The 272774-nt window shown below is 44.4% G+C and overlaps 3 protein-coding genes and 1 long non-coding RNA gene across 6 annotated transcripts; 2 read left to right on the top strand and 2 right to left on the bottom strand.

Moving 5' to 3' along the window:
* Nucleotides 1-14494: 14494 nt before the first annotated feature.
* LOC120404932 lies at nucleotides 14495-16361 on the bottom strand. The gene is made up of 2 exons (XR_005598264.1): nucleotides 16293-16361; nucleotides 14495-15750 (listed from the first exon to the last, which is right to left on the bottom strand). It is a non-coding gene; the product is annotated as an uncharacterized LOC120404932 (long non-coding RNA).
* A 91-nt stretch (nucleotides 16362-16452) lies between these two features.
* SRSF5 (serine and arginine rich splicing factor 5) lies at nucleotides 16453-21565 on the top strand. Of its 2 annotated transcripts, none has more exons than XM_039538030.1 (8): nucleotides 16453-16597; nucleotides 17303-17454; nucleotides 18259-18329; nucleotides 18526-18624; nucleotides 18910-18979; nucleotides 20169-20242; nucleotides 20524-20634; nucleotides 20806-21565. In XM_039538030.1, the coding sequence occupies exons 2-8, from the start codon at nucleotides 17329-17331 to the stop codon at nucleotides 21053-21055; spliced, it is 801 nt and encodes a 266-aa protein (XP_039393964.1). In that variant the 5' UTR covers nucleotides 16453-16597; nucleotides 17303-17328; the 3' UTR covers nucleotides 21056-21565. The 2 variants fall into 2 exon arrangements, with proteins under 2 accessions (XP_039393964.1, XP_039393966.1); XM_039538032.1 differs by lacking the exon at nucleotides 16453-16597 and adding an exon at nucleotides 17182-17202.
* A 5806-nt stretch (nucleotides 21566-27371) lies between these two features.
* Nucleotides 27372-42471, bottom strand: SLC10A1 (solute carrier family 10 member 1). The gene is made up of 6 exons (XM_039537941.1): nucleotides 42283-42471; nucleotides 39420-39893; nucleotides 35656-35866; nucleotides 34522-34700; nucleotides 31426-31753; nucleotides 27372-27658 (listed from the first exon to the last, which is right to left on the bottom strand). The coding sequence occupies exons 2-6, from the start codon at nucleotides 39839-39841 to the stop codon at nucleotides 27608-27610; spliced, it is 1191 nt and encodes a 396-aa protein (XP_039393875.1). The 5' UTR covers nucleotides 39842-39893; nucleotides 42283-42471; the 3' UTR covers nucleotides 27372-27607.
* A 44015-nt stretch (nucleotides 42472-86486) lies between these two features.
* On the top strand, nucleotides 86487-272503 carry SMOC1 (SPARC related modular calcium binding 1). Of its 2 annotated transcripts, none has more exons than XM_039537550.1 (13): nucleotides 86487-86798; nucleotides 155063-155234; nucleotides 162899-163011; nucleotides 176182-176281; nucleotides 183970-184017; nucleotides 215537-215593; nucleotides 221955-222035; nucleotides 244504-244696; nucleotides 247288-247370; nucleotides 253814-253919; nucleotides 260691-260938; nucleotides 265344-265394; nucleotides 268418-272503. In XM_039537550.1, exons 1-13 carry the CDS (start codon nucleotides 86526-86528, stop codon nucleotides 268432-268434), a joined length of 1542 nt encoding a protein of 513 aa, XP_039393484.1. In that variant the 5' UTR covers nucleotides 86487-86525; the 3' UTR covers nucleotides 268435-272503. The 2 variants fall into 2 exon arrangements, with proteins under 2 accessions (XP_039393484.1, XP_039393482.1); XM_039537548.1 differs by having other exon boundaries at nucleotides 215504-215593.
* The last annotated feature ends 271 nt before the right edge of the window (nucleotides 272504-272774 follow it).

Genomic DNA, 272774 nt, shown 5'->3' with positions numbered 1-272774 from the left:
CAGCATTTTGGTAGCAAAATTAAGAGTTTCCCAAAATGGTATAAAATGTAGCAATTGCTGAATGTGGGCATCTGGGCAGTGCCAACACTTGGTGCTGGGACACCAGTATGAATTTTCCCCTCTCCCACTTCCATAAGAATCAAAAGTTCTCATCACTTGTTGACTAGTTGGGGTGTGATTTTATCATCACAATCCTGGTTCCAATGGCCCGGGGTTCATAGTACAAAACCCACCATCGCAGTTGGCAGTCTTGGCAGAGATGCCAAGGACTGAATGGGCCACAGCGACTGAACCAATTTCTCCCTTCCTCATGCAGACCTTGTCTTCCTCTCCCACTCCCCTGTACCCCCCCCACTCCGGTTTACCACCTATTTTGTGCATTGAGAGTCATTTTATGGTGGGAATCTTCATTTGCTTTTGAAGAGGCAAATCAGTCACATCTCACCAATCATAGTTGAAAAATTATGTCCAGATTATGATGCATTACCCCAGCCATGGTGCACTGTGAGGGGAATGCCAGTATCTGTTGGGATGTTATCCCACTGGATAATATTGAAGGCCAGGGTTACCTCACCTCTGGTGCTAATAATTTATCTTTGTTTTGCATTTCTAGTGATAATTAAAAACCATCACAATAAAAACTTTGATGACTGCAGACAGATCAGCTTCCCCAACACTGTCCTGTGCCTTGGCCATGTCTGCTGTGCTCAACCATGCCCTGGCAAGGGCACCAGGAGGACAAGCAGATTGTAGTAAAGTGCTAATGATAGGGTTAACTGGGCTACCCAGCGTAATATGGGATTGATCCATGCTCCACTCCTCCCTTACTACATGTTTAATCAGTGGACATTTTCCTGTTGTGATGCAGTTAAATCAAGTAGTGAGTTATCAGCCTGCAGTCCAGTGCATAGACTTATTTTTGTTGCACTGAGCAGTCCTCTTACAAAAACGATAGTTCAATTACCAGATCTGTTTGGTCTTTGGCCTCTTTGCTGAGACACACCCACACCCTCCTCCCCAGCTCATTCATTTCTAGATGTTAACTATTGACCTGGGGTGTGTTAACTGTTGGACTGGTGACCGAGAGGTAAATAGTTCTAGCTCATTACTACTCACTTAAATCACCTAGTCCTCCTTACCATGCATAGTAAATCCAGACCTGAAAGTATATTATCTATTACTACTGTACTGTGAGATGATTACTCAAAATATCTGATCATTGAATGACTAATTATATTAGCCAAAATGTCTTGTGAAACATGACTCATTAGCCCAGAGGCTTAGGCATCACCGCCCATGCTATGCAAGGGAAGGTGGAAGGCCTAGCAAATGTGAAAAAGTTGGGGGCGGAGCCAGCCTAGAGAAGGGTAGATTATTAACCAGGACGTGCTTCTTTGGAAATCAGTGCAAGAAAGTTAAAAGCAGGCTACATAGGACATGCTATTACTGAATGACAGGTTTCAGAGTAGCAGCCGTGTTAGTCTGTATCCGCAAAAAAAACAGGAGTACTTGTGGCACCTTAAAGACTAACAAATTTATTTTAGCATGAGCTTTCGTGAGCTGCAGCTCACTTCTTCGGATGCATAGAATGGAACACACAGACAGGGGATATTTATACATACAGAGAACATGAAAAGGTGGAAGTATGCATACCAACAGGCAGAGTCTAATCAATTGAGATGAGCTATCGTTAGCAGGAGGAAAAAAACTTTTTGAAGTGATAATTAAGATGGCCCATAGAAGGTGTGAGGAGAACTTAACATAGGGAAATAGATTCAATTGGTGTAATGACCCAACCATTCCCAGTCTTTGTTTAGGCCACAGTTAATAGTATCTAGTTTGCATATTAATTCAAGTTCAGCAGTTTCTCTTTGGAGTCTGTTTTTGAAGTTTTTTTGTTGCAAAATTGCCACCTTCAAGTCTTTCACTGAGTGGTTAGAGAGGTTGAAGTGTTCTCCCACTGGTTTTTGAATGTTATGATTCCTGATGTCAGATTTGTGTCCATTTATTCTTTTGCGTAGAGACTGTCCGGTTTGGCCAATGTACATGGCAGAGGGGCATTGCTGGCACATGATGGCATATATCATGTTGGTAGATGTGCAGGTGAACGAGCCCCTGATGGCGTGTCTGATGTGATTAGGTCCTATGATGGTGTCACTTGAATGGATATGTGGACAGAGCTGGCATCGGGCTTTGTTGCAAGGATAGGTTCCTGGGTTAGTGTTTATGTTGTATGGTGTGCGGGATCATCTTTAAGGATAGGTTGTAAATCTTTGATGATGTGCTGGAGAGGTTTTAGTTGGGGGCTGTACAAAGATTTACAACCTATCCTTAAAGATGATCCCTCACTCTCACAGATCTTGGGAGACAGGCCAGTCCTCGCTTATAGACAGCCTCCCAACCTGAAGCAAATACTCACCAGCAACCGCACACCATACAACAAACACTAACCCAGGAACCTATCCTTGCAACAAAGCCCGATGCCAGCTCTGTCCACATATCCATTCAAGTGACATCATCATAGGACCTAATCACATCAGACACGCCATCAGGGGCTCGTACACCTGCACATCTACCAACGTGATATATGCCATCATGTGCCAGCAATGCCCCTCTGCCATGTACATTGGCCAAACCGGACAGTCTCTACGCAAAAGAATAAATGGACACAAATCTGACATCAGGAATCATAACATTCAAAAACCAGTGGGAGAACACTTCAACCTCTCTAACCACTCAGTGACAGACTTGAAGGTGGCAATTTTGCAACAAAAAAACTTCAAAAACAGACTCCAAAGAGAAACTGCTGAACTTGAATTAATATGCAAACTAGATACTATTAACTGTGGCCTAAACAAAGACTGGGAATGGTTGGGTCATTACACCAATTGAATCTATTTCCCTATGTTAAGTTCTCCTCACACCTTCTATGGGCCATCTTAATTATCACTTCAAAAAGTTTTTTTCCTCCTGCTAACGATAGCTCATCTCAATTGATTAGACTTTTCCTGTTGTTACGCATACTTCCACCTTTTCATGTTCTCTGTATGTATAAATATCCCCTGTCTGTGTGTTCCATTCTATGCATCTGAAGAAGTGAGCTGCAGCTCACGAAAGCTCATGCTAAAATAAATTTGTTAGTCTTTAAGGTGCTACAAGTACTCCTGTTTTTTTTTTTTTGCTATTACTGAAGAGCACTGTTATTGGAAGGACTTTCACTTCACTGCCATTCTGAATTCAAGTTATTAAGCCATTCTAATCAGGACCAGGAGTTACCAGCAGATCCTTCTGAGGTCTCTCCAACTTTAATGATGCTAGTAGTCCCCCATTTAGTGATTCTATTTATACTGTGTTGGTTCAGAATAGAAAAACCTCTGACAGAGAAGCCACTGTGATTGAATAGCACCATCTCGTGTTCAAAAGGAATGTTTTCTACAGAAAGTGAAGAAAGGGAGGGATTTGTTTACAATTTTGATTGGCAAGTCAGGTGACCAATGATAAGTTCATTTCACAGCTCAGAGTTTGGGAGGCCAAAGTGTAGCTTAGGCAAAAGCATGGCCCACAGAGTAATACAGAACACAACAGTCATGTCCCAGTCTCATTTTAAGTGTGGAGATGGAGTCAATGGAGCTACCAGAACCAGTTCCAGCCTGAAATCCTTTAATGTTCACCTAAACTGAAGCAGTGCAAGCTGGCACCAGCAGCCTTGTAGATCTTGTCTCAGTATTATTAAAGATGAGGGTGGCTGCAAACTGCTCCACAGGTGAATTTTAGGTAAATTAAGTGCAGCTCCTCTTGGTAAATGGTTGTGGTGGTTTTTATGGGGGCAGTGTTTGGGCATCCCTGCTTTTAAGGTTCTGAGATGACCTTGCCCCAATTGGGCTGCATGGGATTATCAATGGCTGGCTGTAAAACAAAACAATCTGCCTTGTATGAGAGAACAGATGCAGGAGAGGGACCTAGGTTGCAGCACAGAGCTGTCATCTGCACACACAGCTGATCTGGTGGCTTTATCATGAAGATTTGTGTCAGACATTACAGGAAATGGGGAACTGTGTAACGAAACCATGACTTTAGGTGACTAGATTATTAGATAAACCATATCCAAATGGAGAGCTGAGGCAAGAACCCTGTGTCTGCAGTTCCATAGCCCCTGCCTCAACCACGTAATCTAATGAAAAACGTACCTAGTGTTCTTTCATCTGTACATCTCAAAGAGGAGTCAGCATTAGCCCCATTAAACTTGGTCTAAGAAAGTATAAAGATTTGAAGTCATCCGTGTCAAAGCACTATGCCCCAGTGGATGAAAGATGGGTTACACAGGCTCCTGAGGTCCCTTCCAACCCTGATATTCTATGATTCTATGAAGAGCTCTGTTCCCAGTACTGCCACAAATTTCACCTTTGCAAATTGCTTAAAAACTATGTTAATCAATTAAAAATGAAACTATGAAAAATCTCCCCTAGACAAATAAGGCATTTTGGCAGGGATTGAAGGAGAAATTGTTTGAATACTAAACCAAAGTAACAGACAAATTTAAAAAAAAAAAAGTTCTTATATTCCTGACATTGAAAACTTCTCACAAAACCTAATGACAAAAATTACCTAGTTTTATATGTTGTCATGTAATGTTTGTGGGGTTTTTTTTAGTTGGGCAGATCAAGGGGTACAACAAAATGTTAGACACTCCAAAAATCAGCCTTTCAGTATAAAAAAGAATGTATTAAATATAATCAAAATGTCTGGAAAACAACTTTAACTCTGCTCCCATGGGAAGGGGAAAATGTGATAGAAGGAGGAAGTGATAGAAGTGTGGCATCTCTATGGGAGCAGAATTAAGATTCTAATGTTAATGAGCCGTACAAAGCAAGCACAAGGAGTGCCGAGAATCTGGCTGTGTGTTCCAAATACATTGTTGGCATAACACACTACACAAGTGTTGAAAAGGTATAAAGGGAACCAAAGACCTTGTGTCTACCAAAAACAGATACTTCAAGCATTTGCCCAAAATAGACCTTCACATGAGCTGTCTAGGCTAAACAGTCTTAACATTAAAGGGCAAAACAATAGAAGACAGTTGGCAGTTTTTCAATGAGACATTATTAAGGGCACAAGAGCAAACTATCCCACTGCCTAGGAAAGATAGGAAGTATGGCAAGAGACCACCTTGGCTTAAAAATAAAAAGAGAGTCCTACAAAATGTGGAAACTAGGTCAAATTACAAAGGATTAATATAAACAAATAACACAGGTATGTAGGGACAAAATTAGAAAGGCCAAGGCACAAAATGAGATCAAACTAGCTAGGGACATAAAGGGTAACAAGAAAACATTCTACAAATACATTAGAAGCAAGAGAAAGACCCAAGGACAGGGTAGAATGGAGGGTGGGGGGGGGGAGAAGGGGGAAATAACAGAAAATGTGGAAATGGCAGAGGTACTTAATGGCTTCTTTGTTTCAGTTGTCACCAAGAAGATTGATGGTGATCAGACATCTAATGTAGTGAATGCCAGTGAAAATGAGGTAGGATCAGAAGAGACTAAAATAGGGAAAGAACAAGTTAAAAATTACTTGGACAAATTAGATGTCTTCAAGTCACCAGGGCCTGATGAAATGCATCCTAGAATACTCAAGGAGCTGACTGAGGAGATATCTGAGCCATTAGCGATTATCTTTGAGAAGTCATGGAAGACAGGAGAGATTCCAGAAGCCTGGAAAAGGGCAAATATAGTTCCCATCTATAAAAAGGGAAATAAGGACAACCCAGGGAATTACAGACCAGTCAGCTTAACTTCTGTACCCAGAAAGATAATGGAACAAATAATTAAACAATCAACTTGCAAACATCTAGAAGATAATAAGGCGATAAGTAACAGTCAGCATGGATTTGTCAAAAACAAATAGTGTCAAACCAACCTGATAGCTTTCTTTGACAGGGTAACAAGCCTTGTGGATAGGGGGAAGCAGTAGATGTGGTATGATCTTGATTTTAGTAATGCTTTTGATATTGTCCCACATGGCCTTACCATAAATAAACTAGGGAAATGCAACCTAGATGGAGCTACTATAAGGTGGGTGCAAAACTAGTTGGAAAACCATTCCCGGAAAGTATTTATCAGTGGTTCACAGTCAAGCTGGAAGGGTATAAGGAGTGGAGTCCTTCAGGGATCAATTCTGGGTCCGGTTCTGTTCAATGTCTTCATCAATGATTTAGAGAACAGCATACAGAGTACACTTATCAAGTTTGTGGACAATACCAAGCTGGGAGGCATTGCAAGTGCTCTGCAGGATAGGGTTACCATTCAAAATGATCTAGACAAACTGGAGAAATGGTCTGAAGCAAATAGGAAGAAATTTAATAAGGACAAATGCAAAGTACTCCATTTAGGAAGGAACAATTAGTTGCACACATACCAAATGGGAAATGACTGCCTAGGAAGGAGTACTGTGGAAAGGGATCTGGGGCTCATAGTGGACCACAAGCTAAATATGAGTCAACAGTGTAATGCTGTTGCAAAAAAAGCAAACATCCTTCTGGTATGTATTAGCAGGAGTGTTGTAAGCAAGACACGAGAAGTAATTCTTCCTCTCTACACCAGGCCTCAACTGGAGTATTGTGTCCAGTTTTGGGTGCCACATTTCAGGAAGGATGTGGACAAACTGGAGAAAGTCCAGAGAAGAGCGACAAAAATGATTAAAGGTCTAGAAAACATGACCTATAAGGGAAGATTGAAAAAATTGGGTTTGTTTAGTCTGGAAAAGAGAAGACTGAGAGAGGACACGGTAACAGTTTTCAAGTTTGCAAAATGTTACAAGGAGGAGGAAGAAACATTTTTTTCCCTTAACCTCTGAGGATAGGACAAGAAGCAATGGGCTTAAATTGCAGCAAGGGAGGTTTAGGTTGGACATCAGGAAAAACTTCCTAACTGTCAGGGTGGTTAAGCACTGGAATTATTTGCCTAGGGAGGTTGTGGAATCTCCATCATTGGAGATTTTTAAGAGGAGGTTAGACAAACACCTGTCAGGAATGGTCTAGATCAGTGGTTCTTAACCTGGGGTGCACGCATGCACCCCCTGAGGGTGTGAGATGCCCTTTCTGGGGGTGCGAGACATGCCAGATTTTTTTAGAAGGTAAATCATCGAAAACACAAATTAAGCACAGACACGTAAGTACAACTACTTTGTTTCATCAAACCTATGTATTTATTAACATTATACATTTTTTTAACAATTACTGTAATATACAAACAAAAAATATATCTAGGTTTAAGGGGTGTGAGAACATATTTTTTAGGTTTAAGGAGTACAAGAACATTTTTTGAGAACCAAAGGGGTGCAGGCTGCAATAAAGGTTAAGAACCACTGGTCTAGATAATTAGTCCTGCCATGAGTGCAGGGGACTGGACTAGATGACCTGATGAGGTCCCTTCCAGTTCTATGTCTACACCTGTCCCACAGGGTCCTAGACCCTGAGCTCCATCCTGTGCCTGGAAGTCTACACAGCAATGAAACAATCCCACAGCTGAGCCCCGCAAGCCCAAGTTGGCTAGCACAGGCCAGCCATGTGTGTCTAGTTCCTGTGTAGACGTACCCTCCATTGCTATTGTGGGGAGACTTTGCAGGTACTAGCAATGGTGGAAGTACAAGAGTAGAGCCATTAGCTGCTAGTATTTTAACCACTGTGACCTCTAACCCAGTTCAAAGAATTTCGAGAAGACACAGCTGTTAAAATATCAGTAGCTATAGGGTAAACTAGATCTCCCATCTTGACCTCTGCTAAGCTCAATGGAACTGTAGTGATGATAGCAACAGTGGGAAATCCTAAGAAGAGAGTCCTGTGGAAACAAGACTTGTGAGATCCCTGTTTTAACCTGGTAAGTGAGATCATTTGGGGCATTTGAGCCAACTCATAAAACTTGTTCATCTGAGTTTGGGAAAGGAGATTCTCAGCAGAGGGCCCTCATCTCTGGAACTTGCTTCCTTGCTCAGTCTGACAAGGAGTTGTCTTAGTATTGTCAACTTTTGCAGTGTAGTTGTAGCTATGTTGGTCTCAGGATATTAGAGAGACAATATGGGTAAGGTAATATATTTTTTTTATTAGACTAACTTCTGTTGGTGAAAGAGCCAAGCCCTCTTTGAAGAAGAGCTCTATGAAGCTCAAAAGCTTGTCTCTCTCACCAACAGAAATTGGTCCAATAAAAGATATTACCTCTCCTACCTTGTTGCTGACTTTGACAGTTCATCTAGTGCAGGGGCGGGCAAACTTTTTGGCCTGAGGGCCACATTGGGTTTCGTAAATTGTATGGAGGGACAGTTAGGAGAGGGGGTCATGGCCCAGCCCCCACCTCCTATCTGCCCCCCCCTCCAGGACTCCTGCCCCATCCAACCCCCCCTGTTCCCTGATGGCCCCTCTGGGACCCCTGCCCCATTCACATACCCCTGTCCCCTGACTGCCCCCGGATCCCCACCGCCCCATCCAACCCCTCCTCTCATTCCTGACGCCCCCGCCCCCAGGACCCCTACCCCATCCAACCGGCCCTTCTCCCTGTCCCGACTGCCCATCCAACCAGCCCTTCTCCCTGTCCCCTGACTGCCCCCGGAACTCCTGCCCCTGACTGCCCCCTGCCACCCCATCCAACCTCCCCTCTTTCCTGACTGCCCCCCCCGGACCCCTGCCCCCATTCAACCCCCTGTTCCTCCCCTGACTACCCCGACCCCTAGCCACACCCCTGCCCACACCCCCGAACTCCCCTGCCCTCTATCCAATCCCCCCTGCTCCGTGCCCCCTTACCGTGCTGCCTGGAGCACCGGTGGCTGGCGGCGCTACAGCCGCATCACCCGGCTGGAGCTGGGCCACGCCACGGCCACCACGCAGCACCGGGTCAGAGCACCGGGTCAGGGTGGGCACTGCAGCTGCGCTGCCCCAGGAGCTCGCAGAGCATTGCGCCGGCAGTGGAGCAAGCAAGCTGAGGCAGCGTGGAGGGGGCTGGGGGCTAGCTTCCCAGGCCAGGAGCTCGGGGGCCGGGCAGTATGGTCCCGCGGGCCAGATGTGGCCTGCAGGCAGTAGTTTGCCCACCTCTGATCTACTGTATAGTTTGTGTCGGTAACTTACATATGACAACGTGCCCAGTGAATGCCAAGGCTGTGCAATATACAGTGCAAAAATAAATACATTATTTTGCTGCTATGAGCCTGTACTGCCCTGTATGGCAGAACCAGCCCTGCTCTATTTGTTTTGCCAGACAACTCTGAGCCATTTTTTTACAAGAAATAAACTCATCAGACAGGGACTGGCAACTCTTTTGGGCAACTTTTGCTTCTGCCTCTTAATTTTGAGCAGCCAAAATTCTAATTTTTTAATTTTTATTTTCAAAAAATCTAAATATCAAGAAAATGTAGCTGTGAGGATCCATAACCCTAAATAACTCTTATGTGTGACCTGCAAAAGATTGTTAAAGAATTGAACTTGTCTTTTTGTTGTTTGGGTTTTTTTGTTGCTTTATTTTGAAGGCATGAAAAGATTATTTTTTAAAAATGTTTTCTTTCTGCTTATCTTCTACCTTAGCAGTATCAGGAATGTAAGGTCTGCCTTGTGCCTCACAACATGTTAATTGTGAGCTCTTAAAAGAGAAAAGTTGCTGAAGCTTTAACAAAAGGACCCTTCACGCATTAGTAATTTAATCTTAATTAGCCATTGAAGTTAAATACATTTAAACAAAAGAGAGTCTTAAATAGCTGGATGAAATACGTTCCCCTCTCATTAACACAGCTTCCAGTCTCTTGGTCCTTATGATGGCCTCATTTCACTTATTCTCTAGTTAGTCTTGCAAGGTAGACCATAGTACATTTCTTCTCTCTCTCTCTATCCTCCAGCATACTGGATACCATAGTATCTGAGTGCCTTGCAATCACTAATGGATTTTATCCTCACAACACCCAGGTCTCTCGAGTCCCAGTTCAATTATTTAACCACAGTACCGTCCTCCCTTCCCCGAATGTAAAAATAAACAGGAAAAATCACCCTCCCAACCCAAATCACTCCCCCCCTCCCTTTACAAGCCACCTTTTAAAGAAATACAGTAATCCTCTAAAATGCTCCATCTTACCCAAGTTTACTACTGTATGTTAAACCATTAATATGGATTCCCATCGTTTTTTACTAGGGGAAGCTATTCTTCCCCATGTTAAGTAGTGTCCCAGTGCCTAGTGACAGTACATATTTTTATCTTGCAGATGTCTGAGGTTAGAGTTCATGAATCCCTCTCTAACTAGAGAAGGAGGCCATTTTTATACCTATGTTAGCAGCACAGTTCAACTGGCAGTTTTGTCAGATCTGCCTGGTAACATGTATTCACAGTTTTCTCTCAAGAAAAGCAGTCAAAGCTGGTAGGCAATTTACCTGGAGACACAGATGGTGAGGGTGGGGGTGGGACCGAGGGGGACAATATCCATGTGTGATAAATGAAGGAGGGGTAGCTCCCTTTTATGGACACCCAGCCAGCCAGTCAGCTGTAAAATCCCTCTTAGTAGCTGTTCTCTACTTGCTTTACCTGTAAAGGGTTAAAAAGTCCATAGGTAAAAGGAAGGGAGTGGGCACTTGACCAAAAGAGCCAACAGGAAGGCAGAACTTTTTAAAATTGGGAAAAAACTTCCTCTTTGTCTGTCTATGGTGTTCTCCCAGAATGCAGAGACAAGGCTGGAACTATGCTGTAAAAAGCTTTGGGCCAGGTATGAAAATCATCAGATCATATCTAGAAATGACTCATTTGAAACCCCAGATATGTAAGTAGCTCAGGAAATATTTAGGAAGATGTGATTCGGTTTCTTTCTTTATGGCTCGTGGACTCCCCTGTGCTAACCCCAGGTGCTTTTGTTTTGCTTGTAACCTTTAAACTGGCCCTCAAGAGAGCTATCTTGATGCTTAATCCTTGTAATTGTATTTTTTTTTAAATCTAGCAAAAAGCCTAAATTCCAAATGTATTTTCTTTCTTTTTGTTTTTAATAAAATTTACCTTTTTTTAAGAACAGGATTGGATTTTTGTGTCCTAAGAGGTTTGTGCACATGCTGTTTAATTAACTGGTGGCAACATCTGATTTCCTTTGTTTTCTTTCTCAGCTCTTCCCCGGGGGGTGGGGCGAAAGGGCTTGAGGATACCCCTCAGGAAGGAATTCCCAAGTGCGCCTTCCTGGGTTTTGAAAGGGGTTTTGCACTTGGGTGGTGGCAGCATCTATCCATCCAAGGTCAGGGAAAAGCTGTAACCTTGGGAGTTTAATACAAGCCTGGAGTGGCGAGTATTAATTTTTAGAATCGTTGAAGGCCCCCACCTTCTGCACTCGAAGTGCCGGAGTGGGGAATTAACTTTGATACCATGTATTCAAAGCAAACTAGTATTTATTTTTGTATATAAATAGTGCTGTACTGTTAAATCTAAAATCCAGACAGACTTGGGGAAGATCATAGAATAACATTATAAGAGGCTGGAGAGACTCACCCTCCTACACCCCAAACTCCTCATCCCCAGCCCCACCCCAGAGCCTGCACCCCCTCCCAGATCCCAACCCCAATTTTGTGAGCATTCATGGCCCGCCATACAATTTCTATTCCCAGATTTGGCCCTCAGGCCAAAAAGTTTGCCCACCTCGGGCACTTGTATCTGCCCTACCCTCAAACACAAAGACTACTCTAAAGAAAGACCACCACATCTATTTCATTTTACAACCCCTTCGCCCTTATGCACATGATGCCATCTAACACTATACATTCACTTACCATTCATTAATCCCACAGATCACACTCATCTCCCACCTAATGGCTGACAATCCCCCTGGCAACAAGACCCCTGTACCCTGATACTGATAATACTTATGCACCACAGTTCTGACATAAGACATACTGAATCTCTCAGGGTACATATGCACCTTTCCTTTGATCACACACTTGGATGTTAGTCCCCCAGATTGCCTTTCATAGCTCTGCCAAGCTGCTTCACAAATCCCTACACCAGTGGTTCTCAAACTGTGGGTCGGGACCCCAAAGTGGGTTGTGACTGTTCTAATGGGGTTCTCAGGGCTGATGTTATATCCCAATGCATTAGACTTGCTGGGCTTAGGGGCAGAGGCTGAAGCCTGAGCCCCATTGCTCAAGGCCAAAGCCCGAGCCCCATCGTCTGGGGCCAGGGCCAAAGCCCTTGTTGGCAAAGCTCAGGTTATAGACCCCCTGCCTGGGGCTGAAGCTGTTGGTCTTTGGCTTTGGCCTGCCTGCCTAGGGTGGTGTGACTCACGCTTTGCCTCCTCAACCCTGGGGGGTGAGGCTTGGGCAGGCTCAGGCATCTGTCCCCGCTCCTGGGGTCATGTAGTAATTTTTGCTGTCAGAAGGGGGTTGCAGTGCAATGAAGTTCGAGAACCCCTGACACCATTCAGTATAGCTACACCTAATACAGTAAATTCAGCTGGAATGCATGCAAATAATTCCCCGTGGCACTGCCAGCTTCAGGAGGGCAGATTTAGGGTTGCATGGGTATGTACCCTAATTCATTTCTTGGTTTTCAGAAGTTTGAGTTTTGCTGACCTCGACATTCTGGAAAGGCACAGGACACCACTGGGTAACCTTAGCTCTACATTAACAAAGTTTGTTAGCTTATTCCTATATATTTAACAAAATAAACATTTCTGATTCTAAACACTTTTATACTGGTATTACTACATCCACATTAAAGGGCTGTATTGTTTTAAATATATCCGTTCTAAACCACTGTAGTTTTACCAGTCCAAAACTGTGTGTAGACCAGCCCTAAGACACAATTCCATGCTGCTCAGACTGTATAGGAAATTGCATCTTGATTTTTTTTGGAATACAAGACCTTGGGTGTTGGAGGTTACAGATAAGAATAGACACCACCTATGCATGTGAAACTCTCTCCTCCTGATATGCAAATAATTCTGCTTTGCTAACGTTTGTATTGTAACAGTGTTTTGTTCGTCTAGCTGGTTTACAAGAACCATTTTTAATCATAACCACAGTTTAAACACAGTTTGTCTGGGCTGTGTAGTGGAAGCATAATCGCTTTAGTACTGTGTTTAACGTTTCTCTAAAATTAGCACACAAAACTACCAACAGTTGTGGCAGGCCATACTCTATCCACCCAAAACCTTAAAAGCATGGAATTTAGGGTCTATCTACACTTGAAATGCTACAGCGGTGCAGCTGGAGGTAGAGTGCTATAGCACCTCAGTATAGACACTACCTACATCAATGTTAGGGGTTCTCCCATCAGTGTAGGTAATCCACCTCCCTGAGAGGTGGTAGCTAGGTCAATGGAAAAATGTTTCCATCAACCTAGCGCGATCTACACTAGATCTTACATTGGATTTATTATGTCACTCAGGGGGTATGGATTTTTCACACCCCTGAAAGACACAGTTAGGTGGATCTAATTTTCTAGTATAGACTCTAAGTTGTTAAAGGGAAAGATTTGTGCATTCCTTTCCACCTTCACTACTGTTGCATGTTTCAGAGTGGTAGCTGTGTTAGTCTGTATCAGCAAAAAGAACGAGGAGTACTTGTGATACCTTACAGACTAACTAATTTATTTGAGCATAAGCATCCGATTAAGTGGGTTTTAGGCCATGAAAGCTTATGCTCAAATAAATTTGTTAGTCTCCAAGGTGCCACAAGTACTCCTCATTCTTTTTATTGTTGATCTTTTCCCAACAGTCCCTCTGCTTCCATCTCCCACTGATACCAAAAAGCATTATGTACCCCCAACTTCATCAAACTTGTAGTCTAATGCAAAACCTTAACAGTGACCTCATATGGTTATGAACTGTCACATATTCCATGCCTTTGGGAAGTTATTCTCCATTAACGCTACTGAGGTCACTATTATTATGGGTTGGATTAAACCTAGTTATGCATTGGGTTAAACCTAATTGAAACTTGTGTGAATATGAGCCTCCACTGAAGACAACTGTCAGAGATAATTAAGGAACCAGGGGGTTGCCAAAGCAGCATGCACTAAGCAAGGTTGGCTTGTTTTTATGAAGTTGGGTGGTAGTTTTCATGCAGTTGCACTCACACGTTTTTTTTCCACTTGTCTCTGGAGCTGCTCTTTTTTCTTAGATTATGCTCCCTATTAAGATTTTGCCCTAGACAACAAGTTTGATTAAGCTCGTGTTAGTTTCTCATTTGATCTCCACCTGGCAGCAAATTTCTCATCAAATTAAAATCTAAAAGCTTAGCTTGGTGCACATTTTTCTATGATGGCTAAAGAGTTATAAATGTTCTGTAGACAAACACTATCAATGTATATCTAACTCACCAGAAATCCACACAGAGAGTATCAATGTGGATAAAGGACAAGTGCAGAGGGTTTTAGATTTCTTGCAAAATGAATAAAAAAAGAATATCCAGTGAAAAACTGCCATGATTCATCCTTAAACATTCTCTGTATCAATTCAACTTTCATCAAATACCATGAAAAATTCAAAGAGCATGCAAAGGTTATGTTGTGTTTTAATTTCTGCCATTTCAGTGAGACTTTTAAAACAAGAACTTCATTATCGCTCTCACCAGTGGAGGTACACCAATGGTAACAATAGAGAAGTCTAGTACACAGAGGTTAGGGAAAAGGGAGAAAGTATGAATAGAGGAAAACAGGAATGCAGAAAAAAGGAAATAAAGGTATGGAGAAACAAAGAAAAGAGAGTAATGTGAAGAGACAGGAAAAAATGGAGTAATGAAGAAAAAAAAAACACCACTCATTATTGAAGGAAATTCAAACACATTTCTGCTTCTGTTTCCAGCACCATCAAAAAGCGGTGAGTTCTGCCTAACATGTGCATGGAGTCTTAGTTTTTACTCCTATCTTTCAAGGTATATCCAAGAGTTAAAGGCCCCATCCCATCATGGCAGTCTCATATTTTAGCTTCACAGCCCCTCAGCAAGAACCTGTTCCCCTCTCCCACAATTCAGTCCAAATTAGAGGAAACAACTAAACGTAATTCTTTTTGTAACTTTCTGATTTCTTCCACTTGTAGAAACCTTCCAGATTTCTTCTTGAACCCAGGAGGACATTTGTTATCTTGACTGCAGCCTTCCTCTGGACCCAAACTAAAAAACAACTCTAGGCCAAATTAATCTCTAAAATCAATGGAGCTAAACCAGGGCTGAAGTTGGCCTATGTCTTTACTTTGTCACTATTTGCTTGGTTCTGAATTAACCTTAATTATTTAGATCTATCATCTATTTTTAATTTAGTGTTTTAACAGGCTGGTGGGCAAGAGCACACTGCTTTTCAGTTCCTGCAAGCCTTTACTCACTCCTGTCGCTGTCCTGAACATGAGATGCTCAACAGAGGTGCAGTTCTTAATTTGTTAGATCATCAGACGATAAGATAGCAAGAAGGGTTAACAAAATATTGGGCTACTGGCTTAGCATCTTATTTCAGATTCAGTTACGCTACTGTGCTAGGAAGCACGATGAAAAGAGAGTTGTTTGTATTCCACCGCAGCCCCAAGATGGCTTCCTGGCTGATGCGACGTTTAACCCTTTTTATTCCAGGCTTTATTCTATCAGGACAGTTTTTTACAGCTTTTTCTCGCTCGCACACAGACTGCTTCAAGTTACTGTTGATGTTTGTAAAGGATCTTGCGAAACAAACGCTCTTTTTAAGGAGCTAGCTGGCCCTGACTTTTGTATGCTAGAACAAGGCTGGATTTGCTGGGCTGGTCAGCAGCGGATTCATCACCCCGCTGCAATGAACAGACGTTGGGCCAATAAAAGATATGATCAGTCGCACCTCGCCCCCCAATCCCTCTCCTCCGCCGTCAGGGGGGCCAGCCCCTAGGCAGGACGTTTGGGAGCGGGGAAATGTCGCCAAGGGAGGGCCTAGGGCAGCCTGAAGCTCTCCCCGCCCGTTAGGGCTGCCCCGAGCTGGAAAAGGGGGAGATTTTCGCCTGACTCCTGTGCCGAGCGTGCAGGGGAGGCCCGGGCCCGCTTTACGGGCCGCGCTGCTACCGCGCTGGACTTGATGGGCCCCCGCCAAGCTCCAGGGGCCTCTCCCAGGCCAGCCCGCAGGCTCCTCCAGGCCCTGGAGTTAGTCACGGTGTGAAAACGCACGTGACCCAGCAACTGCCGCGAGACGCGCAGGGCCGCCGGGGGTGGGACGGGCACCGGGCGGGCGGTGTAAATAAAGAAATGGGGGGACTGGATGTGCCCGGCCAGCGTTGCTCTCCACGGGCCTGGCGGAGCCCCACGGCTGCTCCAGGCCCAGCGCCTCAGCCCCCGGACTCACAGGCAGAGCCGCGCCGGGCCCGACTCGGGGGGCGCCTAGACAAGCCCCGCCTACCCGGTGACCTAGATTCTCTCTGCCAAGAAGGGCCCCACCCCCCCGCCTATCCACCCATGGGGGAGCCGGAGGTGGGTCACGTGGTGAAACGTCACGCGCTAGCACCCTCCATTTTGTGGCGCAGCTACGCAGCGGACTCGCCAGTCGGGAGCTAGACGCCCTAGAGGAAGGATCGGGCCAGTGAGTGACTGAGCACCCTCCTCGCGTACCCGTCTGGCCTCGGCACGCACCGCGAGATCATCGTAGCGCAGGTTGGTGAGGGGCTGGCGGGCCCCGCTATGGCTAGAAGAGTGGGGAGCTGTGACTGGAGATTGCGGGGAACGCGGGACGGGGAAGTCCCAGGCGTGGAGGAGGCGCGCTACTGGGGACGGCAGTCTCCGGTCTGGGGGAGTGAAGTGGGAAGGAAGGGCATGGTGCTGCTGTCGCGTCCTCGCCGGTGCTTAATTCCCACCGCTGGGAGGTGGGTGCTAATCTCGGCGCGAGGGTGCTGATCATTGCTGTTCTTTTGGGGCGCGGCTCGGGCGGCCATTTTGTGAAATGGAAATGGCGGCTTCTACTGCTTTCTTCTTCAACTCGAGAACTGTGCGCGCATGCGCGGGTCACAGCTCAGCAGGAAAGTCACCAGGGGGTGGGGCGGGAGCGCGCATAGCTCGTTCCGATTGGTGGAGGAGAGGGGTGGGGTCTTACTTGGCCGTTTCCCATTGGAGCTGAGCGGGAGGGCGGGGCTGGCCGGTCGTATGTTCTCGGACTTTCTATAGACTGCGGCACAGGGCTGGCCTCTGCGGCTGCGCAGTGAGGGTGGGGTGGGCGTTGCGGCTCGTGAGGCGGGGAGAGGCGGACAAAAGCTGACTGAGGGGTGGGTGTGGGTGGTGGGGGGGTGTCTTCGGGTGTCCGATCCCCGCCCCCGCTGCAGTTCTCGGCTGGCGCGGCTAATGGTCTCCTTCCTTCTCTTACAGCCGATTTAATTGTGACTAACGACACCATGAGCGGCTGCCGCGTATTCATCGGGAGGCTGAACCCTGCAGCCCGGGAGAAGGATGTGGAGAGATTCTTCAAGGGATATGGACGCATCCGGGACATAGATCTGAAAAGGGGCTTCGGATTTGTGGTAAGAGTTGTTGCAGCAAAACTCATCTCCCTGCAGAGGCTGCTGTTCCTTCAGCAGCTTGTAATGTTCCTGAAATACACTAGATCTACCTGGTAGGTGAGAGAGAAATAGGCAGATTCGTTGCTTGGATAAGGAGTGACCTAATTTAAGTCTGTTTGCTTTCCAGCAAGTAGTTGAAGCATCGTTCTAGTCCAATAAAACATGTAATTTTGCACGCTTTTTTTGTTTTGTTTTTGCTTTTTTGTTTAAATTGGGATGGCTGGAAGTTGGGGTAGGGGTAACAGATTTTGCTTGTCTGTGATGAGTTTATGGTGCAATACAAATATGCTGAAATGCAGCCTGTAAGCTTCACTTCCATTAATTTTTTGTCCAAAAAGTTAAGGTTTTTACTAGTAATGTAATATGTATAATCATTTTTGCTGTAGTTTAAGGTTTGTATACATTAAACCACTGCAGTGGTTCAGTGAAGATACCACCTATGCCAACTGCAGGGCTTCTGTCAGTGTAGGTAATCCACCTCCCTAAAAGGTGGTAGGTCAGTCAGTCTCCTGTCAACCTAGCTCCGCCTACACTGGGGTTAAAGTTGGTTTAATTGCATGGTCAGAGGTATGGATTTTTCACACACCCCAGTGGTATAGTTGTACCAGCTTAATTTCCTAGTGTGGGCTAAGGCTTAGTTTCATAAACTGGAGACCTGCTTTTAATGCTTTCTTTTATAAGGCTGTAGTAATCTCTAACAATTAGGTAGATTGCATATGTTTTTTAGTTAAATGTCTGTATCAAAGATGGTGTTTTATGAAATAGGAATTTGAGGATCCAAGGGATGCAGATGATGCAGTCTATGAACTGGATGGAAAGGAGCTCTGCAGTGAGAGGTAAGTGTCTTGATGTTAGTAGCATTCAGTATGCTGCTTCATATGCAGCTTTAAAATAAAACTAGAGTAAATCAAACTGCTAAACTACTCTTCATATAAAATACGAACATAAGTTCTCTTGTATTTCTCATTAACAAAAGCACACAAGCTTGTAACAAAGGGTACGCAGGTGAAATGGAGTCCTGTTTTCTTCCAGGGTTACAATTGAACATGCACGGGCCCGTTCCAGAGGTGGCAGAGGCAGAGGGCGATACTCTGATCGCTTTAGTAGCCGACGTCCACGTAATGACAGGAGGTATGTATAGTTGAATAGTCTTAATGAATATGGTCCAGTTAAGTGTGTGTCATACCACCATCTGACAGTCGTCCCCCCCCCCCTTCCCCCGAAGCATTTGAATTGAACATGAAATAGGCATGTTCTGGCTTATTTTATAGAAGGTTACTTTGTAGTTTATATTTTATATCCGAGTACCCAGTTTTAAACCTCAACATTTTTTCATTGGTCCTGCAAAACTTACTTGAAATTTTAGTGTCCTTGACTTTAAATGCTCTAGATGAAACTAAATATCTTTCCACACAGAAATGCCCCACCTGTACGAACAGAAAACCGTCTGATAGTAGAGAATCTGTCTTCCCGAGTCAGCTGGCAGGTTTGTTAAAACATAATTGACTATTTTGACTTCATTTAATAGGTATGTAATGTAAAATATATATTTTTTACTAAAAATATTTTAATAAAATATATTTGGAAAATTATTAATGTAATCTTAAATAACTAAGGTATTTTCAGAACTAATGTAATATGTAAATATTCAGTGTAAATATTAGGAAATTTATAAATATATATTTATATATTTTTTTCTTGTTCAAAATCAATTTTAACCACATATTAAACCCTTTATTTGCCAGCCTATCTGTGTCGTTGGCCTTATGACGAGGAGTGCCTGTGGGTTATCCTAATCGTTGTCTTGGTCACTCTTGGTTGGGCCTGGTTGACTTTTCCAGTCAGCTCCTACAATGTAGCAGTTGGCCACCTCTAGATCTGTGTTTGCTGGTCTAGACGTAATCGATGCACTTCCTTAAAGTGCCAGTTTGCAGCGATCCCAGAGAGTTAACGAGATCTGATCCTTAAGTTGAGAGCTGTTCCTCCTGTAACGCTTCCGAATAAGAGGTCCTGGTCGAAAAGAGTTGAAAGATACGAAATTAGGTGGTCGGTCGTTGGAATCCTGATCGCAGTAAAGTGGTCCTTGATAACTCCACAAGAGTAGAAAATGTCTGCATCCGTCAGTAGTCTGCTAATAGGGAGGGCTGTGCGATTAAAGGCTTCCATCGACTGGGTAGTGTTCTTCAAATGGGTGGCGAAGAGCCAGTCGGGCATATATCATGACGGTATCTTCGATCGCTTAATGCAGTTTGCTGCTTGGCTAGCCTAGGGAAATTTTAATGAAGGTAAAGTAAACTATATTTTTATGACATATGGGGCACAAAATAACTGGTGTATTGTAAACATTCTGTATAAACATAAGGCTTATTCTATTGCAGTCTCTTTTTATACTTCAAAAATATGTAGGTAATATGCACTCAGTTCCATATATAGACTAATACTTTCTTTAATGTTAAAATTATCAGCATTTTGCTTAAAGCAATGTGCTATTTTCATTTATTTCGTGCCCTGATGTAGATAATTCAATAATTCAATTTTGATAGAATACAAGTATGGCAAGTGCCATGTTTGTAATTTATCTAACATCTTCTCTTTCAGTAGTCATGTTCTTACCTTTTTTATATATGTAAACAGTAGTTCTGTTTCTTTGCATAACAAATTTGGTCTCATGTTAGGATCTCAAAGACTTCATGAGACAAGCTGGGGAAGTAACCTTTGCAGATGCACACAGGCCTAAGCTAAATGAAGGGTAAGTATTCAAAACTTCTCTCAAACTTATCTGAATCTAGTAATGAACATTCAACATTTCTAAATACTGAATCTAGTTTCAGCAGTCTTAATGGGTGCCCACAGCTTGAGTTGAAACAGTCCCATGAGATTTCAATAAAACAAATATTAATGAACAGTTCATTGGTTGACTCATTCATGTCAGTAAATCTTATAGCAAAACTTAAAGATCTGGCACATGGGCTAGGTAATTCCTGGCACTTAATGTGAATAATGTTTTTATTTTTTTTTATTTTTTTAAAGGGTGGTTGAGTTTGCCTCTTACAGTGACTTAAAGAATGCTATTGAAAAGCTCTCTGGCAAAGAAATCAATGGAAGGAAAATTAAACTAATTGAAGGCAGCAAAAGACACAGGTATGAGTTTTTAAACCTCCAAATGATGCTGAAGTACAGACTAAAATAGAATTTGAAATTTCCTTGTGAACACTCATATCTGCTTGACACAAAGCACTCAGAATTTTACATTGCTATTGTATTGCAATATCAGTACTTAGTAGCTAACTCTGGTTTGTATAACTTCATTAGTAGGTCCAGAAGCAGGTCTCGTTCCCGTAGCAGGAGCTCGTCCAGGTCTCGCAGCCGTTCTCGTTCCCGAAGCCGCAAGTCTTACACCAGGTCCAGGAGTAGGAGCCGTAGCAAGTCTCGTTCAGTTAGTAGGTCTCCAATGCCTGAGAAGAGCCAGAAACGAGGTTCTTCTAGTAGATCAAAATCTCCAGCATCTGTGGATCGGCAGAGGTCTCGGTCAAGGTCCAGATCCGTTGACAGTGGAAATTGAACTATATAAGTAACTTGCCCGGGGGGCCTTTTTTAAAGCATACTTGCTAAAACTTGTGGTAAGTATGTGATTTTTCTGTGGGGAAGGGTTTGGATGTGGGGGAGGGACAACTTTGTAGATATGGACCACTGCGGGGTATGAAATAAATGTATTAAATGTCTTTTGATAATCCTTTTCTTGCTCACATTTTTGTGGATGTCAAGTGTATAGTTTGTGTATTTGGGCAGAGCTCTTTATAACTAAAGCTAATAACTTCAATTTTTTTGTACTCAAAAAATAAAATCTGAACGTTTTAGTTCCCAGTGTATTCAAACATGTGAATGGTAATTCAAGATTAGTTTAATGTCTTCAATTAAACTAATAGCTTTAGACATTTAAGAGCTCTACATCTGTGCTGTACATAAAGCTTTATATCAGAGGGTTTTTTGTGCTTCCAACAATTGTTTTCAGTTGAGTCAGCAAAATAGACTATGCTGCTCAAGATTGATAATAAACCTTTAATTTTAAAAACTGTTTCGTTTTCATTTAAAATGACTCTTCACTCAACACTTGAACCCAAACATCTATATGTTCAGGTCTAATGACACAGCTCATTTAACAAAAGGAATTCATTTTGTCTGATGGGTGGGAGCTCAGGGCTTTTGAACTAATGATACTAGGACTTGTCAATTTTGACATGACTTCAGGGGTAATGTGACAGAGGTCTATAAAATCATGACTGGTGTGGAAGTGTGTGGTGGCCCTTATAACCCTTAGGGCTCACCAAATGAGATTAATAGACAGCGGGTTTAAAACAAAAGGAAGTATTTCTTCATAAATACATAGCGTGGAACTCTGCCAGAAGATGATGTGAAGGCCAAGACTAACAGGGCTCAAAAAAGAACTAGATGGGTTCTTTTTTAGGATAGCTATTAAGGGAGCTATTAGCTGGGATGGACAGGGATTGTAGCCTCTGCCAGAAGCTGGGAATGGGCTATTGGGTGGATTGCTTGATTGCCTCTTCTGCTCATTACCTCTGAGGCACCTGGCATTGGCCACTGTTGGAAGACTGGATACTGGGCTAGATGGGCCTTTGGTCTCACTCAGTATGGCTGTTCTTATAAGCTACCCTGCCTCTTTTTTTTTTTCATGTCACATGGTGCCTACCCACATATACATGGAACCTTATCACTGAAAGTCTGCCTTTTATGTTCAGAGAGGTAGGGGCATTGAGAAACTAGTGGTGATAAAAGTTGGGCGTAAAATGGATGCTCTTACTCCTTTCAAGCTGCAAAGGTAACAGGAAAAGGCCATTAAGCATGCAAGCTTGAACTTGAAAAGAGGAAACACTTAAAACGTGGGTACTTGTAGCTATATACTTGTGGTATATGCCCCGGTACTTAAAAAGCTGGTAGGAAGCAGGAGCAGTTCTTGGGGTAGTGGGGCCTTGTTTTAGGATAGGGAGGTGGAGCTCACTGAGGTATTTAGTGGTATTGATCAGAAAGTGGGAGCCTTTTTCAGAGCACTATAGATTTTCATAAAACCTCAGATTGGTGTTAGCTGATGTGAAATTTCCAGGCAATATTTCTTCATTTTGGGTTAGGGTCTCAGCAGTCGCAGAGCACTTTGCCATGACCTAGAAAGCTATATAGATGTAACTCTTTGCCAAGTAGGCTGAGGTCTGCTTTAAACTCAAGTGACTTGTGAATTTTTGTTTTCTAACAATTATCAGAGTGTCCAATACTAGAAATAATGATCCATAACTAACTGCCATCTCTTGGGGTTCAGTCATAATATAGGACATTCTGGGGAAATACATTTGTATGCAACTTGTCCTAACTGCATGTAATAGAGGCTATATACTGCTAACCAGCTCCAGTTGTAGGCTCTGGCTCAAGAGTTCTGTCATTGCTACCATTGCCATTTTATGTGTCCACAGGTCACTGACAGTTCTAGGTGGTCACAGATTTGTTGCAGTTAAGATTTCAGACAGTGAAAAAACAGGACTTGCCTTATGCTTTAAAAGAAGTGATACCTTAAATATACTTACTTCTTGTTGCAAAGGGTTGCATACTTGGCGCTGAAAATGCTGTCCCTTTATCAATTAAAGTGAGGCAGACTTTTTCTACTTTTTGTTTGTTTGCACACTTACACCCTAAAAAAAGTTTCTTCCAAGGGTGGTAGTACCAATTCAGTGTTACTGCAAGACTTGCAATATATTGTTGGCTTTAGTCACTTAGCAGGTGTATCTAATAATCTTTATTAAGGCAAACACTCAGTAGCATTCAGTTACAAATGGGAAGCTCAGTTGCATGACCTCATCTGTTGCTTCCAGCACTAGACAATACAGGTTTAACCTACCTTTTGTTACATAAACATCTCTTATGTATATGTATTAGTTTCTCATTTCCATCTGAACTTTCTTCCTCTCCATACAGGTTTAGTGTTAGTTCAAACTGGCCTTCTAGCTTTTGTCACTTTTCTTGGTCTTGCAAACATGGTTACACTACAATTCTTACACATACATAGTTCAACTTGTGCTTACACTGTTATGTTAACAGAGCAGACTCTTAAAATCCACAGCAGGCTTCTGTCAGGCCTCTGCTCCCAAAGTATATGTGGTGTTTTATAAGGGTTTTCCTGACTGAGTCTGTTTTTATTAAGCTTATTTCTTGACTAATATGGCTGCTGCTAATGTGAGTGGAGCTAAAGACCCAGCTGGTCACAGGCTGCTCCCAGTGAAGACAGTAAACACTGTTTCCAAGGGGCTGAAATCCATCTGCCCTCAAGGAAGATGGCTCCTATATGAGGACTCATGGTGGTCCACCAAGCCCACATGATTAAGGCAATCCCATGCTTTTTTGGGGGGGGAGGGTGGTAGTGGGGGGAGGGTCTGAGTTTTAAATGGTGGGGGTTGGCAGAGTTAGTGAAATCTTTAAACTCTATCCCAGGATATTTCGGCTATAAAGGGACATGAACCATATGCAGTTGCTGCATTTCGGAAAGCTTTATCCAGTAGTGTGTGGGATAAAGGTCTTTGGAATGCAAGTGAGACAGCCATTGGACAACTGGTCAGTGGCTAAAGATAACTTGCTTCTAAAGAGCTTTAGGACTATGATGGGTACCACCATAATGGAAGTCAGCGGAAAGGCTCTGGTTCACTTCAGTGGGGACTGAACCAGGCACAGTGTGCAAAAAGAGTTCTCGTCCTTTGCATCACCAAGGGCTATTGGCCTCTAGTTTACATAATGTATCAAAACTACAGCAATTGTAAGTCAAAAGTTTGTGGCTTTATTGAATGGTGGTTTTTTTAATATGCTCAATATTAAATTATTTTACTTTGAGGTACAGTGAACCACTGGTCTGAGCACAGAACTGCAAACCTGGAGCTTCTGAGTTCTAAGGCTGCCTTGTTACTGACTGTATGGCCTTGTGGCATAGTTAATGTTGATTTGCTTTCAAAGTTCAGTATTATGTCAGATGCTGGAGTGTTCCTACAACACAAAGCACTTTGGGACAGGTGGTACTGTCCTTGGGTAGACCAGTCTAGCAGTTAGGGTACTAGCTTAGGATGAGGCAAACCCAGGTTCAGTTTCTTGCTCTGCCACTGACATGTGACTTTTGGGAAAGTCACTTAGCTTCTGTGTGCCTCAGTTCTCCTTTTATAAGATGTGGATAATAGCCTTTAAGTGTATGAGGCAGTCAGACATTAGGGTCAGCCTTAGAAGTATTTTAGAAACCTCCCCATGTTAAATTATAGAAACCATAAGGTTGGCTGCAGGTCATGTTTTGGGGCTCTAGTGCCTATGGTTTGGGGACCTTACGTGTACAAAACTGCTGGGGTGAAGGGGAGTGCCTGTGATTGATAGTAGTAAAGGACTCCTAAACTACGTTTGGTCACTTTTCATTTGTCGATCCTGTGTTGAGAAAATTCCAGACTAGCTTTTAGATGTCAATTAGAGAACTTCTGAAAGAATTTTGTGTGAGAGGCGCAAAAGCATATGCACAGAAAAACAACTCGAATGAATGGCTCTGGCTCCATTCATGGTAGCAACCAATAATAAGCTATGTCATGATATTGGTTCCAAGGTCTCTGGCACAGAGCTTATGGGAAACTTGGAGAGAGCTCACTGGGATGGACTGCACCATTTCTTCATCAGCCAAAAATGAATGTTTTTGGAGATGACCAAAAATTGGTTAGTCCATTGAGTCTCTCAAACTATAGCCCAGGGGTAGGCAACATGGCATGTCTGCCGAAGGCAGCACACAAATTGATTTTCAGTGGCACTCACACTGCCTGGTCCTGGCCTGGGTCCGGGGGGCAGGCTCTGCATTTTAACTTAATTTTAAATGAAACTTCTTAAATATTTAAAAAACCTTATTTACTTTACATACAACAATAGTTTAGTTATATATTATAGACTGATAGAAAAAGACTTCCTAAAAATGTTAAAATGTGTTACTGTTACGCAAAACCTTAAATTAGAGTAAATAAATGAAGACTCGGCACACCACTTCTGAAAGGTTGCTGACCCCTGCTATAGCCTGTGGCACTTGGTGCCCTTTCTGGAGAACATCCAATGGAGGAGAGGGGGCAGTGGGCCTGTAAGAGGATCTGCTCACACCTTTGTTTTAAAAGCAACATTGGTGCACATTTTATGCAAAACTGGTGGAGTTCAGCAAATGGTGCAGAAGCTATAACCTGGAGCACTGGTGGGTGTATCTGAGTTGTGGTGCTTCTGTAGTATCCACCTATTTTGCTGGTGGTTCTATTTCTTGTGCAATATCATCCACAGCTGTGTAGATCACTTTTGCTGTATCTAAAGAAGAGGTGGGGGGAGGGAAAAAGTTGAGACCACATTGTCCAACCCGTATCACTGGAAGGTGATGCTGCAGGAAAGATGAATGGTTGCTGTAATGCAGGGATTCCTATATTGCATTGAGCGATGCTTGGCCCTCTAGATCTCAAAGAAGCCCAAGGGACAGCAGTGCAAAATAAAAGTAGCAAGCTCCCCCTTCTCTCCCCCCCCCCCCCAAAAAAAAAAAACAACCTGGAGCTATTTTGTTTCAAGTCATTTCATGAACCAGACTTTGATTTGCATGGAATTTTTAGAAAAGAGTCCATTTAACAGTAAGTGGAAAATGTCACCTTTTTGTATGCTTCCAGTGCACACTGCTTTTCCATTTAAAAGAAAGTGTCTATCAGTAAACTAGCTGCATTTACAAAACATGACAAACCATTACTGCACGCCAAGGTGCAAATCAACTTCTGCTCTGCCTCCCAAAGTAGGTGGAGCCAGCTGGCTAGGGCAGGGGCAGGACTAAGATGGCTGCTAGATGTTCTGCTCGAGTGGCAGTGGCTCTCCCAAGTAGTCCGTCCCTGTAAGACTCAATGGGTTTTGAAGTTGTTCCCCACCTGAACCCCAGAGGGAGAGCTGCAGTGGTACAGTACTGGAACAGCTGTCCTTATTGCCATGAAACTGGCCTACAGCATTTATTTTTTTAAATCATAAAGGCAGCTGCTGAATTTGCTTACACACTCCAACCAGTCTCCCCTCTCAGCTGCAATACTTTTCTGCAACCTCACCAAAAAGCAGTCCACTCATTTGGATTAAGCATTCTTCGCTTCCTGTCCTAAACTTGTATATTGGTCCAGAAGAGCACCAGCTGGCAGAGGTAAGTGAATTCATGTTAATTAAGAACTTCAATGACACAACTTATTTTTGTAGGCCACTGTGATGGGGTAAAATGGTCCCATCCTGTGCTAGAAAGGGTTAAAGGCCAGACTCGGACTCAGGTAGCCACACTTGCTGCTCCTACAAAACTAAACTATTGGAGAGATGCAGAGCCAGTGTGCAATGGCTGGCAATTTCAACACTGGTAGAGCCTGGCTGGGCAGATGATTCCTTTGTTCTGTATCTTTTGAGACTTTGTTTTTGAAAGATTCCTTTTCCTGGAAGGGGGCTGGATGTGTTTAGGTCCCTTGGCTGGCTGATACTATGGCTGGAATAGCCCATAGTATGTATGGGGTAAACTGAGGCAGAGCAGTCCTAGGACGATGTGTCACAAAGAGTTGCATGCTGTCACAGTGACCTGACAGTTGTCAGATGGTAATAATCATGATGTTACTGGCCAGGACTGGGTAACAAAATATAAAGGTGAAAAGCTTCTCATGCTATAGAGCTTCTAGTCGTAGAGCCTCTAATTTCTATTCTCTGCAGAAATTTCACCTAGCATTTACCTTCTAATGACATGACTTATGTGACTTGCATATGGGGTGACCTATTCCTTTCTTGCCCCTCACTCAAAAACATGTAGCGATACCCAAGGTGCGTCAGCTGTTGTCTACCTCGTATTCCTCTGTTTCAAATGGACATGATACTCGTCTCCTTTGAGTTGTATCAATACAGATTCCCTGCTTTTGGGATGGGCCTGCGCACTGAAGCACAGGACTCTCTGGAAAGCTGTGACTATTGGTGGGTTGCACAGACAGTACCTCACTACTAAACTTTTGATATCAAAAGTTGTGGTGCCTAGTATCCTCAATTCCCTATGCAGCATCATCTGGAGAGGCTATTCTTCACTTCTAGCTGTTGTTTCGTTTTGCTGTGTGTGGGGGAGATGGTTGGGAGATGTCCAGGTAATCTCCACGCCGGAATTCAACATTGAGAGGGAAGAAAACAAACTAAGAAAGGATACAGCCGTGGGCAGAAGAATGGACAGGGGGAGGAAGGGTAGTGTAGATACCAGTCTAATAGGTGATAGTGGTGGTAGAATGTCTGTGCCTAACTGGGTAAAGAATGTCAGTGAAGCCAAACGGCAAAAATTAAGATTTCTGTACACTAATGCGAGGAGCCTAGGTAACAAAATGGAGGAATTAGAGCTACTGGTGCAGGAAGTGAAACCGGATATTATAGGGATAACAGAAACATGGTGGAATAGTAGTCATGACTGGAGTACAGGTATTGAAGGCTATGTGCTGTTTAGGAAAGACAGAAATAAAGGCAAAGGTGGTGGAGTAGCATTGTATATCAATGATGAGGTTAACTGTAAAGAAATAAGTGATGTAATGGATAATGTATTAAAGTTCAAGTGCCAAATTTCAGGTCCACTGAAGATTTGTACAAAGATTCAGATGCGAACAGGGTATTGAGTACATCATTTCTCCACTAAATTGTTTGTCTTCTCTGGAATATCTGAAGAGACATTTATCACAAGCCCAGGTGTAGTGTTGATATTCTCCAGGTGTAGGACTCCTTTGTGTTCGCAGGAAGGGAAAAGCACTTTTAAGATTCCTAAAACTAAAGCTGCTCCTACAACTCCAGTCCCAATGATTTCCATCAGCTTAAAGAACACAGGAAAAGATTTAAGCCAGAACTCGCACAGCGCTTTTCTCAAGTATTCCACCCACTGGCACATCACCTTATAAGATGATGCAGGCTCTGTCTGGGCAAAAATCACATTGGGAAAGAAAGCTACTAGAGCCTCCCCAGAGATAGTGCTTGGGGTGCGCTACAGACAGCCGGGATCTGATTTGGATATGGATAGAGACCTCTTTAATGTTTTTAATGAAGTAAACACTAATGGGGATTGTGTGATCATGGGATACTTTAACTTCCCAGATATAGATTGGAGGACAAGTGCTAGTAATGATAATAATAGGGCTCAGATTTTTCTGGATGTGATAGCTGATGGATTTCTTCACCAAGTAGTTGAAGAACCAACAAGAGGGGATGCCATTTTAGATTTGGTTTTGGTGAGTAGTCAGGACCTCGTAGAAGAAATGGTTGTAGGGGACAACCTTGGTTTGAGTGATCATGAGTTAATTCAGTTCAAACTAGATGGAAGGATAAACAAAAATAGATCTGGGACTAGGGTTTTTGATTTCAAAAGGGCTAACTTTAAAGAATTAAGGAAATTAGTTAGGGAAGTGGATTGGACTGAAGAACTTGTGGATCTAAAGGTGGAGGAGGCCTGGAATTACTTCAAAGTCAAAGTTGCAGAAACTATCAGAAGCCTGCATCCCAAGAAAGGGGGAAAAAATCATAGGCAGGAGTTGTAGACCAAGCTGGATGAGCAAGCATCTCAGAGAGATGATTAAGAAAAAGCAGAAAGCCTACAAGGAGTGGAAGATGGGTAGGATTAGCAAGAAAAGCTACCGTATTGAGGTCAGATCATGTAGGGATAAAGTGAGAAAGGCCAAAAGCTATGTAGAGTTGGACCTTGCAAAGGGAATTAAAACCAATAGTAAAAGGCTCTATAGCCATATAAATAAGAAGAAAACGAAGAAGTGGGACCGCTAAACAATGAGGATGGAATGGAGGTTAAGGATAATCTAGGCATGGCCCAATATCTAAACAAATACTTTGCCTCAGTCTTTAATGAGGCTAATGAGGAGCTTAGGGATAATGGTAGGATGACAAATGGGAATGAGGATATGGAGGTGTAGATATTACCACATCCGAGGTAGAAGCCAAACTCGAACAGCTTAATGGGACAAAATCGGAGGGCCCAGATAATCTTCATCCAAGAATATTAAAGGAACTGGTACATGAAATTGCAAGCCCATTAGCAAGAATTTTTAATGAATCAGTAAACTCAGGGGTTGTACCGTATGACTGGAGAATTGCTAACATAGTTCCTATTTTTAAGAAAGGGGAAAAAAAAGTAATCAGAGTAACTATAGGCCTGTTAGTTTGACATCTGTAGTATGTAAGGTCTTGGAAAAAATTTTGAAGGAGAAAGTAGTTAAGGACATTGAGGTCAATGGTAATTGGGACAAAATACAAAATGGTTTTACAGAAGGTAGATAGTGCCAAACCAACCTGATCTCCTTCTTTGAGACAAAGGAAACGCAATGGATCTAATTTACCTCGATTTCAGTAAGGCATTTGATACAGTTCCACATGGGGAATTATTAGTTAATTGGGAAAAGATGGGGATCAATATGAAAATTGAAAGGTGGATAAGGAACTGGTTAGTTAAAGGGGAGACTACAACGGGTCGTACTGAAAGGTGAACTGTCAGGCTTGAAGGAGGTTACTAGTGGAGTTCCTCAGGGATCAGTTTTGGGACCAATCTTATTTAATCTTTTTATTACTGACCTTGGCACAAAAAGTGGGAATGTGCTAATAAAGTTTGCAGATGACACAAAGCTGGGAGGTATTGCTAACACAGAGAAGGACCGGGATATCCTACAGGAAGATCTGGATGACCTTGTAAACTGGAGTAATAGTAATAGGATGAAATTTAATAGTGAAAAGTGCAAGGTCATGCATTTAGGGATTAATAACAAGAATTTTAGTAATAAATTGGGGACACGTCAGCTGGAAGTAATGGAGGAGGAGAAGGACCTCGGAGTATTGGTTGATCACAGAATGACTATGAGCTGCCAATGTGATGTGGCCGTTAAAAAAGCGAATGGAGTTTTAGGATGCATCAGGCGAGGTATTTCCAGCAAAGATAAGGAGGTGTTAGTACCATTATACAAGGCACTGGTGAGACCTCATCTGGAATAGTGTGTGCAGTTCTGGTCTCCCATGTTCAAGAAGGATGAATTCAAACAGGAACAAGTTCAGAGATGGGCTACTAGGATGATCTGAGGAATGAAAAACCTGTCTTATGAAAGGAGACTCAAAGAGCTTGGCTTGTTTAGCCTAACCAAAAGAAGGCTGAGGGGGTGGGGTATATGATTGCTCTTTATAAATATATCAGAGGGATAAATATTAGGGAGGGAGAGGAATTATTTAAACTTAGTACCAATGGGGACACAAGAACAAATGGATATAAACTGGACACTAGGAAGTTTTGACTTGAAATTAGACGAAGGTTTCTAACCATTAGAGGAGTGAAGTTCTGGAACAGCCTTCCAAGGGGAGTAGGGGGGCAAAAGACATATCTGGCTTTAAGACAGCTTGATAAGTTTATGGAGGGGATGGTATAGCCTAATTTTGGCAATTAATTTGGCAATTGACCTTCGATTATCAGCAGGTAAGTATGCCCAGTGGTCTGTGATGGGATGTTAGATGGGATGGGATCTGAGTTACTACAGAGAATTCTTTCCTGGGTGCTGGCTGGTGAGTCTTGCCCACATGCTCAGGGTTTAACTGATCGCCATATTTGGGGTTGGGAAGGAATTTTCCTCCAGGGCAGATTGGCAGAGGCCCTGGAGGTTTTTCGCCTTTCTCTGCAGCATGGGGCACGGGTCACTTGCTGGAGGATTCTCTGCAGCTTGAGGTCTTCAAACCACAGTTTGAGGACTTCAGTAACTCAGACGTAGGTTAGGGGTTTGTTATTGAAGTGGATGGGTGAGATTCTGTGGCCTGCATTGTGCAGGAGGTCAGACTTAGATGATCGTAATGGTCCCTTCTGACCTTAAAGTCTGAGTCTATAACTGAGTTCCACCCCAGAGATAGCAGCAGTTCAGTGATGGGGGCAGTGATATCAGTGTATGGTTTATACACTACTTTGAGATGAAAAGCCTGTAGGAAGAGGAGAGAGGTTTTAGTTATACTACACTTGCCGTTTGGTTTCTTTAGCTTTTCATGAACCCTGAAGGCCAGTATCAGGAGAAAGCCCTCTCCAAGCTGGAATACCATGTATAGGTACGGGAAGAAGAAAAGAGGTCCAATGACATCAGGGGCAAAGGCCATTCTGAGGATGGTAGAGCAGAGCTGCACATTCTGGCAACCAGTCTCCATGCAGACTGTCCGCCTGCACCTGTACAGGAAAGAGTTAAACACAGGCATGAATTGCAGAACTGCAGACACGGTGCCCAGCTGTTTATGCATTTGACCCTGGTAAAAAACTGCAGTCGGAGCAGTGCTGAGAATTCAAATGAGGTGCTTTGTCCAGCACTCCTTTGGGAGTGTGCAACGGTAGGTAGTGACAGAGGTGGTGTGCATGGGTGAAAATCCTGCCTAGTAATGATTGGTGGTCATGAATCTGGGGTTCTCCAGGAGCTGCTGCCACCACAAGGGGAAAAAAATCTGGTTCAAAAGTGAGGACAGAGAGAGAGTTGCCAGGGAAAGGTAAGGGGAGGTTTGTGTGTGTTAGGAGGGTTATCTTGGCTGGGTTACCCATGGGCTCAAGGCATGATAAGAGATGATTCAGTTGTGTAGTGGGGTCCCAACTTTGAATCTGTGCTGGTGTCTTCAGCTGAATATTGTTATGCCCTTTGTGGTGTGAGGCAGTTATCAAAATAGGAATAATGGTTTGAGTTTTGTCAGTCCTGTCAGCACTCACTAACCCTTTTCTCCATCACTTTCTACCTGGGAGTTCTGACTTTTCTCTTTTGTATTTCATTGTCAGTAACTGAGAATTCTGAAATGAACAGGTCTGTAGTGACCAAAAGTGAAACCATTTATCTACTTGTTCAGAGGCCTGTATGAAACAACTTGGTGGGTCTTCAGATGTCCATTTGACAGAATTGCCTCTGCCATTGGTCCAACTTTTGTCAGACCCAAGACGGCCAAGAATGATTTGGTCCATGAGACTCTACTCATCTCTCATCCCAGTAAGGATTGAGGCATGTAGGCTAGGGACGATACAGAGGCAATGTTCCTTCTAATTTTTTACATCCATGTGCAGAATTAATTTTGTTATGTGCACCAATATGGAGGTGACGTGTGGTGGAGGTGGGGCCGAGGGGTTTGGAGTGTGGGAGAGGTCCCAAGGCTGGGGCAGAGGGTTGGGGTACGGGGGGGTGAGGGCTCTGGCTGGTGGTGCGGGTTCTGAGTGGGGCTGGGGATGAGGGGTTTGGGGTTCAGGCTGTCCTGGGGCTGCGGCGGGGTGAGAGGACTCCCCCCAGCCCTGTCTTGCTGCAGCAGCCTGGCGCTGCCGGACACCGCCTCTCCCTGCCGGGGCAACTCCAGGGCTGGGGGAGAGGCACCTCTCCCCGCCTGCGTGGCCCTTGATAGCCTGCTGCGGGAACTTGGTACAGAGGTAGCTTGCACTATCACTGCCTGTATTCATGTGTGTCCTGTAGTTAAACAACAGCTGTCAATCTCCAGGGTTGCTGCTGGCACCATTTTATCACTACAAAATCATATTTTTGTGGGGTGAGTGTGGGGATCTGTGTAGACAGTTTCATTTGTGCTCAGACTTCTAGTATCAGCGCTGGGAGATCATGTTCAAAGTTCTGTTATCAGAGTGCGTCAGAGCCTCCATGCTGAAAGCAACTCATTCAGCACCTCTCAAGAGTCCAGTGTCATTCTTTTGTACTCAGTCCCCTTTCCTAGGAGTGAGTGTGTGATAACTGATAAGGGATTGTGATGGGGTGTACTTGCCCTGCGCTGGACAAGAAGGAGTTAACCCCACACTCTGGGCAGAGGAAACTATGCCCCTTTGGCCCTGTTGGGCATGCTCCAACCAGGGCTGACTGCGGGGGGGGGGGGGGGGGGGGAAGTGGGGCAATTTGACCCAGGCCCCCACGACAGTTTTTTTGGGGCCCCTGGAGCAGGGTCCTTCACTCGCTCCGGGGCCCCCGGAAAACTCTTGCGCGGCCCGGGGCCCCCGGAGCTTCTTCCGCTCCGGGTCTTTGCCGGTAATTTGGCAGCGGGGGGGTCCTTCCGCCCCGGGACCCGCCGCTGAAGTGCCCCGAAGACCCGCAGCGGGGGATCCTTCCGCCCCAGGACCCACCACCGAAGAGCTGGGTTTTCAGCAGTAATTCGGCAGTGGGGGCCCCATTCTGGGCCCTGGCTCCAACAGCTGCTGCAGTCTAAAATGGAGCAACCCAGCTCATTCTAGGCTGACTGCCGGAAAGGAAGGACGCATCTCGCAGGCTCCAGCCCGGGAGCAGCTGGAACCCCAGACCATAGAAGCCAGAGGCACTGAGATCCAGGCAGATGCCTGGATACCTGCGGATGCCCAAGGGAGGCCGGAGCTTCTGGAAACTGCACGCTGAGGAACTGGCAGACCTGAAAGATGTCTAGACCACAGCATTGGGGAATATGGTAGGAAGTAGCCCAGGGGAACTAGACAGTGGACTGCTTACCAAACTGGATCTTGAGCCAGTGTGTTTCGGTCAGATCCCTGCTGACTCTGTGGCAATCACACTCGCCACTGTCAGGGCCCTGGGCTGGGACCCGGTGGAGCCTGGAGGTCCTAGGTCCCCCTATCCCGGCTGCCACCCACCCCTAGGTGGCTGCCTATTCCCCCAACTGGCCACTAGACCACTCAGCCCTGCTGATGAGGGCAACCATATTGATTCTGGCCATTGGGCCACACGACCCCGCTGAGGAGGGGTTTCCATTGACTCTGGCCATTAGGACATATTGCCCTTACATCAAGGACAACTATATTGACTTTGGCTACTAAGCCATACTGACCCAATAAGAGTGAGCATATTGACTCTGGCCATTGGGCCATACTGCCCTGAGGCTAAGGGCAGGCAGGCAGACTTCCTGCAGGGCCATGATGGCTTTGCCCCTCTCCCCAAAGAGGGACGGGGTGTAATTGCACTGCTACAGAGATGTAGAGGGACCTACCTGTCATTGAGCTTGAAAAATGAAGATAGCATGTAGCCAAGCAGGAAACCAATAAAAGGCATCAAGGCAGACATTCCCAGTAGGGGTGGTGAGAAGATGATCAAAAAACTGTTTCCAACACTTGTCACAAACAGAGCGATTATTGGAACAGATGATACAAGCAACACAATCATTCCTGCCTGAAATAAAAGTGGATCAGGAGTTGGGAAAGACAAGACAAAAATCCCCATGAAAATTAGCCAAGATGTTTGTAAGTAGCTGTCCTATTGTCTGTTAGAATGACACCTTTCTACTTGTAATAATATAGCGCCTTTATCTCAAAGCACTTAACAGACTCTGTTGGAAAGCCTTTACTCAGTTAGAACACAGGCACTGCTGAGATGGAATATGTTGCTGTTTTTTCTAGGCATAAGAAGATGCTGGTGATCTGTCCCAAGTGCTTCTGGATGATTGCCACAAAGCCCTAGTTAGTGGCTTTGAGGCTTTCCTCTTGTCCTGTGTTGGCAGGCATCTGAGCTCTCTGCACAGTAGGAGAAAATTTTGTGCAAGGCTATGGATTGGTTAGAGAGTGTTGTCCAGTGGTTAGAGCAGGGAACTGGGAGTAAGTATTCTTGGGTCCTGTCCTCAGCTCTTTCAGTGGTTTGTGACATGACTTAGAACAGGGGTTGGCAATCTTTCAGAAGTGGTGTGCCGAGTCTTCATTTATTCACTCTAATTTAAGGTTTCGCGTGCCAGTAATACATTTTAACGTTTTTAAAAGGTCTCTTTCTATAAGTCTATAATATAGAACTAAACTATTGTTGTATGGAAAGTAAATAAGGTTTTTAAAATGTTTAAGAAGCTTTATTTAAAATTAAATTAAAATGCAGAGACCCCCCAGACTAGTGGCCAAGACCTGGGCAGTGTGAGTGCCACGGAAAATCAACCTGCATGCCGCCTTTGGCACACGTGCCATAGGTTGCCTACCCCTGACTTAGAAGAAGCTACTTAACCCTTCTGTGCTTCAGTTTTCCCATCTGTAAATCAGGGGTACAGATACTAATTATCTCATAGGCAACATGAGATGAAATGTTTGTAAATTGCTTCGAGGCCCTTAGGGAAAGGTGATTACCACAGGATAATGCCATTTCTTACCTTGATGATGAGGCGAGCATACTGTGGCTTCTTCTCATTCAGGAAGATGCCAATGGTGCAGGGAATGAGCATCATGGCCAAGGAGATGACTATTCCCTTGTAAGGTACTTTGCCCTCTAGGTTGCCCTGGTACATCCCTCTTGAGTAAAGATACAGTAGAAGAGGCATCAGCCCAAGTGCCAGGAGCGTTGAACATGTGGTCATCACAATGCTGAGATGAAGGGAGAAAGTAATAGCAGTGGAATAAAATTCTTTGTTGGAATAGTCATTTCTTTATCTAACTTGGACACATCCATCCATCTACAATTTCAGCTCACTTTTCCCATTTCTCCCCTTTCCCTCACAGAGGTTTCAGCATTACCAGGTGGTGAAAGGACCTACAGGAATGGAAGTAATGGAAGACTGAGTAGTTAAAGGACAGTTTTATTTTAGGCTTAAAAAGTAGTCATAAGTATGCATCTTGGTTCATAGAAATTTCCGTACTGCATCAGACCTGTGGTCCAGCTAATCTAGTATCCTATCTCCAGCAGTGGCTGGTACCAGTTGCTTTAAAGGAAAGTGCAAGAAACTGCACAACAGACAGTTATGGAATAACCTGCCCATAGGGAAAATTTCTTCTCAACTCCCATTAGTTAGAAGCTGGCTTTTCCCTGAAACATAAGGGTTTATATCTTCAAAGCTCTTGGGTTGGTTTGTTTTTAAATACTTCCTGTTATAACTCTGGATGTTCTTGTTATCCATGTACATAAAGTGCAAAAGTTCAGAAGCTATGCAGAGAAAGCTAAGTTCAGCTGTCTTTCCCTTGCTGTTATTTCCACTCTTTTATCTTGGACAAGGGCCAGTGGACTGAGGCAATGCTAGTCTAATTTTTTGGGGGAGCTTATCTTTTCTATTGGGGGTAGCCCCTTAAGACTCTCTTGATTTACATGGAATGGCAGGAGGTCTCTTAAGAATACTAATAACTGGAATGGTGAAGGGGTGAGAAATGTAGGCATTGCCACTCTGGAACAAAACAATGGTCCATTTACGCCAGTATTCTGCCCTCAACAGTGGCTTATGTTGGTCACTTCAAAAAAAGGTATAAAACCCCATTATGCACCTGATGATGCAACAGCAGGGATGTAGTGCTAAACTGTACAGTGCAGGAACCCTGCAGAAATTCCCTCAAGTTGGTCATTCTATTACGTGTGAGATGGATTTTGGAGACTATCTTGCATGTGATGTCACCGTAAGATAAAGCAGCCATTTTTGAAACCTAACATTTTACGGGTAAATTTGATCTAATTGAAAATCGGTGCAACAGTAATTGTGAGACTTCACACATTAGTAATAAATACACATATTGTTCTAATATAAAACACATGTAGCTCAGCTCCTCTATGGCAAACTTTAAACTAAGTAGCAAGGCACAGGGAAGGCAATTGGTAATTAGTCAAAGAGCTCATCGGCAGAACATGTAAAATACTCCTTTTGTAAAACGTTCTCTGCAAAATTCAAATAAAGCATTTAAGATGCCAGAAGAACATTTTACAGTGGTCTTGAATTTTACTCAGATTTCACATCCACTTATTAAATTTATCGCATAACCTTTTAGAAGAAAGGTAGATTGGATCTACTGCATATGATGGTAGCTTGGAAAGAAGTGTGACTCTCAACTTGAAAACTTGGTGTGTTTTAAGGGGATTCAGACTATATGCTATCTTAAAAATAAACAAAAAAGCTGAGGAGAGAAGAGCCATCTATGGCCTCTCCTTAATTTGTAGTATTTTTCTGCTTATTCTATGAAGCGTTTCACTGTTTTCATAAGACCTTCACAGGACATATTCCCCATTGGTAACTTGCCTCCTGAATTTCTGACCCTCTCTTATTCTTGCTTCTAAATCATCTCCTTAGGAAAAGTATCATGCAATATTTGATCAGTATTTTTCCATTTGGTGGTCTTGCATGGGAAAATCTATTCTAAATCATGGTGCACAAAAGGGTCTGCTAGAAAATCTTGTCATTTTGATGAGTTCATTGATAAAGATGCACTATGGGACACTTTGCTTAATGGCAGAGAGCTAATAGGGAGAAGTGCCACTTTTCCTTAGTTAATTTCAACAATTGCTCATAAGCCTCTGTGGCATGTGAATTTATGCTGAATTGGCTGAATTTTCAAAAGGGTCTCAGCCATGGCCATGAGTCACCATTGTGTTACTCCAGATTCAAGTTGGTGTAACTCTACTTGAACTAAATGAATGGAGTTACACCACTATAAAAGGGGAGTTAATGCAATGGGGGATCAAGCTCCAAATCTTTATATCTGAACCTACAGTTTTGCCCATGGACAAACTTGCAATTTTTGAGCACATAGAGCTTTTGCTTTTTTGCGTTCACAAATTACGTGACTGGGCACCAAATGCAAACAAGGCTGTCACAAATATGCAGCCCGCTCTTGAAAATGTGATCTCTGTGTCACAGGACCAAACACAAGGATCCATATTTCCATGCAATAAAAATAAAATCCACCACAATAAAAAGCACTATTAAAACAACCAACTAACTAATCAAACATCCCATGGTAGACCCTTATTTTATGTCAACCAGTTGAATTTGTTAATGAAAGGCTGAGAGAATAGGGACCGCTCCTATTTGGCTTTAATTTATCATTATATTTTCATCATCCTTAGATAGACCTTGTCTCCCTAATCTATTCATTTAATTACCCAGTCAATTTGTAATTGGTCACAACATCTTCCATTTGGCTGAATTTTGGGTTGAAGAGATTTAAACTCACATCGAGTTCTTTGAAATGTAGCTTGTAGTCCAATACTGTGCTGAGTAACAAGACTGATGAGCATGCCACAGGTAAGGTATTGAAATCAATTCTTCTTATGGCACTAACAAAAGTATACAATTTGTCTTCCTCTGTTGAGTGTTTCTTTCCTCCTAAAGCTATAATCTGTGCAGGTTTCTAATTCCTGGGTCTTAATTGCAAGACCAGTGGAAACTCTCCTAGTTCTCTGTCTACCACCACATTGCTCCTTACCTTCCATGCTGGCTTAAGTCTGCACCCTGGTTTCCTGAGAGGGTGTTTCATCCTCTGCCCGCTTCACTCCTCCCTGCTGGCTGGCTTTCAGCTTCCTGCTGGTTTCCAGAGTAGCAGCACCAAGAGTAGCTGCTATGCATTCTGGCAGGAGGGCTCAGCAGGCAGAACAGGACCCAGCTGCTGGCTGGGCTCCCTTCCACCCTACTTTGCTCCTTCTCTCCCTCCTCCCTGCTGGTTTGAGGCTTCCCCAGTGCCAAGAGTAGCTGCAGTGGGTTCTGGCAGGAGAGCCCAACCCAGGTATCGGTCACACTCCCAGCCACATGAGGTTGTTTACTGGTGCACGAGAGAGAACATTGGTGGCCGGGCTAAATTTGAGCGGTGTTTCAACCTGGCACGTCAGGTCACACCACCACTGAAATTTGTCTTGGACCCTGCTCTGGCTGGCATTATGGAGGGGTAGCCAGGTAAAATCTTAGTGGTGATGTGACCCCAAGAGCTGGAGTGCAGCTCCATTCGAGATTTTAGGTGCCAGAGCGCTGTTCTGGACCAATAGTGACTAAGCAGCATTTAGCTCCAAGCTGATGAGTACTCTAAAAATACTTTGGGTACAATACCAAATTTCTTCCTGCCTGAAGCATTAGAATTGAGAGAGCTAATAAGTTAGACTATAGACCAGTCTCCCAACTGAAATGGCCTGGCCAGTGACAATAGTCAGGTTGTACTGAGCTCTCCTTACCTCAGGTTCATGTCTCCTTTTGATGCCAGACTAAAAATGTTTGAGAGGTTTCCACCCGGACAGCAGCCACAGATGAGCACAGCCAGAGACTCAATAGGTCCCAAATGGAAGAGCTTTCCCAGGGCAAACGCTGTCAGAGGCATTATGCCATACTGAGCCATAACAGCAACGGCCACCCCTTTAGGTTTCCAGAAGTGAGTCTTGATCTTGGAGAGCTGCATGGTGCACCCCAGTGACACCATGACAATGCAGAGGACAGCAATGAGGATTCCATTCAGCGCTTGGTCAGTGGCCCGTTGGTGAAACGTGAAAGTCAGTGTAAAGTTAGGCAAGGAGGCATTCTCAGTGTGCTCTGGGTTCCAGGATTCTGGGCTCCCATAGGCTCCACTGGTGTTATTAATTGTTGCTATGAGCTTAGCCATCCCTTCTTCCTGGTGTGGTTGGCAAAGTGAGGAAGGAAGACAGTTCAAAAGCCTGAAACAATGCAAATCCAGTGCAAGTAAACATCACATCCAACACTCCCCTTCTCTTCTTCAGGCCAGAGCTCTTATCATCTAGTACTGAGTGCAGCTGAAGGCTATTTTGTCAAGGATCATATTTTTAATAGTTTGCACCTTTCTGCCCAAGGAATTCAAAGCACTCTCCTTATTTTTAGGACTAAAATAACCCCTCTAATATCCACATTGATGGCTGGCTAATATTTCTTGCACGACACAATATCAACCTCTGTCTCATGGCTATCAATGAATAGCCATGAAACAGCCAATTGATTTCAAGAATAAAAACCTTCCACTATTTTCTAGCTTTCCAAAACTTCCAACTGGATGCCTTGACTCCTCTCTAGTTTCCTTAGCCTTTCCCACACTATGAGAACAAAGGCACAGTCAATGAAAATGAAAGGCAGCTAATCAGAGGCGGCTCTACCTTTTTGGGCGCCCCAAGCAGTCATGCGCGGGAGGCGCCCTGGAGCCGCGGACCTCCTGCGGGCATGACTGCAGAGGGTCCGCTGGTCGCGCGGCTCGGCTGGACCTCCCGGTTCGGGCGGTTCGCAGGTCCGGCGGAGCCGAGCCGCGGGACCAGCAAACCGTCCGCAGTCATGCCTGCGAGAGGTCCACTGGAGCCGCGGGAGGAGTGCCCCCTCCGCAGTCATGCCTGCGGCAGGTCCGGTCCTCCCGGGGCTCCGGTGGACCTCCCGCAGGCATGACTGCGGCAGGTCCGCCGGCCCAATCTGCCGCCCCCCCCGGGAAAGGGCCGCCCCACGCGCGTGCTTGCCGCGCTGGGGTCTGGAGCCGGCCCTGCAGCTAATTTAAAACTGATAAAATGAAATAGCCTGTAGAACTCATTGCCACAAGATGCTACTGAGGCCAAGAGCTTAGCAGGATTCAAAATAGTTAGGCGTTTATATACCCAGTGAGAACATCTCCAGTGATGTTAGAAAGAATTCATTTTTTTCCTCTAGGGCTACATCTACGCTATGAGCTAGAGGTGTGATTCCTCTGCTCGCGTACACATGCTAGCTCTCATTGAACTAGCGTGAGTATAAATAGCTGCGTAACTGTGTAGCATAGGCACAGCTTAGCCATGCCATGTGCATATCCACAGGGGTCTGGTGCATTTGTACTCGCATAGCTAAGCTGTACCTCTGCTGCTGCTACCCATACTACAGTGGCTACACTGCTAGTTGTACTCACACTAGCTCTCATCAATCTAGCTTGAGCACGTGTACATGAGCAGGGGACTCGTACCCTCTACTGCACAGTATAGACAAAGCCTAAGAAGGGTTATAAACCCTCATTCTTCAGGGCTAAGCCCTCCTCTGACTCATGGGAGTTTGGAAGAAGCTTTTCCTGTGGACAGGTTATTTCAGAAGGGGCTGTCTTGTGCCTTACTCTGAAGCACCTGTTGCTGATCACAGTCAGAGCAGGATACTGGACTAGGTAGACTCTGATCTGGTAGGGCAGTTCCTCTGTTAAGGTTTACAACCACAAATTAATTGAGCTTCACAATGTTACAAAATAGCATTCCTATCTTAGAGATGGGGAAACAGACACAGAGAGGCTACCTGATTCATCGAAGGACACCCACTGAGTCAGTGGCAGAGCAGGGAAAAACCCCAGGTTTCTTGGCCTTGTTAAAGCATGGGACAGACAGCCATGTTTCCTGTCATACCTGCAGCTGCCAGCAGCACACGTCAATGGGAGCTGCACAGGGGGACATAAGGAGGAAGTGGGGCGAGCGTGGTGTTCTTTAAAGAAACTATTTCACAAGTTGAAATGACTCCTCTGATCCCTCATGTATCAGGAGGACACGTTTCATTCCATATGCCAGACTTAGGAACCGGTGCCCAACCTTCTGTGCTCCCTGTTCTCCAAGTCCAGGGCCGGCTCTAGGCACCAGCATTCCAAGCTGGTGCTTGGGGTGGCATTCTGCAAGGGGCGGCAGTCCCTGTTGTTTTGCCCCCAAGCAGTGCGCCGAATTGCCGCTGCGGGCGGTGGGGCCAGTCCGTGGGCCTTTAGGGCGGCAGGCGCGTTTCCGCGGTGGCGGCAATTCGGCGGCAGCTTCTGTGTTTAGCTGTCCGCAGCCACTTCAGCTAAACCTAGAAGCTGCCGCCAAATTGCCGCCGCCGCGGAAACGCGCCTGCCGCCCTAAGGGCACACGGACTGCCCCTGCCGCCCGCGGTGGCAATTTGGCGCGCTGCTTGGGGCAGCGAAAACTGTAGCGCCGGCCCTGTCCCTACACACACACACACAAATAAATATGGAGCAAGCCACCTAGAGACTCCCATTAGGATCAGACCCGGTGTCTGCAAAAACACACCATTCCTAGACACATTAAAGTACAGAGTGGAAATTAATTAATTTACCGTTAGCCCTTAGACTGCTGCTTCAGAAGGTGGATATTGTCTTTGCACTTTTCGGAGGGTTTACATGCTACTTGATGATCCATTCCTGGCTGAGTTCTCCAAGCAATAAAACTCAGAAGGCCATTTAGCCATTATGATTCAAGAAAATCCCATCCCCATCTGGCAAAGCCTGGTCCTGTTCTTGCAGAGTGTGGTAGTAGCTCCTAGAAGAGCAGGACCGGAATCTTCTGCATGGGGATGTGTTCCAGAGGCAGCCTGTGCAGGCTGGCTCTTTTTCTCCTGGGTACAGGGTTGGGGAATGGATTTTCACTGCACTGCTTTCTCTGTGAACCCTTCCCTCTTGCTGGAGAAGCTCTACAGCTCTAATTTGTCAGCTGCAGTAATTTATTCATTGCTTCTATTCATAGCAGAGCTCACCAGTGAGCAACCTTTCCAGCCCAATTGCTCTGGAAACGTGATTGAAAGCTGGAAGGAATGTCGGAGCCTTTCTTTCCTGTTTCTCTCTCTAGTGTTGATTTGAAAATGCCTCTAATAGGCAGGATGTCACAAGGGTAGGAAGGAGTAGCTGGAGCAGCGACAACTTTTGAGTGTTGCATAGGCATCCCCCATCAGGTTAGGGGAAGGAGCTATAGCTAAGGTAGTATTTAATGAGAATATTCACTAATGGTTGGCATAGGGACGCCTGGGTTCTTTCCCTGCCTTGTCCACTGACTTGCAATGTGGCCTCAAGAAAGTTAATTGACCTTTTTGTTGCAGCACTTCTCACACTCATGGATAATCCCCACCCAGGTAAAATGGAGATAATACTATCCGTCCTGCAGAGGGCATTGCAAAGCTTCATTTTTATGAAGTGCTTTGAGACCTGCGGGTGAATGGTGTGATAGAATATGAAGGTAGATCTTTGTCTCCAGGGCCATAGCTAAGCAAGAAGAAAAAGGTGCTATGCAAAGTTGTGCATTTTGGATGTATTTTTATCGGGGGGCGGGGAGGAAGGGCATGGTTTGAAGGTCTGTATGAGTAATAAATAAACACAATCAAGGTAGGACATGTGCAAGGGCATTAGAAATCTATAGGGAATTTGGGGGTAAAATCCACAGCAATTTCTCTTCCTTTCCCCCACTTCCTTTTCTCCAAATATTCACAGAATTTCTGGGTAGTTGTTTGCTTTCTATTGTATTTGTCTCTGCTCTTCTATTTTAATATTGAATAATGTCATAAGATGCATGAAGGGTCAAATAAAAGCATTTGGTCACTTATTCAGTGTCACTGCGTTTGCTGCCCAAAGAATATCCCAAGCGCAGCTGCAGGAGCTCAACATTTAAAAATTGACAACAGTGTAAATATTTCTCTCCATCTACATCTTCAGGAGTGTAGCAACTGTGTGAACTGTCCTAAATAGTAACAATTAAAAAATACTTCTAGGGGCTTGTGCTTAAAAAGTTTCTACCAGCTGGAAAGCAATTCTCTATAGTTAAAATGGGAAACACCGCTGGGACCAGTGTTGTCTCTCAAACTGGAAGACCCATTCTAAATGCAGCCACTGTAATGAAATACAGCAGCCTTGTCTCTGTGGAACGTCCTTTCTAGTGACTGGAACGTGGAAACATGCCAGGGATGTCCAGCCCTCTTACATCAGCACAGGAGCTGGATGTTTGAGGTCACTCGTGAAAAGGATAATAAATATCATCCTTAGCCATTAAAATCAGCAGACCATTGACATGAACTGGGCACTATCAAGACGTGCTGCAGGTGGAATATAAACAGGCTTGCATGCCCTTCAGGATGTCAGTGGAGCAGTAGTCAGAAAATTTAATCTTGGTCTGTGTCTATAAATTAGTGCTTGGACAGCGGCCAGTGAAGCTAACTGCTGTTAGCCAGTGACTTCCATGCTGTCTAACCCTGAGCAGGGCAGGCACAGGGTGGCATGTTGACTAAAGAATCAGTGGGACCTTGTCGTCACTCGGACTCCCAGTGGTGGACCTGGACTGCTGTTAGCAATGGCGGAAAGCTTTAAAAGGAAAAAGGCTAGTGCAGACCAGGCCTTGGGTGGGGACCATCCACACTGGGGACTGAGCTATATTAGTTTGAACTGTTTTCAACCAAGTTCCCGCAACACAGTTTAACAATGGGTAGCTGCATTCTGCCCTCACCCTATGCAGAAGCCGACTGAGATATCAAAGCAGGTTGCATGGTTGTAAGTGAGGGCACAACTGCGCCCTCACTGCTAGGCCACTGGGCATAACCATTTTAAACCCATTCAGCTAAGACAGTTTAATTTCCAGTGCAGAGATTGCCCTGGGAACAGTAATTGATGCAAATTTTTTCTTCTACTCTGGACAATTTCTGGACTAAGTTCTTAGCACAATGAACCCTTTGTTTTTTCCCCCACAGTAGAAATAAGCGCAAGTATATTGTCCCACAGTACAAAGGACCTTATTCTTATAATGTTATATAAAGCTAAATAGCTTGGCAAGATATAATGCACACTAGCACCACTAGTGGTCACTAATAGCACAACAATAGTCAGTCCTAAAACTTGAGGCAAGTGAGATCCTTCAATGGATGTTAAGGCCTCAGTTTTAAACAACATGGACTAAATTTAAGTGCCACAGTTTTGATCTTGGTGCCGCAAGTTGGGCAGCAAAAATTAACGGAAACTGTTTAGCTTCTTGCCCTAAATCTCTTTAGTAAAAAGTAACCAAATAAGTGGTGCTGCACACAGAATGCTTACCACCCTCTATGCATTAAAAATGTATTTTAAAAATACTAGAGATTTATGGACTTTTTGATGAAAGGTGAAACAGTATGATTTGTGTTTGTTTGTTTTTTTAAGAAAATCCCCTCAAATTGTAGTTTGCTGGATATATAATGAGCGAGCACTTTATACCTTCAAAGAACCGCACAAATATTAACTGATTAACGCTCATGTCCCCCTGCAAGATAGGTAAATTCTTTGCCATTTTACAGATGGGGAAAATGAGGCACACCTCTTGGGGACAGGGACTGACATTTATTTTAAGCTTGTACAGTACCTAGCACAAGGGGGCCAAACTTGGTTGTGGCCTTTATGCGTTTCCGCAATAGAAATGTTAACACAGGTTAATTGATCAGCCCAAGGCTTTGCAGTAAGTCAGTATCTGACCCAGAATTAGAACATAGTAGAACCCAGATCCCAGTTTTCTACTCAGATAAGGTTTCTCTTATTATCTGTGTGTACTTTGGAATATGCAATTTGACCTTTTTTGTGTACTTGAAATGATCAGAAAACCTGACTATTCTCAGATTTTATTTTAACCAATGAAGGCAGAAATAGAAATTTCAGGAGAAATTTCACTGTGGGATGATCTTTTTGGGTGTTGAACTTAAGACCCTGAGGGAAAAAGGATACTGCCAAACTTAATTAGGGGTGGGTCTTTTGCTCATGGTTTGTGTTATGAATCCTGTTTGTGTGTTTCCCCAACATTATGCAGCATTGTTTCCCTCTTTATTAAAAGGATTTTGCTACACTCAGACTCTGTGCTTGTGAGAGGGGAAGTATTGCCTCTTAGAGGTTCCCAGGGTGGTATGTAATTGTCCCAGGTCACTGGGTGGAGGCTCGAGCCGGTTTTGCATTGCGTTATTGACGCGGACCCCCTAGATACTGAATCCGGCCCTTGTTGCTGCCAACTCAGACAGGCAGAAGGGTTACACACTCAATGGAGTCTTTGTATTAATGCATTTTGATACATTCATGTTTTTAATGGGATGTGGGGGGCCCAAATGTTCTTTGTGCCCAGGGCCCCAATAAATCTTAATACGCCTCTGCCTGTTCTACTAGTTGGCATGAGCCAAAATGTTTGAGGGCACTGGGTCCTGAGGTTAGGGAGGTATGACCAGTTTGTAGCTTCATCTATTCACTGGCAACTGGATACAGCATCATCCCTTGATGGTGTTACTGTGTGGTACTGCTAGCTCTGGCTGCATACACAGTGGGTGGCACCCTGACTCAGAGAACAAGTGCGATCTACTGTATAGCTTACACCATAGTCTGCACCTGTGCTGCAAACACAGTGTGGGTGACACAGTGGAGCAGTTCTGATTTGCACTTACACTGTTAGGAAATCTGTTTTTCCCTCTACCGGCTTAGATTTCAGTCATTGCTTAGCCAGAGAGTAAGCGGATCAAGCAGTTTTTTCCCCAAATCCCCTTTGTATAAGGGGGTAAAAAAGCTCATCTGTGCAGGAGACAGAGTTTTGTTGTGGGGGGAGGGCACTCCAAATCTGTGGAACAAACTCCTTCAGGAACCTTCTGCTCCAAGTACCAGGGACATTTCTTTGTCTGCCTGTGATGAGACACATGCCCAGCCCACTGACAGCAAGCCTAACGAGCATCCCTGCACTCAGGCAGTGCTAATTAGGCACACCTACAGCACATGTATTGCCTAGAGAAGGGGAGCTTAAAGAGGTGAGGCTAGTCACAAAGCAAGGGGGGGAAATTTTCCTGAGAAAGAAGAGAGGCTTCTAGAGAGCCTGGTAGCCAGGAGTGCCCAGCCCCAGGCAGTAACCATCCTTACCTTTTTCTCCCTGTTGGTTTAGGGCAGACAGACTGTAGTCCTGAGAGGGGGTCTGGGTGTCTGCTCTCTGTCAGTGCTCTGTAGTTGGAGCTGAGGACCAGCATCAGGGACTGGAGATAATTAGACTCAGAAAGGACCCCATGAGTGACCGTAGCTCCTGTAGAGAACAGTGGGCTTGCCCAGGAGTGGGAGTTCTGGTGGGGATCTATGGGCAAGAGGCATAAAGAGATGATGGCGGAGCCCAGGCTGAGAGCTGGCCTACTACAAGTGGTAGAGAATGTGAGCATGATGCCCTGTGCATAATACAAGGCCTTGAGACAGAAACAGGTTCTGCACCAGTCCTTGGAGAGGGGGCATGAGTTGAGATGGACCCGGAGCACTGGTGTAAATGAATGGCAGAATGGCAACAGCAGCAAGCCAACCAGCAACAGCAATTCCAGCAGCAGATGTTGCAGCAGTGATGGCCCAGTCAGCACAGCAACAGCAGCTGCTGGAGGAGATTGTGACCCAGCAGAAAGAACTTGAGAGAGACTTTTTGCAGCAGTTAAAAACCCTGACCTCTGCTCAGGGAGGCCTGGCAGGGCCCAATATACCAGGGCAGCTATGCCACCTGTGCTAGTGAAGTTAACTAAGATGGGCCCCAATGATGATCTGGAGGCATTCCTCACCATTTTGAGAGGGTAGTGTTAGCCTCTCAATAGCCTCTGAAGCAGTGAGAGTTAGTTTTAGCCTCTCTGATGGGGTGTCCACCCCATACAAGATTGGAAGGGAAGATGGCCATGCAGGCCAATTAACTCCACAGGCTACAGCTGGAGGAGGAGCCAGCAAGCAGGGAAATAATTGAGAGCAGGCTCAGCCATGGAGTAACAGGTGGGGCCTATATAAAGCCGGATAGCTAGCAACAGACATAGGGGAGGCTGTTGGAAGGCAGGTAGCAGTCTGTCCCTTGGAAGAGAGAGGAGGGTTTTGGAGCTGTGACACCAGCAGGCGAAGGGGAACCAGGTGTGGTAGGAAGTAGTCCAAGGAAAGAGCAGTGAGGGCTGAGAGAGGCAGGCCCAGAACTGCTGAGCTGAGAGTCCCTGCACTGGAACCTGGAGTAGAGGGTGGGTCCAGGGTCCCCTACCAGCTACTAAGGGAGTGGCGCCTTGGGGCAGTGAGAGGGAAGACTGCCTAGGAGTGCTAGGGAGAAGGAACTTTGCTACCCTGGAAGGGGGGGGAATACTGAGTGACCTGGCTGGAGGGGTGAGTCACGAAGAGGATGCTGTGGTTCCTGGGATGAAAAGAGCTGCAGACCTGTCAGAGAGAGAAATGATGGCATGTAAATTGTGGACAGGGGTGTTGACCTCAGTAGCTAATCCCCAGGGTGACCAGGAGGAGGTGCCAGACTATCAGTGAGTGCACCACGTGACAGCCCCCTTTCTGAGGTACAGGCACAGCTGGTCTACCATAACCTTGACCCAGAGCAGGCTAGAGACTACCATCAATTGAAGACCGCTATCTTAGATTATCTGCATATTAGTGAAGAGACACATTGGCAGTGTTTTAGAGTGAAGACCTACCCTAAGGGGGCATGCTCCCAGGCACAACATTTAAAAGAGTATTGCTGGCAGTGGCTTTGCCCTAAGGAGCGCTCCAGGGCTTGAGTTGGACCTCAGAGCAGTTTGAGTCCATACTAATCAAAGGAGGTACAATAGTAAATAGTGGGAACTGTCTGCAAGTTATTCATCAACAAATAAGAGACTAAATAGAGATTTTTGCAAAAGGAAAAGGAGAGGGGGTTGAATGTTGTAGAATGGATTTTATTTAGGCTTGGAAGGATTTGATTTTTATTGGTAAATGTCAGTAGACATTGATTTCACTGTACGCACACAAACCCATGAAAAAAATATTTCCATCACTACTAATAGAAATTTACAGACAGGCAAAGTAATAAAAAATGTTGCTTGAGAGCTTGAGGATATTGACTTTGTGTATTTTGACATGTGATGTTGAGAATTTGTGTTTTAACGGTTATCAAGTTTTAACTTTTTTTGAATCTCAGATCTAATGTCTTTAAATAAATTGGAACTCTGCCCCCCAGATTTCCCAAAACTATACACATTTTAATCAATAAAAATTAAAACTGCTTAAAATAAACATTGATATTATCCATCAAAATAATGAAAATCAAATTCTGTCAAGCCTAATTTTATTCCGTCAGACCTTAATTTTGCAAAGCACCAGTTGCATTCAAGGAGAGCTCCACTAGATGGCAGCAGTGAACTGCTGGCTGGAAGATTACCTATCTCCCGTTGCCCAGAAAGAGAACAGCAGGGAAGGGGCTGGCAGCCAATCCCTTGAGTTTCTTTTCATTTTGGAATTTACTATCAATTTTCACCCCAACTCTAATACTTTTTTTTTACTCTAATAAATAGTGGGAGCCACACTGAAGCTGGAGAGGAAGGATGGTCCAGCGGTTAGGATGTGAGCCAGTGACCTTGGTTCAGATCCCTGCTTTGTAACCCACAGACACCCTGTGTGACCTTGGCAAGAGATTTCATCTCTCAGGAGCTCAGTTCCCATCTGTGACACGGGGGAGGGGGAATAGCCCCACCTCATAGGGTGTTGTGAGGAGAAATGCTTATGAGGTGCTCAGATAATAGAGTAAGGGGGGGCATATAAATACCTCAGACAAATGCAGGGCTGCCCCGGGGGGAGAAGTGGGGCAATTTGCCCCAGACCCTGAGCCCCACAGGGCCCCCCACAAGAATATAGTATTCTATAGTATTGCAACTTTTTTTTATGGAAGGGGCCCCTGAATCCTCTGGGTGGCCCTGGACAAATGGGCAGTTTGGCTCTGGATCCAGAATGTTCTGTCTAGGGACCCTCTAGCAATAGCATGCTGAGAGTGTATTGACACATGGTTAGAGATGGGTCCTTTCAGCTGAGGGTGAGCCAGGGTCTTCTCTGTTCCATCGTGATGTCTGTCCATGAGCTGGATCACCTTGTTCCAGAGGTCTGGGGTGTCCTAGGAAGCCGTCTTGCCCAGCTGTATCCTACTTCAATTGAATGGTTGGTAGGTCAATCACCAATATGGGCAGCTCCATTCAGTGTGGACGAGCCACAGAAAGTTCAGCGGTGCGTCTGGTGAAGATGCTTTATGCTGACAGGAGAGCGTTTTCCCATTGGCATAATAAAACCTCCTCCGTGAGAAGCTCTCCTGCTGACATAGCGCCATCCGCACTGGTGCTTCTGTCAGTGTAACTTACATTGCTCGGTGAGAGGAGTGGCTTATTCACACCCCTGAGCGACATAACTTATACCAACAGAACCTGTAGTGCAGAAAAGCCATGTCCTGTTCCCAGGGCTTGACCAGAGTGCACAGCGTGCTTAAGAAACCCCTATGTGTGTGAGACTGGAGTGCTTCCCCTGTCAGCTATGTGAGGCATCTCTAGCAGGTGCAGAGACAGTCCTGTTCCATGTAGTGCAGTGTTGGAGGCAATGGCATGATGCAGAACTCAGTATGTTACACTTACCACTTTTACCAGCTGAAGAATTCAAAGGCAGCCAAGGCTCCAGTGAAGTCCGATCTTTATTTACCTATAAACAAATGGCAGAGCTCACTGTAGCAGCATGGGAATTGCCATACTAGATTAGATCAGTAGGGTGCATCTAGCCCACTATCCGGTCTTTGGCACTGCCAGCACCAGACACTTTGGAGGAAGAAACAAAACCCCCCATAGCTGATGATTATGAAATAATCTTCCATAGAGGACATTTTTTCCTAATTCCTATCAGTTAGTTGTTGGCTTAAGTCCTGAAGCAAGAAATTTATAGCTCTGGTTTAGATCTAGTCTAATGTAATTATGGATGTTCTCACTATCCATATACATTTCTAATCTTTAAAAATCATATTACGTTCTTGGGCTCAATGGCAGCTTGAAGCAAGGAGTTCCACAGATGAAGTATGCTTGGGGATCTTTTTATTATTTGTGTTCCAGTAGCAAGCCCACTGTGCTAACTTTTGTCCAAGCACCCTCAAAACACAGTTCTAGCCTCAAAGAGCAGCAGTTTTTGTCTTGTTTTAATTACGCAAGAAGGACACAGTTGTTGGGAATATGCTTTAGTTTCCATCTGCTCATTCTGACAGCAAACAAAAGACGGAATAGCACAAAGGAAGTCATTATCTCCAATCGATGGTGCTTCAGGAAGTTTTAATGTAAACCAACCTAACAAGATTAGTGCAAATGAGAGTGGCCCATTCTGTTACAGGCAGTAATCAATAATAAGGATTGTTAACCTATTAGAGCCTTTGAATTGTAATGATAATGAGCTTACATGTATGGCGGCCTTTTAGTGGGGTGATCACTATATGCTTTAAAACTGATATACTTCCTAGGCAGGAATCACTCCATCCAACACTGTGATGCAGATACCTCTGGAGTGAAACATGGCAACTATTTCAACAGTTTAGGACAGGAAGTGAAGAAGGTATTACGGATGGTGTCTAGCTGCTCTGTAGTTACATTTGCATTAAATTTTTGTTCCACAAAGGCTGAAAGGATTAGGATGAAGACTGGTAGGCCAGGTCTGGTCCAGAGGGAGACTCTTTGGGGCAAATCTGAGGTCATTTGATCTAGGGGTTTCCCTGTATTCCAAATAATGAGCTGTGTTCAAAGTTGCAAAAATCTTTCAATGCTTTTTTGCACACAGCAAGGGGAAAATGATGAGTAAGAGACCCACAACATATATATCCCTGTACCTATACAGAGGTTGCCAGCTCTCATGATTTTGTCATGAGTCTAGTGATACTTGGTGTTTTTACTTAAATCTCCAGCTCCTGGAGTCAAGTGATAAGGTGAGAATCTCAGCTTTCATTTAAAAAAAAAAAGTTTCTAGCTCACATGGCTGTGGAGAAAAGCTTGAAAATGTGACCTAAGTGCTCCCTAAAGGCTCAGAAACCGGAAGGTAAATAAGAAGAACCCTTAACATTTTTTAAAAAAATATTTCTTAAGCCAATCTCATGATTTTGGGTGCCTGACTCATGATTTTCAAATGCTTGGGATTGGCAGGATTGGAGAAGATGCTTTCTTCTGCCCAAGCCATGTATTTCAGCTGGAAACCATTCTTGCCTGTGAATTTTAACCATTTATTTGTCTATGGATGAACCTTGCCACTAGATACTTTTTTCCACACTTCATCTCTGCCCTGTGGAAACCAATAGCAGTTCTTTGAATAATGGTATGATCCCATGGCATATGTGGGCTGAAGTATGAGCTTGAGGTAAGTTTGATTGGCTGCTAGGATTGCCAGAAGACTAGCTCAGTGCAGCAATAGTTCCAAGCTGGCTGAGAATGAAAACAGAAACAACTTACACCAGCTTCCCTTGTTTATTCCCATCCCTGTGTCACCTGGCCTGAGGAATTCACCAGAAATGGTCCTCCATTTCTCTCTAGTGCACTGAAGACCCAGCACCATCAAAGAAACAGGGCAGCTCTGTGAGGTGAGAGCTACTCCTTTGTGGTGGGCCTCTCAGAACAGGCAAAGGGAGAAGAGACCTCAGTTGCCACAGAGTTCAAAAGCAAGAGCTGCTGTGGTCTAGGACCACCTGTCTTTCCTGGCTGATTTCTTCTGCAGCAGTCTGCTGCAAGGAATTCCACAGACCTGTGATTTGGAGGGGCAGTGGAGATGACAATATTAGTTTGAAAGGCTGGTAAGTGCAAATGCACCTGGCTGTGCGCTCCAGACCTCCCAAGCTCTTGGGGCAGCAACAGAACCTTCCCAGGGCCCTAAAGCCTACTTAAGAAAAATCCTGTGGAATTTAACTGGGATGAAATCAGTAGGGCTGTGCTGAAATGTAAACAGGATTTATAGCAATCACTCTAAAAACCTGTTACGGTGTATAAAGAATTATCTCCTTTCTCTAGATATTTTCACCATCTAGAATTCTGTTGCAATGAGAGAGTTCTCTAGGGTGCTTAATTAAAAATAAAACTACAGAGAAGTTTACTATTTTCTATTAAAGCTTTTTTCATGCACTGGTTGCTCCATAATAGTGATGCCTGGGGCCTCTATAGCATCTTTTTTCCCTGAGGCTCATGAAGTACTTTTCATACGTTAAGCCCCATAGTTCCCTGGGGAAATGGAGGCAAAGAGCGGTTAAGTGACCTGCTTACAGTCACGCAGCGATTTGGTGGCAGAGCCAGGAATGGAACTGAGGGCTCTTGACTGTCTGTCTCCTGCTCTAGCCACTAGGCAATGCTCTCTCACAGAATGTGTATTTGTATGATTAGAGAGCAGCGTTAGAGCAAGGCTTTGAATGTCAGCAGCTTCTTCACAATGAATTCTCCAGGCCTATTTACTCTGGAAGCAAGGGCTGCCCCGCCAGATTTTGTGTTTATACCACATTGTCACTACGGTGAAAAAAGCTCCATGGTTTCTAGCTGCTTTCAAATGGCTGGCTGTTGTTCAGAGTGTGTGCTTCAAGATGATACTTGAAGTTAGCTGGGAGCTAGAAGGCTTAAAGGGATGAACTCTACTTCCTCTGTAGGGGTAAATCCAGTCCTGGACAGCCTCGTGTACATGAATTATAATGTTACTTATCTAAAGTGAGGTACTATGTGGTTGGCTGCAATCCCAGAAGTTGTGGGTTTGAGTCTCGCTTGATTTCGCCCAGAAGAGCCACCGCCAGTCTACCCAGCTACAAATGGGTACCTGATCCATTGGGTTAGGGGAGTCAAAGGTGGTCAGATCCAGTGCTAGCCACCTCTCTCCCTTGTATACCATTGGCTATGGAAATTGATGTGCCTCAAGCACATCAGCCAAATGTGGCTCAGGGTGGCCTTTGACTTTTACTCATAGTTCCACATACTGTGTTTTGTCTTAGTTGGAATGTATCTATGTTGTGATTATATACATGACAATGGATTGTTACTGTGACTCTACGCATGAAAGGGCATAAGAATTGTGCAAGATGTGCCCTGGACTGAGTGGGTCACCCTGAATTACAAGTGGTGGACTCTGGCTTGGGAACAGGCTTCAAGTTCAACAGGAAAGTGCAGAAGACTCTGTTCTAGAGAGCAGGGGCTGTGTCCAAGGATTCTGGTTTGCTGTGGGTTCTCCCTTCCCCCAGGAGACTCTGAATCCTGTGGGGAGTGATTCTGGGGGACTGGACTGTCTTGGATCAAGCTGAACTCATGGTGGTGCTGCTGCTCCATAGCTGACTTTGCAGTGAGGCCTGACTGAACAAATGGCAGTGGCCTAGGGCCAACTTCACAGCACCCTGACAGGTGGTGGCAGCACAGAGCTGACTTTGCTGCAAGACTGACCAGACCTGTGGTATGCAGTGTGGTTGTAGCCACGTTGGTCTCAGGATGTTAGAGAGACAAGGTGGGTGAGGTAATATCTTTTATTGGACCACCTTCAGTTGGTGATAGAAACAAGCTTTCGAGGCCCACAGAGCTCTTCTTCAGGTCAAAGAGTACCTTTCCCAGACCAGTGGCAGGAGAGGAATTGTCACAGAACTGAACCAGATAGCTGCACATCAGAGCAGGACCTGGTGGTTTAGACTTTCCTCTGTCTGTCTGCCCCAGCTTAGAGAAGTCACATCTGATCCCCCCTGCTTTTCATTGAGTCTAGCTGGACCTTTGAATGAGGTTTTAGGAGGTGAGGATTGCTGTATGACTAAGGGTTCTGGACCAAGCCAGGCAATGAATATTTGCAATTGTAGGGTTGGCCATGCCAGTGGTTTTGCTCATTTTATTGCATGTAAATTCTGTCGGGTTATCGTGTTTCTTTTGTCTCTGCCCTTGTCTCCAAATAAAGTGTTGTGATTCCATTTTCCTAAGGGCTCCAGCGTGCTTGCAAGAGGGGGAAAACCACCTACAAATGTGACCAGGGAGGTTATATTTTAATTCCCCATAGCCTGTACTCCTACTTCTGGCTAACATCAGCACCTGACAGAAGGGTTACACTGTTAAAGCCTTGAATGATATAGGAACAGACTGTGGCTGGAACTGCTGACTGAGCCAAGGTATCATCATCTCAAGAAGTAGAGGTGAGGGCAGGGCTATTTTTGCAGGGGGCACATGGTTCTAGAAGTCTCTTCTCTTCTGTGTACACCAGGATACATTTGTGGGGTCCTTTCAGGGTATATCTGTGTGTGCATGGTCTGGATATGTTGTGTATCTTTATTATGTCCTGGGGAGGGTTGTTTGCTTTTTTCATTCCTCTGTGGGACCCATTGCCCTTCTGTATCATTACAGAAAAAGAAAAGAGTGACAGTACTAGGTCATTTGCTCCTCACCTGCTGGTCATTTAACAACTGTTCTTTAAAGTATATACTACAGTCTGTGGTGCTCTGTCCTCCCTAGTTTTAAATGTAAATGAAGTAGGAGCCCTGCCTCTTTTAGGCCCTGGTTCAGCAAGGTCCTTAAGCACTTGCCTGACTTCACTGACTGCAATGGACATAGAGCTACTCACAAGCTTAAGTGCTTTGCAGAATTGGGGCCCCTGTGCACACTTTTGCAGATGGCCCCACTCACAGTGCAGCCTCCTCCCTTCCCGTACAATGTCAACACATGCTGCAGAATCCCATAGAAACTACTGCACGTATGGAAAGTGCAATTTCCAAGCCCTTTTTAACTCAGTCAAATAGAAATCAATTTTCACCAGGGCACTCGGGTGCTTCTCTTCAACTAAAGCAATTTCTCTGCCCAATTTCAGCTTTCAACCTCAATCTTCCAGTAAGCCTTTGACAAGGTCCCTCAACAGAGGCTCTTAAGCAAAGTAAGCTGTCATGGGATAAGAGGGAAGGTGCTCTCATGGATCAGTAACTGGTTCAAAGACAGGAAACGAAGGGTAGGAATAAATGGTCAGTATTCACAATCGAGAGAGGTAAATAGCGGGGTCCCCCTAGGATCTGTACCGGGACATAAATTCATAAATGATCTGGAGAAGCGGGTGAACAGTGAGGTGGCAAAATGTGCAGATGATACAAAGGGATCTCACAAAACTGGGTGACAGGGCAACAAAATGGCAGATGAAATTCAGTGTTGTTAAGTGCAAAGTAATGCACATGGGAAAACATAATCCCAACTATACATATAAAATGATGGGGTCTAAATAAGCAGTTAGCACTTAAAAAAGCGATCTTGGATTATGGATAATTCTCTGAAAACATCTGCTCAATGTGCAGCAGCAGCAGTCAAAAAAGCTAACTGTGTTAGGACCCTTAAGAAAGGGATAGATAATAAAAGAGAAAATATCATAATGCAACTATATAAATCCATGAGACTCCCACACCTTGAATATTGCATGCAGTTCTGGTTGTCCCATCTGAAAGAATATATATTAGAACTGGAAAAAGTACAGAGAAAGGCAAAACAAATAATTAGGGCGATGGAACAGCTTCTGTATGAGGAGAAATTAAAAAGACTGAGATTGTTCAGTTTAGAGAAGTGGGGGGATATGCTACAGGTCTATAAAATCATGAATGGTGTACTGTAGAGAAAGTGAATAGGGAATGCTATTTACCCCTTCACATAACAAAAGAACCAAGGGTCACCCAATAAAATTAACAGGCAGTAGCTTTAAAACAAAAGGAAGTATTTCTTCACACAGCACACAGCCAACTGGGAGAACTCGTTACCATATTGTGAGGGCCAAAAGTATAACTGGAATCAAAACCAAATAACACATGTTCATGGAGGATAGGTCCATCGGTGGTTATTAGCCAAGATGGTCAGTGACACAACCTTGTGCTCTGAGTGCCCCATAACCTCTGACTGCCAGAAGTTGGGACTGGCCGACAGGGGATGGATCACTCAATACTTGTCCGGCTCTGTTCATTCTCTCCAAGCATCTGACACTGGTCACTGTCGGAAGACAGGATAGAGGGCTAGCACCACTCGTCTGACCCAGTATGGCCATTCATATGTGCTTAACCCATTTCAGCGCTACAGCTGCTTATATAAACCAAACTTCCCCATGATGCTTTTATAACAGGGAAAATGTGTTCTAGCCTCTCCCTTCTCATGCACAAATACTTGAACCATTTTAGCTCAAACTTCCCAGAAAAATTCACCTATAGGGCAGGAACCAGATTTGAGAAATATCAGCCCGGTGGGTGAAAATACTGGAAAGTTATGAATAACTGAAAACATGAGGTTGTTTTAATGGCGTGCTTCATGTGACCTTAACTATAGTGCTAGCTAGTGTACCAGCTATAATAATGTTTTGATTTACAGTGCCTTATGTACACAGGGAATTGGCTGCCTGTTAATGTTCACCTAGTGCCCTCCCTCTCAAAATCTTCCAAAGGCTCTTTCTTCCATTGATGTGTCTGTCTAGAGTGACATGTATGAATATGTTCTGTTTTGTGCTGTTCTCTAGTCTATCTGCTCAGACCTTTTAGAAAGTAAGAGCTTTGAGTCAAGGATGCTGAGCCCAACAGTGCGCGTGGTGCTTTTAGAACAAAGGCAACACAGTTCTTAGGAGCTCCCAATCTATTTCAGATACAGACAATTATAGTTTGTGCTTGCCATATCTGATCTATGGTACAGCGCTGTGGTACACCTGCAGTGGTATATAAATAACAATGATAGCGTTGTCCAGAAGGCTTCAGGCATCAAGAGCCAAGAAACAATTAAAATGTATTATTAGCTGTTGGCAGCAATTGTGAGGGGGTGTTAGTGCATAACTGACCTGGATTATTTACTAAATAAAACCCTCCAGGGTAATTCACATACCAAAGAGCTTTGAAGGAACACAGAGGTCGATGGAAAATGGCAAAGCAAGGGAAAACACCCTTTATATTTCAATGTACAAGATATGCTAGTGATTACCCTGTGGCTCCTACTGTGCCTCCTGGAACATCCGCAGAGCATGGGGTTATATAGAGCCCAGTCCTACCCCTGGTGCACTCAATGGCAAAACTTTGTTAGTTGTTTTAAAAAAAAGCCTCTTCCATCTTTTCTTCCTGGTTAGGTGGTCTAACATGACATCACCCAGAGACTTTCAACAGGTCTGACTCATAGACTTTAAGGTCAGAAGGGACCATTATGATAATCTAGTCTTCCCCTTCTATCTCAACCCCAGTGCAAGTGCAACACCTCTTCCCTTTTTTCCCTGCCTGTCCTTTCTGAACAAGCTGTACCCTTCTATTCCAATGTTCCAGTCATGTGAATATCCCTCTAAATTATCTGTGTTGCCAATTATGTCTCAATTTTGATTATTCACTAGTATTTCTCATTCTTCGTTTATTCCCCATACTTCTTGCATTAGGATACAGATAAGCTATTTGTTAGATTTCCCCTCTATAGTCCCTCTTGTTTCTCTTTTGTTCCTGCTGTGATTGCCCACGTTCCCCCCAGATTCCAACCCTTCACCCAGGTTTCCATGTTTTGGACTTACCTATGTTTTTTGTCTCCTGTCCATGTTGATCCTAGTTTAAAGCCTGCTTCACTAGGCTAGCCAGTCTATATCTGAAGATATTCTTCTCCTTCCTCGATAGGTGGACCCCATCTCTGCTCAGCAGTCCTCCTTCTTGGAACAGCATGCTATGATGGAGGAATCTAATGCCCACCTGCCAGCACCATCCACGCAGCCATGTATTTACCTCCAGGGTGTGTCTGTCTCTGCCTGGGCCCCTACTCTTGACTGGAAGGATTAATTAGAACATCACTTGCACCCCAACTCATTTGCGCTCACTTCCAGACCCCTGTAGTCACTTTTGATCTGCTGAAGCTCAGTCGGATGATCCTGAGAAATCCTTCTGTAATGTCTCTGATGTGGGCCCCAGGCAGGCAGCACACCTCCTGGGATGCCAGATCAGGCTGGCAGATAGATGCCTCTGTCCCTCTTAGAAGAGAGTCACTGGCCACCACTACCCTTCGTTTCCTCTTGGGAGTGGTGGCTGTGATCCTCCCAGCCTTAGGGGTACATGGCTTCTCCTCTTCCACCTGTGTGGGAGATGCCTTTTCCCTTGTTGCCAGAGCAGCATAATGTTTTTTTTCTGTGGATGGTGGGTTGGATCTGGGGTGGAGCACTGCCTGCTGCCAGAAGTAACCAGTAGCCCGGTACCTCCTTGTGAAGGAGCAGTTTTCTCCTCCCCTGATGGTGCTACTCCATTCTTCTCCAGCTGGATTTCTTCCTCAAACTTGGAGGTCTCCATATGCATGTTTTCAATGAATTCCTCCTGTGCACAGATGCTCCTCAGCATACCCACCTCCTCCTGTAGCTCTCCCCAGCCTGGTTTTCTGTGATGGGGAAATTCAGGCCACAGTCTCTGCAAATCCACACCGGGGCCTGGATAGAGGCATCTATGGTTAGGCTCTCTGTCTGGACAAAGGCGCCAGTGGAGGAGCCAGGAGCAGTGCTGTCATTGGTGATAAGGTCTTTCCGAACCATGGTGATTTTATTATTTCTCCTTCCTAAAAATTCCCTCTCATCCTCTCGTGTTTGCTAGCTCCCCTTGGTCGCTTAGCATCTGGCTTTTAAACCCTTCTCTCCTAGGTCAGCCATCACAGAAAACCAGGCTGGGGAGACCATCAGTGTGAGAGGTGCCTACTGCTAGAATCTCTAAGGCGGCAGGTGGGAGAGCTGCAGGAGGAGGTGGGTATGCTGAGGAGCATCTGTGCACAGGAGGAATTCATTGAAAACATGCATAGGGTGATCAAGAATCAAAGATAGACAGCTTGTGCCTTGAGAGCTCCCACACAACTAGCAGTTAGTAGGACTCTAGCCACAGTCCCCAAACACACAATCCCCAGCGGACCACCCTGTAAACTTACCCTGTAAATGTAAGCAACGTATTTAAGTGTAGTGAGTTTGTCAAATCTGAGATGAGAGTTTGCAAAAACCACTTTATATGGAGACTTGTTTTAGTAGCCAACATAAAGATTTTATTTCTCTGGGACAATTCTTTAGAGAAGAGGCTGCTATGCCTGCAGCCACTGAAAGGTTGTATATGTACCTGGTGAACTTTTTTTTTTCTTAATATAAACATCTTAATGATGAGGACTTAAACATTGGTGCAGTTTTCAGGCTGTCTTGTGTATCATGGACTGATACTGCAAGCTGTGGCTGCAGATTCTCCTTTAGCTCAAGTGGATGGGCCTGTGTTTTTGGAGCAGGAGCGTCTGAGTTCTGCAACTTCCCGGACAGTCTGTAAACTTGAAACTGACACATTTTGTCAGATTCTCCTCCTCTTCCTCCTAGCTGCTCCCCACTCGCCACCCCAACAAAATAAAAAACTAACTCAGAAAACCCCTTTAATTACAAAATTTCACCCAACAGTGTGGTGACACAATAACTCTATAGCTCTTTGCATCGGGGCAGTCTCTTACTATGTTTGCACAATGTCTACACAATGGGTGCCTGATCCTACTTGGTATCCTGTGGCACTGTAAAGCAGTAACATTGTCTGTTGAAGAAAATTCACATTCATGTTTAATGCAGCACTCTGATTCAAATTTCCATCTTGATGTCTCACCCAGCCCTCTTGGGAAGTTTCCTTCATTGCCTGCCACATGCATGGCACTGTTGCTCCCTCCGTACATTCATGCCAACTTTAGCCATCTGGAAAAAGATTTCCCCTTGCCGTCCTGGTTCACACTTCCAAATATAAACCTTTCTTCCCCACACATTTAGCGCCTATAATTACCTCTTTACTCCAGTGCCAGCAGTCCTCAATCAGGCAGTGTTATTAACAGAGAGAAAAGAGAAGGGGAGGGAGAGGTGGGAGAGAGAGCCACAAAACTTAATTTAATCACAGCACCCCATGCTCAATTTAACAGACACAACGGCTCAGAATGGGGTCCCTGTGCAACGGGAGGGCAATCAGTGGAGCGTCCCTGGAAAGAATTAATTGTGGATGACAATGTGTAAACAGTGCAGATGAATAGGGCGTGCAGGTGTGAGCCACCGGGGCCATCCCAGGGACTTTTTCACACGAATTTCAGCTCCTGCACTGCTGACCTGCTCCCTAAAACATGATTAGTATCGGCGTTGAGAAACCATTCAGGGTGTCAGGACTTGGCACATATTAACTAGCTCTGGGGCAAGGGGAGGGAGAACTTTGGGGGCTATGAAAGGAGGAAGTCTGGCGGACAAGAGGAGATTGTTAAAGGGCCAAAGCATCCTTGTCGCTCTGAGATGCACTCTAAAGAAAATCCAAGAGAGCTGAAGTTGAGAAGCATTTAATGTTCCCCAAGCTGTGCCGAAAACAAGACATTGCAGAACACTTGCTGTGCGTGTCTGTGATAAATAGTCATTATATTTATGTTACTGACTTTCTTCTTTGCTGTGGCTGCGTAGCTCTAGATTCTTCATCTTGAGAGATAAGCAGTCAAAACAGGAAATTAATAACACAGCTGCACTGAAAACAGGAAAATTCGCCTCAGTAGCGTGGCCACTATTCAATATATAAAAATCCCCCTTTGCCAACACACTGGTATACATAAGGAGATACATACAGATGGGAGATTTGGATAATGGGCCTGATTTACAGAAGACAGGCTGGAGAAATCTAAATTATACACCCTGGCCTCTTGCAGCCAAATGGGGAATTCATGCGGAGAGGGCAGGTGGTGTTGCTTGTGGTTTTTCCACTAGTATCAACAGCGCTGAGTGATGGACAGGACTTCATAGGACCTAGGAGCCCTGCTGGTGGAGACTCTTGAGGGGATGGGCTGGATCAATGCATCTCCTGAACCCTACAGCACTCCGTCCCCCTGAAAGGAGCCTTCCACAACCCCCCGACCACTTCAGTGACTAGGATTGTCACTGGTGGAATCTGACCTTGCAGTGCACTGAGAAGTGGCTCTGTAACAATGCATTGTGAAGTTCCAGAGCTAGGCCTAGTTCCTCAAAAGTATTTAGGCTCCTAACTTCTATTGAAATCAATGAAAGATGGGAGCCCAAATATCTTTGTGGATCTGGATCTTTGTGTCTGTCATGACCCCATGTCGGATGTGCTCAGTTTACAAGTAACAAGATGATTCTTCTAACTGCCAGCAACACAAACTCACCCTAGAATCTGACAGTTATGCTGAGTTCTTTGCTACCCTTTATGATCTTTGCAATGTTGTTGTAGCTGTGTTGGTCTCAGGATATTAGAGACACAAGGTGGGTGAGGTAGCAGCTTTTATTGAACCAGCTTCTGTTGGTGAGAGACTTCATAGCTTTGCTAGACACTAAAAATCGTGGATTTATGGCTTGTTACAACAGTCTGTAACCCAGTGATCCTCCTTTGTCCTATGACTTGCAAAGGTCTGAACTGCCCACTTCACCTTGAATGGTTTCTTGCAACATGGTTAATTCCTTTGTTTAACAATCTGTTCCATCTTGTATGTAGCTGTGACACTCTGAGGCCTGGTCTACACTACAGGGTTAGGTCGATGTAAGCTTGCATTGATCTAACTGTGGAAGTGTCTTCACTTAAATTTGGCTCCTGCCGACTTAAGTGCCTCTCTATGTCAATTTAGTAACACCACCTCCCAAGTGACGTAGTGTCACAGACAATGTAATTAGGTTGACGCAGTGTCAGTGTAGACACTGTGTTGCTTACATTGACTGTTACTGGCTTTCAGGAGCCCTTCTACAATGCCCCACAGTGACAATACAATCAATACAAGTGGTCCTGAGGATGTGCACCGCCAACACAAGGAACCACGTGTGCACTCACACAACTGATGTAATAACTGCGTTGGCTGTATGCTGATGAAAGTTATGTCAACATAACTCTGTAGTGTAGACATGGCCCAAGTACCTTTCCCAGACCTGAAGAAGAGCTCTGTATAGCTTGAAAGCTTGTCACTCTCACCAACAGAAGTGGGTCCAATAAAAGATATTACCTCATTCCCCCTTGTCCCTTTATAATCTGTTAGCCAGAAAGATCTTGCAACTGGCACTTGATTAATAATTCAGATGGTGATGCATTAGGCAGAATAGACTCCGTCTTAGCCACCCATGGCTGTGTTAGTAATGGAGGGTTAACAGAAGTTAAGTGTCAGTACTAAAAATATATGTCAGTCAAATCACCAGAACCGCTGGCCAAAATTCAAAGTAAACTTTGCTGAACGCTTCTGAAATTCAGGCTTCTTATTTTATTTAAATGCCTAACTATAGACTTGGTAGCCTAATTTTAAGCACCTGTTTGTGAATCTTGGCTGGGGATAATACTGATTACATTTGAGTACTGTTGTGAGGCTTAAGTCACAGCGCATTATCCTGCTCATGCTGCAGTCAATGGGAGTCTTGCCACTGACTTCAATGGCAGCAGTGCCAGGTTGTGATGTTTGTATAGTAAATCACATTGACCTTCGTGCATGAAAGGTGCTGTATAGGTGCCAAAACTCATCCCTGATATAACTCCACTGAACTGTAGATATGAGATGAAGGGCTGTTATAGTTTTTGCTTATTATTTGTTAAGGAATAACAGTGTGCTAGGTGCTGTACAAGATAGAAATAAAAAGACATGCATTCCTCATGGATCTTACAGCCCAGGGATCTGATCTTGCAACTTTTACCTCTAGACTATCAATTCTAGGTATTTCTAAAGTGTTCATCACCATAGTACCAAATGGCTAAATGCAATAATTTAGATTTGAATAGTATTGTTCCAGATGCCATAGTAGATCATAGAACCTTTTCCAGGTGCTATGCTTGTGTTGTTGTTGAGGGGGCCATTTGGGGATTGGTCCTGCTTTGAGCAGGTGGTTGGACTAGATGATCTCTTGAGGTCCCTTCCAACCCTAATAATCTATGATTCTATGATTATTATAGAGCAGAGAGCAAACACTTGAGCAAAATAAATAAATAAAAAGATGTTTTGGATCCCTACTTTATAGTGTACAAACTTGAGATGTTGTTATCACAGTTTCTTATCAACGTAACCCAAGTTGTCGGAATTTTTACCCCACAAACTTGAACTAAACTAAACTAATAATAGTATCTACTCACAGAGCTTGCACTGAAATAATCAAAGGTGTAAATTAAAACAGATTTAATTCTTGCAATGCAAGTTTGTGTCAGACTAGCCCTCAGAGCATCACTTAAGAGCTCTTGAAGAGAACTTGGCTTTTGGCATTTACTTTTTTTGCATGCAGAATTGTCAGTTGGCGCTCATGCATGAATACTTTTCAAGCAGAATTCAGGCACCTGTTTTCTGAAATGTGACTCCAAAAAGTTTTTAAATATTGCATTTATCACTCTTATTTTAGTATAATGGGACATTAGTGATCATCAATATTTGATGCTATTCTACCAAGTCATCCAATTTACTGTTTGTTAGAATCTGATACCCCATCCACACACATACAAGCCCACTGGCTCCTCACTTTTTGTTCCCCTCCTTTCCAGTAAAGCAATCAGCAGCTCTAACCCAAGTGTCATAGGATGGAAGGGTGCAGCCAAGTCCACCTCCTCAATGGTTCCTTCATTGCTCCTTATCCTAGCTCCTTCCTTGCTGGTTCAAGCAGCTCTGCTCCTGCCCTCCTACTGCCCCGCTGGGCCTGAGCTGCAAATTCTTTTCTTGGCTGGGCAGGGGCTGCAGTGAGCAAGGAACGTCCTTGCTGACAGTCCCTTAGCACTGGCTGGGACACCGGCTCCCTAGGATGGATGACCCAATTCCAGGACCATTTCAGCTAAACCAGGACTCTTGCCAGGTATGTCTTTACTACCTTTCATTTTTACCACCTTTAATGTTTTGGAAACTCGGTGTGCTATATTTGGAAGACCTGAGCCTTGAAAAAGCTATAAAATCTGATCAAAGGGATAGCTCATACTTAACCACCAGACACTTTATCAGTGCCTACAACTGTATTCCTGTGTCTTTTCCCAGGTAATGGCTGATGTTCCCCTTTCTCTGCCCTACTCCCACCTGCCACAACTTATTCCCTGCAGAAAAGTTTCTATGGAAGAACACCTCTGTCAAAATGCAGAGACCCTAGAAAACTGAATTAATAAGTGCTTTGTAACAGCGACAACTCTTGTGTATGGTCACCTGAGCTAGGTCCTCAGCTGGTGTAAATTGGCAGAGCTCCACTAGAGCACAGCTAATTGACACCAGCTGAGGATCTAGCCCATAAATGTCATTCTGCACAGATGGGGCATCTTTCCTGTGAGGATTACTTTACAGACACTGACTACCGCAGCATCATGGTGAGCATTGGCTCAGTTTAAGAGATGAGGAAATGGGTACAGAAGAGGTAAGTGCCATATCCAAAGCTCCACAGAAAATCAATGGAAGGGCTAAGAAAAGGGAGGATGCTGATCCCCAGCTCCTGTTAAACACAAGACCACAATCCTATCCCTAATTTTTACAGAATCCACATTTCAACCCTATCAAAAAGACCTCTGTGAACAGAATACTTACATGGGGGCAAACTCTGCTTCCTTGCAGCCTCCTCAGTAAGCCTGGAGGTTCTCAGACACCATGGAGCCAGTACAGTTCTGGTGCATGGGGAGGGAGAGTGGAGAGTTCAGGATATGGGGAACCTACCCAGGGATGCACACCCCTTCTTCACTGCAGGGTACAGATCCACTGTTGCACATGGGGCTTTGAAAGGTAGAGGTAATAGCAGAGCTTGGTGAATCCTCCAGCCTCTGTCCCTGTGGAGTGATTTCATAGAAGGCAGGGTGGCTTTAGTGGTGGTGGTGACTACGGAGTGGTGGGAGTGGGAAGGATTCCTTTGCCTCGCCCCTATAGAGCCCCTTGTATTTGGGCTGTGGATTTGGGGAAAGATTGACCCCAAAATCTGAACATTTACATAAGAAGGAACAAGTAGTTTTTCTAAATTACCTTCCCATTTGTATTGACCCTCTTCTTGCTGATTTATAGTAACCATCAATATTTGATGCTCTTCTACCAAGTCAAGCCAATTAACTGGAATCAGACACCCATACAACACATGTTCCTCACTCAGGGATGTTTCTCTAGGACCCAACTGGCTGACCATATCAAGAGGTCTGGTCTGAAAGTCCAAGACACCAGTAGACATGCACAGTCTTGATTTAAAATGATTTTGCCAATGCACTGACATTCCCCATCTCACCTTTTAGGTGTGTATGTGATTGTGAGAGGGGGAGAGACTTAAAGGCGAAGGACATTAGAAGTTCTCCATAACAACCAGAACAACATTATGGTCACTATTACTGAGTGGTTCAGTTACATTTGCCTCTTGGAACAGATCCTGTGCTTCACTAAGAACTAAATCAAGAATTGCCTCTCCTCTTGTGAGTTCCAGGACTAGCTGCTCCAAAAAAGCAATCATTAGTGGTGTCTAGAAACTTTATCTCTACATCCTGTCCTGAGGTAACATGTTCCAAATCAGTATGGGGATAGCTGAAATCCCCCATTATTGTTGGGTTTTCTGTTTTTGTAGCCTCTCTAATCTCGCTGAGCATTTCACAGTCATGATCACCATCCCAGTCAGGTGGTCGTTATAGGCGGCTGGGGCGCGGCCCAGGCGGCGGTGGGCTGGGCCATGGTGCCGCGAGGGTGCTGCGGGAGGAGCCCGCAGACGGCGGACGGGCAGGAGGGACCGGGGGAGGGCTGCTCGCGGCGGCGGCTCGGCTGGATGACTGGTGGCAGGCCCGCGGCTCAGCGAAGCCGCCGCGCCCGACCGCGACCGCCCGCCCCGCGCCGCCGAGGTCGGTGTTCGGCGGTCCTCGGTGGCTCGGAGCAGTCATGGCCGGCGCATCGTCCGCGTCTCCGGGCCCGGGGGACCTGGTGCGGGGGCTGGGGGGACCCGCCGCCGGGAGGGAAGGGCGCAGCACACCGCGCTGCCTGGGGCAGCCTAATTTCTAGAGCCGCCCCTGGTCGTTATTGTATCCCTATAGTGTACAGCTATATTTTTATTAGTCAAGCATATAATTTCTGTCCATAGAGATTCTATGGTACAATGTGCTTCATTTCAGATTTTTAAAATATTCAGCTCTATGTTTTATTTCACATATAGTGCCACTCCTCCACCAGAGCAACCTACTTTGTCATTCCTATTTATACCCTGGTATTACTGTGTCACATTGACAGGTTTCAGAGTAGCAGCCGTGTTAGTCTGTATCCGCAAAAAAACCAGGAGTACTTGTGGCACCTTAAAGACTACATTGATTATCATTGTTCCACCAAGTTTCTGTGATGCCTGTTATATCAATATCCTCATTTAATGCCAGGCACTCAAGTTCACACACCTTAGTATTTAGACCTCTAGCATGTGTAAACAGGCACTTATAAAATTTGTCACTATTTAGTCGTCTGCCTTCATGTGATGTAATTGAATGGGTCTTTCTTTTGTTTGACTGTTTATCTCCAGTTCCTATCTGTGCTTTATCAACTTCTCTTCTTTACTAGGATATAGAGTATCCCCTTTAATAAATCCTTCCCTATGGGACGTCTCTGTCTGAACTGTGTGCGCCTCTGCACTTGTTGGCTTCCCCCCGGTCCTCAATTAAAGATGCTACAGTTGGCCACCTTTCTCTGTTTCCTCATAAACACCTTTGACATTTGTAATTAGATGCACTTGACAAACTCAGGTTCTGACATCAAAACCATTTCTATTCTGCAAGAGAGGGTTCAACCAAGTATCTTGCTTCTCCCTGCCTCCTGGCCAGCATCTCTGTGAGACCAGAGTTTTTGCAGTGCACTTGACCCTGAATTGGAGTTTCTGATTTCTCTTGTACTAGGGCAGGAACACAGGCTTCGCCCAGAAGACTACACCAGTAGATTGGGGAACTGGAACTTTGGAATCATTTGGAGGGACAATCTTTTGCCAAAGAAGGGAATTAACACTAGAGGAGACTGTAAGCCATTTAGCTTCCCTATCCAAAATACGAGGTAGGAGGAATTCAGGACCTGCTTGAGGAAGTTGCTGTGGGCTCTAGGAATATGGAGGAAGGGTTGTGAGGAAAATGTCATAAGGTATGGACCAACATCCAGACTTCTGGGTGCTATACCAGAATTGACACTTCAATAGTTCACCTATCCCTTTGGCTTAGTTTGTGAGATCTGAAGCTGAGGTGGTTTGGCTCCAACACGGAGTCTTAATGATGAGGACATATCAGTAACCACTAACACTCTCCAGCTTGGGTGTTAAAATATAGTATGAATGATTGAGGCACTTGGAGTGCAAGAGTCTCAGCTGCTTTATACTGAATCTGAGGCGCAAGCCAGTGAGGCCTGTGGGCTCAAAGTGAGAATATTTCCTTTCATTGAGTAGAGATGGATCAACTAGCTCTAATAAAGTAGAACCTGACCAAACCAAACCTTCCCTCAAAACTCAGGCTGAGCACTATTTCTCTGGGTGGGGTAAGAGAAATTTGAGTGACTTGTTTTTCCTGACATGTTTTTAGGCATTTGCACTTCTAATTCCAGCTGGGAGTCCACAACAGAGGCAGGTTCCTTAGTTATTAATTCACTATTATTAAATCTTATCTTGCATTTCTCTGAGTTCCACTAATTAGGGTAGATTCAGAAAATGGTGCAGGGAGGTGTAAATGATGGCAGAAACTGACAATATATTGATTCAGTACATCTCTCCCCATCCCATACCAACCATTCTAACCATGCTGCCTTCCCAGTCAGTGCTTGGCTTGTGATGGATGGGAGGTTACAGCAACTTTCCACCACGGTGTCTCCTAGAAAGGATGTCACCTGCCACCTCAGAGATCCTTTGCTTGACTCTATGTCAGCTTCTGCTGTTGTAGACAATTTAGCTCACTGAGTTTATCCCAATTAATAAATAAAAGTGAAACAAAACTAACAAAACCTGCATCTATTTTCTTGTACAATATCTATATGAAGATCATTAATAACATGCATTAACAATGTGAGTAAAGTCTGAGACTCTATTGAAAACTTATAGGAAATTTGCCTTTCTAATGACATGGTGTAAAAGTCAACTCCTAACAGAGCAGGAGGAGCCCATATCTGAACATGTTCATACATTCAGCATCCCTGCTGAGCAGATTACAATATTACCTCAATATAACGCGACCTGATATAACACAGTAAAGCAGCGCTCCGGGGTGTGTGTGGTGTGTGCACTCTGGTGGATCAAAGCAAGTTTGATATAGCATGGTTTCACCTATAACATGGTAAGATTTTTTGGCTCCTGAGGACAGCATTATGTCCAGCTAGAGGTGTACTAGTTTAATAACGGAGAAAGTGGTGATGAAATGATAGTGGATGCTCTTACATGTTTCTTGGTGGGGGGAGAATGTCCCCTCCAATGTCATAAGGGTGGCAAAGATACTCATGCTGGTGGTTTCTTTCACACCTTAAAGAATAGTGTGAGGTGTCATCTTGGGTCTGCCAAAAGATAGTGGATTTTTGCCCAAATTGAAGCATTGGCTTGACCTGATGACAGATCAAATTCTAATGAAAGAGACACTGGGGAGAAGGAAGGGGGTGAAAGACCAATGGCAGAAGGGTAAATGAAGGCATGTTTTGAGAATGCTTGCGAGATGCTTTGCTGTTTTTTCCTCTCTCTCTTCCACAAACACTTTGCTTCTCATCTGTGCTAGTTTTCGTACCACTTGGGCCCAGAGTGGTAGGTTGCATTTGCCAGGCTCAGATGATGCCTGCTACAGTCCTGGTGCTAGTTAGGCTAGAGTACAGAGTACTGCTGGCTGGAAGTGGGGGTTCCAGTTTTGGTAAAACTTTGCCACAGTCAGTTTCCATCATTCAAAATACATGCCGCTCAGTTCCTTTCACTTCTAGATCACTTGCTGAAATACAGTCCAGGTAGGCAGGGACCAAAAATTATCTGACAAACTGCTTGGTGCTTTGAGTAAGGGGTCTCAGTCCATTACCTAGTGGAAACACATTCTGAAGTGATCACTTGTTGGCCATCTCAGCCGAGGTTAAGGACTGAACAAACTGTGCCATCTGATCTCCTCTCTTTGCCCTGGAAGTAGTCCTTCCAGGTCAGGACTGAGGCACATTCATGCGGGGAAGCTGGCAACGCAGCTGCCCATGCTATACCCTGTTTTATTGCTAGAGGACTTAAGATCAGAATACTAAACTGACGTGACTTTAAAACAAAACAAAAAGAGCTAAATGGGGTCCCAGTGAAGCTCTTTGAAGGAACACACTTAGAGAAGCAAGATGGTAGATTGCTGGGACGTTCATCTACTTTGCTCCAGTTCCTTCTCTGGTCCTGTGCCTTTGCTGAAACTTTTGGCTCACCTTGTGCTATGGAAAGCAGTAAAGAAAAGCTTCCTCACTCACCCCATTTGATTCCTCACTGTCACCTGCTGTCAGGAACAAGGCCCTACAGCTGTGCCTGCTCAGTCTCCTTGACAGCATAATGAGCACAGCTGGGCTGCATCAGCTAGACTGCCTGATGGAATGTCCTGCCTGATTGGCTGAGGAAGTTAGCAGGTTTGCTATTGAGCCCAGCAGCAGTAGTAGTGGTTTGCCAGCTGTGCCAAGCATTTGTTCATGGCTGTGATAGTTCTTGCACCTGCTTGTTCCTAGCCTCGCTCTAGGTAACCTGGTTCTGACTCTTAGATCAAATTTCATCTCTGGTATCTGGCCTCTGACCCTGGGTTCCAACTCCTGGTTCCTAACTCTGGCTGTGATTCTTGGTGTTGGTAGCTGGCTACTGAACTGTCTCTGGCCACTAGGCATGACCACCTGCACCCTGGTCCCTATCACCTGCACAGGAGCAATCCCCACTTTCTTGTGAATGTTCTCCTAATGGAAACCTTTTCAGTTTCTTGGCTCTTTTTACACCAATTATCTATAGGCTTGGCAGAGAGAGCCCTCAGACAGGGTTTTATTATTAAAAATCACTTATTTCTATGAGAATTCATTGCATAATGAGTTCAGGGCAATTAAAGGCTCTGGCATGCACCATATAGAGTCCTATCCCTGTCATTATCTTGGAAATAACTGCTTCATTGCTAACACAGAAGGGCTCCTCCCAAAGGACCACCCTATGATGAAACTACTATGCTTTACTGTTGCAGTGCTGAGCTTTCAGCATGGAACCTGAACTCATGCAAATGTACCTAGTTTTGCATTCAACTCAGCCCAAGTTTCACTTTAGAAGAGTGACCCAAGGCTTAGTTTTCAGCAAACCTCAGCCAATTTATGGATTGATACTGAAAACATCTGACACTCGGTTTTATAGGACTTCAGGTTGAAAGTATGGGGATCCGGATGGTTTTTGATTGATATTTACTTTGTGTTTTGAGTTGCTTGAACCCACAGCTCAGGAGGGGAGCTCATGCAAATCAAAACCAATAACTACAGAGTGCATGCCTATGTCAGCAAACCACTTTCTAGGGAATATGCAGCCTTGTGTAACATGGCAGCCACCGTGTAATGTAATGTGCATGTATTTTGATGTCATCTACAGGTAATCCTGAGTATAGTCATTATTTGTACAGGAAATGACTGTTAGACTCCACTATCTAAAATCCTTAACACAAAGTTGGCTGTATTGCTGTTAATTAGTGTAATTTTCTCTACAACACCAATGTTAAGGTCTGATATCTCTTGTAAAGAAAATCATATCTGTGAATAATAAGCCAGACAGCTAACTAGAGAAAATTTAAGGTGAGTGGGCAAGAGATGTCAGTATAGAAGATATAGGGTGTGTACATACATACACAGAAGACTGAAGATCAGAGGTAGTCATAGAAACTTGCAACTTAATTATCACATTACATTACGAATGACCTACGATAACCTGTTACAACTAATATACGGGGCAGGTATAGTCTCAGTACTATTTTTTACACTGGAATGTATTATGCTATACATATCTTACCCCTCTGAGATTGGTCTTGTTCAAACAGGAAGCCTCACTTTTGTTGCCCAGACTATTAAAATTCACTAAGGCACCTTGTTTTAGGTATACCCCAAATTAAACAGTAATAGGAGAGAGGGCATAAAATTGTTTGACATCAGAAAGATTCTGATAGCACATCCAAAGCTATGCTTATGACTAATTTTTCAGAAGAAAGGATTTTAGAATGCGGAGGCAAACTTGTTCTAATTGCCAGACAACAGATATCTTCCCAATTCAGAGTTGGATCAACCCCCTACAACACAGTAGTGGCTTGTGCAACTATTGAGCAGGAAGGGTACAGTGCCTAGGACAAGACTCAGGTACATCCTTCCTCAACTTGATGTACCTGAAAAATCAATATTAGCTGTCAGCAGTAGTAGGGCTTTTATCCTCTTTAGGCTGCAGCTGGCCACTAGAGGGCAACAGTATCAATTTTTTACATTACAGATTTACATTTCAATTGCTACACTATGTACATGTGTAATAAATTGTTGTATAGATGAGTTATGCAAGCAAGAATGTCTTAAAAATAATGTAAAAGCAGAAAAGAGTCCTGTGGCACCTTATAGACTAACAGACGTATAGGAGCATGAGCTTTTGTGGGTGAATACCCACTTCGTCAGATGCATGTAGTGGAAATTTCCAGGGGCAGGTGTATATGTGTGGGTATGTATATATGTGTGTGTGTGTGTGTATATATATATATAATATATGTGCAAGCAAGAAGCAGGCTAGAGATAACGAGGTTAGTTCAATCAGGGAGGATGAGGCCCTCTTCTAGCAGTTGAGGTGTGAAAACCAAGGGAGGAGAAACTGCTTTTGTAGTTGGCAAAACATTCACAGTCTTTGTGTAATCCTGAGCTTATGGTGTCAAATTTGCAGATGAACTGAAGCTCAGCAGTCTCTCTTTGGAGTCTGGACCTGAAGTTTTTTTGCTGCAGGATGGCTACCTTTAAATCTACTATTGTGTGTCCAGGGAGATTGAAGTGTTCACTTACAGGTTTTTGTATATTGCCATTCCTAATATCTGATTTATGTCCATTCATCCTTTTCTGTAGGGACTATCCAGTTTGGCTGATGTACATAGCAGAGGGGCATTGCTGGCATATGATGGCGTATATTACATTGGTGGATGTGCAGGTGAATGAACTGGTGATGGTGTGGTTGATCTGGTTAGGTCCTGTGATGGTGTCACTGGTGTAGATATGTGGGCAGAGTTGGCATCGAGGTTTGTTGCATGGATTGGTTCCTGAGTTAGAGTTACTATGGTGCAGTGTGCAGTTACTGGTGAGACTATGCTTCAGGTTGGCAGGTTGTCTGTGGGCGAGGACTGGCCTGCCACCCAAGGCCTGTGAAAGTGTGGGATCATTGTCCCGAATGGGTTGTAGATCCCTGATGATGCGTTGGAGGGATTTTAGCTGGGGACTGTATGTGAAGGCTTGATGAAGATTTTGTAGGTGTTGGTCTCTGTCTGAGGGGTTGGAGCAGATGTGGTTGTACCTCAGTGCTTGGCTGTAGACAATGGATCGTGTGGTGTGGCCGGGATGGAAGCTGGAGGCATGAAGGTAGGCATAGCGGTCGGTAGGTTTTCAGCATATCTACACCAGCGACACCATCACAGGACCCAACCAGATCAGCCACATATGGCATATGGGGAAACAGAGAGGTTATATGACTTGCTCAAGGTCACCCAGCAAGTCAGTGGCTGAGTTGGGAGCAAAAAACTTCAGGACCAGACTCCAAAGAGAGACTGCTGAGCTTCAGTTCATATGCAAATTTGACACATCAGCTCAGGATTAAACAAAAACTGTGAATGGCTTGCCAACTACAAAAGCAGTTTCTCCTCCCTTGGTTTTCACACCTCAACTGCTAGAAGAGGGCCTCATCCTCCCTGATTGAACTAACCTCGTTATCTCTAGCCTGCTTCTTGCTTGCATATATATACCTGCCCCTGGAAATTTCCACTACATGCATCTGACGAAGTGGGTATTCACCCACAAAAGCTCATGCTCCTATACGTCTGTTAGTCTATAAGGTGCCACAGGACTCTTTTCTGCTTTTACAGATCCAGACTAACACGGCTACCCCTCTGATACCCATTATTATTATTAAGTATCTTTTACAACAGACTCTGAAATACTTACGTACAAACATTTATTTACAGAAATACATGGTAAACCTGTCCTTTAACCACTCTAATGATCCCTTTTCCTTCTGTCCGTTAAGTGTTTTTTGTGTTCCTGCCCATGTCACCTTTTGTATATAATAGAGGTAAAATACTTGACTTATTCCCAACTGACAGTATACCTTGTCCTTGAACCCCCAAGGTTTTACCTACTTCCTGAGTCAGATTTTGCAAGTGAATTTACCCAATTTGCAAACAGATGTGCTGTTGCTGTGTGCAACTCTTGAATTTCTGGTTGTGCAAAAGGGAGTCCTTGAAAGCACAGGGTGTGCCATTCTGGATGGGCATACTGAGAGACTGCTTTGGAAAATTTGGCCCATAATGTTTTAGAAAACAAATCTATTTTGAGGAACAGTCTCCTTGTAGAGTGCATGTGCATTCTTAAAAATTGGTGCTGCTAGTTTTGCTTTAATATACCTGCTTCTTGGGATCAGGACCATCTTTTCACTATATGTGTGTTTGATACCCAGCACAGTAGTACCCTGATCCCTGTCTGGGGCCTCTTTGTTACTACAAACCAACAATGAATGATACCCTTGTATGAGTGTGAATGTGTGTGCCAAAATTTACAGGCAACTTCTTGTTGGATGGGAGCAGGGTTGACTTGCCATTCAAGGGGAGGAAGAGAGGAGCCACCAGATCAGGGAATGGGGCCCTGAGCAGCCTGCACTCCCTCTCTCAATGGTAAAGAGAGGTCTGTGGTCCTAATGTAGTGTCTGATCTAAAGCTCCCTGTAATTAGTGGGTTGACTTAATTGAGCTTTGCATCTGATCTGTAAAGAGGTGCCCACCGTAAGGGGCAAATCCTGCCCCATCCTCTGTGGGCTTGAGAAGGACCTGCCTGCCCCAGAACTGCTGTGGTCCCACCGCCAGGATGTCCTGGATACTGCCACAGAATGAGGAGATGGGGATGGGCCGGTGAAACTGCTGCTGCACAAACCTGCCTGCTCTTCTCCCAGTGCGTTGCAGAAAGGGCAGGTAGAAGGGAAGTTACCCCAGCCCTGAAACTGGAGTAATGGCTGTGGGCTGGGGAAAAATTCCTCTTAACCTCTGAGGAGATTCCCCACTGCACATCTCATCTGTCCGGGGGAGGGTTGACCAGGGCCACCCTTAGGGGTCAGCAAGTGGGGCGGTTGCCCTGGTTGGCTTTCCCTAGGGAGTGCTGGACTGCTGTTGTGCTGGTTGGCAGGCTGCTGGGTTTTTTCTTCATTCTGATTGGTGGGCCATTTTTTGCTTCATTGATTGGCTGGCTCCTTTTTTGCTTGCCCAAAAGGGGCACCAAAAGTTTTCTGTCTTGGCCAGCAAAATGGCTCAGCTGGGGCCACTCATGGAGCTGAATACAGATGTTACAGGCTCTGCATGTGTAGATCACATAAGATCTGCCAGGGCAGAGCTTTGAAAGCATTCTCTAAGAAGACCTGTTCTGTACATTAAAGCTATAGGTGCTGTGATGGTTCTTGTCTTCTCATTGTCTTCTTGGGTCTGAGACAGCTCACAATACCTCCCATGGGGACTGTACTCCTGTATAAATCTTCTGTACAGATAGGCAGGTCTATTCACTTGAAGGAGTTTTCACATGTAAATTGAGAGTGCAGTGGGTTATGGTATGGCTTGTACACAAATATATATTACGTGGGTCAGATCCTACAAACCCTTACTCGGAGTATTTCAGTAATCCCATGGAAGGCACCTGTTGCGTGAGTAAGGTTTACTCCTATGAGTAAGGGTTCACATGATCTGGCCTCTTATTTTCAAACTTGTTTCTGTTCCCAACAGAGGGGAGCTCTTTCCCTGGCATCTTCTGCCTTTCTTTTATTTATCTCTATATTAAAAGTACATATAAAGTATGCCAAGTACATGCAATATTTGTAATACATATATATAATGTGTGTGTCTTACAAATATTGCATGTACTTGGCAGAGGAAGGCCTTTCTCTGCCAGCCATTGTCTCCCTGTCAAGGTGCTGTACTCCCCTAAGAAGGCAAATGGGAGCTGAAAGTGCTCAGCACCTCTTGAGAGGTACTCAGGATCTGGCCCACAAGAAGCATTTTTTCACTTCTCCTTGCTTCATCCTCAGTATGTGTTACACTTTCCCCTGCTTTGCAGAGATCATTTGTACTCTCCTGGTTCATTAGCTGCTACCCCCTCCTGTCGTTGGACAAAAAAAAGGGCCTTACTGTTCAAAAGAACACATGCAGCAATCATTAATGCTGACCCTAATTGTGCCAATTCGAACCACTCAATAGCTCTAATTAAAACCTCTCTTGTGCAGGGCATTGAATAGTAACAAACCTGTCACCCTGAACAATCAAATTGGAATTAAGAATTTTTTTTAGTGGGGTGTGCAAATTTTGTTGCTGCTGTCAAAAGGGTCATCAGAAGAGGATTAAGTGGGGGGCTATTGTGGGCTGCAAAGGAGGCTATCTAAAAACAACCCATGTCTTTTGGTCACAGTTTGAAATCAGAAGACCCTTAACTCTCTTTTCTACTCCCACCATCCACTCTCGTACCCACCCCCATGCGGCAAATAACACCTGCAAGCAGAGTAGACAAGCTCTTGGTTACCAGACACATGGATACCACAAGTCAATTTAAACATCCACAAATGGGGATGGGGGGGAAGGGAGGGGGGACCCTTTCCTATCCCTACAGCTTTGTTTCTCAAGGTCCCTGACTACACTTTCCTGTGCACCATAAATAACTCTGCAATTGCATTAATTGGTTGCATATTTGTTGACACTGGGGTGGATGGGGAGGTGGGTTGGTTGGGAGGATTTTTGCTTTTAGTGCTATTTTATACTGCTTTCCTCAGATCTCCCTTAATCTCCAAACTCTCTTCCCCCACCCCCCATCATTTTGGATTCACATGTCTTTTAGAATAGCTTTATAAGTGTGTGTGTGTGTGGGGGGGGGGAACAGCATTAAAATTCCTTTGATGGCACCCATGCACACACATCTGTTCTGTTAAGTTTCCCCAGCAATGTCTATCAATCAAAAGAAAAAGGGTTATATGTACCTCAGTGGGATATTCCAAAAAGATGGTTGCAGGCAATTATGTACTGAATGGCTTTTCTCTGTATGAAGTTTCTGGCAGGAGTCAGAGGGAGAGGATAATTTATATATATAAAAATATAAACACATAAAAAAAGGTGTAGAAGCAGCAAAATTAAGGGAATGATTGGATTGGCTAGCACAAATTCCTGTCTGTGTCTGTTTTATTTAAGAGATGAGCTTGTTCTCTGAACTCCAGATCTTGATCCAGATGCAAAAGTCCCCAAACACTTTGAGTGTTCAGATTTATGGCTTTGGTTCAGTCCATTATTGAGAGAGGTGCCAGGCACAACATTTGGCTCTGGGTCCAAACTACCCCAATGTTTAGCTCTGGGGTTTTAATCTGGGGTACTTTGAGCTGGCATTTCCTTCCAGCATATTCTTAGTTTGATTACAGTTGCTAGCTGGGACTTGCTGGTGGAGCAGGAAGGTTCATGATCTAGTATATGGAGCATCTCCCTTCTAATCTATTCTGAACCAATCCCCCAACATGGTGTTATGGGGAGCTATTGTTAGAACTGACCTCTTCCAGGTGAGGCCACAACTGCCTATGCTGACTGAAGATTCTGTGGCAATTCTCATAGGAGTAGGGTGGTAGCTTTGGTGTCTGGGCCAAATTCAAACTCTAGAAACTGCATTTGGCCTCCCTAAATTCCCTCTGCAACCTCATTTGGAAATTGCCTCATCACGTCTTGTTCTAAAGAGTTAGATAGTGTTATTGCATGCTGTTAGAGAGCTGCAGCATTCTGCTCTAAAGGCAACATCATTTCAGTGATGGGTAAAATAATCCACATTTACTGTAACATTCAATTCAGCCATGACTAGCCGCTCCATACAGTATACACGCATCCATTCTGTATCACATAGCAATGGATTGTGGCATGTTTTTAAAGCATTTTGAGATCTTGTAGATAAACAGTATTGGATTAGTGCAGAATATTAACACGATGGCCACCTGAACTGAAATCCACAGGATAGTTCTGATTTTCAGCGGTCTGTCCAAGGCCCTGCAAATCTGGCTCATAAAACAGTGGAAAGGATCCATAATTTTTTTCCCCAGAAAGAGAGCTGTTGTGTTGTGACATGATACATCTGGGTCAGTAAGTGATTTGACACAACCTCATGCTATTTATGTCTTGACATCATCATGAAGCAGTGTCACAATGCAATTATTTGGTCTTGCTGCAAGATTAACAGGAATAGGTGGTAGTAATCCTGCCTAGCAGCCCAGTTACCTTTCCTCAGATCAATATGCCCAGTGGGGATGGTGAATAGAAAGGGGAAAGAAATAAGTTTTTCATTGTAACTGGTTTTGTAAATTGGAGAATCATGTTGAATGTCTTTGATAATACATTGCATTCACATAGGGGAGCATTTCATGAGAGGATCTCAAAGCACTTTACAAATCTTATCAACTGAGTCTTAGACCATATGGGGAAATGCAGCACAGAGAGGTTATATGACTTGCTCAAGGTCACCCAGCAAGTCAGTGGCTGAGTTGGGAACAAATCCCAGGAGTCCTGACTAGCTGTCACCTGCTCTAACCACTAGATAACACTACCTCCTTTTCTGAGCTCCACCTTCTATCCATCTAGCCCAGGGGTCAGCAACCTTTCAGAAGTGATGTGCCGAGTCTTCATTTATTCACTCTGATTTAAGGTGTCGTGTGCCAGTAATACATTTTAACATTTTTAGAAGGTCTCTTTTTATAAGTCTATAATATATAACTAAACTATTGTATGTAAAATAAATAATGTTTTTAAAATGTTTAAGAAGCTTCATTTAAAATAAAATTAAAATGCAGAGCCCCCCGGACCGGTGGCCAGGACCTGGGCAGCGGAGTGCCACTGAAAATAACCTCACGTGCCGCCTTTGGCACGCGTGCCATAGGCTGCCTATCCCTGATCTAGCCTATGAAGCCTCGTATCACGGCAGCTTTCTGGGTATGGGAAGGAAATTTCCGTAAAACCTGCTCCAACCTAGATTCCCATGTGCTGTTTGGAAGATGGGGAGATCCAGGCTGAAAGCAATCAGCCTCTCTGTCCTCATCTCCTGCTCCCATTTCCTTTGCGGCAACGTTGGAACCTAGTCCCTTCACTTTAATCTTCAACAGGCTTCTTCTGCTATTGCACCTTGTGTGTGGTCTTTGAACATGTGGCTCAGCAGCTGGAATACCGAATGGGTGGGAAATATATATATAATTTGTTTTAAAAAACTCTGTATCAGTTTACAGAAGTTTGAGCTTTGCTCAACTTTAGATACATGGAGCTGGTTCTCAGGGCTGCAATTTAAATGCAGGATTGGATGGTGTCACTGTGAATAACAGTCTTAATACACTGGTGTCTTTCCCCTCATTCAAGAAGGAAAAGACAAGTCCCTACCACGTTAGCCACTGTAGAAAAGGTGTCACTTTTTAGACTCTGATACAAAACTGTTAGACTAGGGCATCTTAAATGTGTATCTTGCTATTGTGTCACCTTTCTCTCCACCAGCCCTGAAGATAAGAGAAGCCCAAGCCAAAACCAAGGGTCCTCTGTATGGAAGATATTTCTGAGTGTTTTAATGTCTCAAAACATGGGACAATCCAGAATCAGAACTGTTCCTGGAAGACCAATGTGTGACATTAAATCTTTCAATGCATTTATTTATGTATGTCTATATTTAGGTTTGTTAAACAGATTCAAGTGAAGAAAATAATCCAAATACAGACATTTAAATAAAAGAGAGCCCATGTGCTCCCTGTGCCCAATTCTCCACAGCCTTGGTCCTTCCTTTGTATTCAGTTACACCTTTGTAAAGCAGGTGGGGTAATGTGCCTAATTGAGCACTCCAATTTGGTAATGTTTTACACACACTTTGCACAAGGTGCCAGGCAGTGGAGAATTAGGACCATTGACTCGTGCAGTTCATATCATTGTAGTTTGAGGGGGAAATTTCCCAAGGGCGAGTAGTTGCATTGTATCTTTAAAAGGCAGGTATGGTGAGAAAATTGACTGGGAGGGAGAAGGGAGAATCAGACATTCTTACTCCACAGATCTGCTCGCTGTGTGTATTTAGAGTCACATCTGCTTAGCGTAGTGACAAAAATGACTTTAAAACTTTGTTCTGGTTAGCCTTTCAGCTCTTATTATGCCTGTGGAAAATCAGACATAGTGGAGGTCTGTTCGTCACACCCTGCCAATGGAATGCCCCTGACGCAACCCCTCCCTTCCCTTGCACAGGAGGTGTCAGAGCGGCTTTCTGCTAGCAGGGAGGTCCCCTACGCAGGGGGGATTCTCCACCTGCTGTTTCTGGCCTTGGCAGCCCAGAGAATCTGACTCTCAACACTTGTCTCTATTCATTCTCTTCCCAGGTAGGTAGGATAGGCAGAAGGAAACCCTGCATTAACAAGCCAGATAAAATCAATTGGAACCAAGATCCTCTCAGCTGGGATTCATTTGGAGTCCAACCCAACTTAAACTGTGTAGCTCATTCAAAAAATGGAGAAATTCCCAAACCACTTCTTGGTAAAGGTTTTTAAGGTTGAAAATGTTTGCACCTTGATCACTGTAGTTAGGTTGACCTAATCCCCTGTGTAGATGTAGCTAAGTTGACAGAAGAATTCTTCTGTCAACCTAGTTACCACCGCTCAGAGAGGTGGATTAACTATATTGATGAGAAAACCCTTCTATTGATGTAGGAAGCATCTCCACTACAACAGCACAACTGCAACACCGTAGCTGTGCTGCTGTAGTGTAGACATACCCTGAGTTAACATTTTGTACACCATCTTAAAGATGAAAGTCCCTATGAAGGTACTGAGTACAATTATTATTAAGGTTGGATAAATGTATACGAGGCTTGATGTTTACAAGTTTCCTGCTTTATTCAGGCACATAATTTTTTTCCTAAAAAGTAATCTACACCCCTTCTGTACTGATATAATTCCTTATAGAAACACCATGACTGTTACTAGCAATACCATGTCTATAGGGATTCCAACAATCATTACCATTCTCCCACTGAAAATTCCCCTAGTACCCCACACAGCAGCAGCCATGCCTGCAGAGACATAGCAATGTTACGTTGTCATACACGATGATTTCAGTCCTTTCAGATACCAGTGATTTTTATGCTTTAGGCTTAATAAGGGTAAAATTCACTTCACCCCCATAAAGCCTAAGTATTTAGGCTCTGTACATGGAAGCTGGGAAGGTAAAATTCATCCCCATCTTAAGATGGCTGCATAACCTCCTCCACTCCACAGCTGCCACTTCAGCCTGTGTGGGGGCTACTCAGGCCAGTGGACCTGTGAAAAAGTGGATCTGCAGCCTTTCCCCGCTCACCCTCAAATTGCTCTCTTGCATCACTCCTGCATATTCTGGCATGGATTGCTGTGTGACTGCTGAGCTGGCAAGCCCCTCGTCCCCTCCTGCAGCCCCTAGACAGTGGAGGGCTTTGTGCTCATTCTCCTCACTAGAGACAGGTTTCACTCTAAACCCAGACTTCCACTAGCAGAGCAATCTGCTATGAGAGTGGAAAGGCTTGACCATCTTTCTATAAGATGAGGCCAGATAACTTTCTTTTCCCAATACTACTTTGTTTGGGGTAGTTGGATGTGCTACTGAAGAGATAATTATCCAGAGCATTCAAGAAGCTCAGACTTCAAAAGATTTCCCCACATTTGCATCTCTTCTTTCTATTATATTTCCTGCTTCCTTCTTGTAACCAAAATCTTCTCTTTTCTTATGCAAAGTGGGCCAAATTTAGCTGTGCTGGGAATGGTTGCAACACCCACTGACTTCAAAGGCAGCTGTACACCTTAATCCAGGACTTAATTTTCCCTTTTATTAAAGTAATACTTCCTAGAAGTCAGCAAATTCCTGTTGATCGTAAGTCAGAACAATCACTTCCATTAAACACAAGCAAATGTGGCTTTGGCTTTTACTAGACATAGGTCAATAGACAAGTCCTGTGAAGGTTCTGCAGTCTATTCCAATGAAATTCAAATCACAATAGTAATTTTTGTGGCATGTAACACCGACATATGTCCAGTTTAACATTTTCCCCAAACAACTGTCATCAAAACAACTAATAACTATCTTGTACTGTACAAGAATTTTAAAACCCTGTACACATTGTATGCAGACTGTTACCATAATAATCCTCAACGCAAATATGCATATTTTGAGATTATTTAATAATGTAGGGTGCATATTGGGTGTAATGTGCCAAATAGCCCAAATTGTACTGATTTAGAATCCCACCTCCAACAACACTGTAGTTGGGATGGGGTTTATGAAGTCCTTGTGAAGCGTCAAGATACTGGGCTTGCTAGAACTTGTTATACAGGATCCAACCATTCGTCTATCTTCCTTTATTATTTCAGACCTCTCTTTCTTAGAAGTTTTCAGTTAACTACCTGGGCTAAGCTCTCTGCTGGTATAACACCATTGACTGAAGTGGATCTGTGTTAGCAGAGAATTTGGCCCCACATCCTTAAAAGTGATGGCTGGGATTTTCAAAAGAGCCTATGGGAAGGAGGTAGGCACTCAACTCCCCTAAGCTCATTAGTGCATATGGAACTCCCTGATGTCCCAACTCCTCTTCCCATTTGCCAGGCATCCTTGGGGAACTAGTGGACAATTAAACGGCAAGAATCATTCCATTAGTCTAACTTGTTTCCTTGGGGATTTTTTTCAGCTGACACAGCGGTATAATATATGCACATCAAATTCTGTTACACAAATTCAAATTAGAGACAAATGTTTAAGAGTGAGAGCAATTAACCACTTGAACAAACCACTAAGGGAAGTGATAGATTCTCTCTCTTGATGTCTTCAAATCAAGACTGGGTGCCTTTCTGGAAGACATGCTTTAGACAAATAAGTCATTGGGCTCAGTACAGGGGTGTGTGTATGAAATTTAATGGCCTGTGATAGACAAGAGTTCAGACTAGATGATTTAGTGGTCCCTTCTAGCCTTAAGCTCTATGAATATATTAAAACCTGCTGTACACAGCCTTCTCCAATACCTGCAAAGAAGGTGTACATCATCAGGGAGAAACAGCAGATGATCACCAGTGATAGGGAATATTGACTTTGGAAGAAGTTGTACATAACATGCCAGTATGATCAGAAAAAATTTTAAACACAAAAGAATTTGATCCTTTTGAGATTATGGTGGAGAGATTTTGACCCTCTAAGGAGTTTTACCAGGGTATCACCACCCTCTGTGCCACTAGGGTTGTTATAATTCTTTATGGGGGATTAAAAAAGTTACCATCTCTCCACAGTGATGTTATTCAATATAATATAAATAATTATATTTATCTAGCAGGAGAATCCCATTGTGCTGTGCCAATGGGATATATAGGAAACACTTTACCCCCTAGTGAGATGCAGCCATTTCTAAGGTGGAACAAAACAAGTGTTTAAGAGTACCCAAGAAACTACACAACAGTTTAGCCCAGAAGCAAAGAATACCACCCCATATTCAACTGAAATTGAAGGAGGAATGTCAGGCAGGCAGAATGTAGCTACCCACACTGGAATTTAGCCATGATTTTTAATGCTACTACTTTAATTTAAAATTTAATAATTGGAGATATACCAATCTCCTAGAACTGGAAGGGACCTTGAAAGGTCATCAAGTCCAGCCCCCTGCCTTCACTAGCAGGACCAATTTTTGCCTCAGATTCCTAGGTGGTCCCCTCAAGGATTGAGCTCACAACCCTGGGTTTAGCAGGCCAATGCTCAAACCACTGATCTATCCCTCCCCCCACTGTCATACTCTAGTGTCATGCGATCTAAATGGATACCAGTATAGAGACGGAATACATTATTGGTCCCCCTTCCCCTGCTCAATGAAACAATAATAGGCCCTGTCTCCCTTTTGCTTATACCGTATTTCCACTGGTGTAACTTCACTGGCTTCAATGGAATCACTCTTGATTTACACAAGTGTAAAGTGAGAGGAGTGTTAAACTCAAACCTTGCCCCTGTTAGGTCTTTGTTCACAGCACACAACTACTGCATGGTATGGCATAAATTGCGCTCTAGACAGGAAAGGCTCTGGACTGGAATAGCAGAGGGGATGTTGTAGGTCAGGATTAACCAGAACTGGCAGAGCTGTGCCAAAGCCTAGTAATGGAGTAGGAGAGAGTGGTGCAGGTTAGGATAAAGGTATATTGGCAGAGCTGGGTGGGGTCCCTGGGCTGGAATAAAAATGAGTACGGGTAAAGTTCTGTGTGAATGCCATACTGCTTACCCAGTCTAGGCTAAAGTAATATTTCTCTGTTTTAGGGTTTTTTAAAATAATGCTTCTTTAAAAAAAATTGAAGTAACCACTTAGCTAAACACCCTAGTCTGTATAGCTTCCAGTGAGATGCCACACTTACAGGATCTCAACCAGACAGCAGGGTTTTCTCATGCGGGTGGTACCTGCGTCTTTCCATGTCAAACTAGTGAACCTTTTGGGTGGTTCTTAAAAGATCACTGAATAAGCCAAAGCTAAAACAGTCTACTGAAATGTTCATACATGTCTTGTGCATTTCCATCCAATCCCAAGAACCTGCTTGGTGCAAAGGGCTTTCTGATTATAATTTCAAGAACAGTGGTTATTATATATTGGTATAGCACCAGCAGTGTGTGGGGCATCATCAATGTACATCAAACTTGGACAGACAATTTAAAACTGAGTTTTAAAACTCACAAAGATTAGAGGAAGGAACCAACACAGGAAAGCCTAATTCATGGGATGTCCCAAGCAAGCTGTCAACAAGAGGGCAGATATTGCCATACACTTCCATTGGATAATCTTTTCTGACTGCAGCTCCCCTGTACTGACTGACACCCTGGGCCCCCTACAATCCCCTCTCCCTTTGGCTAGCTGGTGAAGTGCACAGAATCTGGCATTCATGCTGTGCAGTTAATAGGCCTGTAGGGAGTAGTGGAAAGTGATGCAGTTGGTACACTACCCCTCTCAGAGTCACCAAGCACATCACTTCTTTGATGTCCCTGAGCACTACCAGCCCCTGCAGAGCTGGAGGCTCCTACTTGTTCCCTGATACGGCACTGGGATGAATGGCTGCCTTTGCAGGTCAGCAGAAGTACTTTGACCTTTACCTGATCCTGTAATTAGATTTAGATTGTGAGCTCCTTGAGGGCAGGGACCCTGTCTTATGTTTATACAGCACTCAGTGCACCACTAATACTTGACAATTGAAATGATATGCTGGCTTTGAGCATAACTTTGTAAACCAGATTTGCCTATCTGCTTATAGATGTATCCAACCTCTACTGAACAGAATAGGTTGGTGATGAGAGACTCGTCCATTCTGAAACTGCTGGAGTGGATTCTGCTTTCTGTTCCCCCAGAAGGAGGACACACGAGTGACCCTGACTAGCACTGAGAGTAAGAGAAGATTTTAGGTCTAATATGACAGAAAAGATGAGCTTTGTAAAGCCCAACTTTTACTAAATGGTGCCCGGGGAGTAGATGTCTCATGGTTTCCAGTAGTAGGGATTTAACTCCCAGCTCAGACCTCCCCTAGGTGTAAGGGGGAAGAAGCAGGGCTGAGGACTGAAGGTGGAATCAGATTTTCAGATAGAAGAAAGGACACATTATAAGACCAGGCAGATGGAGAAACTGCTTTGGGGGAAGGCATGGCTATTTTCCCCTTAGTTGTTAGCTCCTGTAAGAATTTATTGTTTTAAATTTTCTTCCTGCAAAGACTGGACTTCATAAAGATTTAGGATTTGAGGAAGATATGGGGGGAGGGGGGAAATATATGTGTGTGTGGGGGGGATCAATTGCACTTTTGATTGCTATACCAGCTGACACTTCCACTAGCTCCTAAACCCCATATGGAGGTTTCTAGGCCATCACAAGTAAGTGAAATGGAAATGTAAGCTCCTCGCTGCTTCATCACCCTTCATAGACTATCAGGGTTGGAAGATACCTCAGGAGGTTCCTGGTTCTCTAGTCCAATCCCCTGCTCAAAGCAAGACCAACACCAACTCAATCATCCCAGAAAGGCTTTGTCAAGCTGGGCCTTAAAAACCTTTAAGGATGGAGATTCTACCTCCTCCCTAGGTAACCCATTCCCGTGCTTCACCACACTCCTGTAAGTCTTGCAGCATTGTGTCAGCACAGGACAGCTGGAAAGTGAAACTGATTGTAAACCAAAGAAACGGTCTGGCCTCTCCCTTTTTCTTGCTGGAGCTGGGAGAGGGGTGCACAGCACTGCGGGGACACGGGGAAAGAGCTCTTTAGGGCACTGCTAGTTTAGCTAATTCCAGGTGTTGCTAGTGCCAGAGGTGAAGCGATTGAAGTGCACGGTGCTTTGAACTCGTCTGTATCTCCCGCCCTGTCCCCCCCGCGTGATTCCTGCTGCTCCTCACTCTGGATCTCCGCCGCTGGAACCCAAACACGCAGCCTCAGGGGGCAACCTGAGAAGCCCGCTGTCCCCTCCCGCACGGGGGGAGCCGAAGTGAAGGGGAGGGGGCCCACCCCTCGCTCCCTGTCATTGGCTCTTGCCCAGCAGCAGCTCCGCCGTTATGGGTGCCTCCCTCAGTCAGTCCTGCTGGCCCCGCCCAGGCAGGGTCTTTATAACGGGGATCCCAATGGCTAGGGCTCAGGCATTTAACCTGGTGCCGCTGAAGGGGGCAGAGCTGGGCTGCTCAAGCGCCCCGCATGCCCCGGCTAGGGCAAGAAACTGCCTCTGGCTTTTCAGGGCGGTTAGTGTCCCGCGGGCTAAGGGCAGGGGTAGGGCTCCAGCTGCAAGTTAAACTCCGTCCAGCGGAGAAGGGAAGGAAGGGGGTTTGTCTCGTGCCTGTAGCCCCCAGCCCCCAAGTGACGATGCTCTCCAGACCCTGGTGCAGCGTGGTGACTCCCCAGCTGCTCCTGGTGCTGCTGCTGCCCCTGCATCTTCCTCAGGTTCAGAGCCACAGGGCCACTGGGCCCCGGGTAAGTGCGAGCGTCTTGCTTTTCCCCGGGCTCTCTCTCGCGCCCCCTTCTCCCAGCGCGCGCGCGCTCGCTCAGCACAAGGGAATCATTGTCAGGTCACAGCCAGGTTCTCAGCCAGGTGCTCCTCTCATTCCCGCTTGGAAAATCCCCTCCTGCCCCGCACCGACCCTGTCATACTTGCCAGGTACACTACGGGCTTTTGTGTGTTCGGGTGCCTGGGAACTTCAGCTGCGGTCCTGCATCGCTCCTTGTTTCTGGGATGCACCGCGGATCTCCCCCCCCCCCCTGTTAAGACGTGCCCGGTGAGCTGCTGTCTGCCTCGCACCCCAGAGGGGCTCCCCACTCTGCTCTGACGGATCCCTGAGGCTTGACCCATCACCACCTCTGGTGTGCTGCTACACGGGGAGACGCCTGCTGTGTGATCAGTGATAACTGTTCAGAAGATCGCTAAAAAATCAAGCTCAGGTACAAGCTGAGTACCCAAAACACTGGGGCATGCATTTGTCAGGGGTTAGTGCAAAAGAGAGGAGCAAGTTAATGTACTGTATTTTTATATTGCCAGTCTTGCGTTTAATAGAACCCCTTGGTCCCAGAATATAGCTTTAAGACTTTTCTTATTATGCTTCCAAGTAGGGATTAAATGAATCCCTGCAATAAAGCTAGATGCCTTCAGCCCAAACTTCTCCCTCTAGGAATCTAGTTTTGTCTTAATCTATGGTTGGCTCTTATTGGGGTTGTTAATTTTACTTACAAAAGTATTAAACTGTTCTGGGGGAGAACAGCTCTTTTCTAAGTATGGTCCTCCTGCTGACATGTTACCTACCACTGCAGCCTCTAGATTGGGGTAATGACTCTGAATTCTAAGGCCCTAAAACAGAAGCTGTCCTCATCAATGTTGCAATAAAAACACAATTCTGGGTAAGTGGAAAAACTTACCTGTGTAAGTATGTTGGGTGCACTGTCCACATACATTTCAGACCAATCAGCAAAGAGTGTATTTAATTTAGTACTTAATCTAACTACCATCCTAAGTCGGGGTAAGACCTAGAAATCTTTATGTAGGAATCTCTGCTTTGAATATAGCAATAGGAGACTTTAAAAAAAAAATGAAGTGTTGTACTAAACCAGCTTACTATCTGAATAATATATACACACACTTAAAAAAAACCCCTCAATACTGTGGAAAAACTGTAGCTGCCACATTTTAAAAAAAGTGTCCTTGTGTTCAGCTGCACCTTGTAGCCTTTTATGACCAGATGTGTAACAGCAGCAGTTAGAATGTGGCAGATTGGATCCAGTGCATATCATAAATCCTTGGAGACAGGAATGTTGAAGGTTGGAGGAAACACAAGGTTTTGAGATACGCATAAGTGTTCTTCTAAATGAAGTTGTATTGTTTGATAGTAAAGCACTTGCTTTCAAAATCCCAAAGGTCTGGGCAGTTAAATTCTTTTCAACAGCCCAATGCTTCTTTCAAAGAAAAAAATTATCTAGGTACTTATGTGGCCCCTCATCAGTGAAGTAGTTGAGAGCCTTAATTAGGAACAGCTGAGATGAAGAATAAAACAAACATCCTGATGCCAGCCTGCATAATTGCACAACAAGCCTGTCTGTCAAACAGATTCCTTGTAGACTTTTTTATATACTGTATTTTACAAGCCAGTGTAACTGCTCCCTAGACTGTATCTCTTTTGAAATACAAGTTACTTCAAGAGAATCTAAAACCCAAACACAAACAGCTGTTGAGTCTGTGTTCTCACCCCATGAATTCAATGAACTAACTTTTTTTCCTCCAAAGAATTTTCCACAATCAGTGGGAAAAGTCAGCTAATCTGACATCATAGTTTTTTCTTTATTGGAAAGACCTGTGCCTTTAAAAGTTTAGCTTATGGGCTCTTCAGTATAAAATTGTGGATTTTATGTGTATTTAACTAGTAAATCCTCTCCACCCTCTTCAAGAGGCTTGTTGAAAAGAGTGGAGTTGTGTAGTGGTGTGCTCTCCTCCCCACAACTTGTTCTACTAGCATGTTGAAATTCAGATCCTATCTATTACACTCACCTGATGATTAGGCGCTCCCAATAAAGCTGTCACTGGTCTAAAGGTGCCATGTTGTAGATTCCCATCTACATTACAAAAAAGTTATTTGAATTATTCATTGTGTTTTTTATGATGGCCACTAAGCTACACCACTCACTGTTTCTCTGATCCTGAGAACAGATCTGTGATAAGAGTGAAGAGAAACATCTGGCTTGTTAAACCATATCTCCTTCAGAACCCCTGCCTCTTTGGAAGTGGGCAGGATTGCAATGTTAGGGTTTGATTCTGCAGACACTTGGTTTTGGGTGCAATGCTTATCACAATGAAGTCAGGTTACTTTAGGGTACTAGGCACTCTATCTTGTAGTGTTTGTAGGCTTTAACACTTAAAGCTTCACTACTGACTTACTCAATTTGCAATATTGTTGTAGTTGTGTTGGTCCTAGGATAGGAGAGATCCAAAGTAGGTGACATAATACCTTTTATTGGACCAACTTCTTTTGGTGGAAGGCTCAAGCTTACACAGAGCTCTTCAAGGCTGGGAAAAGAAGCAGAGTGTCTGAGCTAAATAAAAGTTGGGACAGATAGTTAAGTAGAAAGGGTGACACATGTTGGAGGTGGTCATTTGTATTGCCTCTTCTATTTTAATAAACCATTAAAGCTTTTATTTAACTGAGACACTCTGCTTCATAGGTGCTGGAACTGGAGGTGCTGCCACACCCCCTGCTTTCAGCACCCCCACTATAAAAATTGTTCCAGCGCCACTGCTCTGCTTCCTTCCCCAGACCTGAAGAAAAGCTCTGTGTGAGTTCAAAAGCTTGTACCTTCCACCTACAGAAGTTGGTCCAGTAAAAGATATTCCCTCACCTACCTTGTCTAACTTAGGCTAGTCATTTTCAAATGACTAGAGTACCAAGTATTACTCCTGTGCCTGAGTCCTCCATACAAAGTCTGATTTTTACAATCCCATTTTCCTACTCTAGAAAGTTTTTCTCCTATTGCTGAATGAAAGCCCTGGTAAATGGTGTGAATATATAAGGGTAAGAAGAGCAGGTGAGTACAGAAAATATTGTTGAATAGACAAAGTAAAACTAAAAACAAAGTAACTTTTCAGTTAGAGTAATCTTGATGTTTCTTGTAACAATAGATCAAATATTTTTCACAAGTCTTTTTTTTGTGCAAATTGACTGCCACTAAGGGTATGTCTACACTATGAAATTAGGTTGAATTTATAGAAGTCCAGTTTTTTAGAAATTGTTTTTATACAATCGATTGTGTCCCCCCACACAAAATGCTCAAAGTGCATTAAGTTGGCGAACTGCGTCCACGGTACCGAGGTTAGCGTCGACTTCTGGAGCATTGCACTGTGGGTAGCTATCCCACAGTTCCTGCAGTCTCCACTGCCCATTGGAATTCTGGGTTGAGATCCCAATGAATGCCTGATAGGGCAAAAACAGTGTCACGCATGGTTCTGGGTACATGTCAGCCCCCCGCCCCTCCGGGAAAGCAACAGCAGACAATTGTTTCACACCTTTTTTTCCTGGGTTACCTGTGCAGATGCCATACCATGGCAAGCATGGAGCCTGCTCAACTCACTGTCACCATACATCTCCTGGTTGCTGGCAGATGTGGGACTGCATTGCTACACAGCAGCATCTCATTACCTTTTGGCAGCAGATGGTGCATTACGATTGGTAGCCGTCGTTGTACTCCTGGGTGCTCTTTTAGCTGACCTCAGTGAGGTCGGTCAGGGGTCCCTGGGCAGACATAGGAGTGACTCAGCCAGGTCATTCCCTTTTTAGTTTTGTCTCCTGGAGACTCAGTCCTGCTGGCAGTCGTACTGCACTGTTTTCTGGCAAGCACCCAGGAGATGACGATGGCTAGCAGTTGTACTGCACCGTCTGCTGCCAGCCTAAGATGTATAAGATAGATGGAGTGGATCAAAACAAGAAATAGACCAGATTTGTTTTGTATTCATTTGTATTCATTTTCTGCCCCCTCTCCTTCCCTCTGTGAAATCAATGGCCTGCTAAACCCAGGGTTTTGAGTTCAGTCCTTGAGGGGGCCATTCTGTGTGACAGTTTGTGTTTCTCCTTGATGCAAAGACACCCGCTTTGTTGATTTTAATTCCCTGTAAGCCAACCCTGTAAGCCATGTCATCAGTTGCTCCTCCCTCCATCAGGGCAACGGCAGACAATCGTTTTGCGCCTTTTTCAGCACAGATGCCATAGCACTGGGAACATGGAGCCTGCTCAGATCACCACGGCAATTATGAGCACTGTAAACACCACATGCATTATCCAGCAGGATATGCAGAACCAGAACCTGCAAAAGCGAAACCAGATGAGGAGGCGATGGCAGTGCGGTGACAAGAGTGATTATGAGATGTCTATGTCCATATCCTCAAGTATGGGCCCCAGCAATGTGCACATCATGGTGTTAATTGGGCAGGTTCATGCCATGGAACGCCAATTCTGGGCCCAGGAAACAAGCACAGACTGGTGGGACCACATAGTGTTGCAGGTCTGGGATGATTCCCAGTGGCTGCAAAACTTTTGCATGCATAAGGGCACTTTCATGGAACATTGACTTGCTTTCCCCTGCTTTGAAGCACCAGGATGCCAAGATGAGAGCAACCCTCACAGTTGAGAAGCAAGTGGTGATAGCCCTGTGGAAGCTTGCAATGCCAGACAGCTGCCAGTCAGTCATCAGTTTGGAGTGGGCAAATCTACTGTGGGGGCTGCTGTGATCCAAGTAGCCAGCTCAATCAAAGAGCTGCTGATATCAAAGGTAGTGACTCTGGGAAATGTGCAGGTCATAGTGGATGGCTTTGCTGCAATGGGATTCCCTAACTGTGGTGGGGCAATAGACGGTACCCATATCCCTATCTTGGCACCGGAGCACCAAGCCAGCGAGTACATAAATCAAAAGGGGTACTTTTCAATGGTGCTTGCAGCACCATTGGATCACAAGAGACGTTTCACCAATATCAATGTGGGATGGCCAGGAAAGGTACATGACGCTTGCGTCTTCAGGAACTCTGGTCTGTTTCAAAAGCTGCAGGAAGGGACTTTCTTTCCAGACCAGACAATAACCGTTGGGGATGTTGAAATGCCTATAGTTATCCTTGGGGACCCAGCCTACCCCTTAATGCCATGGCTCATGAAGCCATAGACAGGCAGCCTGGAGAGTAGTCAGGAGCTGTTCAACTATAGGCTGAGCAAGTGCAGAATGGTGGTAGAATGTGCATTTGGACATTTAAAAGTGTGCTGGTGCAGTTTACTGACTCGGATAGACCTCAGCAAAACCAATATTCCCATTGTTATTACTGCTTGCTGTGCGCTCCACAATATCTGAGAGAGTAAAGGGGAGATGTTTATGGAGGGGTGGGAGGTTGAGGCAAATTGCCTGGCTGCTGATTACACACCGCCAGACACCAGGGCGGTTAGAGTACAGGAGGGTGTGCTGCGTGTCAAAGAAGCTTTGAAAACCAGTTTCGTGACTGGCCAGGCTACGGTGTGAAAGTTCTGTTTGTTTCTCCTTGATTGACTCATTCCCTGTAAGCAACCCACACTCCCCTTTCGATCACAGCTTGCTTTCGAAGGAAATAAAAAACAGGAGTACTTGTGGCACCTTAGAGACTAACAAATTTATTTCAGCATAAGCTTTCATGGGCTACAGCTCACTTCTTTGGATGCATAGACTGGAACACACAGACAGAAGATTTCTCTACATGAAACATAGAACATGAAAAGGTGGAAGTACACAAACCAACTGGAAGAGTCCAATCAAGGAAATAAAGTCACTATTGTTTAAAAATCATGTATTCTTTATTAATTGGTTCATTCTACTTCCCTGTAAGCTAACCATCCTCCCCTCTCCCTTCAATCACTGATTGCAGAGGCAATAAAGTGATTGTTTCTTCATTCATGCATTCTTTATTAATTCATCACACAAATGGGGGATAACTGCCAAGGTAGCCAGGATGGGGTGGGGGAGGAGGGAAGGACAAGGCCACACTGCACTTTAAAACTTTATTGAATGCCAGCCTTCTGTTGCTTGGGCAATCCTCTGGGGTGGAGTGGCTGGAGGGCCCCCCCATGTTCTTGGGTGTCTGGGTGAGGAGGTTATGGAACTGGGGGAGGAGGGTGGTTGGTTACACAGGGGCTGTAGCAGTGGTCTGTGCTCCTGCTGCCTTTCCTGCAGCTCAACCATACACTGGAGCATATGAATTTGATCCTCCAGCAGCCTGAGCATTGACTCCTGCCTTCTGTCAGCAAGCTGACGCCACCGATCATCTTCAACCCGCCACCTCTCCTCGTGTTCATATTGTGCTTTCCTGCACTCTGACAGCCTCCATGCATTCTGCTGTGCTTTGTCAGTGTGGGAGGACAGCATGAGCTCAGAACATTTCATCCAGAGTGTGTGTGTTTTTTTGCCTTCTAATCTTCGCTGGCCTCTGGGAAGGAGAAACATATGCAGCTGGTGGGGGGCGGGGAGGAAGGGGAGAGTGGTAGTTAAAGACACACTTTATAGAACCATGGGTACACTCTTTCACGGTAAACCTTGCTGTTAACATTACATAGCACACGTGCTTTTGTTACAAGGTCACATTTTGCCTCTTATTGCGGGTATGCCGGTTTGGTGTGAGAGATCACTCATGTGTGGCCTGGCAACAGAATTCGGCTTGCAGGCAGTCATGGTAAGCCACAGTCTTTTGGCTTCTTTAACCTTCATAACATGTGGGAATGGTTTCAAACAGCAGCACCCTCATTTCCCATACCAACCAGCCATTGGGTTGGCCATTTAAAATGTGTTGGCAGTTTAAAAGGAGGGGCTGCGGTTTCCAGGTTAACGTGCAGCACAAGCCCAACTAACTCCCCTCCCCCTCAATTCTCTGGGATGATGGCTTCACCCCTCCCACCACCGTGTGGCTAACAGGGGGGAACATTTCTGTTCAGCCACAGGCAAACAGCCTAGCAGGAACGGGAACCTCTGAATGTCCACTTAATAAAACCACCCTATTTCAACCAGGTGACCATGAATATTACTCTTCTGAGGATAACCCATAAAGAACGGATGTTGTTTGAATGCCAGCAAACACCGAGACCATATGCTGCCATGCTTTGTTCTGCAGTGATTCCTGACTACATGCTACTGGCTTAGCATGGTAAAGTGTCCTACCATGGAGGACAGAATAAGGCTGCCCTCCCCAGAAACCTTTTGCAAAGGCTTTGGGAGTACATCCAGAAGAGCTTTATGGAGATGTCCCTGGAGGATTTCTGCTCTATCCCCAGACATGTTAACAGACTTTTCCAGTAGCTGTACTGGCCGTGAATGCCAGGGCAAATTAATCATTAAACACACTTGCTTTTAAACCATGTATAATATTTACAAAGGTAAACTCACCAGTGGTCCCTTCTCCGCCTTCGGGGTCCGGGAGCCCGTCTTGGGTGGGTTCGGGGGGGGGGGTACTGGCTTCAGGTCCACGGTGAGAAACAGATCCTGGCTGTTGGGGAAATCGGTTTCTCCGCTTCCTTGCTGTGAGCTATCTTCAACCTCCTCCTCATCATCTTCCTCATCCCCAAAACCCGCTTCCGTGTTGCATCCTACTCCATTGACGGAGTCAAAGCACAGGGTTGGGGTAGTGGTGGCTGCACGTCCTAGAATGGCATGCAGCTCATCATAGAAGCAGCATGTTTGGGGATGTGACCTGGAGTGGCAGTTTGCCTCTGTTTTTTTTGGGTAGGCTTGCTTGAGCTCCTTAATTTTCACATGGCATTGCTGCGAGTCCCTGTTATAGCCTCTGTCCTTCATGCCCTTGGAGATTTTTTTTTTAAAATGTTTTGGCATTTCGTTTACTGGAACGGAGTTCAGCTAGTACGGATTCGTCTCCCCATACAGCGATCAGATCCCGTACCTCTCGTTCAGTCCATGCTGGAGCTCTTTTGTGACTCTGGGACTCCATCGTGGTCACCTCTGCTGATGAGCTCTGCATGGTCACCTGTGGTGATTAGCTCGCCACACTGGCCAAACAGGAAATGAAATTCAGAAGTTTGTGGGACTTTTCCTGGCTACCTGGCCAGTGCATTTGAGTTGAGAGCGCTGTCCAGAGTGGTCACAATGGAGCATTCTGGAATAGCTCCCAGAGGCCAATACTGTCAAATTGCATCCACACTACCCCAAATTCAACCCAGCAAGGCCGATTTCAGTGCTAATCCCCTCGTCGGGGTGGAGTAAAGAAATCAATTTTAAGAGCCCTTTAAGTCGGGGGCGGGGAGAAAGGGCTTCGTCCTGTGGACGGGTACAGGGTTAAATTGAGGTAATGCTGCCCAATTCAACCTAAAATTGTAGTGTAGACCAGGCCTCAAAGTCACAGTATGCTGTCGGTGGCTGCCTGTACCTACTGGAGTTCTGGTGTATGGGTCTGTTGCTTCACTATGGCTTGATGAGCCCCTCAAAAGGGGCTTACTAATACTCGTACCTGCTATCTTTGTCTCCTGGCCTAATAAAATTATGGCAGCAGCTTGAATCTATTTGAGGCTATTCTAGGTTTCCCAGTGACTTGCTATGCAGAAAACACCTCATTTAGTATGTACAATCTGACCATCTTTCAGACTCGTAATAATTAAACATACTCACTGAGATGGTCTATAGGAACCTTTAGAACCTAGGGTTCCCTAGAAATAACTTGGAATTCCTGATCTAATATTTCATAACATGGCCAATGTCTTAACAGAGACTTTTCTCTTGAACCTCTTCTGCTCTCTTTTGTGATCACATTACCACGCTCTTCCTGTGCAGTCTAACATCCCTATGCAACTGCAGCAATTGATCATATGGAAAAGTAATAAGAATATCTTTTAGCTGCCTGTGAAGTGTTCTCATTAAAAAGTTAATTGGTGTCTTTCCTCTTCTCCTGTCTCTCTCAATGGAAGAGCCAGAGCCATGTCATTCTGGCACCAGTTCTGCTCACCCTGCCAGCAATTGGTCTTCAGAGCACCAGTAGTCCACAGACCAGGTTCAGGAGTCTGTACCTGAAGCCTGAGGAGAACACTTGGCTGTCTCTCTTAAAAAATGCAGACTGTTAGCAGCATTTGTTCATCCAATAGCAGACCAGATGGGTTGTGCCCCCAAGCCCTGCTTTTCTCACTTGGGGCTGGAGAGGAGTGGTCCAGGAACCTTCATCCCCCCCGCCCCCAGCAAGCTACCATGGTCTCTTGCAGATCCATTTCCTCCTCTTTGAGACCAATACCTGAGTGGGGAGCACTAGAACAACCTCCAATTCTGTATGTCACAGCAGAGGGTAGTGGCATTATTGTGGTGTCCTAGGGTCGTGAAAGCAGTTGGTTTATGTAAGCGGGATAAAATGTGGGTTGCAGTGCTTCAGAAATCCCCATAAGCAAGAAGAGACTGTGAGATAGTGGCCCAGTCTTGAAAAGTCGTCCTCCTTTTCCCTGAAAAGCATATGATTGATGAGAGTTTGGGAGCTGAACCCCCAGCATCCCTGTAGAACTGGTCATGAGCTGGGGACAGGTTATGAGGATCTTTCCCTCCTCTGTAGAGAAAATAAAAACAACCATTAAGGAATCCTTTCCTAAAAGGTTTGTTTCCTAGGGTGGGAAGCAGAACGTTTACAGGGGTCCTCCTGACCCCTAGTTACCTAGACATTGATTCTGAAAGAGAGTGCATGATGGGAATACCTACCTGGAGAGAACACAACAGCTGGAGGAGGTGCTACTAGTAAAGTCATGGAACAGAACAATGGGTGCCAAAGCCATAAACCAGTGTAAAACAGGGATCAGAGAAATCAGTCATGAGATTGCGCTCACCATGGCGGTGGTTTACTATGTGGACTAATGGTAACTCTTTCCTTACAGCTGTCCACAAGTAAGGACCCCAAATCACAACCTCAGATAATGAGGAACTGAAATGGACTACAGCAATCCCCACCCCCTAAATAAGGGGCATGGACCACACCTGAAGGAATTTGAAATGATAAAACCTGTATGAGGAAGCCGGTGTTGTAGTAATGTCCATGAATTTTGTGACCTCCTGCAAGGGAGATGGCCCTACTTGTTCCAAAAAGCAGATTCCCTCTGTGTTCTCTCCGTTGCACCACCATAAGAGAGTGCAGTCTGTGTGAGCCTGAAGTTCTGTTTAATATCTTACACAGAGAAGATCTGGGCTCACACTGTATAGTTCAGATCTGGATTAAAACTGCCCTGATGTTTGGTGCTTGGTTTGGGCTCATCCATAAGCTTTCCTTTCAGTCTTATTAAATTAAATATTCTTATCTTTTTTGGATAGAAAATGACTGACTAAAAAGTTGTAATGGCACAGAGTTTATTTTGGAGGGACTACAGTAGTGGAAAATTGTAAGTAGGTAACAAAAGGGAACACTCTAGGTCAGATTCCTCCAAGCATAATACTACCTCTATCACAGCAGAATTGCTATAGTATTATGCATCTGGTCTCAAATGTTTAAATTATGACTGCATAAGATCTTCATTTAAGTGAGTCTAGTTCTACCTAGAACAGTTCCAGCTCTTTTTTTCTTTTTGCCCTTTGGGTCTATTTGTCTATTTTCTGTTGGGGAGAGAAGCGGGGACTCTTAGCAGGTTGACTGCTATGGGGCCCCTTTACTATTTGGATTATGTAAAGGTTAATGTTAAACAGCCGGTAGGTGGGTGGTTTTTTTTTTCTTTTTTTCCTCTTATGCACCCAAGAAGCTCAACATGCTGATCTGACTTGCATTGTTGGTTATGCACTTGTGTGGTAGGATAAGAGTTGACTTTACTTCTGAGATCTGTTTAGCATAGCACCCAAGGACTAACACAGGGGTAGGCAACCCATGGCACGTGTGCTGATTTTCAGTTGCACTCATGCTGCCTGGGTCCCTGCCACCGGTCCGGGGGGCTCTGCATTTTAATTTAATTTTAAATGAAGCTTCTTAAACATTTTAGAAACCTTATTTACATACAACAATAGTTTAGTTATATATTAGAGACTTATAGAAAGAGGCCTTCTAAAAACATTAAAATGTATTACTGGCACACGAAACCTTAAATTAGAGTGAATAACGAAAGACTCGGCACAGCACTTCTGAAAGGTTGCTGACCCTTGGACTAACACTTTGCTAGTATTGTACAATATTTGGTTAGCTTTCCTCATTCTGTGTGACTTGAAAAATAATCCATTATACAAATGTTTGATTAGCCAGCTACTGCAGCTTTTTCAGCAACTGGTCTGCATTTCAGGACCTCCCTTATAACCCTGTCATTCTGGGGAACAGAGGGGTTTTGGCCGAATTTCGACTTTTAAATAGCTGTCTCTTGCAAGGGATGAATTTGGCGTTTTGCTTCCATGAAGGCTGGTAACGTATAAAAGTGGGTAGGTAAAACACATGAAGACTCTCAGTTAACTGTACTGACACTGTACTGAGGATCCCCTGACTCTGTGTAACTTGCAGTCACAGGTAAAGTTCATGACTCCATGTATTATGTAGCTACAGAACTTGCTATGGTAGTCGGTTTTTTTCAACCTTTTTCATTTGCAGACCCCTGTTAAAAATTTGTTTTGAATGGCGGGGCAGACCCCTTTAAAAAATATCTTCCATAGTCTGCAGCCTCCCCGTCCCAGGGGTCTGCCAAACCACAGGTTGAAAACCACTGTGCTATGGAAGTCATCCCTTGCTCCTGCTGTTGTTTAAACAAAGCATTTTAGCACGTGTGGTTGTGAAGATGACCTTAAAGTGAATCTAGTGTAAAACTGATGCTGTGACTTCCTGAATTTATAGGCAGTCTGAATCAATAGCCGAGAGGGCTGCAAACTCCCCATTTAAACGAATGGGGATGGTAGCTCTTGCCCCCTCACAAACCTAGTATCTTAGTTTTTATTTGGACTATACATTTACAATAAAAGCTAAGGCTATGGAATTGAATTCTACATCACTTACAGCTTGCTGCCCTTTGTCTTGCATCCCTCAGCCCGGGGATTTTGGCAAGTGGCGTGGCAGAGGCTGCCATCACTATTGGCAATGGTGTCACTTCAGAACTAGGTATAAAAATTACTCTGTGCTATTGGGCAATGTGAAGCTACAGACATGATCCAAACATTCTGCTATAGATGGGGAAATTAGGGAAAGGCTAATGAGTGCATTGTGTGGTCATGTCTCCATCTAGTGGCTGGCTCACATAGCAAAAAAGCCCTACTACTGCCAATTAAGTCTCCTTAGCTCAGCCATAGAAATTCTCTGGATTGGTCTATTTGCTCGTTTTCATTTACTTTTTGGATGGAAAGGGCCTGGTTCTATCCCTGATGCCACATGTGCTGTCTAGCTGAACACCAGTGCTTGTCTCTGGGGCACATGGAATATCACCAGGACTATGACTTGTGAGCCTCGTCAGGCCAGATTGAAACCCAAACTTGCTACTGCTTAAAATATGAAGGAGGCAGAAGAAGCTCATGCTTCTTGGTGGAGGCAGTAAAGGTGACAATGTGCTCATGTGTGTTCCATTCTATGCATCCGAAGAAGTGAGCTGTAGCCCACGAAAGCTTATGCTGAAATAAATTCCTTAGTCTCTAAGGTGCCACAAGTACTCCTGTTCTTTTTGCGGATACAGACTAACACGTCTGCTACTCTGAAACCTGTCAACGTGCTCATGGATTGCTGTGCCCGCAGTCAGCATTCTCTAGAACTAAGCAGTGTGACAACTGCATCTGTATCTGCTTTGGCTGTGATGTACTATTGCAGGCTTCCTAGGTCTGTGGTATGTGGCACTCGTTAACAGATGAACTGTGCTTTGGAACCCAGCTAGTAAGAGCCACGTTCAAACACTGCTGTGCTGCAGTTGCAAGGTTCTGTTTCCCTTTTGGTCAGGGCCGATCTATTTACTAGAAAGTCAGGTTGTATTGAAACTGGTAGTGAAACGCATGCATGTGTGTAAAGGTCTTTCATTAAGAGACTTGCAGATCCTTGCATGCAATGTGAAGGAGTCTGTTGGCCTCTTCCATGTAAAAATACATTGGATGTGTTTAAGCTAGGAAACAAAATGGAGGTGGGAAGAACCTAGGGCACTTGTTCACAACTCCGTCTGGGCCATTTCAGAGTGGAGACTTGTCTCTCTCAAAAGCAGTTGATGTGAGCTACTTGGCAACTGCTCTGTTACAGTATGCAACATTCTTAATTGCTCAGTAAGATAAATGAACTTCAGGCTAATGTTGAGGTTTGCAGTGCCTGAGAGGGGGTTGATTTGGGTGCGTATTTGACTGGATTGTAAGCTGTTCAGGGCAGGTACCTTGTATGTCTCCCCTCTTGTACGCTGCTGACCACAGCAGCATTCTGACCCTGACTGAGAGCCTGGCATGTGGCTGCAATAAAATAATAGCCAGTAGTACCTTCTTGACTTTATGCACTCATGCAACATTCTCTTCTCTCAAAGGCTTTGTCATCCTTTCCCTGACTTTCCCCCCTTTTGGATTAGGGAAAGTTCCTCTCTTTAAAAGGACACTACCAACTTGTTTAAAGGTTTATGGCTGGCATGAGATCAGAACAGTCCAATACTCCTTTATCTGCCTCCCCTGCATTTTCATATTACCTGTGGACTATTCATATAGGAGGACAATTCCCTCCAAGTTTTTGCCACAAAAGTTTGCTTTGTCCCTTGCAGTCCTTCAGTTTTGCTTTCCAGTGCTGTGTGTTCTAGATGGCTTCATTCTGTCCTAGCTGGTGCCATTAGGGCAGTACTATGAATAGCACAGGTATTATGCTGATGTGGCAAAGGGTGTAGGGACAGTGGTGATATCCAAAAGGGAATGGAGCCCTACCAGACTAGCAGCACCAAATATAGCTCAGTGTAGGGTTTCCCAAACTAGCTGACAGGGCATGCTTAGTGGACAGAGTGGTTTCCCTCCCTCCCGCCCCACAGCCTGGGGGAAAGGGGCCACTAGAGAAGGGGTGTGTGTGTGTGTGTGTGTTCCTGTATCTTGCTCCTATGGCAGCCTGTAAGTCTGCTTTGGGAGATGCTCTTGTGTTTAGGGTTCAAGCTACTTTTCTATACTTCTCTGAAGACTAGAACCAACACCCTGAATTGGATTGAGAAAGGAATGAGGAGGCCATGGAGACTTCAGAGCGTTGGTGGGATGTGCCTTGACATGGTATGTTGCTTAAGATTAGGACTGCTGCATATTATAGACACTGGAGCTTTCATGAGGTGGTCTCCTTCAGCCCAAGGTATTGACTTGCAGTAGTCTCATCTAGAAGTGGCAATCATGTGGATACTACATGCTAAGTCTGTATGTGGATTAGAAGAATAGGTGAAGTCTTAGCGAGCTAGTGGTGAAAGAAGGAATTTCTTGCTATCTGAATAACTGAAGGCAATGATGAGATTTCTCATTGTCTTGCATCAGCCCTCTGAGTAGCCCTCTAGGTGGTGAGGTGAGGATGTGACCAACGTCACAACTAACAGTAATAGTTTTCTTCCTGTCAGCATCATTTCTACCTTTCCTGAGAGGACCTTGAACTAGTTATCTCTCATCCAGATGGCGTGGTGATGACTGCTAAAAAGGCAGCATGTGATAGCATAGCACTGGCATGTTGCAGGTATTGATGCCTGTGGTGACTGAATTGCTCCAGGAGGGCTCATGTGTAGGTTTACAAGGAGAGAAGACAAGTAATGTTTGGTTTCTGACATCTCTCTCCTGCTAATCACCTCAGTGTCACGCAGGTTAAACTTGAAGTGGCTGCTTTTCATCCTAGATCCAGTTTCTACTGACACTGAGGTGGTAGCGTATCCTCTTCTAGAGGAGCAAGAAATGTAACCGGTGGTGGTGGCATATTAATGTCATCTGAGCCCGTAGGCCAAGAGTCTGAGAGTGATTAGTGATCTTGTGTGCTTCAATTGTTGAATACCCTACTTGTTTCCTTAAAGGGGCCTGACTTTTCAAAGAGTTGCACACTAGAGTAAGATGGAAAAAAGATAATTCCATTTCACAGAGAATAGAGGTATTTCAAAATTTTGTCTTTGTTCTGATTTGCAGACGCTTGAAGCTGGGCACTCCCAGCAGCTGCCTCTAGTACATCACTGCTGGCATCAAAACAAACACAATGGGATTAAAGTACTGGTGGGGTTTTCATACTCCCCTATTTTGTGAAAAAAATCCCTGGGTTGGGAAAACTTGAGTAGGCAAATGCTACATGGCTTGTAAAGCAGGATTTGGTTCTGATCAAAACTTAAAAAACAAACAAACAAAAAACAACAACCACCTTTTGCTGTGGAGTGAGTGACATTCCCAAATGGGAAGTCTGACGTGAGCTGGCAAATGTGTGGTTTAGGAAGTGATTCTTTATTCAACTGGGGATACTGTTGTATTCCATTTCCGGGTGGTGCGGGGGGGCAGATACTTTGCCTACCTTGAAGTACTTTGCCATATTTTTCTATTTACAGTGACCATTTCTCTAGCAAAACGTAATGTGTTCTTAGTTGTTCCACAATACTTATCCCCATACAAGCAGAAATGGCCTCATCTTAAAGAGGGAAAGGAGTGCCCTGAATTCTCTCAACACTGGGTCTGGGTCACCCATCCAATGGCATTGGCTTTGGGGGATACCTGTATATGGAAGGCTTCTGGCAAGTCCTTTATGCTCTAACTGATCAGTGTCCTAGATCAGAAGGCTCTTGCAGCAGCAAGAACCCAACAAGGGGAGAAGAGAACTCCTTAGAATGTCTGGCACTTTCTGTGTGTGGATGATGGCATGCACATCACAAATGGAATGTTCACTTTAGTCCTGTTTGTGGTAAATCTATACTTGCCCCAGATTATTTGGGAAAGGTTTGAGGAAGCCAAATCTGATAACTAGGAAAAACAGACAATGAATCTTTGATAGCTGGATGGTGAAGACTAACCTTCAGATCCCCTCTTCCAGTCAGTTCTTATTCACCTTCTGAAATACCCAGATGTACTTTTTTGTATGTTAGAATTGCACATTCATTTCCACTTGTTATTTTTATTCAGGAGAGACTTAAGAAATCCCTATTCATGTGTGAGTATTACTGTCTGGCTAAAAGCGTTCAAAGTAGTAATCTTTCCTTTTAACTTGACTTTGTCACCACTAATGGTCGTTGACACACCAAGTGCTATTTAGAATAACTGATGCTTAAAGGAAGCAGCAAAGAATCCTGTGGTACCTTATAGACTAACAGACGTTTTGCAGCATGAGCTTTCGTGGGTGAATACCCACTTCTTCGGATGCAAGACACTTGCATCCGAAGAAGTGGGTATTCACCCATGAAAGCTCATGCTGCAAAACGTCTGTTAGTCTATAAGGTGCCACAGGATTCTTTGCTGCTTCTACAGAACCAGACTAACACGGCTACCCCTCTGATACTTGATGCTTAAAGGTAGATTTAAACATGGGAGTAATTCCCTTCTGACTTGTTGCTTGAGAGCAAACCAGGATTTCACTTGTTAATGTTGAACATTAAAACCCAGGGACTTTATTTGTGTATTAATCCTGCAGTGAAGTAACCAAAGTCAACATTATTACATCAGCTGCTTCTGTGTAATAGATGTCAAGCGGATTCTGAGTTCCTGCAGGAGCCAACAATAGGAGGAACTGTCTAGTGATGTAGATGACACTCTTTCAAATAGAGCTGAGTCTGGGGAACCCACTGCTTAGTTAAGCACGATTTGGCTCTATGTATTATGGTGGAAAACTGAGAGAGGACATATCTGTGGTTTCCTTCTGTCCAGTTCAGGGCAACCAGAGGTGGCTCCAGGCACCAGCACGCCAAGCGCATGCCTGGGGCGGCAAGCCACTGGGGGTGCTCTGCCGATTGCCGTGAGGGTGGCAGGCTGGTTGCCTTCGGCGGCATGCCTGCGGAGGGTCCGCTGGTCCCGTGGCTTAGGTGGACCTCCCACAGGCATGCCGCCGAATCTGCGGTACCGGGGACCTCCCGCAGGCAAGCCGCCAAAGGCAGCCTGCCTGCAGTGCTTGGGGTGGCAAAATACCTAGAGCCGCCCCTGAGGGCAACTGCACCTGTATTTCCCCTCAGCTGTTGCCTCTCTTAAGTGGAGATGCACATTTCTCTTCCTTTCTCACCGGGATATTTCCAGGCTGAACAGTTCCATGCCCACAGTGTAGTGGTCTCAGCACAGATAGGTTGCCCAAGGACACCTGCTTGCTTGCTCTTCGGAGATGATTAATAGGTGTAATGCTACAGTTAAGGTACCGCACAGCACATCCTATGCAAGCCTAGTTTATTCTTAAGGTAAAAAGCATTACAGAGCAAACCATAATAAAAACCTACAGGTATGTTAATAAGATTACCAGAATTAACCCCAATCCTAACATGGATTCTGGCAGGAACAGTCCTTCAGCTTCCCCACCACCCCCGCAAAAAAAAAAAGGGGGAGGGGGATTCCTTGTGGTTATCAATTCATCACAACTTCAGCTTAGAACAAGAACCTAGTCCTTCCAATCCAACCCTAAGGATTTGGGGTGGGGGCTGTGGACCAGGGGGTCTGTCCACTTATTGGATCAAGAAGAAGGACCTAAATCTGTTTAAAACCAGGCTATTTAGCCATAACTCATTTTTGTCTGTTGGTCCCTGGAGAATCCAGTTTGAACTGGTTTAGGCAAACCTCTCCAGGGAGGTGACTTCTCTGGAGACTGTTAGGACCAGAGTGAATTTGCCTAATCACCCCCTGTTCTGTTTATCCTTCCCATGGAAAAACATACAATTCCACAGTCACTCATGCAACCCTACTGTGTCAAGTGTCCTGTTTTAGTCTGGACTTTCCAGTCAAAAAGGGGACCTGGCAGTGTCTGGTCAGATGTACTGATCAGACACCAAAAGTCCACTCACTGTGGCTTGGGGAGGCACTGGGTCATCAACCCACACCAGCCCCTGCACAACCAGGGCTGCCTCCTATCTGCATCTCCTAGGCAGGCAGGCATCTCCATGTGAGGCTATAGCTCCTGTACCAGTCCTGGAGCAGAGGGAGCCAAGCTGATTGGGTGAGGGAGATGGAGAGGATCGAGTGATGGGGAAGGGAGAGGGGAGAGAGGAGTGAGTGGGGGGGGGGAGCAGGGCCTGGGGTGAAGAGGTAGAGTGGTGGGATTTGGTTTTCAGAAATTAAAAAGTTGGCAACCCTAATACACAGTTGCATTTTTAATACTAATTCAATAAGGTATAAATTACTTAATTCCATAAGGTTTGTTCAGAATATTGTCAGTCTCTCACCTTCTAAATTCTCCTAGATGGTGGGGTTTACCCCCACTCCCTGATGGAAAGAGCATGAGTCTAGCCCCAACCTTTCTGTATCCACTGGTCGGACAACACTACCATTTCTGTTTCTGGAGTCCACCGCCATTCCACACTCACTGGAGTATTGTGGCTTTTGTCAACTGTTGTACCAAAATCCCTATGACCTAGGGACCTCTTGATGTCACTGGCAGAGGGTGCATAGAGTTTTTTATAGGCCTTCTCTGTGTTGGCTATATACCTAAATTCACTAAGGAAAGATGTGAGGTCTCTGAGAGCCAGTATCCCACCAGTGGTCATAATGATTGCAAAATGTATGTACAGATAATATTTAAGGAGTTATGTTTATACTGAAAATATATTAAGATAGGTCAACTTCTGGTTACCCGTTTTCTTTCAAATAGGAGGCAAATTACACTTATCTTGCTGTCTGGCTATGTGTATTAGGCATTTTATATTTCTCAATGGATGGCTGCTTGCCTACTGAGCCAAATGCTAATTGGAGATTAGGAAATCTGTAAATTTCCCTTTCAGGGAAAAATGAACAGCAGGAGGGGATCCTCTTTGAGTAAAGACAGTGAACTATTGGGGTATAGCTATGGGTGTTTTGTTTTATGAACGGAGGGGCCTTAGCCAAACCTGGCTGTAAAACACAGGGGGGACTTTGGGTGCATTGCTCTAGAAGACATGAAAGTATCTAGTTAAGCAAGTCTAGGCTCTAGAATGCATGCTATGATTGTATTTGATATGTAGCCATGTGTTTCCAACTTTCCATCACTGGAATCTCTATAACTTATTAAACTCTGTGCTTGTTTTCTATAACTATAACAACATCCAGTGCTGTGTGTTAAGTGGAGTGGTGATCTGAGGTGTAACTAGTAAGCTGGAACATATGGCTTCTTTGGAATAGTGTGAATCTGTGACTAGTGATTGTTCAGTGGAGCAGGAGTTAGCATCTAACCGGAGTGTCCCATGGAGCTTGAGGGTTAGAGAGTGCTTGTTGCTCTCAGTAGAAAGAGTGGGACCTGCACAGTCCTTGAGGGGAGTGCTTGTATTACCCCGGCCAGTGGAGTCAGAGAACTGACCCACGGTAGGCACGGACAGGGCTTTCTTCTGCAAGGGTAGGTGGTAGTGATGTGCCTTGCTAGCCTAGATACTGCCAGGAAGCATCACAATCCCTCCTCCTCATAAAGGGGTGTGCGGGGGGGAGGGGATTTCCTCTGACTGGAAGTGGGCAAGGAGCGCAGAATAGGTGACAGTGTGGGGATGCCACCAACTTTTAATGGAGTTGGCTTGCCTCCTGGGGAGGGGGTGGGGGATGAAAGCCAAAATGATATGGCAGGAGCATCAGGGAGAAGACCATACACATCGGGGGCCTGGCCCAAAGAAGGGTAATACACCAGGAGACAGTATCACAGAGGTTGCTGACCTCCTCTCACAGGAGGGGACTCTCCATGCATGGCTCGAAGAAGGCATTCCCTCAACCCCATAGAAAATTAACGTGAGATGGGCTGCATCAAAGAAACAGAGGTGGCAAGACTGTTCAATGGTTAAAATGCAGGCCTGGCCTTTGGGAGACCAAGTCTCTATTCCTGCTGTTTGAGTTCTGTGGGAGTGTTGGTCAGGTCTCTCTAATTATAAAATTAAGCTATTGCCCTCTTAGCTCACAAGGGTGCCAAGGCTGAATCCTTTGTCTGCAAAACAGTTTGTTTTCTGATGGAAGCAGCTTTTGCAGAGCAGCATTCTGATAACAAAAGAAAAATCTTCCTTTTTCAGAGTGATTCTTTTCTGGAGAACTGTTTGGTTTGTGAAGACTGCGGCGCAGATCTTGCCATCCCCTGAAACTTACTTTAAATGGCAATGCTTCAGAAATGTTTCAAGCTGTTGAAGAGGCTATTACAGGGGGCTGAATAAATAACTGGCAAGTGTCCTTTCTAGCTGAAGCCTGGAATCCACCCTGGTAATTGCAATATAAACTGTTAAACTGGAAAAGAAAAACAAGCAAAAAAAGCAGATGTTTCTTTATCGGTCTGAAAGGTCAACAGTTCTCCTGGAAAGAAGGGAGAGCAAAGCACCTCTGACTCTGTCAATCAACATGACAAGATTAAAATGCAAAGCAATTAATCTCACTTGCATTCATTTAATTCCCCCTCCTTCTTGGTTAATTACTGGGACATTCATTTAGACCTGGGAAGGGAATTCTCTCTTCCTGCTTTGCATCAAACTATCAGTTTTGTTTGTATTTTAACCACAGTACGATGAAAGCTTTTTAAAGGTAAGTTGAGTGTAAGATGGTAGCACAAGATAGAGAAAAGACAGTGGTGGATGGGTGGAACTGGCATTGTCAGTGTAGAGCACTTTTGGGAATGGAGGCTCAAAATGTTAGTGGGAAAGGGATTAGGATGAGTTGAGCTATTTCCTGCCTATATTTTCCTCTTTTACCACTAATCTGTGGGCTCCAAAAACAAATACAGCTGCTTCTGAAATAATCTGCAGTATAGCCAGCAATACAGATAACCAGGGGTACTGGAACAATTGGTATAGTGGGGGTGCTGAGAGCCATTGAACTGATCTGTAAACCCTGTATGATATCGGCTCCAAGCTAGGGGGTATGGCAGCCCCCCCAGCACCCTTAATTCTAGCACCTGTGAGACAACATGAATGTGCCCCCTCTTCTGAAATACTAAATTGCTGCAAACTATGAGGAAAGAAGAGGTGTTCACATTCCAACAGAGGCTGGATTGGGCCCTAAAGAGAGACTGTTTCAGCCACCACTTGACTGCATCTGTCTACTTCACAGGGGCGGCTCTAGACCCCAGCGCACCGCGCTGCTTGGGGCAGCCTACTTTCTAGAGCCGCCCCTGCTACTTCACATGCAAAATCTACTTAATGCTGCATACAACAACACAGCCACTTGAATTTAGGGAGACAGGATGTCATTTCCAAAGCCAGAATCTGGTCCGAACTTGTATGTTAACAGCATGGCAGTGTGTAGTATACCTACCCCAATTGTTAATCATGAATTGGGCCTCAGTCATGAAACTGAAGTCATGAGACTTAAGGCAGTTCTGGTTTCTCAGCCTTCATGGTGCTCTTGTCATCTTTCTAAGCTCTTCTCTGCAACAGTCAGGGCTTGAGACATTCCTCCTCCCCCCTCCCCCCCCATGAGAGCTGATGTTCTCATGGAGACTCCAGGAGCTGGAGCTTTACCCAAAAAACCCACCCCAAATATTGCAAGACTTATGACAGCTGGGAACGCTGATGTGCTTCTGTGACTGTAGCATGGGATGAAGTAGGGACATTAGTGATCTAGTCTGATCTCTGCCACAGACTTCCTCTGTAATCCTGGACAAATTACTTAATGTTTCTGTGCCTCTTAACTGCTTTTGAAGAAGGTGAATTTACTCCCTTCTTGTGTAATGAACTTTTGAGATTTATAGATGAAAATGGCAAGATCCTTTTGTAGGCAGTGTTTTTTTTTTTATAAAAACAATATGGCAAGACCCTATGTGCTCTGCTCCAAGCTTTAGGTAAAGTCTGTGGGGCATGAGCCTGAATTCAGTTGTATCTTCAGGCTTTTATTGAACTATGGATATAGTACAGTGTTCCTTGTACTAAAATAAGTAGTTCTAGAATTCTTTATACTGGCTCCTAGATTTTCAGTGTGCCACAGAGTCTTGCACTGATGGTGGATAGCTGCTCTGTAGATGTTTTGGGCTGGATGAGTTGAGGAGGGGACCTGGAGGTTTTGACAGTTGGGTAGTGCAAAGTTTATGCCTTTTGACATCTGGAAAGGTGTGAAGAGATTTTTGGCTCCCAGGAAACTCTTGACCAGGGGTTCTGAAACTGGGGGTTGGCTACCCTCTGGGGGTAGCAAGGTTATTACATGGGAGGGTTGCAAGCTGTCAACCTCCACTCCAAACCCCAATTTGCCTCCAGCATTTATAATGGTGTTTAATATATTAAAAAAGTGATTTTAATTTATAAGTGGGGTTGCACTCAGAGGCTTGCTATGTGAAAGGGGTCACCAGTAAAAAAGTTTTTGAGAACCACTGCTCTTGAGGCTTCAGGTTGTGGAGTGGTGGTCTAAGCCATGGTAGCAGGGCTGGGTGGGTTCTCAAACATTAGTCCATATGGGGTGGGAATTCCAAACCTCAAGGAGTTAAGCACCCAAATCCCATTTGATTTACAACAAGAGCCGGGCACTCAGATTCCCTTAAACTCATTTGACAATAGTAATAAGTAATTGGTATATCTCCAATTATTACTATCTCCTAGAACTGGAAGGGACCTTGAAAGGTCATCAAGTCCAGTCCCCCCTTCACTAGCAGGACCAATTTTTTGCCCTGATCCCTAAGTGGCCCCCTCAAGGATTGAACTCACAACCCTGGGTTTAGCAGGCCAATGCTCAAACCACTGCGCGATCCCTCCCCCAATCTAAGTCTCAAGCTCCTAGTTCTTGACCTAAGCAAGCCCTGATAGTGCTGGCTTCTCCACTGGTTCCAGGGGAAGGTGGAATACTTTGCACTATGTGGGCAATCTTGGGGGGGAGCAGAGGTGGTGCTTCTCTTCTGCTAAAAAAATCATGGACAATCTGAAAGGAAATCCCCTCTTAATCAATGACCAACTTCAACATGTCTTTTAAAAGCTTGTATAAAGTTAAGACATCTCAGTTCTGGACTTCTTCCTCTCTTTCAGCTTGCTGGAGATGAGTATCACAGCAGACGTGACCCCAGGTTCAAAGGCTAGTGGGGCTGCCAGTGATACCAAAAACATTGACCTGGTCTGAGAGGGAAGAAAAACTAGAGCTGCTGAGTTGTCACTGCATACTAAAGTCTGATTGTAATCATGTGGCTTGTGGGATCACTTGTGATCCCACAGTGATTGAAAACAGTTTCTGAATGCAGCATATTGATATAAATGTAAACTACAGTTACAGAAGTGATACTATGGAGCATATTGCTGATTTTCAGAGAGGCTATTTGAGAGGAAACTTCATCAGAGTTCAGGGTTTATAGTCAGTGTATTTCAATTGTTTTAGAAAAGCCAGTGTTTAGAACCTCCCCTGTAGGTATCTGTTAGACATCCAGTATGACAGACCAAGATTCATGGTTTTATCTCTGGTTATCTGTTGCTTGCAGAGAGTTTATTTTTCTCCCTTTCTGAGGTTGAAGCAACAGGAAGGGTTCCAATATTTGTTTTAAATTTTGACCTTTTGTTGGGACAATAAAAAGGCTAACGATTTCACAGTCACAAGTGATCTCCCAAGAGAAGTGAAACTGACCAGTTTGGTGAAAACTGAAGTTTTTTTTAAACTTTCAAACACTCCAGGATCCATTTGTTTTCCTGCAACAAATGAGTCTCTCAGATGGCTGAGGCCTTTACAACCCCATTCCCCAATGCCTCATGAAGGATTCATTTTCTACCTCAGTGGTTTCCAAGCCTTAACCTGGCCTTGCATTTATTGTTACACTTTGGCTTTAAAGTGCAATACTTGCTTTCATTTGTTATATGGGGATCTTCCACTGCTGGCTATGCCTTTCTGCAGCACTCTGCACAAAGTACAGGTTTCTCTAGTTGGGGGAGAGGTGCAAAAGATGTAGGCTGAATATCAAGAATAGTGACCTTTTATTAGCTTCTGGAAATCCCATTGCCTGAGATGCTAATATTGTGGTGGTACTTTTACAGTAACCAAAGGTGTGCTGTGCTGGGTACTTTCTAGCTGTTAAATGAAGACAAGGCACCCTTCCCAGAGATCTTACTCTAGGCATGTCTCAGTGAATGGTAACACACAGTAAGGAGAGGAAGGGCTAAAGAAGAAATGAGATCATCTAGTTCAGGGGTAGGCAACCTATGGCACGCGTGCCGAAGGTGGCATCTGAGCTGATCATTAGTGGCACTCACAGTGCCCGGGTCTTGGCCACCGGTCCGGGGGAGGGCTCTGCATTTTAATTTACTTTTAAATGAAGCTTCTTAAACATTTTATAAACCTTGTTTACTTTACATACAACAATAGTTTAGTTATATATTATAGACTTATAGAAAGAGACCTTCTAAAAACGTTAATGTATTACTGGCACACGAAACCTTAACTTAGAGGGAATAAATGAAGACTCGGCACTCTGCTTCTGAAAGATTGCCGACCCCTGATCTAGTTACTCAGTTTAGGCATGTGTAGATCTTGGAAGTTCAGTTAAACAGTTGGGGTTTTTTCTGTCCTTTCTTTACTCATAACATGGATGTGACTATCTGAACTGTGGTGTGGTACAGTTTGTATAAAAGCTGCTACACTTAATAAAATAAAATGGGGGAGGGTGTACTAGAAAATAGCACTGGAGCATATGCTATCGGGAACATGCCAGCATTGAGTGAGGGGGTGGACAAGCTTATTTAATAGGTCTCTTCCATTCCTTACTTACACAATTCATAACAGCACAGTGGTCAGAAGCTAACAGTTAGCATTTTGAAGTGACTTAAGCTGCTTTTGACCCTTCTAAATTAATTAGCCCATCATGTGGAAGAAAGACTTATGAGGCAACTCTGAAAAATGCAGGAACGTAAAATCAGCTGCCACTTGGGACTTAGCAGTTGTCACTGTTGCAGGGATGGCTATTCAGAACTTCATGGCACGGCAGCCAGATCTCTGATCCTCTTGCTTCAGAGACAGGCTCCTTACCTGCTTTAGCAAAAGTGGAGTAATTCTGTTTCTAGCCATTGGAGAGCAATGGCGCGCACATTCTTGTGTGGTACAGTATTGTGCACTTGTCTAAAAGGCACAATAGCTGATGCTTGTAAGGCACCTTTGAGAGCTGAAGTGAGGTACCTGAAAGCAACATATATTAAATCCCAAAGTTTTATATTTAGAAGTGCAAGGACTTGTAGCCAAGTAATAAACTGCCAGTGCCGAAGAGCTGAATATGCAACTGTAACACGGTCCTGCTTTGTGCCCAACTACCAAAAGGCTGGCAGCATGGTGTTCTTTGGGGGGCTGGGGTCTCTTTTGTTACAAATTTAATGAAACTTTAAAAGATAAGCCCATGTTCCCTTATGCTTCTATACTGTGCTGCAGTAAGAAGCTAAGCAGTGGTATGGCTTTGCCTTGAAAAGCTAGTACAGCTCCCTTTCCACTTCATTGTATTAGGCCTAGTTATACCCTTGTTATAGACTAAACAATTGCTTTCCCTACTTTGTGGGTGTTTTTTTTGACACTATTTTGCTGGCAATCAAATACATAACTTGGTCCACTGAAGAGGGTATTTGTTTCAGTGTCTCTTCATAAATCTGTCCAATCCAAACTTAGTATAACCACACTCCTTAATTTCTAATGATGCTTGTTTCCTTCATTAACTATAACCCAGAAGGGATATAACTTGGCTTAAAATACTTTGGGGAGAAACTTTCCAAGCTAAACTATACACATTTATGCAGAATAACTTTTGTGCATAATGCAATTCCACTGAAGTAAGTGCAAGATCTCTGCACTAGGAAAGAGCAAGAATAAACTAGTAAATAAGACCATGGTGGGTACCGGAGTGTGGTGAGAACAGTGAACAGGAAGGGAATACTACTCTGGGGTGTGAGGAATGAGTGCTCTCCATCTTCTCAGGGCAGAGGGGAAGGGCTCAAACTTCCTTCACAGCCAGAGTGGCTCTGATAGTTTGATATACATCCAGGTGTTTGCATGGTGCCTGTTCCAATACTGTGAATGTTCTTAGAGCACCTGGTTGCAGACTAATCATGACAATATAAGACCAGCCTATAAGTGAGTGTACTTACTGAATTCATACTTACATGGGCTGTTGGAAAAGAAATTACCATCTTTTGGTTCTTGTAATCTTAATTGCTTATCCCTTGGGTAAATTTGGCCTGGCAGTTGCTCTGGGGAAATCTGAAGTGGTGTTTATGTCTCAAGAACTGCATATGAAGAGCACCTTTTCCTGTGGAATGTATTTGCTCTGTATTACAGGTCAATATATTGACTTCGACACACCAGTTTGTCAGAGATCTGCCTTGAAGGGCAGAGGCAGGTTTGGAAGAGAATTGTACTCTGCCTTGCACAGCTTCAGTCACCAGCTGAATTCTGATTCTAGGAACTAAATAGCTCTGTATGAAGCAGGAGGAGGTACTTGACTTTTTTCAGAGTCTGAACTTGAAGTGTAGACAGTTGAAAAATGAATCTTATTTGATCTGGCAGTGAAGGCTGGAGGAAAAGCAAGATCTAAGCTTAGAGTCACTCTTCAGACTTCAACTTTTAAAATCAAATTCTTGCCCTCTGTCACAATCACTTTGGATTGGGGTGGAAAATAAAGTTCCTGTTTTACAGTTTGAGAACTCTGGGAGAACTTTTTGGATTCTGGAGATGTGGGTAGAAGGCCAGATGAATTAATCTAATAAGAGGGCACTGTGGACTTAGTAGCAAAAAGGAGCTTGACTATTAAAACCAATCCCACTGCCAATCTGCTACATTCCTGACAGCTGCTGCTTATTCTCTGTTGTCAAATTCACAAGGACTTGCTTGAAACTGAACAGTGAGATGATCATATGCATGCTGGGCTTCTCAAACTCATCTGTTGCTTGTTATAGCTAAAGCCTGGGTTGTCAGTTGGCCTTCAGTTCTCCTTGTTTAGATTTGCAGTCCATGAAAGTGAGAATTTGTCACATGTGTATATACAGTATGTCAAGGCATTCCCTTCACAACTAGGATCAAGGTACTTACTGGGTTGATGGGAGTAGTAGATCTGGAACAAATAGAATTTCTGATATTTAACTCAAAGGGGAATCTAACAACATTGCTGTCCCCAAATAGGGGAGAGGGGATGCTCAGGACTCCTTTCTGCTTCTCAAACCTAAACAAATCACAATGGGGTGGTAGATGTTAAGTTCCGAGATGACTTAACACATACTGATGTGCCAGGGAAAAAGGCTTGGATTGGTATGATTCATGTTTCCCGTCAGGCCACACATGTTGGCTGTTGTTGATCTTAATAGGCCGCCAGTTGCAAAAAGCTCAAATAATTCATTGTAAAGAACTTTTTTGTGCCACGCTCGTGGTGTCTGTGAACTTGGCATGTGCTGTTGTCACAGTTGAGGTCAACCAAGGAGTTCTTACATGTGTTCCTTAGATTGGAATGTGTACTTGGGGGTGGGTTGTCTTATTTGGGCAAGGGACCTCAAGTCTGAACTTGTTTCCTCTAGTAGTCAAAGGAAGATCTCTTCTTTTAAAGCCCAGGACAAGGCCCATCTGTGCAGGGGCGGCTCTAGGAATGTGGCCGCCCCAAGCAGTCATGCCTGCGGGAGGTGCACTGGAGCCGCGGCTCCACTGGACCTCCCACAGGCATGACTGCGGAAGGTCCGTCGGAGCCGCCTGCTGCCCTACCGGGAAAATGCCGCCCCACGCGCGCGCTTGGCGCGCTGGGGTCTGGAGCCGGCCCTGCATCTGTGGCTCGTAGGTTATTAGCCTGGTTTAGAAGGCAAGTTTTGAATGCCCTGGAGCAGCTTTGTTTGTTCAAGAAATGCTCATTGGGCTATGCTACCCAGAATCCTTAACAGGCAGTATGGCTTAATGGTAATATATCATAGTCCTCATGGTAAACTGAGCAGATGACTAATGGAAGGTATTCAGGAAATATTGGCATGTTATTTGAGTCTTACAGTATTGTCAATCCCAAATACTCAAATCATGAGACTGGTTTAAAATACATTTTGGGTGTATACTTTCTAATTTCTGAGCCTTTAGAAGGCATGCGTTCAAGCTTCTGTCCATAATCAAGGGTTAGAAAGTAGCTTTTCATTTTTTAAACGAGCTGAGATTTGTACATATTGTAACGCTGACTGGGGTTTTTAACACTAGGTATTGTAAAACTCATGGTGACCAGCTCTAACTTTCAGAATTGCATAGGATTCAGTCAAGCACTAATTGTATGTGGAGCTGGGTGGTTTTGGTTTGCAAGTGGTCAGCATGAACCATTGTTTGATTTCCTTTCCCATGGGCTTGTACGTTTATGGGTGGAGTATGTGTATAAACTCCGGAACTCAAAGCAAGTCTGTCAAATTTCCCTTGGCTTTGTAAACAGTGCAAAGTTGGGGGCTGAAATCCTGAGCTCCTGCTTTAGATTTAAGTTATGTAATCACTGTAGTATCAGCTTCAGTCTGAAAATATGAGGACCTGGATCAGTACATTAAGTGTTGCATGTAGTACTGAGCATGCTAGGTTCCCTAAATAAAGAATAAAAGCTGCATGTGTTCAAGGCAAAACCTCTGGGTACAAAAAACCAGTGATGCTCTCTTCCTTCAACCAGCTGTGAGTTGAAGCACAGTCTACTGTTCTGATTCCAGCTATTGCAAGAAGGGAAAGGCTGGGGTTGGTCTTAAAGTGCCTAGGAAGCCCAAATTGCCACAAGCTCCTTCCATTACAGATCAGATCAAAGGGCTTGAGGGACCTTCACTTCCCTAACCCCATAGATTGCCAAAGATTGTAGACTAATTCTAATGCTGGCTGTGTTCGGACAGCTCCCATCTCTTCGGTTGTGGAGAAAGTTAACTACTATGGATGTGTTCAGATGGGCTCTGGGTGCTTTAAACTTGATCAATTATGCACTCTATCAATTTGTTGGTAGGAGTTGTGAATACTCAAAGGTAACACTTTTTTTCTTAAACTGGAGTTAAGAACCTCACCCACTTGGTGCATACTGCTTCAAAGAGAAGATAAATAAATGGACTACTATGGTATGGAGCTGCCAGTAAACCCGGGATAAATCAAGGTTATCTGTTCCTCTGAAATCCCAGAGTTGAGATTTTGTGTTCAAGAAATCTAAAATGGCTACAAGCGTCCTGCAAAAGAAGGTAACCCTCTCTACATTGAAAGAGACTACAGGATTCCTGTCTAACTCTGTTGGGTGGCAGGGGTTATGAAAAATGCAAGAATTCCTACATCTTTTCTCCCCACCCCAGACTAGGAGAGAATATTAACTGCTGCCAAGAAAGTGGTCTGTTCTGTAACCATGAAATGCTGTATCTTCTTTCCAGACTTTTGGTCTAAAATTTGTATTGAGGAAAAACCTTCATTCTCATCAAGCAAGCTTCTTTACATCCTAAAGATCTTGCTTTGCTAAATTACAGGGTAAGCATATTAGTAAATAATTTTGCTTGAGGACACTTCTCTTCTGTTCTTAGTTGTAGCTGGCTTCCATTTCCCAAATAAGGGCCTGGTCCTGCTCCCATTGAAGTCTGTGGCAAAACTTCTATTAGCTTCAGTGGGAGCTGGACTGAGCCATTAAACAGGAGCTGTTGGTGTACACAGGTTTTTCCCTCTTGCCCACTCAAATTGCAGACTGCTTAAATGTAATGATTTAAACAACAGTATGTAGTAACATAATCCCTCTGTCTACTTATGCTGGTAAAACTTGATGTTGGATTTCTATCTGGTTTAGTCCAGTAGTATGGAGTTCTCTCTAAGAAATGTATAGACCCACAAACTTGCCTGGCTTCTACCCAAGATCAGAAAAAGCAGCAGCCTCTTCATTGACAGGTTAGCAAACTTTGGCAAATCTCAGTGGATTTGATCTGAATTGGTAACTAAATGCCAAACCAGGACCAACATCTGTGGTCTTAGATTTCACTGAGCACTCAATTCAGTTGCAGTTGCTGAATTACTCGTGTCATCCCTGTGAAAGTCTGCTCCTTAACCCTAAACTTTCCAAGTGTTGGGCAGGGATGAATGATCCTCATCTTAAATAGGAATTAAGTTAACTCCATGCCATAGTGGGACTCATCTCCTTGTGAATTTCTACAACTCTGTCAAGCATTAAGTGGGTTGGATGTAGCTGTCAAACCAAGACTCCTACTACGGGACAATCTACCACAGGAGCAGATAGGCCTGACCCCAACAACTCTTCCATGGTATGAAGCCAAGTAGCCCTTCCTAACCTAAAACTCTAACTAGCATCTGTTGGACCACTTTCTCTTCTATTTGTCAGATAACTTGTACTCCTTTTCACCACAAACTACACAGGGATGGTGGTGGGGAATTCTTTAGAAACCTCGTTATGGTTCTTTGGATTTTTATTTTCTTAAAGGCTTCAAGTCTGCCAGAGGATGGAAATAGCTCATAAAGTAACTGGTTAATCTGATCTGCCCCTATTCTTACCTCTTCTAGTGTCTGCCCCTTTAAGCTAGTGGTTAGCAAGAGGTCACTGCTGCCTTCCCAGGTGTGGTGCTCTTGTGAGTGGCTGCTTTGGAGGTCACTTCAGGAACAGGAAAGGGCAGGTAGATGTGTAGGTGAGTGACTCTTTATGTAGGAGGTGCCAGATGTTCTTCCCACTTATCAGCTGCAGGATCTTCCTGCGGTGAGGTTTGGAGGGCAGGGGGGTTGATCGTTCCCTGCTCTTGCTGGTCTGCTGCCTTCCATCTGGTGCAGCCTTAGGAGATCTTAAAACAAAAAACCCTCTTACAAAGGAGATGAAACAGTTAGTTAATTATCCTCTTACCATTCTAATAAAAACCAGAAATGATATCAACAAATATTTAAAAATTCACCTGTGTCAACCTGAATTTCTAGTAGACACGATTCAGTAAAGGCTTTGGGGGCAGAGATGTAACTAATAACTGTACTAGATATTCCAAGCAAGTGCTTTAAACTTCCCATTAGTACTTTGTGGCTTTCAGCATTAAGAGTTTCTAGCAGATTTAGAAGTAGCGACAAAAATGTTGCCAAGAACTCCACCTAGAGTAAGAGGAGCTTGTTAATCAGGGTAGTTGAAGTACTGAAGGCAATGGTGGTGGTGGGGAGAACTGATACTTAATCAAATAGTCTATACCATTATCAAAAGCATCTTCAAATGTCCTCTTTTTCAGGGAGTGGAGCTGGGGATGTCATGTCAAAACCTGAACCTGAAAATTAGCAGAGCTATTCATAGCTAAGTGTCCTGCTTTATGTGGGCCATCTTGCATCTGGCCATGACTTTTTTTTTTAAACTGTTGTCCTGCATGGCCACATTGCTACTGTAAAGTCTCGAAGGAGCCACAGGAGTCAGGAGGGGGGCTGTCCCTTCCTTTTGTGGCCTGGCTGAGCATCTGGTCAGGGCATGGGGCCTGTCAGTCACCACTGGGCAGAGGCAGGAATTAGGGGGGCCCCAGGCACCAAGCAGGTGAGAGAACCCCCCCCCCCGACACACACAGGCTCGGGGGGTATGTCTGGTGAGAGAGATTTTTAGGGGGGAGCTTGAGGGGCTGGGGGCAGGTGTCGGGGTAGATCTGGAAGGTTGGAGTGATGGAGGGGGGAAGGTGGGCTTGGGATGCTTGTGGGTGAAGGGGCTGGGAACTGCAGGGGGCAGGTGTCTAGGGATTGGGGTGACAGATCTGCATGTGTGAGGGGCTGGTAGGGGACAGGTGGTGCTTGTTGCTGCTTGGCAAGCTTTTGTGGTTGCAAGCTGCATGTCTTGGATTACAATTAGTGCTGAAGAAGCCAATCTGCTAATAGTTTTATTATAAATAGTTCTAGGCTATTTGCCTATTTGTACTGTGTGTGTGAATGTATACACTGATTGAATACTGATTTTTATTTAAAAAGTGTGTGTGTGTGTGATGGACCAAAGGGTGGCTAGAACAATGCCACCATTAAAGGACAGGCTTGAGATTGTATGGATCGTAATGCTTTGAGAGTTTTGGCATTCTAGAGGACAATGTTTAAAGGACTTCCTAATGTGCAGTTCACTGGATGTTTTAAAAAAAATAATCTTGAAATGAGCTACTCTGAGGCTGGAACAGACTCCTTTATTCGTACTTGTTGTGGAGTGATTTTTGGCTTAATTACCTGGTGTACTCCATCACTTTAGCAGTTACTGTCTAACCTTAGTACATAAGCATACCCTAGTTTATTTTACCTGCTGAAGAATGGTAAAGAACATCCCCATAGGACTCTGACTTCTCATTTTTTAAAAATAGGATTAATAGGCATTTAATTCCAAGACATTAACTTAGTATACAGGAAAGAACAATTTCACAAACTGGTCAAAAAGGATGAACCACTATGGTAACTAGACTCAGTTAAAGAGCCTTTTCAAATGAGCGAAGTCCTATATCTTAGCAAGAAAACATGCTATTGTACCTTCCACTTCAGATGCCTTTCAGGCTGTCTGGAGGCACTGGTGGGTGACAATGGGTTGGTAAAGAATGGCTTTGAATTTAAAGCCTGTGCCTGGGAGATGATTGAAACCTGTGTTCTATTTCCAGCTCTTCTGTAGGCTTGCTGTGTGAACTTGAGTGTCACTTAATCTTTCTATGTCTTTATCTTGAAAGCTTTTCTCTAAAATGGGATAATGCCTGCCTTATAGGTGTGTTGTGAGCAGAGGCAGATTAAGATTTATTGGGTCCCTCGGCACAGAACACTTGGGCCTCCCACACCCTGGGGACCCAGGGGTTCCAGAACTGGGGGGCCAGGCCTGCCCACTTTTTAACATGGGTGTAGTAGCCTTGAGCGGGCATGGAGTGGTTGTGACCTGGGTGTAGTTTGGAGGCACAGGGGGTCATTGCTCCCCCCAAACTGCAAGCCTTGGGCCAGAGGTGACAGGAGCGGTGTTGCACATGGCTGCTGCCTCAGGTACAAAGTCCTGGTGGCAGTGGGGGCAATTTGTCACTGGGAGTAGAGGATGCGGTGGGGATGGGTGGGAGCAGGGCAGGTGGCGGGCAGGACAAGTGGCGGGCAGGCACCAAGAGAGTCTGGGTGGAGTGTGGCAACTGCTGAGGTCTGGCCAGTAGCAGCAGGAGCTGTGTTGGAGGAGCCCACTGTGCTTTTGACCTTCTTGGGGCTTCCTGCTGCCGCCTCCTCCGCACAATGTTTGCAGGCCTGAGGAAGGGGGCAGGAGACCCAACCAGAGCCACCGCCCCTGGGTCCCACCGGCAGTGCCATGCCCTGGCAGGAAGGACATGGGCCAGGGGCTGCTCTTGGGCACTCTGGCCTGGGCCCAGGGCAGGTGAAGGGTCCGGGGTTTCCCACAGTGGGCCGGGCTCCCTGTGTAGTAGTGCTTACCACTGCCTGGCTCTGGCTTCCAGCCTGGCTGGGGGTGGTGCCTGGGTTGGGGGGCAAGGAGGAGTAGGGCCATAGTTCTGGTGCCCGGGGGGGGGGGGGGCATCTTCTACCCAGATTCCAGTGCTCCTGCAGGAGGCCGTGGGTCCATACGTTAATCTGCCACTGGTTGTGAGGTTTAGTACCTAATACAGCCTGTTGAATTCCACAGATGAAGAGTTACAGAAGTACAAAGTAGCTTCTGAAGAGGCATAGCAGTTCATTATATTAAACAGCTGTTTAATGGGGACAGTATTAGCTCAATTTACACTTGAGGGATGGTTTTGACCCCTGCAAGGAGGGTAAGTGGTGGCTTAACCAAATGTTTTAGATAGGTATGATAAGTTCTGATTTTGTAATAAAGAAGATGCAAAATGTGTTTCCTACTGAAATCAATGGGAATCTTGCCATTACTTATTGGTCCTAAAAGCCCATATAGAAATTGAGGGCCCCCCAATGCACTAGGTGCTTTGCAAACACTGTAGTAAGAGTCCCTGCTCTAAAGAGTGTACAATCCAAACAGACAGGAAAGTCTGGGAGGAGATAAGGAAGTTGATTCATTGTACAGATGGGATACTGCAGAACAGATAGCTATTAAGGGCTTGTGTACATGGTACAAGGCAAGTCTCCTCTTACGCGCATTTAACATGCACAAATTCAGCTTTGAGCGGTTGGCAAAAACAAAAAAACCCCCAACAAACAAAGAAAAATAATCATTTAAATACTGTACCTGTAGTGCGGGCGATTCCGCACGCCATTACACTCGTAATTTTGACTATATGCGATTTTCACTTTACGTGCTGACTGCAGAACGTAACCCCAGTGTAAGATGAGACTCGCCTGTACAGTAGTGCACATCAGTGGGTAGCACATTCAAATGCACACCAATGTGTTGCACACTAACTGGCCGGTGTGGGTCCTGCTGTCATGCTCTGAAAGTTCTCAGCTCTCAATTCAGTGTCTGTGTTGCCCTGCTAACAACCTCATTGATGCTCAGGAACTGTCCCTGGGGGAGAAAAAATTGAACCAACTGCTTTCATTTTTAGTACAGGATTTTATTTCATCCACTTCAGGCTATAACATTTGTGTAGCATCTTTCAACAAGGATCTCCCAAGTGCATTAAGAAGAGGTGATATTGCACTCATTTTACAGGTGGCAAAAGTGAGGCACAGTTTAGGTTACTTGTCCATGAGTGCCTTGTACAAGAGGATTCTACCCTATAAGTTGCTACATTCCAAATATTATCTGTCTGTCATGTTCCCTTTTCAATTCTGTTATCTAACATTTGTGATCTTAAATCTTAACTTGGCTAGCTTGATCTCTTATTTTGTGGGCCTTGACTATAACAAAACAACTCCTTTATACTAATTTCTGCATGGATTTATAGCAAAAGTCTACATTGCCTTGATAGCTGTCATTTCTTTTTTAAAAGTTGACACTTCTGATGTGTTTGAACTGCCCATATCACCATTGCATGTGGTCTTCACATGTGCTCTTGTGCAAAGAACTAAGTCTGCTTGCAATCTACACCTGTCTAATCTGTTTATGCACAGTAAGGCTTGATATGTAGATGGAACACTTATGATAGAGAGCACCCAGAGTAGCTTTGTAATGTATAAACTGGGTTTGAATTGGCCAGGCCAACTCTGAACTTGGCTATATGAAGCTACTTTCAAATATGAACCGTCAGACTTCCGTTGTTCAAGCTGATCTGTGGCCCTCCACTCTTCAGCCATACCCCCACTTCCTTCTGCCTGCTGCCCTGCCACAGGCTCCTTCTAGCCCTGTTCCTGGTGTACAAGGCTTTTTTGCTTTGTTTTGTTTTTTGGTTTTGTTTGTCTGTTTTCTCTATACAGACTTTTGATGTAAGGGAGCACTTTTTTCAGACTATGTTGGTTGGTTAGTGATTGGAAGCACAAGGTGGTGTGCAGGCTAGCTGATACGTTTTATAAGCTATCAGAGGGGCTATGGAAATGGAGTAGCACCACAATAAAATTGCTACCATGTTGCTGCAATACATGGTCACAGAGGATGTGGTTGCTGCAAATCCCTATTCACATCAATGAAGAGCTACTACACAGACCAAAGCACCTGAAGCAGCAATAATGAAGCCCTTGGCATGCTTTTCATCCCAGACTAAGTGTGTATTTAAACATTTCACCACAGACTAATTACATGCCTTTTGAGATTGGTAAAGTGGGAATGATATTTGCCTGTGGGGAAAACAGCCCCGGTTTAGTGACTTGCTGAGCAGGTCAGTGGCCTGTTCAAAAAGAGAACCCAGGAATTCAGCTCCCAGATTTGTCCTATTGTAGGACTGGGGCAAATGGAATTTTAACTCTCATGACATTCTGAAAAGTCCGTGCCTTAACAAAGCTGAAAGTTCTTGGAGTACTGCAACGCTGAGGAGTGTGGATAACAGCAGGCCCTTCCAGAAGCAAGGTGCTGGGGAAATCTCTGGCAGCAACATATTGCTGTGTCATGAAATATCTTATGGGGTTTCCATGTTCCTTCCTACTGCCCTGTGTATTCACTTAGTCCCTGACAACCTCAAACTCTCTGCAATGCTGGGCTCTTGATTTGTATTTTTTAACTTGCATTGCTTTTCACAATTTATGTTTGCACTTGGGTATTAAACACTCTTTTTAATAGTCTGGTTTTATTAACTGCCTGGAATACCAACTCGGGGCAAGCAGCAGCAATCCATCAGCCTCTTACCTGACAACTACATTATGTTCTGTCACTGCGCAAAAACAAAACAAACAAAAAAACCTCCCTCCAAGCATTTATTTGAAATACATGAAACGGAGTCAGTTATTAGTGGGCTCCTCTGAGGGACTTTTTTGGCAGGTTTACGAGGTGGTGGTCAGCCTGTTTAGACACATTGTTTAAGGGAATCCAAACTGCTTTCAAAAGTTTGGCTTTAATAAAAAGACTGCAGTGTTTTCGATGCTGAAAAATCAATCCCCAGTCCGAGTGAGGAACTCGGATACAGCGAAAGGGCAGGCGTGGATTTACTATGAAACAAACTGTGTGGTGGCATGTGGCCCCCAGTGACGGGGGGGCCCCCTAAAATGCAGGACAAATATCTGACAACCTGCCCCTGAGTCCCTGCCAGCGGCACAGCGGGGCTCAGGCAGGCTGCCTGCATGCTGTGGCCAGTAGCCCCACACCACTCCTGGAAGTAGCCATCTACTGGCATATCTCTGCGTGCTCCTGGTGGGGGTAGGGAAGGAAAGCAGCTTTGCGTGCTGCCCCCGCCCCGGGCAGCACATGGAGACCCACTGCGCTCCTTCCCCCAAGAGGCATGCAGAGATGTGCCAACAGCAGGGCCAAGGCAGCTCCTTGCCTGCTCTGCGCCACTTTGCTCCCAGAAGTGACTGGCATGTCACTGCAGGGTGTGTGTCTGCACGCTGTCCCTGCCCGCCAAGCACCAACTCCACAGCTCCCACTGGCTGGAAACTGTGTCGCTGAGACCCTCTGGTCCTTACCCTCCCCCCCACCTAGGAGCCACTGCTGGAGGGGTGCGTGTGCCAGTTGCTTTGGGAGCTGCGCTGACTCCCTCCTGCACCCCAACTCCCAGCCTAGAGCCTGCAGCCAAACTTCCTCCCAGAGCCCACACCCCTCACCCACCTCCCACTCACCAACCCCCCTACCCCAGCCCAGAGCTCACACCCCCTCCTATACCCCACCCTCTGCCCCAATCAAGGTACCTCACTTTATTTTCATTTACTTCCCATTACTTAGAGGAGGAGGAAGGAAAAAAAAGGAAAAATGGGCGGGGGGAGATAAGAGAACGTTCCTTCTTTTTCTTGGCTGGGTCCCGAGGAGGGGGGGCTGAAAATGAAGCTGCGCACAGGGCTCCGCTAACTCTAAATCCACCACTGCGAAAGGGTGATACTGATGTCAGAAAACCCAAGCCCATGATGGAGTAAGGACGGGATAAGGGAATGTGTGGGTTGTCCTGAGGTTAGCAACCAAGCTGGCTCCAATTCTTCAGTTAAAATGGCTTTTGTCAGAAGATGCAGACTGGTTGGATCTGCAACAGGTATGTTTCCAGGGAGCGTATGTACACACAGACCAACCTGATTCAGAGCAGGGACTTGAACAAGGTCTTCCATATCCCAGGTGAGCATCCTGACCCCTAAGTTACTGGCTGTTGAGGTAGGTCTTGTGGTCCCTCCTCTTCCCCCTTGCCTTCCTGAAAGGTCTTGTTTTCACTCTGTAACAGAATGAGGCTAATATGTCTTTTCAGTCTTGCACAAAATTCTGGTTTTCTGACTAGCCCTATTCAGGAATAGATTTACTGGATTGTTGGGGCCTAGTGCTCTTTGGCACACTAGTCGGGTCTCCTCAAAGCCTGTTGTGCTCTGCCCCATAAGGACCCAGTCAGTCTGAGGTTGTGGCCAGCCCAGACACTAGGATAGGTGCATACTATTCCTTTTTGGAGTAGGAGTTGCTACAGAACATGTTGACTTTGACCCCCGCCCCCCAGTGCTGGCAGGATGGCTCCTAGATAGTGATGGGCCAAAGCTGCAAAGTTCAGACTAGAACTTTCCCATGGGAGGGGCTGTTCAGGAGGAACATGGTTTTAATTCTAATAGAGATGAGGACCAGCTGCAATGTTAGAATGTATCTGGGATCACCTGTTTCCCAATCTCGCTTAGTTGGGACAGCTCTGCTTTTGAGTAGTAGAAGTATTTTTTCTTCTGTGTAAAATATCCCGCTCTGCAGGAAGAATGGGATATTGGCTATGAAACTCCTGTCTCCTAGAAGCTATACTTAGCTGCAGCTTTCATCTGCTCTAGAGCTGTGTGTGTTTCATCCAGGCAGAGGTAAGGGAAGTGAAAGTAGAAAGCCAACTTGTCAGTGGAAGTCAAGAAGCTGGTGGTGATTCTTAATTTGCTCTATATGCAGAGTAACTTCCCTTCCTTATTAGATACTTCTACATACAGCCTGGCTTGTAACTGGAGCTGCAAGGGTTTGGCTAAATGGATTGAAAGGCGGCCATGTTGTGCTCTAGTACTTACTTATGTTCTTGGTATTCTGTGCTGAAATGCTGTTTTGTAACTTCCTACACACAACATACCTCTCTGAATCTCCACAGATATTCCTCTGCCTGCAGGGCATTGTGTGTAGAACTCAGTCTTCCTTCTTGTCTTCCTGCACCAGCACACCACTGTTAAACAGTTGTGCCATGTTTAAATAAAAAATATTTAAAAAAAAGCTCTGATCTCTTGCTATACTGCAGTCTTGCACTCAAATGTGTGTGCCCTCTGTCTGTCTCTCTCAACTCTCTCAAGGAGCAACACCTGAGAATGCAGAAGAAACTGTCTTCAGGTCAAAATAAGCTAATCATGCCTTGAACTGAATGATAAGCTCACTTGAGTCAGCTTTGTTAGGGTCCCTCATTTACAAACCCCCTTGTTCTTTGGTTCCTTTTCAACCTGTTGTACCTGCAGCAACTTCCAGCTGACCTTTTTGTAGAGATATATACCACATGAAAAATGTTCCAGCCCTTAAAGGTGCACTGCAACAGTCACCACAGCTCTGAAAGCTTCACACCACCATAAAAACCCACAATGGGTAAAACAACAAAAGGGGAATAGAGGTTTGGGAAGAACATTACAGGTCTTTTGTCCCTTATTTAGAGTGTCAGTGGGGTAGCCGTGTTAGTCAAAGATCAAAAAGAACAGTAGCTGCTTATAGACTAACAACAGATCTGCAGCATGAGCTTGAGTGGGTGTGATACCACTTCTTCAGATGCAAGAAGTGGGTATTCACGCAGAACATCTGTTAATACAGGTGACACTCTTTTATCCCTGTTTTCAATGTGGGAAATTAGCCAGCTTAGCCTCCACTCCTTGGCTAATCATTCATTAGCAGATTTCACTGTAGAGTCGGGGATCTAGGCTTGCACACAAAGGTGTTCCTCTGCATGTCGAACAACTACAGAATGTTTCTTCCCCAATATGGATCACAAGGGAATAGGATTGCTGCTATAGAGGCACAAATGTCAAACACAATAATTGAAGTGGAAAAGAGCTCTTGAGTAAAACTACTCCATCTGCTGAAGGTTATTGCAAGATTGGTCACTAGCTACTGACTAGCCCTGTTTTTAAATGACTCCAATAATAGGAGACTTTCATAGCCCAACAAACCTGAAAGTTAGGTGATGTTCCCTGATACTTAGGTTACGCTCTCCATTTGTGAACTTAATCATAACTGGCTTTTAGGCTTGAACCAGAATCCTAGGTAGGAACTCCCCTAAGCAACGTGGATGTTTGGGATGTAAACCTGCATCTGGAGCCAAATTTTGCACCCAAACACGCCAGGGTCCATGGTGTCCCTGTGCTTGGGCAGCAGATATTTTCATAATCTGGAGTTGGCTCTTATCGTTTTCCCCCCCCCCGTCCTCTTTTTTTTTTCCAAAGTACCCTTCTGTCTAGTATCTAGGAGTTAAAGATAATGAATCTAGCCTTCAGACTGCTCTGAGGTTAGGTTTTACAGATGAGGAAACAGACTAAGGGAAGTTCCTTATCAGAGACTGTGTTGCAGCTCCGGTAATAGAACTTGGTGGTGATTCTCAATCCTGTATGTAAACCATACAATCAGTTTTTTCCTCTCCGCAGCCTACTTTGGGAAACTGAACCCGAAGTGGTCTCTTTGCTTGGACAGCCTCTGAATGTTTGAAAACACTAACTTTTTTCCCTTGGAGATTTTTTTTATGGGTTTGCTTTATAGTTGCATGGTTTATTTTCATTGTCTTATTTTAGCTAAGTAATTTTTTGGTGCTTTTTTTGTTAAAGTCCTGCTCTGCTGCACTTTGAAATGTGACAACATTGCTTGGTGCAATAGTCTTCAAGAAATCGTTTGACGGGGAAGTTATATTTCCGTCTACAACTGGGTGAAATTGAGGCCTTCATCTGGAAGGAGGAAATAAAACTACATATTAGTCCTGCCATTTAAAAAAAAAGTAATAGAATAATGTCTAAATCAAAGTGTAGTAATCCAGCATCTGGTTTGCTGGATCAAAAAAATTAGCAATTTTTGGAGGATGGTGTTTTTGAATAAAAGCTTAAAACAACTAGTCCTAAAACCCTGTACTCTGTTTTTGCAAAAACAAAGGAACACAGCAGTGTTAGACTGTTTGTATTGTAAAAGAAGAGGATGGGGTGACTGAATTAGCCTCATCTGACAATAGAGCTAGAAATTGGGGTGCAAATGCAGGGCAGTTAAATGTCTAGTTAGTGGGTTTTTAATTCAGATGGGAGGAAAGTGAGAATGGGACAGATCCAGGCCGCACCAGCCTTATGGGCTTGTATGTGATATTGAGATGAAAGGAAAACCAGGGGCTGGACGTCAGGCCAGATCAGGATAGACAGAAGGGGGGAATGGGAGCTGGAGCATGTGTGCTTGTGATATGGCTTAAAAGGGGGAAAAACACAAACGGGAGAGAGATAGCAATGTGGTAGCTTATTGAAAGCATTTGGAAAGAATAGCAGTGCATGGTGAGCTGGTTGTGGTGTAGGATTTCTTGGTCCTGGTTGTTTCTCTCTATACAGGGCCGGCTCCAGACCCCAGCTCACCAAGCGCGTGCTTGGGGCGGCATTTTGCCGGCAGGGCAGCAGGCGGCTCTGGCGGACCCTCCACAGTCATGCCTGTGGGAGGTCCACCGGAGCCGCGGACCTCCCGCAGGCATGACTGCGGAGGGTCTGCTGGTCTCACAGCTCCGGTGGACTTCCCGCAGGCATGACTGTGGAGGGTTCGCTGGTCCCGTGGCTCGGGTGGACCTCCTGCAGGCATGCCCTGAGGATGCTCCACCGGAGCCGCGGGACTAGCGCACCCTCCGCAGGCACGTCTGCAAGAGGTCCCCTGGAGCCGCGGGACCAGCAACCGGCAGCGCGCCCCCCGCGGCATGCCGGCGTGCTTGGGGCGGCCAAATTCCTAGAGCCGCCCCTGTCTCTCTAGTTTTTGTTCTGAATTCTAAGAAATAAAGTAGTGTTATATTGTTTTTATTCAAGTCTTCTCTAGATGGAAGCTTGTAAACTTCTTTGTGAATATGCTGTGAATATACCAGGGAGAAGTGGTAACGAGGATGGATTATAATAAAGAGGAAAATCTGAGAAAGCCGGCTGCTCCCTAAAATGGAGGTGCACAATCGGGGCGGCCTGTCAATATAGGTGAACTAGGCGGTCACCTAGGGTGCTAAGTTAAATGAGGAGCCAAATTCAGGGGAAAAAATTCAAATAAAAAAAAAATGAAAAATGGAAAAAATACAAATAAAATAACAGACATCGTCATTTCAATTCCCATGTGTGTATGGAGGGAATATGAATTATAATTGATTTCTCTACATTTCTGAATTTATTAATGTCAAATCTTTTATTTACTGCAAAAATAAATATTTTAGCAATTGTTTTTTTTCAATTTGCGACATAGGGTCAAGATGACCACTCTGCAATTTTGATAAGCAATAACTCGGCCACAAAGAAACACATCTGCCAGTGGCAAGAGCTGCAATGTTAGTGGCACCTAACTAGAATATACATCAAGGTCGCATAGCTGGAAATTCATGTAGAATGGAGATATCGCGAATTGATACATGTCAAACAGTCATTTTAACACGTCGCAGAATCTAGCAAATATGGTAGAAAATTGTTTCTTGGTGCCAAAGAATAAAGAATGTCTTTCAGCATTACTCATTTTGGATTTATATCTTTAAGCATTATTAAACCTTAGTGTTATCTGGCTGTATAAATATGAACTTTTCTTTGTTATAACTGGTTCACATGTAATAAATAAGGTCCACAAAAGAAAAGTAACAGCGTTAATGCTTAATAGACTAGGAAAGTGATGACATCACACTCCAAGTGGGTAACTGTGAGGAAGGGGATTACTTTCCAAACAACTGGTGTCGGGTTATAATTTCAAAAAAGATCATTTTGTTTTCTTGTAAACGCTGTAACTAACAGTTTTAACAGGTAAGTGAGTGTATGTTACTAATAATTGAACCTTTAGGCAGTGAAAAGATGTGTTGGGATGGCTGCTATGTGGTTTAAATCGCCAACCATGTGGTGGGTGTCAGCCATCCTTAATGCTATAATGCTTGCAATCAGGAGCACAGTACATAATATTCAAATGCCCCATAGAAGAAAGAGGAAAAAGAAAACCCTCAGGAGTTGAGTATCATTAATGAAAGGCTGAGAAGAAAAAGGACTAAGCAAAACAGAAGGGATCCTTCCTGAAATATCTTCTCTTTAATCCAAATAAAGATGGAAGTAGTTCACAGCATCCAGATGAAGGAATTTTTACCTGGAGATGAGGGTAGCTCATATCCACAAAAAAGCAGTTTGGAAACTCAAGATGATGGAAATTTACTTCTAGATGAAGGCAGGTCACAGCATCAGACTGGTGTGGAAGTGGAGACAATTTATTCACCTTCGGAGAGACATGCAGAAATTGAAGTAAATGAAGTAGAAGGAAGAAAGGATGAGGAAGTCACAAACAAGTTACAGTATGGGGACCCAGCTTCATGGCCCAGATGTGATGACAGTGTGTGGCAAATTCTCATGGAACGTGGCCCAAACAAGTTCCTGAATTTCCCTTTCCTAAGGATGGAAATAAAAGAAAATTCTCTGCTCAGCATTACAAGAGGAAACTCCATTAATGGGGAAGAAATTCATCAAAACTGGTTACAATATTCTTCAGTGTCAAAGGACTCTGTTTTGCTTTTGCTGCAAGTTGTTTTAGAAATCCAATTGGGTATATCACTGAAAATGGTTCAAAGGACTGGAAAAACATATCTTCAATTCTCTCTTCACATGAAAAGTACAGAACATTTGGAATGTTTTCAAAATTGGAAAACTTGAATTACAATTGAAAAAAGGAAAATATCGATGTAAATTTTCTTCATGTGATCAAGGAAAAAAGAATACTGGCAACAAATATTAGTGTCTGATTGCTTTAGTGAGTTCTTGATAGGCAAAACTTAGCATTCCATGGCCGCGGTAGAAATGAAAAATTATACACTCCAGGTAACGGAAACTTTTTTTAAAAAATTTGTTGAATAACTAGCTTGCTTTGATCCAGTCATGAAGGAGCATCTACGTAAAATAACTGATAATGAAACACAGGTTCATATGTAGGAAAAAATATGCAGAATGAACTGATTCAAATCCTAGCAAATGCCATTAAAAAGAAAATTGTAGAAGCTGCCCATTCTTTTCAATAACACTGAACTGTACACCAGATGTGAGTCATACTGAACAAATTACAATGATCATTCGTCTTGTGGATATGGAAAAGTCTGCAGATGAAGATAATGTTGAAGTGCTCAAACGTTTTTTTTGGGTTTCCTACCACTGAAGGAGACGACTGGAGCATTTATGACTGAAACTATTCTACGAGAGCTTGAAACGTTGTCATCTGTTTGAAAACTTGTGGCCAAGGCTATGATAATGGAAGTAATCTGAAGGGTAAAGACAGTGGTGTGCAAAGAAGAATGATGGAAATCAATCTGAGGGCATTTTTCGTTCCCTGCAGTGCGCACTCTCTGAATTTGGTTGTCAATGATGCTGCTAGATGCTGTTTGGAGGCAAGCGGTTTCTTTGACCTGGTGCAAAGTGTGTGTGTGTGTTTTTTCTCAGGCTCAACACACCATTGGGAGATTCTGACTCACCATGTGAATTCTCTAACTGTGAAACAACTTAGTCAGACAAGATGGGAGGGTCACATTAATGCTTTGAAACCTCTTCGCTATGAACTTGGAAACATTTATGATGCCCTAATTGGAATTTCTGATACTACCTTTACTGGATCATGTGGCAATACGGCACGTTCAGATGCAGAAGCTCTTGCAAATGGCCTTCCAATTTCAAATTTGGAACTTCACTCATTTTGTGATATAATATCCTTTTCGAGATTAACCTCACTAGTAAGCAGCTTCAGAAAAAGAACTTGAACATACATTCTGCTATTCAAAAACTGCAGCAAACTATAAAAATATTCTGGAGGAATTCAGAAGTGATGAAGGGTTTGAAAGAACACTGGTCAATTCTCTCGAGCTTGCTGAAGAAATAGACTTTCTTTTGCCGAATGCGAACTGGCTCCGGTTCAAATTCTGTCAGAAACAGCAGTTTCTGTATGAAGGACGAGACACCCATTCAGAACCCAAAACAAAGGTTCAAAGTGAATTTCTACTTCGCAGTCCTTGATACTGCTAGTCACTTGGTTGATGAAAGATTTCAACAGATGCAGCAGCTAGAGTCAGTATTTGGCTTTCTAGATGATATCCACAGCTTGCAAAAGGAAACAGCAAAACAGATAAGGAATTTTATATAAAAACTGGAGTTGGCATTGACTCGAATATTCAAAAGACATTGATACTCCCGGCCAATGGGAGCTGGCGGGGGGTGGGGGGAGGGGGACAGTGCTTGCAGGTGAGAGCAGCGCTCGGAGCCTTCTGGCCCCCCTGCCTAGGCGCCAGATCAGTTGGTCACTTCCAGGGCACAGCGCAGTGCCAGGAGCCTGCCTTAGCCTTGCTGCACCACTGACTGGGAGCTGCCAGAGGCAAGCCCGAACCCCAACCCCATGCCCCAACCTGGAGCATCCTCCTGCACCCCAAGCCCCTCATCCCCCCCCAACCCCACTCCAGACCCTGCACCTCTAGATGGAGCCTGCACTCCAACCCCCTGCCTCAACCCATAGCCCCCTCCCACATTCTGAATCCCTCAGCCCCAACCCCCAGCTTGGAGCCCCCTCCCACACCCAGAACCCCTCATTTCTGGCTGCACCCATAGAGCCCTCACCTTCTCCTGCCCGAGTCCAGTGAAAATGAGTGAGGGTGGGGGAGAGCGAGCCACTGAGGGAGGGAGAAATGTAGTGAGCCGGGGGTGGAGCCTGAGGGAAGGGGCAGGCCTAAGGTGTTCAGTTTTGTGCAAAGTTTGCAACCCTAACGTGACTGCTTTCCAGAGTGAACTGTTCAGATGTTCCTGAGCAGTAGGCTGGACCAGATTCTTTACACAGCTACATCAGTGTAATTTCTACTGCCGCTGATGGAGTCACCAGAGTAAAAATTGGTGAGATCAGAACTAAATGGGCTTAGGCAACCTATGATCACTTGCTTTTGCAGGCAAAGCCTAGGACTCTGAACTTCTTGGCATACAATTAAGCACTTGACCACTGCTAAATGTTACAGGTCAAACAGACCTGTTGTGCAGTGGAACATGCCAGGTACACTCTGAACAGCCCAATGTTTTTTCAATGGCATGTTAGTGGGTGATAGCACAGCAGGCCTGGATAAAGAGCACCAGAGGGCCTATGCAAACCTGGCCCAAGCAAAAGCTGCATTGGCAAGTAGTCGGGAACTTGGACTGCACATTGTTTGCATAGGATGGAGAAGATTGCAACTGCCCTCCCGTTTTAATAAAGATCTGTGGCCCATGGAGTCTTTTTGTGGATAAAATTGTCCATCTTGATCCGAGCAGCATGGGAGATGTACCACTACTTGTATAACTTGCCAAGTCTAGATCAGCCCCTTATGGTTATTTGCTCAGGGTGAGGGTTTTTTTGGGTGGTCAAATAAAATATCACTAGTTTTTCCTACTTCTGTGGAGAGGAATAGAGGAGGAGATTGTGTGCCTCTGCTGGTAATTTTTTTATAATTTCCACAGTTTGCTAAGCACTGGACCCACATGAAGGCACAGTTTTACCCTGCAGCCTACAATCTAAAGTCTCAATCCTGTGCATGGATCTTTACAAGCGGAACTCCACTGACTTGAGACTCCATGTCCAGTGTGGATTGAACTCTGCACCTGGATTCTGTTTTAAGATCTGGACTTTAAAAGACAAGGAGCATAGGAAGAAGGAGGGGAGAGGGAAAACAGAGGTTAAGGTTAGAAGGGACCACCAGATCACTTAGTCTGACCACAGGCCACCAACAGCACTTCACGCCTGCACATTAAACCCCCAAACCAAAATTAGACCAAAATATTCCAGCTGACAAAATGGTGGTGTGTGTGTGTGTGTGTTTTTTTTGTTTTTTTTTTGGAAGGTTGGTCTTAATTGTCTGATCTTTAGCCAGTCTTTTTAAAAAAGATCTCTTTGTAATGTTGAAAAGTTGCTTCCTGGTTAATCTCTAGACTTTTTTTTCTTTTCTTTTTTAAACCCCTACTCTACTTAGTTTTATCCTTCCAGATGTGTTAGCCAACTTAAACCACCTGGAGTAGGATCTCTTTCAACACGTTCGTGTGTGGTGTTTAAGTCTAGAGCTGAGGTTCCTTTGTATATTTTTCAAAGATTTTTAAACTAATATCAATCATTAATTCTTCCATACTCTGTGCAACTGAAGCAGGTATTGCTGAGCTTTCTGGGAAGTGGTCAGGTACAGTATTCTGCTCAAGGAGACATTGGAGCATATGTATCCACTGAAACTAGTGGAGTTACTCCAGGGATGAATTTGGCCCATTTTGTATGCAAATACCAGGAGGGGAGAATTATGAGGGGGAGGCTAAAGACAACAGTTACTTGAATAATGGTAAGCTGTCTCCTACTGATGCACTTTCTTCACACTTATGTCCTCTACATCTGCTTCAATGGTGAAGAATTGCTTAACTGTATACACTACCTTTTATCCGAATGCACTCTGCACAGGAAGCTCTTTACTCACACCTGAAAACCAACTCTTCTGGGGTGGGACATGATAGCTGTTGAACAGTGAAGAGCAATACCTTGCAGATGTTTAGGACATGGAAGTGTGAAAAAACACTGTATCCAACTGAACCTGCTGGGAGAAATGTAGGTATGCAAAAATAATAGAATACCTTTGCAATCTGGCAAAGACACTAGTGCCAACAACCCCCAACTCTCATGTGTAAAAGGCCACAGCATTCTTTTAATGGCCATAAACCGTCAGGGCGGCTGCTGCTGTTCTGAGCACAGCAGCACTTGACTCTTCATTGGAGATCTCCCGTTTATTAGTGTCAGCCATATTGGATGTGCTTAACTTGTAAGATCTTGGGTGGAGAGCAGTCAGGGATTGGAGCCAATGAAAGGAGTCATTCAGTTTTAAAGTGCTTTCTTAACGTAAAAAAGTGCTAATCTGACTGACTCGTCCGTCTTATATTGGATTTATCTCACAGTGGTCATAATTAGAGCTGTGTGAAACCTTTCTGGCTAAACTGCTTTGTTTAAAAATGCAGATTCAGATTGACAAATGTTTGGCTAACTCGTGTAGACTTTTGTCCAATTGTTTTGGCCAAAATATACACAGAGAACTCAAATGTTTAAATGAACCTTTTGATCTGTTTTTTTGCAAGCTAAATTCACAAGGAGATTTAGGCACCATTCACAAAGGTGGTGCTGGTGCCCCCTTATAACCTTTAGCCAGTGGGTTAGGGCATTCACTCGGGATGTGGGAGACCCACTCTGCAGCAAGGACTTGACCCAATGTCCTGTTTCTTTCCCCCCTGTGAGGTGTCCTAATCAGTATGCTGTTGGCTATTCTGGGATGGGTCTACCTCAATCTCTTTTAAAGCTGTTCCACGGTGAATGAAATGCTTGAATAATCATTGGGTTAGAGAAAGTGACTGTATAACTGGTGGTTAGGGCACTTAGCTGGAAGAGGAACATCTGGGTTCCAGCCCCTGCAGCAGGGCTTGACATTGCAGGTGAGTGTCCTAACCATTGGGCTATTGGGTATAAGAAGGGTGGCAGTGTTGTCACCTTCTCCAGGGATCTAGCCTTTCATTTCCTTCACTCTGTTACCTTTTGTTTTAGGTCAAACAAAAAAAAATGTTTTTCCCCAGTGCTTCTGATTTGCCAAACATTCAGGAATCTGTTTTTGGTTTGAACCAAACAAAAAAGTTCTCTCAAATCATTTGTTTGGAACTGATAGTGAACCAAAAAAAATCAATTACTGCAGTTCTCTAGTCATAAAGCAAACAGTATGGTTACACTTCACGTGCCCTATGTGCATTTCTGTGCATCTGTCCACGCAGTATCTTTTAGTTTGCCAAGTGTTGCATACCAGGAAGCTATCAAGCAAAAACAGTTACTCAAAGCTGAATAGTGACTTTAACCCTTAGTGATGTCACCCTCTGCATACTGTTATCGACCAATAATGAGCTTTCAGTGTGTAATATGGGTGCATGTGGAAGATGAGGCAGGCTTTTTCAGCCCTTGGAATCTCATCAGAGATGGAGATTGACAGCTTTATGTAGGAGTTCAGTAATGTGCTTTGTTCTCTGGAGAGTCCCCCATTGTAAAAATAGAGAGGGAGGTTGATGTTCTAAGATAATTCATCTCACTTTCTGGCACTTGTGGTGTTCTGTATTTGGTAGTATAGGAGTGGAATTTTAAAATGTATAGAAAATTATGACTGCAAGTACATATTGCCATATAAAAAAACCAGGGAGTACTTGTGGCACCTTAAAGACTAACAAATTTATTTAAGCATGAGCTTTCGTGAGCTACAGCTCACTTCTTCGGATGGATAGAATGGAACACACAGACAGGGGATATTTATACATACAGAGAACATGAAAAGGTGGAAGTATGCATACCAACAGGCAGAGTCTAATCAATTGAGATGAGCTATCGTTAGCAGGAGGAAAAAAACTTTTTGAAGTGATAATTAAAGGTAATAATTGGAGATATACCAATCTCCTAGAACTAGAAGGGACCTTGAAAGGTCATCAAGTCCAGCCCCCTGCCTTCACTAGCAGGACCAATTTTTTTTGCCCCAGATCCCCAAGTGGCCTCCTCAAGGATTGAACTCACAACCCTGGGTTTAGCAGGCCAATGCTCAAACCACTGAGCTATCCCTCCCCCCAAATTAAGATGGCCCATAGAAGGTGTGAGGAGAACTTAACATAGGGAAATAGATTCAATTGGTGTAATGACCCAACCATTCCCAGTCTTTGTTTAACCCACAGTTAATAGTATCTAGTTTGCATATTAATTCAAGTTCAGCAGTTTCTCTTTGGAGTCTGTTTTTGAAGTTTTTTTTGTTGCAAAATTGTCACCTTCACTCAGTGACAGACTTGGTTAGAGAGGTTGAAGTGTTCTCCCACTGGTTTTTGAACGTTATGATTCCTGATGTCAGATTTGTGTCCATTTATTCTTTTGCGTAGAGACTGTCCGGTTTGGCCAATGTACATGGCAGAGGGGCATTGCTGGCCCCTATACCGGAAACCCACTGACCGCTATACTTACTTACATGCCTCCAGCTTCCATCCCGGACACACCACACGATCCATTGTCTACAGCCAAGCTCTAAGATACAACCGTATTTGCTCCAATCCCTCAGACAGAGATAAACACCTACAAGATCTCTATCAAGCATTCTTAAACCTACAATACCCACCTGCTGAAGTAAAAAAACAGATTGACAGAGCCAGAAGAGTACCCAGAAGCCACCTACTACAGGACAGGCCTAAAAAAGAAAACAACAGAACACCACTAGCCATCACCTACAGCCCCCAACTAAAACCTCTCCAGCGCATCAAAGATTTACAACCTATCCTTAGAGATGATCCCTCACTCTCACAGATCTTGGGAGACAAGCCAGTCCTCGCTTATAGACAGCCTCCCAACCTGAAGCAAATACTCACCAGCAACCGCACACCATACAACATAAACACTAACCCAGGAACCTATCCTTGCAACAAAGCCCGATGCCAGCTCTGTCCACATATCCATTCAAGTGACACCATCATAGGACCTAATCACATCAGCCACGCCATCAGGGGCTCGTACACCTGCACATCTACCAACGTGATATATGCCATCATGTGCCAGCAATGTCCCTCTGCCATGTACATTGGCCAAACCGGACAGTCTCTACGCAAAAGAATAAATGGACACAAATCTGACATCAGGAATCATAACGTTCAAAAACCAGTGGGAGAACACTTCAACCTCTCTAACCACTCAGTGACAGACTTGAAGGTGACAATTTTGCAACTAAAAACTTCAAAAACAGACTCCAAAGAGAAACTGCTGAACTTGAATTAATATGCAAACTAGATACTATTAACTGTGGGTTAAACAAAGACTGGGAATGGTTGGGTCATTACACCAATTGAATCTATTTCCCTATGTTAAGTTCTCCTCACACCTTCTATGGGCCATCTTAATTATCACTTCAAAAAGTTTTTTTCCTCCTGCTAACGATAGCTCATCTCAATTGATTAGACTCTGCCTGTTGGTATGCATACTTCCACCTTTTCATGTTCTCTGTATGTATAAATATCCCCTGTCTGTGTGTTCCATTCTATGCATCCGAAGAAGTGAGCTGTAGCTCACGAAAGCTCATGCTTAAATAAATTTGTTAGTCTTTAAGGTGCCACAAGTACTCCCTGTTTTTTTTTGCGGATACAGACTAACACGGCTGCTACTCTGAAACCTGTCATATTGCCATATACAAACTTTACTATAGTTTTGCACTTCTGTAGTGTTTTGCAGATGAGGATCTCTCCACTCACTGTGCAGTTCTTTAAGCTTCAAGTAGAGCTTGACTATTCCTTAATTCCGTTCCTGCTGTTATGGCAGCAGGTCCTGTGGGACCCACAGGATCCCAGTCCCACTGCAGGGCTCTCCGCTACACTAGTCCCATGCAGAGGTCTACTCCGCACTGCCCCTAGATAAGTGTTTATTCCTAGCTTACAAATAGAAAATTTCAGGCATAAAATTTAGTTACTACTTCAAGGTCATACAGCATGTCGGCATCATAGCCGTGATGCAGCTCTTAGCCCTTCTGTCACATAAACCCATATGTTAGCCACAAGGCAATCCTTTTCATTTCCTGTCTTCTATAGATCTTACCATCTTGAGATAGGATGGCTAGTTTACACAAGTGTGACTCCTGATCACACTGACTTCTAGGCAGTGTTTTATCAGCCCCAGACAGAATTTGTGGTTGAGGACATACTGAGTGCTGCTGTAGTTTTGTTAAAGTTGGACTGCGTCTGCACTAGGGTTCTTGTTATAAAATTTGCCACTCTTTTTAGCAGTGGCCGAGCTCTGTAGATGATAGTAACGGTGTGAGCACTAATCTAAACAAGGCTCCAAGTAGCCTGTTGTATTACACCAGGCATTTGAAACACTGTTCTGTTTAAGCCCTGCGCAGTTTAATCCTTCTCGGTCTGCTAATACCTTGTCTACACTAGTGCCACCATGGATGGGGCCAAATCAGTGGTGGTAAAGGTAGGACGTTTCCTTTCAAATTGCCTAGTGTAGACAAGGCCTCTATGTGCAGCCTTTTTTATCTAGTCAATGTCAATTTTTATCTACTTGAGTTTTAAATGCATTGTTTGCACATTTTTAAGTATCTATACAGTATGAAAGCAATTTTATACTGCTTTCAGTATAAAATAGGGTTTTGGGTTTTTTTTGGGTTGATTTAGTATCAACCTACTTAAATTGCACACCCTGCCCCCAAAGGAAATAAGTTAGATGCTCTTTTCTCAATACCCCCTCAGGCAAATCCCTTGAGGGCTGTCAGATGGGAGCTGTACTGGATTGGCAAGGAGTGAGTTCTAGAGCGAAGGGTACCTCCCCTTTTTAAATCTGGAGAGCGTTGGCACAATCACCTGAGATAGTGGGAACTCCAAATCACATGGTGCTTTTATACTGTAAGTCACCATCAGTATAGGGTTTTGGGTTTTTTTTAACCACAGGGAACTAAATGAAAGCCAGAAAAGACCGTAGAAGCACCACTAAGCAAGTGGGCCACCATGTTCTGCAGTAGTTTCAGTTGCCAAATAGTCATCGGCTGTGGCACCATTTCAGGAAATTGTAGGAATCCACAGACATCAATGACTAGAGAAGCCTGTATCTTGAAAGGAGAGGGTGCATTCTTCTACTTGGTTGTAGACAGAAAAAAGTTCAGCCACTGCTGCTACTTCATCTAAAAGCAGCCATGCATCTAACCAGGGCTGGCTCCAGCTTTTTTGCCACCCCAAGCGGCAAAGAGAGAGGGGAGGGAAAAAAAAGACAGCCGTGATCGGTGGCACTTTAGCGGCTGCTCTACCGTGCTGCTTCATTCTTTGGTGGCAATTTGGCGGCCCATCCTTCCCTCGGAGAGGGACTGAGGGACCCACCGCTGAATTGCCACCGAAGACCTGAATGTGCCGCTCCTTTCCATTAGCCGCCCCAAGCACCTGTTTCCTGCACTGGTGCCTGGAGCCGGTCCTGCATCTAACAGGACACCTGCCCCAGATCACTAAGCAATCCATCCATCTCTTTCCTCACCACCATGCCTGCAACAGAGATGGTAAACCTTGTCATCTCTTCTGGATATTTCCCACCGGCCTGCGTTATGGATGGAGCTTCATCCATGTCCTCATTTCAGGACCTGCCAATGCAGACAATACACTGCCCATTGGCTAGAAAAGAGGTCACATGATATTTCCTATCTCCATATTCACCAAATAACTTCATACTGGCCCAGCATCCTCACATGCACACAGAACACACACAACAGGAACATGTACCCTGAACAGAACAATTCAACTTAGCCCTCCTGGTGTCTCTCTCTGAGAAAACAGCTGCTCACATATAATTCCAATTGCACAGTCTGCAAATGTCTCATGAAAACATTAAACTCAAGAGCTGGTATCAGACTGCTCATAGCCCTTTTAAAAATGGATGTTTGATCTGTGTCCATTGCTAGAAGAAGGGTGCTGACTAATGAGATACAGAAAATCTGAGGAATCTAGATAAAGCCACAGCTGTTTTGCCATTGCTTTCTCAATAACATTCCCCCAAAAAGGAAGATGAGAGAGGGAGGGAGCCCAATAATCTTGCCAATTCTGTGTCAAGAATGTATTGTGCAAAGGTCTCATTCTCATTTTAAGAGACTCTGATACCCTACCCCAATTCAGGAAGACAGAGTACAAAAAAATAGATCTTGTATGTGCATATTAGATTAATAGCCAGAAGGGACATGCATGTGGATTGTACCTTGATGTTTGCAAAATGCTTCTGAAACCTGTGAGCGCAACTGGAGGAAAGTTGATCTGGAGACCTTTATATACGTGTTGGAAGACAGAATTTGGACCAGAGGTAGTCAGCAATGTGAAAGGAGGTGCACATGTTTAATTCTGTTACTGATGTGGTGGTGTTCGGGGCTGATATTGAAAACAGTTCAGTGTTCCAGTGGGAGTCTGCAAGCAGCTTCATTTTGTGCATTGGAGGTGAAATGTAGTGTACAGCTGGAAATAAATGTCTGCAAATTTGACTTCCCCCAAGAATGAAAAATGTAAACTGCAGTGCATGTTTCTAGCAGCAGGTAGTCTGCATCAGTTGCCTGCAGTTCCTAGCCAGGAGTGTGAAAATAGTTCATTGTAACTGTGCGGTCAGCCTCCCTTGTGGTTAAAATAAACAAGCACTAAAACAAACAGTTCTGCAGTACAAAATTATTGTGAAAAATCTGTCCGCTTAAGCAAAAATCTAGTCCATAACTTTTAGACTTTGACAGAAATACACAAGTGTACAGATAAATTGTTCATGTTAACATTTAAATCACTTTTTTTTAAAACTCTGTTTAGTCTTTGCAGGGATATAGGCATTAAACATGTGTGGCAAAAGTGAATTTTGCCTTGGATTGGGGGAATAAGTACCAAGAACTGAGAGGATTTTCCTCTAATGTCTCTATAGGTAGTATGGATCTTCTTTTTGCGGGAACATTTCTATCCCTTCCCCACAATTATTTAATAGCTATAGGTTTTTTCCTCTTCTGATGGGCTTACTGCAGTGGCCATGTTAACGGCTTGCTGGCATTCCATGTAGCATGTTTACATGCAAGATTTTCCTTTCACTTAAGTTCTGGAAATACCCTGTCACTTCATTGGTGAAACAAGACTTTTCGTGTTAATAGAACTAACCTTCAATCTGTTGTCAGGCTTCCTTTGGCTTGTTCTGCCATGCTATTTGCTTAACAAGACCCTGAATCTTTTTGCAAAAAGAGCCCTTAAAAAAAGAAAAGGAGAAAAGAGAAACTGACAGTACAATAGTATTTTCACTTTAACTTAAATGAAAGCAGTTTGTTGCAGTAACATTAGTAGACACTAAAATCTATTAAAGATAATTATCCCCATGCCTCCCCTCCACCCTCTAATTTTTAGTAAATTGGTTGACTAAATTCAAGGTTTTGCTTCTGAACCATAAAAGGATTGGGTTTGCATAGGTCAGAACAACTTCACACACTAGTGTAACCCACTAGGAGTAACATATTGAGACTACAGACCTTGTGCTACTTTGGAAGTAAGTGCAACCCTGGGTTTGGTTTCTGTTTTTTCCTCTCTCCTCCCCTCCCTTTCTCCACCCCCCAAAAATCTCAGATTTGTGGAGTTCATGCCCAGTAACTGAGAACTTTATTTCCTGCCATTCCCCAGCCAAAATCCCTTTAATTTGTTTATAACAAAGTTAACTAAAATTTATTGTTTCTAAATTACTTATTCCTAGCTAAGCAATGTTTTTGTAATCAGATTCAGAAAGTCCTGGATGCTTATGGTAGATGAGAACAGATACATAGACTTAAACTGTTGATGGGATCTAACTCCCATGTTTCAGGATGTAAACAAATCTGAGATGGGTTAGGAAGGAACGAACTTCCTAATAGTCAAGTTATTCTAGAACTGCTTACTATGAGGTTTCCTGCTGCTTCTCCTGAAGCAGCTTGTACTGATATTTGATCAGTAAAGCTATGATTTTATCACAGAGGTTGCAGAAGTCACAGAATCCATGACTCCCAAAGACCACCATGACCTCAGCCTGCAGGTGGCTGGGAGCTGCAGGGGTACCCCCGCTACCCAAGGCAGCAGGGCCTCTGGGCTGCTGTGGGGGGACCCCCACAACTGCCTAGTGGCTCCCCGTTTTGTGATGGATATTTTTAGTAAAAGTCAGGGACAGGTTATGGGCTTCTGTGAATTTTTTTTTTTATTGCCCATGACCTGGCCGTGACTTTTACTAAATATATCTGACAAAATCGTAGCCTTACTGATCAGTTAACAGAAAGCTTAACAGTGACTCCTATGATGGTCCCACATCACAACTAACACCTTATAGTTCCCTTTACTGGCAGACTGCAGACTCTATTCTAAGAGAGTTGGGGTCCTCCAGCTACTGTTTGAAGAGGACTGGCTAGGTGGTAGGAAAACTTTCTCTGCTGCCCATGCTGTCCCACTTCTGAGAACAAGACTTCGCTCTCCAGGACTGTCAGTCTGGCACCTTTCATCAACATTAAATTCACACAAAAAGGGCCCAAACTGTGCTTGCTCCTATCACTTCCAGGGGGTGTAACCATTTGGCTTAAATAGGTATGAGGGAAAGAAGATAAAATAAACCTAACACAAAAGCCAAATAAAGTAGGAGTATTAAAGCAAGGTGTCCCTTGGGGATTTGAAAATCTATTTCCACTCAAAGCAGGATTGGAGTTTGTTCTTTCACATGTCCTGATTTTTCTTCCTCTTGCTCTAAATTCCAGGCTGCCTTTCTTTCTTTGGCTAACAGGATTATTTTTGTTCCTTATTTAAACCATGCCTTATACATTTAGTTACAATAATACAGGTATCTCTCTGGGTCAGTGTAACCAACCCTGCTAAAGGAGATGTGTTGATTGCTTCAAGTCCAAAATCCACTTAACATCTAGAACCTGGCTCCATCTGATATATTGGAAGGAGCTCTTTAAAGATCTGTCAGAGTGTACCTCTGTTCATGGGCATGTCCTGTGTATATAAAAGAAGAATAAGTGTATTTATTTACCCATATAGTTAACTGTAAGACTTTTTTTTAAACTGTGCACCTTATCTTAACATTTTAGGATGTCATTCTGACAACTTACACTCTTATTACACTTCTTAAAACAAAGACTGTAGTCTTGAAAAATCTACCTGTCATGTAGGTCAAATTTTAAAATGCATAAAAGGAAATACCTGTCCATACAATACATGATTCGGTTGTGCATCTCACTGCCACAGTACATTGAAGCCAAGAGCTGCTTAGCAGACTTAAAAAAAAATGTTTATACCGCTAACATCCAGAGTTACAATAATAAAGATTGAAAAATGTGTCAAGATATAAGACTAGGTCTAAGACAGTGGTCCCCAACGCGGTGCCCGCGGGCGCCATGGTGCCTGCCAGGGCATTTATGTGCGCCCGCCTAGTGCCCAGCAGGGGAGAGAAGCCACAGCCCCACGCCTGCTGGGGACAGAGAACTCCAGGGCTGCGGGCGCCGGTGTTCTCGGTCCCAGGCAGGTGCGGGGCCCGCCTAATGCCCAGCAGGGGAGAGAAGCCAGGGCCCCATGCCTGCTGGGGACAGAACTCCAGGGCTGCGGGTTGCAGGCGCCGGTGTTCTCGGTCCCAGGCAGGTGCGGGGCCCGCCTAATGCCCAGCAGGGGGGAGAAGCCAGGGCCCCATGCCTGCTGGGGACAGAGTACTCCGGGGCTGCGGGCGCCGGTGTTCTCTGTCCTTGCGGCTTCTCTCTGGATTCATATATTATGTAATATTAAATGATGTTTTTTGTATTATTTAATGTACAAATACAAAATAAGCCTTGAAAAATTGTTGGCGCCTGCCACACTCTTCTGAAAACATGAATGTGCTACTGGACACAAAAAGGATGGGGACCACTGGTCTAAGAGGTTATGAAGAAACTTTTCCTGTGGACTGGTTGCTTCAGAACTACTCACTATAGAATTTCTTGCATTTTCGTTAGCGGCTAGATCTGGATGCTTAGTGAGAGCCAGGACACTAGACTGGATGGGTTGCTGGTCTAATTTAATATGGAGATTCTTGTATTCCCTATAAAGAACATTAAGTTCCTCTTTAAAAAAACACAAGAAACACAACCAAAAAAACTTGGAAGAACAAATGGAATTTTAAGGCTTGAGGGAGGGAGGACAGATCGAGAGGTATGTGTGGGTGGTGTAAAATTGCTCTCACCCTGTAAAAATCTCTAATTTCAAACATTTATATCCATAAAGAACCATTGAAAGGCAGCGAACTCTGGGCTGGAGGATGGTTGGGGGGAACCCAAGAAGAAACTTGGGTTAAGAATGACAGAGAGGTAAATATACACTTTGATGGAAAGTGCAACAGACTCTTTAATGCTCACAAAGAGCAGACTGGGCTTTTTGTTGTTCAGTGGTCTCTCAGAGGAGACAGTCAGCCTTTGGAGACCTATAAACTGAATGCAGATGGGCAGCATCAACCTTTCTGGATTTAAAACTTGTTGTAGCCTTATTTCTTTTGTTGGCAGTAGTGACTTATGAAGGCTGTGTTCCAGTTTCCATTGGAATACTTCTTTCCCAGTTGCTCATGAACCTGATGGCATTTACAGAGAATAGCCTTCTTAAGGAGAATGGAACTTGGAGGGCTCTGGAGTTTGGAGTGGGTGGGATCTTCCAATCTGGGGTTGGGAAGGAATTTCCCACCAGGTCAGATTGGCAGAAACTGGGATTTTTTTTCACCTTCCTTGGCAGCATGGGACAGAGGTCACTTGCAGGTTAAAACTAGTGTAAATGGTGGATTCTCTGTAACTTGAAGTCTTTAAACCATGAGTTGAGAACTTCAGTAACTGAGCCAGAGGTAAGGGTCTATCTCAGGTGTGGGTGAGGTTCTATGGCCTGCAATGTCCATGAGTCTAGAAGCTCTAGGAAAAATATTCCTTAGTTATGTGGAGTGACATGGCAACAGTTGTCCCTCCATTTGCTCCACTGGTGCCCTGTTGTGGCATTATGGCTACTGCTGGAACTGTGCAGTAGGAACTCTTGAGGAGACCCTAGATAGCTCAGTTGTACCTACCTCTATTTAGTTGTCTCAGCTGTCGCTGGCATGAGTTGATGCATCCAAATAAAGTATATTCTCACACACACACACACACACACCCCTTGCTGTTGCACCTTGCGTTCACCCTAGCGCTGTACTCCATTATGTTACTGGTAGTGCTTTGTGGGCATATGTCCCAGAGTTCAACACTGCCCCAAATTACAGTGCTTCCAAGATGATTCTGCTTGGCCTTCTGGCATACTTTGCTGATGCATAGGGGATTGTAGGAGGACAGGTCTAACTCTCAAAACACCCAGTCTTCATTAGGAAAGTCTTCCATGGCAACCAACTTTACCTAATAGTTCTCTTGATCTCCTCCTTTGGTATGGCTCTCCTCTTTGCAGAATGGAGAGTTCTCTTTAAGAACAGCTTTCCATGGATTTGCCTTGTTTTCTGTATCACAACATTGAACTTCATGGGCAGGGATGTGATTGAGTTGATGTGATTCAGTCTGTCAGTGATGGTTAATTCTTGGGGTGCCCCAGAGTGCCTAGCATGACTTGTGGCATGATCCAGATGCAACTCTCTTGTGTTGAGACACAAGGCATGCTAGAATGTACAATGTTGTATGTCTAAATCTTCTAATCGGGATAAGGCCAGAGAGTTAATGCAGCCAACATTTTATTTGCCATATAATAAGGCACTGAAAGCTTTACTACATAAACACAATAATTTTAATGTCTCTTTAGGGCTTCTAAGCCTTCATAGCTCTGACCTGCTCAGAGTACTGCAAAGTAGCCCCACTAGGGATAGGTGCTTCTTCTGTGGAACACCTAATTTATATTGTAGCAGAGCTTGCCTCTGGAGTTACAGGCACGCCACAATTGGCACATTTGTGCCTTCCCTAGGTGCACAACTTCTACAGCTCTTGGGAAGAGGGTAACCTCATAAAGTATGTGGGAGATGATGGTATCAAATAACTTCAGGCTATGGAGTTAACCAAACCATAGGAACCTACAGACATTAAGAGAATAACTCTCTTATTTCTAGCATATCACTTAAATAATAGAACATAATTATTTTAAAAATTACAGATCAGAATAACTGGTGAAAACCTATCCCTCTTGGATATGGGATGAGTGGACTCAAAGGAATGCCTTACCCAAATTTGGGTAATGTTTTTTCCAAATTGTGCCATGTGGCGTATGTATCGCATGCACGTTTCCAAGATGACAACCTCTATTTAATTTTGAAATTAAGCTATTTCTATACTCCTAACTCACTAACACAATGAAGGCAAAAAGAAGGTCTTGCAGTTCTCAATAGACTGATGAGACAGCACAATTAAAAGCATTAGTAGAATGTTGGCAAAATGACACTGCTTATGGGAAAGGATGGTAGAGAATAAATGCTGGTGGGGTTTTATGGCTTTTCTTTCTCCAGCAATAACAATAACCATAACAATTTTCATCGGGGCCCACAGAATATATTTTGGGGGGAGGGGAGGGAGAGTGAAGAAAGGAGGAAAGACACCTGGATTAAATAGTTGGATTCAGTTATGTTCACTTGCATCTTCTAACACTTCAGGAAATTAAAATTAGTTATTCTTTGGCATTAAAGGCACTTCAATATGTTCATCTTGCCCATTTTGTCAACACTACTTAAGCATCTCCCTATTTGTAAACATATCATCTATGTTTGTCTAGGGCTACCAACTGCGAGCTGGCTCTGGAAAAATAGCTCCAAGACACTGTGCTACTTTGGCTTTGTTTAGGACTAAATTTGTTGCATATGGAACGTAGATAGAACTTTTTAATGGTCAGAGGTGCCCTTTAATTGATATATCAGAGTTCAAGAAAACTATAACCTCTAGCACTAGCATTAGGATGCCTTACAGATTGCATAGAATATAAGGAACAACCTCTGATTTAAACATTCTCATAAACATGAGAATCTGTGTACACATTTGTGACATTGTTGTCCAAGATCTCTTCCAGCTGGAGGTACCTTCTACTGCTTATCCCATCCTATGGGCTTTAAATCCCTGAAATCCTGCTGTTTAAGGAGAAGATACATCCCATTATAGTACAATAGCTGACTTTTAACCGTCTAATGGCAAGAAGGCTGTGATTGCTTTGTTGGCCGCAGGGACAACCCAGGTACCAATATAGCTTATTATAATATGGGATCCAACTACATTGGGAAGACTAACTTGCATAACACAGATCATATGACATTTCATGTGTATGGCTTCATTCTTGAATTATGCTGAACAAGCAGAGGACTCCCTCTAAACCAAACAGATTTCCTGTTTTTAATAAAATAATTCAAACTTTCAGGATGCTGTTCTGGTCTCATTGAAGTCAATAGGAGTTTTCCTATGGACTTCAGTGGGACCAGAATTTCATGCCTTGACAGTAGGTGAGCATCTGGATTTCCTATTTTCCTCCAGCATTTAAAATAGGAAAATTTAATACTGGGGGAAAAAACCCACACCGTAAACACCCCTTAGTGTGTGTAACCTTTCTTTATTTGTGGGTTAGACTTGCATTTCTTGTATTCAGATGTCAGTGCAAACTTCTGATGGCCTGAATATCTGTTGCACTTTCATTCAAGTAACGCTAAAATACTTCTAATTTAAATAAATGAGTGAAATTAAATCCTGGGGTTGTGGGGGGTTGCATGACTGCTTCCCAGACTACCCATATGACCTCGGCTAAAGTTAGTACAGCCAAAATCTTTCTTTCAGGAGCATTTTTAATGCATGTTTTCCCTTCTGCATGAGTTAATATTCAAATATCTTCTCCCCAGCTACTCTCTCACCACCATAGCTATTCAACACTAGTGATGCCAGTTTCAGCCTTGAAGTTGCTGATTCCTAGGGCAGAGGACCTGGAAGTGTTTTTATATTAACTGACATACAATACAAGCTAAGCAGAGCTATCTATTTCAACATTTAATATTATGTTCTTCATAGTTGCAGTTCAATAGTATACCGTCTATTCTAGTCTTATGATTTTAAGGGATGTTTAGTCAAACCATTTGATTAGCTGTACAAAACTGAAATGACTTATAAAAATAGACAGGTGTTGTAACTGCCAGATATTGAAGTGTTTTAAAAATTGTATTTTAGCCTATGAAACTTCACAATTTCTAGTTTAGTTTAAATTGGACGTCTAATAGTCTATTTACACAATTCCTTCATCACAATCCATATGGAAGAAGACGGAAGATGTCAAGGTACTGGATAATTAAAAAATCAGCATTGGAATTTAGATATTTTACAATAATTCCTAATCTGTGTAAGGGTCTGGTTCTCATCTCCTCTAAACCAATAGCAGAGCTTGTGGAAGTAAGATCAGATTCTAAGAATTTCTCTTGAATTCTGTCACTCTTTGTGAAGATAGACCTGAGCATGATGCATGATAAATACATACCCTTCAGAAAGACCCAGTCCCCATAACATCTTTGACTCTGGTACTTGTATTGGGTTAAGACTCACTTCTAGGTCACCAGTTCAAATACTGCTCAGGTCAGTAGCTTTTTGGCTTGTGGCAATGCCAGGAAAAAGAAATCAGAGGTTGAACCAGAACTGAAACTTTTAGTGAATTTAAAAAAAATCAAGTTTTTGTGTAGAGTCAAAAAACCTGTCTTGATCAGATTTGTCCAAAATCAAAATGAGAAATTTCATTTTTGGAGGACTTAGATTCACAAAATGTTCAAGGAGTGGGGTGGAGACCTGGGTTTAAGGGCTGGTCTACACTAGAAAGTTAGGCCGACCTAGCTTGTGACTCTCACCCCTGGAATATGCAGGTAAACTGATCTAAATCCAAACATTGACAGTGCTAGGTGGACAGAAGACTTCTTCCATCAACCTAGCTACTGACTCTTGGGGAGGCGAATTTTCTACAGGCACGGAAGAGCCCCTTCTCTCACTGTAGTGTTTCTAGTGTAGATGTATTCTAAATCTCATCTCTGCCTGAAGTAAAGGGATTTGAACTTGTCTCCCACATTACAGGAGAGTGCCCTAGCCACTAGGCTATGGGATATTCTGGTGTGAGACTCTCACTCTATCTTCTACTTTGTATAAAATAAATAGTCACTGGAGTAGGGGCTTTTCTCCCACATACTAGGTGAGTGCCCTATTTTTCTTAAAAATGGGACACTGCAATATTATATGGCCAAGCAGTAGGGCTCCCACTAACATCCTTGCAGAAGCAGACCTATTGTGGCCAGCTTGTGTGACTTGATTGTGAGTCTCATGATATTTGGGGTGTGTTTTCTTAAAGTCCTACTTCCTGAAGTGATGAGATTACATGATTCAGCATGGTAGCCGTGTTACTCTGTATCAGCAAAAACAATGAGGAGTCCTTGTGCCATCTTAGAGACTAACATTTATTTGGGCATAAGCTTTTGTGGGCTAGAACCCACTTCATCAGATGCTTGGAGTGGAAAATTCAGGAGCAGGTATAAATACATGAAAGGGTGGAGTTGCCTTACCAAGTGTGAGGTCAGTCTAATGAGTATTCACACCTTCTTGTCAAGTGTCTGAAATGGGCAACTCTCATTACCACTTCAAAAGTTATTTTTCCTCCCTTGGTATCCTGCTGTTCATTGAATTGTCTGGTTAGACTGACCTCATACTTGGTAAGGCAACTCCCATCCTTTCATGTATTTATACCTGCTCCTGTATTTTCCACTCCATGCATCTGATGAAATGGGTTCTAGCCCACGAAAGCTTATGCCCAAATACCTTTGTTAGTCTCTAAGGTGCCACAAGGACTCCTCATTGAGATTACACAACAATTTTTCATTAAAAAAAAAAGTTTCTAGCCCTCATGGTTACCGATGAAAGTTTGAAAACATGAACCCTAGAGACTTAAAAACTGAAGCTACATGAATAACTTACTTTGTTTGGTTTGCTGGCAGTCTTGAAAAATTGGGCTTGGGGGAAGGGGGAAAATTCAGTTTGGGTTGAACCACATCCAAAAATTGTGCATGTAAAATAAAAAAAAAATAATAATTTTTGGCAAATCCCTTCTCCATATAAGGCAAACAACTTATTCACTGAAAAAGTGTTGCTCAGCTCTATTAAAAACCAGAAGGCAAATAAAAAGAACCTAAGTTACCAGCTAAAATGAGATTTTTTTTTTTTTAAAAAAAGCATGATATTTGACCACTTGGGGTTGGCAATGCTGATTGCATCATTCTAATAGATCTCTTCAGAAACACGCCATTCTGTGTAGTCTTCCCTTGCTTATATATCAGTGTGTTTGGTATATCCTGGATATAACATTTAAAGTACATTAAAGTAATATGTATTCATGACTGTCCATGTTTAGTGGTAGCACAAAACTAGGGGCTTTTTTAAAGCCCAGAACACAAGGTTTCCATAAGAGGAACCCATGTGTATGGATAAGGCAAATCCCCCTTTTTTGGATTACCAAAAAAAAAGCTCAAAAACCTCTCATCTCTGAGCAGTGACTGAGGAATGTGCACCTCTCTTTTAAATAAAATAATTAAAAACTACACCTGCCCTCCTCCCCACCCCAACTTTGAAGCTTAATGCCCATGACAGTCGGGCATGTAACGCTGGCTTGAGCCATGCTGTGTGCAGGCTTCCTTCCCCAAGTTTCCCCATCTTATTATGCAGCAATCCCTGCTGTTAGTAGGGGCAACATTTACTCAATTCTACCAAGGCACCTTACTTCTGACCTCATCACATCTCACGTCTCCATCGTTTTCAGTCTGTGTCCCCACAAAGTTCTGCCAACTTGTCACATTCTGGATCTTCTTCACCTCTTTCCTGAAATGCAGTTCTGCCAATACACCTTAATCCAGAACTGCCACATCCTGCCTCTTCCATTCCTTGTGACTACTGCCACAATCAGTTACTTCCACAAAGTTAGTGTTCCTCAATCCAAACTTGCTATTCCTGTTTCAGGGCAGCTGCTTCAGTAGAGCCTACCATTTCAGAAAGAGCCAGGCTAAATTGTTTGGTGTGCTTACCGTGGGGACTAGAACAAGTGACCACTAAACTCATTTTCACTTGTGGGGTCAGACCTCTCTCTGCTAAATAACACAAGTGGTTCCAGCTGCTGTGCAGCTGCAGGGAGTCTGCTTTCCTTCAGTCATTAAAAGCCCTTTAATCAGTGTTTGTTGTTTGTCAGCAGTGGTGTTGAGGTGTGGGGAAAAAAAGCAGATAGCTTTGCTGGCAAATGTAGCTCTATTCTGACCTTTTATCTCTCTCTCTCTCTCTTTCAAGTCTGAGGAAGTTGAAACTAGTTTGGGAAGTGATTGAGTGAGCACCTGTGTAAATGCATTTGCAGACGGGAGAGGTTAAGGTTCTGGTACATAAATGCTTTCATAAGGTTCCCCTCACATATTGTGAGATTCTGATTTACAAATTGTAAACATTTGAGGGGGGAGGGATGCCTCTTATGTGCTTTTGTACAGTGCCTCACACAAACTTAAATGGCCTGAAATGTAGCTCTGCATCCATGGCACATTCCCTCCTTGGCTTTTCTGTAGAGACCACCAACAAGGAAGACAATAATGATGTTTAAATTTGAAATAAGGCAAAGCATTAGCACATATACGATAAGGAACAGTCCTGCACTGCATGTATGGTGAGGTGGACTCTACAGATCTAGCGTATACAGACTAAAGTGATGGGTTCACTAAATACTAACAAATGGTCTTTTCATCATTATTGTCTGTGGCAAAGGCGGCTGAGAGGTGTTCACCCTACAACTCAAAACTGGACTGACAACCACCAACTAGACTGAGATTTGAGAACCATCTGCTTTCTTGTAAGCTAACAGATCTGTCTGAAGGAAATTGCTTCTAGTTCTCTACCCATGATCTGGGCTAGATTGGAACTTGTATTCTACAAGTAAAAGATTCCACAGCCCTTTAGCAACATCTCAAAGCCATCTAGCCCTTTTGGCCATGCTATTGGATTATTAAATTAGACGACTTCCCAGGCCTGATTAGACAGGCTTTATACAGAATTGTATATCCTTGCGGAATTTAATGCAGACTTTTCAACATAATCTACTTTTCAATAAAACAAGCACCAGCTTGTGTAACTTCTTAGACTGCAAACTCTTTTTGGCAGGATTGGCATTTTAGGTGTAAGGAAACCACTTGTATGCCATGCAGGTGCTACTGTAATCCAAACAATCAATGTTGAAAAGGCTTTTGATTTTCTAAATTGGCTCATTAGAGTTCACTGAAACAAAAGTGTCAGTAAACTTTCAGGTTGCAAGCTGAGTTTCTGTAACTTAGAAGCAGTACTGTGTGGTGGTAGACACTGACTCTGTTTTAGGCTGCCTCCTGGATCTTTTGGATCAGAATGGATTGTGTGAGAAACCTCCTGTTTTTTCTGCTGGGAATGGCTTCTGTTTTCAAATGAATGTTTTTATTACCTTTGTTGTACTAATTGTAGCTGTACCCTGCAGTCTTAAAACTCCTTCTTAAAATGTGTATATTTGGGCTGCTGGAAAACCCACAGCAGCCTTAACTGCCTCTGATATCGCAAACTGGTAGTTAGCCTCAACTTCTCCCATCTATAGCTTTGTCTCTGGACCTCAGCATACCTGACTGGATTGTCATTGGAAAAAAGTTTAGCACTCCAGTGGGTACAAATAGACCAATAGCAATTTAGAGAAATTTTAACTAACTAACCTACTATACATTGACAAATAGACAGAAATTGGGTCCAATCCTATTATGTTGTTATGAAAACCTGGACCAACATTTAAAAATAATAATAAAAAGATCAGAAATTCCCAATTGTGATGAGTAATGCAGGAAAGGAATTAACAAACTTCAAGGACTCCTGTACTCTTACCACTCCTCAAATCCCAGGCAAGTGAGCATTTAGAATAAAATTGGCTTGCACTATCCAAATTAAATCCAGTGCAGAGCCCACTTTTGTCAGCTGTTTAAATGAGATTTCTAATCATGCACTTGTACCCAAAGATTCGCCAGCATACAGAATGAATTTGATAGATTTAATATTAGCCTTCTCGATCCCTTTACAGCTTATTGAACTGATTGAACGATAGACGTAATTTAAAATGAAACTTCAGAGAAGCATCTCTTTTTTTGGAGTGGTAAAAAACCAATCCAAACTAGAATGTTGGGCAATGGTCCCCCTCCTCTCCCCATAGCTTTAACCTCAAAGCATAAAACAGTCAGGCAGCTTTGTAGACAATTGTAACTCCAAGGTGATTATGGTGATGACTCACATTTCCCTGTACGGTATCCAGCTATCAGTGCACTTGAAGAGCTGTGCCTTTGTATATGCAAGGAGAGTGTCAGTCAGTGCCCACTTGCCAGCCAGCTCTGGACTGCTGAGCTCATAAGTGCTTTGGCAGCAGGCTGGGATACTGGTGCTTGAGAAAGGGACTTTGATTCCCAGGCTTGAGAGTTGGCAGCAGAGGAAAGGGGTTTTGAGAAGGAAGGGTGAAATTAAGTATAATATGGGAGAGGGCTAGAGAGCCAGCCCTGCTTGGTCCTTAAGACTCATTACAGGAGCTCCACTGAAATCTTATTGCAAATAGTTGCTCTGATTTTTATGTAGAAATTGAAGCTTGACAATATCTACCGATAAACAAGGGAGTATGTAAGAGGGGCCAAGAGGGAATTGGAAAAGTAAAAGGGGCTATTAGAAAAACAGAACCTGCTGAAACTGTAATCTAGTGGTTATAGTAGGGGACTGGCAATCAAGGTTTCTTGGTTCATATCAATTCAGGAAAAGGACCTTGGTATCATTGTGGACAGGTTAATAAAGACCCCTGTTCAATGTGCAGCTGTGGTCGAAAAAGCAAATCCTGGTTTTGTGATGGAGAAAAATATGGAAAATATAATGCCATTCTGCAAATCAATGGCGTAGCCTTACTGGTGTGCAATACTTGTTGCAATATCTGAAAGGATATTGCAGAATTAGAGGGTTTCAAAGCAGGACAATGAGAATAATTAGGGACCTCAAAAAATTCTCGTATGAAAAGATCAGGATTGTTTACCTTTGGAAAGAAGAATAAGAGGGGACATGATAAAAGAACATAAAATGGTAGAGGGGGGACTTCTGTTTTATCTTGTAGCACAAGAACAAGTGGATAGTCAATGACCGTTAAAAATGACCACTTCAGAACTGATAAAAAGGAAATACTTTTCCACAGAATATACAATTAGTGGGTGGAACTTTGGAGGGGACAATTACCTCCACCATAGGATGTTACTGAGGCTGAGCACTTAACAAGGTTTCAGGAGGTATGGTACATCTATACTCATAGCAAGAACAACCAGAGTTGTTATAATATATGCATATTTTAAAATGTTTTTGGAAGGGATATAAAATGATCTTCAAATGTTAAGGGCTGTTAAAGTGGTCTGTGATCAATTGTTCTCAGTGTCCACTGAAGGTAGGACAAGAAGTAATTGGTTTAATCTGCTTCAAGGGAGACTTGAGTTACAAATTGGGGAAAAACTTGCTAATGATAAAGATAGTTAAGCACTAGAATAGGCTTCAAGGGAGGTTGTGGAATCCCTGCAATTGGAGGTTTTTAAGGACAGGTTAAACAGCTGTCAGGGATGGTCTAGGAATACTCGGTCATGCCTCAGTGCAGGGGAGTGGACTTGAGGTCCCTTCCAGCCCTACTTTTTCCATAATTCTATGATTTCTGTTTCAGGTATTAAACCAATATCTACACAGATTAGCCCACCTTTGCCACTTGCAGTGTTTGTTACACCTTTGGGTGGAGCATGTGGTGTTGGCCACTGTTAGCAACAGGACACTGACTAGACTGATCACAGGCCCATTCAGTATAGCATTTCCTATGTTGGGTTTGTTGTTGGCTTTGCACCTTTAGACCCACTCTTTCAGAGGCTGCACACTGAGTGGTGGTATTGTTCAAAGAAAATTGGTGAATGGTGGTTCCTTTCAAAATAAAATACATTTTAAATCAAATCGCTCTTCTGGTGAAAATCTAGATGGAGGTCAACAATTTAAATTGCATCATTCATCTCTGCGGTCTTCAAAAAGTGTCTGGGCTGACTTAAAAAAATCAAATCAAATATTTTTGTCTCCCTCCTCCCCCACTTTTTTCACCTCCTTCAGTTTTTAATAAGCGACCGCGACAGAGACCCACAATGTAACCTCCACTGCTCCAGGTCCCAGTCCAAACCCCTCTGCGCTTCAGATGGCCGGACGTATGAGTCAATGTGTGACTACCAGAGAGCCAAATGCAGGGACTCAAGTCTGAGTGTGGTGCATCGAGGCAGATGCAAAGGTAAGTGAATCACAAATTGGTTATTTTGAGATGGGGGCAGGAGTCCTATTTCCTCTAAGGATGGATTTTGGCATGCTTATGTTAAATAGTACCTTACTCCACGAGTAATCCATTGAAATACCCATGCTCAGCTGAGCATGGGTATCTGAATCTGGCCCATAAGTGGATGGAGGATGGGATGATTGCTGACAACTACAGAGGAAGTAGGGAATATTGCTGATCAAGGGACCAATAAGTGTCCATTGAGCTGTGAGAGTTTGGGTACACAAAACACAGGATCAGTCCCCCATTAACACCCGCCCCCCGCAAGTGGATTTGCCCTCCTGTTTGATTTCTGCAGTAGGTGTACTTTTTGGCATGCGTATGTGTACGCAAAGATGTGTAAGTACAGCAAAGGACTTGGAAGTCTCTTTGCACTGAATTAGCGACATAATGCTTTGTAAAAGTTGTACACAACTTTTTTCTTTTTGTTGTTCTCTCTGCCACTGTTGCAGCTCTGTGCAAGAGCTGGGGAGGAATTTCTCTACTTCACAACCCAGCTTCTTTCTTCCTTCAGTTTGATCATGCAGTGCAGTCACAATTTCTCACTCATGGAAATCAATCTTTTGTCCTAGAAATGATTAGTCCTGCGGTGAAGTTGAAATAATAGAGCTGTGTCTATGCTGCTCTAATCGGAAGAAAATGGGCTGTAAGGGAGAACACTTATTTGAGCATAAATATCTTTGGCAATCTAGTTAAAGTGACGAGAAAAACCTATAAAAAGCCATGTGATGGGCAAATGAATTATGTTTAAGCCAAACATTTTTTGTTTTGAAAGTTTTTCCCTATCCTAAAAATCCCTCTTTAAAGTCTATAATGTAAAACTTTCTTTTTTATTTCCACTGGGGATATCAGTAGCCGTCTGGATTCAGAGCAACAAAGAATTTTGTGGCAAGCATTTTATAGAAACAGCTGCAGCGCTGCAGCATGAGCATGAAGAAGTGGGTATTCACCCACGAAAGCTCATGCTGCAGAACGTCTGTTAGTCTATAATGTAAAACTTTCTGGAATTATTTCTTCCACTTTAGATGGTTCCATGGACTATGGAGATGCCTGATCAGATACCAGTCTTTCAGCTGAAAGACTGGTAACTTTTTTTGGGTCATCTACTGTCAGAGGCATTCAACTGGGAGCACTGTCAATTTTTTTGGTCACTGGAACAGAGGTTAGTTTGGGTTCTCTAGTATGACCAAGAATTGGCTAACAATTCAGCCAGTCTTTGACTTAGGGGACACAGCCTGCAATAGTGTGGGGACATTTGAGCACAATGGTAATTTTTTTTTTTAGACATGAAGAAACTGTAGATGAGATCCTTGTGCAGCCACTTCCCGCTATGAATAAGAACTTATTGGGTCCTCCTTGCCATCCACAGAGCTGGGAGACTACAACCCCTCACATCAAAAGATGAACTGCAAATATTTTAAAGCTTTGTTTTTCCCTTAACATTCAGAAAACAAATATTGGCATTTCCTGTGGGATGGAAACTCTGAATTTCCCTCTGGTCATATCCTGAGAGTGGTCTCCTGCATTACTTACTATCCAAATGCTGCACCTGATTTCAGAATTAATTTCCTTATGGGTGTGTTGTTTCTGTGGTTCTTGTATTTCAGTTCTTCAAACATTATTCTTCACAACACCACTGTGAGAGGAGGGACTGCTATTATCTTGATTTTACAGATGGGGAGATGATACAGAGACACTAATGTCAAAGGCTTAAACTAATTTTGAGTGTCCAGTTTGAGATGCCTAGAACTTGATTTTTCAGAATACTTTGAACATATGAAGTGCTATTTACATAATACTAAGTGCAGCTCCCTTTGACTTCAGTTGCAGCTGTGAGTGCTCAGTACTTCTGCAAATCAGACATTGGGTGTCTCAGGCTGGGCACCCAGAACACAAGTAATACAATTAGTGGCCACCTGAAGATCCTGATTTGTGACTTGGCCAGCATCACACAGAAACTCCTGTGGTAGAGGCAGGGATAGAATCCAGTTCTTCAGGACATCTTAACCATGAAAGCATCATAGGTGTGTGCACGGGGTGTGCCCAGGCACACCCTAATGCCCGTGGGCTGGATCCAGTCCCTCAGGGCTTTGGATCCAGCCTGCGGGATTTGCCCCCCGTGGTGCCGCAGGCACCGCACCACTCTCAGAAGCGGCCGGCATGGCACCACGTCCCTGGGGCCTGGGTGGAGAGGAGCAGAGGGCTCTGTGCATTGCTCCAGGCACTACCCCCCTCACCTCTCATTGGCCGGGAATGGGGAACTGCGGCCAATGGGAGCTTCAGGGGAGGTACCTGGAGGCGTGGCAAGGGCAGCACACAGATCCCTGTGCACCCCGCCCCCCGGGGCTGCGCAGGGACGTGGTGAGTGGTGTGGGGCCAGGGCAGGCAGGCAGGGAGTGCGCCGCCACAGGTAAGCAGCACTGGGCCAGAGCCCAAACCCCTCCTGCCCCCCAACTCTCTGCCCTGAGCCCCCTGCCTGCACCCCGTACCCCTGCCCTGAGCCCCCGTCGCACCCTGCACCCCTCCTCCACCCTAACTCCCTGCCCTGAGCCCCCTGCCTGCACCTCGCACCCCTGCCCTGAGCATCTGTCGCACCCTGCACCCCTCCTGCACCCTAACTCCTTGCCCTGAGCCCCCTGCCTGCACCTCACACCCCAACCCCCTGATGAACCCTGAACCCCCATGCACCCCAACTCCCTGCCCTGAGGCCCCAGCCACACCCTGTACCCCAGCCCCCTGCCCTGAGCCTCCCATACACCCCGCACCCCTCCTCTACCCCAGTCCCTTGCCCTGAGCCCCTTCCTGCACACCGCATCCCCCCCACACACCCTGCACTTCCTCCTGCACCCCAACCTTTATGATGTTCGCCTTTTTAAAAAAAATATTCCCTGGGTGCACACCCTAATGAAATGTGCTGCGCACGCCTATGGGAAGCATCCTTTCTCTTCCTGCAATCCCCTCCCTCATTCACTATTCATCTGCCAGTTCTGCAACAACTGAGGCAAGGGTCCTACGCACAACAGCTTTTTCACAAGCCTGGTCCAAAGCATAAAGGTGCTAGAGATTGTCAATTAAATGATTAGGTAATAACATGGGCGAAAGTTATTTTCCCCTCAGTCTCCTTCTCAGAACTGGCTGGAAAGTTTTTGCTGAAACTTCACCCCTGTGTGCCCCCCCCCCCAAAAAAAAGTAGCTAGAGGCAGACAGCATGGAAAATTTTATCCCAAACAGCTTCAGTTTGACACAGTTTATAATAGAACTATTTAGAATTTTCATCCCACAGGGAATTCCAAGATCTTGAAACTTTTGTTGTTGTTCTCCCCCCCGCCCCAACCCTCCAAAGGTCTGGATGAAAAGTCAATCACAGGAGTTTTCATGAAACACAATATTCTGAAAATGGTTTTTGATAAAGTTGAAATATGTTGATTTGTTCTATTTTTCTAAATATAGTTGAAACATTTCATTTCAACTTTAATTTTCTATCTTCTAGAAAGGAAGTGTGATGACTTCCCACAGATTTTTACAAAATCCATATGTTCCTGTGAAACATTTCAATTTAATTGGCATATTCCAATGGAAAACTGTTCCATAGCTAACTGCACAGCCTATCATGTTGCAGGCCACAGATGAAACTTATGCATTCTTTATAGATACAAAGATAAGAGTCTAGACCAGTGGTTTTCAACCTTTTTTCACTTGAGAACCTCTAAAAAATTTTTTTTTCAAATGGAGGTGCGGACCCCTTTGGAAGTCTTAGACCTAGTCTGCAGACCTCCAAGGGTCTGTGGACCACAGGTTGAATACCACTGTTCTATGCTAACGACAACCTTTCACAGACCCCTTAAGCCTAGTCTGCAGACCCCCCCGTGTTCCATGGTGGTTTAGACTTTTAGACAGGCACTCTTCACTTTCTTTTAAATTTCTTCTCATCTTTGGATACATTTGCAGCATGGTCTGTGACCAAGCTGCATACTAGACATTTGAGGTTTTTTCCAGTTTGTTATAGCTTTTACTGCTACTTCTTGTAAATATTCTGCTGTGTGTGAATTTCCTGATGTATCATTTGTTTCTGTAAGGAAGACTTCCCTTCTTCTGTTGTCACACAAGCACATACAACAGGATCATTGTGGACATTTGCTCCAAACATCAAGACTTAGGTTAACAATTTCACCCTCTAGACCTTTTGCACATTGCTCATTCTCTTTCATAAACTTTTATCCAGCAATTTGCCTGCAACATCTGCTCTGTTGAGTGGACTGTATCCTGGTCTTAATGACTGAACCATGTTAATGAAGTGTGGGTTCTCAATAATACAGAAAGGAGAGTTTGTTGCATAAACAAACCAGGCAATTTTTTCATCAGTTACCTTTTTTTGTAATCTGCTGGTTCTTATCACAAACTTATCTATGGCTGTTTCTGGATGATGGAGATTATTTTTTTCTTTTTGCTACAGGTGATATGCTGTGGCTATGTGACTGAAACACTATCATTGGCAGATAGTTCTGAAACCATAGAAAATGATGGTGATCTTGAAGGTGGATAGTCTTCAGAATCCTGTATGTTGAGGATGGATTCTCCTTAACAAAATAAGTCAATGCAGTTATTTAATTATTATTACCATACTGCTCACTTAGGCCTGGGCTACGTTAGTGGGGGGGTTCGAACTAAGATACGCAACTCGAAGTATCTTAGTTCGACTTACCTGGCCATCCTCACGGCTGCGAGTCGACCGCCACGGCTCCCCCATCAACTATGCTTACTCCTCCTGCCAAGGTGGAATACGGGTTTCTATTTGGGGATCGATTTATCGTGTCCAGACGAGACGCGATAAATCAATCCCAGATACATCGAACACTACCCGCTGATCCAGGGGGTAGTATAGACGTACCCTTAGTGAATGCAATGAGTAATACTGACACTCAGTACTACTTTAAAGGTGAAATTGTAAAAGGAAGATCTGCTTATTTCAACTATTTATTTTTTATCACAACTGCATCTAAAATGATAGTACCATAGAGTAACTGTGTGTGTGTGTGTGTGTGTGTGTGTGTGAAAAAGTTTACCAACCTGAAGATCCTGCATGTTAAGACATGTTCCTTTCATCATCTTCAATGCAGCTTCCTCATGAGACGGAACCCTTTCATTTGGGCAACCAGACCTTGCATTTCTTTGTTGCACTCTTTTTGCATTTTGCACACATGCCTGTCTTACCCACAAGTAGAGGAACTTCATTAAAATATTCCCAAACTGGGTCTCTTTTTTTTTTTTTTTAAATGGCCTGCAGCCATTATAGGTTTTCCCTTCTAGTGAGAGAATGGTATGGTAGATCTCAAATCAGTGAAGGCTACACTCAGACCTCAAGACTTCTGGAATATGTTGCTCAAACAATTTAGCTTTTGTTTCTACCTTTGTTTCTACTGCCTGTCCCTCCCATCTCACATTTTATCTCCAGACTTCTTCTCCTTGTCCAGATCCATTCCGCCCCCACCAATCTTGTATTCATTGAACTTTTTGAAACTTTGCACTTTTAGAGAGAGGTAAGGGATTGACTCTGTGTGCACAAATTTGCAGAGGGACAATAGGGTTGGTTGTTGTTTCTCACCTCTATATATTTGTTTATTTAAAAACATTTTTGCTGTTAACAAACATGTTACCTCTGGAGAGACAAATCCACAGTTTGAGAACTGCAAAACTAATAATCTTTGATGGTATCTTCTAGACTGAGCCCCAGTGGGTAGATAGAAAGATAAACCTAAATAATCTATACAGAAGCCCTTGGAACACCATACGATTGGGTCCCTAATCCATGAACTATTGGAACTCATTTACAAAACTTTCTTAAACATTACATGAATATATTCTCATACTATAGAATTAGAATTTATAATCCCTATTCCACGATGAGATATCTTTGAGCTATAGTTTTAATTAAGACAGGTTTTTCCTCAAAAAGCATTTTATCAAAAATCTAATTTAAATTAAAAAAAAAATCCAATTGATTTTTATCCACCCTGCCCAAATGTCATTCTGGCCAGGGATGGTTAGTCTTCTTTTCTGGATACTGGCATGGCTATCCCATGTTGTGCATCTTAATATCACTACATAGACTAGCTAGGAGGGATAGCTCAGTGGTTTGAGCACTGGCCTACTAAACCCAGGGTTGTGAATTCAATCCTTGATGGGGTTGTTTAGGGATCTGAGGCAAAAATCTGTCTGGGGATTGGTCCTTCTTTGAGAAGGGGATTGGACTAGATGACCTCCTGAGGTCCTTTCCAACCTTGACATTCTATTCTACATTCTGTGTTTGCAAACAGTATTTGTATAACTGTTACCCCACCCATCCAATTGCACTTCTTTCTGTATGTATGCTATACCCATTTGTTTAGTGGGGTCTTAGATTTGAATTGTAAACTCATTGCTGTGGAGATTCTCTTCTGTACATTTACAGTGTCTAGTACAATGGAGCCCCAATCCTGATCACTGGCTTTGCAGCACTTTTGTAATACAAATATCAAGTAGAGGATCAGATCCTGCTATCCTTTCCCTGAGAAGCATCCTGGAAATGAGGATCCAGGGTTGGGGCAGTGCTACTCCATATACATAAGGGTGGCCGGATCTGGCTCTGCAGAACAGATATGTTGAGTAAGAAGTTGCAGTTTTCAGTCCTTCCAAACCCTACCAGCAGCGCTGTAAGAGCGGTTTTTAAATAAATGTAAACACTAATTTAATACTGTGCCTTTGCAGGGTAGAGGGAAGTGTTCTTTCTGACCCTGCAGGTGATCAGCGTAAGGCTTATCAAGTATAATATTTGTTTGCCCTTTGTCACAGGATAAGATGGGCCTATGAGGGGTTGAGGTTCCAAATGCTGCTATCACCTGATTCAAGTACCGGCCAGAGTTGAGGCCTTAACTCCTCAGCTCACCCTGTGACACTTTCCTTAGCAACAGGTTGACTGACTTACACCTGATGCAGGAGGGACACATTGCATTGTACTCCACTCTCCAGCTAGATAGTACTCCATGCAGGAGTCCCCCCTTAGGAAAGGAAGCTAGTGATAGCACATCCTTGTCTGAGGGGCTCTTATGAAGGAGGGCAACTTCAATTGGCTGCTAGTGCTGTGTTGGTCTTACTGGTAGAAGCTGCCTGGGGGATGCACTCAATTGGAACATCCCCTGTGCAGCTTTGGTTACACCCCTTCTGCTGCCAGCATTGCCTGATACTGGGCCGTGCTGGCTAGCTTGAGACCATCCAGAGAGAGAAGGGGTTAGGAGTGTCTTGCACTCCTCTGCCACCTCTGATGGACCTTCAACCACTGCAGACCTTGACTCTGGCATTTGTTAGTAGAGACCAGTGTCCCCCAGGGGTGAATGTACCCAAATGTTGTTGCTCATAAAATTTGCCACTGCTTATAAAAGTTACTTTGAGCTCCTGGATCCTCCTTCCAGGAGATGTTAAATTGCCTAATGATTGTATTTCTAATGTATCGATAAAGATAGTAGGAAAACAAGTCTTATCACACGGCTTCCCATTGTATCTTTGCACAGCTGAGTGTAGCCTCTAGCCATCTTCTGGAAAGCGAGTTGATACTTAAAATCAGAGTGGATTTTTGGTTCCCTTTGCAGATGCTGGCCAAAGTAAGTGTCGATTAGAGAGGGCTCAGGCGCTGGAACAGGCAAAGAAGCCCCAGGAAGCGGTCTTCATTCCAGAATGCAATGAGGATGGATCATTCACACAAGTAAGACTTCAGTCAGCCTATGTCTGTTCCTGTTGCCTCTGCCTGGAAGGAATTATCTACTAGTATCTGACCAAAGGGAAATGATGACAAAGGTGGCAAAAATATACAATGGTGGGCAATCACCCCCAGTGACTTGGAGATCAAAAGTTCTTTGCCAGTTGATAGCTGTTTGGCCTGCGGAAAACATGGTGTTGGTCACTCCTGTACCTAAAGGACAAGCCTATACATCAGCATCCACCTTCACCATGACTTGTGTTAATTAGCTCCTTTGTTAAGTCCTCTGTCTGTGCTGGGACTTAATGTGCTATGAAGTTGAGCTCCATGGTCATTCCTCCAGGTCAGGGTTGAGGCTCGTTGACAAGACAGTGTGGGACAAGCTTCCTCTGCTGCTGGTCATACTGTGCCTGTTCTGGCGAAAGAGGGCTAGTCTCCAGAGCTGTCAACTCAGCATCTTTCACTGGCACTATATTCACTTGAAAAACTCACTTGTAAGGAGGACTAACCCCTGCTTATTGCTTTAAAATCCTAGATCATGTGGCAGTGAATGGTGGTGGGATTTCCAATGTTGTCTTCCGGTAGGTGATGAGGGAACAGGCACATCCAGTAATGGTGCCTCGAGTATCCAAATATGGGATAGTCTCCTCTTGCTAGACCTGAGTGTGCTAGAATTGCAGATTGTCTAATAGGCAAAAGGGAAATGCCTTAATTTAAGAAGCCAGCTTGGGAAAGTGCCAGCTTGGGAAAGCACCTGCTTCTTACTACTTAAAGCTTGACAACCTCCAGGCTTATGTGAAATGAGTTTGGTAACGACTCATTCACAGTTTCAAAGAGTGACCTTCCCAAATGGTTGAGCAGGGAGTGTTGCTACCAGCTTCCATTGCCATTCCAAACCATTGCCCTTAACCAGAGGGAAGGCTGCCATAGTGTGGATTTTCAGAGAAAGAGTGGTTTGGGGAGACTCCAAGGGTAAAAGAAATTTAGTCTTGATGCTCAGCTCTCTTGCATGCCAGTGCCTGGAGTGGTTGTTGCAGTGGCCACTCATGGGAGCTGTCGCGCACTAGTGACCAGGGACATAAAAGGGAGTCGTGTGCAGTTTTCTCCCAAAGCTGGGTAAATGGGAGAGGGGAATAGTCTATTGGACTTGGCACAGGGCTCTAACCCAGCCATTGGAGGCTCTAATCCTGTTTTTGTGACCTTGCCCAAGTTGCACAACCCCTCTGCATTAGTTTCCTCATGGGTAAAATTGGGATAGAATTTCCCTGCAACATAGTGAATCACTCCTCAAATCCCTATGTGTAAAATGCTTCTGTACATGAAAAGTCTAAGTACTATTTAATGTTGGCTTCAAAATGATGAGATGGAGAGTTTGGGGACCAGTTCAAACAATCTGGGATGCCTTGGGGAAGGGGAAAGAGAGGATTCTCCTTGCAACCTCCATTCCCCTCCCCCACCACAAGTATGTTTAAGGATATCATCAAAAGTTAGTTTTTTCCCCACTAACTTTATTTTTCCCCCATCCTCACCTGCCTCTGTCTGTTGCATTTTTCTACCTTAAAGTGGGTGCAGTCTTATTCATCCTGCCAACTTCCTGGCTGAATGTTTTGTTTTTTATTTTTTCATCCTCTTTTCCTGAACAGTTTGCAGAGGCAACCTCCTATTTGTGTGTGCGCCTTATTTCTGGGAAAGGTAGGAAATGGTCGATGGGGGGTGAATTGGCAGGTGTTTCTTCCCATCTCATCACTCTTGCAGACAATCATTAAGATTTGGTCTTGTGCAGGGGTATGTGGATTATATTGATGTTGGTGTGGGACATAGCTATGTTTAGTGAACATAGCATAGTGGGCTAATTAACTGGGCCATGGTGAAGTCTGTTTGCACGTCCCCCCCTCCCCCACCTTTTTTTTTTCCTGGAGCTGAATTTCAGCATGTCCCCCATAAATTGTGCTTCAACATCTAGAGATTAAAATGTCAGAGGATGGGATGGAATTTCTGACCGAACTACTGGAATTAGAGACCTAGTGATGGTTTTGTTGAGTATGTTGGTGATGGTAGCTGGAGAGTCCTTGGGTGAGCTGCTTCAGCATTCATTGTACAGCACTTGGTCCCAAACATAAGAATGGCCATACTGGGACAGACCAATGGTCTGGCTAGTCCAGTATCCTGTCTTCCAACATTGGCCAATGCCAGATGTTTCAGAGGGAATGAACAGAACAGGGCAATTACTGTGTGATCTATCTCCTTTGGTCCACTCCCAGCTTCTGGCAGCTGGAGGCTTAGGACACCAAGAGCGTGGGGTTGGATCCCTGTCCCTGACCATCTTGGCTAATAGGCATTGGTGGACCTATCCTTCATGAACTTACCTAATTCTTTTTTGAACCCAGTTAAACTTTGGCCTTCACAACATTCCCTGGCAACGAGTTCCACAGGATGACTTAATTGTGTGAAGAAGTACTTCCTTATGTTTGTTTTAAACCTGCTATTAATTTCTTTGGATGACTCCTGGTTCTTGTGTTGTGTGAAGGGGTAAGTAACACTGCCTTATTCACTTTCTCCACACCATTCATGATTTTTATAGACCTCTAGCATATCCTGCTTTAGTAGTTTCTTTTCCAAGCTGAGCAATCCCAGTCTTTTTAATCTCTCCTCACATGGAAGCTGTTCCATCCCCCTAATCATTTTTGTTGCCCTTCTCTGTATCTTTTTCATTTGCAGCATTGCTCTTTTTGTTTTTGTTTTTGTTTTTTGGAGATAGGATGACCAGAACTGCACGCCATATTCAAGGTGTGAGTGTACCATGGATTTATATACTGGCATTATATTTACGGCCATCTTGTCTATCCCTTTCCTAATGGTTTCTAACCTTGTTAAAACTCTTTTGACTGCTGCTGCACTTTGACCAGATGTTTTCAGAGAACTATCCACAATGACTCGAAGATCTTTCTTGAATGGTAACAGCTAACTTAGACTCCATTTTATATGTAGAGTTGGGATTGTTTTCCCCTCTGCATCCCACTGGGGGTGGGGTAGCTCAGTGGTTTGAGCATTGGCCTCCTTAAACCCAGGGTTGTGAGTTCAATCCTTGAGGGGGCCATTTAGGGATCTGGGGCAAAAATCTGTCTGGGGATCAGTCCTGCTTTGAGCAGGGGGTTGGACTTAGATGACCTCCTGAGGTCCCTTCCAACCCTGATATTCTATGATTCTATTTATCAACATTGAATTTCATCTGCCATTTTGTTGCCTGGTCACCAAGTTTTGTGAGATCCCTTTAACTCTTCAGTCTGCTTTGGACTTAACTACTGTATCTTGAGTAGTTTTGTATCATCTGCAAATTACACCACCTCATTGTTTACCCCTTTTCCCAGATCACTTATGAAAATGTTGAACAGGACTTGACTTGTCTCAGTACAGATCCCTGAAGGACACCACTATTTACCTCTCTTGGTTCTGAAAACTGACCACTTATTCTTACCTTTTGTTTCCTGTCTTTTATCCAGTTACTGATCCAGGAGAGGGCCTTCCCTCTTATTCCATGACTGCTTACTTTGCTTAAGAGCCTTTGGTGAGGGAGGTTGTCAAAAGCTTTCTGAAAATCCAAGTATGCTACATCCACTGGATCACCCTTGTCCACATGTTTGTTTGACCCTTTCAAATAATTCTAGTAGATTGGCGAGGCATGATTTCCTGTTATAAAAGCCATTTTGACTCTTCCCCAACAAATCATTCATTTATTTGTCTGATAATTCTGTTCTTTATTATAGCTTCAGCCAATTTGCCTAGTACTGAAGTTAGGCTTACCAGCCTGTAATTACCAGGATTGCTTCTGGAGCGTTTTTTAAAAATTGGCATCACATTAGCTATTCTCGAGTCATCTAGTACAGAAGCTGATTTAAGTGGTAGTTTATATACCACACTTAATAGTTCTGCATTTTCATATTTAAATTCTTCAGAACTTTTGGGCGAATATCATCTGGTCCTGATGATTTATTTCTGTTTGCTTAATCAGTTTATTCCAAAACTACTTCTACTGAGACCTCAATCTGGAACAGTTCCTCAGATTTGTAACCTAACAAGAATGACTCAGGTATGAGACTGTCCCGCACATTCTCTGCAGTGAAGACAGATGCAAAGAATTCACTGAGCTTCTCAGCAATGGTCTTATCTTCCTGGAGTGCTCTTTCACCACCTTAATCATCCAGTGACCCAACTGATTGTCTGGCAGGATTCCTGCCTCTGATGTACTTGGTATTTTCCCCTCTACAAGGATGTTAAGTGTAATACAGTATTGTCACTATTACTGGGTGGTTCAGCTATATTCAGATGCTGTGCTCCACTTAGATTAAATCAGGAATTCCCTCTCCTCTTGAGGGTTCCAGGAGTAGCTGCTCTAAGAAGCAGTCATTAATGGTGTCTAGAAACTCTCTTGGTATCCCGTCCTGAGGTGACCTACACCTAGTCTCCCTAACATCCTCAGCCGTGAAGACTGAAACAAAGAATTTTAGTTTCTCCACAATGACTTTATCATCTTTAAGCACTCCTTTTGTATCTCAATCATCCAGGGGCCCCACTGGTTGTTTAGCAGGCTTCCTACTTCTGATGTACTTTAAAAACATTTTGTTATTACCTTTTGAGTTTTCAGCTAGCCATTCTTCAAACTCCTCTTTGGCTTTTCTTATTACGTTTTTACACTTAATTTGGCAGTGTTTATGCTCCTTTCTATTTATCTCACTAGGATTTGACTTCCACTTTTTAAAAGATGCCTTTTTATCTCTCACTGCTTCTTTTACATGGTTGTTAAGCCATGGTGGCTCTTTTTTAGTTCTTTTACTGTGTTTCTTAATTTGGGGTATACATTTAAGTTGGGCCTCTATTATGGTGTCTTTTAAAAAGTGTCCATGCAGCTTGCAGGGTTTTCACTTTAGTCACTGTACCTTTAATTTCTGTTTAACTAACCCCCTCATTTTTGCATAGTTACCCTTTTTGAAATTAAATGCCACAGTGTTGGGCTGTTGAGATGTTCTTCTCACCACAATGATGTTAAATGTTGTTATATTATGGTCACTATTTCCAAGCGGTCCTGTTAGATCCCTTCTTTTAAAATAAGCCTGCTGGTGGCTTGTCCTCACACATTGAAGGAATACCTGGGAGTTCATCTGCACCTCAGCTGTATTTTCAAAGTTCATTCTTACTCCAAACAGGATAACCCCTGCTGGTATCCTGCCCCTGCAATCTTCTGATTAGCACTTTGCTCAGACTGTAAATGGGGGTCCATTGTGAACAATACAATACTTAATTTGCGTATGACCAGCCAGAGTGAAATAAGTCTCTCTTCTCCCATGCCTGCCAGGGAGATGTGGCTCACCTTTTGGTGACTTGCTTTAACTCACAGATCTAGATAACACTTTTTAGTATATATCCATAACTCTTCACATGTTCCTATAGACCTCTCACAAGGATTATGATGGTTAGTGTGACTTTGTCACATAAGTGTCTAATGAAAGCCTTTCTCTGGCAGACTAGTAGATAAACGCCAGAACCAGGGGATCTCTAACTCTGATGTATCCTTGTGCCCTCTGGCATCAAGAGGTCCTTCGGTCGCAGTGATGTTATGGAATAGAGGGGTATATTGGTAGAGCTGCAGGAGGGACCCAGGATTGAAACTGAAATAGTAGAGGCTGCTGTAGACCAGGATTGAGCTGCCTTTTCAGAGTTATGTGAAGGAAGATCACACACAGGATACAGCTGCTCTATCCCTTGCTTGCTTAAGCCATTGCTATATTTTCCTACTTCTCCAAAGTCCTGGGCTAGTGCCCTAGCCACTGGGCAATCCTCCTTACTCATGTGTGAGATAAGTGTGGTTTGCTGGGAAGGAGGCAATTGAGACCAAAAGAGTGATTTCTTCTGTTGTTCCCTGAAGCACTGTTACAAGAAGGACAGAGTGGGCTCAGATGACTTGCATTCATTACTGTTGCCACAAAGAGCTTCAGAAAACCCTTCTCTGATGTTCTGGGCTCATCTTTCAGATAAAAACCATTTGTTTCCTCTCCAGAGTCCAGGGCGTTACAACCAGAGGTGAATGAACCCACCTTAACATTGAGGTTCAGTCACAAACTATCCAGATTTTTGGACACGTGTCTGAGAGCAATCTGAAAGTTGAGTGCTTCCAGAGAGCCCAGAAATACCACAGGAACAGTCTCTCATAGCATTTCAGTACTTAAGGTCCTGGGCCCGTTTGGAACCCAAAATGCAGAGAGACTAAAAATGGAAAATGAGTGGTCAGGAAAGTGGAAAATTCATCTGAAACTCAAAAATTAACTAAGGTCATTCTAGCTCTTAGTTCTAATTGGTTCACCCATCTCTAATCACAAGGGAAGGTGTAACACACAAGGTCAGAAAGCGGAGTTGCTTTGAACAAAACCAATGTCTATCACTTTTTCCTCCCGGGGTCCAGTTAGACTCAGTGGTAATCAGGAGGGCATCAGGTAGTGCCTCTCCTCTACTTGCCTGCTGTGATCAAGAAAAGTCCACACTACTACCATTTCAACCCTTCCATGTGGGTAAATATTTCCCATCACAATAATTGTCAACACGTAACCCAGTGTAGTACAACCAGGCTGATGAAAAGTAAGTTTTATTCACAACACAATGTTTGATTTGATTTAATTGCATGCAACTGAGAATTAATTCATGTTGGGCAAAGTTGTAGGTTACTTTAAAGTGGTTTCTATTTCCAGTGTGGTGGTGTGTTTTTTTTTTTTTGTTTTCTGTTTTTGGTGGTAATTCCTTTTCAAACTGCATTGAACCTGCTGTGATCTGATCTTCCTAAATAAAACAGACTGTACTGGGTAATCTGTACTGTTTTGCTGCTTAGTGCCATAGGGCTTGTTGCCATGGGCTCAGGGAGAATTACATTCTTCATAGTTTTCCCCAAGCAGGTTTTCAGAAAAGGTGGTTGAGGTTTAAACAAAATCAATTACAGACAAACTAAAGTGAGTGTTGTTAATAATCTGTGATTCTGTAATTGCATTGCTGCATTGGGTGCATGGCTTGGTGTTGCTTTTCATGGCAGGTCTCGTTTTTGTCCCTTCTGTGTCCACTGTCAAAGTTGGACCCCTTTACTTGGCAAGCTGGCATTCATGTGGTTGACAGCAATCCTAGAAAAGCAGCATTTTTTTTCAGTGCATTACTTTACTTGGAGTTTCTCAATTCCAAGAAGCAACTGCTGGCACAATGGTCTATCAGCCCTGCTGTGGTACAGAGTGTGCTCTTAAATCTAGTGCTTCACTTATGCTTTTCTTAAAGTGACCTGAGGCTTGGAGTTAAGCTGATACTGATTGAGCAAAAGACATTTCTGACATGTTCAGCAAGCTCACATTTTAACATCCTCCTATAGAAGGCTGATTTGATAGAACACTGTTTTATACCATGGTTCCCGCACAGTAACTTTATTCCTTACCAAACTAGCCATTCAGACAGGACTTCGGCATATTGCTTGTTCCTTTAAAGGGTGTTGTATTACAAAAAGGGGGGGCCATCTCTCTGATTCCTTTTCCCTAGGGATGTCAAAATATTGGAGCCCAATTCTCCAAGATACTGATCAACTCAGGAGGGGAGGGATAGCTCAGTGGTTTGAGCATTGGCCTGCTAAACCCAGGGTTGTGAGTTCAATCCTTGAGGGGGCCACTTGGGGATCAGGGCAAAAAATTGGTCCTGCTAGTGAAGGCAGGGGACTGGACTCAATGACCTTTCAAGGTCCCTTCCAGTTCTAGGCGATTGGTATATCTCCAATTATTATTATCTAAGTACTGAATGAGTATCCTCTGCTCCCAATGACTTCTGTGGGAGCAAAGAATGTTCAGCACCTCACCGGTCCTGAGCACCAATTTTGTAGCATTTCTGATAGATTGCTTCTTTAGAATCCCCAACAGTAGAGCATCCCACACTCGAGGAGTTTCCTGAAGCAAACCAAAGACTATAGATCTCACTGTGGTCACATGTTGAGTATTCCTTACTTCTGTTTGGTATGCATTGTGTCAGAAAGATTGCAGTGGTTTTGTTACCAGTTAGAGGTGTTGTGACTTCAAAAAGGATGTTGGAAAAATCTGAAGAGGATGTGGAAAAGAGCTACAAGAATGATTTGAAGTCTGAAAAACATGCTGTGATGGGTTCTCCCTCCCCCCTCCAGGTGCCACCTAGAACTGAGCCCACCTGACCCACTAGCCTGGGCTCCCTTTACACTATACTGCTGTGACATGCTCTCAAGCCTCTTCCAGCACACACACAGGTAGGGACACAATCAGCTGCAGCTTCACACAGATGCTGAGATCAGCTCTGAATAGGAAGGCTCAGCTAAGGAACTGCCTAGTTACTCAAGTGCACACCCCCCTTTGAAGGGTAAACCCAAAATTTATATCCCCTTGCGCTGCGCAGGGAACTGTACAGTGTAAGCTCATGGAAATTTGCCCCCTCTCTCAATGTGGAGGAATATATGCAACAGCTTTGTGTCCTCAGGATTTCCACACACTGGTTTTTAGACACAATAAAAACACATTAACTACAAAAGAGAGATTTTAAGCTATTATAAGGTATAGCAAACAGATCAAAGCAGATTACCTAGCAAATAAAACAAATGCAAGCCAAGTGTAATATACCAAAGAAATTGGATATGTGTAGCAAATTCTCATCCTAAATGTTTTTAGGCAGATTGCAGAGATTCTTGAAGGCAAGCTGCACTTGCTTGCAGATTAAAACTCCAGGTATTCCTTTCACAGGCTAGGAATCCCTCTAGCCTGGGTTCAACCCTTCTCCCACAGTTCAGTCGTTGTTTCTCAGGTGTTTCCCTGACCAAAGGAGATGCTTGGAATCAGTGAAGAACCACCATGATGATGTCACTCCCCTGCCTTAAGTAGCTTTTGCATATGGCGGGAATTCTTTGTCTCCCAGTTTTAGTTCTCGCCCCTTTCAATGGAAAAACACTGGTATTCTATGATGGAGTCCAGTACCAGGGGACTTGGTCACATGTCTCTGTAGGGCCATAGCAGCCATGACTTGGAGGCTGTTTGTAGCATCCTCAGGAAAGCTCCCCAGTGGGAGATACGCATTTTATTAGACCTATTGTTCTTCCTAATGGCCCTTCCCAGCCAACCATCTTGACTGATTGCATTCTGTCTAGTGGGCATTCCCCAGGTATAAACACATTTGAAATAGATGCATAGATAATATTTTCTAACTTCAGATACCAAAATGATATATGCATACAAATAGGATTATGGCATAATTTATGTATTTTATAGAAGTTAGGTCATGTAAGATATAATTGAAAAGGTTATAATTCACTGAATAGGATAATCCTATCATATATAATATTACTATGAAGAATATGGGGCGTAGTGTCACACATGCCTCCTAGTGAAAGACTTGAGTTCAATCTATTCAGTTCACCCAAGAGAAGGTTAAAGGTGATTTTGGTATCTGTCTTCAAGTACCTACATGGGGGAGGATTTCTAATGATAGGTAGCTCTCTAAACTAGCAGAAAAAGGCATAATGAGATCCAGTGATGGGAAACTGAAGCTAGGTAATATTCAGACCAGAAATCAGGTGCAAGGTTTTTAAAGTGAGTAATTAACAATTGGCAGCACTTACCTAGGATGCGGTGGATTTTCCATCACTCGAAGGCTTTAAATAGAGACTGGATGCCTTTCTAAAAGGAATGCTATAGCTCAAACAGAAGTTATGGTCTTGATGCAGAAATTTTTGGATGAGGCCTGCGTTATACAGGAGGTTTGACTAGATCTATGCTCCTTTCTGGCCTTAGTAATCCATGAATCACCGTAGACCATCTTTATAGCTGGTTTTACAGTATCTGTTAGCTGCATCTGAATAAAACTGGAACTGGCACCATGTGTGCGTGCAGGCATGTACACCACATGTATAGAGTAGCTCCACTGTACATTCTCTGCCTCTGCAATGTGCTCTGAAGACTGCAATTGTTTTCTTTTCTTGTGAAATGTTGTTCTGAATGTAAAAGGAATGTTTTTCTTGCCTCTCTCTCCCTGCTTCTCTTTTATTATTGAATGAGCCAGGAAATGTTTGTTTTTTGTTTCTAATCTGCTATTGGATATGAAGCAGTTATCAAACGCCCTGTCTGAACAGCAGTCACTGTGTCGTCTGAACATTGTTGTGTGTTTGTTTGTTTTTAGTGCAATGTTGCTCTGAGCTGTTCCAACTCCACATCAGGCACCCTAGTGCTTCTTTATAAGAAACTTCTGTTTTCCCTAACTCCAAAAAGACTGGTTGAAGCTAACTCAAAACTACTGTTCAGCCCCCTAATATCTACTTCACACATGCACATGTGACTAACTCCTCTCCCATTTCCAGTTTATCTTGTGGCAAACAACCCCTTGATTCTCTTTTGTCAAATCCATTGTGAAGGGGTGATCCAGCCAGCTTGTTAAAAGATTTTTAGAATGGTTCAGAATCTCATTCTGGCAACTCCAATGTGGTATTGAAGAGATCCCAACAATAGCTTCATTCTCTGGACAAGAATTAAGAGGCAGAGGAGCCTGCCAGTGACTACAGTTTTAATGTTTTCATATTCTAATGAATTTGACAAGGGCAGGAATTTATTCATGGGGCCAGTGGCTGGAGTGTTAGCTTCTGTTTGATTTCACACATTGTACTGGGCGGGGGTAGGGTGGAGGATAGAGGGAGCCACTGTAGCAATTTTTAATTAATGTGGGTAACAGCGATAAAGCAATTTTTGTTGGGTGCATCCTTCCTGCTTTTCATTCTTCAATCAAGGCATAATGGAGATGGCATATCCCTTACTCCTGAAGAATAGAAATTGCGTCCTCTTGCCTAATTACTAAGTCAGGTAGGAGCAGGCTTCCTTTTTTAAAGTTAATTTGTAGTACATAGCATAGTTCTGAAAATCTGTAAACGCCTTGTTGGGTTCAATCTCTTCCACCTCAGTCATTCCATATCATCATATCTGCTTGGGCTTTATAACTTAAAATATTCAACTGTCAGCCAGACAGATTCACGGTGGGTTCTGAAAGTCCAGCTGTATCTTTGACTCCTACATCTTCACCAGTAATGAAGATTCTGGCTGGAACTTAACTAACAATTTTGTTGACAATGCATGAGACAGAACAGGATCCAGTGCTGTCCCCAATAACTGTTGATTTTCAAGGCTGAGGGGAGCTGAACTTAAAATGTTTCCAGTAAAAGTGGATGATACTGAACATTTATAGGAAGATAACACCCAAATTTGATTCTGCATTTCCACAAGAAGCCAATCTGTGGCGTAAGGTCAGTCTTTTTCTGGGAAACTTTTTATTAAGGCAAAGTTACCATAACATGTTAATGCTTTTTCTGACTGACCATGTTGTGTAGTCTGGCCATTGTGATTCACCCATAACTATCTCTCACCCTGCACAAAGTTGTGGATTAGATTTAAATAAGCATCAAAAATTCAGATACCAATTGGAAAGTACACAACTGTTTGGAAAGCATCAAGAACTCTCAAAATTCCTGAGATGCAGGAGCTAGGTAAAGATTTCTAACCATCACCTGGTTTGATTAGGGGGGAAGCTGACCTTTTCCCAATTACCTGCCATTAGAAATGGTGCTAGACCATCTGCTTTCCTACCTTCCATACAAATACTGAACATAGAAATATAAAGTGAGACTGAGATGGGTTACATTCTTCCAGGCTCATAATTTGCACTCTTTGGGTGCTGGACCAGCATTGTTCTGACTCCTAAACATGCTGTGGTCAAGTCTAGTGTCCTGGACCTTAATCTCCCAACATTGTGATTTAGGTAAGCTTGAGGTTTCTAAAAGGTCTCTGTTCTCAATGTCCTGGGCAGTTGTCTGAGCCCCATGTGTGAGGGGGGGAGGGGTAAAAGAGGCATAGATGAGCCCAATATCAGCTAGTGTGAGCCATGGTCTCAATGCAGCAGCAGGAAGCTATCCAGGGTGCAATGATGGAGAAGCAGTGTGATGCAGTGTTGCCAACCCTTGAGATTTTTATCATGCGTCTCATGACGTATGGTGGTGTACTTCAAGCCCTGGCTCCTGGAGATGTGATTACATGAGGCTTTCAGCTTGCTTTTTTAATGAAAGTTTCCAGCCCTCATGATTGTGGAGAAAAGCTTGAAAATGTGACCCCAGGGTCTCTCAAACTCAAACAGAAGGCAAAGAAATGAACCTCAAATTTTTCATGGCAAGGGTTGGGGAAGCCTTTATTGAACCAGCATGCAATTGAGAGGGATAGTACAAACACCAATCATATCAGTTTATATGTATGGAGAATGGTAAGTAAAATGGTGGCATGAATAAATATGAACCAAAGGAAGGGACAGAGTGAGGTGTAATGCTATACATCATAGATAAAATGTAAAAGAGACTGCTAAGGGGAGATATGATTGAGGTCTATAAAATCATGACTGGTGTAGAGAAAGTAGGTAAGGAAGTGTTTACTACTTCTCATAACACAAGAACTAGGGGTCACCAAATGAAATTAATAGGGAGCAGATTTAAAACAATGTATTTCTTCAAACAAAGCACAGTCAACCTGTGGAATTCCTTGTCAGTGGATGTTGTGAAGGCCAAGACCATAACTGGGTTCAAAAAAGAACTAGATAAATTCATGAAGGATAGGTTCATCGATGGCTATTAGCCAGGATGGGCAGGAATGGTGTCCCTGGCCTCTGTTTGCCAGAAGCTGGGAATGAGCAACAGGGGATGGATTACCTGTTCTGTTCGTTCCCTCTAGGGCACCTGGCCCTGGCCACTGTTGGAAGACCGGTTACTGGGCTAGATGGACCTTTGGTCTGACCCAGTACAGCAGTTCTTATGTTTTCAGAGGAGATTCTGTCAGTTGCTTCAAGTCCTGATCTGCAGACTGGCTAACTGGTTAGAATAAAGGAGAAGAACCTTTCTTTAGCCAAACATAAAGTACCACCATTGTCCAAACCAGTGTCTGCCAAAACTGAAAAAGCATTTTTTATTCACAATCTCCCATGCTGAAGGGATGGGCCTCCCAAGCTGAGGTTCACTTTTAAGGTGCTGGGTAAGCAAGGATACACAAGAGCTAAGGTTAGGAAGGGATTATGGAGGATACTTTGAGAAATGAAGTGTCAGTTATTGCTCTTTCCTTTCCTGAACAGGTGCAATGCCATACCTACACCGGATACTGTTGGTGTGTCACTCCCGATGGCAAACCCATCAGTGGCTCTTCTGTACAGAATAAAACTCCTGTATGTTCAGGTACTGTAGCGTGGGATTAAATAAGCATTTATTTGATTATTTAAAATATTGGTGGAAGAGAAAGGGAGGGAGAGGGGGAGCTGTTCTGTTCCTAATGCCACTAGTTCAGTATTTGTGAGCGACTTTACCAACTTGCCAAACTTAAGTTGCAGCTGTGCCCACTACTCCTAATCAGTTGTGTGCACCCTCCCTAGCCATATGGCAGCTTGTGTTCCCAATCTCTCTCTCATGGTTGTGGCAGCTCCATGGTTGATTGGAGTGCAGACATGCAATGAGAGACTTACAGAAGATAGTTAAGGTAGGGAAGTGGAACCGCAGCCTGGAAAACAGGGATGGGCTATTTTTTTTACTAAACTGTACTTCAGAGGATTTATGAGCATGTTTAAAGAATGGGGCAATACAGGTTTAACTATGGTAGACATGGTAAGTTCTTTCTGGGAAGTAAAGCTCAGCTACTATTCAGTTCATGCAGAAGGACAAGATAGTTAGAGCCTCTCTCAAGAGTTTCACCATTGCCAGGCAGGCGCCAGGCGCCAGGGCGGGCAGCGGCGCGCGCGGCAGGCGGCCATTCCGGGCGGTGTTGGCGCTCGCCGCTCCCGCCGGGCATGCCTGCGGGCGCGGCGTCGACCGCCGCCGCGCGGACGGCGCAGACCGCCGGGCGCCGGTCCCCCCGGCGGCGCCCGCCCCGCTGCCGGGCGGGCGGCGGGAGCTCAAGGAGCGGAGAAGCTGAAGAGCGGGAGACCGACGGGGACCGCGGGGGCGGGCGCGCTCCGCTGCGCTTGGCAGCCCAATTTCTAGAGCCGCCCCTGACCATTGCCTCCTAACACAATGGACACAACTTTCAAGTGAACTACTTTCACTCCAGTTTACTGACATGCTGACCCCTTTCGGTGTACATGGCTGCTGTTCCAGTTCCATGCAAGAGAGGGCTGCTAGATGTCAAGGTTTAGCACTACTTCTCTTACTCCAAGGAGAAAAAAAGTGAGTGGCTTGCAGCAATGCCTGGAAACACTATAAAACGAGCTTCATCCCAGCTATTCAAAGCACCATTGGCTCTACCCTTGTCTCTGGGGAGATGATCCCTTTAGAGGTGAGGGTGTCTTGGAGCGTCAGTGAATGTCCAGCAGAATGAACAGTGTGTGAGTATACACAGGTGTGATGGTGGAGTCTGGAGAAGATGGAGGAGAGAATTTCCTGCCCATGCCACTGAACTACTCTCCTTTGTATCATGGCTATACTATTGAAAGCTGGCAAACTGGGTGATTTAATGGCATCAAACTCCAACCATTGGGTCAGATGTGAGATAACTAGAGGTAGAGCACGAAGGCAGCAGTTCTATTAGTTTGCTGCTGTTAGAGTGCTAGGGAGACCGTGCTCCAGTTTCTGCTATTGGTTACTGTAGCTAGATGGCGCACTGTAGGGTGAGAGTCTTGTACTTGAACACACAGAATTTTAATCTTTTACATTTAAAACTGATTACAGATGATAGCAGACCCTCTAAAGCCAAATACTTTAAATCTTTAAAAAAAAAAAAGATTTTTGGAGGCTGGTAAGGTGACTTGATGATGATGGGGTTGTACATTAGGGGGGGAGAGATAGCTCAGTGGTTTGAGCATTGGCCTGCTAAAACCCAGGGTTGTGAGTTCAATCCTTGAGGGGGCCACTTAGGGATCTGGGGCAAAATCAGTACTTGGTCCTGCTAGTGAAGGCAGGGGGCTGGACTTGATGACCTTTCAAGGTCCCTTCCAGTTATACCAATCTCCTAGATCTCCAGTTATTACCTTATTATTACCATTTGGCCTTGGTTTTTCCCATCCTAATCTCTGGCTCCATGAGCTGGCAGTTAGCACATATAGCACCCTGGGATGGGTGACTGCTTTGTGTAGTTCATTAGCACCCAACTCTGATTTTGAAAAACATTGAGTCCTCATGACATCTCCTCACTAAAAAGTGGATTTGGAAATACTGTTTATGATCGATGTTGTGCTATGTTCAGAAATGACCTATATAAACTCCTCATACATCTATGGACTTGTGCCTGTTGATATGCACACCCAAGGTGTTTATCTTGAATGTATTCTTCACACTCACCTTATTGTTTGTCCCTTATTCAGAATAGAACAGAAGTTTAAACAATTTTTTTTCTTCTCTTATTTGGCATGATGTCAACAGATGGCATATGGTAATGAAGGAGCTTGGTGCATCATGCTATAAAATTGGGGAGGTCACATTTCTGCCCAACCAGGAGTTACATAGATACCTGGCTAAGAATGCTGTAACTTGAGATATTAGATGTTTCACAGGCATGTTTTCATACTTGGTGGGGAATTATAAGTTTTGAATGATTTTCTATAGAAAATAAAATGCTACAGCAAATCGGCTGGCCTCAGAATATGATCTTCCTTTACATTTTCACTGTATAATTTGGTAGATTGGGTCTTTCTGATAGTGTTCCCCACGCCCCCTTATAAGAGTCACTTTGTTGTCACCAGGAAACTTGGTCTGTTTTTTGTAGGACACTTAAGCTCTTAGACCCTGTTGTATTTGTGTTTCCCACTGCTAATTCTAGAACAGCAGATTACTGACAAATTTATTCGGAAGGATGGGATTCTCCCTTAAGAAGAGCCCATATACTACTTAAGATCTGACCATGAGGCTTATGTAGGTCCTGCACAAGCCCTTTGCTCTAGGATAAACTTTACCCATAGAGCTCAGTTACTTTTTTTTTATTTTTTAATTTATATTTTTTGGTCTCACATATGCAAGCCAGTGAAAGAAACAGAAATGGCCAAGCTGCATATCTTCAGTTTGGCTATTGAAGGGGTTTAGGTACAGGGAGCACTGTGCTCTTGATTTGATCCTTTTGTATTTGAAAACAGAGCTTTTCCTTTTAACTTTCACACTTCTGAGAGAATTGCCCAAATAGCCATTGTCTCTGATTACTTTTTTAATGTGAAATTGTTTGTTTGAGAGTGCCTCTTTATAAGGCAAACTAAAGAAATAAATACAGGACGTTATCTTTCACATGAAGATTAGGTGGTGGGTTTTTTTTTTGTTGTTGTTGTTTTTTTTAAAACCCCACCACTTTAAAATTAAATCCTGTCAGTAGTTCAGGGTCCTGTTTCCTCAATGACAGTTGGTGACATTTAGGGGTGGACTGAGACTGTCTGGGTAAATCCAGGCCCCATTTAGAGCTCTCCTCCCCAAACATACTGTCTCTGCTCAGATTGTCTTTCCCAGCCACCTGACTCTTCCTCCCTGACACTTACAAATTGACTCGTCCTCTCATATCCCCTGTTCACAGTGACTTACTGATCATGCCCCAGAACCCCCTTGGATTTACTCATGGTTTCTTACTGACTTGCTGCTACGTTAAGCCCCTTCAAACCACTGAGTCCAGATACTAAGGCCTTGTCAGCACTATGGAGTTTGGTCGATGCAAGTTTAAGCCAACAATCAAAAAACAGTATAATTACATCATTTGTGCATGTTCACACAACACTCCTTCTGTTGGCAGAGTGCATCCACTCTTGGTGTTGACAGTGAGAGCTGTGTACTGTGGGTAGCTGTCCCACTGTGCTACTCGCCACCTTCTGCAGCTAAGAGTTGTGGGAAGGCAGAATGGATCACAGTGCATCATGGGTGTGGGCTCAGTGTTCCATGATGCAGTTCTTTCCATCCCAGCGTTTCATGGGCTTCTGACTGCATTTGGCAGCATTTTTCAACAGCCCCCTGTTTACTCTGCGCCCACCATCTCTGTCTGAAAGGTTGGATCCTGCATTGCTCTCTACTGTTGTGGTCACTGTTATGGACACGTTGCGGCTGGTCATGCAGTATATCATGAGCTCCCAATCTGAACAGGAATCTGAGGTGCCTGGCCTGCTGTGTGCCTTGAAAAGAAATAACACCAGATTACTTTGGGCTTTCACAGAGCAGCTGAACATGGTGGAGCATCACTTTTGGGCTTAGGAAACAAGCACTGAGTGGTGGGATCGCATCATTATGCAGGTCTGGGATGGCAAGCAGTGGCCGCAGAACTTTCAGATGTGGAAAGCCACCTTCCTGGAACTGTGTGCAGAGTTTGCCCCAGCCCAACAGCACAAGGATATCAAAATGAGAGCTGCCCTGTCGGTGGAGAAGTGCATGGCGTTCACTGTGTGGAAGTTGGCGACTCCAAATTCCAAACTGATTTGCAACCGACCAGTAGCAGTCAGGAAGTCGACCGTTAGGGCTGTGTTAATGCAAGGCAATTAATCACATCCTGCTACAAAGGATTGTGACTCTTGGCAATGTGCATGAAATAGCAGATGGCTTTGCAGCAATGGGATTCCCTACCACTGGAGCGACGATAGATGGCATGCATATTCCAATTTTAGCCATGGACCATCTTGCAGTGGAGTATGTCAATAGAAAGGGGTACTTCTCTGTGGTATTGCAGGTGCTTGTGGATCACTGTGGCTGTTTCAAGACCTCAGTGTGGGGTGGTCCGGGAAGGTGCATGACGCTGGCATCTTAAGGAACACTGGCTTGCACAGAAAGCTCCAAGCAGGGACTTCCTTTCCAGACCAGAAGATTCCAGTGGAGGATGTTGAAATGCTCATAGTGATCCTGGGAGACCCAGAGTACCCCTTACTCCCATGGCTCATGAAGCCTTACAAGGAACAATTCAACAATAGCTTGAGCAGGTACAGAATGACCATGGAATGTGCCTTTGGCCGATTTAAAAGCGTGCTGATGCTGCCTTTATGGCAGATTAGACCTAATTGAGGAAAACATTCCCATGGTCATAGCAGCCTGATGTGTGCTCCATAATATTTGTGACGCTAAGGGTGAAAAGTTTTCCCAGAATGGAGCACGGAGGCAGATCATCTGTCTCCTGAATTTGAGAAGCCAGATACTAGAGCTATTAGAGGGACACAATGGGGGGCTATTCGAATCAGGGAAGCTCTGAGGCAATGTTTTGATAATGAAAGACACGTTGCTGGTGCTCTATATGGCACTCTGCCATGCTTTAACTTGATGTCTTGTATGAAAATTATGGTGATTCCTGACTAGGATTTGTAGTCAGCCAGATGATCAAACTGCCACTATTGGCAGCAACCACTGTGTGTAGAAGACAAATGAAGATTGGTTATCTTTCAGAGTTTGTTTTTATTAAATACCAATTAACACACACAAGGCTTGTTGGGCGGAGCAGTGTAGGCTCTCAGAACTGTGCATAAGTCCAGCTATAATTTGGAAGCTGTCTGAAGGTGTGGAGTGAACAGGGTACTGAGACGGTCCAGGAAGTTGCAGGGAATGTGTGGGAGTAGTTTTTGGAGGGCACAGAAAGCAGTTTTTTGTATCGGCTGCGAGGTGGGGAGGGGAGGGGAGGGGGAGAGGCAAGCATGCATGAGTTCTGCCTGGAATGTGATTAGGGACTTCAACATCTGCTTGCACCTCCATCACTTTTATCATCCACTCCTGGCCCTTTACAATTCACTCATCACTCTCCTTTCTGTCCTGCCTTTCTATTTTAAATTTTTCCTTCAGAGTCTCTTTCCACTCCCTGTGCTCTTTTCTGCCCCCACCCCCCCACCTATGAGAATTGGAGGCGGCTCCCGGGCAGGGGGGAAGAGGGCTCCATGGGTTGCCTCCAGGCACTGCCCCCCGCAGCTCCCATTGGCTGGGAACAGGGAACCACAACCAATGGGAGCTTCGGGGGAGTTACCTGGAGGCGAGGCAAGGGCAGCACACGTGGAGCCCTCCGCCTCCCCCTCTCCCAGGGGCTGCAGCGCTTCTGGGAGCGGCTCAGGGCTGGGACCAGGGACAGGGCAGGCATGCAGGGAGCCTGCCCTGGCCCCGGTGTGCGCTGCTGCCACCCCGGAGTCGCTTGAGGTGAGCGGTGCCAGGCCGGAGCCCAAACCCCTCCTGCACACTCCCCAACTCCCTGCCCTAACCCCCCTGCCTGCACCTCATACCCCTCCTGCACCCCAGCCCCTTACCCTGAGCCCCCTCATACATCCCTCCTCTGCCCCAATCCCTTGCCCTGAGTCCCTTCATACACACCGCACCCCTCCTGCACCCCAACCCCCTGCCCCACATACAATTTCTCCACCCAGATGTGGCCCTCGGCCCAAAAAGTTTGCCCACCCCGTCCTAGAATGATGTTCACTTTTTTTTTTTTTTTTGCAACAGTGTTACACTGTTGACTCATATTTAACTTGTGGTCCACTATGACCTCCTGATCCCTTTCTGCAGTGCTCCTTCCTAGGCAGTCATTTTCAATTTTGTATGTGTGCTACTGATTGTTCATTCCTAAGTGGAGTACTTTGCATGTGTCCTTACTGAATTTCATCCTATTTACTTCAGACCATTTCTCCAGTTTGTCCAGATCATTTTGAATTTATAATCCTATCCTCCGAAGCACTTGCAACCCTTCCCAGTTTGGTATCGTTCACAAACTTTGTGTACTCTGTATGCCATTATCTAAATCACTGATGAAGATATTGAACAGAACCAGACCCAGAACTGATCCCTGCAGAACCCCACTCATTATGCCCTTCCAAAAGAGGAAAAGAAGTCCTGACTCACCACGCCACTGGACATCCCTGCAGCGTGCTCTACATCGTCCTCCAACTCAACCTTCTAGTCTACAACTTCATCCTTGAGGTTGAGTCTGCTGTCTGCCACCACCAGCCCCGCGGAAGTATCCACGGGGCTCTTGGCAGTAGAGGTGGGGTCACCACCAAGGAAGGTATCCAGTTTCTTATAGAAGCAGCAGATCTTCAGCACCAAAGCTATGGTTTGCCTCCCTTGCCTTCTAGTAGGCTTGTCTCAGCTCCTTTATCTTTGTATGGCACTACTGCACATTCTGTTCATAGCCCTTATCCCCCACACCATGAGAAATCTAACCATAGGTATCAAAATTCCTATGGCTGGAGCGGAGCTGGGACTGCACAGCTTCCTCCCCCCGAGAGCCAGTAGATCCAACAACTCAGCGGGAGATCTACTCCAAGTGGGAGAACATTTGCCCTATGGAACAGACATGGTCAGCTGGGAAGATGGGATGTGAACTGTCCACAGCGAGCAAACAGGAAGTGGAATTTCAAAAATTCCCAGGTCTTTAAAGGACAGGGGATGGGACAGATGCCTGTGTACCTGGGTGCAGGGCAGTGGAGTTCAAAGTGCTGACCAGAGTGCTCGGGATGGGCATTGTGGGACACCTCCTGGAGGCCGTTTACGGTGACATAAATGAGCGTAGTGTCTACACTAACACTTTGTCAATATTAACTTTGCTGCAAAAAGCTCTACACCTCTTGTCAAGGTGGCTTTATTTTGCCAGCAAAGCAGGAGAGTTTTGTTGGCAGAAGGAACATTGTAGTGTGTACACCTCTGCTGTTTTGTCGACAAAACTATGTACTGTAGACAAGGCATAAGGATCACTTGTTTAATGTGACCCTGATTTGACCGCCTTAATGCGTAAAACTGTTCCTTGTGCTGTCATAAGTGTTTGCCATGGACTCCTACAGTGGAGTCTTAGAACCCTGGATGGGGTTGCTGGAAGGTAAAAACAACCCCTGGGGATTAGGCTACTGAAGTATATTTGTGTGACTGTGTATGTGCTGTTTGGTCATGCTGCTTCTAAACAAACCATGTCTTGATATCTTTTTTGTTTTTTGTTTTGTTTTTGTTTCTCTACCTTTAAGGTTCAGTAACTGATAAGCCATCGAACCAGGGTAACTCGGGAAGGAAAGGTGAGTGAAGTTCTGTGCTTCAATAAAGTGTGTGTTGGATTAGGGTTGCCCAGCCAAACCTCTTGAGACCTGATAAAACTTCTGTTTTAAAACAAAGCCCAAGAGAGAGAGTCTTACGCGTACTCCAAAAGCATGTGGAATAAGGTGGCATCAAATCCAGTACACTACCCTCATGGGATAGAACTCTGTTTTTATGAGGAGGACAGGGTTTGTAGAGTCCCCTGGAGGGGCAACAGATTCATTTGTTTGCTTTTGCTTTTATTTTTGACACTTATTTATTAAGCTCACCCAGAAACAGATGCAGTCTAGCGGTGAGCGCAGAGGACTAGGAGCCACGAGCAATGATGTGATACTTGTGGCAAGTCAAATAAGGGGAGATTTTTCAAAAGTGTCTGCCAGGTAAAACTTCCACTGAGTTCAGTGGAAGCAGATTTCGGCTGAATGCTTGTGAAAATGGTACCCCAAGCCCTTTGCTGCTACATGAATTCTTTTGTGGAAAGCATTAAACAGAAGACTTCTCTGCCACCCCTTCCTCCCCCTAATAGCTCCCTTCTTTTCCACACCACATCCTCCCTGAGCTAAAGACTAGAAATGTCACCTACTCCTAAATTGTTATACGCATTCCTTGCCTTGTAAAACCAGTTTGAAAAATCTTGAACAGGATAATAAATGCTGACGGGATGGGGTTTGGGGAACAGTAGGTGTTAATGGGAAATCATTGAGTCCCATCCATCCCTGCCATTCACCCCAGCCCCCAGGTCAGTGTCATCTTCTCAGTTTCTCCTTCAAGAAAATGGCTGGTGGTGGGGATGAAGGCCACTTCCTTGGAAAAAGCTCCTATGATAGCTGAAGCAGCATTCTTATTTTTTTCTTTTCTAAACCAATAACCTTTGATGCTTTGATTCCCAAGAAAATGCCTGCCTCAAGGAGGTTAAAAAGTCAGAGAAGATTTTATTTTTTTCATGGAAGGCTGTCAAACTAGTCTCTAAAACCACTTAAAATGGTAGACATTTGCCTTTAAATTGTTGACCTTTATTTGACGAGGTTTTGGAGAAAGGGGGACATTGTATTTTTAGTCAAATCAATATAAATTTCAAGAATGCATTTCTTCTCTCTACATGTACATTCCGCATCATATATTGCACATGTTTAGGGCATTTCTTAGCAAGATATTATGTGGCTCAGCTTGAGGCAGGGGAAAAAAGAAGTGCATGGAAAATATTTGGCTTTTCTCAGATAAAACAACGCAGAATAATACTGGTCAACCTGCTTCTTATTTTAGGCAAAGATATATCTCTGTAAACCTGTAATTGTGTTAAATCTGAAGCCCTGTATAATATGAAATATTAATAATGTATGTTCAGGTGCCTTGTAGGTCTAGCCTTAAGTACAGGCAAATCAAGTTGCTGTTTGGGGCATGGATTATCATAGAACCCTTGGAAACTTGCAATTCCGTCCTAGTCTCATCTGCTGACCACAGGGCTAGAGTGTGAGGCAGTTCGTATCACTCTAATTTCCACTGGGCAGAAGGAGCAATGGGAAGAAAACCTGTGCTTTCTTCTCCGTTCATCCCATTATATAGCAACTTGGGGGCAGGAGGGAATGAGCGAGTAGGTACAGTAACTCCTCACTGAGAGTAGTCCCCTCCCAGTTAACGTTATTTCGTTGTTATCTTGCTGATCAATTAGGGAACATGTTTGTTTAAAGTTGCGCAATGCTCCCTTATAATGTCGTTTGGCAGCTGCCTGCTTTGTCCACGGCTTGCAGGAAGAGCAGCCTATTGCAGCTAGCTGGTGGCGGCTTGGAACCAGGGTGGACCAGCATCCCACCATCAGCTCTCTGCTCCCCTAAATTCCCTGTGCGGAAGCTGCCCAGCAGGCTATCAATTGCTGGCAGTTCAGCTGTCCCTCCCCCCCCCACTCCCATGTGCTGCTCCTGCCCTCTGCCTTGGAGCTGCTCCCAGGAGTCTCCTGCTTGCTGTGGGGGGGGAGGGAAAGAAGAGGGGCTAATGTCAGGGTCTCCCTCTCCCCCTGCATCCCACCTACCCCATCTCCATGGGTGGGGAACGACACAACAAGACTCAGGACGGAGGGAGCTTCCTGGGAGCAGCTGCTGTCTCAACTTGCTGATCTACTTAACAAGGCAGTGTACTTAGAGTAGGGTCAGGGTACTTAAAGGGGAAATGCGCATCTCTCTCACACACACAGGGTATGTGTCGCTGTCTCCCCTCCCTCCATTCGTGCTGTCTTCTAGAGTGTGATGCTACATTAACAACAATGGGTTAACCCTTGAGGGCTCAGCCAAAAGCTAGTTCATCATTTAGCAGTAATCATCATTGCTGTGTACAGTATTAAATTGTTTGTTTAAAACTTACACTGTGTGTATATACATGCGCGCGCACGCACACACACGTGTGTGTATATATGTGTGTATATGTATATATGTATGTATAAAAGTGTGTGTGTGTGTTGGAAAAAACAGTTTCCCTGGAACCTATCCCACCCCCCACCATTTACATTAATTCTTATGGGGAAATTGGATTAACTTAACATCATTTTGTTTTAAGTCGCATTTTTTCAGGAACATAACTACAATGTTGAACGAGGAGTTACTGTAGAGGAGTAGGCTGCAAATTGAAGGCTAACCCTGTCTGTTAGAATCACATATTGCTTCTCCTTGTCATTGGTGCTCTGCAGAGTACCATTGCAAGAATATGCTGTACCCAGTCATGTGGCCGCAGAACCATTTTGAGCTGTAGCTGACAGTTTAGGGGAAAAGTCCAGTTCTCTCCAGCCCAACATGCCATAGACCCAATATAAATACCCCAACCTCTCTAAACATACCTCTGTTCCTGTCTACTTATGCAGTCATGCAGCCAACTTCTCCCTTTTCTCCATGTTAGTAAGCAAAGGCTTGTACATAGTTCTATAGCATCACTAGCTAAGTTGTTAGGTTTCAGAGTAGCAGCCGTGTTAGTCTGTATCCGCAAAAAAAACAGGAGTACTTGTGGCACCTTAAAGACTAACAAATTTATTTAAGCATGAGCTTTCGTGAGCTAAAGCTCACTTCTTCGGATGCATAGAATGGAACACACAGACAGGAGATATTTATACATACAGAGAACATGAAAAGGTGGAAGTATGCATACCAACAGGCAGAGTCTAATCAATTGAGATGAGCTATCGTTAGCAGGAGGAAAAAAACTTTTAGAAGTGATAATTAAGATGGCCCATAGAAGGTGTGAGGAGAACTTAACATAGGGAAATAGATTCAATTGGTGTAATGACCCAACCATTCCCAGTCTTTGTTTAAACCACAGTTAATTGTATCTAGTTTGCATATTAATTCAAGTTCAGCAGTCTCTCTTTGGAGTCTGTTTTTGAAGTTTTTTTGTTGCAAAATTGCCACCTTCAAGTCTGTCACTGAGTGGTTAGAAAGGTTGAAGTGTTCTCCCACTGGTTTTTGAATGTTATGATTCCTGATGTCAGATTTGTGTCCATTTATTCTTTTGCGTAGAGACTGTCCGGTTTGGCCAATGTACATGGCAGAGGGGCATTGCTGGCACATGATGGCATATATCACGTTGGTAGATGTGCAGGTGTACGAGCCCTGATGGTGTGTCTGATGTGATTAGGTCCTGTGATGGTGTCACTTGAATGGATATGTGGACAGAGCTGGCATCGGGCTTTATTGCAAGGATAGGTTCCTGGGTTAGTGTTTATGTTGTATGGTGTGCGGTTGCTGGTGAGTATTTGCTTCAGGTTGGGAGGCTGTCTATAAGCAAGGACTGGCCTGTCTCCCAAGATCTGTGAGAGTGAGGGATCATCTTTAAGGATAGGTTGTAAATCTTTGATGATGCGCTGGAGAGGTTTTAGTTGGGGGCTGTAGGTAATGGCTAGTGGTGTTCTGTTATTTTCTTTTTTAGGCCTGTCCTGTAGTAGGTGGCTTCTGGGTACTCTTCTGGCTCTGTCAATCTGTTTTTTCACTTCAGCAGGTGGGTATTGTAGGTTTAAGAATGCTTGATAGAGATCTTGTAGGTGTTTATCTCTGAGTGAATCTTGGGGCGGGGGGAGATGTTTCACTGTGTTGTTTTTGTTTTGTTTTTTTTAAAAAGATGTTTCACTGTGTTTTGGTTCAGTTAAGAGTGGGGAGGGAAGCTAGAAGAGATACGGCTTTCAAATGAAGATGAAAATGTAAGCTGACACTGTTTCTCCTGGATACTGTTAAATAGGTGTTTAGGTCATTCTTTTACTCACCTGGGTAAAGGAAACTAGGCTTGATTTTATAATTGAGGCTCAGCAGAATAATGCAAAGCAAGGGTAAATATGTTCTGGATGAGCTGCCTGCCATATCAACATGAATAGTGTTTAGCAATTTAAATTCCTGTTTCACTTTTATAAGCTACATTACCATGGAGTATAATATTCAAGAGCTGTTTTGTTTCCCTTTGCAAAAGCTGGAGACAGTATTTGAGATTCCTCCAAGTTGGGAAATGTTCTATGATGTTAGTGAAATGTAACCCCTGGTAACGCCAGAAGAGGCTTATCCTGCGATGAGATCACTAAGATTTCTAGCTCTACTAAGTGGAAACAATGAAAAGTGCTGAGCCTTGTAGAAGATGCACAAAACTATACTCTTTGGGCAAACAGCCTCCCAGATCAGAATGGGGAAGACACGGCATGCTGGGGAAGCCAGGAGTCGCTTGGAGGTGTTTTTATTCTTTAAATGTTTTGACCTGGCTCCCTTTGCATTGGCTCCATGGAAGAAGTGAGGCTTAAAGGACTTGGATATAGGAAGGGTAGTAGCTTGGCAAATCTGCGTTTTTGACAGGGACTGTCACTCCCCCTCTTGAGGGTGGTTCCCCCATGAGTGCTGCCTCCCGAAGTCTCTTATGTTAGCTGCACAACCTATCTTGGAAGAGGCAGAGGAATAAGGGGAGAACACACTCCACAACCACTCACACCTAGAGTCCTTCTAAACAGATGATAGGTGAATTAGTGCCACTGTACTCAGGGGTTTACCGTCAGTATGCTAAGCTTCTGTTTGGAGAGTTCCATTTATTTAAAGTAATCTAAAACTATCCTCCCTTGGGTTTGCCTGAGGAGTGTAAGTCCTAGATGAACTAGCTGATGTCTATACGACAGTGCTGTAGACATTTGCTACAGCAACAGAAGAGTTTTTCCATCACTCTAGTAAATCCACCCCTTTGGGAGGAAGAATTCTTCCATCAACCTAGCGGGGTCTATGCTGGTTGGGGCTTAGGTTGGATTAACTTAATGTGAATTCCTCCTTCTCCTGAGCAGCGCAGCTAGATAGTCCTAAATTTTGAGTGTAGACAAGGCTTAATAACATTTAGACTCAGGTGGAGAGTCCCACACAATGGAAGGGGGTTAATAAGCTGAAATGTGGTGATTCCCTGCTGATGTACACATTCACTGGTCCCTTCTGGGTTCCATAATGTGGAAATCCAAATTTGAACTGGTCCCTGAAGTTACAGAAGCCCAGCCTAGGTGTCCACTGCCTCAAAGTTATTTCCTGGCTACCAAAGCTAACCAAGTATGGGAAGTCCTTTTGTTGCAAACTCCTTAACAGCTTGTGGCAGCTGCAGTGGGGGGAGGAGGTGCAGGGAGTAAATATCTTCTGTCCTGTGATGACAGGGGAGATGGTACAACTACTTCGTAGTAGTAGGATGTCTGGTAATTGATCTTACAATACTCTTTGGGCAAACAGCCTCCCAGATCAGAATGGGGAAGACACGGCATGCTGGGCTGTGGACTGTTTTACATGCCTGGACAACCCTGTGGAGACTTTCTTGCAGAATGTCCCTGGATGCTGACTCGCTACTGCCACCCACTTTATCTGGAATCCTTCCTCATTTTGGCCTTCTGAATCATGTAGGGTCCCAGCCCATTGGGCTGTCTTGGGGGAGAAGAAAACACACGGCAGCATCTTAACACGCTCATCCTCCTCCAGCATCTCTTGATGAAATGAGCTGCTCAACCATGTCTCTTAAAACACTCCCAGGCTAATCAGGTGGTAAGGCAGATTGAGAAGCAGCTGGGGGAAATCAGTGCAACACAAGAACCTTATGGCTAGTAATTTAGGGAGAAGGGTGTCCTATGTGAAAAGTACAGGACATAGGCAGAGAGGAACAGATAGTGACTGGGACAAAGAAGGGGAGAGAGAGGAATGGTTTCTTGGCAACAGAGCTCGATTCCAGCGTGACTTAAGTGGATTTGTGCAAGTGAAATTGTCTATGCGCTCTTAGCCTTTTTTGTTAAAGATAAACATGCCTTGGGTACAACTTGTAAACTTAAAAAAACACTAGAAAAATACCTTGAGTTTCTTTTCAAGGGGTAAACTGACCCTGGACCCACTGAACGACTCAATGTGCTATCACTCAAAGGGGTCATATTAATCTAAATATTCAACCAAATTTAGCTTTGACATCAGTACAAAATGTAATTTGTTAGTCTCTTCGTACATGTGGGTATATGCATCACATAACAAAATACTGTTAAAAATATAAAAATTGAGTTATATAGTTAGGAAATGCCAGAATTCAGGTTGCTTGTGCAAAACATTTTTTCACTAGCCTTGTTCTTGGAAACAGCTGAACTGTTTTGGCTGAAATTTAAATTAAATAAATAAATTCAGCCTCAGGCAGACACCTGGCATAGTAAACTTTGTTTGACAAAGTTATAAATAACTGAAAACAGGATCTTATAATGGGAAATGTTGGGCAACCTTAATAGGTGGTGTGACCCTCCCCCTTTATAATCAGAGCAGGTTAAAACATCAGTTTTTCACAGTAATTAAATTGGAACATATTTCATTTTAATTTTATTGCAGAAACTTTAAACTTGTCAATGCTTGTAGTGTTGTAGCTGTGTTGGTCCCAGGATATTAGAGAGACAAAGTGGGTGAAGTAATAACTTTTATTGGACCAATTTCTGTTGGTGAGAGAGACCTGAAGAAGAGCGCTGTGTAGCTCAAAAGCTTGCCTCTTTCAGCAAAAAAAAAAAAAAAAAAAGTTGGTCCAATAAAAAAGAGATTACCTCACCCACCTTTACTTTTCAATGAAATATGAACATGGATTAAAAAAAATTTTTTTTTTTTTTGGAAATCAAACTTAATTGAAATTGATTTGTTTTTTCAAAACACCTTAGGTGAAAGTTCATCTTTTAGCAAAAACTAGCTTGAAAGATTTGAGCAGCTCCAATGTATACTTATATGGCTCTCCTCTGAAAAGTGGCTCTGGTGGAGTGATATCTCCTTAAGCTGCAGATCTGCTTACTGTAGAAATTCAGTCCTATCCACACACTAATGACAAAGGCTGGGGACTTTCAAAGGAGCCTGAGAGCACCTCCTTATTCTATCTAGTCCTGCAAAGAGCAATCATGCTGAGAGAGAGAGGGGGGGGGAGGATCCTTTTTCTTGTGCATTCTCAACAGAATTGTTCATTAAATTCCAATCCGTTATACCTGTGGAAAGTCAGTGGTTTACCCAGGTGTCCCTGAGAGCATAATTTAGCTTTTCAGAACCTTTAGTACTGGTAATGAGTGGAGGGGCTTGGGGTGGAGAAAATGAATGCAGCTTTGACCCTCAGAATCCCAGCTGAGTTTGCAGAGACAGTAGCATGTACCCTTACATTGTTACTGGTCACTTTTCACACTAGAACCACCCTTTAATGATTAATATTAAAACACTTTTATGGGAAAAAAAGGCAATCCAAAAAACTTACAAGTAAAGTACAATTATCAAAAACAAGCATCAGAAACAGGGCCAGATTAACCTTTTGTGGGCTTAGTGCCAACCATATTTGTACAGCCCATGGGGGCAATGGAGCATGGTCTGGGGAGGTCAGGCCCTAGAGCAAGGGGCCAGCCAAGGGCAATGGGCATGGCATGGCAGGGGCAGCCCCACTCCGCTCAGCCAAGTATGAGGGCACTATTTACACATTGGCAGTTGCCAGACGCACAGTGGCCTGCTCAGTCTTGTGCTGCCAGCATGCCCCTTCCCCTGGGGGTGGGCCCATGCCATGCCACTCAGCCCCCACTCCCTCCCAACACTCCATAGGCACTGATTCCATGGGTGCACCAGAAAAAAAAGTGTGTGCTGGCCCTGCCGATCAGCTCCTTCCCCTCTCCCCCAGCGCCTCCTGCTAGCCGCTGATCAACTGTTCAGTGGTGGGCAGGAGGAGAGGGAGAGGAGCAGGGGCAGGAAGAGGTGAGGTGGGGTGGAGTGAAGGTAGGGCCTGGCCCTCAGGGAAATCAGAAAGTTGGCACCTTGGCAACACCTCTGACTGCCTATGGCCAGAGCCCAGGACCCCCACAAATGCACACCACCACCCCTGCCCAGCACCCCACACAATTCCCCCCACTCCTTAGTGTCCCAACACACACATCATCCCTGCCCCCCAAGACCCACTCCTCCACCTTTAAAATCTTTAAAGATGTTACTCAAGCTCTGCCTGCACTCTTAGAGTTGTTGGGTGTGTTTGCTAAGATGTTCAACAGTGAAATAATTCAACGTTGACCCTATACTACATCACCCTCAGCTTCTGAGTTAACCTCAACTGAAAGTAATGGTGACAGACGCAAATTTTTGCTATTGTGTAACTGGCGATTCAGATAACCCCATATCCGATGCCATTCAGAAAGTTTCCTTTCAATCAAAACATTAAATTTTTAGAAATTAGAAGATAAAGTCTGGAGAAAACAAACGAGGTCACTAGGTAAGGACAAGTACAGGACGTTGCCCTTCATGAGCTTAGTCTGACCCCTCGTACTGTTGCTTTGGCTACTTGCCTCCTATAGCAGGACCTCATGTACACACTAGACATTTTAGCTTAGTTTTCATTCTGTTCTGTAAAACTAGTGTAATGCAGCAGGTGTTGGCCACGGGCCCATAGAAAGCACCAGGAAGTGCTCTTCTGCCTTTCTGCTCCCTACCCCATTGGCCCCATGGGGTTGATTATACAGGGGAGAGAGATATTTTATGTTTTACATGGAAGTTTCTATGCATACTGAGCACCTGTGCCTGTAAACAGATTACAGGAGAGCTCGGGGGCAAATGTTATACTTGTGATTTGACAGCTATGGGGGTTAAAGTATCCACTGAACAGATACAGCCAGGGGTCATCGAAATTTCCCCCACCACATGGCCATCTGGTCCTTCCCCTCAATAGTTTATACTGCCAATAAATGGGCAGCTTAGTGCAGACTGCAGTGGTGACTGATGGGGGCACTTGTCCCCTAGAACTCCATAGAAGCCATAGACTTTGCCCCAAAGAGCTTACAATCTGTAGTGCCTAGCTCAATGTGGCCCTGATGCTGACTGAGCCTTTATGTGCTACAACAATGCAAGTAAATACAAATCATAGGCCTAGACTGTGCCAGGGATTGAACTGACCCCCAGAACCTGCCCCTGCACTAATATGTAGGGTGGAGTGGTGAGGTTTTTTTTTTTAACTGAGCTGGGGATTGAAGAGTTACTTCTGCTCTTCTAGACCCCTTTTTTCTTGAAACCCTTATGAGCCCCACATCTTTTGTACATCCAGATCTCTTTTGTGACATGCTAGATTCTTTTGAGGACCTGGACTGCTTTCCCCTCTACCCCTCCTCCCCAAAGCAGGCAAAGACTGTTTTTATACAAGATATATTTATTTATGGAATTATTAAACTCCTTTGGACAAATGCAGACCTGGGGCAAGGTGCTGCAACTCCAGTTGAAATCAGTGGAGTTACACTTGCTCCTATCAGCTCTGAATTCTGCCCTTTGTGGTCCTCAAGAAAATTTTCGGGGGGGATAATTTTTCCCCCCTTCCCCTCACTTGCACACATGCGCTGCAGACATAGCCAGTGAGGTATCCATTCTCTTTGCCTGCAAGGAAATGAAAAGCCGTATTGTAAGCCCAAGACTAGTCTGGTTGTCAGCCAGGAATTAGTCCTCTAAAGGAGAGGGGTGGGGGAGAGAGAAGAGGCCTGGGTGGGCAGAGGGGTGAAAGTACACGTAGAGATAATTTTTGCCTAGGTTCAGTGCACATGGGTAGAGCTGTAAAGGGGTGTCCTGGTTCTTAAACATGCAGGTGTCGGGGGCAGTAAGGAAGGGAGCTTGTGCTCTTACCCACGTGTATGTGTCTGGGGGAGTGGGGTCAAAAATTTAGACTATTTACTTAATCCCTTGGAACAGCCCTTTCTCTTCTGTTTTCTTTTTGTATTTAACAGACTGCTTCACAGGGGACACGTGTGGTAATTAACACATGCAGCCGTAGGGCTTCAGCCATATGTCTGAATTTCAAATGGCCATTGATCCAGGAAACTTACTGCCATCCCCACCCCCACTTCCAGGCCCTATGCCTTGAAGATGTGAGGAGATTGTACAGACTTTCCCTCAGAGACACCAGGGCTGGAGGGGAGGAGGGAAGGGCAGTGTGTGTGTATGTGTTTGTGGGGGGATAACCCTTTTTATGTTCTGAGAAATTAGTAGTTTTCAGATTCTTTACCAATTATGGGCCTAGTCCTTACTGACAGGCAAAGCTCACATGGAGCTCAATGCAAAAGCAGGCCCACTAGCTTTCTTTATTCTGACTACACTGAAGCAATTTAAAGGCAGTATTTTATAGGGAGACCCCCTTCAAAAGCAGATGTTGCCTGCTTTTTAAACACATGCTCCTTCCTTGCACACCCACAGGTGTTAGCTCTCCTGCACCTTCTGGCGGTGTCAGATTGGTTATTTCTGCAGATTCCTGAGCAGCCATTGATGTGATGGGCTTGTATGGAAGGAGGAGATGAGGAAAATATTTTCTACAAAAGCTGGGGACCATGCAAGAAAGCATTTTGGGCAACATAGATTGAATCTTTAGTTTGATACAGAACTTAATCCAGTACTGTGGTGGTTGGTGTTGCCTATGCTATGAGCCATAACGCTGCTATTGAGAATGCACAAAGCTCTTCCGCAAGCTGTGTGGTGGGGAGTGGAAAGGAAAAGTTACAAAGAGCCTGGCTGCTAAAAATTATGGTGTCTCAAATAAGGTCTGTGCAGGTTTTGGTTTTGGTTTTCAGCCCATATACAAGTTCTTCTAGTCCACCTGCAGCCAGGGGCGGCTCCAGGCCCCAGCACACCAAGCGCGTGCTTGGGGTGGCATGCCACGGGGGGCGCTCTGCCGGTCACCGGGAGGGCGGCAGGCAGCTCCGGTGGACCTCCCGCAGGCATGCCTGCGAGGGTCCACTGATCCTGCGGCTTTGGTGGAGCATCCGCAGGCACGCCTGTGGGAGGTCCACCGGAGCTGCGGGACCGGCGACCGGCAGAGTGCCCCCCGTGGCGTGCCGCCGTGCTTGTAGCGGCCAAATGGCTAGAGCCGCCCCTGCCTGCAGCAAAACCAGAGTTGGGGTTATCATTCTAAATTCATATACTTTGGTTTGAAGAGAGACCTGCAATTCTCAGTCTTATTATCATATTAGCAATACTTACAGGATGAGATAAAATGTTCTCTCCTACCTTGGGAAGCGATAAAAAGTGAGTCTCTCTCCCCTTCTTCCCATCTCCAGTCTATTTTTAGAACTTGTCGTTGCACTGTGTACTGAGAGAGAACACTGGCTTGTGCCAGTTTCTAAACCTCATCACTCACTTCAGTTTAAATAATGCTAGCACTCTGGAGGTGTTCCTGTTCTGGGAAGAATGACAACTCTAATAAAAAGTGTATTCTGTGATTCCTGTTGCTAGCAAGTGTATGACTTACCTGGCACTGACAGCATCACAGTTCTGCCTGTGCTGCTTCTCCCCACTCCCCATAATCTAGAGTTTAAAAGGGTTTTCTGGAGCAGAACTCTTCCCCCTCAGCCCCCCTTTACTTGGGGGGCAGGATGAGCACTTATTTTCTAGCGGAAAGTGGCTCATATTCCCCTTTGTCAATGGGCCAAAATCTGCACTGACCTGTACTCGGTGCAGTCCTTTTAAATAAGTAGGACTTGGTCCATTTGTTTTGTACATGATTTATTTTATTATTTCTGCTGGCTTTTTCACTACTTCTTTCCCTTTTAAAAATCTTTCCCCCTGTTTTATTGGTACCTTCTCCACTCATCTTAATCCTCTCTGATGAAATTTAGTCCCGGGAAAAGGTGCTGGATTGACAGTGACTGGAGAGAAGCATAGATGGCAGTGACGAAGGTTTTTACCAGACCCTGCTGTCGGTGTGCTTCAAACCTGAGATGGGGAAGGGAGTTGTCTCCATGGCCCATTCAGTCCTTGGCTTTTGAGATCTGGCAATTGTGGTATGGGCAACTGTCCACCAGAAACTGGGTTGAGATCCATGACTCAGACCACCAAACAACCATCAGATGGTAATGAATTTTGTAAAACCACTGTCCTTTTATCTTTACTCAATCCCCTAAACCATCCAGTCTCTCCATCCTTTTAAATATTGTTCACATCCTCCTTAAATCCTCCTGTCACTGGAGGATTGTCTTTACAGAGGGCTGAGGAACTTAATAGTTCTCCAACTTTTTCATGTGGTGGAGCACTTCTCATGTCAGAGATCCCCTCTTAATCCCTATGCTGGACCTTACTTGTGGCAACTAAGGTGCTTAGTCATGAGAAATTAATACTAGGACAATATTAAGGAGATAAAATGAAAATAAATTCACTCAAATGGGAGGATGGTGTTGCTATGTGGTAACATTCCTTCTTCATACCATGTGACTATTTCCTCCTATGGCATATAGAAATCTATACTGGTATTTAGGCCTGGTGTACATTACAGAGTTAGGTCGATGTATAGCAGCATACGTCAACCTAACTCTAAGTGTCTACACTAAAATGTAGCTTCCACTGATGTAAGTCACCCACTACACCAACTTAATAACTCCAGCTCTGCAAGAGGCATAGCACTTTAGTCTATCAGTTAGGCCGATGCAGTGTCGGTGTAGAGACTGTGTTGTTTACGTTGACTGTTGCTGCCTTTCAGAAACCATCCCACAATGTCCCATGCTGGCAGTTAAATTGGTGCATGCGCTCCTGGTGAGGATGTGCACTGCCAACACAAGGAGTGTAGTGTGGATGTGTAAAACCCAATTCAATCAGTGTGGTGGCTGTATGTGGACATAACTTAGACTGACTTAATTTTGTAGTGTAGACTTGCCCGTAATCTCCTCTGATCGCCTTCAGATCACATGGCTCTGACCTTTCCAGGTCACTTTGCTGTCTGGTTCAGACCTCCTATATCTATTTGCTATCCCTCCAATTTGTTATGCTTCCCAAATGTAATCATGGTCAGGGGCGGCTCCAGGCACCAGCATTCCAAGCTGGTGCTTGGGGCGGCATTCTGCAAGGGGCAGCTGCCCCTGTTGTTTTGCCCCCAAGCAGCACGCCGAATTGCCACCGTGGACAGCGGGGGCAGTCCGTGCGCCTTTAGGGCGGCAGGCGCGTTTCCGCGGTGGCGGCAATTCGGCGGCAGCTTCTTTGTTTAGCTGTCCGCGGCGGCTTCAGCTAAACATAGAAGCTGCCGCCAAATTGCCGCCGCTGCGGAATACGCCTGCTGCCCTAAGGGCACACGGACTGCCCCCGCCACCCGCGGTGGCAATTAGGCGCGCTGCTTGGGGCAGCGAAAACTGTACAGCCAGCCCTGATCACGGTAGAGGTTACACCAGAGAAACACCCTAGTAAATATGTGAAGCATCCACACAGGTGCAAAGTCTGCAAAGAAGACTTATGGGTTTTGTTAGTTTAACTGGCTGAAATCACTTCTGGAAGTAGCAAAACCTGGACTAGGCTGCAATGAGCAGATATCATCTATTCAGAAACGTACTGTGTGCTGGAAGCAAATCTGCAGAGCCCCTGGAACTGCTGCGCTTTCTTTGCCCCGATTCACTTATAGGATTTAGACTTGCCTGATTGAACCAGTGGTAACGGGCCACATCACTGTCAAGAATGAACTCACAACTTGTGCGCAACATACCAGCTGTAATATTGTTATGTTTTAAATGATCTGCTATAGCTAGGGCTGGAAAATATGCTTTAGACCTAATGGTTAAGCTCAGTTATGTGGAATCTACTAACCTCTGTGATGGCAAGTCTTACTGGACTGTAGGCCAAAGTCTGACAACTTACACCCTCCACAGCCCCCCTGCTTTCAGTAGGGTTGACTAGGGTATAAATGAGAGTAGAGTTTGGCCCTGTGTACAGGCGGATATGCTTGACTTCTGAAAGTGAGAAGAGTGCCTTGTTTATATGATCCTCTCCCCTTTCTCCTGCTGCCTAATCGGGTAGTGAGCAAGTGAGGGACCAGAAAGAGGAGGCTAGGACATTTTGGGGGGGAAATTCCTAGCTTTACAGTAACAGGATGGTCTTGTGACCACTTTGCCTGTAGGGGAGAGGGTGGGAGGTGTTAATATGGAGAAGTGGCTTAGTTGAAAGCTAGAATTTAAGAATATCCACTAACTTGCATCCTGGCAAAATCCATTTGGAGCCTTCCTGTATCTTGAGTGACAGATGAGGAGCACGTTCTTCTAAGGTTCTTCTGATAATCATAACTATGCTGAGGGGGAATGGAAGAATTCTGACTTGGTGAAATGGTGTTAATAAATCAAAAGACAATTAAGATGGCTATCCCTCATTTCATGGCAGAGGTACAGACGAATGAGGTTAGCCCTGACCTATAGAATCAAGGCTTATGATATCATAGCCATGGCTAGGTCATCTGACATCACATGATTGATGAGACTGCTGCATGAGGGAGTTACATACAATACATTGATGACAATGTACAAGGGACAATTCCTTCATGCTGTGAGAATTATTTTAGGCTGTCTACTTTAGCACTTTTGTTGGTATAACTTATGTCGATCAGGGATCTTTGGGGGGGGGGAACCCCACCCCACCCTAGAGCAACATAAGTTACACCTACAGAAGCGCAGGTATGGGTAGCGCTAAGTTGGCAGGAGAGGCTCTCCCGCTGATGTAGCTACCACCACTCATTTGGAGGTGGTTTAATTATGTCGATGGGAGAGCTCTCTCCCATCAGCATAGAGCGGCTAAATGAGCAATCTTACAGAGGCACAGCTGCTTCAGTAGTGTAGACATGGCTTTAGTCTCTATTTGAATGAAAATAAGGAATTTTGTGCAATTTTCTGTGTAAACTAGAGATGGCTCAAAACTGCAGCCCCAATTATGAGCCCTCTTGTATTTCAGGGAGCATGATTCAAACCTGGCCTTGTGGGTTTATTTCCCTGTCACTTCTAAAATTCTGAAGGGGCCAGTTTTGCAGTTCTGGTGTGAATATGGCTGTGAAGGCCCAAGATAGTGGAAGTATCAAGAGATAAGCAGCAATCTAGTGACAGATCTTATCCATTTACGGCTTAAATCTCATGAAAACAGATCAGGAGATTTCAGCCGTGTTGAATCTGAACTCTGTGCAGAACCCTTCCCTTGATTTTGACCTCAGATGCAAACCCCTAAGTAAACTAAATCCAAATCTGATCGTTTGCTCCTATGCCCATCTCTGGTATAAAGGAGATGGGATGAGAGATGGTAAAATACGTTGGTTCTAATATATCCAATCTGAACTTTTTTCTCCAAGATGTCAAACTGACCCTCTTACAAATTTCAAAACAGTTAATGTTTTATATCTCAATCCATAAGAACATAAGAACGGCCGTACCGGGTCAGACCAAAGGTCCATCTAGCCCAGTATCTGTCTACCGACAGTGGCCAATGCCAGGTGCCCCAGAGGGAGTGAACATAACAGGTAATGATCAAGTGATCTCTCTCCTGCCATCCATCTCCATCCTCTGATGAACAGAGGCTAGGGACACCATTCCTTACCCATCCTGGCTAATAGCCATTTATGGACTTAGCCACCATGAATTTATCCAGTTCCCTTTTAAACATTGTTATAGTCCTAGCCTTCACAACATCCTCAGGTAAGGAGTTCCACAAGTTGATTGTGCGCTGCGTGAAGAAGAACTTCCTTTTATTTGTTTAAAACCTGCTGCCTATTAATTTCATTTGGTGATCCCTAGTTCTTGTATTATGGGAATAAGTAAATAACTTTTCCTTATCCACTTTCTCAACATCACTAATGATTTTATATACCTCTATCATATCCAAGTTCTTCATTACTTCATGTTCTGGCTGCGAGAGGTTGACATTTCTTATCCAAAACTCAAGGCTGCAAAATGGGATAAACTGGAGTAAGTGTGTATACTTAAGAGTGCTTTGCTTTTCTGACTGTCCCTCAGAACCTTTTGAATTTCACTCATTACTAGTATAAAGCCCCCTCCCTGTTTTCCCCACACCAAAACAAAATTCTAGAAGAGTTGTTACCGAAACTACACGATACAGTGGTTGGTTTAGTTGTATTGCCTTTCATGCAACAGTATCAGGAAGGGCTTTTCTGCTGACTTTGCACAATTTATGCAAGTGTAAACCAGGTATTTAAGTGGTAATTACCACAGAGATAGGTTTGACCTGCGGAGTTCAAATCTGGATCTAAACTTTCCCACAGCTGGGGGAGGTTAGCACCTGGTTTGGTTTGACCTATTATCGTGCCAGCTCTGAATTTCAGATCCAGAGGATTTGGAATCTGAATGCACTCCAAATTTTGAGCTATTCAGATTCAGGGCTTTTGTCTGAACCCACCTCTAGTGAAAATGTATAATCAAGATCTAAAATAGTATCAAATTTAGGAGAAGTTACCCACAAAACCAATTTTACTGGATAATAGCTTGATAGGTCTTTATTTTTCAAAAGAGGGCTGTTGTAATTGATGGCTACAAAGAGGCTGGTGGGAATATAGATAGGTTTGTTTTGGCTAATTACTCTAATTACTGTTGAAGTTTGAGAACTTGGCCAGTAAATGAGGACTTTGGATTTTAGAGAGATACCATCTGAATGTCAGGATTCAGGACTTTTCTTTTTCTAAAGTCTCTGAATCAGAGAGACCAGAGTGATGCCATTAATACAGAGAGTGCTGCTTCAGGCCCTTTTGACACATTGCTTTTGAAGGACCAGGACCAGGAAAAGAGAGCTCTTTGTTTGCAGTCAGAATAAACTCATTGTACACCCAGACAATTAACTCTTCAATCGACTTGCCAGCCTCTTTAAAGCACTCCAGTCCCTCTCTGTCTATCTCAAGTTCTATTCAGACACATAAGCACACCAATGTTTTTTGTTTATTATTCTGAAAGTCCTTCACAAGAATAGTCGGAGCGGATCAACATTGTCCTCCAAGCAGCATTTATCTCCGCCTGGCAGTGAATGTGTCAATCAGGAATCAAAAAGCCAAACAGAAGAGGCTTTGAATCGTGTCATCAGGGGTCGAAACGACTTCCAATGGACTGTGCGTGGGACAGGCTTTCTCTCAGGGCAAAGAATTGTGCTGTCACAAATGCACTGACTGTATTGGACCACAAAGTCCTCAGGGCCTGAGGGTGTTTTTTTTTTTCTTTCCCCGCATTGGCGCACCTGCAAGGAGATGTGAAAAGGGGAGGGAGCATGAAAGGGAAAAATGAATGCCTTCCAGAAGGCCCAGTGGATACTACTCTTTCTACTTGGTTGATTCTCAGAACATATCATTGCAGTAAATGCAGGAGCATTTGTACAACATAAGGTACGGTTAATTTAGGACGCATACAGATCAGCTATTGCTGGAGTGCACAGCAGCCCCTATAGCAGAAACTCCCTAAGCATTTCTGTTCTAAAGAGTCTTTTCATGTTAGCCCAAAAGGCAAACGCTTTATAAAGTTAAAATTTTCCAGATCTGGTCTCTGTGCAAGGGTGTGGTGTTTGTTTATTACGAAGGGTAAGGGGTGGGGGGAAACGTTTCTGAGAATAAAGACAATGTAGGGGAAAATATACTCATTTGTGTTTGTGTTTCTAAGCTGTTTTCCTTAATAGCTGGCTCAGTGGCTACAGGCTGGACATGTGGGTTGCCTGATGGAAAAGCTGTCTTGATCTGGCCAAGTTATAAGGCAACGTACATCTGTGTATAACAGTTGCATGGAATTGAGATGCATATTGAATGAGGCAAAGCTCTATTGCTGTGACCTTGAAATATGCATCTTGTGCATAAAGCAATGTTCTAATGCAATCTGGTGATTTTTTAGAAGTCCAGAAGCTCAGTCAAAGGGCAATCTGTGATGTCATCCATGCTGTGGAAAAAGTTTGAGAATTCCTGCTTTATGGTAATACATGCACCAAAAAGGGCAGAGCTAAGGTTGGATGGATAATGTTAACTTTATCAGTTAGTGGTTCACTTTGCATTTTTAGTGTTCTTTCAACAAAGATATTTATATGGACTTGCCTAGATTTTAAAAAACTGTTTGCTAGACAGTTGTAGAACACTGAGCAGCTGAAATGAGGCCCTGTTTACTTAGTTTGCAATGTGGTGTTGAACAGCGAATGCAAATTGGATATACATGTGAATAGAGATCGTATGGAAGGTGTTGAGTCTGACCTCACTCTGCTCACCCTCAGGGATCATATCCCTAGGCTCTCCTAGAAAGTACACATGCAATTCTACTCCAGCCTCTGATGTCCACCCATTGTGGAACATAGCCGGGCAAATGCTACTTTTTTTTTTTTTTTTGGAAGCAGGTATCTTCCTTGGGCACAGCTACCCAGTTAGTTTGAATCTCTGAATGCCAGCAGGTTGAATGAAGTCTACAAGCCCTTGGGCTCTCCATACTTCAAGCTGTCTATTTCACACAGTTACACACATGATGCTTGGATGGTAGCATGCTTTAAAAATCCATTTTTTGTTGTACCCTTTAAAAAAGAGCAGAAATGAGCAGTATTAATCTCCCAGGAATTCCAAAGGAGAGGTTCTTCATTGGGTTAGACATAAGAACGGCCATACTGTGTCAGACCAATGGTCCTTCTAACCTAGTATCCTGTCTTCCAACTGTGGCCAATGCCAGGTGCTTCAGAGGGAATGAACAGAACAGGTAATCATCAAGTGTTGCCCATTCCTAGCATCTGGTAAACAGAGGCTAGGGACACTTCAGAGCATGGTTTTGCATCCCTTTCCCATCCTAGCCAATTGCCATTGATGGATCTGTCCTCCAGGAACTTACCTAGTTCTTTTTTGAACCCTGTTATAGTCTTGGCCTTAATAACATCCTCTGACAAAGAGTTCCACAGGTTGACTGTGCATTGTGTGGAGAAATACTTCCTTTTGTTTGTTTTTAAACCTGCTGCCTATTAATTTCATTTGGTGACCCCTAATTCTTGTGTTATGAGAAGGAATAAATAAGAAAGTGTTATTTACTTTCTCCACACCAGTCATGATTAAGGCTGCAAGTTTGTCGCGGAGGTCACAGATTCTGTGATTTTTCTGGGACCTCCATGACTTCTTCAGTGGCCGATGCGGTTGGCCTGGGGCCACCTGAGCAACTTAGGCAGCACCTGGGCCAGCTGCACCAGCTGCTGCAGGGGCAGTCTCGGGCCACCCCCCTCCCACAGCAGCAGCAGGAGTTTGGGTATGGGTGGTGACCCAGGGCTGTGGGTTGGGGAGCAGGAGGAGGTGAGGGGGAACTCCCTGGAAGTGGCAACATGTCCCTCCCTCAGCTCCTAGCTTTGCGTGCTGCCTCCCCCTGCAGGCACCGCTCCCACAGCTTCCATTGGCCGTGGTTCTTGGCCAATGGGAGCTGCAGAGCTGGCGCTTGGGGCAGGGGCAGCACGCGAAACTAGGAGCAGAGGGAGGGACATGTTGTCGCTTCCGGGGACCCGCGAGGAGCTGGGAAGGGAGCCTGCCAGCCCCACCAACCCCCCCCACCAGCTGGGGTCCTGGACCATGCACTGCTCCCCCCAGCACCTGCGGTGCTCCTCGTACTACCCCCCCCAGATTTAGTCAGGGGTATATACTATAAGTCATGGACAGGTCATGGGCCGTGAATTTTTGTTTACTGCCCATGACCTGCACATGACTTTTGCTAAAAATACCCATGACTAAAATGTAGCCTTGGTCATGATTTCATAGGCCTCTATCATATCACCCCCCCCTTAGCTGTCTCTCTTTTCCAAAATGAAAAATCCGTCTTTCTAATCTCTCCTCATATGGAAGCTGTTCTATATCCCTAGCTTTTGTTGTCCTTTTCTATACCTTTTCCAATTCCAATTATCTTTTTTTGAGGTGGGGCGACAAGATCTGCAGCCAGTATTCAAGATGTGGGCATACCATGAATTTATACAGAGGCAATATGATATTTTCTGTATTATCTATCCCTTTCCAAACGATCCCCACATTCTATTGGCTTTTTTGATTGCTGCTGCATGTTGAATGGTTGTTTTCAGAGAACTATCCACATGACTCCAAGATCTTTCTTGAGTGGTAACAGCTAATTTAGCCCCCATCAATGTATAGTTGGGATTGTTTCTAATGTGCATTACTTTGCATTTATCAATATTGAATTTAATCTGCCATTTTGTAGCCCAGTCACCCAGTTTTGTGAGATCCCTTTGTAACTCTTCAGAGTTTTCTTTAATTATCTTGAGTTCTGTATCACCTGCAATTTTCGCTACCTCACTGTTTACTCCTTTTTCCAGATCTTTTATGAATATGTTAAACAGTACTGGTCCCAGTACAGACCCCCTGGAGGACACCACTATTTACTTCTCTCCATTCTGAAAACTGATAATTTATTTCTACCCTTTGTTTCCTGTCTTTTTAACTAGTTACTGATCCAGGAGAGGACCTTCCCTCTTTTCCCATGACAGCTTACTTTTCTTAAGAGCCTTTAGTGGGGGACCTTGTCAAAAACTTTCTGAAAATTTAAGTATACTATGTCCACTGCATCGCCCTTGTCAATATGCTTGTTGACCACCTCAAAGAATTCTAGTAGATTGAGGCATGATTTCCCTTTACAAAAGCCATGTTGTCTCTTCCCCAAGAAATCATGTTCATCTATGTGTTCGATAATTCTGTTCTTTACTATAGTTTCAACCAGTTTGCCCAGCACTGAAGTCAGGCTTACCGGCCTGTAATTGCCAGGGTCACCTCTGGAGCCTTTTTTTAAAATTGGCATCACATTAGCTACCCTCCAGTCATTTGGTACAGAAGTTGATTTAAATGATAGGTTACATACCACAGTTAGTAGTTCTGCAATTTCACATTTGAGTTCCTTCAGAACTCTTGGGTGAATACCATCTGGTCATGGTGACTTCTTACTGTTTAATCAGTTTTGTTCCAAAACCACTTCTAATGACATCTCAGTGTGGGTCAGTTCCTCAGATTTGTCACCTGAAAAGAATGGCTCAGGTTGGGGAATTACTGGAGGTTGCCTTAAGTCAGAATACAGATTCTAGTGCTGCTTTATGGCAATGCAAATAGAGTTTTGTTTTTTTCAGATCACACTGCAGAAATGGCAGGTTCATTTATTTGTCTTGTCTGCACGCACCACAAATGCATACATCTCACTTTGGCGCAAGGGACATCTCTACTAGGCAGGCGACGCAGTGTGCTAGACCAGCTTTAGCCCTTGTCTCCTCCTTCCCCAACTTCTCCCCATATGGTCTATGCCTCTGGCAAGATTGTTTGTTAATGTTAACATCCAATAACTGTGCCTCTTTCCTTGATAATCGCAACTCATTTTACTCCTGACATAAACATATAGTTTGCAAGCAGCTAGTCTGTGGCTTGGAGAATAAAGATTGCTTTGTTAGAGCAAAATTATTTTGCCTGCATTGTGGATAAGGCCTCTTATGTGAAGTGTGGCTCGCCCCTGCATATTCAGTGTGAGTTCTGTATGTGGATGCATGCAGAATGCTCCATAGGGAGGTTGACAGTAAGGGTAACTACAGGGGAAATTCTCCCTATGAAGAGTCCTTGCCCTGCTAGTCAGTGCAGGCAAACAGTCATCTGGGTACTTAGTGATGCCATTGCCACACTAAAATGAAGGAATAATTGTCTTCTGTCCTCAGGAGAGTCCCATGATAGTGGAAGCTAGGTGGCCTTCTGGCTCATAGCCAGTGTCCTCCTGAGACGATGGCAGGGGGAGAAAAGTGTTTGCATCTATCGGTGTCGTACCTTCCGATGGTTATATTTTCCAGCTCCGCTTGCAGAGATTTATTATTCTCTCCCTCCTCGCAGCAGGTGGTGCAAGTGTGCAACAGAGGAAGGGGGACTTGTGATGAAGACATATGGTTTCAGGATTCCACCACACTGTCTTCTCTGCCCTATTAGCCATGTCTGTTTCTTCTTTGAGTGCTTGCTCATGTCAATTCCATTCTAGGCGTGTGCACGCTCACGTGCACTGTTGTCAGAGATTTTTTTTTCCTTCGCGGTATCCATAGGGTCAGCTGTGGTGCCCTCTGGAGTGCTGTACTCACATGTCAGTATATCAGGCTCCACTGGCTCTACACCCTCTCAGTTCCTTCTTACTGCACATGGTGGTTGGTTGGAGCGTCTCTGTCCCTTGCCTTTCAAGTGATCAGCGGTTTCCTTCTTCACTTTGTGTATTAGAGCTGTAAATAGTTTTGTTTACTGTAGTTAGTTAGTTAGTAAGTAGCTGTTAAACACTGGTCAGTTAGGGTCCCAGTGGGGACTTTTCTGGGTTTTAAGCCCTGCACTGACTGTAATCTCATGTAAAAGAAGTGTAGCACTGTTAAGAACTTTCATCTCAGGACACACAAGAGCATGACATCTGTTTGAGAGCCCTCCTCATGGAGGCTGCTCTCTGCCCAGCCTCAGAGCCGTCCCAGCTGGACTCGACTCCTAGTACTTGGCCTCGTTGCGCAGTGCACCCCAAGAAGAAGTTGAAAGTGGGACTCGGCACTGAGTAAGAAGGACCAAGGGGCATCGGGTAAAGGACGCTGTTCAGGCTGCTCACCCCCCTGGAGCCACATGGGGATACATCCCCTAGGGGACCTCCTGTCCCCGCAAGAGATCCTCCACCGACCTCAAGGGGCGGAAGGGAACCCATACTCATGGCGGAGTCAACGCCTTCCCAGCCCCTCCCGGCAACCAGAGAGTAAAGGGCTCTCCCAGCACAGCCGGCACTGCATGCTGCGATGGAACCGGCAAAGGCTCCTTATGAGGGCAAGCCAGCCATGAAAGTCTTCCGCAAGGTGAGTAAACACTGCTGGTCTCTGGAGCCGAGGCAGAGCTCTTTGTTGCCGTGCCCCTGGTCTCTGCATCAGCCCAGGTCACCTGTTCGCCACTTCAGATCGCCGGCCCCGTGCTCCTGGTCTCTACCCTCTCATCAAGACTCACCCAGAGGGAGGCGCCGGTCACCATATGGTTGGCATCAGTTGTTCTCCCGCTGACCCTCTCCATGATGTCGATCAGTCACCTACACCACAGGAACAGTCCCCAACACAGTGCTGCTCCCCCTACTCCCAGCGCAGATCCCCCTATTCAAGGCACTGTTCCCCCACAGCGACGGTTAGTCCCTGTGGTCATCAGAGGAGGATTCTTCCAGCATGGGGAGGGAGTTCAGCCCCTCACTGAGACAGCACTGTGGCAACTGGGCTCTTGAGGCTGCACCCACCTCTGTGATGCCGTCCTGGCAGCAGGGCCAGTGGCCAGCACAATGGCCCTATTGTAATGCCTGGGGTATGCTGGTTATGCTGATGCCCCCTTCGCACCAATCGTCAGTCGCTGCTTCAGACAAGCATTTGGCGGCACCAGGCTTGGTGTGCGAAGTGCAATCGGATGCTGCGGAGGAAGGGCAGGTGCCCACTCAGAGACCTACTCCCCTTCCCCCACAGGGGATGTTGCCCCTTGGGCCCTCCCCTGGTGGTCCAGTCTCCTCATCCTCTCCAGATGAGGCTGTGGTGGGGCCCTCTCACGCTAGCCCACCAGACAATTTTTTAAGGAGCACCAAGCCTTGCTCCAAAGGGTGGCCACTAACTTACGCCTAGAGGTGGAGGAGATGGCGGAGCAATCAGACACCTTGTTTAATGTGCTTTCCTCATAAACCCCTGCCCATGTTGTACTTCTGGTGCACGAAGGGATCCTAAAGATTGCCAAAGCCCTCTGGCAAACCCTGTCCTCAATCCCACCCGCTTCCAAGAGGGTTGAAAACAAGTATTTTGTCTGAGCCAAGGGGTTTGAATACTTGTACACCCACCTAACCCCGGGTTCGTTGCTGGTTTCTGCAGCCAATGAGAGAGACAAGCAAGGACAGTTTAGTTCCACCCCCAACAATAAGGAGGCCAAGAGACTAACCTTTTCGGAAGGCAAATTTATTCTATGGCTAGTCTTCAGTTCAGGGTTGCGAACCACCAGGCTCTTTTGGGGAGATATCACTTCAACGTATGGGACTCTTCCCTCCATAAATTCAAGGATTCCATGCCCCACGATGTGGCCCAAGAATTTGGGGCCCTTGTTGAGGATGGTACTGTAGCGGCTCGGTGTTCCTTTCAAATGGCATGGGATGCTGCCGGTTCGGCAACCAGGGTGGTTGCCTCAGCAGCGGTCATGAGATGCAGTTCCTGGCTTCAGACTGCAGGCCAATCCGAGGAGATGCAGTCCTCGATCCAGGATCTCCTGTTTGATGGGACCTGGGCTCTTTGCAGGTCCCATCAAATCCCCTCCCTGGATCCAGGAGACTGGTATACCACTCTTGACTTAAAGACACTTTTTTCATATTTCCATCTTCCAAGGACGCAGATGTTTCCTCCCTTTTATGGTGGGTCCGCGTCCCTTCCAATTCACAGTGCTCCCCTTTGGCCTCTCCTTGGCCCTGCATGTATTTACAAAATGTATGGCCCTGGTAGCAGCTTACCTGAGTCCAGGTCTATCCTTATCTCGACAGTTGGCTCAGCAAGGACAGGTCATGGGATCAAGGACAGAGCAGTCTCAATCTGGTGTGTTCCACCTGTCGTGACCTGGGACTGTTAGTAAACAAAAAGAATTCGATCCTTATACCAGTGCAACAAATAGTTTATAGGGGCAGTCCTCGAATCCACGCGGGGCGCACACACACCTAGAATGGAATGGACATGAGCAACGCATCTCAAAGAACAACAGTTACGAAAGGTAGGTAATGTGTTTTTTTTTCTAGCCATCCAAAGAACACCATGAGAAATGAAATATATGATCCCATCGTCCATGCTGGGCTGCTATGGATGTGAAGATAGGACAGAGATGCTCTTTCTTTGCCCCGAGTTTTGGGAAACTGCAGCTAAGAGCGAAGTCCTCTTGATGATTCTGTAGGTGCACATCAATCCTGATCTGGAAACATTGCCATCTAGTGGTGCTAGGGTACATGATTCACCTATTTCTGTCCCTCTGCCCATATTCTATACGGGCAGCTGCTACACTTGCACAGCTTTCTTAAAGCTATAGGGTTTTTTAGTTCCTTGCAGGAGGCAATAGATTGTAATTAATAATGATGAAACATTTTCTTGGGATTTTAAAGGGACTACATATCCTGCTTTTCCCCCTATGATATTGTATTCTAGGAACTGCTGGGAAATCTGAAATGCCCTGGTTTTTCATTTTATCAGAACGCTATTTTTTTAATGACTACAAAATGTTTGTTTATAACTTACTGCTGTGCCAAGTAGAATTTTCTCAGTGTTTTACCAGGAACAAACAGCCCAGTGGAATGAGAGTTCAGTGTGACGAGCAATGGCTGGAGTGAAAAGAAAAGTCAAAGGAGAATAGACACTATCATAGCTGCTGTTCTGCTCCAAGTTGAAAGCATTGTGAGACACAGAACAAGTTTCACTAAAACTTGTTGGGAACACTGAGTTGTTGAAAAAATACTCTGGTCCGAGAAACAGACGTGCAGCTGGCAGCAGCAACACCAGTGTGTACTTTGTCAAATAAAATGTACTTCTTGTCTCGTGACTATTACATGACCCCTAAACAAACCAAAACAAAATACCATGAGTCCCTGGTTTTTTATTTTTAAGTAAGTTCACCTCTGTTGCTGTATTTTTATTTATTTATTTTTAAGTAAATGTGAGGAGGAATCGTGTTTCTTAAACAGGACAGGTACTGTGTTGTCTTGTGTCTGGAAAGCATAATTTTTGGTGCTACCATGATGGAGTTAATAATTGCAAATTCAGCTTTGGCAGTTAAATGGGGGAAAGTGTTGTGTGAGGTTTTATTTGTAATATTAAGATACTTAGTTTTTAGGAAGATTTTTATTTAATTTTATATTTATAGATTTTTATATGTTTATATTTCTATATAGAATATTTTATTATTTTTTTATTTCTTTATATTTATATAAAATAAAAACACACCGTTCATAGGCTTGTGTTTTGAGGTTTATTTTCAATTGGTGCATTATCCTGATAATCAAACCAAACTGATCATTAAATGGCTATTTCTGGATAACGCTAAAAGGAAGGCCTCAGTTCTTAAGAAGGAGTCAGTATTTACCAAAAATGTTTTGTTTTTTGTTTGTTCTTGAGAGAGGCCTAAAACAACCTCCCTGATTAAATCATACTGAACTTCGCCAAAGTTCAGATCTAGCTTTGAATACAAAATTTGTGGCTCAGATCTATTTCTAGCCCCTCCCCCGCCCTGTTGATTTGAGTCACTGTTTTTAAACTTGAAAAGCAATTCTTGAGTTACTCAGTGGATAAGCTTTCATGATAATATTGTAAATAAGCTTATTACCATACTGGCAGTTCATTGTGCCCAGTCCTTTCCTAATTATATAACTTTTTCAGACTGCCGTATGTTGTGTTGACTTCTAAATCCTTAGGCTCCAGCTAAACTGTTGATATGTTAACTGCTTCAACGGAGTGGCAGAATATCACCTAAGAACTATCGTTTTATTTTTTTTTTAAAAGTAGTTGCTGTAGTTTCATGAGTCATGTTGAAGCCCAGCACCCTGTTATGACAAAGAATGAAGGTTAACTTACTTTTCATTAGACAGCCTCATTTTTAAGGGATAACGTCAAGATAAAATCAAGGGCCAAATTGTCTTCTAATTCCTACAAAGCCAAAAGAGTTACACTAGGATCACTTTTTTCCTGTAGACCTAAAATTTTTCTTATCTCTGTTACGAAGGGTAATATTCAATAATATCAAAACTAGGAGGTGGTTGTAAAACTAAGTTCAAAATTTTTCACAGGGGTAAAAATGGTGGTAGTGAGGAATTAACTGGAATTTTTCTATTTTGACCAAAAAAAAATGTTCCTCAGTGTGTGGGTTTTGGTTTTCCACTGTTCTCCGTTTTGAAAGCCAAAATGTTTTGAGGTTTTTGTTGGGAACACTGGAAAATTTCCACATCACCCATAAAGGGGGAATTTTTGGTTGGGAAAATCTCTAAACCAAAAATGTTATCACTTCTTCTAAGAACGCTTCATTTTACTTTTCATCATTGTTGCTGTCTGCGAACTTCTTTCACTTCCCTCAGCTTGGTCAGTTACTGGTCTATTTCACTTTCATTTTCTTGTTTTATTTCCTGGCGCGCGCGCGCGTGTGTCTGTGTGTGTGTGTGTGTGTGTGTGTGTGTGTGTGTGTTTCTGACACTATGTGGAAATTTTAAACTTAAATTGAAAGCAAAACCTATTCCTTGAAAGTTCATTGACATTTTTATTCATATTACGTTAAAGCCTGACCCCACTGAAGCCAAAGGCAAAATTTTCAATTTGACTTCAATAGGATCAGGATTTCACCCATTGTTTGTGTATAGAGCTGGTCAGGAATTTTCCATTAAGGCTTTTTGGCAAAATGCAATTTCTGCACAATTGAATGTTGAGAAAATTTCAACTTTTCCAAAACTTTTCGATATTTCTGTCGAGAAAACGGAAACTAAATATGTAAGGTAATGTTTCATTTCAGTGTGTTGCACTAACCAGAAACATTTCATTTGGATTCAGTTTAACATTAAAGTGTTTCTCATTGGTGCCTCATTGCCTCATGGGAGTTGTTGCTTGATGCTCTCTTTCTCTCCTATGACCTGGGCTCCCTGGCTAGACAACATCTCCCCTGATGCATGACATTGCTCAATCAGACAAGAGACGGATGCATCATGTGAAGCCACTCCTGCACCCTTTTTATTCATCCCCGTACCATCTCCTACGGAGGAAGCCAGTACTGAAGCTAGATTTTTTTTTTAAAGCTGAATAACTTTGATTGGTAACATTTGTAGTTTTACTTATTAAAAATGACATCAAATCTCATGCTTCAGGTAATAAGTTGATTTCCTGCAGGGGTCAGGAAGGAATTTCCCCTTCAACTTGTCCTATTCAACTTATTCATAAATGATCTGGAGAAAGGGGTAAAAGTTTGCAAATGATACTAAACTGCTCAAGATAGTTAAGACCAAAGCAGACAGTGAAGAACTTAAAAAAGATCTCACAAAACTAAGTGATTGGGCAACAAAAGGGCAAATGAAATTTAATGTGGATAAATGTAATACACATTGGAAAAAATAACCCCAACTATACATACAATATGATGGGGGGGCTAATTTAGCTACAACAAATCAGGAAAAAGATGTTGGAGTCATCGTGGATAGTTCTCTGAAGATGTCCACACAGTGTGCAGAGGCGGTCAAAAAAGCAAACAGGATGTTAGGAATCATTAAAAAGGGGATAGAGAATAAGAGGGAGAATATATTATTGCCCTTATATAAATCGATGGTATGCCCACTTCTTGAATACTGCATACAGATGTGGTCTCATCTTAAAAAAGATATACTGGCACTAGAAAAGGTTCAGAAAAGGGCAACTAAAATGAATGGGGTTTGGAACGGGTCCCATTTGAGGAGAGATTAAAGAGGCTAGGACTTTTCAGCTTGGAAAAGAGGAGACTAAGAGGGGATATGATAGAGGTATATAAAATTATGAGTGATGTGGAGAAAGTAGATAAGGAAAAGTTATTTACTTATTCCCATAATAAAAGAACTAGGGATCACCAAATGAAATTAATAGGCAGCAGGTTTAAAACAAATAAAAGGAAGTTCTTCTTCACACAGTGCACAGTCAACTTGTGGAACTCCTTACCTGAGAAGGCATTTAAAAGAGAACTGGATAAATTCATGGAGGTTAAGTCCATTAATGGCTATTAGCCAGGATGAGTAAAGAATAGTGTCCCTAGACTCTGTCAGAGGGTGGAGATGGATGGCCAGAGAGAGATCACTTGATCATTACCTATTAGGTTCACTCCCTCTGGGGCACCTGGCATTGGCCACTGTCAGTAGACAGGATACTGGGCTGGACGGACCTTTGATCTGACCCAGTACGGCTGTTCTTATGTTCATGTAAGCTGTTAGAACAAGACTAGATCCATTATGGGTGTTTCCACTTTTCTCTGAAGCTTAATATATTGATCACTGTCAGAATATAGGGTACTGGGCTGGCTGGATCAATGGTCTGAGCTGGTGTGAGAAATCCCCTACTCTTAGACCAATCATTTCCTTATTCTACAGGGAAATAAAATGCATTTGTATATTTACTTAATATAAATGGCTATGCAAAATAGAGGTTGAACTTGGCTGTTACTCAGCAAGACACCCTACTAGCACTCTATTGGTGTCTACCCAGTTAGCTTCCTTTGTTTGTTAAAAGTGAAAACACATTTCTAGCCCTTCTAGGTGTAAAGAAGACATTTAGGATGTGCCTCATTGGTATGCTGTTTACCTGAACCTGTGAACAGCCAGCATGGAACGACAGCTGTAAAGGAGGAATACACTGACCCCATTTTATCATAAGGACATGCTAACTCTGAAGCCTAATGATGGAAGTGTCAACATTAGCTATTTAACTTCTTGTCATTTTAGTAGAAACATCCAGCTATTGTTGGCATGCAGGCAGACCTGTGGATCATGGGAGGAGATTGGGTGGAATCCTGCTGCCTTCTCTTTGGCCTGATCACTGATGCAAACTCTTTAAAATACAAAGAATGATTAAAAGATGCAGCCAGTGCATAAATATTAAATTTATTGGGCTAAACCGTAATTCTTTTTTCCTACTTAGATGTTACTTGGTTTTTATTCAGGCAAAACCATCATTAAATGGGAGCCTTGCCCTGCCCAGATCCCATGAGCTGCTAAATACGAGCAGTTACTAGTCTCTTTACTTACTCCTGCAGCATTGGCCATTTCAGCGGAGAATTTGGCCCACGGATATAGCACTGTTTTATACATTTATATGGTAAAAATTGTATGCGTTCCGTGTGTTCAAATGTATTCTAACTACACTTGTTGAACATATAGACAATGTGTGAATCAAAGGGGCAAAGGTATAGAGGTCCTCTGTTGCTGTCACCCATCTCTTTTACTTTCATGGAATTGCACAGGTGAAATGAAATTTGAACCGTACTTTTTCAGTTTGGGTTCCCTTTCTGATTAATATACCTAGAAATAAATAATCAATGCTCTGATGAAAAGGTATTTATGCTCAAGTCAATTAAAAAAAAACACTTTGTCATGAGAATGTTGCCTGAATCATCTTGTTTTCCATCGATTCTGCCCCCACCCCAGCATCAAATATTCTGTTAGGGGCTTTGTAACTGTGAGCTCCCTCCCTTTCCCATAATGTGTCTGATGTGAGGTCATGCAACAAAGGCATGTTGTAAGTTCTCTAAAAGCATAACATGCAAGAAATATCCAGGTTTTCCCCTCACCCTCACTTTATACAGCACCACCACACTGTACAGCAAGACTGAACTGAGGAGTTAAATTGACTCTCCCAATTATTTTCAGTGTAACTCAGTGTTTTCCCTTTCAGTTACTTCTACTATCACCACACATACTATATTTTAAGGCCATGTAGAGATGGGCCCAGAAAGGGACAACAAATTCAAACACCCCATAACTTTCAGAGGGCGGACCCAAACCCGAGCACAAATTTAACAATCAATGGCTGTCTGCATAATGTAAAACCGGCATATAATCTTTTGCTTCTGCGGCCCTGTGATTTTTGTTTTTTCTTGTGGATTTGACTGTTTGGTGTAAGCTTTTAAGAGGGAAAGACTCCACGCTTGTTGCCAGAAGGCGCTGGAGCATAATGTATTGGGGAAAGCTAATCTAAGAAAAGTTTTTGTCCCCATCTCTCATAATCATGTTGGAGCTAGAGGGCAGCTTGACGTTACCACTGTAAGAAATAAGTTTTCCTATTGACAGACCTTTTCTAACAGCGCGTCAATGAATGGTGATGCCAGGCTCCATGTTGGTAAGTTTCAGAAGATGTTCTTTAAACAAAGAAGATAATTAGAAGGACTTTGGTCCATTAATTCCCAGCTACCTGGTGTCACAGGATATCAAACGGGGGGATAGCCCCACCTGATCCTAAAAGATGATTTCTAATCAATGCATCAGGGAGAAGGGGAAGACACCCATGGTTCATGTCAGTGTTATGTGGGGGAAATTCTCTCTTAAATCTAAAGGTAGTGATCAGTGCATGTGTACTGTGACATACCACTACTGTCCAAGTAAACTCTGAAAATTTATTATGTCTTGACTTTCTGTCTTTCTGTCTATCTTCCTTCTCTCTCTTGGACTTGGCCGGGCCATGTACAAATCCCAATCATTCAACAGTACTGGAGAGTAGATAGTATTTACCTCAATAATGGTAGTTTCTTTTCGGTTCTTTTTAACCCTCAATTCAGATGATGGTTCGAAGCCCACGCCCACCATGGAGACCCAGCCTATTTTTGATGGTGAAGGTAAGAGCCTCCCTTTTAAACACATTTTTTTTTTCTCTCCCTCACATTTGTTGTTCAAACCCTGGCTTTAACCTGCAACGCAGTAATGCCCTGAATCTTATAAGTTGTCTACAGTTCAGAGTACCCTTGGGACCTGAGGTATTTTTCCAAATCCTTTCCCATCCTCCCTTCTTCCCTGGTATCCAACAATAACACCAGTTGGATGGATCCTTTGGATAACCTCAGAGAGGAAGGCGTCATGGCTAAAAAATGCTCCCTGAGTTTCGTATATTCCATCCTTCCTCCCCCCTGTGGTATTGGTACAAGGAGTTTCATAACCTCTGCTGAAACACAGCAGCTTCCCCCAAAGGGAGGAAAAGGCTAAACTGCAGTCCTGTGAATGTTGACTTGGAGGAAAAATGTTGGGAGATTTCTTCACCACTTCCCTTCAGTGATGCACTTTCCATTAAGTAAATGAAGTCAGCGTCCTGATCCATGGTCCACCAAGGCAGTTTCCTCTTTCAGATGTGCCGACTCAGGAATTGTTGTGCCTCAGTTCATGGGAATCCTTAAATTAGAGCGACACTGCTGTGATCAGTTGTAATTAGATGTGAGCCAAAACCTGAACCTCTGCTATGAACCCCTTCAGATGTCCTGGCCAGGGGAGAGCTGCAGATTTTAATGCTGAACCTAAGATTTTAAGATGGAGTTGTAAAAAGCAGCAAAGAGTCCTGTGGCACCTTCTAGACTAACAGACGTATTGGAGCATAAGCTTTTGTGGGTGAATACCCACTTTGTCAGACGCAGTGGGTATTCACCCACGAAAGCTTATGCTCCTGTTAGTCTGTAAGGTGCCACAGGACTCTTTGCTGCTTTTTACAGATCCAGACTAACATGGCTACCCCTCTGATACTAAGACGGAGTTGAAACCAAAAATAGAAGGGATTTGGCAGGACGAGGTGGTGCCGCCGGTATCTCCTCCCTTCACCTCACATGAATAGGTGGTTATGATGGGTTTTGGGAGGTTTGAGGGGCTAAAATAAGCATATTTAATAGCAAGCAACTGCAGTTCCATCATTTCCATTTGCATGGACCTAGCTTTTATAAAAAAAAAAATTGTATCCACTTTAAAAAAAACATAAGATACCTAAGCCAAAATATTGTATTCTTACATAAATAAACAGAGGAAACAAACCCCTAGTTGTCAGTCTCCTGTTTACAGAAAAAAAAAAACCCTGTTCCTTCTAGCAGCCATCTGGTATTGTATTAAATTGCTGTTTGTAATAACAGCATGCTGCTGGGCTTTCAGTTTACCCGCAAGATAGTGGCAGTGCATTCCCTCCATTGTGCATTCACAAAGAAAATGTGGACTTAACTACAGGAAAAATTACCAAACAGTGCACTAGATTAGTCTGTGAAAGCCCTTAGGGGATGGTGAAAGTCCCCAATCCTCGGTCATTCAGACAAAGCACTAGAGAGTACACTGCAGAGACAGTCCTGCCCTGGCCACCAAGAGGACATGTAGAGCCTAATAGCTCTTGTGTGCCTCTCTTCTGTGCAAGACATTTTAAAGTCCCCAGTCTTTGCTCATTCAAAGGACCCATCATTCTGCACTGAGATTGTAGGTAAGACCAAGGGGGAGATGGACCATAGCTAGCTTGTACAGCGTAATGAAGGACCATGCACCCACTTTGTTTATTTTGTGTGTGTTACTGTGAATCTTGCAATACATCATGCAAACACTTCTTTCCTCTTGCATCACACATGTCGTAACAGGAAAGGTCAGATTTTAGGCCTTCTGTTAACTTGGGCAGCATTCCTTTTGACCCAGTGGAGGAGAGGCAGCATGAGACTGGGAGCTATCCAAGTTCTAACACTGACACACTGTGTGACCTTGAATACATCACTTTACCGCGCTCTCTCTGTCAGTTTTCCCACTTCTAAAATAGGGATAAGTAAACTTACTACTGCGCTGGGGGGTTGTGATGATCACTTCATTGGTCTGAGACCCTTTAATGGGAGACGACAGAGAAGGCCAAAGCATTGTTCTGTTACCCGTTATGGCTGGAGTTCTCAAAGGTGAGAGTTAAATGTACAAATCCCATTGAATTTCAGTAGGATTTGTATGCTTAACTCCTTTAGGCTCTTTTTTTAAAATCTCACCCTATGGGCACAGAATTAGTAAACAACTCTGGCCCAGTAATGGGATTTTAGTAAACAATCGGTTACACCTGTGCTACTGCCATGGAGGCACTGGGGCTGCAAAAGTGGCACTGGAGCTTAATTTGAAGGCATTGTGGTTGAAGGGGTGGAAGGAAAAGGGGTTAATGTTGCCTTCAGAATCTTTATTACTCATGTGACGAGCAAAAAGGAAAACTGCTTTGACCATCACATAGGGTTTGGGGATGTCAGATTGTTAAAATGAAAACTGACGATGTTTAGAGTTTTAAATGCTCTGTTTTCCCCCTGAAATGTGTGTTTGAAAACAATTTCTTCTTTAGCTAGATACAAAAAGCAAAACCTGGCAGCAAAACCCTGAAGTTAAATTACTGTTACAATAAACTTTTGTTAAACTAACGTATTTCCACATATCCTTGAAAGGGGAAAAAATTCTTGCTTGAAAGAAGTCCCTTAAATGGCATCAGTTATCTTTGTTAGGGAAAAGGGAGAGGTCAGCTTTAGATGGTAGCTCTTGGGTTACGTTGTCTGAGGCCAGATTTTTCAAATGTGGTTATAACTCAATGTGCTGGGCTGGTTAGGAAGTCTGGCCATTTATATAGGTGTCTGAATGAGAGCATAGCTTTTTTGAAAAGCAGGCACCAGTTGTGGGAGTAGAGCACTCCTTGAAACTTTGCCCTTAAATCTGAGGATATGTCTACACTACGGGATTATTCCGATTTTACAGAAATCGATTTTTGGAAACAGATTGTATAAAGTCGAGTGCACGCGGCCACACTAAGCACATTAATTCGGCGGTGTGCGTCCATGTACCGAGGCTAGCGTCAACTTCCGGAGCATTGCACTGTGGGTAGCTATCCCATAGTTCCCGCAGTCTCCCCCGCCCATTGGAATTCTGGGTTGAGATCCCAATGCCTGATGGGGCCAAAAATTGTCACAGGTGGTTATGGGTAAATGTCGTCAATCTTCCCTCCATGAAAGCAACGGCAGACAATCATTTTGTGCCCTTTTCCCTGGATTGCCCAGGCAGACACCATAGCATGGCAACCATGGAGCCTGTTCAGCCTTTTTTCACTGTCACCATATGTCTACTAGATGCTGCTGACAGACACGGTACTGCAGCGCTACACAGCAATATCCCCCTTTGCAAGTTAGCAAAGACGTTACTAGTCATACTGTACCGTCTGCTGCTTTGCAAGTTGACAAAGATGGTTACCAGTCATACTGTACCGTCTGCTGCTGTCATAGGTGCTCCTGGCACCTTGGTGAGGTCAGTCGGGGGCGCCTGGACAAAAATGGGAATGATTCTCCAGGTCATTCTCTTTAAATTTTGTCTAATGGAGAGTCAGTCCTGCCTAGAATATCAGGCAAGCCTACTAAAGAACCAGAGAGCCAAACCGCTTCAGGTCAGAGCCCCAGACATCCCGCAGAAATGATGAGCTGCATGCCATTCTAGGGGGTGCCCCTGCAACAACTCCACTTGTTACTTCCCTCCTCCCCCACCCCTCCTGGGCTACCGTGGCAGTTATCCCCCCATTTGTGTGATGAAGTAATAAAGAATGCATGAATAAGAAACAACACTAACTTTATTGTCTCTGCAAGCAGAGATCAAAGGGGGGAGGGGAGGGCAGTTGGCTTACAGCGAAGTAGAGTGAACCACCATTCTGCACTTGCTCAGCCTATAGCTGAAAATGGGAATCTGTGATAAGCACTAGGATAGAAGCACAGGCAGGACTGAATCTCCATTTGTATGTGGGCCTTTGGTTGACACTGGTAAAATACAAAATGTCCCAGGATATGTATATTGGGGGTCAGTTCTAAACAGCAGCTTAATTTTTTTTATTTGCAGCAAAATGTAGAGGTCTAAGTATCTGATTGTGAGCCCTGATAGCAAGGAGTGCTGCTGACTGGGAGAGCAGCCTGAGGCAGAAGCCTCCAGCTGGCGTGATATTCCAGGCAGGACTGAATCTCCATTAGAGAAAACTTAAAGAAGAGAATGACCTGGAGTCATTCCCATTTTTGCCCAGGCACCCCCGGCCGACCTCACCAAGGCCAGCCAGGAGCACCCACGGGATGATGATGATGGATACCAGTCCTACTGTACCGTCTGCTGTCTGCAAAGCAAGGCAAGGGGATGCTGCTGTGTAGCGCTGCAGCACCGCATCTGCCAGCAGCATCCAGTAGACATACGGTGACATTGACAAAAGGCGAGAAACGATTTTTTCCCCTTTGCTTTCACGGTGGGGGGCTGATGACGTATACTCTGAACCACCTGCAACAATGTTTTTGACCCTTCAGGCTTTGGGAGCTCAGCCCAGAATTCAAATGGTTTTCAGAGAGTGAGGGAACTGTGGGATAGCTACAGTCGTCAGTCGTCCCTCCGTCCGTGAGCCTCCATTTGATTCTTTGGCTTTCTGGTATGCTTGTCTCAGCTCCTTAAGTTTCATGCAGCACTTGTTGAGTCCCTGTTGTGGCCTCTGTCCATCATGGCCTTGGAGATTTTTTTCAAATATTTTGGCATTTCGTCTTTTGGAATGGAGTTCTGATAGAACAGATTCAGTATCTCCCGTACGGTCCATGCTGGAGCTCTTCTTTGATTCTGGGACTGCATGGTCACCTGTGCTGATCAGAGCTCCACACTGGGCAAACAGGAAATACAATTCAAAAGTTTGCGGGGCTTTTCCTGTCTACCTGGCCAGTGCATCCAAGTTCAGATTGCTGTCCAGAGTGGTCACAATGGTGCACTGTGGGATAGCTCCCGGAGGACAATACCGTTGAATTGCGGCCACACTAACCCTAATTCGAAATGGCATTGTCGATTTCAGCGCTACTCCCTTCGTCAGGGAGAAGTACAGAAATTGATTTTAAGAGCCCTTTATATCGAAGTAAAGGGCTTCGTTGTGTGGACAAGTGCAGGGTTAATTCAATTTAACGCTGCTAAATTTGAGATAAACTCGTAGTTTAGATCAGGCCTGACACTTCCCCCCCCCCCCACCCCATACACACACACTCTATCTGTGACTCTCGAAAAGAATAGCAAACAGGTCAGGGAGGTGTAGCTTCTGACTCTGGGTTGCAGTTCAGCAGCTCCATGACATGAGACCCTGGATTGGTGTGGGAGGGTTGGGGCAGATGACTAAATTGCTTGATTCTCCTTTCACAAGCAAACACTCCTATGATTGCTATAGCTGAGAGAGAGAGAGAGAGAGAGAGAAAAAATGTTTCTCCTCCTAACCTTTCAGTTTGTTTACTTTGTGCATTTGATGCAATCTTTGTATTATTTATTTCTCCTTTATAGTCAGTCAGCTTCTTCCTTGTTGAACAGAGCTATATAAATGTCAATAGGCAAACAGATAAACCCTTGTGACTTTTTTTTATATTAAATAAATAAATCAGGCCCTACTAAATTAAAAAATATTCCAGTTTTCAATAGAGGATGCTTTTGTTAGTTTTAAAAAGTCCCTTTTAGAGACCACTTAGGGTATCCAGTACCCTGCTCAACCTCTATTTGAATATCTCTCTGTTAAGCAACCAGTTTTTATCGTCCCTTGAGGGGTTGCGTAAGGCAGGGTTTGCTGTGTTTTGAACTTGAACAGTATAACGTGTTTAATCCAAGGATTTCTAAGCACTTTCTGAAAGTCGATATCTGTGTGTGTTTTGGTTTCGTGCATCAGATACATGTCCTTTAACTAGATCTGTTTCTTTTACCTGCTTTCTTTTAAGTGTTCCCAGCAGTGCTCTGCATTTATCTATTTGCTTTTGATTTTTTTTAAAAGGGAATTGACAAATGGAATTGGGTGATCAGCTGTTCTCTGGGATCTAGGGTAATGTTTACATTCCTGATTTTAAAGTATTTTACTGAATTTCATGCAACTCTTAGTGGAAAACGTGACATGCAGTACCACACAACGTAGTCCGTACCTCTTCTGAGTCAGGGCTGAAGGGTATGAGGCAAGATACTGTGGGCTAGGGAAAGCAGGAAACAGAGATGTAATATATGGAAAGAGGAAGAGGTGGTGTATGCTTGTGGTGGGAGATAATTAAAGGCTCACACTACACACAATGCACAAAGGAACCCTGGAGGACATGTCAAAACCCAAGAACTAGGATGGACCAGTCAGGACACCTCCACCTCCATCATGCCTCCCCATCCCCACTAGTGGAACTAACATGGTTTTGTTAAGTGTTTTTCGTTGTCTTTCAGAAATCACAGCTCCCACACTTTGGATCAAACACTTGGTCATCAAAGATTCCAAACTGAACAGCTCCAGTATGAGAAATTCAGGTAACGAATGCCTGCTTTAAAAAAAAAAAGGCAATTAACTAAGCAGCATGATCCTTTTCCCAGGACTCCTCATTTCATTCTTCCTCTTGCAGCTACAATGCTGCTCTCTCTCATCACTGCAGTGTGGGGAAACCCAGGCAACAAATGAGAGAGGGTCTCTTCACTGTGTACCAGGTATATGCTGAGGAGAGTTTGTTTTCTAAAACAGGAACTCGGGATACTGAAGAAAACTTTGGGGTTGTTCACCCACGGCTTCATACCAGAGTGCGTCTTCATTCCACTCCCATGTTCCCTCTCATTAACCCTGTGTCATAACTCCATGAACGAACACTTTCCTGAGAGCATCCTTATTGCACTGTGTGTGTGGTTCCCAAGGAACTGAGGTTGTTGCTAAACTTGGGTTCCAATCTAAGTAGCTATGATCACCCAAGGCAACTGTAGTGGTATTTTGGATAAATGGGTGACAGTGACTCTGAGGTGGGTTATCCTTGGTGGGCTTTGCAATAAACGTGAGCTGTAAATGGGTGAAGAGAGAATTATTGCTTTGCATAGCAGGGTGGGAAGAAGTTCCACATGTGAAAGACAGCCCAGAAAAAATAACGATGGTGAGAGGAATGAGCAGGTCACTGGGATCAGGGAGGTGAGAGGCTCAGGTTAACAAAGAACAAAAGGTGGAACAGGCAGAAATGAGAAGAGAGATGTAGGCGGGGTGTGTGATGCTCCCTGGTGGTACCCAGGGCTGTGAGGCACCTTGCTACCATCTGCCCTTCGTGTGAGGAAGCCTTGTTGGTACCTACTGGTTGTCAGCACTCTCACTGCCCTGGGCAACACAAGCACTCCCCTCTCAGCCTACGCAGGCCATGCTGTCCCTTTGCAGGTTAGTGACAGGCACGCTCCAAGCATCCCTCTGGAGTGTCCAGCCTAGGCTGACCAGACAGCAAGTATGAAAAATCAGGACAGAGGGTGAGGGGTAATAGGCGCCTATATAAGACACAGCCCCAAAAATCGGGACTGTCCCTATAAAATCGGGACATCTGGTCACCCTAGTCCAGCCTCTGATCTACTGGACACTCACAGAATTCCCAGATCTGTTATTCACAAAAGAACAGTGAACCTCATCTTACCAGTTTCACCACTCCGCTTAACTCTCAGCACCTGTAAGTGTTTTCACTATAAGCAAATCTAAGTTTATTTAACAAAGAACAAAGATTCAAATAATAGCAGCTAGATAAAAGTATTGGAAGCAATCGAATACATGTAAAATAAAATCACAGTGCTCTTTCTAGATCTTAATGCTTAACTAACAAGACATTGTCCTATCTAATGAAGTTGAGCTCACCCAAAGTCTTCTCCCAGCATTCAGTCAGAAGCCTGGCTGTGAGCCTCCCAAGCGCACAGGCAGCTTGTCCTCTAGGTGAAGGATAGCTGGTGTCCCTCTGCATTCTTCTCCTGTGCCAGGCTAATTCTTTGATCTTAGTAGGAAGGATGTCCTGTTTATGACTGTGTGTTCCTTCCTGTAGATTTTATGAACTCTTGTCAAAGTCCGTCTTGATTAGCTGTTAGTTCCCTAGGCAAATGTATGTACATTGTAAGACACAATGGTCAGCCAGGGAGATAAGTGTTGTCTACCCCCTGCTGGAACAGAGTCTGTTTATCACCTTCAGGTGATCAGTCTTAACTTACATATCTTAAGAACGTAGTTTTAAATATAGATACTTAACTCTGTCAATATCATCCATACACATCTCTCCTAATGATTAGGACAACCAGTGGATTAATGACTGCTGGTAGAGACCTTGCATGCCACCCTTTGGCACACTATGATGGAGACATCAGACCCAGGGGATCCTTGTAAATCCTTATGCACCACTTGTGTACTCCTGTGCAGAGATGTGAGAATGGAGAGCTAGAACTTGAGGCAGAGAATGAGAGAAATTTGAAGAGGGGAGTGAGATCTGAGCAGTGGGTGAAGCTGATGATTTGATCATCTGAATGTTTTGGGTAGACTGGAGGGAAATGGTATGGGAATTGGGAAGCCAGACAGGAGGAAGCTGCTAGGAGATGACCAAGATATTGATTTAAGATTTGATAAATAGCTATCACCATCCACACACTTTTGTAAAGAGACAAGAAATAGACCTGGAACAGGTTCCGTAAGCGCGCGTGCACGCCCCAGGTAACTTGTGGAGGCAGTTTAAACTAGTTGTTAGTGCCAGTCTCTTGTTTTTATTCCAAGCTTAGCCTAGGACTCTGATCTTCAGTAATTCACTTAATCTGTCTCTGTTTTTTCCCAGTCACAAACTGAAGGTGATCTGGAGCTAAATGGCAGAAATAAAGTAGGCTTAATTAGCTAATGTGGATATAAAGTAAGCTAGATCCTTCATGACCTCCAGATTGGATTACAGCAGCATGGTCGACATGGAGTTACCCCAGAAAGCCACCCAGAAATTTCAGCTGGTGTAGAAGTGTTGGCCAGCTGGCTTAGTGGTGTTTCAAATGCAGAGCAAACCATACCTGTGCTCCATGAACTTCACTGGCTACCGATTTATTCCTGGTGTCATCCAAAGTGGCGGTTTTGCTCTGTAAAGCCATATATGATTTTGGTCCTGGCTATCTTAGCAACCACCTGCCTCCTTATGCAACACTCCTGGTAGCTGAGACTCAAATGAGAGACTCTTGCTTCCAGTTCCCGGATCTGAATTTGGGAAGGGGGGGCTGAAAAAAGGGTATCCTCAGTAGGGAAGAGGAAGGTCTTTGACTCTAGAATTTGCTTGGCCCCATAGATCTTTTGACCTTCCCAGCATGCTGCAAGCACTATCTGTTCAAGCTTTCCCTCAGGAAACTGGCTGTTGCTTGAGAAGGAGTTCCTTTTGTGAACTTGGGTCATTTTGTTCTTAATTGGTGATTTTTTTTTTAAATGACTGTAAATGAACCCAGAGATTGTATTGGGCACACATTACTAATCCAAAAATAAACTCTCAGCTGGAGAATTTCAAATGAGTACAAAAAAAGTACAACTACCATAGCAAGGTAAAACGAGCTGTTAAAAAATCTCATTGCACATAATTGATTGCCCTCATATGATGTACTTTCCCCTCTTACATCAGTAACAAGGTATTATGGAAAGTTGCTAATTCTAGACTCAATCTTTCACACTGTGCCACGCAAACCTGCAGTCGTCTCTGTTTGCTACAATGAATTACTGACATCGGGGAAAGGCCAGATCATGAAAGTGGTTATGGAACAGCTGACACATTTAACACATAACTCTCAGCTCCCTTTCTACTGTTTTTTATGGTGTTTTTTATTCTGGATTTTTTGTTGAAGGATAGGGGCATGCATTTGGAAGCTATGGAAGGAAAGCACTATATATGAGCTACGTCTTAATAAGGAAAACTTTTGAAAATACGATGATGACCGTTAATTGCTTATGTATTTTGGATGCCCAGGATGAGATACTTATGTGTCTTAAACTGGGCATCCAAAATTAGTGGATGCTTTTGGTAACTTTAGCTTACAGCAGTGTTAGATCTTATTGCACAGTATGTTTTTGTTTTCTCTCGTATTTTTGTTTTTAACAGATTAAGGTAAGTTTTGCTGCCAGTTTTTCTGCATTGGCTGGGCTGTATTGCCTCTGAGCCTAAAGCTCCTCAAATTAGGTAAATTCTTATATTGTCTTGTCGTCTTGCTGTATTTTAATGGACTCATTGAAGTTGGAGGTGGAAAAGGTCTACTAAGTTATCTACTCCCTGCCCCCCAGGACAGTGAATATTTCTTCTCTACAGTAGGTAATGTTTTCTACTGGAGTTTAAATACCTCCAGCAATAAAGCTTCCACCACTTCCTGTGGGAGACACTTCCATTCTCTGGCTCATCTACACTGCGCAATGCTTGTGCTTCTGCTGCCTCCCACGCTACTGTCTTCCCTGCTATTTTTAGCATGCTAGTGTAACCCATGTCTCCCTCTAGTGGCACCTAGACCACTTAGTGATTAATGAGTCTGCTACAGCCTTAGCTAAGGCATTTGGCTTTTAGCTCATGCATTAGATGCTCATATGTTTAGCTTCAGAGGTGCCAGGTTCGATCCCACCTGCTGACGACCAGGGTTCTTTGGTGTTACACATTCATGCCAGCTCTCATCTGAGCTAGTGTAAGTGAGCTGGAAATCACACCCCTGGCTCATAGGGTAGACATGGCTTCTAATAGAATTCACCCTCCAGATCAGGGGTTGGCAACCTCTGGCACGCGGCTCGCCAGAGTAAGCTCCCTGGCAGTCCGGGCCAGTTTGTTTACCTGCCGCATCGGCAGGTTCGGTGGACCACGGCTCCCACTGGCCGTGGTTCGCCATCCCAGGCCAATGGGGGCGGCGGCCCGCCAGGGTGCTTACCCTGGCGAGCCACGTGCCAGAGGTTGCCGACCCCTGCTCCATGTGTTTTTCCTGATATCTAGCCTAAATTTCTTATCTCTGTTTCTTCTCATTACTCCAGGTTCTCCCTCCTTGTACCTGCCTAATTCAGCCTTTCATTCCTTCACGTTCTTCAAATGCCTTTAGTTTGTATGTCCGCCATAATAATCATTTAGCCATGTGTTCAGTAGTGAACAGGGTTCAAGTAAATATCACTTTCACAGGATGTGAGTGTCATTCCAGGCTACATTGGCATTGGACGTCCTGGAAGCATAGTGTTGTGGCCATGTTCATCATGGTAGGAACATAGGAATTGCCATATCAGATCATGTAAGTGGTCCGTATAGTGGTGTCCTTTCTCTGGCTGGCCAATGTCAGATGCTTCAGATAAGGTGTTAGAATCTTCAATAACTTGCTGACTTTCTTTTTAACTCCCATGAGTTGGTGATTATGATGTCCCATAAATAAAATATACGAGTGAAAGGATCGCGCTCAGGGATGAACTGCGAAGCTGGGAACTCATATAAAAGCAATAGAAATTCAGTTAATGCTTTTCCCATTACAAACAAATCCCAAGCAAAACCACCTTCATTAGCATCTTCCCACCTTCTGACTTGGTAACAAATCTCCAGATGCAGTAGTCTGGCCTCAAGTCTTGTTCTGCTTCTGGACCTGTAACTGAGTAGTTGACAGCCACCTACTTTCTGCTTCCCTCAGCTTCCTCGTATACTACACATCATTATATGAAAGTATTATATGTAGCACTTTATAGTAATCACTAGCTAATCCTCCCCTTACCCAAACCAAGGGAAGTAGGTATTACCTCACTTCCACAGAAGTGGAAACCTAGGTACAGAAAGATGAGTGTGTGGCCAGAGGTAAAATAAAGAGTCAGTGGCTGGATTAGGATTTGGGACTGCTATCTGGCTCCTAGCTCCAGACTTGGGCTACCAGACCCCACTGCCTCTCAGTTACATCCGCCAATATACATGCCAGTTCTGTCTCTCTCACTACCACCACAGCAAAATGTGGAGAATGGCTGTGATTTTAAAATATAGATGGGTGGCAGCAGTTCTTGCATTGTGCACCTGCCTCTCTTCTCCCCCCTCCCCCCACAGCTTTATAACCCCTGAGGTGTTATGTGGATACTGTTGCTGTTTGTTACAAATTTGGTTCTGGGACGATTCCTGAAAACTCCTCTTATTTTCAAGAAAATTAAATCCAGAAATTGTCCTTCTGGGAGTGTTCCTCTCCACCAAGGCTGCTCCTTGCTGGGCCTTCTCCAAATCCATTCATGCTAATAAGTGACTTGATTTTGGTTAGAGAGAGATTATAACCATGTAGCCAACCCATCCTGGCAACCCTTACGAAAACCACAGGGTGATGTAATGAGCTCATGCATGGAAAGATAAACAGCTCTAGGAAAACCAGCAGTAGTAGTCTCAAGTAAATACTCTGCAATCACCAGAGTCTTGAACATGACGTTACTTGAAAGGAAGAATGAGTAATATATTAAGGTTAGCTGCTGAAGACAGGTGTGTGTTTTGAATCTTGCTGTTTATTTCTAAATCCTGCTCCTTGGATGGGTGCCAGTTCCATGTGGGTTTTTCTTTGGGTGCCAGAGCAGAAGAGTCCCTCTGGGCATCCTTTACTACTGCTTTCTACTGATACAACTTTTTGCTTTTTGAAGCTCTTCCAACACAGAGCAAAGCTATAAATGAGCTGTGAAAAACAAGTGTACAGAAACTAGGATAGTATTGTTCATATGTTAGTTTTAAAAATTAATTTACCTTAAGAATCAGGCTCAGAGAATCTTGCGCGGAGGCATAAGGGCTAGAAGCAACATGAAATCTGGGTGTCTGATGTGCAAGGGAGCAAAAGCAGTAGAGGCCCTGCAGGGGGAGAGTGCGCCCCCATGGGCAACATGGAGATGTTCCAAGTTGGTCTCCACAGATCTTCATGGTGAGGTGGAATGTGGCTGCATCATGCTGGAGGTTGGGTTGTTTTACGAAGTTCAGCTCCAAATGGCCAGAAACCTGCTTAAGGCAGGAACAGGGAGCCATATCTGCTAGTCCTTGGGGTAAGGATTCAGTTTCCTCAGTCCCACCCCCTGTACACACACTGTAACCCTTTTCCGCTGGCTTTGTTTGTGCCCTTAGCTAGGCTGTGTGCACCCTGCTTGTTACAACAGAGGGTATGTCTACATGGCAGTGGAGAGGTGTAATTCCTAGCTTGGGTAGACAAACATACACTAGTTATGTTCAAACTAGCGCAAAATAAAAAGGCAGAGTGGCCACAGTGACATGGGTAGCTGCTTGGGCTAGTGACTCAAGTACGGCCCCGGGTATGTACCAAGCAGCTAGTCTGACACCACCAATGCCATGGCATCCACACTGCTATTTTTAGGTGCTAGCTAGCATGTGTAGGTCTACCCAAGCTGGGAATTACACCTCCCAGATGCTGCGTAGACATACCCTATGAGCTAACAGCCTTCTTCACTTGTCCATCACCTTGTCACATGCCTTGCTTGAGGACACGGGACAGTGAGAATTCTCAAGAGGTAGATACAGATACACTCATGTACTGGCTTAACCAGGGTGATTCTTGCTCACTGAAACAGGATGGCAAACTCTCAGTCCCTGTATGCAAACACAGGACTCTTCTGTTGAGTCACCTGGACCACTGATACTATAGCTGTGCATTAAGAATTAGTATGATTACTGCTGAGCTGTAGTGGCAGGCGGGTCCAATCAGAATATGAAAGGGGTGGGACAGAGGAGACTCTGGAGGGAAATGCTAGGAACTATCAAGATTAGGGAGAAAGTTTAGACTGAGGTTTGTTTTGTTTGGGTGTCTTTACCAATAAAACCAACCCCCAGGAATGGGGTAGGCCTGGACTCTAACTCAGGGTCTGTATGCTCTGTTAAGGACGGGGAGGCACTGAACCCATTCATATTTGTGGGTTGAACTAACTATCATTTGCGGTCAGAAGAAAATTCCTTCGTGTCCTGGTGGCTGGGCATTTGAAGGTTGCAGGGTGCACCTCCTGGGAGTAGATGGGCATATCCTCCACAGTTTTTGGTGGTATTGGTGAACTTCAGTAAAGGTGTTCAGGTTTTTGAAAAGCACAACAGAGACCTGTGGCTGGGGGCAGAGTGGGGAAGGTATAGCCTGGCTTTCTCCTTAGCTTTTTATTTTTAATCGTTCCCCAGCCAACATCCTGCTCCCCACAGGACTCATGGAACTTCCCACCTTTCCCCCATCCCACTGTCTTAGAGGACTTCTGAGTCCCGCTGCTTCTGTTGGGCCCAGTTTTTGCTGCCACCCATGACTTTCGCTCCCACTCCCTGCTGCTGTTAGACTGGCTGTGGCTGTTTTCATCCAGACATGTTGCCCTTCTCTGCCAGTCACAGTGAATTTACCACATCACCGTACAGTGGATTATAGGGCATTGCAGACTTGTGCCTTCATAGTTTTTGGCTGGTAGGTGGCACAAAGTCAACGGGCTGTCAGTGGGGAGGGAGGAGAGACAGCACATTCGAGCCTAGCGCAAGCATAGCTGGATCTCACACAAACACGGGAGAGGGCAGCAGCCAGAGATGTAGACAATTTAACTAGGCAGAAAGCTAGTTTCAGTGAAACCAAAACAAGATTGGCTAGAACGAAGAGAATCTACGTAAACATCGGAGACCTGCTCACTCTGCGCCCAGTCCTTTTTGTCTTACGTTTCCAAGCCTCTGTCTCTTCTTGGCATGTGTATGGGACTGTTCAAATATGACTGGTCCCTGTGAGTGTAAAAGGGAGGGAGAACGAAGCTCCGCTCTCGCACCAGGAAAGGGCTCTGATTGATAGAGGAACAGATGGTCGGAAAGCTTGTAGCCATACCTATTGTGCATCCATCAGATGTCTTTCCTGGCTGCAGTCCCATGTCTTGGATTCATGCCTCCCTATGCAGTATTTCCCCGATATGTCGGAAGTGTTGAAGTACAACACTAAAGTCCCCTTATCACCCTCCTACCCCTTGGGTGCCCTCCAAGTTTAGTTATTTGTCCTATTCTTTTTTTTTCTTCTATAGCCATTTGGCCTTTGGTAAGTGTCAAGCCAGCAACTGTCCTAAGCAGCCCCCACTGAGGAGAAACCTTCATTGGTATAAAAACTCACCACTGTCAAGTCACTCAGTTACAGACAGGATTGATTTAAATCACTTATTTTAATCATGATTTAAATAATTGGTTTATTTATGGTTTTGCATATTTACTTTTTAGTTATTTTCCTAAAGAAATATTGATTTCTTTCCACCCCCGCGCCACTGGCTGGTTACTGTAAAAACATGTTGCTTTACAGCTAAATACAGCCGTTATACTAAATGCAGTGCTTCTTGTTGTTAACCAGGAGGATACATTATATCGATATACTTATTTTAAGCAATTATATAGCCAAACTCATATTTATTCATATTTTTAATTTTTACATTTTCATTACATTAGAAAATGGTGAATGAAGCATTTCTTATTCACTAGATTAATTTTCTACTCATGATTTGCATCAAGCTGCATTTGAATGGAAATTAGAATGTACAAAAACAGCATTTTCATTTTTTTATTAGTTGAATAGAATACCCTTAAGTATGTATCCAGCACATCTATTTTGTTTTTTATCAAAACATTTTTTAAGAAGATAGGAATGGTCATACTGGGTCAGACCAATAATCCATCTAGACCAGTCACCTGTCTTCCAACCGTGGCCAATGCCAGATACTTCAGAGGCACGAACAGAACAGGGCAATAATTGAGTGATCCACTCCCTGCTTCTGGCAATCAGAGGCTTAGGGATGCCCAGACCATAGAGTTGCATCCCTGCCCATCCTGGCTAATAGCCACTGATGGGCCTATCCTCCAGGAACTTATCTAATTCTTTTTTGAACCAAGTTGTAGTTTGGGCCTTCATAACATCACCTTGCAATGAGTTCCACAGGTTGACTGTGCACTGTGTGAAGAAGTACTTCCTCATATTTGTTTTAAACTTGCTGCTTATTAATTTCATTGTCTTGTGTTATGTGAAGCGGTAAATAACACTTCCTTCCTTACTTTCTCTACACCATTCATGATTTTGTAGACCTCTGTCATATTCTAAGTTCCCTGTAAGCCTATTTAGCACTGCTCAGGAAACCCAGCTGGGGGAGAGGTGCCCCTTCCCCAGCCCAAACTTAGCCCGGCCCCAACCTACTGCGACCAAGGCGGCCTGGCCCTGCTGTGGCCAGAATGCCCCTCTGCCCACCCCAGCCTGGACATGCTGGGGCTGGGGAAGGGGTGCCTATCCTGCAGCCCCAGCTCTGGAGCTGCAGCAGCAGGGAGAGGTGCCTCTCCTCACCCAGCCCAGGTGCTGCTGTGGGGAGAGAAAGCTGTGGGGAGTCCTCTCTCCCCACTGTAGCCCCGGAGCACCCTTTTGCACCCCGGCTCCACCCCAGAGCCTGCATTCCCAGCCAAAACCCTTACACCCCTGCACCCTAACCCTCTGCCGGAGCCCTGAGCCCCCTCCCACATTCCAAACCCCTCAGCCCCACCCCACTGCATTAATTTTATGTGCACCAATATGGAGGTGATGTGTGACACATCACCTCCATATTGGTGCACATAACAAAATTCATTCTGCACATGGGTGGGAAAAATTAGAGGGAACACTGATCATCTTCTCCCCCTCCCCCCATCTCTCCACCAGCTTGAACAGTCCCAGTATTTTAATCTTTTTTGTATTTAAAACTAACTGATTTATTAAACAAAGGAATTCTCTGTAGTTAATCAATTGAACTGATAGTTCTGGTCACCAGGCCCTTCAAGATTTTAGAACTAGTCGATCTCATTCTCTCACACTTCTTTTTCTCCATGAATAAAAGCAAGGGAAAACAAGCTCTCCTGCTTTTTCAACTCCAAACTGGTTTCTTAACTTTGAATGACCTAGTGATTGAACTAAACTAGTTGAATAAATTTAAATGAAGAAAATATTCTCTCTGCACTTGAAGAAGAGGCTACTATGGGGGGGGGGGGGGAGGAATGGGTTAGCACTTCAGCAAACTCTGGTTCCAGGTACTTAGCCAGTTACTTCCACCAGTTCAGTGGTCTGACTTGTTTAAAACTTGGCAGCAAACATGTACAGCTTAATATTATTTTTTGTATTTGATTTAAATTATTTTAATAGATTATAGTACATCTAGGCCTAAGCATAGGTTGTCTATTTCAAATTTAATTTTAAATGGGTTTATTTTGTAAAAATAAACCTGTATTTAATTTAAATAAAAATAATTTAAGTAAATATTTTTTAAAAAAATCCTTGATTTTATTTTTATCCAGACTGCTTTAATTTTCATGATGAATCAGTGATGTTTCCTGCTGAGTTCCTGCCTTGGAAGCCAGATAATCAGTTGTCCTAGTGATGATCCTTCACTAAGGGCTAATCTACACTGGCAACGCTAAAGCATTACTGCAGGGCTTTAAGAGAGCTCTCCCAGTGCTCTAAAAAACCCACCTCCATGAGGGGTGTAGCTACACTGGCGCTTTACAGCGCTAAAACTTGCTGCACTCGGGGGTGTTTTTTCACATCCCTGAGTAAGAAAGTTGCAGCGCTATAAATTGCCAGTGTGGACAAGCCCTAATATTGCATGTTTGTGTATGTGCCTGCATAGGCAGCTGCTCTTCTGGCTGTGCATACTCTCTCTCTCATTGCAGCTGCAGTCCAGTCACGCGTTCCTTTCTTGGCTGCTGCCAAAGGGATCCAGACTCCATCACAGAGTCTCTTACCTAGATGCTATTTAAAGTTAGAATTGGAGTGATATATCACTAGCAAGTGTGATCCTCCAGCAGACCTGAAGTGGCGGGGGGGGAGGGGGAAGAGGGGAACACTGGAAGAGTCTAGAGCCAGGACCCTTCCTAGCCAGTCTGTGAGCAAACAGTCATAAATAATGTGCCATTGGGGAGCAGTTAATCCGCTCTATGAAAAGGTGCAAAGTATACAAGTGGGAAAAATAACAATGTATAATAATCAGTTTGCAATCCTAGGTGCTAAACCATATGCAGCTAGGCAAATAAATGAAGCTCCCCCTTAGTGCCATGTGATAAATCATTCCCAAAGAATTCCGTCTCCTCTACCCCCAAAGAAAGAAAACAAATTACTCTAGGCACAGTCATAACTGCTACCTCCACAGCTGCCTGTTAAGGAAAATGGCCTGGAGAGAGGGGAGGGGGATGGGCAGCAGAGAGGTACACGGAGTTGGAGCAAAGCTCTTTGCTAAACCCCCACAGATTTCCATTTAGGGTTAAAACAAGAGGGTCAAATTCTTCTCTTGAGGAGCTTCTACTGAGGCCAGGGGATTAGATCAGGGATCTTTTTGGACCATAGAGAGAAGGGGAGGCTGGAGAGAACTGAATTTGGTTTTACAAAGGCTCTGCCCGATTGAAGGAGGTCTGTGAACCTGCAGGGAGAAGTCCCTTAGTCGTGATGTGCACGCACATACATATGCCTATGGTGTGCTGCACATACACCACAAACCTGCATGGCACGCACACACTAATCTGCCCCCCACGTTCATGCATGCACACCCTGGCCTGTGCATAGACATGTGCGCACACAAGCACCCCTAGGTGCAAAAGGTGGCCATTGCAGTGGGCAGCCAAACCGTGTTTAACGCAAATTAGCCTGAATCAGTTAACAGTCTCCTACATGACACCCTACAGCTATGTCCCGTATCGCCAATACTGTTGGGGGAAATGCTGTTCTTACACAGTGCAGCCAGCAGAGGGAGGTTACTTTCTTCAACAATAGTTCCTGCTGCTAACAAAAACTGTGGGAGCAGGAGGAGTAGGGATGGGGAGTTCTCCCAAGGGTATTGAAAGACTGGGGTGGAAACACATACAACTTCTCATTATAGTCAAGGAGGAGTCAGGGTCGGCTCCAGGCACCAGTGGAGGAAGCACGTGCCTAGGGTGGCACATCCTAAGGGGTGGCATTCTATCTCTTCTCGAGGTGGCACAGTCCGGGTGGCTTTTTTTTTTTTTTTTTTTTTTGCTTGGGGCAGCAAAAATGGTAGAGCTGGTCCTGGTAGGAGTTGTTGCGTATTCCTCAGTTGTGCAAAGGGAGCTGAGATCAAATAGTGAAAGCAATGGGAGTGAAGAAACGGGTTCAGCTGTAGCCCAGAAGGCAATCAGGAGTTAACTATGCCACAAGCTGCCACTTGGTGGCGAGGAATTTCAGAGACAAAAGGGAGTGGAGTAATCTTCTGACTCCCTCCCAAAACAAGAACATCTAAGATCAATTGTTTCCATCTCCTGTCTGACCCATCTTCTGAGTAGAGCTGGCCTGAAGCATTGTTCATAGCTGGATTTGGATCCAAGTTTTCTCAGTTCAGAGGTGTTCAAATTCAGGGTTGTCATTTGGCCATTGTGGAGATAATGCTTAGATACAACCACACTAGGTGCTAAATGAAAACCAGGCTGGCTGTGAAACTCATTCCCAAACTTCTACAAAGCTTGAGAACTTTAGCAGCTCAGGGGTTTTGATTCAGGCCTACCACTGCCATTGGGGATTTTAGGCTGTATAATTGGTGGGACTTCAGTGGTCTAGGATCTAAGAGAGTGTTTCAATCTCTATGTACCATGAACCACTAATCTAATCCAATCAAGTCAACAAGATGACACAGACAATTTCCAAAGTGTTCTAACGAGCTGTGATTTAATCAGGGTAATAGGTAACCTGTATGTAAATGGATTATGTGGCCAGGCAAAATAGTTGCTGTAATTTACCTTTTTGCCAAGATGATGCACGGCATGCTAAAAATAATGTGGTCATTTTTCTGCTGTCCTCTAGCTCCATAACTTGTCTGGCCACTGTTTTAGAAGGTTTGCAATGGCTGTGTGACTGCTTGCCTGGGGCAGCAGATGGGGGTTGAGCACTGTCTGGAAGGCAGGTGGGGTAGGCTTGCAGGAATAGGTGACTACCATCCAAGTAGAGCAGAATTTTGCTCCTGCAGGATTTAGGAGTACTACATAGCAGGACCCTACCCTGGCTGTGCAGCAGCTAATTCCCACAAGAATAGCACACTACTCCTTTGCAGTTTAAGAGGCCTGAGTAGCAGCTACCTCCTTCTGCAAGTCTACCCTGATCCCCAAGACAGTGCTTCACCCCTTCTGCTGACCCCTGTTTTCTGTCGAAGCGGCTATGCAGTATATTGAATAGTGTTAGAACTGATTAACATTGCAATATAACTCAGTGCAGCTCTGCCATGTCAATAGGGGGCAGCGTGTAGGGGGGGCAGGGAAGTGGGGTTGCTGAATAATTTAGGTCTAATGTGCCACCTGCTGCAAAGCACTTTGAACATAATAAATCAACAGATAAAATTCTGCAGCGTGCAGTATATACAGTAACTTTTCCCCATGTTGTCTGCTGAGAGATTAACTGTCAAAGCAAAGACAGTTGAATGTGTGCACTGGGGACAACTGCAGAGAATATTTCTTTTTACTTTAAAAAATAAAATAAACTCTGAGTGTTCTTCCAGGCTGATGGTCCAAGATTGAGACAGGCTGCAGTGGTGGTGCTGCTGATGAGTAAGAGGTGGGGAGAGATTTATACTATACCCAGGGCCTATATTTGCTCAGCTGGTATTGTGCTTTTAGAGAAAACAGAAGGGGTTGTTTCTGCTCCTCCACCCACGTCCCTGCTTTGCAGAGTGGTGTCTAGTACCTGTTCATCATACTGTTTAGCAGGACTGCCAGCCCTTGTGTGCCAGCACCCCCGGGTTATTTAAAATCATTCTTTGCCTTTGAGGTAGAAGGGATGCAAACCTGCAGCAACTTGTGTTGAAACTGCTTCCTGGATGGAATTTTCCATTTCTCTGGTCCATTGCTTCTGAGCTTCCTAGTTGGACAGAAAGGCACCTATTCCTCCACAAGTTCAGTGCTCTATACACCACAATGGATCTGTTTCTCACTTACACGAAACCTCCTTAGCACTGCTCTGACATTGTAAAAGAGCCCTGAGTTAGTGTAAATTACATCACGTTACGCTTTAAGGCCTCTTGATTCTACCACAACAGTGTAAAGGGGCCTAAGTGTAAATGAGAATCAGGCTCAATGGATTAATCTCTTTGAGAGGAGCAAATGTTATTCCAATTTCACAGAGAGGGAAACTGAGGCACAGAGGCCCATACTTGCTGAAGGCCAGTGGATCAATGGCAGAGCTAGAAACAGAAGTGAGGAATCTTCGCTCCAAATCTGTGATGTTTCTGCTGTTCAGCCCATCCACCAGCCGCTGCTGTACTCCTTTTTAGCTCCCTATCTTGTAGCAGAGCTTGAAGCGAGGTGATTTTTAATTAAAAAAAGAATGCTATTGCTAACTGGGGGCTGGCCCCATAGTTCAGCATTGTCGATAATGTGCTACCAGGCAAGAGATCAGAGTTTTGTCCCTCTGTCCATGGGCTAGAAGTAGGCTGAGTGTCAAATATCAGCTCTGCACAGTGATTCCGTAGCTGGTCCTCCAGGTTCTGTTTGCATTTTAACCTTCAGGTTCGAGCTGGACTGCAGGCAGAACTCAGGGGAAACCGCTCATGAGGAAATCCTAGTGCCCAAGCCAGAGAGAAGATGGTGCATGTTGCTCTTACCACACATGTGTCTGGCTCTGGAGAAAAGCACCTTACAAGGCAGAGCAAAAACACTCCAGAAGAAGCAGTTCTGTAGTCATGAATCTGGGTAGCTAGTGCTATGCTTTGAATCAGCCTGTCTCAAATGATTTGCCTTTCAGATAACACATGGTGACCTGCACTGTGTGACCAGTCTACTCCCATTCCTTGTGGCCTCTCATCTGTTTTAATAGGAACTGATGGGTCTGGATAATATGGCTGGCTGGCTAACTAGCACCAGAGCTACCATTACAGCTAATAATGCAGGACTTAATATTAGCACCTTCCATTCAAGGATCTCAAAGCAATTTAATTGATAGACTTAGCCTAAAAAAGCCATGTAAGCACTGGAGAAATTGAGGCATGGATCTCTTCAGTGACTTACCTGCACACAGCAAGTCAGTGGCAGAACTAGGAATAAAACCCTAAATATCTCCTTCAGGTGATTATCCATATGCACATTCCATGCAGCTGGGAATAGAACCCTGAATTTTTTTCAGGCCTGTGCTTTAGCCACTGGGCCTCAGTGACTGCTTGCTTTCCAAAGCTCACCTGCTCCCTCTCAAGCGAGAGGGAGAAGCAGTTCTTGCTGAGATTATATGATTTAGCAAGATTTTGGGAAAGTCTTTGGAGGGTGTTTTAATTACTGACCATTAGTGAAACAGTATCTACCCCTCAAGCAGGAATCTAAGCAGTAATGTATTCTTCTAGTGCTCCTTGGCATTTGCTCTTCTCTAGCACTGCCTTGCATCACCAAATTCCCCAGATCTTTAATAATCAGCTGGCTAATTAGACAGTGGATGAGTCCCTTACCTCATCAGTCCACATCTGTTTCTGTGTGGAGATGGTAGAGGTATGTGTCAGACAGTGCATTTCTCAATGTGTGAGAGAGCAAGAGACCTTTTAGGAATGTGATGATGCATCTCTCAGAAGATCATTGCCAGGGAAAATTTGTTTAATAAAAAAGCCACAAGAGATGTCCTGTCCCCATCTCTCCTGCTGTAGCTCATCGCTTCGGAAGATGCCAATTTTTAAAATGCTCTAAAGAGTGTTAAAAGCAGCCGAGAGTGAAAAACAACAAGTAGTTAGCATTTTAGAGCTGAGCAACTACAGCTAAAATGGATATTTCTGCCACTAACTTTCCTCTAATACACACTCTCTCTCTCTCTTTCTATCGCGCTCTTGCATGCTTGCTGGCAGTGGGTAATGCAATCTTGATTTGCTGACACCCAAAGGTTTTGTTCCCTAGCAGCAGCAGTAGTTTGGCTGAGCTAGTGGGCTTTTTTTTGCTGATGGCTGTCACAAGTCACAGCAGAAAATAGGACAACATGATGATAATGTCTTTCTTTTTAAAATGGTTACAGTAGTATTGTTGATCCTGGGTAGCCTCTCACTCACCACACTCCCATCAACTCAGTAGATGCTCCTCTCTCACTAGATGTAGATCTATGCACGTTTTAAGGTTTTCTTCTTTTTTTCCCTTTTTGCCTCTTGGTGCCTATAACTCCTGCTAACTCAAGTAGGGAGTCAAGGTTGTAGACATCCTGCACTTCATTGAGAAGACGAGCTTCTTTTTTGGGCTGCAGATGAATTTTATAGCTAGTGTCTGGCTTACAGCTTATTTGGCATTCCAAAGTTTCCACTGTCCTAGATCTAGACATGCGTCTGACGAAGTGAGTATTCACCCATGAAAGCTCCAATGCATCTGTTAGTCTATAAGGTGCCACAGGACTCTGTTGCTTTTTACAGATCCAGACTAACACGGCTACCTCTCTGATACTAGATCTAGATGACGTCGCTGGAGGTTCACCAAATCAAAAATCTGAGAGATACAGGAGATCTGTTTGGACATCTTACCTTCACTGTCAGTGTAGGTTTGGTGGCTACAGCACAGTCACAAGTGCTTTTCTCCAGTCTACTTCTAAATGTCTCAAGCAACGGAGAGGCCACCATTTCCCTCAGTGGAACTGTTCCTTACTCGAACAGAACTGGCCAAAAGGGAACTCCTCCAGCCTACGTTCTCTAGTCCTGATCAGAGCAACCTTAGCCTTATGGTTAAAGTGCAGGACTGGAACCCAGGAGATCTGAATTTTAACCTGGGCTTTGTCCCCAACAAACCACGGGCATATCACTTACACTCTCTGTGCCTCAGTTTCCTCTGCTATAAAATAGGAATAGTTCTGCTTGCTACTTCAGGGAGGTCTTAGGCTAATTCATTTAACATCTGTAAAGCTCTTTGAAATCCTTGGGTGGAAAGTGCTGTAGAAGTATAAATTATTGTTGTAATAATTTTCCATTACGCTGTGTTAAGGGTTTGGACCAGTCTAAACAATTCCTTTCCATTAGTGGTGTTAATGCTCTTATAATTGGTTGTCATAGCCCCTAGTCATTACCATTTGTGGAAGTTACACACATTTAGAATAGGATTTTCAGAACCCTCAGCTTCCATCTAATTCTGTCCCTGTTGAAGTCAACCGTAAAACTCCCATTGATATAAATAAGAATGGAGTTTGGACAATGCTGAGTGCTTCTGAAAATACCACAGTTAGTTCTCTCAATCTTGCCTCATAAATCAATCCACCTAACCCCTTAATCACTGTCACTTTCTGAATTCCATATGTCTCTTGTAATAAAGTGCCTGTAAGTTAGCACAGGAGGTCAGATCATCAGTTGGTATAAACCAATGAAGTCAACTGAGCTATGCCAATTTACGCTAGCTAAGGAACAGTCTCACAAGTGCTTAAGTCCCTTCCTGCTCTGTGACCCGATGCATCCATGTATCTAACTCCAAATAACATTGACTTTTTTTTTGCTAACACATTGCACTGCACAAAGTTTGCTGTCCACAATCAGCCCTAATTCTCTATTACAATTCTGCTTTTCCAGATACTCCTTCCTATAAAATGTTTCAGATTGTTTTCCCATCATATATTTATCCAAGTTAAATTTAATTTATTTTTTTAAATGTACCCATTCTTATTTATCTAACCATCAGCCACTGTTGTGACTGCATGAGTGTCTAGATATGGGCACTGAGTATTTTTTGTTTTATCTGTTTTTGCAGGTGTTGATGACTCTTCACAATTTTGTATCACATGCAAATTTTGTTCACGGCTAACGAAAGTATTAAAGATGAAACCTGAGGACATATGTATTTAACAGATACAGCAAAAATGCCACCACCTGCTAGTAAATAAGTTCTGTTTCACAGCTGTGGTATAATGGGGAGGTTACAGTACACAGGTGTGAGATCCTAGTGTTTAAGTGTAAAGGGAAGAAAAAACTGATAAGTTTCCTGTACACAAACTATTATCACTACGTGCATTTAGATAAACATTCTCCCCCAATAGGAAGCAGCTATCCTGCAACTGTCCCATTCTCCTCTCCTGCAACTAAACCAATGTCAGCTCCTTGCAAATTGGTTAATTTGCCTCTGAAGTTGAGCCAGCTACTCTCACATCCCCATATCACAATTAAAAACTGTTTTGAAATATACTTTGCAATTTAAATATTATATATATCTTGTAATTTTCTAACAAATTGAAACTTCCAAAAATAATTATACAGGAGGGCTCAGGTCAGCATGACCTTGCCACATATGATTTTTATGGAAACATTTTTTCCATATTAAAAATCTTGTGATGCCCTTCAAATATATCCAACACAACAGAAGAAAACTGACTAAAACCTGGGTGAGCACCTAAACTAGTGTATGTGCACATATCTATATAATATACAATGGTATATGAGAGAGAGTAATGTTTGGCCATGAATGGAGTTTTGCATGCCATCTTTATTCATGGATTGGTACAAACGATAAAAAGCCTCTATCCATACGTTCTAGATGCCCTGCCCACTGTCACATGTTGCACATAGATTATAAGGTGCCAGTGAGATGTTTTCCCAGAAAAACAATCTGCACAGTGAGGGCCTGATCCAGTTGCAGTGAAGTCACTGGGAATCTTCCCGTTGGTTTCAGTGGGTGTTGGATCAGGCCCTAAGGCCTGGTCTACACTGGGGGAGGGGTCGATGTAAGATACGCAACTTCAGTTATGGGAATAGCATAGCTGAAGTCAACGTATCTTATTTCGACTTACCTCCCATCTTCCCGGCGCGGGATCGACGGCCGCAGCTCCCCCGTCAACTCCACTTCTGCCGCTCACCCTGGTGGAGTTCCGGAGTCGACGGGGGCGCGTTCGGGGATCGATATATCGCATCTTAGATCAATCGCTATCCGCCGATCCAGTGTGTAGTCTGGACGTACTCTAAATGTTAATTCACAAAGGTGCCAGAGTGACCCCTGGAGAAGGAAGTCATTCCAAAGAGTGACCCTGGGGTCCTCCGTCCAGTGAGCAGCACCTCTGACTTGTCTCAGGGAAACTCCTAGAAGGCCTCTTCTACATTAGCAAACTTCATAGTTAGAATTCACTATTAGTGATGCCATGATGAATGCTGAAGTATAGCTAGGATTCTGGTGTTTTCATCACAGTGTTTGTTTCTCAGTGTTTGCTGCCTTACTCAACTGTGTCAGGGAGATCTCGGGGACCGGCGCTGGTCCACAGACTGGTCACTGAGAAACACTGCTCTTGAAAACATGGTGGTAAAAATAATACTGTAGTCCTGCCTACATCTCGGCTTTCGCCAACAGTGGAGAGTGATGGCTACACAATTTGCTAGTTTACACAGCCTTGGGTGAGAGTCTCCATGGTCCGTTCAGTCCTTGGAAGTCTCAGTAGAAAGACAACAGGGAGCCAATCAGTGCCAATTATGATGGTGTTTGTTGTGACATGGATGCCTATGTGCCATGAACTAAACAAAGGCTGCCAAATTCATTTCACTGGGTAGGTCTACAAAGCAAAACCAACCCCCCCCCCCAAAAAAAAACCTTGTGGAAGCAAGTCTCAGAGCCCAGGTCAATTGACTTGGTCTCACAGGGCTAAAAATAGCTGAGAGACTGTTCAGGCTCAGGTTGGAGCCCAGGCTCTGAGACCCTCCCATGTCACCAGGTTTCAGAGTCCAGGCTCCACTCCAGGCCTAAACAGCTACGCTGCTATTTTTAGCCCCCCAGCATGAGTCCAGGTTGGTTGACCAGGGCTCTGAGAGTTGCTGCTGTGAGGGTTTTTTTCGCTGTGTAGAGGTACCCATAACCCATTAAACACCCATCAGATGGTAGTGATTATCAATCAGCTCTGTTTTCTATTAGGAGTTCCCTGGGCCATCCATTCCCCCACATTTCTCTTGTTAGTATACTGGGCAAAGAGAAAATGTTTTTAAATGCCACTGGTATAATGCAAGCATAGGTATGTGTATATGAATGTACATTTGTGCACTGCATATAAATGCACAGTGATGTATACTCACACAGTACTGTATATATGTCAACTAAGGCTATGACTGATTAAAAGAAAAGTGATTAATTTTATAACAAGTTGTTGTGAAGAGCCAAAAAAAGCATTGGTATTTATTTATTTTTTTCAAAGGACACTTTTAGTGCCAGTTTTGCAATACTCAAAGGACTCCAGAGAATTTGTGCACTGAGGAAGCTTTGGGGATTTGGACAGAAAAATGTCTGGAATGCACTTCTCTTCAATGGAGTTTTTTCTTTTGGTTATTAAATAAAGTGAATTAATCAAAAATGAGGTGATCATAGGCATGAAATTCTGGCTCTCTTGTTTGCTTCATCGAACTAAATGAATTACCCTCTTACCCGACGGCCCAGGTGTAAATTGCTGTCAGGCAGGGACCTTGAGTAAGCTGGCCCCTTGTGATGTAATTGATTTGTTAAGAAGCCCACAGGCCTCTTACTGAATGACTCCTCTGTCTGCATACAGCTTAGGAACAGTCAGGGTTTTTTTAAGATGTGAAATCTGTCAGCAAAGTGAAGTCAGCTTAAATATCAGCTGAGGCTTGAGCCCTTTCAGTTGTGTTGATTTTATTCCCCCCACCCCCACCCCCACTCCTTACCAATCAAGTTTCTTTCTGGTTAAGTCAGACTTGCACATAGTTAAGGCTCTTATATTAAACCTCATTTGTGTGGATTCCTGTGTGACAAAGTTCGTGTCTTTTGTTCACAGTCCTAAGGAAGGTCTGAAATGCTTGGGACGGAGGACATCTATGGTCTCATGGAACCTCTTTCATTGGCTGCTATGTTACAATTATAAATCATGGCCAGTTGGCCTCTGGTAACCGAAGCAATCTGTGCCCAAATAACTCCATTCAGAACTGCCAGACTAATTCTGTGGGTGGCACCCCCCAGCCCCCAGAAAGAGCAGACAGTTGTGTAATGCACTGTGTCCCAACTGACCATCAAAATGTCTGCAAGTCCAGGTTGAGACACTTCCTCTCAGGGTTCTGAGTTAGTTTCTTTACTGAAAACTTGAAGTGCCCCCTGGGCATGGGAAAGGATTTTGAGCAATATGGCTTATTAAAGTGTCCTGCAAAAGGGGGTATAGAAGAGGGGAGCATTTGTCCCCCTCACTTTTTATCATGATACATATTTTAAGAAAATCCAGAGTTTATTGGGTTGTTCTCTACTTTACTTTTTTTTTTTTTAACCTTAAGAATGTCAAGTTTTGTCTTCTACTTTTTTCTAGATTCCTTAGGTGACTAGAGAACTTGAAGCAACAATTTTCTCAGCCCTCAGGTCAAAGGCCAGATGGACGTATCTGAGGTCTTCCAACATAGAGAATTTTTCTCTCAACTGTTTCAGTTAAATAGTTGTTAACATTATAGGTTTGTAAAGCGTGTCTCTCATCCCACTCTAGTGGCTGGTCCATATAGAGGACAGCAGCCATTGGATGATTGGAGCATTTCTAAATGGTCTGTTCCCTAGTGCATATCACCTGTTTTATCTGTTCCCTCATGGATGATGCTAACAAGGAGGCCCTCTTTCTGTATAGTAGGATGGAGAGGGACACGGCCCTTTCTCCGGTCTCCCAGGGTATACTGTGTGGGGAAAGGGAAGCCTAGGTGCCCTCTCCGTTCCCCAGGACATACTGGGGAGTAAGGAAGAAATAGCACGCTCTTTCCATGCACCAGGGGTGATGGGGTTGGCCCTCCCCTCTGTTCCCCCAGGGTATGCAGTAGATGCACTCTGTCTAGGACATACTGAAAGCAGGAGCAGCCTATCCATTTTGATGGCCAGAGTGGAAAATGTGTTCGGTGCACCCCTTCACAAGTGGCTGACTGTCGTCATTAGTAGGAGGATTTCAGGTCCGGAATGTAACACTGATCCCTGTGCATGCTGGGAAACTCCTTTTGAATATTGGAATTTCTTAGGGAAGGAAGAGAGATCTAGCATTCTCAGGTCTGACTAGCATCCTGAACGCTGAGGTCTGAGAGTTGCCCCGAAGCCATGTTTTGTTGCAAAGGGTGATGTTTCTGTTTTTCCTTCTTTTCCAGAGAAAGTTCACTCGTGTGACCAGGAGAGACAGAGTGCCTTGGAGGAGGCCAGGCAGAACCCCCGTGAGGGTATTGTCATCCCAGAGTGTGCTCCTGGCGGGCTGTACAAACCAGTGCAATGTCATCAGTCCACGGGGTACTGCTGGTGCGTCCTGGTGGACACAGGGCGCCCCTTGCCTGGTACTTCTACCCGGTGAGAGCAACTTGCTTTGAACCTGGCTTGTAAGGTGGAGCATGAAATAACTATGAAAGAGAGAACACCAGTTCAGAGAAAACAAGGGAACCAAAGAACCTGGGAATTGCCATACCAGAGTTATGCAGTCTAGGTTCCTGTTTACAACTGTAGATAATGCTCCAATCAGCAACCAGTGCAACTGGGCCTGAGTTGGGTGCTTAAGCCTCCTTGTCTACATGACTGTTCATATTTTCTTAATATTTTCCCCTCTCCCTGGACCCAGTCCCTTCTACAGCCGAATAGACTAATTAGTGTCACGTATTTCTGTTATGTGCACTGAACTTGTCAGGGCTTAACTATAGGGCAAGGTGAAAGGACCGTTCCAACAGAACACGTAATTAAACTCAGAAGTACAGCTACACTATGAAGGCTCTCCCTACCTCTATCAGACACTGTGCTTTTCTGGTCTTTACCATTAGTTCAGCACGGGGAACACCTTTAGATTAGTGAATGAAGCATGGAGATGGAAATTGGGAAACCTTAGTTCTGTTCCTGGATGTGCCACTGACTAACTGTCAAGTCACTTCACCTCTCTCTGCTTCAATTTCTTCATCTGTAAAATGGGGTTAGTGAGAGCTGAAAAGCTCTGGGAGGCTTAGGGATGGAAAGTGCTATAGGAGTGCTAAGTTTTATTACTTTCAGGGTGAGGGGCAGAGGAAGAGGAAACACACCTACAGAATGTGTGTGTATGAATGCACACTTTTTAAATCCCACTGATAGGTACTGTACTTGAAGTGGAGAAGAATGCATCTTTCACGTCAGTTGTGTGCACTGGACTCAGTGAAGCAGAGAGGAAAGGACCTGTATTATAGTGCATATAGTAGCACCCATCAAACTTAGGGATTTGTCAAGGCTTTTGTTATCACTCACTGTTTTCACATGCTCTTAATGTTCTGACAAATGCAGCCTTCTGGCTGAAATATGCCATGTTCACTCTAAGTTCTTTTTTTGCAGAATCCAGTAACCTATGTGAGAGTTAATGTAAAAGTAAATAGCCACTTCCCATATAAACTATACTTGAAGACTCTTTTTTGCTCACACACAGCTCAAATACAGCTGAACTTTACAACTTGAAATGCTCAGAATGGCTGATCCTCTCTGAGGACTGGGCCTGGTTTTTATCTGCAAAGAAAAGAACACCACCAATGAGTTCTAGACACTTGGAAACTTGGTTTTCCTGATTGATGGTAGCAGTGGCTTAGGTTGAGGTTAGCAGCACTGATACTAACTATCACACTAAGGACTCAGTTGCATTGGATAGACACGTGTCTGCATCATGGCGGAGCAGAGCCCCCACGGGAGGAAATTTAGGAGCCCTTTACTGCCCAGGGGGAGCATTACTGCTGCCCATCCTTCAGGGCGGTACAGCATGCTTCTCTTTTCTGCCCAGCCAGCAAAGATGGCCAATGCAGAGGAGGAACGGCCCTGCATCCTCCCCATACCTGCTCTCTTTGAGCTGGCTTGCAGACCGGGAGCGTTAGAAGAAAACAGTTCCTGTGTTCAGAGGCACACAAGCCGCAGGCCTGTTGTCCCTGGCCACTGACTGGGTGGTACAACAGGGAAGAAAGTGGCTTGCATTAACCCCACTCTTGTGTATCCACGTAGTGGCCAGGAATAGTCTGACCCCACGTTGTTATGGCTAGTACTGATCTAGAAAGCTCTTGGAGAACTGCATGTGTAGTCAGATTTCAGTACCGAAACCGATTCTTTATTGAAATCTTTACGTTTCTGTGCATCGTAAAGCTCTCCAGGCGGGATCCTGGGTGCCGCACAACTTGAAAGCTCCACAGGAACAAATTATGGGGTTAGCAAGCTCTGATAACTAGCCTCTGTGAGTTTGAACCTGGCTCTGTCAGCAGTAGTGAGTCTGTGGACACAGCTGCTGTAGAGAAGGGCAGAGAGAGGGGCAACCTTGAGGTAGCTCAATCCTGGGCTATTTGAGACTTTTTGAAGAGAAGGAACCAAACTTGAACTGTTTGAACTGGCAGCTAGTATAGCTCCTGGAGATGCTCTTATTGGTCTGCTCTATTTAATAGATAGGCTGCTGCATGTTGAAATGTGCACTCTGCAGGTGGTCATCTGAATCAAGGCAAGGCACAATGCATTGCCCTCCCCCTACCTCAAGGTTGCAGAATGCCTGGCTTGCTGTGCTTAAGCTCTCATCTAAGAGAAGTGAGCATGACCTCCTGGCCAGCTGAAGTTCAAAAGATTTTCTTGGCCATCTAGGCAACCACTGATAGTGAACAGTTCTTGAGGACCCCAAGGGTTGACCGCTCTCTGACAAGCAAAGAGAAGAGGCCTGGGATAGAAGGCAAAATTACCTTCATGCTGATTCCTCTAAGTGCTTCCCTCTTCCTACAAGCATCACCCTGGTCATATGCAGATTGAGTCTGAGCCAATTTATTTCTCACCTGGATTCCTGTTTTGTTTTTTCCTCTGCACTGAGCCGATGAGGCAAGACTGCAATGTTCGCCAACGTCTTAATGACAACCTGATGTGTCTGAAACTATATCAAATAATTGAACCTCCTTCCCCTCTTCCTTTTCCAGCTATGAGACCCCAGTGTGTGAAAGTGACGCCAGATCGAAGAGCACAGAGATTGACGATCCATTCAAGGACCGAGAGCTTCCAGGTTAGAGTGGAGCAGACATCCGTCTGTCATTAATGCTGGTTACATGAGAGAAGGGGAAAGTCCATGCGTTGTTTAGGAGAATGAGGATTTACTGTATGTATATGTTTTAGCATGGGTTTTCGTGCTGATTTTGTGTGTGTGTGTGTGTGTGTGTGTGTTATGGTCTCTTCACCTTTTGGCATCCATTTCAGGCAATGTACTAGAGGCACTACTGGTTTACAGAGGGTAAGGTGACCAGACAGCAAGTGTGAAAATCAGGACGGGAGTGGGGAGTAATAGGAGCCTATATAAGAAAAAGACCCAAAAATCGGGACTGTCCCTATAAAATCGGGACATCTGGTCACCCTCACAGAGGGGGATGGAAAATCCTAAAATTTTCCTATGGGCTGGCTTGTCGCCTGCCTTCCCTCCCCTTCCTGTTGTATGTCTGCCATTTGCTGTGTCGGTATTTTGTTTTCAAAGCAGTATCTCTGAAAGAAAAAATGGTATCCATCTCTTGCTCAGTGAGACTGTGGGAACCAGCAGGTTCAAGCTTGAGAGAGGTCATCTTTGAACCTCTGTCTGGACAGGGCCACTTTTCTCCAATCAGTGACACTTTCACAGCTTCAGCACCTACCTCTGGCAGCCACCGCAGGTATCAGGTGACATAGTTGGCAATGACTGGCTGACCAACCAATCCCTTGCTACTAATGCAGACAAAGGACAGTAGTGCTCCTGGTGTATGCTGATGCTTTGACCAATGCTGACTGCTCAGTTAAGCTGGGCTGAATCCCTCCTGTCCAGTTCTTCCCTTATCCCTGCCTGCTCCAGGGCTCAGCTTGGTTGGTAGCTGCTCCTGGCCAACCAATCCCAGAATCTCACCTCTTTCCTTACAACTCAGAATGGTCCCCTCCCTGGAGTAGAAGGTGAAAATTGCATGCACCCCCCAGGGGATTGTGTGTGGGTGTGGTGATTCCCCACCATTTGAGGGCAGAGGATGAAAATGGCTTTCTCATCCGCCTTTGTGTGCTCTAGTTGCTGCCTCCTTCCCTGCCCTTTGGACGGAGAGGGTAAAAATTGGTCCCTTCCCTTCATTTGTATGGAGCTTGGACGTGGGGCAGAAACTGCAGGGTTGCCCCAACTTCGTGTGTGTGTGTGTATGCAAGAAAATAGCTGGGTGTATGGCTGTGCACATAGGAAAATACAGCTGTCTGAGAACAGAAGAAGGGGGGAGGGATAGCTCAGTGGTTTGAGCATTGGCCTGCTAAACCCAGGGCTGTGAGTTCAATCCTTGAGGAGGCCACTTAAGGATCTGGGGCAAAAATTGGTCCTGCTACTGAAGGCAGGGGGCTGGACTTGATGACCTTTCAAGGTTCCTTCCAGTTCTAGGAGATTGGTATATCTCCTATTATATTATATTATAAGAATGATTGGTGCAGAGACCGCAGGTGGCAGGGGAGGGAGAGAAGCAAGTAGAAGTAATGAGCTGAGAGGGAAATGTTCATAGAATAGGAGGAGGCAGAGAGAAACTGGGAAAGGGAGAAGGAGAAATTGAAATAACACAATTAAGAAAGGAGAGAACAAAACATAGAGCACTAGGAGATAGAGGCCAAAAGGAAATAAAAGAACAACTTGCTCATTAACCTTGTTGGAGAACTAGAATAAAGAAATTAATGCTGGAAAAGAAAAGAAAAGATTTAAGATTCAGTAGAAGGGAAGAGAAAAGTGGAGTGACGGAAAAGCTAAGGCAGGATAAATGTAAGGGAGGCATAGTCACTTTTTAAAATCAGTTTATCAGACGTGTAATGCCTAAATACGTCCACACACATTGGGCAGTATGCTGGAGTAAGGCTATGTCTACATTACAGACCTTACAGTGGCACAGCCCTACCGCTACAGCTGCACCTCTGTAAGGTCTCCCATGTAACTGTTCTATGCTGATGGGAAAGACCTCTCCCGGCTGCATAATTAAACCAACCCCAATGAGTGGCAGTATCTATGTCGGCAGGAGAGCATCCAGGGTCCAGTCTCCCATCACCCAGTATATCCCGGGTAATCTGGAAAAGGACCTTTTCCCACCCTCGGCATTACAGAAAGAGGTCCTCCTCACCAGCACGTTTCAAGGGACACACTGTATGGAAGTGGCATCTCAAGATGTCATGGGCTTGGAGAAGAATCCTTGCCTCATAAGTAACAGGTCCCAGGGCCGGCTCTAGGTTTTTTGCCGCCCCAAGCTCTGAGAGCACAACTGCCCAAGCAAAAAACCCCCAAAAACAGGTGGCTGGAATGCCACCCAACAAAAAAAAAGAGTGGCCAGAATGCCGCCCCTGGAATTGTGCCGCCCCAAGCACGTGCTTGCTTTGCTGGTGCCTAGAGCCAGTCCTGACAGGTTATAATGGTTCTGAAACATAGAACCTATTTTCAAGGATGTTTCCTCAATGAGGGAAGTGAATGAATCAGTTCTGCAATCTGTTAACGAAGGGGTGAGGTAGAGGATCTCTGCCTGAGATACTCAGTGGGGCTTAAGGAGAGAGTCCCTGCCTGGGCTTTTCATGGAGCATCAAGGAAAGGGGGCTTGGGGAGGGACGGATGATCCCTGCCTAAGCCCCACCCTCAATTAATGTAGGTGGCCACTTGTAGTGCCCCCCATCCCTCAAACTCCCAGGTACAATTAATTTGGGCTGCTTGTCCTCCCCGTAGGATTTTGACTGCTATCCACTCTCTGTCTCCCGGGCACCCTGCTGTGTCCTCTCCCCACAGAGCTGCAGGGCTGCCCAGAGGATTCTGGGGGCCTGGGGTCTTTGGCGGCAGGGGCCCCCCGCTTCGGCGGTGGGGGTCCTTCTGTTCCGGGACCCGACAACGAAGTGCCCCGAAGACCCATGGTGGGGACCCCCCGCCGGCAAATTACCGCCGAAGCGGGACCCGCCGCCGAAGTGCAGCCAGGTCTTCGGCGGTAATTCGGCGGCGGGGGGCTCCCGCTGCGGGTCTTCGGGGCACTTCGGCGGCGGGTCCCGGAACGGAAGGGCCCCCTGCCGCCGAATTACCGCTGAAGACCCGGCTGCACTTCGGCAGTGGGTCCCACTTTGGCGGTAATTTGCCAGCGGGGGGTCCTTCCGCTCCAGAAGGACCCCCTGCCGGCGAAGACCAGGAGAGGAAGAAGCTCCGGGGCCTCTGGAGCAAGTGAAGGACCCACTCCAGGGGCCCTGAAAAACTCTCATGGGGGGCCCCTGTGGGGCCTGGGGCAAATTGCCCCTCTTGCCCCCCACCCCCGGGCGGCCCTGCAGAGCTGACCTCCCAGCTGCTGTTACTCTGCCTCCTGCTCCTCTCACACCCTTCTAAGGAACAGAAAGAAGGTGCCCAGTTGCTCAGAGACCAACCTTATTTTCCCAAAAGGGAGGGAGAGAGGTTGGGAGGAGGGAGTGGAGCCTTCCGGCCTATAAAGAGCCCAGTAGCTCAGGGACTGCTTCACTTCTTCCTCTCCATCCTTTTTGCTCCTGGGCTCCTTCCCTGGAACCTTCTCTCTGCTCCTTGGGGAAGGGGAGGGGTCTAGAGCTTCCAGAAAAGATCATCTCTTCTTCCTTTGTCCCAGCCCCAGCAACTGCAGCTACTGCTCTCTGTCCTCTGGGACACTGCTTGAGACTGCGGTGCAGCAGGACAGGTGGCAGAAACCACAGTAATGGGGAGGGGACTGCATACTGTGGCACAGATGCGGTGTGGTCTCAATGGCAGATTCTGCTAATGTGAATCCCCTGCAGCTTCCCCTTTCTTCCTCCCCAGATGTATTGGGCAACTCCTTCAGCTAGATGCTTGGGTGTATTCACTTGCACTACGGTTACTGTCATTGCTGCTCAGGAACCCCACAGAGAGTTGCTGATCCCAGCTGCAAACTGTCTGAGAACTGCTGTGGTTCTTGTTCATTTGTGACTCCATTTATAGACTCATAGACTTTGTGGCCAGAAGGGACCATCATGACCATCTAGTCTGACCTCCTGCACAACGCAGGCCACAGAACCTCACCCACCCACTCCTGTAATAGACCCATAACCTCTGGCTGAGTTACTGAAGTCCTCACATCCTGATTTAAAGACTTCAAGTTACAGAGAATCCACCATTTACACTAATTTAAACCTGCAAATGACCCATGCTCCATGCGCCAGACACCTGGGAAAAAAATTCTCTGTAGTAACTCAGAGCCCTCCCCATCTAATGTCCTATCTCCAGCCATTAGGGATATTTTGCTACAAACCAACAGAGATGGGTTAGGTGACACTGTAGGCAGTCTCACCATGCCATCCCATTTGATTCAGGCTGGAGATTTCTATCACATCGTCAGTGTATTAACTGGGCTTAGGTATGATGAGCCATTAGTGATCCACACAGTCACATCAAAGGAGTGAGGGAAGGGGAGGAGAGCTATAGGATGTTCTGTTACTTTCGCATTCCTATTTGCTCCCCCTGCTGAGTAATACTCCCAAGCCAGACATGAGTGAGATCTTCCCAATTAGTCTTAATTGTCTGAGGGCTTGGCTACACTTGAGAGTTGCAGCGCTGGTGGGGGCTTTCCAGCGCTGCAACTTAGTAACTGTCCACACCTGCAAGGCAACTCCCTGGCTGCAGCGCTGGCTGTACACCTGGTCTGCTTGAGGTGTAACGAGTGCAGCGCTGGTGATGCAGCGCTGCTCATCAGGTGTGACCACACACCAGTGCTGTTATTGGCCTCCAGGGTATTAGGAGATATCCCAGAATGTTTTTAACTAAATTACTCTCTTTGTTTTGTTATGCAGCCTCTCTTTGTTTTGTTGTGAACTCGGGGCTCCGGGAGCTGCTTATCTAAAAAACAAACACAGCTCCTGTTTGCTGTGATCAATCTGTAACTGACTGTGAACAATCAAATGAGATATCCCCCTGCCTGCCTCATCCACAGGGGTTGAGTGTTTGCTTTCGATGAGAAAAACAGCGGGGGCGGGGCGGAGAAAGGGAGTCCGTTGGAGCAGCTGCTTATCTGGTCTGCAGGCTGTTTGCAATTAAGAGTAAGGGGTCGGGAAAATTTTCTGATTTTGCAAGGCAGGGAGCTGATACACAGTGTCGGCTCCAAAAATCCACTCTCTCTCTCTCTCCCCCGCTCCCTGTCACACTACACCCCACCCCCGTCTTTTGAAAAGTACGTTGCTGCCACTTGAACGCTGGGATAGCTGCCCATAATTCATCACTCCCAACAGTGCTGCAAATGCTGCAAATGTGGCCACACTGCAGCGCTGGTAGCTGTGAGTGTGGCCACACACCAGCGCTTTCCCTACACAGCTGTACGACCAGCGCCGTAACTCCCAGCTCTGCAACTCTCAAGTGTAGCCAAGCCCTGAGTGACGCCTTTATTGGAGGACTTGGTGAGGTTGTCCAAAGGGTCACCCCATTCTTTGAAGCCTACATTACTGCTGCCTCTACATTAATTGCCTCCTCATAAAAAATCCTGCAGATACCAAGGGGAGAGAAACTTACACACCCACACCCACACACGTGTGTACACGCACAAATACTGTGCTATACAAATCATGTCATGGCTGCGTCCACAAGAACCAGAAGAAAGAAGGAAGGAGAATTTGTCATTTGCTGTCTGCAAGCAACTCTGCTAGTCCCAGCAGAGGGTGAGATGCTGAGACCCCTGGGAGATGACTTCTAGCAAATGTTTTTTCAACCTTCTCATTTCTGCAACAAAAAGCTCTTTTAAGTGAGTGGTCTACTCCTGTTGGCATAGCAGCTTACCCTTTACATTGCTGACATTTTCTGGACTGCCTGCCAAATGAGTGCTAAGGGGCGGGTGAGTGTGTGTAATATACATGATATGGGGAGATGCTAGTGACTGTTTTCCTTAGGTTGGGTATGGCAGAAAATTGAGCCTGCATTACTGCAAAGGAGGAATTTAGTTATAATAATTTGCAAGTCACTTTCAGCTGTCAAAGCGATTGTGGTAAGTTTCTAGATCTTTGTCATGGGTCATGTGTGTGCGTGTATGGGAACGCAGAAAATGTTGACAATGGCACTCTGTGTTGGTGGGAGGCTGCCCTCCTGGCAGGGGTTACTGGGAGCATGCCAGGAATCAGCAGTGAATGCTGATTCTGCTCAGCAGGGGAAGCTGGTGATCTGAGGCCATTACTAGACCCCAGAGGAGTCACCCAGTGACGTGAGGAAGAAGGCAGACAACTGGGGGCACCAACCAGGAAAGAAGTGAACAGTAGTATTCATGCAAAACAGTCAGATCTGGAGGTGGCTGGAATTAGCTGAGTACATGTGAGAGGCTAAAAGCTGCTCAAGGATTCTTCTACCTTTGGTTAGAGACTTATTAAAGGTGCCATGTTGAACCTTACAGATACAGAGACTATGCTATCTCCCCATTGAAGGAGGTTGATTCAGGGTAGCAGACTGACTTTCTGGGTTCTCAAGATACTCTTCCTCTTCATGTTTTGCAGGCTGCCCAGAAGGGAAGAAAGTAGAATTTATTACCAGCTTACTAGATGCTCTGACTACGGACATGGTACAGGCCATTAACTCAGCTGCACCTGCTGGAGGTGGGAGGTGAGTCTGGAGAGCATTCAAACGTGAACAAGACAGCTACAGATCTCTGGACATGTGTCAAGTGGGGAGGTGTTTCTTGCTCTGAACTCGAGATCATTCTAATTCTGCTGGATACAGGAGAACTAATGCCACAGCCCCAAACTCTGTTCTGTCACTGTAACCCCGACCACCTGCCCCTGCAAAACTGTTCTACCATCAAGGTCAGCATATCCCATTTACAGTGTTTAATGAGAGCTCAGTAGGAGGAAGTCACTTTGTCTTTCATCCTCTGGTGCATAAAGAGAGGCCTAATAAAATTCAGATCTGTTTATGGAGGTTCTGTGGACTAGTGGCTATAACGGGACTGAGAATCAGAATTCTTGTGTTGCCAACTCTTGCAATTTCAGCTGGGGCTAGAGGCCCTCTGGCTGTGATGTCAGAAGCTCCAGCCCTCTTGCAAATTTCAGCTATGCCCAGAGGCGCTGGAACAATTTTTATAGTGGGGGTTCTGAGATCCATTGAGCTAAACTGTAAACCTTGTATATAATGGAAACAACTTTAAGCTAGGGTGTGTGGCAGCCCCACCAGCACCCCTAGTTCCAGCACCTATGGGGAAAACCCTTCTGATTGACTGCCTTCCCCATGTCCTCAGTTCCTGGGGAAGAGCAGCCAATCAAGCTGCTGTGGGAGGTAAGCAGAGTTCTCCCCCTTCCCTTTGGAGACATGAGGAATTCTTGGGTGGGGGAGGGGTGAGAAGGAGCAGCCAACACCATTCTCACAGGAGGGGAAGGAGAGGAGGGAGCAGAAACATCCCAGCAGCTCTGCTCCACCCCCTCCCCCCATGAACAATGAGCCATTCTGCTCTTAGCTCCTCTCTCTCTCTGGAAGGGGGACAAGGGACCTTACTGTAGCCCACCTCCCCAGGCCTGAGAGAGCGGGTTGAAGAATCCCTAGAGCTGCAGGGGTTGGCATCACGGGGTTCTGTTTCCAGCTCTTCCACGGATGGTGTGAGAGATATCAGGCAGCCATTTAACTTCTTCATGCCTCTGGTTGCCCATCTGTAAAGTCCTACTGCACAGGAATGTTGTGAGGATTAATATGTTGGTGTTGGTGAAGTCTTGTATATAGAAAGTGTTACCAAAATTGCCCGTTACTTTGGGGTATGCTCATTTCTTCCAGGGCGGGGAGGGGGGTGTTCTGAGCTATCATGCAGACCTTGGTTCTCTAGGGCTGGGTTTCTCCAGCCCCAGAACCGGATGAACACACCCACACATACATTAACAGAGCGGACCGGGTCAATCAGCACTGTCAAGCTGGTCCCTTATATGTCTTTGGTCTCACTGGGCTGGAGGAAGCAGCACTTTCAAGCTGTTACCTTTATGCATCCCAGATTCAGCACATCCCTATCCCCACTCTCACATCAAGTAGGTTACTGCCAGTACAATTATGATGAGCAAACCCCACAGTATTTTGGGTGCTGCAGGGATCTTTAGCTTAGGTAAAAGAAGCGTTGCTGTAGAGTGAATGGGGGAAGCTAAAAACACAAAAGAGTAAAGTTCAGCAAGAGAGAGAGAAGCAACCAGCTTAACCATAAAAGTTATTTATTGAATAATAGTGATAACTACACAAGGAGAGCCTAAGCCAACATAACATACATTATTAAAGGTTAATACCTAAGGTAGAAAGGAAAACAGAGAGAGAGAGAAGAGAAGGGGATCTCACCGCTCCCTGAAGCTTGAACTGGTCGGGGTTCCCAGGTGACGGTGGTAGCTCAGGGTCCTGTGGGCAGGAGACGAGCAGAGTCCCCAGCACGATCAGTCAGGAGAATATGGAGTCCCAGTGGAATTGATGCATAGTTTGGATCTAAGCATCCGAACACTGACTGGAGAGTGAGTAGGGATTTTTGTAGAGAAACAACAATGGTTCAAGGAAGAGCACTAGATTTGTTTATAGGTAAGCTGATGACTCAAGGATTTTCTTTAGGCTAGACAATAGGAGCTGATCACTCTTGGCTATGGGTGGTGTTTTCTTCCAGGGAGCTCACAGTGCAACTAGTCTGCTTCAGTATGTTGGATATCAGTCAAGGATTCATTACTAGAATTGGTCTGATAATTGTTGAGCTGGGTATGTGCAGGCATAGGTTTATTAGCATCTGGAGCAGAGATTCTCATGATGCAGTGCTTCCCTTCTTTTTCTGGTCCCAGAGTTTAGTGTGGTTCTCTGTTATCCATTCTGTATGCAAATTGAGATGTCTCCCTGTCCCATCCCCCATGCAGATGAAGCTAGGGGAGTTGTCTCTGCTCTTCATTTTGTATGCTAATGGTGATGTCTTAATCTTGTCACCCTTGTCAGGAGGGGTCTAGGTGTGTCTCCCATCCACCCTTCATTGCTCTCTGCAAGCCTTTTCTCTAATGGGTTTTGGTTTAAGCAGAGGCTGGTGTGTGTGTGGGGGGGTACCTTTCATGAGTCAGACAGGCTGGATTCTGCGCCCTGGTTCCCCAAGAACACAGAGCTGACTGGTATCAAAAGGCAAAGGATTATTATTCTGGTTTATGTACGGTCTGCTGGATAACACTGAAGTGTTTAATGCCAGCAGAAAGTGCACGTTGAAGTATTTAGAGGTATGCAGGACAGACATGCATGTATGTGTATGTTTTATTTAGGGCAGTCACGTTGGCATACCCTATTGCTCCAGAGAAAGTGAGAGCCATGCATGTGTTTGATGTTGGAGGGTCAATGTGCAAATGTCCCCGACTTTCGTCTTTGAAGATACTGAAGGGAGCAGAATGGTCTCTAATTGCCTGACATAAATATTTGTTTCTGAGGGTTTCACCTTATGCCCAGTTATTCTCATTATTGGTAGTTGTGCATCAATATCTAGTTAAAGTCCGCCAAATCACCGTGGTGGCCGAGAGCCTATGAACTGAATACTGTACAGTCCATCAGGTACCAATATGCCTGGCATATCCGAATGCATACAAACAGAATGACAAATGTTTGTACAGTAGTACAAGTTTAAATATGCTAATGTGGAAACACATTGTTCCCTTCCTAGCACTCCAAATGCCAATTTGGGGAAATTTGCATGGTACAAAAACAGTGGATGTGGGTAAAGGAAAGCCCTTGAGAATATATCATATTTATTTAGCATCCCTTTTGGATTTCTCAGTCAGCACTCTTGCAAATAAATTTGTCCACAAAGTAGTATTGTAGGGAGGAGAGATGTCCATAAGGACCAACTACCTTTCTAAAAACCTTGAATGCTTACTTCCTAAGTCCTCAAAGCGTTGTGTATTTCTAACCTTTTAATGGGGCCCTTTCTGGCAGCATCCTTCACTATCTTGCTTTTCACAATCTTCATGTTGATTTATTTCAAGCTACAGTGTCAACAGCCAGAGCGCGAGGAGAAAAAGAAACCATTCAACAGCCCACTCCAAGTGAGGCAGATTGCTCCACCACCCAAATATTTTGCATGCCTGCAGCCATAATTAAATGCAAGAAACTCCTCTGACGTAAACTTCCACATGCACCAGGCCATCTCCAAAGGGCGTGTCCTGCTTTTCTATTGTACCACACCATTCTGGTGCCATATATCTTGCAGAAAAAGCATCTTAGGAATCAGAGACTTTGAAATAAATAATGTATTGGTACAATTTTTATTTTGGATCTCTGAGTCTGCAGAGTTAGTGCTGCAAGTCCCACTGTACAGTCCTCCTGGGGTGGAGGTGAGGGGGAGAATTCTAGTACAGTTCAGAAATTTCTAAAAATGACCTCAAATTGTTCTTTTATTCTCTCTAATATTTTATCTACAAGGTCCAACTTCTCACCAGTGCTAGAAACTAAATGTTTGTCACAGTAGAAAGAGGTGTTCCTAACTCTCAAAAAGGCTAAAACACTCGTTATTAGCCTTGACAATTTGTGACATGTTTGGTTTATGAGATACTGGACCAAAACCTTGCCACTGTGCCCATAATAAATGTTAAGTTTGCACTTCTCTGACCAGGCAGGACACATCTGAGAGGAAAGAAGAAAAATATGGTGGGTCTGTTTGTTTATTTTTTTAATGTCAGCTGAGGTGATCAAAGCTGTGAGACAAATTGCATTTACTTTGTGGCCATCACCACCTATATTATAACTATTGCAGCCAGAATCACTCCAACTAAGCTTGCATAACAGTTTCTATTCTAACACCCTTTTCTGCTTTCTCATAACTTTACAACACTTTCATCTTTCAGGCTGAAATTTCCCAGTGCTTGCTGCCTGCCCAAATAGGCTGTCACTGCCACCCCACTTCTATTTTTTTAAGTTTGAGCAAAAATAGGCAGTGGTCTGAAGCAAATGTAAAATAATTTCTGATAACGTTTCTGGATGACACAAAGATTGGGAGACTGGTACATGAGCATGAGGTTTATGAGGGTATCAGGACTAAATCAAGACCTTTTGAAGTTTTTTAATGTAAAAAGAGACAGAAAGCCAAAAGACCTGTTTTGGAATAGCTAATAGCCCAATGGTTAGGGCACTTCCATGGGATTCGGGAGACCCAGGTTCAGGTCCCAACTCTGCCTGATTCAGACCAAGGATGTGAATCTTGATTTCCTACATCCCAGGTGAGTACCCTGACTACTGGGCTGTTGGCTATTCGGAGGGTGGGGTCCTCTCTCCATCTTAGACCTGAGAAACTTTTCCCAATGGTAGCTACATGAAAACTGGTATGTTCCCTCAAAAAGTTTTGGTTTCAAGGAATTGGCATTTTCCAAGGAAAAACTGTTTCATTGAAAATTTCCTGATCAATTCTAATACAGAGGAATTTGTAACAGCCCAGAAGTGAATTATGCAAAAGAAATTATCAAATAAAATATTTAAAAATAGGTTTTATAGTTTATTTTATTCTCCCTGTTTTTTAAGGTTCGTTTGTATTTATTATCTCAGGCTTCCCAAGGCCTTGGGGCAGGGCCTTCCCTTCAAAAATCTATTTTTCTCACTTGTAAAGCTGCTTGAGAAGCTTGCCAGTGATCACCATCTTCCCCCAGACTCTGATCACAACCTTCCATGCCATGCTGCAGACTTCCTCTCCTTACTTTTCTGAATTAAAGTGCAGATTGATGAGGTGGTTGGTTTTTCACTTACCTAAACAACAGTATCTGCTTTGTAGAAGGATGCTGAGAAGGCTGGAGGGCCCAAAGTATGGCAGCCCTTTCTGCCCCCCAGCTGCGCAACAGAGAAGATGTCATCCTTGCCCTTTTCAAATGGAGCCTTGATACAGAAGAGACCACTAGTCTCTAAAACTATCACCAGGCTTGTTTCAATGTGTTCAGAGGCTTCACCTATAATGGGATTGAACCTAGGTATTTATACTGCACCCACAAGCATAGAGCCTGAGACCCACACAGGAATCTGAATTTATAATTCACCCAACCTTCCTATCACCATTGGGGTGGAGTAAAACAGCATGCTTGGAATCTGGGCTGCACTCCTGGAGGTCGTCTTACAGAGGCAGAGCACCAGGCGGCAGTGCAGCCATCGAATTACTGCCTACCAGCTACTTTCTGGGGAGGGCTGGCTGAGCTACTTCACTCTTGGGAAAGAGCCTAATGTCTTTGTCCTGGTTTAGTCTTAATCTGTCTTGGCCCCTTCTCTACCCCCACTTGCAGAGGAAAGAAAGCGGAGGCCACCTCTGGAAGCCATTCAGCTTTTATAGCGTCATTCCCTCAAACACGTTTTGTTTCCTCCTCATTGAGAACTGTTTATTTGCTGCTGTTAGATAGGCAGCATGCGGTGCACAAGACATTGTTTGGGGTTTTTTTTTTAATAGCTCCACAGAAACAGTGGCTATTTTCCCCACCATTCTTCTCTGGTGAAATGATGATTTGAAATTGAACGCTGCTGGTCCTGACCCCTTGATTTTTCATCACAGTTTTTCTTTCTCCCTCGCTCTGCAGAATGTGAACCCACTAGTGTTGCATCAAACCTGCAATGCTGGAGTTTGAAATGAAGGAAAAAGGAGTTTGCCTATTCCTTCTTAATGGATTTGTGGCGTTTGCCCGCTGCAGTATTGAATAGTGCCTTAAAACAATGTGAAAACAGTTTTAAAAAATGCAGTGAATAAAATACGTGAGACAAGATCACATAAACAGACACAGCAAAATGGTCGAAAGACTTTTTTTTTCAAATAAATAAATGCATCTTGCATTCAATCAATTCGAAGAGCTGGATCTTGTTCCTAGCGATTGGGGTCCACATCATATAAACCACTGTCACACTTGGCACTAATTTTTCCCTTCGCTGGCAGTCTCAGCTGAGAGACCAAGGACTAAATGGGCCTGAAGACTGAACTGTAGTCTCACTCAAGAAGAGATCCCTCTGGGATGAGGCTGAGGCACAGTGCTTGGGAGAAAGTGGTAGGGAAGTTTGTATTGCTGCTGCCCGGGTTGTCCCTGCTCGTTGGATACAGAAAGGATGACGGTCATTAGGGCTGTCCATCTGCTACCTTTCAGTGGTACGCAAATCCATTCTTTGTCTGTTTATGCCTCTCCCAAACCAGTGCTAGTCCATGAAACTTAATTATAGAGGGAGGAGTTTTGAAACCTGTGATCACAGAGGATCATTTACCCAGGGTACCTAGCCTACTCTAGAAATAACAGCCTCCCAGACCAGGAATCTGCTTCTCCTGGTCATAGGAGGCAAAATACAATACAGGTTGTCATAGAGCAAGAGATGTGGCTGGGCAAAAGGCACTTAGTCATTAACAAGAGCATCCCGGTGGTTTGGGGGCCTGTGTATTTTGTTTTCTAGGTTCTCTGAGCCGGATCCCAGCCACACACTGGAGGAGCGGGTGGTACATTGGTACTTCAGCCAGCTGGACAACAATAGCAGCAGTGACATCAACAAGCGGGAGATGAAACCCTTTAAGCGGTACGTGAAGAAGAAAGCCAAGCCCAAGAAATGTGCTCGACGCTTCGCCGACTACTGCGACCTCAACAAGGACAAGTCTATCTCGCTGCAGGAGCTGAAGGGGTGCTTGGGAGTCAGCAAGGAAGGAGGTGAGCCATTTTCCTTTCAGAACTGGAGCAGCAAGGCAGCCAGCTGTGCCGAGTTAAAAACAAAATCAGCGACATGGCATTGAATGTTTGAGCTGCTCAGCTTACAGGCAAAAAGATGGGCGCATCTAGCAGCCAGTCCTGCAAACACCCTTAATTCTTGTTGTTTTATTATTTGTTTTGTGATGGCGCTTAAGGGAAAGAAGGGGCACAGCCAGTGGGGTTCACCACAGGAAATTCTGTAGGTCTAACATGCTGTCTAGGGGCATACGTGCCCCTTGGCTACAATTACAGCTCCTGGGCCAAGCCATTGGGATGTGTGTGCATGTGCTCATGCCTTTCTCCCAGTCAGCCCGGTCTTTGATGCTACATGCAAAACTCATTTGCACCAGATTAGCACTAGATGGTTGCATTTGGTTGTTAGCACCTTAATATTACTGTTATATCTTTTATGTGCATTACAAACTTTAATTAATGCAAGCCTGTAACATCACTGGTCCACAGTGCTAAAGCAACCGGCTTCCCTAGTTTAGTGGAAGCTTTTCCCTACTCCCCAATAATTTGCTGTGGAATAATATACAATAATAGTAACTGTATTCCTTAATTTTATTACCTTCTTCCACTAAGATTAATGTGAAAAATCAGTATTAGTGCTATCTGGCTTTAGAATGTTTCAGAGAGTTCCACAGGATGACTGTGCATTGTGTGAAGAAATACTTCCTTTGTTTTGTTGCCTGGTACCTATTAATTTCATTGGGTGACCCCTAGTTCTTGTGTTATGAGAAGGAGTAAATAACACTTCATTATTTATTTTCTCCACACCAGTCATGATTTTACCTCTATCATATCCCTCCCTTAATCGTCTCTTTGTCCAAGCTGAAAAGTCCCAGTCTTTTTAATCTCTTATATGGAAGCTGTTCCATACCCCTGATCATTTCTGTTGCCCTTTTCTGAACGTTTTCCGATTCCAATATATCTTTTTCTGAGATAACGCGTCCAGATATGAATACAGTATTCAGGATGTGGGTGTACCATGGACTTATATAGAGGCAATATGATATTTCCTGACGTATCTATCCCTTTCCTAATGGTTCCTAGCATTCTGTTGGCATGCACAAGTAGGGTGGGGGAGTTTTTTGGGGTGAAAGGGTTGGAGGCACAATACTGAACATTTGAGAGTGACGCGGAGGGTATTATAGAGCGGGGGGATCCTGGGACACAGAATCTTCCTTTGCCATTTCTTCTCTTCTGTGTGGTTAAAGAGATGGCATTAAACAACCAATTAAAGAAGCAAAGAGTCTGAAGGATTGAAGGGCAGGTTGGCTCTGCCTCTCTCCTTTGTAGTCTTCCCACTTCAAAAATAGCCAGTAGCTGGCCCCCCGCCCCACTCCACCTTTCCCTGCCACTGTGTCTGCACTCGAGCTGGAAAGTATAAATCCCAGCTTGAGGAGACATACCCACACTAGCTCTGATTGAGCTAGTCCACTAAAATTAGAAGTGTCGCCTCCATGGCACCAGGAGCTTGCCACCCTGAGTACATACCTATGGGCTCAGACGGGATCGTACTCAGGGCTGCTAGCCTCTCACCAGGGGCAGCTCTAGGCATTTTGCCACCCCAAGCACAGCAGGCAGGCTGTCTTCGGCGGCTTGCCTGCGGGAGGTCCCCTGTCCCGCGAATTCGGCGGCAGCCTGCGGGAGGTCCGCCGAAGCTGCAGGGCCAGCGGACCCTCCGCAGGCATGCCACTGAAGGCAGCCTGCCTGCCGCCCTTGCGGCGACTGGAAAAGCGCCCCCCGCGGCTTTCCGCCCCAAGCACACGCTTGGTGTGCTGGTGCCCGGAGCTGCCCCTGCCTCACGCACTTACGGTAGAAAGATCGCTTGGGTCTGAGGAGTGGAGTTGTCTGCCTGCCATATTAGGTCTTCAGTGTCAATTTACCCGGAGTTTTCCCACTTGTGTTTTTTAAAGATAAGCAGGTTTAAATGAATGTCACTATCAGCAGTCTGGCTCTGCAATACCAAGTTTGAATGCAAAGGGCGTTCTCTAGCATCTCCTTGTTCATGTGCAAATTCTGCCTGACCTAAGAGGAGGAGTAAACAATCTCTGTAAAAACACTTACCTGTTTAAGATCAGGAGGGGAAATAAAACCTTTGAGAGTTACTGAAGTGTAGCCTTCAGTTTGTTTTCAACCATATTCAAACAGTACAGTCGCAATAACACAGACTTGCAGAGAAATTTTTGAAATTCCCACGGAAGGTCAAACTGCCATGGGAGAGCAGGCTTGGCTTCTGTGTTCTTGCTCATCAGACTCAGATGCAATGGTGGAGGCGTTGCTTTGGGGTGCACAAGGTGCCTTACTAGATTATAGAATGAACAGTGCCTTGGTGGGTCTGAAAAGCTATTCTGTTGTGTGATTTCCACTAGTGAGAGTTCAGGGGTAAGCAGGTGTATGACAATGCTTTAAATTCATGTGTTTGATGATGAGAGGCATAGGAAGGGTGCTTGCTTCTGTAGGACACCCAAAATATTCAGAGGAAAAAAGATAGCACTTCAGAGAGCCAAACCCACTGCAGTTAATTGTGGTTTCAAGCAGTGCTGAGCAATACCCTCTGGAGGCCTCTGCAGGAGGCGTCAGCCTGTTGGTGACACCCAGAGCTGTATAAAAACAACAAGGAGTCTGGTGGCACCTTAAAGACTAACAGATTTAGTTGGACATAAGCTTTTGTGGGTTAAAAAAAAAAGAAACCGCTTCTTCAGATGCAGATGTATGTGTGTCTAAGCTAAAAGAAGGAGAAGCTCATAGAGATCCTGAATTTTTATTGCCAGGATCCTGAGTAGAGTCCCAGTTAGCTATGGAAGAATCTACCTTTTGACAACAGAGCTGTGCTTTTTTTTTTTTTTTTTCTTCTTCTACACCCTGACCCACAGGCAATGAAATAGGTTAGCTAGAACTTCTCTGACCTTGCTAGGACAGGTGGCTGGCACGAAACTGGCGTTCTGAGGGGCTTTAAATAACTTACCACATTTATTCAAAAGCAGCAAAGAGTCCTGTGGCACCTTATAGACTAACAGACGTATTGGAGCATGAGCTTTCATGGGTGAATACCCACTTTGTCGGATGCAAGTGGGTATTCACCCACGAAAGCTCATGCTCCAAAACGTCTGTTAGTCTATAAGGTGCCACAGGACTCTTTGCTGCTTTTACAGATCCAGACTAACAGGGCTACCCCTTTGACACATTTATTCAGTTCCTCTTATTAATGATTTAAATAATCCAACAGGTTTGTATTGTGGGTTCTAATTTAAACTCCACTATCTCCCTGACTTCGATCTCTCTCTGTCTCCATTCTCTTCTGCATTCTACTGCTTGTGCCTCTGTCTCCACAGATCTCCTGTGGCTCCCTCCCTCCTTCTTTCTAAGTGTCCCCTCATCCTTCTCCTGCACAGTCAGGACCAGATTTTCAAATGCTGGCATCCATTTGTGTGTGTGCAAATAATCAAAGCATACAGTTTTTTGCACCTCCAGTTTAAATCACATAGACGTCAAAGTCCTTGAATGTGTCTGTCTCCAGCCCAGCATGGAAATGGGAAGCTAACTTGCTGATTCTGGTGGGAATGGTTTTCCTCAGATTTCCAGACAGTGACCAAAATTATCAAATATGGGTGCCTAAAATCAGCACCTAAAAGCCACATGTAGGCACCTATATGGAAATGGGCTCACTTTCAGGCGTGCTGTGCTCCTGCAGGTCCCACTGAATTCCCCCTGAGAGTTGCAATGTTCAGCACCTTTGAAAATCAGGCCACTCCTCTCTAGGTGCCTGGGTATGGATATAGGTATCCAAGTGTGAACATTTTGGCCTAACTTTGTATACACCAGACATTCAGATAAGTTTGGACCATCCAGTCTCTCTGAGCACCTTATAAAACTGTCCATTCCTCTTAGTGGCCTTTAGAGAAACCTAAGTATTTTTCTTCTGTCCGGTTTTCCGGTAGTAGGAAGAAGTCTCAGGAACCTCATACCACTAAATATCTTTCAGTTCTTATTCCTCTTGCCCCTGCTCAGGAGCAGGCAGAGAAGTTTAATTCTTACCCAAACTGAACCTTTGGATTTCATGAGATTCCCACATCACAATCCAAGATCTTAGACTTTTAACATCTACATTTTAATCCAGTTTAACTCTAAGAGATGATGCAGGCCAGGACTGAGATGCACTGGTGGGGATAGGTGTGTGTAAGTATAAGGGAGTTTTGCACAGAACCTGCCTATATTACTGCACCCAGCTGCAGTCAGCAATCGTCCTTCATTGTCATTAGCAGAGCAATCATTGCTTTTTCCTAAAATTATCCCCAAAATTCAGAAGAATCAAAAACTGCTCACAGTACTAAGCAAATAATGTTCTTGGATTTTGCAGGTAGTGCTAGCAGTTTCCCCCATGGAAAAAGACAAGGCATTAACCCCTTCAGTAAGTATTTTATCTCTTATTTTTGTTTCCTTTTTCTTCTGTAGCACGCACATACCTCAAAATTCATGGGTCCCTCCCCATTTTCTTGCCTCGCATCTGTCCAACGAGCTGACAGACTGAGCGTAGCTAAGGCATGGAATTTGGAATCAGGGGACTGAGAGTTTCATTCCTCACCCTCCCAGTCAACATGTGAGAGTTTGGGTAATTTTTTAACTTGAACGTCAGTTTTCCAAACAGGGTAATAATATCCACTGCTTATAAAGTAGGTTATTAAAGAACCTTGATTTTACTTCAGGCCTTACTCTGCGGTGCTTCCTATTCAAATATATTTAAAATTTCCAAATGCCACATACTGCATTTCAAAAGCCCATTGAAGGACACGGTAAATCTTGTGTTGCCCACATAACAAACAAGCACATGATTCTTTTAAAGAATTAAGAAATGCAAATTTCTCACAAATTTGGTTGGTAAAGGTAACTGGGTAGATGGATTAAGAGCTACCTAACTGACTACTTTCTGAGATCTGTTAATGTGGACTAGAGCTGTTTCTAGTGGGGTTCCATAAGGATCAGTAGGACTGATGCTATTCAACATTTATCAATGACCTGGAAGTAAATCGCTTTTGATTTAAATAAAGATTGGCAGAGTGGCCAATAATGATGAGGACAGGACAGTCATACAGAGCAATCTGGATTGCTTAGGAAGCTGGGCCCATTCAAACAAAATTCTTTTTAATACATCTGCAAGATCATACTTCTAGTAACAAGGAATGTAGGCCATAGCTACAGAATGGGGAACTGTTCACTGGAAGGCACTCACCCTGAAAAGGATTTAGGGATCAGAGAGAATAAACAACTCAACATAAACTGTGACAAAAAAGGGCTAACGTGATCCTTACATGTATAAACAGGGGAGTAGTGATTAGCGATATGGAGGTGATTTTACCTTTGTTTGCAGCATTGGTGAGACCAAGACTGAAATACTGCACAACATTTAAAAAAGGATGGTGAAAAAATGGAGAGGTTGTAGAAAAGAGCCACAAAAATGATTTGAGGGCTGGAGAAAATGCCTTCCAATGAGAGACTTAGAGTGCTCTCTGTTTAGCTTTGCAAAAAGATTCAGAGGTGACTTGATTACAGTGTACAGGTACTTTCACGGGGCAAAAATAGTGAGTACTAAAGGGCTCTTTAATCAAGTGGAGAAAAGCATAACAAGAACCAATGGGTGGAAGCTGAAGCCAGACAAACTCAAAAATTAGGCTCAGATTTTGAACAATGAGGGGGATTAACCCTTGGAACAAACTACCAAGGGAAATGGTAGATTCTCTGGCTCTTGATGTCTTCAAGTCAAGAATTGGGTGCCTTTTGGGAAGACATTCTTTAGCCAACTTATTGGGCTCAATACGGGGTACTGGGTGATATATAATGGCCTGTGATATACAGGAGGTCTAAGTAGGGGATGAAATGGTCCCTTCTGGCTTTAAAATCGCAGAATCTATGAAAATAATGGAACAACCTGTAACTCTCACCCATGGATAATTGCATTTTTTATGTGGTGTTATCTTGACTCTTGTATCTTAATACTTCCCATGTAACTGTAGCCCTTAGAACATCGATCAATTGACAGAAGAATTTTTGTTAAAACATTTTAACTATTTTATTTTAGACTAGATCCTGTATTTGACAAAGCATTAGGCAAGTCAAAATTTCAAACCAGAGCAGTTTTCTAATGAACTATAGCTCAGAGTATCAAATTAATTTAGTTCAGACTTTGCAGGAACATTCCCCTTTGCCTTCAGGTAAAAATGGCAATTTTCAGTCCTCCCTGAGCTTCATGTTGTATATGTGGAACATGGCTATTTAGCCACCATTATAGGAGAGTTCTGCTTCCTTCCTGCTATAAATTTTTTCTGTATCCATGCAAGGGCCAGCCACAATCTGGTCCAGTGGGCTACCAAGGGCCAGTAATGTGAACACCATCTGTATGTCTGTCTTGGCTAACAGACAGAGGAGATGTACTGCAGGGAAAAATGTGTAACTCCATTAAAGTACAAGGATACATTGTCTCTCGCTCATTTCCAGTGAAGTGAAGGCCAGTGCATTAGTGAAACTTGCAGCTTTGCTTCCAGTAGCTCTCGGCCTTGCTTTGTGCTACTCTGTGTGGGATTTCTAATCTCAGAAGGGTTACTACTGGAACCATGTGGCAGCAGTTTGTAGCCTCAGGCTTTTCATAACAGCAGTGGATGCAAACCTCAATACAACCGGCTAAGCAACCCCATTGCTCCCTCACTGCTGTGGCTCCCCCAGATCTTAAGAGCTCTGGGGATTTTCAAGTATTAACATCCCTCAACTTCCAGTGAATCCACACCCCAAGTTTGCTGGGTTTCCTAAAACCCCAGCATGAGCTTTGGAGCCGGGGCTTTAGCAGCATAGTGGGCTTTGGAGCATGTTGTCCAGGAATGCTGCTACAAGGGGTTAGCAGAGAGGTTTCTGGGTCCTGCTGCTGGAGGGTTGGGGAAAGGCTGCTTTGACTTGTGATTGAATTCTTCGCAGACCTGCCTGCTTGATGGGGTAGGAACCCAGCTGGCCACCCTTCGAGATGATTCACACTGGTAGTGCAGTGAGAGCTCCATCCGACTCTCTCCAGAATCAGTAGGAGTTCTGCTCTTTAATGGGGACAAGATTGGGCCTTCGGTAGAAGAGAGGGTGTAGGGTTTTGCCCAGACCATTCACCCATTCCCCAGGAGGGAATGAGTAGCCATGGTTTGTGTTTAAAAATACATCCATGCCTAAGGCTGTATGTGTGACTCATCCAATGCTGCCTCTACCACAAGGCTATTGTTTAAGTCCTAGTCCTTGTCAGCCTTGCAGCTTACTATGAAATGGTTGCTCTCCAGAAGCCTTGTTCTGTCACAGAGAGGCTGTACAGCACGCTTACACTGGCTGGCTGCAAGTTTGGTTTTAATTTTGGTTTTCCTCTCTCACCTCCCTCAACCAATATTCTTCCTGACCCACCACCTTCAGTAGGACGCCTGGTCTAGGAGCAGACATGAATAGAAGACAGAAGGCCACCCGAAGGATGGACAGATGGACACCCTACTGCCGTGTGGCATTGGCAACATCCAGCGTAGCAGAAGTGGCACCCAGAACGTTTGCACTTTTTTTAATGATTGGTTTGTTTTTTTGTTTTCTTTTAATGCCATTATCTAATACTTTGGGGGAGGGGGAATGAGAGCATGACTTAAAAAAATACCATTTGGACAGCTACTGACAACTTAAGTTTCTGAGTTCATGGGGACTCGAGAAGAAAGAGATTTTTATATACTGTATATAAATATATATGTAAATTGTACAGTTGTCTTGTACAGGGGTTGGAGTCACTGTTTGGTCCCTCCCCTCAATTTCATAGGCTGTTAGGGTTAAAGGGACACCTTGACTTCTGGAATCCAGTAATGCAGTGATGTCTGCAACCGATCCATCCTCTGGCCACAAATTGTGCACTCTTTCGCTATCTCTCTAGCACCTCCGTGTGCATAAAAGCAAGTGTATTGCCACAGCTTGTGCTCACAGATGTGCACTAGGGGTCTCAGTCGTGCAGTAGGCCAGATGCTTCTTGGGAGTTACTGAATACACCCGTCTGCCACTGGAGTTGAGGGCCTGCTGCAGTGTGCGGGATTGGGCCTTTGGGAAAGCAGCGCTTCTTTCCATCAACGAACCGCAGATAAACAAGCAGGAATGGGTGCGAAGTTCAAACCTGAACCACGGAAGGCACAAAGATAGCTCCAGAAGCAGCTGCAGATTGGGTAGTGGTGAACAACAAACCTGTTGCCATCCAGACAAGGAAGACATGCAGAGCAGATGCCATATCTTGGAAATCTAGTGGCACCAAGAGCACAAGGAGGAGTACCAACAGTAGGGAGGCTCAGTATAGGCCCCAGTAGTGCCAGTGGAGTACAGGGAAGGCACAGAAGTCCTGCATCTTCATGTATCACAAAGTAATCATAGAAATATCCTCTATTCATATATTAGAATAATACAAAGGAGAAAGCATGATGTAGCTCTGCTATGCTCCTGAAGCCCCCTGCAGCCTGCTTAGTGCTACAGGGGAGAGATGAGAACACATATGTCAACAGAGAAAGATACAGCAAGAGGCCTGTCTCTAGGAGTCTAGTTTCATCTCTGTCATTTTAGCCCAGGCTCATTAGGAAGGCGTTGTTCATTACAACCTGAACAATAGCTGCTCGTGCCATGGGTTCCCGTGCTTGCTGTGTGTGACTATCTTCCCATGCAGTAGTCTGATCTATCACAGTTCCCACCTCCCAGGAATCTCTGTGTTCTGATGTCTCTAGTGCAAGCCGTAATGACGCACACTATGAAAGCCGTGGCAATGGCCCAGCTTGAACAGGCTGCTGCGTTCAGAGATCACAGTGACCGTTTCAGCTGGTAGTGCCTTGGCCAAAGTTAGTGTCTTTTTCTTCTCAGTTAGACACACTTGTGAAATCTGTGGAGGGACAAAATCAGCCAGGTCTGTGCATTAGACAGCGAGGGGTACGTGGAACATGATGGGAAGCAGCAGCACATTCCTGCTTTGTGCATCTTTAGCCTGTTTGACCATGTGCACGTTGGGGGGGGGCATTATTTACAGCCAGCTCTCAGATGTCAGACACGTCACACTCTCCTGCCACTTGGATTTGGACTGCAACCTTTGTACTCCACTTTCTTACACACATATTCTCTATCTAAACTAGGGTTGCCAACCCTCCAGGATTGTCCTGGAGTCTCCAGGAATTAAAAGATTTATCTTTAATTAAAGATTGTCATGTGATGAAACCTCCAGGAATTCATCCAACCGAAACTGGCAACTCTCTACCACCTGCTGTCTGCATTCTGCTGCAGTAGGGGGAGCAGCTCTCTGGTGACATTGTTATCCATGTACTTTGGCTGTTTTGCTCGCAACGGGGCTGCTGTGTTATTGCATATAATGTGGTGAATGGGATTTCTCACCTCTCACCTGTACACACGCAATGTATAATCTACTCTCAGACTAATGAGAATTGGTAGACAGGCACCATTATGTACAGTGTTCGTGTGCTCTGGGTTTGAAACTAGTCCTTATTTGGACAGTGGCAAAACTATACGTGCAATACCCTTGAAGTGTCTTGAAATGGATACTGCTCCTAGTGCCAGACATCGTGCCAGGCTGTTGTAGGGTGACCCCAGAACATTGCAGCATTGCATCTCAGCAGCATTGCATCGTGGCAGAGAGGCCTTGCATCACGCTGGGCTGCGTGGCTTTGCGACATGGTGTTGTGACGTAGCACACTCACAGGGTGCTGCTGTGACATCACTTGGTGACAGCAGTGTGCGTGCTGAACTTGCATCACAACACAGCAAGTTCACGCCACACTGTTCGCTAATTAAATATTCAGAGGGGGCAGGGCTCGACTGCAAAAATAAATTGCTAATTGGATTCCAGAGCATGGGATCTTCTGAATGAGAGCAGGATTGAAGCTGGGTTAAAGTGTTTGGTCTGGATTAAAAAAATCAACAACAGGAAACTCATGACAAGTGTCTCCCTGAAGCACAAATCTCACAAACCCACCATAAAGAAGAACCGTTGTCTTTAGTGAACAGCAGCACCCGCTGCCGGCTTCTCATTGTAAATTACATACATTGTATGTGCTCTTCTGGCTTTTCCTTTTTATACTTTGGGGCAGGTGGGTATGTGTACATTGAAACGATTTGATTTAGTGTATAATGAGAAATGTCAGTTTCCTCCACTAATCCTGTTGTAGGAGTGAAGAATGAACCCAACTTTGTAAAAACTCCTTTTCTTTGTATACTAGTTTTAGGAATGATAAGCACTGGCTGCTGTTTTCACTTATAGTCACAGCCAGCACGAGCAAAAGGTTGGATGCCAGGGTGGGCTCTCTGATATGGTCTCTGAGAGCAGCAAATCTTCAGCAGCAGAAGTAGGCTGGTAGAGGTGGTCTCCACCTGTTAGCTCAGGGCAGTAAAACCCCCTAAATCCAGCCATGGTGGCTGACACTCTAAGACTCATTGCATCTTTTCTGCTGGAAACTTTAAGCCAGTGAGCTCACATTGCCTATTGCCATGTAAACCCTTCTGCAACCTTTGTCCTGCTGTCCGCCCTGCCTCCCTTCTCTCTAAAGGATGCTTCAGAAACATACCACATCTACTGTCTGCAAGTTAATAGTCTGGGCGCCTCTTCAAGGAAGCCAAGCTATTGTCTGCTTGTAGGGCCAGCCTCAGAACCTGTTGGGTCCTAGGTGAAATCTGCCAGGGGATTGCCTTCCAGCCTGGGTCTGCTGATGGAATGGGAATCGAGCAGTACACTGCCTTCCCCTTCCATTCCTGCTGGAGAAGGAGTTACTGGGTTTACATAGGGTCCCGAGCAGTTTCTCCCATGGCTTGTGCCTCACATTACTGTTTGTGCATGAGGCTCCGAGTGATTCTGTGCTGCTGGACCATAATTACAGCATAAATAGTCTAGCTTTTTGTGTGTTGGACAGTCACACAGACTATCCTGGCCCTGTGGCATAGATCAGTCATTCAGTTGTCCATATCAAAACTGCACAGTGGCTGCAGCTCTCTGACAGTTCTCCCAGAACTAAAACTAGAAATGTTAGCAGCAAGTCCTCCTGCAGCAGCGCTACAGTTCCCACCAGAGAACTGAGTGCCACCCTGTCTGTTGGGAGGTAGAGCCGAGCACATCCTTTACCAGCAGGAGCAGGCCAAATGCTGTTCTCATTTACGGCACTGAAGTCCATCGGTCACACCGGTGTACACGAAAGCAGAACTTTGTGCATGTCTCACCCACCTTTGTGAATCCTTCTGAATATGTTCATGGCTGTTCTGAGTGAGTGGTGAAAACAGCCAGGACAAAGAAGAGGAGGCCAAGGGCCCTACAGAGTAAGTCTACATCCAGCACTGGTCCTGTTGGAGGGGGAAGATACTTCCTTGTTCACTGATCACCAGTGAAGTAAATTTGGTATTGTCTCCCACAGTGGGATTCTGATGACAGCATTGTTCATTAGAGTGAAAGGCAGCTGGTTGGTTTTGGTTTTGTAATAAAATAGATAAACGTTGCTTTGGAGTCTTGTGGAGCTTTAATTTCCAGAGTTCATCCCCTTCCTCCGCATCTCACCCTGACAGTTGCCTAAGCAGAGCCCTGGGAAATGGGCAGTTTCTGTTCACAGTGGTCCATGCCAATCCTTAGTTTATTCTGGTCCACATGGGGTGAGCTCCACACGTCACTTTCATGAGAAGAGTGAAACACACCCAAGAGCTCAAAGTGAAACTTGGACAAAAGCAGCCCCTTGAATCAGCCCAGGATCACGCAAAGGCAGTGGAGCCTCAA

Source organism: Mauremys reevesii, linkage group 4, assembly GCF_016161935.1.
Source record: "Mauremys reevesii isolate NIE-2019 linkage group 4, ASM1616193v1, whole genome shotgun sequence".
Taxonomy (NCBI): domain Eukaryota; kingdom Metazoa; phylum Chordata; order Testudines; family Geoemydidae; genus Mauremys; species Mauremys reevesii.
The sequence above is the reverse complement of the archived record's forward strand: the minus strand, read 5'-3'. Positions and strand labels throughout refer to the sequence as shown.

What these genes read in the sequence shown, in the direction of transcription:
- SMOC1 (XM_039537548.1), top strand. Translation starts at nt 86,526, where the DNA reads ATGCCCCGGCTAGGGCAAGAAACTGCCTCTGGCTTTTCAGGGCGGTTA. An exon ending in CTCCAGTATGAGAAATTCAG is followed by an intron (nt 222,036 to 244,503) that starts GTAACGAATGCC and finishes CTTCTTTTCCAG; the next exon opens with AGAAAGTTCACTCGTGTGAC. An exon ending in TTGCCTGGTACTTCTACCCG is followed by an intron (nt 244,697 to 247,287) that starts GTGAGAGCAACT and finishes TTCCTTTTCCAG; the next exon opens with CTATGAGACCCCAGTGTGTG.
- SRSF5 (XM_039538030.1), top strand. Translation starts at nt 17,329, where the DNA reads ATGAGCGGCTGCCGCGTATTCATCGGGAGGCTGAACCCTGCAGCCCGG. An exon ending in CGTCCACGTAATGACAGGAG is followed by an intron (nt 18,625 to 18,909) that starts GTATGTATAGTT and finishes CTTTCCACACAG; the next exon opens with AAATGCCCCACCTGTACGAA. An exon ending in GAAGGCAGCAAAAGACACAG is followed by an intron (nt 20,635 to 20,805) that starts GTATGAGTTTTT and finishes TAACTTCATTAG; the next exon opens with TAGGTCCAGAAGCAGGTCTC.
- SLC10A1 (XM_039537941.1), bottom strand. Translation starts at nt 39,841, where the DNA reads ATGGCTAAGCTCATAGCAACAATTAATAACACCAGTGGAGCCTATGGG. An exon ending in ATGCTCGCCTCATCATCAAG is followed by an intron (nt 34,701 to 35,655) that starts GTAAGAAATGGC and finishes CTTTTATTTCAG; the next exon opens with GCAGGAATGATTGTGTTGCT. An exon ending in TTTTTCAAGCTCAATGACAG is followed by an intron (nt 31,754 to 34,521) that starts GTAGGTCCCTCT and finishes TTTCCTGTACAG; the next exon opens with GTGCAGGCGGACAGTCTGCA.